At 39.4% G+C, this 288,358-nt stretch overlaps 2 protein-coding genes and 2 pseudogenes across 2 annotated transcripts in view; 2 read left to right on the top strand and 2 right to left on the bottom strand.

Annotated features, from left to right (window-relative positions):
• Positions 1–95,447, bottom strand: part of CD226 (CD226 molecule) — a 105,796-nt gene extending 10,349 nt beyond the window's left edge. The window contains exons 1-3 of the mRNA XM_065890478.1: positions 95,402–95,447; positions 94,771–95,109; positions 12,237–12,584 (exon numbers count right to left, since the gene is read on the bottom strand). Of these exons, the coding sequence (XP_065746550.1) occupies positions 12,237–12,584; positions 94,771–95,109; positions 95,402–95,447 (733 nt within the window). The remainder of the gene's footprint in view (positions 1–12,236; positions 12,585–94,770; positions 95,110–95,401) is intronic.
• Positions 95,448–134,515: 39,068 nt separating this feature from the next.
• RTTN (rotatin) lies at positions 134,516–272,965 on the bottom strand. Its single transcript, XM_065889552.1, has 49 exons — positions 272,932–272,965; positions 272,404–272,591; positions 271,366–271,543; positions 269,598–269,687; positions 267,111–267,201; positions 265,641–265,755; positions 264,529–264,679; positions 261,056–261,221; positions 258,593–258,774; positions 256,255–256,370; positions 244,756–244,926; positions 238,987–239,199; positions 237,674–237,786; positions 236,144–236,270; positions 233,473–233,598; positions 232,830–232,946; positions 231,774–231,913; positions 228,894–229,065; positions 227,014–227,113; positions 224,887–224,975; positions 224,423–224,540; positions 222,754–222,850; positions 222,049–222,117; positions 218,217–218,405; positions 217,345–217,584; positions 215,960–216,104; positions 208,970–209,124; positions 207,571–207,790; positions 201,019–201,147; positions 200,450–200,560; positions 198,604–198,762; positions 197,312–197,383; positions 186,680–186,869; positions 185,121–185,212; positions 178,993–179,086; positions 174,462–174,654; positions 172,791–172,881; positions 169,444–169,597; positions 166,365–166,502; positions 163,395–163,612; positions 155,704–155,809; positions 154,856–154,953; positions 153,048–153,125; positions 149,069–149,195; positions 146,799–147,001; positions 143,234–143,501; positions 137,304–137,407; positions 136,146–136,215; positions 134,516–135,099 (listed from the first exon to the last, which is right to left on the bottom strand). The coding sequence occupies exons 1-49, from the start codon at positions 272,960–272,962 to the stop codon at positions 135,014–135,016; spliced, it is 6,690 nt and encodes a 2,229-aa protein (XP_065745624.1). The 5' UTR covers positions 272,963–272,965; the 3' UTR covers positions 134,516–135,013.
• On the top strand, positions 140,468–141,531 carry LOC136132740 (small ribosomal subunit protein eS1 pseudogene; annotated as a pseudogene).
• Positions 189,423–189,591, top strand: LOC136133211 (small ribosomal subunit protein uS14-like; annotated as a pseudogene).
• Positions 272,966–288,358: the final 15,393 nt, after the last annotated feature.

Genomic DNA, 288,358 nt, shown 5'->3' with positions numbered 1-288,358 from the left:
GGAGGTTTGTGTGGGTCCCAGAATTTGCAGCTCCTGTGTGATGCTGGTCTGGGGCCACCTCCTAGAGAATCACAGCTATAGACATTAGGATCATGGGTGTAAAGAATCCCAATGAAATGGAAAACTGCTGACTCCAGATAGAAAGTTAAGTAAAATTTCAAAGCCAGAATTCACAGTTGTGCATGCTATGATATCTCAATCAAGTATAGAACTTAGGAGGAAAAAGCCTGCCAGGCAGCAACATGCCAAAATTTTAAAGTGATGATCTTCAGGGAATAGAATTAAAAGCAATTGTTTCTTTAAGCTTTTTGCTATTTTCCAGATGTACTAAATGATGTATTGCTTTTAATAATCAGAAAAAAATAGTACAAACATTTAAAGGTCTGCATGCTTAAAGCAGAATACTCTGCCAGTTTTTCGTGGTTATATTTAAAGTGCAGGATGTAGAGAGCGTCTTTGCAGAAGTGCACTCCGAATCCTTAGCAATTAAGATGGCATTCTTTGCTAAGCTCTCAGTTGTATGAATTAAGTAGAAAGCACTGGAAAGTATCTTCATTTGTTTCACACTGCTCACTTATAAAATCTAAATTTCAGATGCATTCCTTAGTGTGACATATGTTGCCTCTTTTTAACCTCTTCTAGCAATGGGTGACCTGCTGGACGCAGATCCATCTTCTTCACTCATCTTTTAACACATAGTTTTGAGGCAGACTGTGTACCTGGCATTAGAGATGAAATGGTGGGCACCGAGAAAAAGCATGGGAGTCTGGTAGAGATTCACTTACAATCCAGAGTATCCCAGCCTATAGCCAATCCTACTTGTTACCTCCTTCTCAGCTTCCCACCCCTCTGGCTGCGTTACTATGAACCAGCAGTACTTGGACCGGGCTGGTGTAATCACCCAACTTGCTGGGCCCTGTACGGCTAAAACCAAAAAAGAATGGAAAAGCGAATGGGTGTGGGTGCTTTAGGGAGTTAATCAATAGCTCCTAACGTTCACTTTTTCCTAAATTATTTTAATAGATCTTAGCTTGAGTAACGTCAGCCCTCAAGCCCCTCTCTTAAAGAAAGAATTACTGTCTCTTCTCGGCAGCCACTATTTTGCTGATTTTTTTTCAACCTTCATCCCAATGCGGTGTTGATTCATAGGAGGACAAAAGTGTCGTGAACCATAAAGCCATTATTTTCCCTCCCATCAAGAAAGATAAATAGGACTCCCCTGGTGGCGTAGTGGTTAAGAATCCACCTGCCAATGCAGGGGACATGGGTTCGAGCCCTGGTCCGGGAAGATCCCACATGCCATGAAGCAACAAAGCCCGTGCACAACTACTGAGCCTGTGCGCCACAACTACTGAGCCCACGTGCCACAACTACTGGAGCCCGTGCGCCTAGAGCCCGTGCTCCGCAACAAGAGCAGCCACCGCAATAAGAAGCCCGCGCACTGCAAGGAAGAGTAGCCCCCGCTCGCTGCAACTAGAGAAGGCCTGTGTGCAGCAATGAAGACCAAATGCAGCCAAAAAAAAATACATAAAATAAATAAATTTATTTAAAAAAAGGAAAGAAAGGTAAATACAGTTAAAACAATTTAAAGCACGTCAGTGAGATATATAAATGAGTAACTTACTCGAGGACTGCAAACCTCCAGGCTACGTTTCTGCCAACGACAAGTATTTACAGCTGAGTTATAAACCCTTAGAAAGGCTTGGGATATAAAAGCTTCCAGGTCCTTGCCTCAGAGCCAGGCGGTAAGAGCAGGCATTGATGTTTACTATTTATCTTTTATTAGAGTCTGGGGTGGGGTTAGGGACTGGGGAAACCAAGCAACTTAGAACCTAAATATCTGGACCAAAAAACATGCTGAGAAAAACTCAGAGATCCTGACCCTCTACCCAGCCCTGGGCAGGTCATGGTAGATACGAGTAAAAGTTATTCTTGCTGTCTTACCTCATTAAAAAGAAGAGAAATATTTGATTTCGCTCTATGTACAGATGGGATACACACTGTGTATGTTCCCACAGGATAGATGTGTGTTAGTTGACAGACCAGGACTATCAGGTTGATTCCAATTTTTGACTCACTGTATAATGCAAATATCCAATCTTCGTCCCACATTAGACACTGATTTGCTGAAAAAAATAGATGGAGGAGGGAAGCCTTCAGTTCTAAGTCCTATCTTCTGATTCTTTTCCCTGGAAGACCCTGGCATAAGATCACTTGATCTTCTGGACACTTTTCTGGCAACTGCAAAATGATGATGCAATCAATCCAAGGGTGGCCATGGGGGTGGCTCTAGATAAAACATGTAGGGGGGCTTTATTTACATATTTAAGCACCACATAATGTAAGCTATTAAGAGTGAACTTATGTTTTATCTGCACACATTCAAAATTAGAGTTAAATAACTAATTTCTATTCTTTTCACGTTGACATTCCATGTTGCACTAGTCATGTATAACAGAGGATGCCTGTCCCTGTAACTAGATTCACCTTTCTGGGGAAAGGTAGAAGTGGTGTTGATAAACATGTATAAGATGGTTGTAGCTTTGGAGGACCCCTGGAAAAAATGGTAGTCTGAAGTCTGTTGAACGTTCCTGTATGCCTGAAATACAGGCATGGTAATATGATCCCAAGTTTTCAAAGGTCGACTTTCTTTGTGCAGACCGATTTTATATTCTTTGTAGTTCAGAAACCTTTCCCTGTTTTATAGCAAGAAGGTCCTAGGGAATAAATTATTTTCAGAGAATTAAAGGGCCATGACATCAACCTCTAATTTTTCTTCTGAGTGAATAGTAACTATTCCTCCTCAAAATGAAAGTATTATCGTATATGTGGAATCTAAAATATGACACAAATGAACTTATCTATGAAACGGAAACAGATTCACAGATATAGAGAACAGACTTCTGGTTGCCAAGGGAGAGGGGGTTGGGGGAGGGGTGGGTTGGGAGTTTGGGGTCAGCAGATGCAAGCTATTATGTACAGAATTGATAAACAACAAGGTCCTACTGTATAGCACAGGGAACTCTATTCACTATTCTGTAATAAACCATAATGGAAAGGAATATAAAAAAGTATATATATACATGTATAACTGAATCACTTTGCTGTACAGCAGAAACTAACACAATATTGTAAATCAACTATGTTCAATAAAATTTTTAAAAAGTATTATTAGATTTTAACTGAGAAACATAAGGTGCAGAGAATCGAAATAATTGTCCTATAATTACAGAGCAAGCCAATGAGGAAGCGAGTTTCTAATCTTATGTACACGTTTTGCTGCAATGGTTTTGCCTCTCTTGATGGAAAATAGTTTCCCAAGTGACTTAAACACTTTAAAGCTTTACGTCAGTTGAGAAACACATAGTCTAAGATAGGTTGTAAAGTCTACTACTCAATAGGCTGACCGCAGTAGCTACATTTTCTGGTGTCACTATGTGCACTGGCCGTACTCTGGGCCATAGTGCTCTACAGCGAGTGAAGTACGGTAAGGGTACCCAAGTCAGCATATGCGGCACAGGGATGGTGAACGTTCTGATTTGCTAATTTGTTGAGAAAATTTTCAAGGCTGACTCCATCATATTAGATGTCTCACCTTTCTACCCAAGTATTCCTTAGTCTTATGTTCTATTTCTTAAAATATTTCTCCATTTTCATAAACAGATATTATTTATTAAAGGAGATTGTAATTTATGCATCACAAGTCAGAATGTCAAGACCTGCACACTTCCTGCTCCCTTCTGTGGTGAATTAGCGTGTAGAAAAGAGTTAATGTAGCAGCCCGAAGACTGCTGGCCTTAGAAAGGCCTGCGTACAAGGTTGGCTCTTGGCTAATGTGTGGGAACTTGGATTTGGGGAGTGTTCTCACCATTTCTTTTTTTTTTTTTTTTCTCACCATTTCTTAACTGTTAGGGTGGTTTATTGAGTCTAAACTGTTGATACAAACAATGTGGTTTACGCTAAACACCTGCTTTCCTTCTGGGAATTAGTCCTTCTGACTTTGCCCCATGCATCTTTTCCCTTTGCTGATTTTGCTTTGTATCCTTTTGCTGTAATAAATCAAAGCCATATCTTTGGAATGTAATCATCAAAGAAGAGAGAGCCCGTATTTTCCAATTCTGTGGGAAGGTAGAAGCCTAACTTCCAAGGGAACCTTGCTCCGAGGTGCAAAACTACCTCCTGGCGTAAAGATGTAAGAAGCTCATTTTTCCTTTGGATAAAGCCAATTAGCTAACATAGATGGTCATACCAGGTGAATTTAGGATGAGCTGTGTGTGACAAATGATGCTATCAAGTCCTCCTACTTGAGGACTAGTTACTGTTTACCTTGAGAACATGCATATAATGGGTTGTATCTGCCAGGCTTTACAAAAGGTTAAGATTTCCTTCTGTCTTTGCAGTGTCTTAGTGGACTGCCTGCGATGCATATCACAATTCTGGTTTCATGCTTATTCAACAATAAAATTGTTTTCTTTCCCTTCTTCCTTGGTGGAGCAGTTTTCTGGGTAGGGAGGAGATTTTGTTTCCCATTCTAATTCCCCAACACATTGTTGTTATTACTGTTGTTTAACCAAGTGTAACTCTACATTACTGTGTCACTATCATGCTTATCCACGAGGAAATAATGGGAAATTTTTCAAATGTTCCACTAAAATCAAGATGAACATTTTACCCATGCAATAAAACATAAGTAGGCCTAACATACCATTTAAATTATTTATTTATTTAGCTGTTCAAGATAAAGGTCCATAAATGTGAGAGAATATAACTCTTGAGAATATTTAATATAGAAAATAGACTTCTGTTTTTTCGTGGTAGATTGTGAAGGCTAAGTCCTTGCTGTCCTTATTCTGATGGCTAATAACTGCAGCTCTGGGTCCAGTGGTCATTAGTCAACTATGAGAACTGGAGGGAGAGCCGGATTCGAGAGGAAGGAGGAGGGACTTAAGGCGGAAGGAGGGCGTGTTCAGGAACTCTGAGCCGGTTTCAGGGCAGTTGCTCAAGGAAGCAAGCTTGCCCACAGGGAGATTCTGCTGGGCGGGTCTGGTGAAGACCTTGGGGGCAGGTGTTGGCAAAGCCAATGAGTCACGTGAGAGCTGAGCTCTCACCAGTTCTCTCCAGCAAGGACCTTAATTCGCCTTTGCCTGGAGGCTACTCGTAAAGTTGCCCTAGCCTGTGCCTGGTGTGGACATGACTTATGAGCAACCAGCACTCCCCTCCAGACCCTAACACCTACTACCTGATTTTGCTTGTGCCTCATGTGACTGTGTGAACACCCCCCCTCACGTGACTTCAGGATACCTGCAAACCCCAGAAAAGGGGACGAGTCAGCGGGGAACCCACAGACACAGCACCTGGGGCGACCTCAGCAGGTGGAGCTGGAAGAAACTAGCGGACGATCAAACTCCCGCTCCGTTGCCTACAGATGCTCTTTTGTGCTGGTTCAGTAGGTAACCCATTGCACCTATGAACCTCCTAAAAGGATGGACACAAGGCTGCGGAACTCCACAGTAGCCAGCTTCCCTTGTGATGTTGCTGTTGACGGCAGTAATGATTTTTTCCTTCCACTTGGAGAAGCAACATAGTGCCACAGTTAAGAAAAAGAAGCCTGAAGCCAGTCTGCATGGCTTTGAATCCCAGCCCCTCTCCCTACTAGCTGTGAAGCCTTGGATAAGCCTTCATGCCTCACCTAACCTCTCCATATCTCACTTTCCTCATCCATAAAATGTAGATAATAACAGAGCTGTTGCGACAACTAAATGAGTAATTACGAGTAGATCCTTAGTGACTGGCACAAACAAGCATAATGTGTGAGTTTGTCATATAATGGCCAAGACAAAGCCCTGTGACACTTAGTTCTTATAACTGCTATTTATAACTTTTCCCTTGGTTCTTAGAAAACTTTAGACTGCAAACTATATGGCATTTATAAAGGCCTATATATAAATGTGCTATAAATGTCATACAGATATTTTCAGAATATGAAACAGACAGCAAGCTTTGGGCTGAATGTTTACCTCCAAATATTCTATCCAACTTAAGACATTTTAATTAAAAAAGTGTTTACTAAGTGCTCTACAAAACATGTGAAAGCTAATGCCTGGCTATAAGAAATAAGTGCTCTGGTAATAATTGCAAAACCTGCAGCTTTATGCTCTAGAGTTTAATTATCCATCTGATCTTTCCACTTTTAAAATAGCCAGTGATTACAAAAAAGGAATTGCACGATTGGATTTCAAAGCTGATATCTTCACTTATTAGACCAGGAAGAGGAGACGGTAGCCAGCATAAAAGCAAAGCAACCTGTTTTGATTAAAGTGGGATTTGCGTGTTTCTTGTGAGCGTAAAATTGCCCACAAGCACAAGCACATGTATTTACTGAATGTTTACCATATGGCAGATTGTCCCACCTAACAATATTCACAGTTATCTTAATTCACAAAATTTGTGTATATACACAAACAAATTAAAAGAGTGAAGAATTTATCTCAGTGCTCTATATAAAACATGAAAAAATCAGAATAATGGTTATACTTTGCAAGCCTGCATTTTTTTTATATTTGTAAACTCACCTCTTATGTGGCCCCAATTTGGGGGTCATTTGCACATCCATCATGTCCTTGAGCTTCTTTGATTTGAAGCCACAGAAAATATCCCATCCTTTGTTAACGTAGTTTCTCATCTCAATATTTACTCTTTACTTGCCCGTGTCTATCACTGTGTTGATAAGGATTTTTCATTTCACTCACTATTCACCTTAGCTAAAGCCATTTCTCCTCACCAGTGCAGTGGAGAGCTTTAAACAGTTCAACCTTACATCCGTGAAAGGAAGAATCTCTTCCTGTGGGTTAATTAAATAAAACACTACTCTTATACTTAAAAGATTATGAACATCATAGCTATTTTTGAGTTTTAGGCAAAGTGAAATACATCAAATTAACTCTGGAAATGAAGTTTAGAGTGACCAATGAGAATTACAAAATATTTATTTTATTAAATTATCCAAGCATACTCCTCTGTTAAATAAATAACTCTTTAAAAGCCCTGAATCGTTTCAGTGTAAATAACTTTAAGATACAAATGGGGGTTCAAAGATGTATCTCTACAAATGACAGATCCGTGTTTATTCTTCATTTCTTGTTCTTTTAAATAACATAGCCCTCTGCAAACCTACTAGGTCACCTTTGAATATTTGTCAAGGGTCAGGTCAGTACGTGTTTGAAATACCTCAGTTGAAGTTGGAAGTAGTTGTCTGACTAATTGAATTGCAATACTTAAAGCTAGAATTGCTATTAAGAATGAAATGCCATTAATCTTATATGAAGAACTAATTTTTTTTTAAATTTTAAGTAACTTTCTACTTGCCTTTGGGGAAAACTTCACACAGTCATCTACGTTCAGTTTCTAATAAGGCTCTCAGAGACAATTACAAGCTGTTAACAATTCCCAGATGCTTTAAAATAAAAAAAGCACACACACGACAAAGGAGTCCAAAGGGCTATTTTGCCTTTGGAGTCATTAGGTAGGTCTCTCACACAAGTGTGGTCATGGATTTTAAGTGGGAAGAAAATCAAATTTCTGAATTTGAACTCCTACCTGTACTCTAAGTTCCTAAAGAGAGGAAAGTGTCATGAAGATTACTTGAAATTCAGGCTGAGGATAAAGATCCACTTGAAGAAAAGCAGTTCCTTGGATTAGCGGCTTTCTAATACCACCGACTTACTTTGTTTATAGTAGTGATAACAATACACATTCATCAATGTTCCTTATGTAAGAGCACCATCAAATCCACTTAACATTAGATTTTCAACATTTCCTTCTCTCTGTTAATAACTTGTCAATCCAATACCTTGTTTATCCACACAAATATGGTACGTATAAACAATGACTGCAGGCAAACATTCCAGGATTGTGTGCCTTAGGAAAGATGAATAAATCAACATGTGGGCTCACAAAACAAACTGAATGACTGACTGCTTGCTTTTTTTTTTTTTAATTAGATGTCTCATAAAAGAACTGATGTGGGCAGAGGCAACTGTAAAACTACAACGACATAATAGGCCCTGATTGAGCAATCAACTCACTTGTGATGTTGGAAACAGTATGTTTCATCTGGATACCCAGTTATCATCCAGAATTTTAATAACATAACTAAACTGGGCTAAAAATTGTACTTGATCCGTATTGGTAGAGGCTATTTGAGCCTCCAGGCAGTGACACCAGTGCTCTGGGATTCCAGTCCTATGGTTCTATCATATAAATTAACTGTCATGGACATTATTTTCTATGTAGGAAGAGATGATAAAAGGCTGAGGTTCATCACACCGGGTCATGGAAATGTACGTATCTGGCAGCCCAGCACATACCAGCTCAGAAAAATGCCATGCCTACAATAGTTGCATCTATTATAAATTCAGAGGAGTGGGACAGAAGGTTCTGGATTAATAAATCCCTAAAAATATACATTTTGTCGACAACTTCAAACTGTTTAGGAATCCAAATCACCTGGGAGAAAAATGAGTGAATTTTAGCAGAAACTAAGGCCAAAGAAAGAAATGAAGTTTATTTCTCCTCCATAATATTCTCATGGTCTAACTCAGGAGCACAGAGTCCAGAGGCAGTAATCTCCACCAAGCCAGCACAGGCAAGATTTAGAACCTATAGCATCTATTCCTCAAAGTTACCCCTTGGTCGACCCCATACCTGACAGAAGAAAGATATGGGAAGATTCTCTTTGTTGTGGCCCCATGATTTCCTAGTGAAAACTTCTGCAATCTCCATTTATAATTTCCATCCTCCACGTCTATTGACTAGCAATTATACACCATTTATATAGAATATGCAAAACAAGAGAACTAAAAAAAGGAAATCACCTTTTCGAAAGATACATATGTGAACAAAGTTCATGAAAATTTTCTCCCCAAACATTGCAGTGGATTTTCTGAGAGTTCAGGTTTCTTTGATCAGCAATCACTAAACCTCAAATGCTGTGTTGATGAAGAAAATCTAGAAATAATTCAGCTAGAAAACTGGGAAATAAAATGGACACAGTCCTTACTAGAACATACAGAAATATTAACATACACAGAATCGGTCAAGAACACTTATTAAGCACATTCTGGAAAGATACATTGACAGCTCTAAGCAGAGATGTCATAATCCCTAATCTCAAGTAATTTCTAATATAAGAGTCAGGACCATTGCAAACAGGCACAGTTATTAAATGACTCAAGGGTATCAGTTTCCTAGTTATAAAAATTTGAGAAATTCAAGATGCTTGATGGTTCGATGTCAGGGAAGCAGTTTGAGCTAATGTGAAAAGATCGTGAAGATGGTAAGATCAGACTGAAACCCTAAAGGAAAGGAGGTAACTGTGGTGAAAATTAGTAAATTGGTTGGGAATAGGAGAAAGTAGGAACGTGGCATTGATGACAAGCGCAAGCTGACGTTCCAATCTGACCAACGACACCTACCCCTTCTCCAGGCCACCTGTGTGCCCAGCCAAGTGGGTAGGGGACCTGTGGCCCATCACCAAGCCTGTGCATCAGCTTGGGTCTGCATCAGTGTGGAGGAAGGCGCACCTTTTTTCTAATTTATCTGCCACTTGTCATTTGTCTACCTGAAGTGGGCTCCTTTTTTGTGGCCCAAAGACCCAGTATGTGACAGTGGTAGCCTAGTTTGAGAGCTCAGTCATTCATGTACTCAGTCATTCATGTACTCAGTCATGCATAATTATTGCAACTGACTCTTAGCTAATTTCCTCTGCCTCAAATTTCTCTTTTTCTACTATTTGACTTACTTCCTTAAATACTACTTTGTGCCATCTTTGATCAAGAACTGATAGTGGCTTTAATTGCTCTTACATGAGATCTAGTATTTCACCAAGTTATCACTTAATTGAGCCTACCTCCTTCTATATTAATCCATAACTCAGAATCTCTGTACCAACCTAGTCATTTGAGTGCAATCACCCATGCACAACTCCCCTGCCCCACCCCGTGCATACTGTTTACATCCCCAGACTCTGTTTTGTCCCTTTGCTCTGCTCTGATCATCAAAGCTGTATTTGAAACTTGATGGTTCAGCGGCCATGGCTCATGGGCCCAGCCGCTCCGCGGTATGTGGGATCTTCCCGGACCGGGGCGTGAACCCGTGTCCCCTGCATCGGCAGGCGGACTCTCAACCACTGCGCCACCAGGGAAACCCCCTACATTGATTTTTGACCAAACAGTTTCAGGACTTGAAATAATCGAATCACATCAGGGAAACACAAGTGATCTATTTTTGCTTTCCATCTGATTTTTTATCTTCAATCTTTACTTATAATTATTTTAAAAAGGAATTAAACCAAAACATACAGTAAACAGCTGTCATCTTCTATCAAATATAACTTTTTACTAATGGGCCGAGTTGATATTCTTTCAACCGGTCAGTTGAATGTCAAAAAGCCATTTTTCAAGAATTCAAAACACTAACAATGCTGACCATTACACTGTCACCTTCATTTTGGACACTGTTTATAGCTTATGTACAAGGAAAAGAAACAGCTTTGTGCAAGGAACTTAGCCATGTTTGGGTAACTGAAAGACATTTTTATTAATTAGTAAGAGTTAAATAATTATACCTCCAAGAATCCACTTTCTCTATGATTTAAGGTGTTTTTAATAACTTTTTCAACATATAATGGACAAGATTTTATTTCAGAAGTGTTTGAAAATGGTTCTTTATGACATTTTCTGAATAGAACTTTTTTTTGCCTTGGTCTCTGAGAGAAGATTAGCGACTACCTTTATTCTTTCTTTTTTTCTGGCCAGGTTTTAAAAACACTTCTATAATGCAAGAGTATTTTTTTTTTAAAGGTGAGAAATATTTTCTCGATGTGTCTGAAGGAATGGAGTCATGAAGAACCTCTTAATATCTCTCCCCCAATATTCCATCAACCCTCTTTTTCATCAAGTTCTAAGCTCCCTCTGTCATTAAGAGGAGTAGAGAAAGCTTTGATGCTGTGAGAGGTGACTATGTACAAAAGCTGCTAACCTCTGGCAAAGGGCCTCCTTAGCACACACAGCTGCTACAGTGATAGCAGTGGAGGCTGCTCTGCATACAAAACCTCCTCTTCTTCCTTCCTGATGCAGGAGGGAATCTCAGCCTGCGGTATAAGCAGAGTCTATGAACGGGCAGCCACATCCTAGGAAGCCTTGGCTCTAAAAGTCTACACAGAGGCCAAGGCACATGAGTTGGCTAGAAGCATATGGAAGAAAGGCAGAAGGAAAGATGGATGGATGGGTAGATGGATAGATGGAAGGATGGAAGGAAGGAAGGGAGGAAGGAAAAGAGGGAGGGAAGAAGAGGGTGAGAGTAAAGTGAAATAAAATTTCTGTCATCAGTAAATATAGATTATTTTCTCTGACAGGTCCCTCTGCAGTGAGAAAACTTGCCTGGAAGCAGAACTGGCAGTCTGAGACAGACTTCCTCCCACTCAACTGGAATGCGTCTACACAGGCCTCTCTGTACCTGCCCATCAGTCGCTGAAATACCACTTCTCCTTACACTCACACAGGTTTTGTGGAGCCTGAAGCTTACACAATTTAGGGCTTCATCATGACACAGGAGACAAATAACTAATACAAAGTAAGTACTGGGCCTTGGAAAGAGCCAGCTCAGGTGAGAGGCCCTGAAGGTCAGTTTCAAAGCTTCAGGGCCAGTCTGTTCCTGCTCCCAGCTCTGGAAAAAACTGAGGGAACCAAAGCTCTGATCTGGCAAAGTAGCAACCACATTACTAAACAGTTATTACCCTTTACTCAACACTGATTCAGCAAATACCAATCTAACACCTTATTATTACTGAGGATACACGAGGATTATAAAACCTAGTTACCACCACCAAAAAGTTTTAAAGTAATTGGAAAATTAAAAATTATACAGCTGAAAAAAAAAGAAATTATACAGCTGAAACTTATAGGCTGTTGATACCGTGTAGTTTTCAGACGGACTGAATCTTTCTTTTTAATTTTAGGAAAGTGGCAGATCAAAAAAATGGGAAACATCTATTATTGTTAAATCTGTGATTGATGGATTAGCAAGATAAACACTAACATTTGATAACTGACAACTTACCAAATTCAATCATTAAAGATATTTTGAATAATAAAGTCATGAAAAGGACAAAATAAACCAATCCACAGTGGCTGGCTTTTTCCATTTTTGACACATTAAGGCATCTGTCACCTACTCACCATCGGTTACGATCAGTTTCATCACGAAGGTTTCAGTTTCTCCTGTGCTGGCTTTGAAGCCACAGCGGTAGAGTCCTGAGTCAGAGGTCATAATGTGGGGCATGGTGATGAAGGCCCTCCTCATTCCCTGGGTGCAGTTGCTCAGTATCTGTCTTGGGTACTTTGAAGTGTAACTTCTTGCTTGGGACAAGTTGCAGCTAGTTAAGAGGTCAATCTGATGGGGCTGGATCTTCTCCCATGTAACTTCTTGTAACAGCCATTTCATTTGAGGCTGGCAGGTGAGTGTGACATTTTTTCCAGGTTCTGAGACTGTCTGGCTATTTGATGGCACAGCTGTCTCAAAAGTGTCTGAAAAGAAGAAGCAAATGATTATACTTCAGTCCTCGAATTCTTGGATGCTAAGGCGGAAGCCACCCAGAAAGTTCTATCAAAATGGTTGGTGATGGAGAGGAGACCTTCAAGATGGAGAAAGAGTAAGAAGTGGAGATCACCTTCCTCCCAAAAAATACATCAGAAATACGTCTACATGTGGAACAGCTCCTACAGAACACCTACTGAATGCTGGCAGAAGACCTCAGACCTCCCAAAAGGCAAGAAACTCGCTACGTACCTGGGTAGGGCAAAATAAGAAAGAAAAAACAGAGACAAGAGAATAGGGACAGGACCTGCACCAGTGGGAGGGAGCCGTGAAGGAGGAAAGGTTTCCACACACCAGAAGCCCCTTCGCGGGTGGAGACTGCGGGTGGCAGAGGGGAATCTTCGGAGCCACAGAGGAGAGCACAGCCACAGGGGTGCAGAGGGCACAGTGGAGAGATTCCCGCACAGAGGATCAGTGCCGACCAGCACTCACCAGCCCGAGAGGCTTGTCTGCTCACCGGCCGGGGTGGGCGGGGGCTGGGAGCTGAGGCTCGGGCTTCGGTTGGATCCCAGGGAGAGGACTGGGGTTGGCGGCGTGAACACAGCCTGAAGGGGGCTAGTGCACCATGGCTAGCCGGGAGGGAGTCTGGGAAAAGGTCTGGACCTGCCTAAGAGGTAGGAGACCATTGTTTTGGGGTGCGTGAGGAGACGGGATTCAGAGCACCGCCTAAATGAGCTCCAGAGACAGGCGCAAGCCACGGCTATCAGCGTGGACCCCAGAAACAGGCATGAGACGCTAAGGCTGCTGCTGCTGCCACCAAGAAGCCTGTGTGCCAGCCCAGGTCACTATCTATATCTCCCCTCCCAGAAGCCTGTGCAGCCCGCCACCACCAGGGTCCCGTGATCCAGGGACAACTTCACCAGGAGAACACGCAGCGAGCCTCAGGCTGGTGCAACGTTACGTGGTCTGCATTCCATACCCCTCCCTCCCTCTGACCTGAGTGAGCCACAGCCCCCTAATCAGCTGCTACTTTAACCCCGTCCTGTCTGAGCAAAGAACAGATGCCCTCAGGTGACCTACATGCAGAGGCAGGGCCAAATCCAAAGCTGAACCCCAAGAGCTGTGTGAACATAGAAGAGAAAGGGAAATATCTCCCAGCAGCCTCAGGAGCAGCAGATTAAATCTCCACAATCAACCTGATGTACCCTGCATCTGTGGAATACCTGAATAGACAACGAATCATCCCAAAATTGAGGCAGTGGACTTTGGGAGAAAATGTAGACTTAGGGTTTGCTTTCTGCATCTAATTTGTTTCTGGTTTTATGTTTATCTTAGTTTAGTATTTAGAGCCTATTATAATTGGTAGATTTATTTATTGATTTGGTTGCTCTCTTCCTCCTTTTTTTTATATATAGATATAATATTTTTTTCCTTCTCTTTTTGTGAGTGTGTATATGTATGCTTCTTTGTGCTTTTGTCGGTATAGCTTTGTTTCTACCACTTGTCCTAGGATTCTGTCTGTCTATTTTTTGTTTGTTTGTTTGTTTAGTATAGTTTTTAGCACTTGTATCATTGGTGGATTTCTTTTTTGGTTCCATTGCTCTCTTTTTACTTTCTTTTATTAATTACTTTTTAATAATTATTTTTTATTTTAATAACTTTATTTTATTTATTTTCTTTCTTTCTTTCTTTTTTTCTCCATTTTCTCTGAGTCCAGTGGCTGACAGGGTCTTGGTGCTCTGCCCAGGTGTCAGGCCTGTGCCTCTGAGGTGGGAGAGCCGAGTTCAGGACATTGGTTCACCAGAGACCTCCTGGCTCCACGTAACATCAAACAGCAAAAGCTCTCCCAGAGATCTCCATCTCAATGCTAAGACCCAGCTCCACTCAACAACCAGCAAGCTACAGTGCTGGACATCCTAACCAAACAACCAGCAAGATAGGAACACAACCCCACCCATTAGCAGAGAGACTGCTTAAAATCATAACAAGGTCACAGACACTCCAAAACACACCACCAGACGTGGTCCTGCCCACCAGAAAGACAAGATCCAACCTCATCCAGCAGAACATAGGCACTAGTCCCCTCCACCAGGAAGCCTACACAACCCAAAGAACCAACCTTAGCCACTGGGGGAAGACACCAAAAACAACGGGAACTATGAACCTCCAGCCTGTGAAAAGGAGACCCCAAACACATTAAGTTAAGCAAAATGAGAAGACAGAAAAACACACAGCAGATGAAGGAGCAAGGTAAAAACCCACCAGAGCAAACAAATGAAGAGAAAATAGGCAGTCTACCTGAAAAAGAATTCAGAGTAATGATAGTAAAGATGATCCAAAATCTTGGAAATAGAATGGAGAAAATACAAGAAATGTTTAACAAGGACCTAGAAGAACTAAAGAGCAAACAGTAATGAACAACACAATAAATGAAATAAAAAATTCTCTAGAAGGGATCAATAGCAGAATAATTGACAGAGAAGAACAGATAAGTGACCTGGAAGATAAAGTAGTGAAAATAACTACTGCAGAGCAGAATAAAGAAAAAAAAATGAAAAGAATTGAGGACAGTCTCAGAGACCTCAGGGACAACATTAAACCCAAGAACATTCAATTTAAAGGGGTCCCAGAAGAAGAAGAGAAAATGAAAGGGACTGAGAAAATATTTGAAGAGATTATAGTTGAAAACTTCCCTAATATGGGAAAGGAAATAGTTAATCAAGTCCAGGAAGCACAGGGAGTCCCAACAGGATAAATCCAAGGAGAAACATGCAAGACACATATTAATCAAACTGTCAAAAATTAAATACAAAGAAAAAATATTAAAAGCAGCAAGGGAAAAACAACAAATAACAGACAAGGGAATCCCCATAAGGTTAACAGCTGATCTTTCAGCAGAAACTCTACAGGCCAGAAGGGAGTGGCAGGACATATTTAAAGTGATGAAGGGGAAAAACCTACAACCAAGATTACTCTACCCAGCAAGGATCTCATTCAGATATGACAGAGAAATTAAAACCTTTACAAAAAAGCAAAAGCTAAGACAATTCAGCACCACCAAACCAGCTTTACAACAAATACTAAAGGAACTTCTCTAGGCAGGAAACACAAGAGAAGGAAAAGATATACAATGACAAACCCAAAACCACTAAGAAAATGGTAATAGGAACATACATATCGATAATTACCTTAAATGTAAATGGATTAAATGCTCCAACCAAAAGACATAGACTGGCTGAATGGATATAAAAAAAGACCCATATATATGCTGTCTACAAGAGACCCACTTCAGACCTAGGGACACACACAGACTGAAAGTGAGGGGATGGAAGAAGATATTCCACACAAATGGAAATCAAAAGAAAGGTGGAGTAGCAATACTCATATCAGATAAAATAGACTTTAAAATAAAGAATGTTACAAGAGACAAGGAAGGACACTGCATAATGATCAAGGGATCAATCCAAGAAGAAGATATAACAACTATAAATATACATGCACCCAACATCGGAGCACCTCAATACATAAGGCAACTGCTAACAGCTATACAAGAGGAAATCGACAGTAACACAATAATAGTGGGGGACTTTAACAATTCACTTACACCAATAGAGAGATCATCCAAACAGAAAATTAATAAGAAAATACAAGCTTTAAATGACACAATAGACCAGATATATTTAATTGATATTTATAGGACATTCAATCCAAAAACAGCAGATTACACTTTCTTCTCAAGTGTGCATGGAACATTCTACAGGATAGATCACATCTTGGGTCACAAATCAAGCCTCAGTAAATTTAAGAAAAATGAAATCATATCAAGCATCTTTTCTAACCACAACATTATGAGATTAGAAATCAATTACAGGGAAAAAAACGTAAAACACAGAAACACATGGAGGCCAAACAATACGTTACTAAATAACCAAGAGATCACTGAAGAAATCAAAGAGGAAGTCAAAAAGCACCTAGAGACAAATGACAATGAAAACACAATGATCCAAAACTTTTGAGATGCAGCAAAAGAAGTTCTAAGAGAGAAGTTTATGGCTATACAAGCCTACCTCAAGAAAAAAGAAAAATCTCAAATAAACAATCTAAGGTTACATCTAAAGGAACTAGAGAAAGAAGAACAAACAAAACCCAAAGATAGCAGAAGGAAAGAAATCATAAAGATCAGAGCCGAAATAAATGAAATAGAAACAAAGAAAACAACAGCAAAGATCAATAAAACTAAAAGCTGGTTGTTTGAGAACATAAAAAGTGTTGATAAACCATTAGCCAGACTCATCAAGAAAAAGAGGGACAGGACTCAAATCAATAAAATTAGAAGTTAAAAAGGAGAAGTTACAACAGACACCGCAGAAATACAAAGCATCTTAAGAGACTACTACAAGCAAGTCTATGGCAATAAAATGGACAACCTGGAAGATATGGACAAGTTCTTAGAAGGTATAACCCTCCAAGACTAAACCAGGAAGAAAGAGAAAATACGAACAGACCAATCACAAGTAATGAAATTGAAAATGTGATTAAAAATCGTCCAAGAAACAAAATCCAGGACCAGATGGTTTCACAGGTGAATTCTGTCAAACATTTAGAGAAGAGTTAACACCCATCATTCCCAAACTCCTCCAAAAAATTGCAGAGGAAGGAAAACTCCCAATCTCATTCTATGAAGCCCCCATCACCCTGATACCAAAACCAGACAAAGATACTACAAAAAAAGAAAGTTACAGACCAATATCACTGATGAATAGGTGCAAAACTCCTCAACAAAATAGTAGCAAACAGATTCCAACAACACATTAAACGGATCATACACCATGATCAAGTGGGATTTATCCCAGAGATGTAAGGTTTCTTCAATATATGCAAATCAATCAATGTGATACACCATATTAACGAATTGAAGAATAAAAACCATACGATCATCTCAGTAGATGCAGAAAAAGCTTTTGACAAAATTCAACACCCATTTATGACAAAAACTCTCCAGAAAGTGGGCATAGAGGGAACCTATTTCAACATAATAAAGGCCATATACGAAAAACACACAGCAAACATCATTCTCAATGGTAAAAAACTTAAAGCATTGTTCTAAGTTCAGGAACAAGACAAGGATGTCCACTCTCACCACTCTTATTCAACATAGTTTTGGAAGTCCTAAGCATGGAAATCAGAGAAGAAAAAGAAAAGGAATCCAAATAGGAAAAGAAGAAGTTAAGCTGTTGCTGTTTACAGATGACATGATGCTATATATAGAGAATCCTAAAGATGCTACCAGAAAACTATTAGAGGTAATCAATGAATGTGGCAAAGTAGCAGGATGCAAAATTAAGGCACAGAAGTCTCTTGCATTCCTGTACACTAATGATGAAAAATCTGAAAGATAAGTTAAGGAAGCACTCACATTTACCATTGCAACAAGAAGAATAAAATACCTAGGAATAAACCTACCTAAGGAGACAAAAGACCTGTATGCAGAAAACTATAAGACACTGATGAAAGAAATTAAAGATGATACAGATGGAGAGATATACCATGTTCTTGGATTGGAAGAATCAACATTGTGAAAATGACTATACTATCATAAGCAATCTACAGATTCAATTCAATCCCTATCACACTACCAATGGCTTTTTTCACAGAACTGGAACAAAAAATTTCACAATTTATATGGAAACACAAAAGACCCCAAATAGCCAAAGCAATCTGGAGAAAGAAAAACGGAGCTGGACGAATCAGGCTCCTGGACTTCACACTGTACAACAAAGCTACAGTAATCAAGACAGTATGGTACTGGCACAAAAACAGAAATATAGATCAGTGGAACAGGATAGAAATCCCAGAGATAAACCAAACACATATGGTCACCTTATTTTCGATAAAGGAGGCAAGAATATACAATGGAGAAAAACAGCCTCTTCAATAAGTGGTGCTGGAAAACCTGGACAGCTACATGTAAAAGAATGAAATTAGAACACTCCCTAACACCATAGACAAAAATAAACTCAAAATGAATTAAAGACCTAAATGTAAGGCCAGACACTAGAAAAGTCTTAGCAGAAAATATAGGCAGAACACTCTATGACATAAATCACAGCAAGATCCTTTTTGACCCATCTCCTAGAGAAATGGAAATAAAAACAAAAATAAACAAATGGGACCTAATGAAACTTAAAAGCTTTAACACAGCAAAGGAAAACATAAACAAGATGAAAAGACAACTTTCAGAATGGGAGAAAATATTTGCAAATGAAGCAACTGACAAAGGATTAATCTCCAAAATTTACAAGCAGCTCATACAGCTCAATATCAATAAAACAAACAACCCTATCCAAAAATGAGCAGAAGACCTAAACAGCCATTTCTCCAAAGAATATATACAGATTGCCAACAACCACATGAAAGGATTCTGAACATCACTAATCATTAGAGAAATGCAAATCAAAACTACAATGAGGTATCACCTCACACCAGTCAGAATGGCCATCATCAAAAAATCTACAAACAATAAATGCTGGAGAGGGTGTGGAGAAAAGGGAACCCTCTTGTACTGTTGGTGGGAGTGTAAATTGATACAGCCACTATGGAGAACAGTATGGAAGTTCCTTAACAAACTAAAAATAGAACTACCCTACAACCCAGGAATACCACTCCTGGACATATATCCTGAGAAAACCATAATTTAAAAAGAGTCATGTACCATAATGTACATTGCAGCTCTATTTACAATAGCCAGGACATGGAAGCAACCTAAGTGTCCATCGACAGATGAATGGATAAAGAAGATGTGGCACATATATATAATGGAATATTACTTAGCCATAAAAAGAAATGAAATTGAGTTATTTGTAGTGAAGTGGATGGACCTAGAGTCTGTCATACAGAGTGAAGTAAGTCAGAAAGACAAAAACAAATACCGTATGCTAACACATATATATGGAATCTAAATACAGAAAACAAACCAAAAAAAATGTTCTGAAGAACCTAGGGCAGAACAGGAATAAAGATGCAGACACAGAGAATGGACTTGAGGACACAGGGAGGGGGAAGGGTTAGGGTTAGCTGGGATGAAGTGAGATAGTGGCAGGGACTTATATATACTACCAAATGTAAAATAGATAGCTAGTGGGAGGTAGCCGCATAGCACAGGGAGATCAGCTCGGTGCTTTTTGACCACCTAGAGGGGTGGGATAGGGAGGGTGGGAGGGAGACGCAAGAGGGTGGAGATATGGGGATATATGTATATGTATAGCTGATTCACTTTGTTATAAAGCAGAAACTAACACACCATTGTAAAGCAATTATACTCCAATAAAGATGTTAAAAAATTAATTAATTAAAAAAAATAATTGGTGATGTTATTTCACATAGTTTCACTAATTGTAAATATCTTTATATCACATTTTATGTAAGAAAAAGGCTTTTGAAAGAGGCTAGAACATAAATAGAGAAGAGGATATGACTGTTCACACATATTCCTTCAATTTTTACTCTGTTAACTGTATAATAAGAAACATAATTGAACCCCCTGGAGCTTTCCTTGGTAGTGATCATATCAAGAGGCTGAATTTCACAGTACTGTTCTGTGGTAATGCTGGGCTGGTGACTCAAACACTGAGTGTTTAAGTATCAAATATCCAGCTTTTTATCATACCGACTAAGATTTCAATGGTCGTAAAAGAGAGAGAAAATCATTTTCATTGAATATATACATAAACTTATTTTTCAGATATATGAGTTGTCTTATGCAGAGATAGGGTAGGGACCCACATGTGATATGAATTCCTGGATACTAAGAAGGTCATCCAGTATTTTCCTGCCTTCCTACCACCACAGCTAGAATACCCAGCACAGAGCACTCAGTAAATATTCACTAGCTAAGTAAGTCAGTAGTTCATATAGTGTGGTCTGAAGACCCCAGGGAGTTTCTGTATCTCCCTCTGAGACCTGCAAAATCAAACTTATTTTAATAGTTATATTAAGATTTAATTTACCTTTTTAACTCTTATCATACAAGAATATGTATATTCTTAGAAATTCACTCATATAAGAAGATACTGATGTTTTCAGAGGCTCTGATGGCTAATGGGTATGTGCTTATAAATTCTGGTCTTTTCAGTTTTACTTAATTTTAATTTCTAATACAGTAAATATTGATGGTTATAACACACATAAACAAAAAACTCTTTGGGGTCCTCAATAACTTTAAGAGAGTAAAGGGAAAAAATAATTATAAAATTCATATGGAACCACAAATAGCCAAAACAATCTCAGTAAAGAACAAAGCTGGAGGCATGACACTTCATGATCTCAAACTATATTACAAAGCTCTAATAATTAAAACAGTGTGGTACTGGCATAAAGACATAACTTCAGACAAATGAAAGGGACTAGAAAGCCCGTAAATAAATCCACACATGCATGGTCAACTGATCTTCAACAAGAGTATCAAGAATACACAATGGGAAAAGGACTGTCTCTTCAACAAATGTAGTTGGAAAAACTGGATATGCACTTTGTGAAAGAATGAAATTGGACCATTATCTTATACCATACATAAAAATCAACTCAAAATGGATTAAAGACTTAAACGTAGTATCTGATACTCCAAAACTCCTGAAGAAAACATATTATGACTTTGGCCTTGGCAATGATCTCCTGGATATGACACCAAAAGCACAGACAATAGAGCAAAAATAGGCCAGTGGGACTACATCAAACTAAAAGCCTTCTGAACTGCAAAGGAAAAAATCAACAGAGAGAAAAAGAACACCTAAAGAACAAGAGAAATATTTGTAAACCTTATATCTGATAAGGGTTAATTTCCAAAATATATAAGGAATTCCTATAGCTCAACAGCAAAGTAAACTAATTGCCCAATTTAAAAAATGGACTAAAGACTTGATTTACATAATAAGACATATAAATGGTCAACAGATACATGAAAAGATGCTCAATGTCACTAATCACTGGGGAAAGGCAAACCAAAACCACAATGAGATATCACCTTACATCTGTTAGGATGACTAATATAAAAGGAAGGAAGGAAGGAATGGAGGGAGAGAGGGGAGGGAGAGGAAGGAAGAAAGAAATTAGTTGTTGGTGAAGATGTGGAGAAATTGGAAATTTTGTATATTGTTTGTAGGAAGGTAAAATGGTACAGCCTCTATGGAAAACAGTATAGAGGTTACTTTAAAAAATTAAAAATAGGACTACCACATGATTCAGCAATACCACTTATGGGTGTTCATCCAGAAGCAGCACTCCTATATTCATTGCAGCACCATTCAAACAGCCAAGACATGGAAGAAACCTAAATGTCCATCGATGGATAAGTGGATAAAGAAAATGTGGAATATACATACAATGGGATATTATTCAGCCTTAAAGAGAAGAAAACTGTGCAATATGAGACAACAGGGATGAACCTGGAGGACTCTATGCTAAGTGAAATAAGCCCATCACAGAAGGACAAATACTGCATGATTTCACTTACATGAAGTATCTAAAATAGTCAAGTCATAGAAGCAAAGAATAGAACAGTGGTTTCCAGGGTCTGGGAGAAGGAAGAAATGAGGAGTTGCTAATCAATGGGTATTAAATTTCAGTTATGCAAGATAAATAAGCTCTCAAGATGTGCTGTACAGACTGCTAACAAACACATGAAAGAATGCTCAACATCACTAATCATTAGAGAAATGCAAATCAAAACTACAATGAGATATCATCTCACACCAGTCAGAATGGCCATCATCAAAAAACTCTAGAAATAATAAATGCTGGAGAGGGTGTGGAGAAAAGGGAACACTCTTGCACTGCTGGTGGGAATGTGAATTGGTTCAACCACTGTGGAGAACAGTATGGAGGTTCCTTAAAAAACTACAAATAGAACTACCATATGACCCCGCAATCCCACTACTGGGCATATACCCTGAGAAAACCATAATTCAGAAAGAGTCATGTACCAAAATGTTCATTGCAGCTCTATTTACAATAGCCCAGAGATGGAAGCAACCTAAGTGTCCATCGACAGATGAATGGATAAAGAAGATGTGGCACATACATACAGTGGAATATTACTCAGCCATAAAAAGAAACGAAATTGAGCTATTTGTAATGAGGTGGATAGACCTAGAGTCTGTCATACAGAGTGAAGTAAGTCAGAAAGAGAAAGACAAATACCGTATGCTAACACATATATATGGAATTTAAGGAAAAAAAATGTCATGAAAAACCTAGGGGTGAAACAGGAATAAAGACACAGACTTACTAGAGAATGGACTTGAGGCTATGGGGAGGGGGAAGGGTAAACTGTGACAAAGCGAGAGAGAGGCATGGACATATATACACTACCAAACGTAAGGCAGATAGCTAGTGGGAAGCAGCCGCATAGCACAGGGAGATCAGCTCGGTGCTTTGTGACTGACCGCCTGGAGGGGTGGGATAGGGAGGGTGGGAGGGAGGGAGACGCAAGCAGGAAGAGATATGGGAACATATGTATATATATAACTGATTCATTTTGTTGTGAAGCTGAAGCTAACATACCATTGTAAAGCAATTATACTCCAATAAAGATGTTAAAATAAAAAAAAAGATGTGCTGTACAACATAGTGCATGTAGGTAACAATACTGCTTGTATACTAAAAAAAACCTGTTGAGAATTTAGATCACATATTAAATGGTCTTACCACAATAAAAAAATTTTTAAGAGTATAAAGGGATCCTGAGAGCAAGCAGTTTAAGAACTTGATCTAGAGAATAAACTTCAGGAATTATTTTTCAAAATTACAATAGCCCAGAATGGTAACATGTCTATCTATTTAGTAGTTATTAACACCTTTTTAATTTGATAGCTTCACAGTTGCCAACAAGGAATTCTGACCTACTGTCTAAGTAAAAAGAACAGTAACGGTGTCATAAAGCACAGAGACTCCAGATAAGAAATGCAGGAAGGTGAGAGCTTCTGTCACAGCCTCTGCCTGTGTCACAAATTTGTTCAGGGCTTGTCTGGGAGCCACTTTCTTGTCTTCCAATTAAAAAAGCAAAGAAGGGCAACAAAAGTAAATATAAACAATGGGACCACATTAAACTAAAAAGCTTTTGCACAGCAAAGGGAGCCATCAACAAAACAAAAAGGCAACCACTGAATGGGAGAAGATATTTGCAAGTGATATATCTGATAAGGGGTTGATATCCAAAATATTTAAAGAACTCACACAACTCAATTTCACAAAAGCAAATAACTCAATTTAAAAATGGGCAGAGGGCTTCCCTGGTGGCACAGTGGTTGAGAGTCCACCTGCCGATGCAGGGGACACGGGTTCGTGCCCCGGTCCGGGAAGATCCCACGTGCCGTGGAGTGGCTGGGCCCGTGAGTCATGGCCTCTGAGCCTGCACGTCCGGAGCCTGTGCTCCGCAACGGGAGAGGCCACAGCAGTGAGAGGCCTGTGTACCGCAAAAAAAATAAAAATAAAAATAAAAATGGGCAGAGGAACTGAATAGACATTTTTCTAAAGAAGACATATACAGATGGCCAACAGACACATGAAAAGATGCTCAACATCACTAATCATCAGGGAAATGCAAATCAAAACCACAATAAGATACCACCTCACACTTGTCAAAACGGCTGTTATCAAAAAGACAAGACATAACAAGTACTGGCGAGGATGAGGAAAGAAGGGAATCCTTGTGCACTATTGGTGGGAACATAGTAAATTGGTACAGCCACTGTGGAAAACAGTATGGATGTTCCTCAAAAAATTAAAAATGTAACTACAGTATGATCCAGCAATTTCACTTTTGGGTATTTATCCAAAGAAAATGAAAACACTAATTTGAAAAAAGATACACGCACCCCTATATTCACTGCAGCATTATTTACAATGACCAAGATATGGAAGCAACCTAAGTGTCCATCAACAGATGAATGGATAAAGAAGATGTGGTACATATATACACAATGGACTATTACTCAGCCATTAAAAGATAATGAAATCTTGCTCTTTGAAACATCATGGATGGACCTAGAGGGTATTATGCTAATTGAAATAAGTCAGATAGAGAAAGAAATACCATATGATTTCATTTGTATGAGTAATCTAATAAAATAAAACAAATGAACAAACAAAACAAAACAGAAGCAGACTTATAGATACAGAGAACAAGCTGGCTGTTGCCAGTGGGGGAGGGAATGGGAGGTTAGGTGAAATAGGTGAAAGGGATTAAGAAATACAGACTTCCAGTTATAAAAGAAATATCGGGATGTAATGTACAGCATGGGGACTATAGTTAATAATACTGTACTGGGAATTCTCTGATGGTCCAGGGGTTAGGACACAGCGCTTTCACTGCCGTGGCTCCAGGTTTAATCCCTGGTCGGGAACTAAGATCCCTGCAAGCCACGTGGTGCAGTCAAAAAAATAATAATAATATTGTATTAATTTTGTATGGTGACAGATGAACGAGACTTATCGTGGTGATAACTTCCTAATGAATATAAATGTTGAACCACTGTGTCGTACACCCGACACTAATATAATGTTGCTTGTAAACTGTACTTCAAAAAAAGAAAAAAAAAGAGTAGAGAAGAGAGGACAGGAGAGAAGAGAAGGGAAGCCATCCTTGAAAAAAAGAAATTTATTTTAAAATACGATAAGATGTGCTATCTGTGTTAAACTACAATATTGTGTCTATGAGTCTCATATCTACCAAAAACTAGCTTCCTTTCTTCAGCAAGTGGTTCCATGTGACAAAATGCTGGAAAGAGAAACCACAGCCCTCCAGTTTACAACCTGAAACCATACAGCTATTTACCAAAGTTAACACTTCACCCACATAACAAGCACACAGAAAACATTTCATCTCTAAGTAAGGTGAGACAAGACCAGGGCAAAAGAAGAAGAAAAGGGAGAACACTCATAAGAAATGGAAAAAGTAAGAAAATAAAAGCTTAAAGGAAACGAATGAAAAATTAAAATTCATACAGGGAAAGGAAGGTATGAGAAAAGAGAAGGAAACTGTGGGACAATATAAATAAAAGGCGAAATCAGATATGGGACACTGTGTTGGGAAAATGAAAGAACATAAACAAAATTTTAACAAGAAGGAGAAACAAAATTTTCTGTGAGCCATGCTGGACCCTGGAAAATAAGAGGCAGGCTTGCCCTTGCCCCAGTTTTGCTGTCTGTCTTCAGGGCCAACACACCTGTTTCATTTTGTTTGGTTTGGTTTTCCTCTGTGGGTCTTGCTCGGGGGTCTCAGGTGGAGCTGTCCCTTGGGGAGCAGGTACAGGGAGGCTTTCACAGCACAGGTTCTGTGTAAGGACCCGAGCCACCTGTCAACAGACGAAGACTGGACCTGAAGGCCGCAGGCCCTGCCCCAGCGGCAGGTGGCTGAGAAGCACAGAGTAACCCCACTTAACCTCTCCTGATGAACAGAATAGCCGACTGATGTCAGAGGAAAATCCAGACCCAGCTGAGGTCTGCAGTACCTGCCTCGCCTTGCATGCTCGTTGATGCTCAGGCCACCTGATCCCCCTGCTGGGCACGTGTAAAGTGACATGAAATGACCCCAAAAACAACAACCAGAGAGACCGCACGTCACAAGAAGACCCGGCATCTGGAGGTGCTTGGAATTGGAAAGGGAATCTACTTAAAATAGGGATCAAAATGTCATCGTTAATAGGGAAGGAAAAGTTTGATTAGGATTTAATTGTAAAAACAGAAACAAAAATAATAAAAAGCAGTTAATTTTGTATTTCTATTTAGTTATATATTAATTCACAGCACACACATAGAATAGTCTGTGCTGTGTTTTGTTTGAAAGACTATTTTTTAGAACAGTTTCAGGTTTCCAACAAAGCTGAGAGGAAGGTACAGAAATCTACTTAATACTTCCCTGCCCTTGCTCACACACACACGCACACATGCACGCACACACACACAGCCTCCCCCATTATCAACATCCTACGCCAGAATGATACATTTTTTACCAAGGGTGAACTAACACATCATAACCACACAAAATTCATAATTTACCTTAGGGATTACTCTTGGTGTTGCACATTCTATGCGTTTGGACAGATGTACAATGACACGTATCCATCACTACAATGTCATACAGAGGAGTTTCCCTACCCTAAAATCCTCTGGGCCCTGCCTAATCATCCCTCCCTCCGCTCAATCCCTAGCAACCATCGATTTTTTTATTGCCTCCATAGTTTTACCTTCTCCTGTGTTTGCATGTTTGATAGCTTGTTTCTTTTTAGCACTAAATAATATTTCATCATCTGATGTAACACAGTACCATTCACCTACTGAAGGACATCTTAGTTGCTTCCAAGTTTAGGAACTTACGAATAAAGCTGCTATAAACAACCATGTGCAGGTTTTCGCGTGGATATAAGTGTTCAATCCCTTTGGGCAAATGCCAAGAAGCATGACTGTTGGATTGAATGGCAAGAGGTTGTTTAGTTGTGTAAGGAACTGAAAAACTGTCTTCCAAAGTGGCTGCGCCATTCTGCATCCCCAGCAGCAAAGAATGAGGGTTCCCGTCGCTCCCCTTTCTCACCAGCATTGGGTGTTGTCAGTGTTCCGGATTTTAGCCACTCTAATAGGTTTGTCTGTGTGTTGTTTTCACACGATATTTTGTTGTAGAATAACATGATGAAATCCTCTGTACTTTGTGATTTTTCTGGCAAAATAATAGATCATTTTTGAAAATTATTTCAGTGCTTCATCAGCTTTTCCAAGCACCATTCAGTCCCTGGTTACTACAAACATTCCTGGGTACCCTGTGCATCACGCCACTGCCCCAGCCCACCGTCACATCCCAGCTGCTCACACTTCCTCCTTCACAGTCCTCACTGGTCATTGGCTCTGCATGCAGTTTGAGCAGCTCTGCAACAAAACTCATCAAATTCACAAAACCCTGAGGTTTTTTTTACTATAAACTTCATAAACCCAGACCTTGGTATAGATGTTTATATATCATTCTATCCTTAGGACTTAGAACGGTGCTTGACATATAATAAAACATCAATCACTATTTTTCTAATAAAAAATTAATTTGCAGTTTCACTTGGCAGACAATATGCAATGTGTATCCATTGATAATATTAAGAAATGTGTTTAGAATCACATTTGTAATGCCTAAATGAATTAATGTTTCCGGGCAACAATCATCAGTGCCAGCAAATTCACAAAAAAAGGCACTCATGTCTCCACAGCACCACATTGGAAGTAGTAGCCTTGCCGAAATCATCAAACCTGACTCTGATCAAGCCTCAAAATCTAGTGACCGATTTGCAGAAGTACAAAGAGCAGAGAAATATGTCAGATGACACCCTGGCAAGCAGTCCCTGGGGATACAGAAGACTCAAAACGCCTCAGCACTGAATAGGATCTCTCCCAGGCCCGAAAACCAACTTCAGGTGCTGACTCTCTCTCTTCTTCCCCATCCGTTCATAATTCTGCAGGGAACCCATTGCTCCCCTGAACGTGCCTAATCAATTCTTACGTGAGCTTCAGTGCAATGAGCACCATTTCCGCCAAATCCAGCACTGCAAACGTCACCAACGTTCCTGACATTCAGAACTGGATCCTTGCCCTCCTGGAAACGCCTTGGCTTCTGTGACACTGCACTCTCCTGCTTCTCCCCCGTCCTTCCTGACCTGCCCCGGTCTCCTTTAGGGGTCCCTCTTTCTTTGCTGGTCTTTTAAAATGCCGTCGTTCTGCCAGGACTCCACTGCTCCCCCCGCCACTCCACTCCCCATCCCTGGTCATCCCACCTGCTCTCCGGAGGAAGGCCAAGTCAACAGCCCCTGCTCAGTGCGACCTCTTCCCAGGGTAAAGCCTGAGACAACACCTTCTTCTTCTGATGTTTAAAACAGGCTAAAAATTAAACAGCCAGAGTTGCCTGAAGCTTTCTGCAGGAGCACTGCTTTTACACCAGCTAAAGAGAAGTGATCAGAGCAGTAGCTTTGCACACTCCCAGCTGTGCCTAGACTATGTATGTGCTCAGTTGAGAGCTTTTCTAGAAACTCGTTAATATAAAGTGTTCCCTACAAATGCAAAATAAAATGTTGGCTGCATGGGACTGTGGAAGTATTCTAAAGTGACCTGAGAGGAAGCTCTCAAAAATAGCAAGCAATTGCTAAGAAAGTACATCTTAAAATTTCTCAGCACAAGAAAATTTAAAATTCTCTATCTATATACATAGGGTGACGGATGTGAACTAGATTTACTGTGGTGACCATTTTGCAATGTATACAAATATCAAATCATTATGCTGTACACCTGAAGTTGACAATGTTATATGTCAATTATACCTCAATACTAAATCAATTCATCAAAGGGAAAAAAGGCAAGCAAAAGAAACAAACACAAATTCCTGATCACAAGCAGGCAGCAAGGTTCAGAAAGAAGAGCAGTGGCCCTTCTGGGGCTCAAAGGGCACAGGCAGCGTGGGGAGGAAGCTGCGGGTGGAAGGAGGAACACAGACTCAAAGGCCGAATTGCCGCGTATGACTTTGCCTCCCTCCAGCTCCGCCTGTGACAGGCACAGAGTGACACAGAACTGAGGTGTTGAGCAGCTTCAAGCAGAACAGAAATAGAGCACCCACAGTGAGCTGTATGGGCTACACACTCCGACCACCCCACAGGCTCCTGTGAAGTCACCATTTCAAATGTAGAAAGCAATGAGTAGTGACGGCATTTCTCCAAAAAGCTGGAATCCTCCCAGGTGATGTTTGCAGATGTTGTGGGCTGAACTGTATCCCCCAAGATTCCTAAGTTGAAGCCCTAAGCTCCAGCACCTCAGAATGTGACCTTATTGGAAACGGGTTGTTGAAGATGTAATTAGTTAAGATGAGGTCATGCTGAAGTAGGATGGGCCCTGATCCAACAGGACTGGTATCCTTATAAAAGATGGAAATTGAGACACAGACTTGCACACAGGGAGCATGTTGTGTGAAGATGAAGGCAGAGATCAGGGTGATGTGTCCACAAGCCAAGGAATGCCAAGGATTGCCAGAAACCACCAGAAGCTGGGAGAGAGGATGGAACAGATTCTCCCTCCCGGCCTCAGGAGGGACCAATCCTGCAACACCTTCATCTCAGGCATCCAACCTCCAGAGCTGCAAGATAATACATTGCTGTTGTCTAAGCCACCCAGCCAGTTATCTTGTTCTAGCAGCCCTAGCAGACTAATGCTGGGGGTGAAGACTTCATTGGCTGAATTTCCAGTACAATCTGGATCTTGCCAGGACTGATCAGAAGCAGCAAGGCCGTCAGGTTAGGGACATGGGCAGTCTTCACAACTCCTCTCCCCATGTGTTTTGTGTCTTTCATTTAAAGTGCAGATAAGAGGTAAAGGAGCCAAACAAGATAAAAATAAGCTAATAGATTGCTTGATGGAAAAGCACAGATAAAGTGGGAAGAATGAGAGCTGCATTAAAAGATAAAAACACAGGCCAACAAAGTCATCACGGAGGCAGGCCCAGCGAGGCCATTTGTTTAAACAAAAGAAGTAACTAGAATCAGGCAGGTGTGTCCTGGATGGCAAGTCAGAGATTCGGCCCAAAAAATACACAGTAAGACAAGGTTTGCATCATGTCCAAAATGCAATGACCCACTCTGGGCATCGAAGAGTAACAGGCTTGCAACTCAGCCTGGAAGGACTTGTGATTAAAATTCCCTGTGATTCAAAGCAGCTGCTGTGGCTGTAGCACCCAGTCCAGAGCCCAGCTGCCCCCAGAAGTCTCATGGAGCTCCTAGATGCTCCAGGAGGTCTGTGGGAAGGGTGACCATGCCTTCTCACACTGTAAATTTTCCTCATGGTTTTTTTTTTTTTTTTTTTTTGCGTTACACGGGCCTCTCACTGTTGTGGCCTCTCCCGCCGCGGAGCACAGGCTCCGGACGCGCAGGCTCAGCGGCCATGGCTCACAGGCCCAGCCGCTCCGCGGCATGTGGGATCCTCCCAGACTGGGGCACGAACCTGCGTCCCCTGCATCGGCAGGCGGACTCCCAACCACTGCGCCACCAGGGAAGCCCGGTTTTTTTTTTTTTTAATTGGAGTATAGTTGACTTGCAATGTTGTGTTGTTTCAGGTATATAGCAAAGTGAATCAGTTATACATATACATATGTCCACTCTTTTTTTTTTTTAGAGTCTTTTCCCACAGAGGCCATTACAGAGTACTTAGTAGAATTCCCTGTGCTATACAGCAGGTTCTTAGTTATCTAGTTTATATATAATAGTGTGTATATGTCGATCTCAATCTCCCAATTAACCCTCGTGGGTTTTAATTGTTGAAAGAACAACACTGCAATCTCTCTGTCATGGTACAATGAGAATGATGCTTTTTATTTAAGTCAGTAGCACAAGGTTTGTTGAAAAAGTTTAAATTTTGGGCAACTCTGCAATTTCTACCAACTAGAAAAAGAAATGACTCATGGGATATAAGAATTTTAAACAGTCTAGTTCTAAGGTCTTATAAAACCAATAGATGGCAATACTTCCCAGGAGTATTGGCTTGTTTTCTGCTAAAATGTTAGCAGTTGACCTCCCAGATTTGGAAATTTAATGTAGAGTTTCTGCATGGCAGAGTTTCACAGAAAAAGAATCAGAGATTAACACTAACCCTAATCATCCCCTACTAGAGAATATGTCACGTTAGTGAATTGTCTAGACTACATTAAAGCATTTGGTCTCAGATACTTTAAACATTTTTAACATATTTTAAAAGCAAAATAATAAACCTTGAATGAGTCCTTATTATGTGCCACACTAATGCATGACATGTGCTAACACATTTAATCCTCAGACCAGCCATCAGAGGTGAGTCTCCCAGCTGGCTGACAGCACAGAAGGGAGTCCCCCCTGACCCCCGGGCAGGGGTTTATGGAGCCACCCTGGCCCTCGTCTCTGGGAAGGGTCTACATGTGATACTCAGAGTTTTCCTCTCCACCCTGCAACTGGGCTAGATTGCACAGACGCAAAATTGGCTCCCAGGAAGCCCTTCTTTCTAAATATCTTATTTTACGATGCCTTAAACCCTATAATTAGAAATCAGTTTCTTTACTTGTCCTTGTTAAAATGCACATAACAACCTCAGCTCTTGGCAGGCGCCAACGCACGGTGTGAAATCGTCCATTAGATTGCTTTCTGAGTGGAAGGAAAGCAGGTGAGTGGCCTGGAACAGACAAGCTGTAGTAAAGGACACTGAGAAGAGGTAGGAGCCAGCCTGGCACAGGCCATGAGGCTCCCGGGGTGGGGGGCAAAGGGCAGCAGAGAGGGTGCACCTGTGAGTGCAGGGAAGGGGCAGGTGGAGACATAAGCAGGGAGACAGATTACAAACGGGAGGCAATGGGCTTCCCTGGTGGCACAGTGGTTGAGAGTCTGCCTGCCGATGCAGGGGACACGGGTTCGTGCCCCAGTCCGGGAAGATCCCACATGCCGCGGAGCGGCTGGGCCCGTGAGCCATGGCCGCTGAGCCTGCGCGTCCGGAGCCTGTGCTCCGCAACGGGAGAGGCCACAGCAGTGAGAGGCCCGCGTACCGCAAAAAACAAACAAAAAAAATAAATGGGAGGCAATGGTATTTTACCTATTTTGTCATTCATTCATTCAACAAAGATTACTGACTATTCACATAAAGATAAATAAGCCACACATAAGTCGATGATGTTAGAATGTTCCCTCACACCATGCACAAAAATAAACTGAAAATGGCTTAAAGACTTAAACATAAGACACGACACTGTAAAACTCCTAGAAGAGAAGATAGGCAAAACATACTCCGATATAAATCATACCAGTGTTTTCTTAGGTCAGTCTCACAAGGCAAAAGAAATAAAAGCAAAAATAAACAAATGGGACCTAATCAAACTTATAAGCTTTTGCACAGCAAAGGAAACCATAAAGAAAATGAAAAGACAACCTGTGGAGTGGGAGAGAATATTCGCAAATGATGCAACCAACAGGGGCTTAATTTCCAAAATACACAAAGAGCTCATACAACTCAATATCAAAAAAACAACCCAGTTGAAAAATGGGCAGAAGATCTAAATAGACATCTCTCCAAGGAAGACATACAGATGGCCAACAGGCACATGAAAAGATACTCAGCATCACTAATCATTAGAGAAATGCAAATCAAAACTACAATGAGGTATCACCTCACACCAGTCAGAATGGCCATCATCAGAAAGTCTACAAATAATAAATGCTGGAGAGGGTGTGGAGAAAAGGGAACCCTCCTACACTGTTGATGGGAATGTAAATTGGTTCAGTCACTGTGGAGAACAGTATGGAGGTTCCTTGAAAATCTAAAAATAGAGTTACCATATGATCCAGCAATCCCACTCCTGGGAAAATATCTGGAAAAGATGAAAACTCTAATTCAAAAAGATACATGCACCCTCAATGTTTATAGCAGCACTATTTACAATAGCCAAGATATGGAAGCAACCTAAGTGTCCATCGACAGATGAATAGATAAAGAAGATGTGGTATATGCATGTATGTGTATATATACACACATATATATATAGCTTAGCCATAAAAAAGAATGAAATATTATCATTTGCAGCAACATGGATGGATCTAGAGATTATCATACTAAGTGACATACACAAGTAAGTCAGACAGAGAAAGACAAATATCACATGAAATCACTTATATGTAGAATCTAAAAAAATGATACAAATTAACTTATTTTACAAAACAGAAACAGATCACAGACATAGAAAACAAACTTACGGTTACCAAAAGGGAAAAGGGAAGGGGGAGGGATAAATTAGAAGTTTGGGATTAACAGATACACACTATGCATAAAATAAATAAACAACAAGGACCTACTGTACAGCACAGGAAATTATATTCAATATCCTGTAATAACCTATAATCGAAAAAATCTGAAAAATCATATATATCGATATATATGTATAACTGAATCACTTTGCTGTACACCTGAAACTAACACAACATTATAAATCAACTATACTTCGATTAAAAAAAAAGACGAATAAGGTACAGTTCTGAGTGGGTGGAGAAACATATAACCAGGTCACTGCACAAACAGAGCCTCTGGAAATTGCCCGTTGAAGCTCTGTGTCTGCAGAAACCCTGGGATGAAAAGGTGTGATTTTGGTTCCCAGCCAACTAAAAGCCATTCTGTAGGCTGACTCTGGACTCACCAAGATGTGTCAAAGTTTCTCTGACCAAATGCAAAGTTATTTGCCCTAAGAAAATCTGCTGAGGACGTGAAAGGGAAGATGCCTGATTAACTAAGCTTCATGCATTTAGAGCATCTACCCCAGGTTCAATTTCCTTCCTCATTGCACATTTTCTGGCACATCACTATTTACAGTATTTATTTTAGTATCTACTTCATTACATTTCTTTAATATTTCCAGTTGTTTTTGTGGAGAACAAATAAAAAGGATTTCTGATGAATGACATATGAAAAATGGCTAAGGAGCGATTGATATAATGTTAAAAGGGGGGAAAGAAGAAATGACACATGCACATCCCCACAATCCATCACACACACATCACATAAACATGTGTTCAAGGGCTCACCTACTTCAACTGCCACAGAAAGAAAAGATGTAATAAAATTAACTGAATTGCAAAACTAAGTTTTAAAACACACTGCTCAGAAAATTGGGAGTTCACAGTTTTTGCCAACGTGATTCCTATCCAATTAGAATTTCTCTGAGAAAGTGGAAGCACTTTCTGCAAAATTCCACAGCCAGAAGACTTGATCTATGAAACAGAAGACATTTTAAATAAGGAAAGGGGAACTTGCTGCCCTTTCGTCTCCCTCGGCATTGCAAAAATCTCCAGTTAGTAATAGTAACAGCATTTAAAGAAAAGCAAGCTGAAAGTTCACTCGTACAGCTCTCTTTTGAAATCAAATCTGAATATGTCTATTTTACTTAGGAAAAATATCGTATGCTGTATCTGGCCATCACTGAGAAAGGCTAGGGTTTCTGGGGGGGCTTAGATTTTCAGACATTTGTGTCCTCCATAAGAGATAAAGGCAACTGATGAAGGGTGAGAATTGAAAGATCTGGTCGCTTGCTTGGGTCTCTCCAAGCAATGAGTTCCGAACAGCCCCTGCAATGCAGGGAGCTCTGTAAACTTGAGAAGGGGCGGTGGTTGACATGGACACTGGCACATGATTTCAGCACTCCATGCAGATCCCCTGGGACCCCTCTGCCCTTTGGGGGCACACCAACCCCTGGGTGTTCTCCCTGGGAACACTTCCTAACAGGTCTCTTTCACACTCACCATCCTCCTCAGGGGTTGCACTGAGGTCCGCACGGTTTCAGAACTTTACAAAATTTTACTTGGAGCCTAGAATTTGAGCTTATACCAGTGTGAGGGGAGGAGGCCACCGAAAAGACTTCTTCAGAAACGTGGCTGGAGCTGATGAAAACTGTTTCACTGTTTGATTCCATCACCCCTTCACGGCCCAGCTCGTCTTATTCCTTTCGAAGGGCCTGCTCACTGCTCCCCACAGCAACCTCTCCACCACGGAGTCCAACGGCTTCCACTCTCACTCCACAGGTCTATTTAACTAGTAACAAATTATTACACGTGCAAAATAGAAACTGCTGTGTTTCCTGTTTTTGTGGCTATGCCTTGCTTTTCTCGGTTAGGCTGAGTTCCTTGGAAGCAAAAATCATCTTTCGAATATTTGCTTGTTGCTTGTTTCTCCACCAGGTTCCAAGAGTTTTCAACATAATTGCACCACGAATTGTACTTATTTTAATCTCTGGAAACACCTCACATAATATCTTACACATACATGATGATCAATAAACACTTGCTAATTCATTTACTTCATCACTAGCAGTTAAGCATGTTCTTGGAGAAATCTGTGCAATAGCTAAAAATGCAAATTATGCCACATCTCTGCTTTGAAAGGTTCAGATGTTTCCTGTTGCTACTATAGGACAAAAACATATTCTCTAGCAAAATCCTTTATGATTTTCCCTCTGCCCTTATCTCCAGTCTCATCTCCTGCTAGAATCTGTCAAACTCTCTAGTTTCCCCCAAGAACAGCATTCACTTTAATGATCTTGCACCAGCTACCTCGTCTCCTGAAATGGCTTAATACTCTCCTTCCACCCATTCGAGGAAAATCGCTATTTACCCTGAAGAACTCAACAGTGACACGAGCTTCTTGGAGGATCATCATAAGATAGACAAACCACACCCTCCTCTGTTTTACTTCTCTACCTGCTATCGTGCCGTCTTTTATTTGTTGCTCTTTCACCCTGCCCTATGAAACCATCAAGGCCTTAGGCAGTGTGTCTTCAACACACCCACTCAGCACAATGCCAGGCACGTGAACTTGCTCAATAAATGCTGTGGAATAAATGGGTGTGAAACCATCTCTTAGGATGGCAACACATTATAAATTTAGCAGAAGATCCCAGGAACCTAAGGTAATATCTTCCAGTCCAGGTCCTCCATGAGTTTGGCTCTCCATTCCCAGATTTGCCAAGTGGAAGAACACACAGGAGCCATGCCTCCTGGCACATCACTGAGACCAAGCAGCACCACAGTGTTTACAGCTTTAATACCTTCTCTCCAAAGGGGTGCAGGTGCTTTTCCAACCACAGCAAGAGCAACAGTATTCCTCACAACCCTCTAAGGTAGGAGAGGCTGAAATTATGTCATTCAAGCCACAATTAAAGACTTAACAATATTGAAAAGACAGTGTGAGTGTGGCTATAGTCACCAGATCTGTCCAGAAAAGCAAGAAGCCGGGAAAGAGACATAGAGAACTGGATCACAAGGGAAACAAGGAGTTCCCATGCCATTTATTTGGGATTTAAAAGGGAATTTGGGATGTATATAAAACATAAGTTTAGTAGCAAAAGGAGATAATAATATATGTATTCAGCATTCAATTTCTGTTCTTTCTAAGTCAGAGAGAATGTATACAAATCAATCCTAGGAAACAGTAATCTTTTAAAAGAAGTATATGTATGAAGATGGCTATCAAGCATTAGTTAAAATACTGGGGTCCTCCTAAAGCTCTGAAGGGCTGCTGCTGTGCTTCTGTGCTCTCCCTGTTCCGTTACCTTGGTCTCCCAAGGCTTAGAGAGGAATCGGATGCCATGTCATAAGGACATTCAAGCAGCCTTAGGAGAGGCTTATAGGTACATGAACTGAGGATTCCAACCAACAACCAGCACCAAATTGCTAGCCAGCTGGTGCTTTTGGTGTCCTATTCAAAAAAGCATTGCCCCACCAGACACAGCCCTGCCCAGCAGAAAAACAAGACCCAGTCCCACCCACCAGAACACAGACACCTGTACCCTCCACCAGGAAGCCTACACAACCAATTGAACCAATCTGACACACTAGGGGCAGACACCAAAAACAACAGGAACTACGAACCTGCAGCCTGTGAAAAGGAGACCCCAAACACAGAAAGTTAAGCAAAATGAGAAGACAGAGAAACACAGAGCAGATGAAGGAGCAAGGTAAAAACCCTCCAGACCAAACAAATGAAGAGGAAATAGGCAGTCTACCTGAAAAAGAATTCAGAATAATGATAGTAAAGATGATCCAAAATCATGGAAATAGAATGGAGAAAATACAAGAAAAGTTTAACAAGGACCTAGAAGAACTAAAGAGCAAACAAACGATGATGAACAACACAATAAATGAAATTTAAAATTCTCTAGAAGGAATCAATAGTAGAATAACTGACGGAGAATAACAGATAAGTGACCTGGAAGATAAAAGAGTGGAAATAGCTACCACAGAGCAGAATAAAGAGAAAAGAATTGAGGACAGTCCCAGAGACCTCTGGGACAACATTAAACACACCAACATTCAAATTATAGGGGTCCCAGAAGAAGAAGAGAAAAAGAAAGGGACTGAGAAAATATTTGAAGACATTATAGCTGAAAATTTCCTTAATATGGGAAAGGAAATAGTCAATCAAGTCGAGGAAGCACAGAGAGTCCCATACAGGATCAGTCCAAGGAGAAACACACCATGACACATATTAATCAAACAATCAAAAATTAAATACAAAGAAAAAATATTAAAAGCAGCAAGGGAAAAACAACAAATAACACACAAGGGAATCCCCATAAGGTTAACAGCTGATCTTTCAGCAGAAACTCTGCAAGCCAGAAGGGAGTGGCATGACATATTTAAAGTGATGAAAGGGAAAAACCTACAACCAAGATTACTCTACCCAGCAAGGATCTCATTCCGATTTGATAGAGAAATTAAAACCTTTACAGAAAAGCAAAAGCTAAGAGAATTCAGCACCACCAAACCACCTTTACAACAAATGCTAAAGGAACTTTTCTAGATAGGAAACACAAGAGAAGGAAAAGACCTACAATAAAAAACCCAAGACAATTAAGAAAATGGTAATAGGAACATACATATCAATAACTACCTTAAATGTAAATGGATTAAATGCTCCAACCAAAAGTCACAGACTGGTTGAATGGATACAAAAACAAGACCCATATATATGCTGCCTATAAGAGACCCACTTCAGACCTAGGGACACATACAGACTGAAAGTGAGGGAATGGAAAAAGATATTCCATGCATATGGAAATCAAAAGAAAGTTGGAGTAGCAATTCTCATATCAGACAAAAAAGACTTTAAAATAAAGACTATCACAAGAGACAAAGAAGGACACTACCTAATGATCAAGGGATCAATACAAGAAGAAGATATAACAATTGTAAATATTTATGCACCCAACATAGGAGCACCTCAATACATAAGGTAAATGCTAACAGCCAAAAAAGGAGAAATTGACAGTAACACAATCATACTAGGGGACTTTAACACCCCACTTTCACCAATGGACAGATCATCTAAAATGAAAATAAATAAGGAAACACAAGCTTTAAATGACACATTAAACAAGATGGACTTAATTGATATTTATAGGACATTCCATCCAAAAGCAAGAGAATACACTTTCTTCTCAAGTGCTCATGGAACATTCTCCAGGATAGATCATATCTTGGGTCACAAATCAAGGCTTGGTAAATTTAAGAAAATTGAAATCATATCAAGTATCTTTTATGACCACATCACTATGAGACTAGATATCAATTACAGGAAAAAATCTGTAAAAAATACAAACACTTGGAGGCTAAACAATACACTACTTAATAACCAAGAGATCACGGAAGAAATCAAAAAATACCTAGAAACAAATGACAATGAAAACATGACTACCCAAAACCTATGGTTTCAGTGCAACCTATGGGATGCAGCAAAAGCAGTTCTAAGAGGGAAGTTTATAGCAATACAATCTTACCTCAAGAAACATCTCAAATAAAGAACATAACCTTGCACCTAAAGCAGTTAGAGAAAGAAGAACAACCGACCCCCCCCCGAATTTAGCAGAAGGAAAGAAATCATAAAGACCAGATAAGAACTAAATGAAAAAGAAATGAAGGAAACAATAGTAGAGATCAATAAAACTAAAAGCTGGTTCTTTGAGAAGATAAACAAAATTGATAAGTCATTAGCCAGACTCATCAAGAAAAAAAGAGAGAAGACTCAAATCAATAGGATTAGAAATGAAAAAGGAGAAGTAACAACTGACACTGCAGAAATACAAAGGACCGGGCTTCCCTGGTGGCGCAGTGGTTGAGAGTCCGCCTGCTGTTGCAGGGGACACGGGTTCGTGCCCCGGTCCGGGAAGATCCCACATGCCGCGGAGCGGCTAGGCCCGTGAGCCATGGCCGCTGAGCCTGCGCGTCCGGAGCCTGTGCTCCGCAACAGGAGAGGCCACAACATTGAGAGGCCCGCGTAACGCAAAAAAAAAAAAAAAAAAAAAGAAATACAAAGGACCATAAGAGATTACTACAAGCAACTCTATGCCAATAAAATGGACAACCTGCAAGAAATGGACAAAGCACAACCTTCTGAGACTGAACCAGGAAGAAATAGAAAATATAAACAGACCAATCACAAGCACAGAAATTGAAACTGTGATTAAAAAACTTCCAAAAAACAAAAGCCCAGGACCAGATGGCTTCACAGGCAAATTCTATCAAACAATTAGAGAAGAGCTAAAACCTATCCTTCTCAAATTCTTTCAAAATATAGCACAGGAAGGAACACTCCTAAACTCATTCTACAAGGCCACCATCACCCTGATACCAAAACCAAAGATATCATAAAGAAAGAATACTACAGGCCAATACCACTGCTGAACGTAGATGCAAAAATCCTGAACAAAATACTAGCAAACAGAATCCAACAAAACAGTAAAAGGATCATACACCATGATCAAGCGGGGTTGATCCCAGGAATGCAAGAATTCTTCAACATACGCAAATCAATCAATGTGATAAACCATATTAACAAACTGAAGGAGAAAAACTATATGATCATCTCAATAGATGTAGAAAAAGATTTTGACAAAATTCAACACCCATTTATGATAAAAACCCTGCAGAAAGTAGGCATAGAGGGAACTTAACATAATAAAGGCCATATATGACAAACCCACAGCCAACATCGTTCTCAATGGTGAAAAAACGAAACCATTTCCTCTAAGATCAGGAACAAGACAAGGCTGATCACTCTCACCACTATTTTTCAATATAGTTTTGGAAGTTTTAGCCATGGCAATCAGAGAAGAAAAAGAAATAAAAGGAATCCAAATTGGAAAAGAAGAAGTAAAGCTGTCACTGTTTGCACATGACATGATACTATACATATAGAATCCTAAAGATGTTACCAGAAAACTACTAGAGCTAATCAATGAATTTGGTAAAGTGGCAGGATACAAAATTAATGCACAGAAATCTCTGGCATTCCTATACACTAAGGATGAAAAATATGAAAGAGAAATTAAGGAAACACTCCCATTTACCATTGCAACGAAAAGAATAAATACCTAGGAATAAACCTACCTAGGGGGGGACCTTGAAGATGGCGGAAGAGTAAGACGCGGAGATCGCCTTCCTCCCCACGGATACACCAGAAATACATCCACACGTGGAACAACTCCTACAGAACTCCTACTGAAAGCTGGCAGAAGACCTCAGACCTCCCAAAAGGCAAGAAACTCCCCACGTACCTGGGTAGGGCAAAAGAAAAAACAGAGACAAAAGAATAAGGACGGCACCTGCACCAGTGGGAGGGAGCTGTGAAGGAGGAAAAGTTTCCACACACTAGGAAGCCCCTCCGTGGGCGGAGACTGCGGGAGGCAGAGGGGGGAGTTTCGGGACCACGGAGTAGTGCACAGCGACGGGTGTGGAGGGCAAAGCGGGGAGATTCCTGCACAGACGATCGGTGCCGACCAGCACTCACCAGCCCGAGAGGCTTGCTGCTCACCCACCGGGGCGGGTGGGGCTGCGAGCTGAGGCTCGGGTTTTGGTTTTGGACGGAGCGCAGGGAGAGGACTGGGGTTGGCGGCTTGAACATAGCCTGAAGGGGTTAGTGCACCACGACTAGCCGGGAGGGAGTTCGGGGAAAAGCCTGCACCTGCCGAAGAGGCAAGAGACTTTTTCTTCCCTCTTTGTTTCCTGGTGCGCGAGGAGAGGGGTTTAAGAGCGCTGCTTAAAGGAACTCCAGAGACGGGCGCGAGCCGCGGCTAAAAGCGCGAACCCCAGAGACGGGCGCGAGCCGCGGCTAAAACCGCGGACCCCAGAGACGGGCGGGAGACGCTAAGGCTGCTGCTGCCGCCACCAGGGGGGCTGTGTGCGAGCACAGGTCACTCTCCGCGCCCCTCTTCCGCGGAGCCTGTGCAGCCCGCCACTGCCAGGGTCCCGGGATCCAGGGACAACTTCCCCGGGAGTACGCACGGCGGGCCTCAGGCTGGTGCAACGTCACGCTGCCTCTGCCGCCGCAGGCCCGCCCCGCACGCAGTGCCCCTCCTTCCCCCATCCCCCCACCCTCGGCCTGAGTGAGCCGGAGGCCCCAATCAGCGGCTCCTTTAAACCCGTCCTGTCTGAGCGAAAAAACAGACGCCCTCCAGCGACCTACACGCAGAGGCAGGGCCAAATCCAAAGCTGAGCTCCTGTGAGCTGTGAGAACAAAGAAGAGAAAGGGAAATCTCTCCCAGCAGCCACAGAAGTAGCGGATTAAAGCTCCACAATCAACTTGATATACCCTGCATCTGTGGAATACCTGAATAGACAAGGAATGATCCCAAATTGAAGAGGTGGAATTTAGGAGCGAGATCTATGATTTTTTTCCCTTTTCCTCTTTTTGTGAATGTGTACGTGTATGCTTCTGTGTGAGATCTTGTCTGTATACTCTTGCTTCCACCATTTGTCCTAGGGCTCTATCCGTCCATGATTTTTTTTTAAAAATTCTTTTTCTTAATAATTAAGTTTAATTGTAATAACTTTATTATACTTTACCTTCGTTCTTTCTTTCTTTCCTTCCTTCCTTCCCTCCTTTAGACAACGAATCACCCCAAATTGAGGAGGTGGTCTCTGGGAGCAGGATTTATGATTTTTCCCCCTTTACCTCTTTTTGTGAAGGTGTACGTGTATGCTTCTGTGTAAGATTTTCTCTGTATAGCTTTGCTTCCAACATTTGTCCTAAGGTTCTATCCGTCCCTTTTTTTTTTTTTTCTAAATATTTTTTAATTCAATAACTATATTATACTTTATTTTATTTTTACTGTGTCATCTTTCTGTCTTTTTTCCTTCTTTCCCTCCTTCCTTCCTTCCTCCCTCCCTCCCTCCCTCCTTTCTTTCCTTCTTTGCTTCTTTCTTCCTTCCTTCCTTTCCTCCTTTCCTTCTTTCTTTACTCATACTTCTACTAATTCTCTCTACTTTTTCTCCCTTTTATTCTGAGCCGTGTGGATGAAAGGCTCTTGGTGCTCCAGCCAGGAGTCAGGGCTCTGCCTCTGAGGTAGGAGAGCCAACTTCAGGACACTGGTCAACAAGAGACCTCCCAGCTCCACATAATATTAAACGGTGGAAATCTCCCAGAGACCTCCATCTTAACACCAGCACCCAGCTTCACTCAACGACCAGCAAGCCACAGTGCTGGACAACCTACGCCAAACAACTAGCAAAACAGGAACACAACCCCACCCATTAGCAGAGAGGCTGCCTAAAATCATAATAAGGCCACAGACACCCCAAAACACACCACCAGACGTGAACCTGCCCACTAGAGAGACAAGATCCAGCCTCATCCAGCACAACACAGGCACTAGTCCCCTCCACCAGGAAGCCTACACAACCCACTGAAACAACCTTAGCCACTGGAGACAGACATCAAAAACAACGGGAACTACGAAAGTGCAGCCTTCAAAAAGGAGACCCCAAACACAGTAAGATAAGCAAAATGAGAAGACAGAAAAACACACAGCAGATGAAGGAGCAAGATAAAAACCCACCAGACCTAACAAATGAAGAGGAAATAGGCAATCTACCTGAAAAAGAATTCAGAATAATGATAGTAAGGATGATCCGAAATCTTGGAAGTAGAATGGACAAAATGCAAGAAACAGTTAACAAGGACCTACAAGAACTAAAGATGAAACAAGCAACGATGAACAATGCAATAAATGAAATTAAAACCACTCTAGATAGGATCAATAGCAGAATAACTGAGGCAGAAGAACGGATAAGTGACCTGGAAGATAAAGTAGTGGAAATAACTACTGCAGAGCAGAATAAAGGAAAAAGAATGAAAAGAACTGAGGACAGTCTCAGAGACCTCTGGGACAACATGAAACGCACCAACATTCGAATTATAGGGGTTCCAGAAGAAGAAGAAAGAAAGAAAGGGACTGAGAAAATATTTGAAGAGATTATAGTTGAAAACTTCCCTAATATGGGAAAGGAAATAGTTAATCAAGTCCAGGAAGCATAGAGAGTCCCATACAGGATAAATACAAGGAGAAACATGCCAAGACACATATTAATCAAACTATCAAAAATTAAATACAAAGAAAGCATATTAAAAGCAGCAAGGGAAAAACAACAAATAACACACAAGGGAATCCCCATAAGGTTAACAGCTGATCTCTCAGCAGAAACCCTACAAGCCAGAGGGAGTGGCAGGACATACTGAAAGTGATGAAGGAGAAAAGCCTGCAACCAAGACTACTCTACCCAGCAAGGATCTCATTCACATTTGATGGAGAAATTAAAACCTTTACAGACAAGCAAAAGCTGAGAGAGTTCAGCACCACCAAACCAGCTTTACAACAAATGCTAAAGGAACTTCTCTAGACACGAAACACAAGAGAAGGAAACGACCTATAGTAGCGAACCCAAAACAATATAGAAAATGGAAATAGGAACATACATATCGATAATTACCTTAAATGTAAATGGACTAAATGCTCCCACCAAAAGACACAGATTGGCTGAATGGATACAAAAACAAGACCCTTATATATGCTGTCTACAAGAGACCCACTTCAGACCTAGAGACACATACAGACTGAAAGTAAGGGGATGGAAAAAGATATTCCATGCAAATGGAAACCAAAAGAAAGCTGGAGTAGCAATTCTCATGTCAGACAAAATAGACTTTAAAATAAGGACTATTAAAAGGGACAAAGAAGGACACTACATAATGATCAAGGGATCGATCCAAGAAGAAGATATAACAATTGTAAATATTTATGCACCCAACATAGGAGCACCTCAATACGTAAGGCAAATATTAACAGCCATAAAAGGGGAGATCGACAGTAACACATTCATAGTAGGGGACTTTAACACCCCACTTTCACCCATGGACAGATCATCCAAAATGAAAATAAATAAGGAAACACAAGCTTTAAATGATACATTAAACAAGATGGACTTAATTGATATTTATAGGACACTCCATCCAAAAACAACAGAATACACATTTTTCTCAAGTGCTCATGGAACATTCTCCAGGATAGATCATATCTTGGGTCACAAATCAAGCCTTGGTAAATTTAAGAAAACTGAAATTGTATCAAGTATCTTTTCTGACCACAACGCCATGAGACTAGATATCAATTACAGGAAAAGATCTGTAAAATATACAAACACATGGAGGCTAAACAATACACTACTTAATAATGAAGTGATCACTGAAGAAATCAAAGAGGAAATAAAAAAATACCTAGAAACAAATGACAATGGAGACACAACGACTCAAAACCTATGGGATGCAGCAAAAGCAGTTCTAAGGGGGAAGTTTATAGCAATACAAGCCCACCTTAAGAAGCAGGAAACATCTCGAATAAACAACCTAACCTTGCACCTCAAGCAATTAGAGAAAGAAGAACAAAAAAACCCCAAAGCTAGCAGAAGGAAAGAAATCATAAAAATCAGATCAGAAATAAATGAAAAAGAAATGAAGGAGATGATAGCAAAGATCAATAAAACTAAAAGCTGGTTCTTTGAGAAGATAAACAAAATAGATAAACCGCTAGCCAGACTCATCAAGAAAAAAAGGGAGAAGACTCAAATCAATAGAATTAGAAATGAAAAAGGAGAAGTAACAACTGACACTGCAGAAATAAAAAAAATCATGAGATTACTACAAGCAACTCTATGCCAATAAAATGGACAATCTGGAAGAAATGGACAAATTCTTAGAAATGCACAACCTGCCAAGACTGAATCAGGAAGAAATAGAAAATATGAACAGACCAATCACAAGCACTGAAATTGAAACTGTGATTAAAAACCTTCCAACAAACAAAAGCCCAGGACCAGATGGCTTCACAGGTGAATTCTATCAAACGTTTAGAGAAGAGCTAACACCTATCCTTCTCAAACTCTTCCAAAATATAGCAGAGGGAGGAACACTCCCAAATTCCTTCTACGAGGCCACCATCACCTTGATACCAAAACCAAAGATATCATAAAGAAAGAATACTGGGTCGGCGGGAAGATGGCGGAAGAGTAAGACGTGGAGATCGCCTTCCTCCTCACGGATATACCAGAAATACATCTACACGTGGAACAACTCCTACAGAACACCTACTGAAGGCTGGCAGAAGACCTCAGAGCTCCCAAAAGGCAAGAAACTCCCCACGTACCTGGGTAGGGCAAAAGAAAAAAGAAAAAACAGAGACAAAAGAATAAGGACGGCACCTGCACCAGTGGGAGGGAGCTGTGAAGGAGGAAAAGTTTCCACACACTAGGAAGCCCCTCCGCGGGCGGAGACTGCGGGAGGCAGAGGGGGGAGTTTCGGGACCGCGGAGTAGTGCACAGCGACGGGTGCGGAGGGCAAAGCGGGGAGATTCCTGCACAGACGATCGGTGCCGACCAGCACTCACCAACCCGAGAGGCTTGCTGCTTACCCACCGGGGCGGGCGGGGCTGCGAGCTGAGGCTCGGGTTTTGGTTTTGGACGGAGCTCAGGGAGAGGACTGGGGTTGGCGGCTTGAACATAGCCTGAAGGGGTTAGTGCACCACGACTAGCCGGGAGGGAGTTCGGGGAAAAGCCTGCACCGGCCGAAGAGGCAAGAGACTTTTTCTTCCCTCTTTGTTTCCTGGTGCGCGAGGAGAGGGGTTTAAGAGCGCTGCTTAAAGGAACTCCAGAGACGGGCGCGAGCCGCGGCTAAAAGCGCGAACCCCAGAGACGGGCGCGAGCCGCGGCTGAAACCGCGGACCCCAGAGACGGGCGGGAGACGCTGGGGCTGCTGCTGCCGCCACCAGGGGGGCTGTGTGCGAGCACAGGTCACTCTCCGCGCCCCTCTTCCGCGGAGCCTGTGCAGGCCGCCACTGCCAGGTTCCCGGGATCCAGGGACAACTTCCCCAGGAGTACGCACGGCGGGTCTCAGGCTGGTGCAGCGTCACGCCGGCCTCTGCCGCAGCGTCACGCCGCCTCTGCCGCCGCAGGCCCGCCCCGCACGCAGTGCCCCTCCTTCCCCCATCCCCCAACCCCCGGCCTGAGTGAGCCGGATGCCCCAATCAGCGGCTCCTTTAACCCCATCCTGTCTGAGCAAAAAACAGACGCCCTCCAGCGACCTGCGCGCAGGGGCAGGGCCGGGTACAAAGCTGAGCTCCTGTGAGCTGTGAGAGCAGGGAGGAGAGGGGGAGGTCTCTCCCGGCAGCCGCGGAGGCGGCGGATTGAAGCTCCACGATCAACTTGATGTGCCCTGCATTGTGGAATACCTGAATAGACAGGGAGTGATCCCAAATTGAAGAGGGGGAATTTAGGAGCGAGATCTGTGATTTTTTCCCCTTTTCCTCTTTTTGTGAATGTGTGCGTGTATGCTTCTGTGTGAGATCTTGTCTGTATACTCTTGCTTCCACCATTTGTCCTAGGGCTCTATCCGTCCATGGTTTTTTTTTTTTTTTTTTTTTAATTTTTTTTTAAATAATTAATTTTAATTGTAATAACTTTATTGAACTTTACCTTCGTTCTTTCTTTCTTTCTTTCCTTCCCTCCTTCCCTCCTTTAGACAGCGAATCACCCCAGGTTGAGGGGGTGGTCTCTGGGAGCAGGATTTATGATTTTTCCCCCTTTGCCCCTCTTTGTGAACGTGTATGTGTATGCTTCTGTGTAAGATTTTCTCTGTATAGCTTTGCTCCCAACAGTTGTCCTAGGGCTCTATCCGTCCATGGTTTTTTTTAAAAAAAAATTTTTTTTTTCTTAATAATTAATTTTAATTGTAATAACGTTATTGTACTTTACCTTCGTTCTTTCTTTCTTTCTTTCCTTCCTTCCTTCCCTCCTTTAGACAACAAATCACCCCAAATTGAGGAGGTGGTCTCTGGGAGCAGGATTTATGATTTTTCCCCCTTTGCCTCTCTTTGTGAACGTGTATGTGTATGCTTCTGTGTAAGATTTTCTCTGTATAGCTTTGCTTCCAACATTTGTCCTAGGGCTCTATCCGTCCATGGTTTTTTTTAAAAAAAAATTTTTTTTTCTTAATAATTAATTTTAATTGTAATAACTTTATTGTACTTTACCTTCGTTCTTTCTTTCCTTCCTTCCTTCCCTCCTTTAGACAGCGAATCACCCCAGGTTGAGGAGGTGGTCTCTGGGAGCAGGATTTATGATTTTTCCCCCTTTACCTCTTTTTGTGAAGGTGTATGTGTATGCTTCTGTGTAAGATTTTCTCTGTATAGCTTTGTTTCCAACATTTGTCCTAGGGTTCTATCTGTTCTTTTTTTTTTTTTTTTCTTTCTTTCTAAATATTTTTTAGTACAATAACTATATTATACTTTATTTTATTTTTACTGTATCTTCTTTCTTTCTTTTTTCCTTCTTTCCCTCCTTCCTTCCTCCCTTCCTCCCTCCCTCCCTCCCTCCTTTCTTTCCTTCTTTGCTTCTTTCTTCCTTCCTTCCTTTCCTCCTTTCCTCCTTTCCTTCTTTCTTTCCTCAAACTTCTACTAATTCTCTCTACATTTTCTCCTTCTTTCACTCCTTCCTTCCTTCCTTCTCCCCTCCCTCCCTTTCTTTCCTTCTTTGCTTCTTTCTTCCTACCTTCCTTTCCTCCTTTCCTTCTTTCTTTCCTCATACTTCTAATTCTCTCTACATTTTCTCCTTCTTTCCCTCCTACCTTCCTTCCTTCCTCCCTCCCTCCTTTCTTTCCTTCTTTGCTTCTTTCTTCCTTCCTTCCTTTCCTCCTTTCCTTCTCTCTTTCCTCAAACTTCTACTAATTCTCTCTACATTTTCTCCTTCTTTCCCTCCTTCTTTCCTTCCTTCCTCCCTCCCTCCCTCCCTCCTTTCTTTCCTTCTTTGCTTCTTTCTTCCTACCTTCCTTTCCTCCTTTCCCTCTTTCTTTCCTCATATTTCTACTAATTCTCTCTACATTTTCTCCTTCTTTCCCTCCTTCCTTCCTTCCTTCCTCCCTCCCTCCCTCCTTACTTTCCTTCTTTGCTTCTTTCTTCCTTCCTTCCTTTCCTCCTTTCCTTCTTTCTTTCCTCATACTTCTAATAATTCTCTCTACTTTTCCTCCCTTTTATTCTGAGCCGTGTGGATGAAAGGCTCTTGGTGCTCCAGCCCAGGAGGCAGGGCTCTGCCTCTGAGGTAGGAGAGCCAACTTCAGGACACTGATCAACAAGAGACCTCCCAGCTCCACATAATATTAAATGGTGGAAATCTCCCAGAGACCTCCATCTTAACACCAGCACCCAGCTTCACTCAACGACCAGCAAGCCACAGTGCTGGACAACCTATGCCAAACAACTAGCAAAACAGGAACACAACCCCACCCATTAGCAGAGAGGCTGCCTAAAATCATAACAAGGCCACAGACACCCCAAAACACACCACCAGACGTGAACCTGCCCACTAGAGAGACAAGATCCAGCCTCATCCAGCACAACACAGGCACTAGTCTCCTCCACCAGGAAGCCTACACAACCCGCTGAAACAACCTTAGCCACTGGAGACAGACATCAAAAACAACGGGAACTACGAACGTGCAGCCTGAAAAAGGAGACCCCAAACACAGTAAGATAAGCAAAATGAGAAGACAGAAAAACACACAGCAGATGAAGGAGCAAGATAAAAACCCAACAGACCTAACAAATGAAGAGGAAATAGGCAATCTACCTGAAAAAGAATTCAGAATAATGATAGTAAGGATGATCCGAAATCTTGGAAGTAGAATGGACAAAATGCAAGAAACAGTTAACAAGGATCTACAAGAACTAAAGATGAAACAAGCAACGATGAACAACGCAATAAATGAAATTAAAAGTACTCTAGATAGGATCAATAGCAGAATAACTGAGGCAGAAGAACGGATAAGTGACCTGGAAGATAAAGTAGTGGAAATAACTACTGCAGAGCAGAATAAAGAAAAAAGAATGAAAAGAACTGAGGACAGTCTCAGAGAGCTCTGGGACAACATTAAACGCACCAACATTCGAATTATAGGGGTTCCAGAAGAAGAAGAAAAAAAGAAAGGGACTGAGAAAATATTTGAAGAGATTATAGTTGAAAACTTCCCTAATATGGGAAAGGAAATAGTTAATCAAGTCCAGGAAGCACAGAGAGTCCCATACAGGATAAATACAAGGAGAAATACGCCAAGACACATATTAATCAAACTATCAAAAATTAAATACAAAGAAAGCATATTAAAAGCAGCAAGGGAAAAACAACAAATAACACACAAGGGAATCCCCATAAGGTTAACAGCTGATCTCTCAGCAGAAACCCTACAAGCCAGAAGGGAGTGGCAGGACATACTGAAAGTGATGAAGGAGAAAAACCTGCAACCAAGACTACTCTACCCAGCAAGGATCTCATTCAGATTTGATGGAGAAATTAAAATCTTTACAGACAAGCAAAAGCTGAGAGACTTCAGCACCACCAAACCAGCTTTACAACAAATGCTAAAGGAACTTCTCTAGATAAGAAATGCAAAAGAAGGAAACGACCTATAATAACGAACCCAAAACAATATAGAAAATGGGAATAGGAACATACATATCGATAATTACCTTAAATGTAAATGGACTAAATGCTCCCACCAAAAGACACAGATTGGCTGAATGGATACAAAAACAAGACCCTTATATATGCTGTCTACAAGAGACCCACCTCAGACCTAGAGACACATACAGACTGAAAGTAAGGGGATGGAAAAAGATATTCCATGCAAATGGAAACCAAAAGAAAGCTGGCGTAGCAATTCTCATATCAGACAAAATAGACTTTAAAATAAGGACTATTAAAAGGGATAAAGAAGGACACTACATAATGATCAAGGGATCGATCCAAGAAGAAGATATAACAATTGTAAATATTTATGCACCCAACATAGGAGCACCTCAATACGTAAGGCAAATACTAACGGCCATAAAAGGGGAAATTGACAGTAACACATTCATAGTAGGGGACTTTAACACCCCACTTTCACTCATGGACAGATCATCCAAAATGAAAATAAATAAGGAAACACAAGCTTTAAATGATACATTAAACAAGATGGACTTAATTGATATTTATAGGACACTCCATCCAAAAACAACAGAATACACATTTTTCTCAAGTGCTCATGGAACATTCTCCAGGATAGATCATATCTTGGGTCACAAATCAAGCCTTGGTAAATTTAAGAAAACTGAAATTGTATCAAGTATCTTTTCTGACCACAACGCCATGAGACTAGATATCAATTACAGGAAAAGATCTGTAAAATACACAAACACATGGAGGCTAAACAATACACTACTTAATAATGAAGTGATCACTGAAGAAATCAAAGAGGAAATAAAAAAATACCTAGAAACAAATGACAATGGAGACACAACGACCCAAAACCTATGGGATGCAGCAAAAGCAGTTCTAAGGGGGAAGTTTATAGCAATACAAGCCCACCTTAAGAAGCAGGAAACATCTAAATAAACAACCTAACCTTGCACCTCTAGCAATTAGAGAAAGAAGAACAAAAAAGCCCCAAAGCTAGCAGAAGGAAAGAAATCATAAAAATCAGATCAGAAATAAATGAAAAAGAAATGAAGGAAACGATAGCAAAGATCAATAAAACTAAAAGCTGGTTCTTTGAGAAGATAAACAAAATAGATAAACCGCTAGCCAGACTCATCAAGAAAAAAAGGGAGAAGACTCAAATCAATAGAATTAGAAATGAAAAAGGAGAAGTAACAACTGACACTGCAGAAATAAAAAAAATCATGAGATTACTACAAGCAACTCTATGCCAATAAAATGGACAATCTGGAAGAAATGGACAAATTCTTAGAAATGCACAACCTGCCAAGACTGAATCAGGAAGAAATAGAAAATATGAACAGACCAATCACAAGCACTGAAATTGAAACTGTGATTAAAAAACCTTCCAACAAACAAAAGCCCAGGACCAGATGGCTTCACAGGTGAATTCTATCAAACGTTTAGAGAAGAGCTAACACCTATCCTTCTCAAACTCTTCCAAAATATAGCAGAGGGAGGAACACTCCCAAATTCCTTCTACGAGGCCACCATCACCTTGATACCAAAACCAAAGATATCATAAAGAAAGAATACTGGGTCGGCGGGAAGATGGCGGAAGAGTAAGACGTGGAGATCGCCTTCCTCCTCACGGATATACCAGAAATACATCTACACGTGGAACAACTCCTACAGAACACCTACTGAAGGCTGGCAGAAGACCTCAGAGCTCCCAAAAGGCAAGAAACTCCCCACGTACCTGGGTAGGGCAAAAGAAAAAAGAAAAAACAGAGACAAAAGAATAAGGACGGCACCTGCACCAGTGGGAGGGAGCTGTGAAGGAGGAAAAGTTTCCACACACTAGGAAGCCCCTCCGCGGGCGGAGACTGCGGGAGGCAGAGGGGGGAGTTTCGGGACCGCGGAGTAGTGCACAGCGACGGGTGCGGAGGGCAAAGCGGGGAGATTCCTGCACAGACGATCGGTGCCGACCAGCACTCACCAACCCGAGAGGCTTGCTGCTTACCCACCGGGGCGGGCGGGGCTGCGAGCTGAGGCTCGGGTTTTGGTTTTGGACGGAGCTCAGGGAGAGGACTGGGGTTGGCGGCTTGAACATAGCCTGAAGGGGTTAGTGCACCACGACTAGCCGGGAGGGAGTTCGGGGAAAAGCCTGCACCGGCCGAAGAGGCAAGAGACTTTTTCTTCCCTCTTTGTTTCCTGGTGCGCGAGGAGAGGGGTTTAAGAGCGCTGCTTAAAGGAACTCCAGAGACGGGCGCGAGCCGCGGCTAAAAGCGCGAACCCCAGAGACGGGCGCGAGCCGCGGCTGAAACCGCGGACCCCAGAGACGGGCGGGAGACGCTGGGGCTGCTGCTGCCGCCACCAGGGGGGCTGTGTGCGAGCACAGGTCACTCTCCGCGCCCCTCTTCCGCGGAGCCTGTGCAGGCCGCCACTGCCAGGTTCCCGGGATCCAGGGACAACTTCCCCAGGAGTACGCACGGCGGGTCTCAGGCTGGTGCAGCGTCACGCCGGCCTCTGCCGCAGCGTCACGCCGCCTCTGCCGCCGCAGGCCCGCCCCGCACGCAGTGCCCCTCCTTCCCCCATCCCCCAACCCCCGGCCTGAGTGAGCCGGATGCCCCAATCAGCGGCTCCTTTAACCCCATCCTGTCTGAGCAAAAAACAGACGCCCTCCAGCGACCTGCGCGCAGGGGCAGGGCCGGGTACAAAGCTGAGCTCCTGTGAGCTGTGAGAGCAGGGAGGAGAGGGGGAGGTCTCTCCCGGCAGCCGCGGAGGCGGCGGATTGAAGCTCCACGATCAACTTGATGTGCCCTGCATTGTGGAATACCTGAATAGACAGGGAGTGATCCCAAATTGAAGAGGGGGAATTTAGGAGCGAGATCTGTGATTTTTTCCCCTTTTCCTCTTTTTGTGAATGTGTGCGTGTATGCTTCTGTGTGAGATCTTGTCTGTATACTCTTGCTTCCACCATTTGTCCTAGGGCTCTATCCGTCCATGGTTTTTTTTTTTTTTTTTTTTTAATTTTTTTTTAAATAATTAATTTTAATTGTAATAACTTTATTGAACTTTACCTTCGTTCTTTCTTTCTTTCTTTCCTTCCCTCCTTCCCTCCTTTAGACAGCGAATCACCCCAGGTTGAGGGGGTGGTCTCTGGGAGCAGGATTTATGATTTTTCCCCCTTTGCCCCTCTTTGTGAACGTGTATGTGTATGCTTCTGTGTAAGATTTTCTCTGTATAGCTTTGCTCCCAACAGTTGTCCTAGGGCTCTATCCGTCCATGGTTTTTTTTAAAAAAAAATTTTTTTTTTCTTAATAATTAATTTTAATTGTAATAACGTTATTGTACTTTACCTTCGTTCTTTCTTTCTTTCTTTCCTTCCTTCCTTCCCTCCTTTAGACAACAAATCACCCCAAATTGAGGAGGTGGTCTCTGGGAGCAGGATTTATGATTTTTCCCCCTTTGCCTCTCTTTGTGAACGTGTATGTGTATGCTTCTGTGTAAGATTTTCTCTGTATAGCTTTGCTTCCAACATTTGTCCTAGGGCTCTATCCGTCCATGGTTTTTTTTAAAAAAAAATTTTTTTTTCTTAATAATTAATTTTAATTGTAATAACTTTATTGTACTTTACCTTCGTTCTTTCTTTCCTTCCTTCCTTCCCTCCTTTAGACAGCGAATCACCCCAGGTTGAGGAGGTGGTCTCTGGGAGCAGGATTTATGATTTTTCCCCCTTTACCTCTTTTTGTGAAGGTGTATGTGTATGCTTCTGTGTAAGATTTTCTCTGTATAGCTTTGTTTCCAACATTTGTCCTAGGGTTCTATCTGTTCTTTTTTTTTTTTTTTTCTTTCTTTCTAAATATTTTTTAGTACAATAACTATATTATACTTTATTTTATTTTTACTGTATCTTCTTTCTTTCTTTTTTCCTTCTTTCCCTCCTTCCTTCCTCCCTTCCTCCCTCCCTCCCTCCCTCCTTTCTTTCCTTCTTTGCTTCTTTCTTCCTTCCTTCCTTTCCTCCTTTCCTCCTTTCCTTCTTTCTTTCCTCAAACTTCTACTAATTCTCTCTACATTTTCTCCTTCTTTCACTCCTTCCTTCCTTCCTTCTCCCCTCCCTCCCTTTCTTTCCTTCTTTGCTTCTTTCTTCCTACCTTCCTTTCCTCCTTTCCTTCTTTCTTTCCTCATACTTCTAATTCTCTCTACATTTTCTCCTTCTTTCCCTCCTACCTTCCTTCCTTCCTCCCTCCCTCCTTTCTTTCCTTCTTTGCTTCTTTCTTCCTTCCTTCCTTTCCTCCTTTCCTTCTCTCTTTCCTCAAACTTCTACTAATTCTCTCTACATTTTCTCCTTCTTTCCCTCCTTCTTTCCTTCCTTCCTCCCTCCCTCCCTCCCTCCTTTCTTTCCTTCTTTGCTTCTTTCTTCCTACCTTCCTTTCCTCCTTTCCCTCTTTCTTTCCTCATATTTCTACTAATTCTCTCTACATTTTCTCCTTCTTTCCCTCCTTCCTTCCTTCCTTCCTCCCTCCCTCCCTCCTTACTTTCCTTCTTTGCTTCTTTCTTCCTTCCTTCCTTTCCTCCTTTCCTTCTTTCTTTCCTCATACTTCTAATAATTCTCTCTACTTTTCCTCCCTTTTATTCTGAGCCGTGTGGATGAAAGGCTCTTGGTGCTCCAGCCCAGGAGGCAGGGCTCTGCCTCTGAGGTAGGAGAGCCAACTTCAGGACACTGATCAACAAGAGACCTCCCAGCTCCACATAATATTAAACGGTGGAAATCTCCCAGAGACCTCCATCTTAACACCAGCACCCAGCTTCACTCAACGACCAGCAAGCCACAGTGCTGGACAACCTATGCCAAACAACTAGCAAAACAGGAACACAACCCCACCCATTAGCAGAGAGGCTGCCTAAAATCATAACAAGGCCACAGACACCCCAAAACACACCACCAGACGTGAACCTGCCCACTAGAGAGACAAGATCCAGCCTCATCCAGCACAACACAGGCACTAGTCTCCTCCACCAGGAAGCCTACACAACCCGCTGAAACAACCTTAGCCACTGGAGACAGACATCAAAAACAACGGGAACTACGAACGTGCAGCCTGAAAAAGGAGACCCCAAACACAGTAAGATAAGCAAAATGAGAAGACAGAAAAACACACAGCAGATGAAGGAGCAAGATAAAAACCCAACAGACCTAACAAATGAAGAGGAAATAGGCAATCTACCTGAAAAAGAATTCAGAATAATGATAGTAAGGATGATCCGAAATCTTGGAAGTAGAATGGACAAAATGCAAGAAACAGTTAACAAGGATCTACAAGAACTAAAGATGAAACAAGCAACGATGAACAACGCAATAAATGAAATTAAAAGTACTCTAGATAGGATCAATAGCAGAATAACTGAGGCAGAAGAACGGATAAGTGACCTGGAAGATAAAGTAGTGGAAATAACTACTGCAGAGCAGAATAAAGAAAAAAGAATGAAAAGAACTGAGGACAGTCTCAGAGAGCTCTGGGACAACATTAAACGCACCAACATTCGAATTATAGGGGTTCCAGAAGAAGAAGAAAAAAAGAAAGGGACTGAGAAAATATTTGAAGAGATTATAGTTGAAAACTTCCCTAATATGGGAAAGGAAATAGTTAATCAAGTCCAGGAAGCACAGAGAGTCCCATACAGGATAAATACAAGGAGAAATACGCCAAGACACATATTAATCAAACTATCAAAAATTAAATACAAAGAAAGCATATTAAAAGCAGCAAGGGAAAAACAACAAATAACACACAAGGGAATCCCCATAAGGTTAACAGCTGATCTCTCAGCAGAAACCCTACAAGCCAGAAGGGAGTGGCAGGACATACTGAAAGTGATGAAGGAGAAAAACCTGCAACCAAGACTACTCTACCCAGCAAGGATCTCATTCAGATTTGATGGAGAAATTAAAATCTTTACAGACAAGCAAAAGCTGAGAGACTTCAGCACCACCAAACCAGCTTTACAACAAATGCTAAAGGAACTTCTCTAGATAAGAAATGCAAAAGAAGGAAACGACCTATAATAACGAACCCAAAACAATATAGAAAATGGGAATAGGAACATACATATCGATAATTACCTTAAATGTAAATGGACTAAATGCTCCCACCAAAAGACACAGATTGGCTGAATGGATACAAAAACAAGACCCTTATATATGCTGTCTACAAGAGACCCACCTCAGACCTAGAGACACATACAGACTGAAAGTAAGGGGATGGAAAAAGATATTCCATGCAAATGGAAACCAAAAGAAAGCTGGCGTAGCAATTCTCATATCAGACAAAATAGACTTTAAAATAAGGACTATTAAAAGGGATAAAGAAGGACACTACATAATGATCAAGGGATCGATCCAAGAAGAAGATATAACAATTGTAAATATTTATGCACCCAACATAGGAGCACCTCAATACGTAAGGCAAATACTAACGGCCATAAAAGGGGAAATTGACAGTAACACATTCATAGTAGGGGACTTTAACACCCCACTTTCACTCATGGACAGATCATCCAAAATGAAAATAAATAAGGAAACACAAGCTTTAAATGATACATTAAACAAGATGGACTTAATTGATATTTATAGGACACTCCATCCAAAAACAACAGAATACACATTTTTCTCAAGTGCTCATGGAACATTCTCCAGGATAGATCATATCTTGGGTCACAAATCAAGCCTTGGTAAATTTAAGAAAACTGAAATTGTATCAAGTATCTTTTCTGACCACAACGCCATGAGACTAGATATCAATTACAGGAAAAGATCTGTAAAATACACAAACACATGGAGGCTAAACAATACACTACTTAATAATGAAGTGATCACTGAAGAAATCAAAGAGGAAATAAAAAAATACCTAGAAACAAATGACAATGGAGACACAACGACCCAAAACCTATGGGATGCAGCAAAAGCAGTTCTAAGGGGGAAGTTTATAGCAATACAAGCCCACCTTAAGAAGCAGGAAACATCTCAAATAAACAACCTAACCTTGCACCTCTAGCAATTAGAGAAAGAAGAACAAAAAAGCCCCAAAGCTAGCAGAAGGAAAGAAATCATAAAAATCAGATCAGAAATAAATGAAAAAGAAATGAAGGAAACGATAGCAAAGATCAATAAAACTAAAAGCTGGTTCTTTGAGAAGATAAACAAAATAGATAAACCGCTAGCCAGACTCATCAAGAAAAAAAGGGAGAAGACTCAAATAAATAGAATTAGAAATGAGAAAGGAGAAATAACAACTGACACTGCAGAAATAAAAAAAATCATGAGAGATTACTACAAGCAACTCTATGCCAATAAAATGGACAATCTGGAAGAAATGGACAAATTCTTAGAAATGCACAACCTGCCAAGACTGAATCAGGAAGAAATAGAAAATATGAACAGACCAATCACAAGCACTGAAATTGAAACTGTGATTAAAAATCTTCCAACAAACAAAAGCCCAGGACCAGATGGCTTCACAGGTGAATTCTATCAAACGTTTAGAGAAGAGCTAACACCTATCCTTCTCGAACTCTTCCAAAGTATAGCAGAGGGAGGAACACTCCCAAATTCCTTCTACGAGGCCACCATCACCTTGATACCAAAACCAGACAAGGATGTCACAAAGAAAGAAAACTACAGGCCAATATCACTGATGAACATAGATGCAAAAATCCTCAACAAAATACTAGCAAACAGAATCCAGCAGCACATTAAAAGGATCATACACCATGATCAAGTGGGGTTTATTCCAGGAATGCAAGGATTCTTCAATATACGCAAATCTATCAATGTGATAAACCATATTAACAAATTGAAGGAGAAAAACCATATGATCATCTCAATAGATGCAGAGAAAGCTTTTGACAAAATTCAACACCCATTTATGATAAAAACCCTCCAGAAAGTAGGCATAGAGGGAACTTTCCTCAACATAATAAAGGCCATATATGACAAGCCCACAGCAAACATCATCCTCAATGGTGAAAAACTGAAGGCATTTCCACTAAGATCAGGAACAAGACAAGGTTGCCCACTCTCACCACTCTTATTCAACATAGTTTTGGAAGTTTTAGCCACAGCAATCAGAGAAGAAAAGGAAATAAAAGGAATCCACATCGGAAAAGAAGAAGTAAAGCTGTCACTGTTTGCAGATGACATGATACTATACATAGAGAATCCTAAAGATGCTACCAGAAAACTACTAGAGCTAATCAATGAATTTGGTAAAGTAGCAGGATACAAAATTAATGCACAGAAATCTCTGGCATTCCTATATACTAATGATGAAAAATCTGAAAGTGAAATCAAGAAAACACTCCCATTTACCATTGCAACAAAAAGAATAAAATATCTAGGAATAAACCTACCTAAGGATACGAAAGACCTGTATGCAGAAAATTATAAGACACTGATGAAAGAAATTAAAGATGATACAAATAGATGGAGAGATATACCATGTTCTTGGATGGGAAGAATCAACATTGTGAAAATGACTCTACTACCCAAAGCAATCTACAGATTCAATGCAATCCCTATCAAACTACCACTGGCATTTTTCACAGAACTAGAACAAAAAATTTCGCAATTTGTATGGAAACACAAAAGACCCCGAATAGCCAAAGCAATCTTGAGAACGAAAAAAGGAGCTGGAGGAATCAGGCTCCCTGACTTCAGACTATACTACAAAGCAACAGTAATCAAGACAGTATGGTACTGGCACAAAAACAGAAAGATAGATCAGTGGAACAGGATAGAAAGCCCAGAGATAAACCCACGCACATATGGACACCTTATCTTTGATAAAGGAGGCAGGAATGTACAGTGGAGAAAGGACAGCCTCTTCAATAAATGGTGCTGGGAAAACTGGACAGGTACATGTAAAAGTATGAGATTAGATCACTCCCTAACACCATACACAAAAATAAGCTCAAAATGGATTAAAGACCTAAATGTAAGGCCAGAAACTATCAAACTCTTAGAGGAAAACATAGGAAGAACACTCTATGACATAAATCACAGCAAGATCTTTTCTGACCCACCTCCTAGAGTAATGGAAATAAAAACAAAAATAAACAAATGGGACCTAATGAAACTTCAAAGCTTTTGCACAGCAAAGGAAACCATAATCAAGACCAAAAGACAACCCTCAGAATGGGAGAAAACATTTGCAAATGAAGCAACTGACAAAGGATTAATCTCCAAAATCTACAAGCAGCTCATGCAGCTCAATAACAAAAAAACAAACAACCCCATCCAAAAATGGGCAGAAGACCTAAACAGACATTTCTCCAAAGAAGATATACAGAATGCCAACAAACACATGAAAGAATGCTCAACATCATTAATCATTAGAGAAATGCAAATCAAAACTACAATGAGATATCATCTCACACCAGTCAGAATGGCCATCATCAAAAAATCTAGAAACAATAAATGCTGGAGAGGGTGTGGAGAAAAGGGGACACTCTTGCACTGCTGGTGGGAATGTGAATTGGTTCAGCCACTATGGAGAACAGTATGGAGGTTCCTTAAAAAAGTACAAATAGAATTACCATATGACCCAGCAATCCCACTACTGGGCATATACCCTGAGAAAACCAAAATTCAAAAAGAGTCATGTACCAAAATGTTCATTGCAGCTCTATTTACAATAGCCCGGAGATGGAAAGAACCTAAGCGCCCATCATCGGACGAATGGTTAAAGAAGATGTGGCACATATACACAATGGAATATTACTCAGCCTTAAAAAGAAATGAAATTGAGATATTTGTAATGAGATGGATAGACCTAGAGTCTGTCATACAGAGTGAAGTAAGTCAGAAAGACAAAGACAAATACCGTATGCTAACACATATATATGGAATTTAAGGGGAAAAAATGTCATGAAGAACCTAGGGATAAGACAGGAATAGAGGCACAGACCTACTGGAGAACGGACTTGAGGATATGGGGAGGGGGAAGGGTGAGTTTTGACAGGGCGAGAGAGAGTCATGGACATATACACACTAACAAACGTAGTAAGGTAGAGAGCTAGGGGGAAGCAGCCGCAAGGCACAGGGATATAAGCTCGGGGCTTTGGGACAGCCTGGAGGGGTGGGAGGGGGAGAGTGGGAGGGAGGGAGACGCAAGAGGGAAGACACATGGGAGCACATGTATATGTATAGCTGATTCACTTTGTTATAAATCAGAAACTAACACACCATTGTAAAGCAATTATACCCCAATAAAGATGTTAAAAAAAAAAAAAAAAAAGAAAGAATACTACAGGCCAATACCACTGCTGAACGTAGATGCAAAAATCCTGAACAAAATACTAGCAAACAGAATCCAACAGAACAGTAAAAGGATCATACACCATGATCAAGCGGGGTTGATCCCAGGAATGCAAGAATTCTTCAACATACGCAAATCAATCAATGTGATAAACCATATTAACAAACTGAAGGAGAAAAACTATATGATCATCTCAATAGATGTAGAAAAAGATTTTGACAAAATTCAACACCCATTTATGATAAAAACCCTCCAGAAAGTAGGCTGAGGGAACTTACCTCAACATAATAAAGGCCATATATGACAAACCCACAGCCAACATCGTTCTCAATGGGGAAAAAACGAAACCATTTCCTCTAAGATCAGGAACAAGACAAGGCTGATCACTCTCACCACTATTTTTCAATATAGTTTTGGAAGTTTTAGGCACGGCAATCAGAGAAGAAAAAGAAATAAAAGGAATCCAAATTGGAAAAGAAGAAGTAAAGCTGTCACTGTTTGCACATGACATGATACTATACATATAGAATCCTAAAGATGTTACCAGAAAACTACTAGAGCTAATCAATGAATTTGGTAAAGTGGCAGGATACAAAATTAATGCACAGAAATCTCTGGCATTCCTATACACTAAGGATGAAAAATATGAAAGAGAAATTAAGGAAACACTCCCATTTACCATTGCAACAAAAAGAATAAATACCTAGGAATAAACCTACCTAGGGAGACAAAGACCTGTATGCAGAAAACCATAAGACACTGATGAAAGAAATTAAAGATGATACAAACAGATGGAGAGATATACCATGTTCTTGGAGTGGAAGAATCAATATTGTGAAAATGACTGTACTACCCCAAGCAATCTGAGATTCAATGCAATCCATAACAAACTACCGATGGCATTTTTCACAGAACTAGAACAAAAAATTTCACAATTTGTATGGAAACACAAGAGACCCCGAATAGCCAAAGCAATCTTGAGTAAGAAAAACGGAGCTGGAGGAATCAGGCTCCCTGACTTCAGACTGTGCTAAAGCTACAGTAATCAAGACAGTATGGTACTGGCACAAAAACAGAAATACAGATCAATGGATCAGGATAGAAAGCCCAGAGGTAAACCCACGCATACATGGACACCTTATTTTTGATAAAGGAGGCAAGAATATACATGGAGAAAAGACAGCCTCTTCAATAAGTGGTGCTGGGAAAACTGGACAGCTACATGTAAAAGAATGAAATTAGAACACTCCCTAACACCATACACAAAAATAAACTCAAAATGGATTAAAGACCTAAATGTAAGTCCAGACAGCATAAAACTCTTAGAGGAAAACATAGGAAGAACACACTTTGACATAAATCACAGAAAGATTCTTTTTGACCCACCCCCTAGAGAAATGGAAATAAAACAAAAATAAATAAATGGGACCTAATGAAATTTAAAAGCTTTTGCACAGCCAAGAAAATCATAAACAAGATGAAAAGGCAACACTCAGAATGGGAGAAAATATTTGCAAATGAAGCAACTGACAAAGGATTAATCTCCAAAATATATAAGCAGCTCATGCAGCTCAATATCAAAAAAACAAACAACCAATCCAAAAATGGGCAGAAGATCTAAACAGACATTTATCCAAAGATACACAGATTGCCAACAAACACATGAAAGGATGCTCAATACCACTAATCATTAGAGAAATGCAAATCAAACTACAATGAGGTATCACCTCACACCAGTCAGAATGGCCATCATCAAAAAATCGACAAACAATGAATGCTGGAGAGGGTGTGGAGAAAAGGGAACCCTCTTGCACTGTTGGTGGGAATGTAAATTGATACAGCCACTGTGGAGAACAGTATGGAGGTTCCTTAAAAAACTACAAATAGAACTACCATATGACCCAGCAATCCCACTACTGGGCATATACCCTGAGAAAACCATAATTCAAAAAGAGTCATGTACCACAATGCTCATTGCAGTTCTATTTACAATAGCCAGGACCCGGAAGCAACCTAAGTGTCCATTGACAGATGAATGGATAAAGAAGATGTGGCACATATATACAATGGAATATTCCTCAGCCATAAAAAGAAACAAAATTGAGTTACCTGCAGTGAGGTGGATGGACCTAGAGACTGTCATAAAGAGTGAAGTAAGTCAGAAAGAGAAAAACAAATACCGTATGCTAACATATATATATGGAATCTAAAAAAAAAAAAAATCGTTCTGATGAACCTAGAGGCACGACAGAAATAAAGACGCAGACGTAGAGAATGGACTTGAGGACACAGGGAGGGGGAAGGAGAATCTGGGACGAAGTGAGGGAGTGGCATGGACATATATACACTACCAAATGTAAAATAGGCAGCTAGTGGGAAACAGCTGCATCACACGGCGAGATCAGCTCGGTGCTTTATGACCACCTAGAGGGGTGGGATAGGGAGGGTGGGAGGGAGATGCAAGAGGGAGGAGATATGGGGATGTATGTATACGTACAGCTGATTCACTTTGTTATTCAGCAGAAATTAATACAACATTGTAAAGCAATCATACTCCAATAAAGATGTGAAAAAAAATAGTGGGTATTGGAAATAGTCTAAATACCCAGAAACATAATAAGGCTAAGTGGGTTATAAAAAATAAAGATGTCAGTGCACCCATGTTGGAATGTTTATGATATAATGTAAAGAGAAAAAATTTATTAATGCCATCTGCACTTTGCTGAAAATTATAAAATATGTATGCCAATGAATAAGAATTGAACAGGAAATGGAAAGATGAAACAGGAGAATGGGATCTTGAGCTCTCTTATTTATTTTTCATGAGGTTTCAATAAAACCTCTGTAAATATTGTTTTGATCATTTTGGTAAGTTGTGTAAGGAATTATTTTCAAAGGAAGGGGAGCCCTTTTGAAGGTGGGCTAAACTTGGTGACTCATGTCCAAAGACTAGAACATAGAAAGGGAGAAGATTAACTTTTTGGTGGAGAAATGTGGCAAACACACCTTAACCAAGGGATGGGGGTAACATTCCCAGTGGTGTGTGGATATCAGATACCCCTGATATGATCTGATGCGAAGGGCACCTCACCTCTGTGTATTCTTTCCAAAATCCCAAAATCCCAGGATAATTATGAGAAAAACATCAAAGCCCAAATGGGGGACACTCTGCAGGATACATGGCTAGTACTCCTCAAGACTGTCAAGGTCATGAAAACTAAGGAGAGACAGAAATTGCCACAGAGCAGAATAGGCTGGGGAGACGTGACGGCTAAATGCAGTATGGTGCCCTGGATTGGACCCTGGAACGGAAGGAGGACTTTGATGTAAAAGTGAGGAAACCCCAGTAAAATCTGGAGCGTTGCTTGCTAAGAGTAATTAATTTCATTTTCTTTATTTTAACAAATATATCACAGTAATGTGAGATGCTAGCAAGGAGAAACTGGGTAAGCAGCACGTGGGAACTCTGGACTATCTCTGCAACCTTCCTGTAAACCCCAAATACTCCAAAATCAAAGTTTATTAGAAAGAGAGGGGTGGGATTTGGGAACCTAGAAGAGGAAAGGGAGAAAAGACTGATGGTGGAGCAGAGGAATATTTTTCCAATATCATCTAGAGTGAGACAAGGAAAACTGAGTAAATACAGTGGGAGCACTGGGGCTGCACTTCAGGGGCGTCAGAAAGAGGGATGATGACGAGATACGGGTGGACGCACAGACAGAAATAAACTGGGTGTTGGTGAAGTGAGTCAGCACAACAAGCTGGTATACACAAAGCAACGTTATATTAAAAGGACCTATTGTACAGCACAGGGAACTCTACTCAATATTCTGTAATAACCTAAACGGGGAAAGAATCTGAAAAAGAATGGATATATATATGGATATATATGAATCACTTTGCTGTCCACCTGAAACTAACACAACATTGTAAATCAACTATACCCCGATAAAAAATAAAAATTAAAAAAAAGAAAACTGCCCAACATTTTGTTAACTAAGAATATAAGTTTCTCTGTTTCTTCTGAGACATGACCACATTGAGGATGGGCTAGTCCTAATTTTTAAAGTAAGTAATAAATGTCAAAATTCAGAGAGAGCTTCAGTGAGATAGGTTTGGGCTCTGCAGGACAGAGCAGATTAGTGAAATCACCTGAGCTCCAGTATCTTTCGCCCAAATACTGACATTTATCCAACTAAAATAATACGTTATTAGAAGCCAATTAGCTCACCACGTGCTAGAGCCTGCACTTTTTGGAAGCGGGGACCAAAACAAATTGGAAATAACCCCTAAATAAGTGTCTCTCCCAACCCAGTGCCAGGACAGCCTTAAAATCAGTGCTTGTAGAGAGAGGCGGAGCTGTCAGCCCACCAGTCATGATCGCACCTATTCCTTCAAGTCACTGTGTCTCCAATATCATAGATGAGGACATCCACCCGGGTTTGGGAAATCACCTGCTGCCACTCGAAGTGCAGCCACGAGCCTCAGATCCATCTCCTCCTGGGTATCTGCTCTTCACGCCTTCCTCACCTACTCCTCATACTGTTCAGTCTGGTTTTTCATTTATTTCCAAATCACTATATCAAGATAAAGAGGTAACTACTTTGGCATACATTTTAAAAATTCTGTGTCTTTTATTCTTTTCTCAAAATAAAATAGAAATTATTCAGGAATATACTGAACAAATAATTTTTGCCCGGTATATTAATTAGGATATCTCTTAATCATATTTCTTAGCTGTGAACTTCTTAAGTTTTTATTCAGTTGAATGCAGTAAATTCTTCATTTCCTTATGCTTATTCAAAGTGTTTTTTGAGCGTCTTCATTTCAACATAAAATGGCCAAGCCCTGTCATGGGAAGGATATTGTGCAAACCCAGCAGACCCCAAAAAATCAGAGGTGTTACATGACGTAACGTAACTGCCTACTTTTAAAACGGTGCCCATTCTGTACTTTTTCTTTGTTTCTATCCACATGTCTCTTTCTTTCTTAGTCTAGAGAAAGGGTAAATAAAACTCTATAAATTTTGAAACTGAGATACCTAGAGTATAAAATTGTTTAAAATTTGGGATCAAAAATCCTCCCCACTGGAGCTATAATTGTCACCCTGATTTGCTGAGCATTTCGGCTATGTTTCCTGATCCCTGTCAAGAAGGATGATAATAATGTAATCTCTGGATCTGAGCTAATAATAATAATAATAATAGCCATACTTTCTAGAGTACTTCTTATTTGCTTGTCACTATGCTAAATGCTTTTCATATAGTATTTCATTTTAGTGTTTACAATAATCCAATAAGGTATATACATACCTTATTATTAGCATCATCTTATAGATGATGAAACTAAGGCCAGAAAGGTAAGGGAAAGAGGCAGGATTTGAACTTACCACTCGTAATAAATGCAATATATTCCCAAGTCACCACATACAGCACAAGAAGAGGCTAGGAGATGGAGAGCATCTCAGAAACCAATCTCAACAAACAGTCACGTTCACTGGCTTCTTATAACTAGAATAAGGTACTCCCAGGCTTCAGTGACACTCTGCTTCTTAAGAGGAGAAGCAGTAGAAAAGATCACATCTGATGGGCAAAGGCCCCTCACACAGCAGGTGGTACATGCTGCCTCTGCAGACGTGCCTTTAATGTTGGCCCAGCTTCACCACTAACATCTTACCTGGACCCATAGAGTCATCGTCCCAGCCTCCACCTCATGACCTTTTCAAAAGCAGTGGAGAAATGAGAGAGAGAAAGAGATCTGGAGAATATCAAGGATATCACAGAAAGAAAAAGGAACCTAAGGACGTTTTAGAAAGTAGAGTGGCAGAGTTTTGACCACAAAACAAGGCCTTAATTGAGATGAAGACGCGTAAAGGATTTGATATCGTCATAGATCACAGATCAGATTATTTTGCCATTTAAGTTTCTCATTTCTCAAAGTAGAAGAAGGACTAGCTTGGCCACAACCGGAAAACAAACAAAAACTTTTTTGATTTTCTAAAATGGAAAACTGCCAGAAGCAAATTCAGAATTTCACTAATCTATGCTTGTGCATTAAAGTGTAAATATTCAACAAAAAAGATCACCTTAGAGCTAAACTGGTAAACCTCTACCTGTCTTGCTCTGTGGTTATGGTCCCTTTGCCGGCTCAGGTCTCAGAGGCAGAAGGAGGCACTGTGGATAGAGAATGCTTCTCCCACAGCTCAGGTGTCCTAGTCAAATGCTTGTCATTAAACAAAGAACCGGCCCCAGGGACACAGGAGAAACCTCAGACAGGCTAAGAGAACTGAGGGTTCTCTTAGGAGAGGGAAGGAAAGAAGATGCTTCTTATCAAAGTGTGCGAGGAAGAAACGGGCATCCCATGCCTTCTCTATAATCCCTAGTGCTCGTAATGAAGCTTCCGAAAACAAGGTAAGTTGGGGAAAATACATCACTGTTACTAGAGACAGTTCCAAAATTTGGAAAGCTGTCTTATGGTGATCATATTTTCTTAGCGTTATTTCAGAGCAATGATCGAAAGTGTCTGTTATTTATAATACTGTCCAAGAGTTGGGTTTGTAAATATATCAGGAAGTAGAATTTTTCTGGCTCTGAAATCCTACCTTTCCACAAAAATATTTCATACGACGCATTTCAAACAGCTCCGTGGCCCTTAGTGTGTTAGGTGAGCACGTGTTAAGAAGTCTTGAGAGCAACCCTATTGCTGAGCCTTCCGAGGAGTTTGATGGGATCTTCCTGAACTGTTTCTGACCACCTCATATTAGTGCTATTGGCAATGAGAGGAAGAACCAGTGGAGCTTAGTTCAAGTTCATTACCACTACAAGAAATGAAACTCACAGTGTACATCCTACATCAATATATTCGTCGTGTCCATGGACCCAGGGCAAAATATTTCTTTTTCAATTTTGATTTGAACCTGTAATTGGCAATTCCTTGCAATGGCTCTTTCAGTCTCCAATTTTCTCACTGAAGAGCTGTACAGTTCAATATTTGTGCCAGGTCCTATACATCACTCCTTTAGAAAAATATTTCTACTCAAAGAAATTGGAAAAAAGAAGGAAGGGCAAGACAGAACAGACTTTTGGCCCTTCTTCTAATTGAGAATGACAACCAAAACCATTTCAGTTGCATTCAGCTGTCATTGTTACTCCCAATAAAATAGGAATGTTCACGCTCTAAAGTAACTAACACACAAATAACCATCAATTGAGGACTTACTATATTTAATACGATGTTTTTCTGAGTTCTGAGGCAAAACCTAACAACCTTCAAAGGAATTACAATTAATAATGCAAGAGGTCCTGACTCATCTGAAAGTAATTTGGTACAAGAAAAAGCCCACAAAATATTTCTGAACTTGTTTTAGGAATTCTATTCCTGGTCAGTTTAAATGGGGGAGGATTTCACCTTGAAGTATCAAAACTTCAGCAGGAGTTGTTCATTTCGAAAACAACATCATTGGTGACAATACCACTCAGGGTACTTGCATCTTCAATGGCACGTGTTGTCATGGTTCACAGTGATTCTAGATGGAGTGGACACATTTGACCACATTTTGTCTTTTCACATAATAAAGCCTGAACACTTACATGTTTAAATGTAGACTTATAATAAATTAATTTCTTGTTACTTCTCCTTGAAATTATACTTAAAGCATTATGTTTATTCTTTTGAAATTGTATGTGTAGGTAGGTTTTATTATCTGTAATATGATTTCAAAATAGCTAAAGGGATTTATAAAGTATTGATTATGAAAGAGAAGATTGGCTCTAATAGGGTTTAGAATCACTGCTACTTGCTTTAATTTATTAGTAGAATATGTGGAAATATATAGACACATATAGGCATGTTAGTAAGTGACCAAAGAGCCTGTGTGATGTATTTTTCAGTCTAATAAGTGCATCCACTGTTAATGCCACTAAGCAAACGCCCTGGGTGCCTTCTGTTGTGCCGTGACTCTCCACTTACTAGAATTCATCTAAAAGCCCCATTAAACTTGTAAACACTGGAAGCAAAGATGAACTAGAAAAAAAAAAAAACAATTCTTTTTCAGATTACCATTAGTTCTCAAACACACTGTTTGAAACAAGGTCATAAAGAGCTCATATAAATATGCCTCTTATGAATGTGTATGTCCTATTGCTACGTGTCACTTTTTAAAAGCAGAAACTAATTGAAATGGTTATATCTGAACCCCACGTTTGCCATCTCCCTGGCTTTTCTGTCTTGCTGTAAACTCTTCCTCTAAGTTAGGGGTGACTTCCATTTCCCCCGCACAGTACACACTTCCCTCCAAAGTCTGCAATTTAATTTCTACTTCTGTAACTTTAAATATTTTAAAGTCATCATTTTACACTTTCCATTTTCCTCTAAAACTGCCTTCAGTGATGGCTTCCTAACTCCATTATCTTGGAATTACATTGATCACATTTACGGGTTTGCCTTTTAAAAACAAAACAAAAAGCTGTAAAACTGGGGGATCTGAGTCTAATCACAGGATGTGTCAGAGCCAGTGGTGGGGATTACTAATATACCCTAATGTGTTGCGATCAAGGTGAGGTTTATCACAGTCATGTTATTTCATTTCACAGGTAAACCATGTAGAGTAACAGATAGGAGAATAAAGCATCTTTTTTTCCCTGTCAATAGATTCAGTAGTATTCAGCTGCAAAAATAATTTACTCATGGGCTTAAATTAGGCATCTAAGTGATGCACATAAATAAATTGCTGGTGGCTTAAGCAACTAGAAATAACCATCAAGACGATGATTTGTGAGCTATTTGCGATACACCACAAATAAAATCAAAAACTTCACTGCAGATTTCAGGAAAAGATTGATTTAGTGCATAGTTACTTATAAAATCATATATGATAGGTAAACCAAAACCAATTTTAAATAATAGAATTTAAGAATATGCTAGCCCTAGGGAATAATTTAGTACGGCATTGACCATCTCCACTTGCCCTCTCCCCAAATATTATTTCAACTCTGAAAATGAAATATATCTTCTGAAAAAATTAAAAATAGAAGGTAAAAAATTAGGTTGTCAGACTAATCTGTATGAAATAAAATGTTTTCCAGAAAGCTATGACTCGAAGCATTTATCATCTCAACCAGAAACAGTCATCATATGTTTGATTCATTGCATAATACAAAAAGTATATTTTCTTGATTTTTAGACAAAAGTCAAACCACAAAATAATATTTTGTAATGAGTCATTTCTGGGGAACTAGAGATCTAGCTTCATCTTCTGGAATGAATAAATGGTTCATCAACTGAAGTATAAACCTCCTAAGGGCATGAACCATGTGTATGCCATCTGTGTATAAGAGAACACCAGGGAAGATTTTTACACTCAATATGTGTCCCTAATGACCATTCATTATAGTCTCAGTTTTGCTTTAAGAGATGTTAAAAGAGCAGTCCTACTTCCTGCATGTAACTTCTGAACCTTTGTGACATGGTATCCTCCTGATGGTCTCTGTCTTGGTACATGCATCACCACATGTCATGTTACCTGAGTAGAAGCCAGCCTTAATATCCCCCTGCCTACTCCTCTCATCTAACTCACCTCCAAGTTCAGTCACTCATGCTCTCTAAAAGCCTTCAGTCTGCCCCTTCCCTGCATCCCACTCTTACATGTTCTTATCGTCCCCACTGCCCTGGGTTGTAGCAATAGCCTGATACTGACTCTCCCTATTCATGCCCACTTCTATCCATCCATCCCTTATCATAGAGTCAGAGCAATCTTGGTAAAACACAAAGTTGGCCCTGTAGATCCCAGTTTAAAAGTCTTGAATGCATCCCCAAAGTCTTTATGGGCCTGGTTTTGCCAACCTTCAACTTTGGTCCACTGCCCACCTGTCCCTGAGCTCGCTCTGGGTCCTCCCATCCCCCCCCCCCCCCCACACGAGGTCAGCCCCTCCCTCAGCTCCATCCTTCCTTCCCCTCCTGCCCTGCCTGTGCCTCCGCCTTGGGAGTCAGGTGCGGAGCCTTCCGTTAAACTTTTCTGTATCACTCCTCCTGCTAGATGAGACCACCCTCCCTCAGTTTATGCCCATATTTTAACCTACATTTATCTCTCTATTCACACTGCTGCTTCTAAGATACGCTTCTGCTATAGCTGTTGGCTTTTAAAAATAAAACAGAAGGACTTACATGTTTTCTTACCCAATTTTGTCTTGATAGTTTGAGTGCACTTTCCCAGATTGTTGCTTTTACCTCTCTATCATCATTCAGAACATCAGGTAAGCCCTGAGTTTTGCGTATAAACATATCTTTGATTCCTTATACAACTTGTTGGCAAAAAAAAAAAAATGTCACTGAAAATTATCCAAGACTGAGGCTCCAGTGTAATAATTCATCCACTGCTCACTATGCTTTGAGATCACAGGCGAAAGGTTTAGTGAAAGAAAAAAAAAAACGAGTAGTTTGGATTCACTCTGAAAAGGAGAAAAAGAGCTTGATAATTGCCGGGAGGCCCTGGATTCAAACCTTGAAAATGGCCTGGGATGTTGGATGTGTGCTTAATGCTGAATTTTGTAGATGGAATGTTTGGGGCAAAGTAGTGATACTGCAGGAGAGTGAGTCGGACGCCGTTCTCTGGACACAGGAAGCCATCAGAGGAGGCAGGAGGTGGTGGAGAGCCTGTCCAGGGCCTAGAAATTGAAAGATGAAGGACGACTTGGGAATCATGTAGCTTCAGGAAGATCTGGCAACCAAAACGAGAGAAAAGAGCAATGGGGAGAGAAATGACAAACACACAAAAAGGCTGAAACTTTACATAGTAAATGTTTTGATGGGAGAGGCTGCGACCACTGCACTGAATGAGTACTGGATATTATCTCAGCCAATCTGCCGCTTCATTTCTCAAGGGATGACCCAACACTGGCTGTGGCCTCTCTGCTTCCATCATGCTCAAGGTGAGAAAGAATACTGGAGAAACTTGAGTAATTCAAACATTCCAGAAAAGCTGCTGGGGAAAGCTTTTCAAACACAGAAGAAAAAAACTTGACCTTTTATATGACTAAAGTAGAATATCTAAAATATTTCAAAAGAAGCCATGAACCAGGAAATTTTATCACATAGGAAAAAACATTTCATTTTCACCACAATAATTGAAAGGGCCGTTTGGAAGGTAGATAAAACCCTTCAACCCATGTCTGGTAGCAAAAGAAAAGTCACGACTCTACTTTTTGAAAGAACTGAAGGGAAGAAGGTTAAACTTTAAGAATAAATAGATGGTGAAGAAACAAAGCATATTATCTCCGTGTGAAGTAGATGGCATTCTGCAAAGCATATTTTTATCTTATTCTGCGGAACAACGCAAGGCAGGACCATCGAGTCTAACAACAAAGAATTGTTTTATCATGACTGATAGGTAAGTACGAGCAACAAGATGCGTAATTTGCAGAGTACTAGCAGACACTGCATGAGGATTTTAAAAATGAATTTCTTTCAAAAAAGATCCAGCTCGTTATCTTGAGGACCATGAACTACCCCCTTACCTTCAGCTGCTCTGTTCTCACTCTTTCCTCATAGACTCTAACCCCAAACTGGCAAACATGGAATATGATCTTAACTGTCTCCCTCACCTCAGGAAAGATACAGCAAATGAACTTATTTCTCTCCCTCCACTGGCTCTGATTAAAGGTGGCCTAGTCTCTTTGTCCTTCATATTTATGAACCTTCACTTCCTGTGTTTTGAAACACAGGAATTTCCCACAGGAAACACACCCCTGTTACTTTCAAATGTCAATTCAGATAGGAGATAAAAGAATGCCCCGTGCAGCATGTACTATATCAGCCCTTATTGTCCTACGAATGCATCCCTTTCTTTTTTTATTGTATTAGTTGAAAAATCTTGACCCTTCTCTCTTTTACTTTCATGAACATATGTTCTCTGTATCTCTCACTCTACACAGCACTACCCATAACTCTTCTTCAAAAGAAAACAACTTTGGTGCATTCTTTTTGATGTGGTAACTTTGGCCAATTAATGATAATAATATTTAACATGTACTCAGTACTTACAATTTGACCTGAGACGTGACACCTTCTGCGGAGTGTTTCATTGAATCTCAAAGCCACCCTACATTTTAAAGGTACTATTATTATCCTTCTCATTTTAAAGGTATGGTAAAAAAGTCGTGGCTACTGAATCTACAGTCAGTATTTGAACCTGAAATGTGATTCAATTTCTTAACAGAAAGAACCAAAGGCTCATTATGGACCAGAAGAGTAGGTGTGTATCTTACAGCACATCATAGCTCCTACTTTTTTTTTTTTTTTTGGCCAGGCTGTGCGGCCTGTGGGATTTTCATTCCTCCACCAGGAATCGAACCCGTGCCCCCTGCAGTGGAAGCACTGAGTCCTAACCACTGGACCGCCAGGGGAGTCCCGCAGCTCCTCCTTTGACCTATACAAACTACTGATTCTGGAGCTCTTTTAAATAAAAACGTTAGCCCCCGTGCACAGTGTAAATCAGCTGTACGTGCCCTCCTCGTATCTTCAGTCACCGTCATCTTCAGATGCGCTTGCTTTTCACGCGGAGGCTATGGAGACGTACATGCATCTTTCTCCCGAGAGCGCAGTCTTTCCCAATTGTCAGTCTGATCGCGACCATCTCTGCCACACGAACCCACAGTTTCAGCCCCCCCAGGGCCAGCCGAGTCTGTCGTCCCTCTTCTGCCCTCTGCGCCTCGTCACCAAGTCCACCCGCGGCTGTAATCTCCGTCCTCACCACGCCACTCGAGGCCTCCGTGCCCACGCTCTCAGCCACTCCCCCGCGACCTCGTGCGGGCTGCTCTGTCCGCTGGAACCCTCCTGAATACCTCTTCCACGGTGATCTTCTGTAAAGCCTTCTCCGCCTTCACTGCACAGGTAGTTTTCACCCTGGTATCTCACCCGTCTAGACATTGCTGTCAGAAATGAACACACCTTCTTGTGCACTACACTGTGAGCACCTCCAGGGCAGGAGTGGCCTCAGCCACTCCGGTCCAGTGAGACCAGAGGGCACCAGCCTTTTCACCGACCCACCCAATCTCCTTAATATGCCAGCGACCCCGCCCTCCAGGCTGAGCCCCTGTGAAAACGTCAAGTTCAACGTGCGCCTGGTGGGGAGACTCATGAGGTCTTCCTCGCTTTACCTTATCTTTGAGTATGACCTCACATGACCTGTCTGCTCATCAGTCAATGTAACTGTACATCAAAGTGAAGGACACAAACACTAGATGTCCTGCACACTCTAAATTGTACCCAGTGCCGTTTGGAATAATTTGTCTCCATGATGTTCTTTATTCTTATTACCGTAGAGACTTCTTTTCTTCAGGTTTTTGGTTTTGGTTTGGTTTGGGTGGTGTGTGTGTGTGTGTGTGTAAATTAAAAACAAGATCCTATTTCCGTCCTTGGATGACTACACTTAAGAGAGTACTAAGAATCCTTACTGTTTTTATTACCCATCATTACCAGGTCCATCAAACAAAAGAAATTCCCCATGAAAAATAACAAGTTATCATTTACTAAATGAAGCACTAAGGTGTATACAAAGCTGGAAAAGTAAACATTCAGAAGGTTTTTAATAACAACATTGGAGATGCGGCAAATATATTGCAAAATTTAACATTTGTTCTAACTAAAAAGGATAGTCTTTTTCAAATATTAATAGAGGCCTAATAAGGATCATTTCATTGAGAAATCATTTCATTGTCAAGATGAAAGTCCTTGCGTGTTTGCTGTGTCTATCATGTTTTTACACTAAACATAGACTAGGGTCAAAGGAACAACTGGTGTCGAAGAGCCCAAGACCCAACGTAGAAACGCTAGACTTCAACAGAACCTCACACTCTTCTCTGCACTAATCTCATGAAGTCAGAAAACTCAGACCTAGGCCAAACTGAGGACACGCAGTGCTGAAAACCAAAGCCTGGGAAGGGAGCCCCTCTCGGCCCCCTCCCCCAGCTCCACCTCCACCTCCAAGCAGTTTTAAGCTAGAGGCATTGAGAGTAGTTTTGAAGCAGAAATATGGTAACAAAATTGCAAAATACAGCATAATGTTGGAGAAGCTGGGTCAAGTTGCAGGAAGACAAGATTGGAGGATGAGGGGCTGGTAGATACAGGAGGACCTCAGCTTTGACTGATTCAAACCCCACCAAACACTTGATTTTTCAAGTATCTTAACAGCAACTGCCAACATGTTCTCATTTATCCCTGCCTTGCCCCATCAGCTCTGGCCTTTTTTAAGATGTGCTGTTCCCTAGTGAAATCTCTATCCCCCTTATCTGGGAACTGACCAATAGGAATCCATCACTTTATCTCCGTGTAACCTGGAGGCCTAAAACAATTAAGTGGGTTAATGGGAAACTTTCAAGAAAGTGACATGCTTGATATAAGTGACACATCTGATTCAGGGTGGAAATAGGTTAATCAATAAAAATCAATGGAGTCTTGTGCCTTTGGACAAAAGAAAATGTTTCTAGAAGATAGGTACAGCATCATGTATAAAAGGACAGCATACACAGAAACTGTCTAAATAGACAAGTGCTACAGAAACAAAATTTTTACAAAGTGGGCACTAGCTTGGGTTGTTCTTTAGACCTTCTAGCCAATATTATAAAACTCTGAGGAAACTATTATGCAAAATGGAGCAGACTGAAAAATTAAACTGGTGAACTCAAATTTATCTACACTGTATCTTGAATTCCCCCTCTGAAAACACTATTGACCCCCTGCATTTTGGTTGTACATGTAACTGTTCCGTGAGTCCACAGGAAATAAAGATACATTGAAATTTATATCACATTGTGAAACGGAATAGATACATGTTATGTGCTTTGAAGCACCTGTCATGATCAAAATGACTAAAGGCACTTCTAACTAGAAAGCAAAGCAAAAAAATAAAATTGGAAATTTTGTATAATGACATGTAGAAAGGATAATAAAATGCACGTTTTCTGGTTAAAAAAATAAAAGATATAGTTGAAAGAGTAAAAATCCCAGAAGAAACCCCAAAACTACTGAAAAACACCTTTTTTTGAAAGTCCAGGGAAAGTAAGTGCTGCAGATCTAAAGGTCTGGATGTTTAAAACAAAACCACTCATGGTTAGACTGGCAAAGTGAAAGTGCCATAGTAGGATGAACTTCTCACCAAAAAACAAAAGATCATTCAACTGAGACAGTGCTGAAGCCCAGAGGCACAAATGAGGCCAAAAGAGTATTTGAAAACCATCTTGCAAAAGACCGCAAAATAAATGCCAAAAAGTTTTTAAATACATCAGAGAGAAAGTGAGAGAAACTTGATAGCATTTGAAAATAGCACCCCCAACAAGTTTTTCAGAGAACAAAAAGAGAATGAGAATAAGGACACTTAAGGAATGATCTGATTCCATCTTTATGGAAGCTATTAGGGAATTTCCAAATTTTCCCATTAGAACAGAGAGGTAACATGTTACTCTAAAGAAATGATGAGCACTTGACCAAACTCAGGAACTGGACAAAAATGACCTCCCCAAGAATAGGGAAACTCCACTCAAGTTTCTCAGCAGATGCTCGATGAAGGCTTGTTTGACAAAATGTGCATCTTATATTTACGAATGGCGGCCATGCTTCAGAACAAGTATCTTTCCAGTGGGCACCATCCAACAGGGGGGCTCTAGATAGGTCACAAAATTAACTACACTGAGGCTCACTCTTGTCCAGAAAACTGAGAGGATATGCAGGAACAGCACTTAGTTCATAACCAGCTATAAACGAGAAAGGACACTACATGATGATATCTGCAAAGAGAAACAACACCTAACTCACCTCCTAGGGTTTCTTAAGTAGATAGTGATGTGGAAAAGGAGAGCCAATGGATACACTTATTTAGATTTCCAGAACTTCTTTCTCCACTTTCTATTCACAGATATTGCAAAGCCACGTCCCCCTTTCCAAGAAGGCTCCATCACACTCTCCCCACTGTTCAGAGCCCCGGTGTCATGCTGAATTTCTCTTCCCTTACACGCTCACGCAATCAGTGGCTAGATCCTGTCAGTTGTACCTTCTAAATATCTGTCAAACATGTCTCCTGCTCTCCATCCCCATTGCTCTGTTCTAGTCCAGTCACACCCCCTCCAGGCTGTGTTCCTGAAATAGCCTCTGGCCCAAGCTCCCTCCAGTCTTGGTCCCATGCAAACTACTCTCCACGACACAGTCAGTCTACTCTCTCCTCTGGCCAAACCCTTCAATCACCTCCCCATCCCTGGCATGGCACACAGAACCACTTAGTGCATGGCCCCTGCTTGCCTCTCCCTTTTACCTGTCCCCATCCCTACCTCATGTTTTACCTTCCAGGTTCATGGGCTCCCACCTCAAGCACCTCACACTCTTTGTTCTCTGGACGTCTGCACGTGCTGGTCCTACTGTGGAGGGTACATCTACTCGGCTCCTTCTTTGGCCAACTCTTAGCCCTCCTTTAGTTGTCAGACACTCTGCCCACAACTTGCACAATAAGGAAAGACAACGGTCACCCTAAGGGCTCTGATGGCCCCCTTTGGCATTCATCCCCATCAGAGCACCTATCATACGGTGATATAGTACCACCTATTTCTCTCCCCTACTAGTATATAACAGGGATGAGGGCAGGAGCTCTATCTTCTCACTCATCATAATATCTCAGGCTCCTGATGGACTGCCTGGCAACTAGTAACTGCTTACTTGGTGTTTGTGGAAATACTCTTGACACAGAACAAGAAGATCCAATTTTTTAGGGAGCGTGGAAAGGGAATCCAATGTAGCTACCATGTACCCAGCACCTGCTATGACCTCATAGGGCCTTGAATACATTATCTCATTAATCCTCAAGCCTGCCCATAAGGTGTGTATTATTATTCCCATTCTATAGATGAGTAAACTGAAGCTCGATAAAAATGAAGGAACTTTCCAAATGTCACAAGACTATTAGGAAGAAGGGCAGAACCAGAACCCAAAGTTCTCTGCCAACAAATCCATTTTTGTTCTCAGTGTCATGAAGACAAAAAGCAACACAATAGATGGCAAGAACTTCTCTGAAAAGGAAATTGTTAACAGTGTAAATCTCCCATGAATTAATCCTGTAACTAAGCTCACTATTATATATTTAATATATATTTTTCTATATTTATATTTAATTGTGGAAACATTTATTTAGCATACAATTGACCACCTTCACCATTTTTAAATGGCACAGTTCTGTGGTGTTAGTACAGCCACGTCATCGTGCAACCAATCCTCAAAACTTTTCATCTTGCAAAATTGAAACTCTATACTATACCCATTAAACACCCCCCATCCCCTGGCCTCACCCCAAGACAACCAACATTCTACTTTCTGTTTCTACGAATCTGACTGCTCTAGGGACCTCATATAAGAGGAATCGTGCAGTATTTGTCTTTTTGTGACTGGCTCATTTCACTTAGAATCATGTCCTCAAGGTTCATCCATATAATATCATGTGTAAGAATTTCCTTCCTTTTTTAAGGCTGAATAGCATTTATTGTGTCTTTACCACATTTTGTTTATCCATTCATCCCTCAGTGGAGACCTGCATTGCTTCCATCTTTTTGGCTTATGAATAATGATTCTGTGAACTTGGTGTACTAAACTCACAATATATTCACGAATAATGTGCTAATAGACATCCATAGCAAAACCTTGCAAATGACACTAAACCATTCTGTGTGGTGAAATAACAAACCAGTGGGGTGAATTACCAAGGTATCTCAGCAACCTGTGAAATATGCAGAAAAGTGGTTAGGTACATTTTAATAAATGCCCAATGGAAGGAATATATTTAGGGGATAAAAAAAATCTCCTCTACTTATCTTTTAGAATGAAGTTAGGTATAAATAATTAAATTATTTAAGGGAAAAAACTACACCAAAAAATACTTCAAACTATATTTTATATATAATGTGCTATAAATCTCTGTTTACCACCCAGGAAAGTACTTTACACTTCCTGGAAGGTATCAGAAGAGGTTGTTCTGTTCCACTTAATTGTGTTTGGAATAAATACCTTTCCTATGTACCGATCGGGGTTGATGCTGACGATTTTCTATGGAAGATTCACTCCCCTCCCTTCACCCCCACCTTTTTGCTGTTTTATTGAGTCATGACTCCTAAGTGCAAAGCACAGTGTCCAAGTGTGCTAGGATCGTGGGGAGGGGGATGGGGGATGGTCCTCAATGGAGGGATCTGAGGGTTTTGATGGGGGAGGCAGTAAAGAAACTGGCATGGTACCCACTAGGTGGAATACACAGAAAATGACATAGAGTCAATTTTTTTTTAAGTTTCTTTTCTTTTTTAAAAAAATTATTTTTATTTCTGTCTGCATTGGGTCTTTGTTGCTGCACTCGGGCTTTCTCTAGTTGCGGTGAGCGGGGGCTACTCTTCAGTTGCGGTGTGCGGGCTTCTCATTGCAGTGGCTTCTCCTGTTGCAGAGCATGGGCTCTAGGGTGCGCGGGCTTCAGTAATCGGGGCACGTGGAACCAGTAGGTGTGGCTCGCGCGCTCTAGAGCACAGGCTCAGTAGTTGTGGCGCATGGGCTTAGCTGCTTCATGGCATGTGGGATCTTCCCGGACCGGGGCTTGAACCCGTGTCCCCTACAATGGCAGGCGGATTCTTAACCACTGCAACTCCAGGGAAGTCCCAGCCTATAGTCAATTTAAAAGTAGTCACAAACAACATCTGGGGAGTGGAGAAGGAGACACTGTTTTCCATTTTAGAGACGGGCCAACGTTTCCTTAGACGTGCCCTGAAGGATGAGTAGCATATGGAGTGAAAGAATATTTAAGGGAAAGAAAAGGCACAAAGACATGAAATTCAGAAATACAGAGGATGTTTAGGGAATTAAAACTTAACCCGCTTTGGCTGAAAGAAGGATGCACAAAGGGACGAGCTTGGAATGTACACAAGGACCAAATCTTAGAAGGCCTTGAATAGCACTTTTCAAGATTTAGGCTTAATTGAGTAGATAAGGATTGAAATGTCAGATTCCCAGAGGTTCCAGGAAGATAACAGAAATTACAGAAGCCAGAAGGTAGAACGAGAGGGAATAGTGGGAACTGTGGAGAACTTACGAATGTATCATTCACGAAAAAGCAGCTGCTACTCAGCCTAGAAAAGGCTGCCAAACAGAAAAGTCAGGTCAATATCGACAGTCCTTTCAGATGTTTATGAGTGTCTCCAATTCTCTGAAAATGTGCTGGTCAAATGGAGTGGTTCTTAGGGGCCAGAACTGGCCTGCAAATGCTGGTTTAGGTAGTGAGGCTTCTCATGGTCCAATAACATCTCTTTCATCTTGGTTTTTTCATGTCCACTAAACACTGTTTTATCAAGTCACCCTTATGTGCTAAGTTCTTTTTCTCCCTCCACTCTCATGGTTTGCCCTTCACTTTCTGTTTGAATGCATTTTCAAAATTCTGTATTAATAAGACTACTTCATATGGGTATTGCGAGGAATAAATAAAAGAATCCATGTAAAGCCTTTAAGATCCTGCCCAGAGGCTGCCACATAATAAACATTCAATAAACCATAGTTATTGATGCAAAAGATCACCAGCCAGGGCTTCCCTGGTGGCGCAGTGGTTGAGAGTCCGCCTGCCGATGCAGGGGACACGGATTCGTGCCCCGGTCCGGGAAGATCCCACATGCCGTGGAGCAGCTGGGCCCGTGAGCCATGGCCGCTGGGCCTGCGCGTCCGGAGACTGTGCTCCGCAGTGGGAGAGGCCACAACAGTGAGAGGCCCGCGTACCGCAAAAAACAAAAGAAAAAAAGATCACCAGCCAAAGCTCTGAGTGCACACTCACGACTGCACGTTTACACTCCACCCCAATTTCTCTCTTGGGCTCAGACTCAAAAATCCTCCTGCCTATGAGAGAGCTCCATGTGGATGTCCAGAACTAAACCACTCAGCCCCACCCTAGACCTTCCTCTCACTTCATACACCCCAGTTCAGGAAATGATAGCACCATCTGCCCGGGATCCCAGGTAAAAACCTGATACCACTCTTGAATCCTCCTTCTACTTCACACCCAACACCCAGTACAAAATGAAATCTTCTCTCTCAACTCTCCTGCTGTATAATCACTGTCGGAGTCCATTCCCAGAAATGTGGAAGCTGAGCAGACTGCCTGCCTTATCAGGGGATGATCAACAATGAAGGAAATCAGGCACCCCTTATCGGCACGTAGAACACAGACAACTAGAAACATAGTCCTACCAGGTCCAGAGTCCAAAAACCGGAGCAACAGATGTTGTCTTTCTGGGTGGTTGATGGGCTATGTTACTCAGATCAAACTTTCACGTAAAAGCATCTAGATTATGAATAAACTTTTTTTAAAAATACATAGAGGTAAGAAACAATAGTGCTTTGCAATATAGGCTGAGATAACATGGATGAGATATTTATTTTGAAAGTCTAGCCACTTAAATGGGAAGAATGAGAGAAAATAAGGTATAAAGAATGACTTCTATGGTTTTGAGAAGCAGGGATATTGACTCAAATGAGAGAGACTGGGCGCAAAACAGATTGTGTGCGGGGGTGGATTTATTGTTTAGAAATGTAGATATTTGCATTTCTAGTAAAATACCAGGCTCCGTTATTAGCACTAAACCTCCTATTAAAAACTAAATATGCTGGGATGAAGTGAGAGAGTGGCATGGCCATATATACTACCAAATGTAAAACAGATAGCTAGTGGGAAGCAGCCACATAGCACAGGGAGATCAGCTCGGTGGTTTGCGAGGTGGGATGGGGAGGGTGTGAGGGAGACGCAAGAGGGCGGGGATATGGGATTATATGTATATATATGGCTGATTCACTTTGTTGTACAGCAGAAACTAACACACCATTGTAAAGCAATTATACTCCAATAAAGATGTTTAAAAAAAACCAACTAAATATGTATGTTAAACAATTTAAAATATCTTAAAAGCAATTTAAAAGCATCAAATTTCAGACAACATAGGAGTCACCAGAAGAAATCTAAGAGAAAGTGACAAACTAGGGAGGTGAGAACATGGAAGGAAGCCACTTTTGCCCTGAGCACACCTGGTCAATCTCAGCAAACTTGAACTCTGATTCTGAGCCTCACACAGCACAAGTGACATGGGTGCCAAGGCCCAGGGCCTCCCTGCGATAGGTAATGGAGGAGAAGACCCTCTTCCTGTTGAGACATCTGCGGGTACACCTTCATGGTAAGGATGAAAAGGAAGTAAACCTGCCCTCATTCACATCCCTAGGAGACCATGGAAAGAAAGAAAATCCTTGAGTAGCTGTCAGAACAAGTCAGTTCTCACGTGAATTCACAGTCTAAATTCCCAGAGCAGGGGTGCTCCATAAAGCCTAAGTTTAAAGTAATCCAAGACAACGCCTCTGTGAATGAAGGTCCGTTTATTCTGGGCCTCAAAGAACAACCAGAAATGCTTTATGAAGAGTGAAGCACAGCACACAGTCAAAAACAGCCAAGAACATGGGGCTTCCCTGGTGGCGCAGTGGTTGGGAGTCCGCCTGCCGATGCGGGGGACGCGGGTTCGTGTCCCGGTCTGGGGGGGGGATCCCGCGTGCCGCGGAGCGGCCGGGCCCGTGAGCCATGACCGCTGAGCCTGCGTGTCCGGAGCCTGTGCTCCGCGGCGGGGGAGGCCACGGCGGTGAGAGGCCTACGTACCAAAAAAAAAAAAAAAAAAAAAAGCCAAGAACATAAGGAAATAAAGTAGTAAGAGGAAGAATCAGCAGCAGGAAAACAGATATTAGAAATGAGCCTTTTGATATTAGAATGTCAGACATAGATTATAAAACAACGATGTGTACCTAGTCTGGGGAGAGGAGAGGGTGTGCATTGAAAAGAATAAATTAGGATAGAGAGACAATGAGAGCCAGGAGTGGCTGTGAACAAAGTCCCAACAAAGCAGGAAGGCAGGGGGAGCCCTGCTCCAGCAATTTCTGAGCCAAAGTGCTGGCAGCTGTACTGGTTTTTTATAGAATTTCTGAATCTGTGGGGGGGGGGGGGGGGGGAAGAAATCAAAATAATGAAAAGTACCCTAGAAAGAGACTCTATCTTGAATACACCCACTCTCTACTTTATCCCCACTGTGCTGCCTGGGTTTAATTCTTTTGCCTGTCTTGTCTGACCCACTCCTATAGCCTTTGTATTACTTTGCTAGCGCTGGCATAGCGAAGTACCACAGACTGGGTGGCTTAAACAACAGAAATTTATTTCCTCACAATTCTGGAGGCGGAAAGTCAGGGTGCCAGCAGGGTTGATTCCTTCTGAGACCGCTCTCCTTGGCTTCTGGATGGCCACCTCTTCCTTGTGACTTCACATGGTCTTATCTTTGTACACGTCTGTGTCCTTATGTCCTCTTCTCATAAGGACACCACTCATATTGGATTAAGGCCCACTGTAATGACTTCATTTTAATTCAGTTATATCTTTAAAGACTCTATTTCCAAATACAGTCACATTCTGAGGTACTGGGGTCTAGGAATTCAACATATGAATTTTGGGAGGACACAACTCAGCCCATAACAGCCTCTGGACTTCCCTCACTTGTCCCTCACCTCTAATCCCCTTGTAGAGTCTTGTCTGACTGCTCTTTCTAAACTGCAAACCATTCACCTAATCCAAATTCTTAATGGCTCCCCATTGCCTAAAATAAAGTAAAATCACCTTAGAATGGTGTACGGTTGTGACACAAAATGGAACTAGAGGGGCATTAGCTCCCACCCCACTGCAAAGAAAATGCGATCTAAGTCAGAATAATAAACACAATTCCAAGTCGAGTATCCTGAAAACTGACCCCACCCCTCCCCAGCAAAAATCTGGAGCCCCTGTAGAAAGCATAACAAAGTTCTTTTCTGCTCTCCACCCTCCAGATTCGCCACCTGGCACCACTAGCCTCTTAAACTAATTTACATTCGGGCTTTACCCAGCAGGCTGGCTCCTAAGCACAGCAGACTCACTTTGCTTCTGTAGCATTAGCATGAGTTCCCTCTAGCAGGCGTGCCATCCCGCCAACAGCATGATCAGCCTTCAACCCAGGAGGTTTGGCATCTCCCTCTATGAGTAAGCTCAAGCATCTTTTATTCTCTGAAGCTTCCGTAATGACCTCCCCCCCACTCCAAACAATCATTCTTCCAACACACACGTATAGGCGCGCGCACACACGCACTGCCGCCACCACCATGCTATCGCAACCAGCACCTGTCCCATGCATCGAATGGCATTATAAATGAGTCCTCAGCTTGAGATCAGAGACTGGGACGTGTCTATGTACCCGCAACCTCACACAGCCTCCTGGCACACAGTCAGCATTCATTAACTGTTTATTGAATGAAAGCTAGGAGTGGATGAGAAGGAAGCCCTTGAGGAGGGGGAAGCTTCATTTGGCTGTGATTTAGCAAGGTGAGCAGAGACTTTGTGAAGATTGCATTGGTGGGCCATGCCCTGGAGGCAGTGCCCCGGCTGCATTTCAGGGCTGCAGGCTCCCTCTCCCTTGTTTCCTAGTCTCCCATCTTTCTTTTTCCCCACCTCTAAATCATCCCACACGCAGCTGCTAGAGTAATGGCTCCAAATAATGGCTGCAAACATGACCCATGTGACTTCCGCTGTTTGGAAACTTTACTAACCACCAAGGAAGTTCAAAACTAGACCTTCCACCACTGCCCTTCCTCTAAGCTTGTGACCAAATGTATTTTTCATTTGCCCCAAATGCAAAGAGCATTTCCCTTTCATGGGATTTTTTCCATGAAGCATTTTTTTTTCTGGAATCATACGTAGATTTCCAGCCTGGTGCAGGCACCTTTCAACGTCCCCCAAACCGGAAGTAACCTCTGCCACTCTCAACTCCCCAGACATTGTTCTATGCTACTTATCAAGTTCCACTGTACATCACGGTTACTCAGTCCTCATGTTTACATAATGTATAGTACGTACCCCCCCCCCTTAGATTATAAATGTCTCAAAAACAGTGACCTTCTTACTCATTTCTTCTTCTCCTCATAGCAAACTGTAAATGTCTATTCAATGTATTTAGAAAGGGCTTACAATTCTTTAGATTACTGTTATCAACATTCATCCAATAAAAGACTAGAACATCTCAAAGTGTCATTTGAACAATAAGGTATAATAATTTGCTCTTTGGTTCAGTTCTGCTATTTTCACTGAAAACATAATAGTCAGACTGTGTTAAGAATAAAAGTTCAAACACTGTCAGCTCAAAGAAACACAATACCAGTAATTGGAAATGTTTCCATCTTATTAAATGTTCATTCTTTTAGGAACCATTTGTAGGATTTAAGGAAAATAAGAGGAAGAAGTAACAAGTCCTATGTTCAATAAATATTCTTTATTTATATTTACTGACTTATTTAAATGAGCAACTATGCTTTTTAAAAGATAACAGGGACATAATTTGAGAATTGTGGTGCCACAAGCTAATGGGACACAAAATGGTCTCATTTGGGGGACATACACTAATGTTACTGAGCTCTGCCTCAGAGACAAGTATTGAATTCCCTGGCTGTTTCTCAAATGAAAAATGGTATACACACTTTCAATTGTAGCACCCAGTTTGTAAAGAGAAATAAATGTCCTCTCTCCATTAGTGGAATGAATTAGGTGGATGACCTAAAATTTTCTGAAGTTTTGGGTTCTTTATATGTCAAGAAGGAAATTATCCTAAACATATGCATACACCTTCAGTAAGCTATTCTGGAAACGTCAGTGTTGGTAGCATATAGGATTTCATGTAGCCTGCCAAGAAATGGAACAAATATGCTCTTAAGGGGTAATTTGCTGAAATGAGAATATTAAGTTTCTTAAGTATTCTGCTAGTTAAATGCACATAAATGTGCATTAATAAATGCTCACAGAATTCATGCCCAGACATCATCCTTATTGGCCCTACTAAACCCAGCAGGTATGACGTGTATAGCTATTTACAGTGCTATTAAATGTGAATATTGCATCTCACATCTCCATCCTTAGAAAGCTTTCTATATCAATCTTCTACGGAACATAGGTCTTTCTCTCTGGGCAGATTATGCGGAAGGCTTTTTTTTTTAATGTAGGTTGGTTAAATAGCTTAAGTCAGGGAAAATTTTCTCACATTGAGATTTATTGGATTGTGAGTAATCTCTCAAGGGAAGTGCCAGAAGCCCCATCAGCTGAGTTATTTAATTAAAACTATTGTGGAGTAAGTAGAAGAAATGGTGAGTAGGGGAATGATTTCTCATTGATCCCTGAAGGATGGGCTTGATAGTCTTAAAATTCTTAACGGTTTCAAAATCTTAAATGTCTTCAGAAATGTTCTCGAAGGAACAGAAAAGCTATCCTGTTTGCAACCTCTACTCCCTATAAAAACCAAACAAAAACAAAAACCAGCAACCAAGATCAGAGCTTAGAGACAAGTCTTCTTTCTATAAACGCTAAGCCAGCTGCCCCTGGACAGCATTGGCTCAAAGAGAAAGGGGGCTGCACAGCCCTAAGCTTCTGGTCCCGAGAGCTTGACCTTTTTCCTTCTTTCTTCAGTTATTTATTTTCCTTTTGTGTCTTTGTTTTTAAATTTCCCAAATCCAGCATTTTTAACTCACAAAATTTTTTATCATTTTAGCCTCCATCAGGACTGTGATCTGTCAGGATGCACATCCCCGTAAGGTCTCTTTGAAGGTCCCTGACGCCTCCCCCTAATCCTACGAGAAGTTTCTGAGAGAAGATGTGGTGAACACAGCTCCATCGGGGCTGTACTCAACCTTTGATGAGAGGAATTTTTTTTTAAAGAATCTAGAAGCCAAGACGGTCCAGGGGAGTGTCTCAGTGTGCGTGGGCCCAGCAGGTTCCGATTACCCGGAGGGGCTCTTACTCACGAAGCCACGATCCCCACCCTGCACTCACGCCAGCAGCACCCACTCTGCAGAGGAAGCATGTTCCAGAGCCCGCGGTTGGCAGCCGCCCGAGTGCTGGGGAGAGGGGGGTTGTGGTCACCAGTGATAGAACACTTGTGGTCACAAGTGTTGTCTTGATCGCTGAGGGCTGGAGGAGGAAAACCCAAGAACTGTGTGTCTCCACTGCACGAAGACCATCTCCGAGGGCCACAGGGGAGCCGGGGCTCCTGCTTCAGCTGTAGTTCATCCTCGAGCCAAAGCCACCCTTACGCTATGGTCATCTTGGAAATAACAATAGCTGCTCAAGGAAGGGTAGGGCTTGTGGAAGTAAACAAAACCACCACAGGCAAAGATCACAGCCAGGTGCCTCCCCTGCTCTGGACCGCCTGAGTGGATTTCCCAACAGGTCTAGGGAAAATGTCCTCTTCTGGATGTTGACCCGGCTGAGAAGTGGGAAAGCCTGGACAGCCTCGCAGGGCATGGAGGTAGCACAGCGGACACAGGCCTGTGCCCTCAGGCGGACAAGCAGAAAAAACTATTCTCACCAAACCCAAATGTGTATTTGTTCCTGTATGTTAAACTTTACCTTCCATTCAATTGTTGAATCTAATTTTGTATATCAATCCAGTATTGCCTTGTTTCAGAGCTGTTTTTTATGTCTCCCTTTCTGATTTTTGATTACAGAGCTTTACCCCAAAGCCTGAGCACTGAATCTCGTGGTGATATGTGCTCTCAAGCATCTCCTCCCTGGCCTAGCAAACGGAAAGCAAGTCAATAAAAACAACCTTGGCCCAGGTTCTGGTAACTAGTCCACTTTCAGATTCCCATAAATTTCACCCTTGAGAAGTGCAGTGACCATAACCTTGCTTTCCACGAGTCTTAAAATGCTCTTTATCATTTGCCTTCTCTATGTACTATTTTATTTCGTTAAGGAGTGAGACTTCTCAGCCTTTAAAATGTTTTTGGGGCTTCCCTGGTGGCGCAGTGGTTGAGGGTCCGCCTGCCGATGCTAGGGGATGCGGGTTCGTGCCCCGGTCCGGGAAGATCCCACATGCCGTGGAGCGGCTGGGCCCATGAGCCGTGGCTGCTGAGCCTGCGCGTCCGTGAGCCTGTGCTCCGCAACGGGAGAGGCCACAGCAGTGAGAGGCCCGCGTACCGCAAAAAAAAAAAAAAAAAAAAAAAAAAAAAATTGTTTTTGTTTTCATCAGTTGGCTATTTCTTATTGATACTACTTAATATCTTTTCTCTTCCTTAAATGAAAAACTGCTGAAATGTAACATTTCACAGAACCCTTTTTTATTCTCATATATGTATGTGTATAACACAGTTATACAGATGGAGAAACTTTCATGACTTATTTCTAAGCTTGTAAGAATGGACCTTAAGAAAGTTTATTATTTATTAATATTACCTATTGTTATCTATTAATAATTATTTATTAATTCTTCAAACAGTAGATATGAAAGAATTTTTTTTATTATTCTTCTACCTCACTTAAAAACAAACAAACAGGGCTTCCCTGGTGGCGCAGTGGTTGAGAGTCCGCCTGCTGATGCAGGGGACATGGGTTCCTGCCCCGGTCCGGGAAGATCCCACATGCCGCGGAGCGGCTGGGCCCATGAGCCATGGCCGCTGAGCCCACGCGTCCGGAGCCTGTGCTCCGCAACGGGAGAGGCCACAACAGTGAGAGGCCCACGTACCGCAAAAAAAACCCACAAAACCCAAAAAACAAACCCAACCTCAAAGCAAAAGAGAAGCATCTGACGGGCAAAGCTGAAAGAATCCAGCAGGGACAAAACATGCTGGTATGTATTGGTGACCCATGTAACAGGAGAGTAAGAAAGACTCTTTTTCCATGGCCTCTTAGTCCTGTTTGGAATTTCCACTGACAGGCAAAGAAGGCTTTTTTAGACAAAGGCTTCCCCTCCATCCTTTTGCACCTTTCACTAATATATAAGGTAGTGCAGTTTTCTTCTTTCCTTCTGAATTTGGGATAGATAACACACAAGCTGAAATGAGAGTATGAAAATATTCTCAAGATACGTTGCAGAATATAATTGCATAACCCATCTGGATTCCTATGCCTTTTGAAGCATTAAGTCAACATGTTGAAATAAACCAAGCCATGAATTTTAAACCCGAATAAACTGCATTCATTGCTGATCAATCCTATGTGTTGGCTTGCACAGTAGGTTAAAGCAGAGCCAAAGTTATCTATTTTTTAGATAATATTTAAAGCAAGTCTCCTGAATGCTACTCCGCCCAGCTCCAGGTCCAAATATTCTGACTCACCTCCTTCAAGGTAAACTTCAAATTCCCCCCTTTCAGGGAATCTATCCTGAGTTTCCCGGTTGAAAGTAAATTCTATCCTCTGAACTACAATAGCACTTACTCTTTGCTTTACGTTATAATTTGTGATATACAACTTTTATCTCCCCTAAAACTCTGCATTCTGTTTAGAGCTAAGATCATGTCTTTCTAGCTTCCCCACCACAGACATTATCTTGAATATAGTAGGTTCTCAATAAGACTGGATGAGTGAATTAATGGATAAGTGAATTCGGTCCCACAAATCAGCACACCCATTTCTACAGCCAGATCTGGGCCACTCCCCCATTTCCAGATTTAAATAAAATTTAAATCCTGAGATCACTCCAACATTAGAAGAAAAAAAAAAGTAACTGGCAAGAGAAAAGCAAATACTGACGTCGACGGGAATAGAGATAAGACCCATCTAAGACCGAGCATGGATGACACACAGGGAGCCCCATCCCATCCAGGAAAGAATGAAACCTTAAAAAGGAGACAGTGAGGAACATCCCATGTCAAAGTTGAGATGGGGGGGTTGGAGTGTGGAAGATCACAGAGTGAGAAATCTATGTGATACAGCAACACAGAGCAGAACGTGTGGAGGGGACCATCTAACCCTCTCCTGTACACATGAGCTAGGAGGAAACCCATCTGGCTCCTACACCAGTTACGCGTCCGTCCTGCACCTCGAGTCTCCCCTGCTTCTTCCCTCCCATCCCTCGCTATGCCCTCTCCAGTCTTTAACACGAATGCTCCCCCCACTTCGATGTGACCATCCTTCAATGCCACGGCCTCAGCTTCTGTCCCATGTACAGGTACTTTCTTAGTTAACCATCTTCTTCACGTGTGCTGGGTGATCATCCAGATGACTCCAAAATTGGTATTTTCAATCCTGAACTTCATTACGGTTTGTCATTCCATAATTTCAGCCATGACCTGGTCAAAGGCTACCTTACAACTCAATGCATCTGAAACTGAACTTATTTACTCTCTTCCAAGCCAAACGGGTCTCTTAATTTCCCATCTTTTTAAGTGAAACCATCATTTTTCAGTCCCTGAATCATAAAAATTTGGAATCCTTGTTTTTCCCTCTTCCAGACCTCCAGGCCAAATCAGAATGAAGATCTTACCCTTAACTTAGATAATTACCTGTGAACTGCTCAAAATTGCAACTGTATCCTTCTTCACTGTTTTTATTAGAAATTCAATAGATTTGAGAGAAGTTTCATAAAACATTTTTAAGACAGATGGGAAATAAAACACCTGCATAAGAAAAACACCTGATTGTGAACTTGGAAGACCCTTGTATTCCTTCCTGCCTGTGCTTCGGAGATCTGCTTTCCTCAGAGTTTTACCACACGTTTGTATCTATAAGTAGCATATTGTTTAGTTGCATGTCTCTAAACTTTAAAGGAAAGGAATCATCCCCTGTGTGTTTTTTTGAAACTTGCTTTTTTCTTTCACACAATGTTCCCCAAATTCATCCCTGTTGATGAGCCTCGCGATCAGTCATTCATCTGTTGGCTATCACAGTGATCTGCTGCCTTAACCATTCTCAGGCATTTCTCCTACACGTGGGCAATCCCCAGAATATACAATAGAGAGAATGATTAGGTCTTAGGAATGGGGTTCTTTAACTAGCTAATGCAATCATTTTCCAAAAGAGATGTGATGGTTAATTTTAGGTATTAATTTGGAGGGTGGTTTGGGATAAGATTAACATTTAAACTGGTGAATTTTGAGTAAGCAGACTGGCCTACATAATGTGGGTGGGCCTCATCCAATCAGCTGAAGGTCTGAATACAACAAAAAGACTGGCTTCCCTGGCCTCCTTTCCACCTGCATCTACACCATCACTGGCTTTCCTGGGTCTCCAGCCTGCTGGCCCACACTGCAGTCTCCATGATCACATGAGCCAATTCCTCATGATAAATGTCTTTCTAGACACAGACATATCCTATTGGTGCTGTTTCTCTGGAGAACTCTGAATATTACCAATACCAATAACACAGCAGACCCACCGACTTACACTCCTACTAGCAGTGGATGAGCGTTCCGATACATAAAATAATAGTTGTTCACCCTGCCCCTTAAACTCTTCCCCTTCTGTAAGGATGCAACTAGTTTAACCTTCTAGGTGGTGAAAAAAAGTGGTCATTATGTGTCTCCATCTGAAAACATTCAGACACTTCCCACAGTCTACACTGCAGGGGCAAGTTCCAACCCCGTTAGGCTCAGCAACATTGGGCCGTCCCATCTTTCCAAGTTCTTCTCCGACATTCTCTTGCCCCATGGGCTTCGTCTTCTTTTTTAAACATAGGATCTACTGTATAAAACCTTACCTGGGGCCCCAGAGCACCTCTGCTGTAAGAGCAGAGAGAGGGGTCCCACTGTCACAGTTTCTTCCTCACCCTCAAGGCTGCCTCTCAGGCGGTGAGGGGCCCAGGAGCCTGGGTGAGACCTACCCCTCCTGGAGCTCCATGCTCCAGGCACACCATCCAGTCTCTGTCCCCTGCGTGAACCAACTTCCTCATGCCTCCTCCACACCACCAGTACCCCCGGAGACACCCTTTTCTCTTCTTCCCTCACACCAGTATCTCGATGCTAAAAAATTCCTGGTACAAACTATTATGTATTAAATAAGCTACAAGGATGTATTGTGCAACACAGGGAATATAGGCAACATTCAATAATGACCATCAATGGAGTATAAGCTTTACAAACCGTGAACCGCCACGTCGCACACCCGTCGCTTATATAATATTGCCCAGCAACTCTACTTCATCCTTGTTTTTAATTGTTCACGTTCACCCTGCTGGTGTCAAGCTCCCCTCCCTCTCATTTCTGGCTCTTTGGAAACACCAGCTGGTGTCATCCTGGTGCCGCGGCTCAGCAACCTTCAGTTGGTTAATGACCCTGAACTTCAGTTTCCTCAGCTTGTATCACGTGAGCAGCTCATCTCCCGCCTGGTGTTTCACAAACATGAAACGAGAGGACAGGCATTTACTTCACACACAGTAGGCACCTAATCAGAGTTAGCTAGCAGAGTTTTGGGGGTGCATCATACATTTAGGGGGACATTTCCATAAATATAACTACATTTGCCATAAGTGACTAGTAAAGCCAGAGACACATGGGTTACGGTAATTTTCTCCACAACCCCACTTCCACCGCAAACTCTGCCATGAAAGGGCCACCTTTGAAATGTCACCTCTCGAGTGGCCTCAGCATATTCTTCCACAAGGCAGTGAGATAAATGCAGCCATTCTTGCCATTGAATGCTCTAAATCAGTTACTGATTAAGAAATGCCTGTTCTGAAGGTAACTCATGTTTTAACATAATTTTGCATTAACAATATCATTTATCCAGAAGAAGACATCCAATTTGCTCTTCAACTCTGGGCTGAAAGCTCAAGGGGGAGGGAGGCCTAAAGGACAAACAATGATGGATGTCTCCTCATTCAAGGGCCCCCGCCGGCTCCTATGCCCCCCAAACTGGCACTTTCCATCCTGTAATTGCAACTCTATCCAGTGGACACAAACGAAGTCTGAGAACTTGAGCAGATTACTGGACCTTACTTCCCTTCGGTGTTCTCACTCGAAAGTCAAGGTTACGTCCACAGTCAAGTGTGCAGGGGACGTTAAACGAGAAGACCTGGGTAAGGTACTGATCCAGTTCCTCACACATCATCAGCTTTCAGTGAACAGGAGAAATCAGTATCTTTAGAGAGCGTGTGACTCAATTCCCTCACCTTTTTGAAGATCTCAACGATCTATTATACAGATTAAGATTTCCGGATTCCAAGTCCAATCTTTCACCGTTAAACACATCATCAACCCTCCCTTTATGTCATACAAGCATGTGATATTTGTAGATCCTAATATGTTGTTAATAAAGCACACATGGAAGAAGTTAAGTATATTTAAGGTTAATTTAGTACATTTAAGGTTAAGTATATTTAATGTAAATACAGCTACTATATTTTATAGATTCACTATCGTTCATCGTTTTAAAAAAATATGAAGCTCTCCAAATCTCAAAAGTGAATGAAATACTCTCACTGGCTGGTTAATGCAATCTATTCTTTAAAAATATAAATGATCAAAAACAACAGCAAAATATGTTTAAGAATACCATCAGATTCTAATCTGAACTAGATGGAGAGTTGGCCGCCCCTTTCTTGGTGACTGACTGAAAATCTCACCACTGTTTTTGAAAAAGCCCCATGAGGCAGAGATCTCCCTTTTCCTGTCCTCAAAATAATAACAGGAGAAATAAATCTGGATGATAAAATTAAGAAAATATTGCCAAAATCATTCATACATGACGCTAAAAATCCTACTTTGGTGTGGCAACCATAATTGAGTTCTCAATAATTTAGTGCTACCCTCTGTCCTAAACCTTCACAAGAGGTCAAGCTACCTGTTTCTGTTTTGTTTTGCCTTTAATAAAAATTGCGTATGTTTAGGGCATATACAACAAAATGATATGTGGAATGATTACTGTAGTCAAGCTAATTTACACATCTTCTCCCCATATAGTTACCATTTTTTGGTGATAAGGGCACCTGAAATCTACTCTCAGTAAAATTTCCAGTGTTCAAGACAATGATATTAACTATCATTAATGTCTTCATGCTGTACATTGGGTCTCTAGACTTGTTCATCCTACATAACTTCAACTGTGTACTCTGCCCGACATCTATCTCCCCCGTTCCCCACCTCCCCACCCTGGTAACCACCGTTCTACCTGTTTTCTTTTTTTCCTTCTTTTTTTTTTTATTGGGGTATAGTTGATTTACAATGTTGTGTTAGTTTCAGGTGTACCTGTTTTCAATTGGTTGCTCTTTACAGAAATCGGAATAACCTGATTTGGGACCCAAACTACAAAAGCTCACCACACGAGGCAGGGTGGGGAAGGGCATGTATTTCTGGCCATGGTGGCTCAGGCCATGTGTCAAACAGCTCACCCCAAGACCCTTCCCATCCTCTCCGTCACTTGCATGGCTAATCAGAGTGGACTATACACTGAAGACTTGCAAACAGCATTTAACAGGTGGCTGCACACAACAGCAAATGAGATCTTGCGTGGCAAAACGGAGTCTGTAATAAGTAAGTATTTAACTAAAGAGATTTTGCTAATTGACGCTCTGTGAGCCTCGCCCGTATACACAGAATTATTATTGAGCGTAGCTACACCTAAACAGAAAGGGAAAACTAACACATGGGAATTTTTCTTACTTCCTGACCATTAGATATTCCTTATATAGTACTTTAAATTGTTCTTTTATAATACGGATTTCTTAAAAAGAAAGCACTATATCAGGTGGTATATGACGTGCTCTGCTGGATGTCTATTTGGGATATAATTTGACAGACACCAGACAAGAAACACACAGTCCCAAATTATTTCCTTCCCTAGACTATCTCTGACAACTAAAAATTTCATCACTAGTCATTTTGTATCAAAAGCCTAGGAAATAATAACAGTGACAGTAATAACAATACCTACCATTCCCCAACTACCATGGGCCAAGTTCCTTACATATATGATCCCTAAACCATTCAACAAAGAGAAGGGTATTATTAACTCAATTGACTATTCAGGAACCTAAGATTCAGAGGGACTGAGCAGCTAATATAAGGTTATAAAGGAAGTAAAGGCTATAAAACCCAAGTTTTTCCAACACGTCACACCCAATCCATGTGGCTATTACTTGTAGGACTAACTAAGCTTCAAACTACAATCACTGGTAGACATGGCAGGAAATACTTCAAGAGATCATTTGATTATTTCTGAGATGACAGCTTGCAATTTCTGAAGCATCTTCTCTAGTGAAACTTGGATGAAGCTAAAAACAGAGTCGGTGCTTGAACTCTGCCTAGGATTCACTAATAAACCCAGATTTGGTGTTACAGAAAGGACTCTGAACAAGCAGGGTTGGAAGCAAAAGGAAATGGGACTACGTCACAGGAGGTGTCTGACCCCTGAACCCCAACATTGCCAACATCAGCTTAATCTAGGTTCAAGTTCTCATTAAGACAAGATAAAACCTGTGCCTTCTCCCATGACATTCGAATTCATGAGACGCTTCTTCTACTCAGAAATGATAGCACATTAAGAAAAATGGAACTGATTCACAGTATTATTTCTTTGAAACAATAATATAGAATCTAGAAATGGAATTGGAAAATGACACAAAAATATGATAAAGCATTTCACAGTTTCTACTTGGTCTTTACAGAAACAAATATTGTAGATGGGTAAAAAGGTAAATAAAAATTTCACTTACCTGATGGAACCACCTGTATCACCTTTTCCCAGGTTCCATGTGGGAAAGTATGAAGAAAGCAGGAATAGAAGCCAACGTCCACCTCAGAGGCATTACGGAAGGACAAGGTCATATCGTTAGAGGCCGTGGTTGAATTTGAAAAGTAAACCCTATCAACATACGGCTCTCTTATGATCACATGGTAAGTAGGGTTGAAAATGGCTATGGACTCTCTCTCCAGTGTCTTGATCTTGAACCACTCCATCTGGGTTAAAGTGTCCTTTGATGGATACACACATTCTAGGGCCATATTCTTAGCAAGTTTAACAGTTGTGTCCCAAAATATCTGTTCACATGGAGCTGAAAGACACACCATCATGTGATCATGTGAATTCAATTAGACCCGATGATTGAAACACCAAACAGACATCTGAAGCTTACTCTAGACCTAGCAAGATAGTAAATTGAGGCTAACAGTTTCTACCTTAGTCTAAAAAGGTTTCCACTGCTGATAATTGGTATTTACAACTTGTAGTTTTTCTGAACAAGTGAGAAATTATCTAAGCCAAGTAAGGGCATTATAAATTCTGAACATGTCACACTATAAGACTAAAAAAGGAGTAAATTCTTTAAATGAAGACATTATCTTTACCTTTGTATACATAAAGAATAGCCAAGAGGAAAGTAAGGTAATCCATCTCTGGAACCTGTTTGGGAGGCCAGTCTACAGAAAGACAATTTATAATGTCACATTGAGAGCCCCAGCTCGATGCACTGTTTCCTTCCTCTCAGATCCTATCAGCAGTGTCTTCTTTATCTGAAGTATGAACACAGGAAAAAGGTCTTAGCTTCAAAGTCAGGTTTGCTCTCGTACAAAGATGGGCGGATTTGAGATACTTCTCTCTCGGGGAAATAGCTTATTTTCAAGCTTTCATTTTCTACAAAGATTCATTCATTCCAACAAACATTCTCTGAGTGCCTGCTCTGGGCCCAACTCTGCTCTAGGTGATGAGGATACAGCAATAAATTAAAAAAATATATCCTTGCCATAATGGAACTTACATTCTAGTGGGAGGAGGCAGAAAATAAAATAGAGAAGGACAAAATAGAGTTAGGTGGTAAGTGCATGAAGAAAAACAAAGCAGGACCGGGATGGTGTGGTAGTGTTCCCCCCTGGATAGGAGGGCTGGGAAGTCTGCACTGAGAATGTGAGATTGGGGCAGAGTCTACAGGGCACAGGAAGGGGCCTGCAGCTCCACCAGCATGGACGGCCCACGGGGCATGGCCTTCCTGTCCCCTCTGCCTCTTTGCTGACCTCAGGCATTTGCTTAGGGGGTGATGAAGGGACCGCTGAAGGCCCTCCAGATTCCAAAGTATCGTGGCTCAGGGAATATATAAATCCACCATTATCGTTGATTTTTAAAAACTTTTTATTTTTAAATAATTGTACAGTCACAGGAATTTGCAGAAATAGTGCAGAGAGGATCTGTGTACCCTTCACCTAATTTCCCCCATGGTTCTGTCTTATATAATCTTAGTAGGTACGTCATTGCTCCCTTCCCTCATAAAATAACAGTTCAGTTTCCTAAGAACTTGCTGGGAACGTATAACCACGTCAGCATAAAAATATATTATTGCCTCTGAAACAAGAGGCAACAATGTAAGAATGCATTTGACCCCTGATGAGAGGTTCAAAATAAAAGGGGGGTAAAAATTGAGAAAAGGGGGAGCAGGCACCACTAAAGACAAGTTTGCCTAATGCTGACTCTGAGCTTATGTGATTCCATCCAAAAGTTCACCAGCAGGTGTCTTCTCCTTAACATCAGTATCTAATGTGGGAACTTTCTCAGGAAACATGAAATCAAATATGAAATAAAAAATGTAATGATAATCAGAACAAAATTATAATGTGTCCATATAATAACACATAGTGCTGCCTTATGGTTACAGAACATTCTATTTTCCAAAACCTTTCACATCTATATTATCTGTGCCTATAACGGCTCTGTGATATAGTCAGATGAAGTAACTCTCATCTCTGTCTTGTAGGTAATTTAATGAAGCAATTTGATGAAAATTTTACTGAGCTCTACCAGGTACCCTGCTTAGGTCCTGGAGACACAAGCATGAGAAAGACACAGTCTCTGCCCTCTAGTCATGCATAACGTATTGGGTCAGATAGATTAAAGGAGCAATTCATTATAATAAAACTAGATCATTTCTTTGATCAAGTTTTACAACATCCCAGAGAGGAACAATTCATTCTAACAGATTTGGGGAAGATTTTGTAAAAAAAAATAAAAACAAGTGTACCACATCCTGGGCCTTCCAACCTGAATGAGACTTTCCAGGTAGACAAATAAGAAGAGGAGATAAAGGTGCAAAACCACGGGGCATTTTCAGGAAATGATGTGATTACCATCTAGTGGGTGGGAAGGGACAAAAATGAAATTGGGTCTTGTTTGAAATTATCTTGAATGACATCCATAAGGGAGTTCAAACTTGACATCTTTTTTTTTTTTTTTTTGCAGTACGCGGGCCTCTCACTGCTGTGGCCTCTCCCGTTGCGGAGCACAGGCTCCGGACGCGCAGGCTCAGCAGCCATGGCTCACGGGCCCAGCCGCTCCGCGGCATGTGGGATCTTCCCGGACCGGGGCATGAACCCGTGTCCCCTTCATCGGCAGACAGACTCTTAACCACTGCACCACCAGGGAAGCCCCCAGACTTGACATCTTGCTTACATCTGTCACTCCAGCACCAAGCACGATTCCTGGGACATGTGTCTATGGCATAAACAATAACAGCTCTAGGAGGAACTTGTTTTTAAAAATCATTGTAGCTGGAGCCATTGAGAGGAGATGCGGACAACGACAAGAGATTAGACTGTGTAGATAGACAGGATGAAGATTTTCTGATACAATTCTAAGAGCAAGTGGAAGCTGTTGGAGGCTTTTAGGCACCAGAATTACATGACCTGATTTAAATTCTTAGAGAGCTGAGCATCACCCATTTCCCTCTCCTCACTCCTAACAAAAACCTGTTTTGGTTTGGGCATCCATTTCTCCCACACCACCGGGATATTATGACAAATCTGAGCTATTCCACCGACAACTATGACTAATTCGGGGGCTGGAGGTGGAGAAGCCAAGCGTGGACTGAGTAGATCCAATCAGAGTCAAGGAAATTATATTTCACGTCAGAAAGACAGAAAGACCCTCAGTGAATGCCTGCCCCCGCACTGGGAGTAAGGACTCAGGAATGTGGGAGGATTACTGGAAAACAGGTGCTCATTGATAATAACTAGTAGCAACCCCTTCATTCGCAAGGCACCGAAGTCAGCGTAGCTAAAGGATGAAGAAAGCAGAAGGGCACTTGCATTCTGATATGTCTAAACTCAAAGGACCTAGAGGCCTCGGATGTGAACGAAAGGTGCAGAAAGACACTGGACTGAAGATAAAGTTCAGCTGTTACAACTTTGCTAAGGATGAGCCCTATTTATCAACGTCTAACCAAAGGCAAACAGAGACTGGCCCGGAGCTATTTTTGTTGAGTAGGCAGACATTTTTTGCATGATTTATGAAGGGATTTTGGCTCAAGGTTTTTTTTCTATTAGAGCTGTCTGTATAAAAGAGCTTCATCCTCAAGGATGCCATTAATCAAGATATTCCTGGATTTCTCTACTGTTAATACATCTCAGCAAACCTCAGAAGTGACTTTGCTCACAAGTTCATCTGGGTTGGGTGCCCCTCTTCAGACCTGCTGCTTCCTCTGCTGGCTGTCCTTGCAGACCTTCCCCACCTCCTCAGACACACTGTTCTACCCTCTGTGAGATGTTCTGCTTTCCCGGATGCCGGGGCCCTTTCTGAAACTCAGAGGATCCTAGTCTCCACTCGGTTCCCCAAGCCAGCATTCCCCAGCCCGCGCTGAGACTCCTGCTGTGTCTGGGAGCCCGTTCCTGCTCCCACATCTTTCCTGCCCAGCTTGGACAACTGTCCACATGCTGGGGAGCCGAGGCCTGTGAAAGAGAAAACCTGGGCTAAGCCCTGAGAACAAGCCGCTGGGCTGGAAGGGTCACAGCTGTGTGGTCCTTAGTCCCCTCCCTTGTTTTTAGAGGCAGGCCTGATGGTGCCCGTGGCTGGGAGGTCTGGGCTGCTCAGAGGCTCCTGCTTCCAGGGGGTGCAGGTGGTCCAGGTTTCCACTCCCTGCCTCACAGCATCTTCTTAAGAGAATCTACCAGATTTTCCCAGGAACAGACTGAGAAAAAGGACTTTATGCAACACCCTTTTACTACACTATGCCCATCAGTAAACGTACAGGTTCACAGAGATCAACCATTCTGCGAATTAATTAAAGCTTTTCCCCGCAGCTCTCCTCCTGCTTTCCCTACTGGTCATCCTCCTGTATCCACAGCCCGACTCCCTGCCCACTAATAATTTTAAAAGTGTGAACGCGGTCACACCCAGTCTTTTTTCTAGAAGGTTACTGACCTTGAGATGTGAGCGCCCTGCTCGCTCTGACTCTTCTTTCCCAGTATGTGTCTTGGTTAAGGGCTTCCTGTTTACCATGGCCTCTTGGCCTCACCCCCTTTTGGTCAAGGCCATCTCCCCGGCTGTACTCATCCCCTAGTTTGCATCTTGGGAGCAGCTGGGGGCGTTCGTCCTATGCCCTCTCCACCAGAGCTCCCTCAGGTTGGAGCTGAAGTAAATCACTAATATTTCACTAAGGAGGATTAAAACCAGTCAAGAAGTGTCCCTGCTTCTGGAAGCATCTTTACCGTTTTAGCTGCTCAGACTCATTCCCAACTCAGATATACTTCTGTCCTTCTCTTTGCTCCACCTAAGCTTCTACAGTCTAAAAGGATATACTTTCACTGTGAATGTTCTAACTCTGAACTGAAACTACACACAAAAAACTTGAACTTGGTTACTTTGCCTTTTCTTCCCCATCTGCTTTCCTGCCAATCAAAGCACTTCAGAGTCAGAAGTCTCTGAAGTGCAGGAAGCTTATCTCTGCCCATATCTCAGGGCATTTGAATCCTACCTCCTAGATACTCTTTTCGGTGTTGTTTTCTGACTCTCTGATTCTCTGACACAAAAAGCACACAAAGTTGGTGGTTTCCTAAGAACTGTCCCTGCAAGTCTATCAGCTTCTTTGTCCCAGACATGAAACAGTTTCTAGGTTGTTCCAGAGGACAGCAGAGTTAGTTTTACTCATCCTTTTGATGTACTAGGGAATGGAGGTTAAACCACCATGAAGGGCTGTGGCTGAAGTTGAGTTCATGCAATTCGTGGAAATACTGGGGAGAAAAGATGGCATCTGACAGAAGAGAAGCCACTTGCTGGGGGCTAACCTGCCCCAAACACTGAACGACAGGTCACACACTCGGGCTGGCCTCTTCTGCACGCTGTGTATGCCTGAAAGCATGCAAAAGACCTTGAAGTGCTGCCTTGCATCACACAAATATCTTTTGAGCACTTAATTGTGGGACAGAGGAAGCTTCCTAAAACACCTGCTTGACTTGTGTCACTCTCTTCAAGGCCTCACCATCCTCAAAAGAATATCCAACTTCTTACCGACTTACGAGGCCAGATACACTTGAACTCTGCTGTTTTTTCCTGTCTTACATCTTACATCTTTGCTCACTCCCTTCCTTCACTCCAGACCCACCTAATAGTTTGGGCTTAAAGGTGCTGCTTACCTAAAAGATGAAGGTGGTTTACTGATCTCATGCAGCCCAGAGAGCAGCTCTGAATGGAAACCAGGATCCCTTCAAAGATTTCAAAACAAATGTACCTCTGCTGGGACCAGAGGGGGATCTGCTCCGTTCCTTCGTAACAGCAAGAATACCTGCACAGGCATTGCCATTCTGATACAATCAGGCTTGAAATAATAATAAGCAACAAACCATGCAGGAAACCAATACAGAACTTTTTCATCAGAGTTCCCTCTGGCTAAAGAGTGAGTTAGTGAAAGAAGTAACCAGATCTGTGGCGGAAGCTCGGCTCACGCAAGAAGTCAGTCAACCTCACTGAGGAATAATATCAAGAATATGGCTGAGCAAAGGGAAGAGGCCTCCTGGAGGAGGAGAAGATGCTCTGAGCAACTGTGAGACACGAAATACTCTCTTAATCCACTAAAATGGCTTTCTTTGTCTTATGTGAATGGTTTACCATCTTTTCAACACTAACATCTAAACTCCTGTGTCACCCAATGCTCTAGTCGGTCAGGATTGGGTAGATGTTTCACATACGTGTAAAACGTTTTCCCGTAATTAAGCTGCATCAAATAAAGTGTAATTAGGTCTCATGGAAAACGGTTTTTCAGAAATGAGTAGACAGTGAATGGTGGCTCTGCAAGTCAGGTTGTCAGCCTCTTTTTCATAAACCCAGAATTAATTTGGGTTTAAAAAACAGAATTACCAATGTTCAGCATATGACAACAGTGACACTTCAGCACAGCAGGGAAAGAACTCGTTGTCTACTGTAGGGTGTTAGTGAAAGTGACTGCCTATTGGGAAAAGCTGCAGTCGGCATCCACCCCCGGGGCAGCAGGACCTCCCCACGCCCACCAGAGGGCCCGCACAGCTAGTGCCTGGGTGGGGGACCTAGACTCTTGCCAACACATTTATTCCATCGGAATCCAAATCCAAAGCTTGAGGATTCAAAGCAGGGGATCAGCAGGGCCCCAGGGCCCATTCTGGCCAGACGGCAGCAGGGCTGCAGCCCTACCAATGCCCAAGACAGCAGCACACAGGCTCTGCCAGCAGCAGGGGAGCTGGGTGTCCCCGTGGAGTGGCGGCAGGGCCTGTGCCGGCTGCAGGGGTGTCTTCGCAGGCCTGCGGGGGTGGCCCTGGGGGAACTGTGGCCGGCCTAGTGGCACGGAGCCAGTGCCCCCCAACTCACACCCATTCGTTCTGTGACCTGCTCCGTGTCCCCTGTCCCTTCAAGTTGCTTCCTTCTCACCTTAGACAGAAGTACTTTGGAAAGGTACAACTAAGGACCCTGATCACTACACTCAACTGTCACAGCAGCACACATTTCAAAGGTATTAATAATTTGAAAAAGAAAAATATTCTAAAAAAGGGGAGAATATATTTTATAAGCTTGAGGGTAGAGATGGATTTTTGGTTTTGAGATTAAATACATATAGAATATGTATATATATAAATATATTAAGGTACACGTTTTAAGATGTGTATATATATGTGTGTGTCTGTATATATATATATATATATATATATAAAATGCTAAAGCCAGGGAAAATGTGATAGCTTTTCCTACATAAAAACTTAAAACTCTGGCGTGACAAATATCACACACTAACAAAGCAAAAGGCAGGACAGTCAGGAGAGGGATGACATAGAAGTACAGTATTTTCTAAGTGCAAAGTACTTAAATATCAATGACAGAAAGAAATCCCACAAATGTCCCAAGAGAAAACAGGCAATGGATGCTAAACATCAATTTACATAAGAAGCACTACAGATAGAAAAATGTAAAAAGCTATTTGATCCCACCAGTTGTAATAAATGAAATGAATGAACGAATAAAAATGAAAACAATGACAAGTTAATTTTTGCAGGTCAAATATGCAAATATACAAATGAAAAGAATGACAGTGACCGCAGTTAACAGGAGCAGACGGAGACACAAATGCCATGTGCGGTGAGTAAAAATGCACACAGGTACACATTTTCTACGCAGAAGAGTTAAGATATGACTTATTGTATCCTCTGACCCAGCAAGGTCACCACAAGATAGTTATCCTAAAGAATGATAAATTCAGCAAAGATCTGTGTTTACAAATGGAAATGTTTATTACAGCATTATTTCTATCAATGAAAACAGGAGACAATCTGCATGCCTTTCTCTAGTGGACTGGCTCAGTTAATTGTGCTAAGTCCATCGGCTGGCATGCTCTGCGGCTCTTTAATGATTATGCAGATCTATATTTTAGACATGCAACATGTCTGTAATATACCAAGTGAAGAACTTCTTTCAACGCACGTCCACTCGTAAAAATAAGACAGCAAATGAGCCATTCTGAAAAGTTCTACCCAGACTGGGAGCCCTCAGCCTCTCCTCACCTGGTGTGGCATTGCTGGGCCCAGCAGGCAGCACCCAGGACTCCACTGGCCACTGTCTTCTTCTTCCTCCTCTGTTTATCAACCTTCCCTCTCCTGATGGTCTCAAGGTTTCAAGGAAATAAATACTTGCACACACATTTTCAGGACTCCTGCCCTGAGTATCTGGCCCGGGTAAGTACTAAGTTCTTCTTTGGGAATTGGTTCTAAAGACCCCAGGAAGCAGCAGACAGCCACTGTCCATGGACGGATGGGGACTTGCAGATATTCACTATCTCTTCTCTGCAGCCATCCCCTGACAGAGCTCATTCCTTTCTCCTCTGCATCCCACATTACTCTGTGCTGCTGCTATGTGATAAGACTCCCTCTGCATTATGGTTAGTCAGTGAGAGAGAGTGAGAGTTACTCCCCTATAAACAAGAGTATGGGCTTTGCAAAGAGACTTATGTTCAAATCCTGATCCATCTTGGACTAGCCGTGGGGCCTCCAGCTCCCAGGACTTTGATGACAGCAAAGACCCTGCCAGCCCCAGTGGAGCACCCAGGCTGGCAAACCCCACCCTCATGTTATCCCAGCCAAGTACCCTCCACCCAGATGGGGAATTTCAGACACAAAGCTCTGAATATTTTATTCGGCCTCTTATACTCTCAATACTGCTGCATCCCAGGTACTTTAAAGAAATTTTTTACTTTCCAAAACAGCACAAAACATACATGTGCGAGGATACAAAATTAATATACAGAAATATGTTGCATTTCTATACACTAATAATGAACTATCAAAAAGAGAAATTAAGAAAACAAACCCATTTACAATCGCATCGAAAACAATAAAGTACCTAGGAATAAACCTACCTAAGGAGGTAAAATATCTGTACTCAGAAAATGATAAGACCCTGATGAAAGAAATTGAAGATGTCACAAACAGATAGAAAGATATACTGTGATTGTGGATTGGAATAATAATATTGTTAAAATGACCATACTATTCAAGGAAATCTACAGATTCAATCTAATCCATATCAAAATACCAAGCATAGGGCTTCCCTGGTGGCGCAGTGGTTGAGAGTCCACCTGCCGATGCAGGGTACATGGGTTCGTGTCCCGGTCCGGGAAGATCCCACATGCCGCGGAGCGGCTGGGCCCATGAGCCGTGGCCGCTGAGCCTGCGCGTCTGGAGCCTGTGCTCCACAACGGGAGAGGCCACAACAGTGAGAGGCGCATGTACCGCCAAAAAAAATAAATTAAAAAAAAATACCAAGAGTATTTTTCTCAGAACAAGAAGAAATAATCCTACAATTTGTATAGAAACACAAAAGACCCCAAATAGCCAAAACAATCTTGAGAAAGAAGAATAGAGCTGGAGGTATTACACTCCCTGACTTCAGACTATACTACAGTATACTACTAAAGCTACAGTAATCAAAACAGTATGATACTGGCACAGAAACAGACACATAGCTCAATGGAACAGAATAGAGAGCCCAGAAATAAACCTATGCACTTATGGTCATTTAATCTACGACAAAGGAGACAAGAATATTCAGTGGAAAAGAGACAGTCTCTTCAATAAGTGATGCTGGGAAATCTGGATAGCTACATGTAAAAGAATGAAATTAGAACACCATACACAAAAATAAACTCAAAATGGATTAAAGACCTAAATATATGAGGAAAACATGCAGAACACTCTTTGATATAAATTGTAGCAATATTTTTGGGGATCTGTCTCCTAAAGCAAAGGAAATAAAAGCAAAAATAAACAAACGGGACCTAATTAGACTTAAAAGCTTTTGTACAGCAAAGGAAACCATTCACAAAAAGAAAAGACAATCTACAGACTAGGAGAAAATATTTGCTAATGATATGACCAATAAGGGATTAATATCCAGCATATATAAACAACTTATATAACTCAAGAAAACAAACAACCTGAATTTTAAAAAATGGGCAGAAGACTTGAATAGATGTTTTTCCAAAGAATACAATGCTCAACATTGCTAATCATCAGGGAAATGCAAATCAAAACCACAATGAGATGTTACCTCACACCTGTCAGAATGGCCATCATCAAAAGAACATAAATAACAAAGGTTGGCAAGGATGTGGAAAAAAGGGAACACTTGCACACTGTTGGTGGGAATGTAGATTGGTGCAGCCACTGTGGAAAACAGTATGGAGGTTTCTCAAAAAACTAAAAATAGAATTGCTATATGACCCAGCAATTCCACTCCTTGGTATTCAAAAACAAACCCCCAAAACCTTCATTCAAAAAGATACATGCACCCCAGTGTTCGTGGCAGCATTATTTACAATTGCCAACATATGGAAGCAACCTAAGTGTCCATCAAAAGATGAATGGATAAAGAAGATGTAGTATAAATAAATACACTATAATACTACTCAGCCATAAAAAGGAATGAAATATTTCCATTTGCAACAACATGGATGGACTTGGAGGATATTATGTTAAGTGAAATAAGTCAGAGAAAGACAAATACTGTATGATTATCACTTATATGTGGAATGTAAAAAATAAAACTAGTGAATGTAACAATAAAGAAACAGAATCACAGATACAGAGAACAAACTAATGACTACCGGTGGGGAGAGGAAAGGAGGAAGGGGCAAGATAGGGGTAGGGGATTAAGAGTTACAAACTAGTATGTATAAAATAAATAAGCCACAACAATATATTGTACAACATGGGTAATATAGCCAATATTTTATAATAACTGTAAATGGAATATAGTCTTTAAAAATTGTGGATTACTACCTTGTACACCTGAAACTTATGTAATATTGTACATGACCTACACCTCAATTTAAAAAACCATATACATACTTAGATTAGGTCCTTGATAGATATTGTTATCGCAAATTTCTGAACTTTTATTTTTGTTGTCATGGTTGTTCCTCTGCTTTGCTGGTGCCCTGAGGACAGTTTTGTCTGCAGTCGAGTAATGGAACTTATATTTGAGCTGTTTGGTTAACAATTACACCAAGGTCATTGTCCCCATAGCCTGTCACCATGGCAGGGTAACTAGATAAGGGAAGGTTTGCTGCCTCAGCTACACAAGGCCTCACATCTTCCTGTAATTTGAATCCAGAATAAATGTAGTCTAATGTAGATAGTGTCCTATCTCTCTCTGGAGCTCCCCAGAATGGCTCCAACATACACCTGGTTGAACGGGTGTGTTTATTAACAGCCTCCCATTTCATTCTCAAAAGTGTCTTGGTTTGGATAATAGGTCATCTTAAAAGCCACCTCAGCTGTGGGTTTGAAGTCCCATGAGCAAGGAAACCCTTCAGTCCTGGACAAATCATGATAGTTGGTCTCCACTTATACAGCAGTAACAAAGACCACCTGGGTCCTGGTGCTGGGTCCAGCCCATCTTCATTCCTGGTCAGCTCCTGGTCACCTTGGGAGGCTATGGTGTCTTTTCTACCCAGCCCTCAATCAGGATTACCCTTATCCATCATAAAGCTTCTAACACTGCTGGCTCTCAAGGAGGCAGGGCCAGAGTCTCCATCCTCCTCTCCCCGGTGCATGTGGCCTCTTTGAAAAGTTTCTACCAGGTCCTGTGAAGGGCAAGCTGGGTCAGACAGAAAAACAGTCCTTCTATTCCCTTCCCTCAGGGCAATAGGAGCCTACCCACTTCATGTGTATCCACTCTGAGGGGGTAAGCAGTGATCCTTCTGAAAGTCAAATTATGACCTGTGGTGACCCTCTCTTTCCCACACTAGATATAGAAGGAGCCAGCTCCTTTTTCAAAATGAATAGATGAACCAATATATAAATAGTTTACATTCCTTCTAACCTGATGCTGCACTATATACAAAACTGTGCCTTTTGTCTTATTTTTATCTGCTTTGTGTCTGTCGCTCGATCCCCCAACTTGAATGTGAGTTCCTTGAGTGCAAAGACTGCCTTGTTCACTGCTGTGCTGAGTGTGACCCACTGTCCTGATTTGCCTGAGGCCAAGCAGTTTCCCAGGACATGGGATTTCAGTGCTAAAACCAGGACAGTTCCAGGTAGACCTCGGCAGTTGTAACTAACTGTATCCCCAATCCAAAAGCGATGGCCAGTATGTAGCAGGTGTTCAATAAACAATAACTATGATCTAACTTTATCTTATATATTTGGCTTATTTTCAGTCATTTTACCACGTTTCCCATTTATTTCAATCTTCTCTGCTATTCTGAGCACCAGCATGCCTTTCTCTCTCTTAATTTCCTCTGAGGAACCATTCTGCCACTTCAGTGCTCTAAATAAAAAGCTGAGATGTCCTCAAAGTTCAAAGTTGCATCACGGGCATAATTCTCCTTGTAGTATAGCTATGTAATCAAATTGTTCCTTTACCAACATGGATCAGATTTCATAGTTTAGCATACACAGGCTGAAACTCTTTAGTTTCCTGCATTTATTAAAACCAGAAATTAAAATATCTATTATTTTTTAATGAGAATGCTAAAATTATCTGGCTGACATGTTAAAATACCCAGGACACACTTCATTCATGGGGGGTACAATATCCATTTCCCTAATGCCGAGGCTGAAAACTGGTGTCACCTTTGGGTCATCTTTTTCAACCCCTCGTATTCAATCACCAAATGCTACAGAGCTAAAGAAAGTATTTTAAAAAGCAACCTCTACGTCTGTACTCTCACTGGCCTAGTCCTCAAAGCATCCAAGATGGGAGCATAGATTCACTTGCTTCTAACTCATCCTACAACTGCCCTTGGATCTACTTTCCTAATAACTACTTTCTGAGTAATAAAATTGTTAGGTATTTTTCTGATCATCTCACTTAATCCTTCAACTATAAACAGCACAGGTAATGACTATTAAATGGTTACCAGTTGCCTGACACTCCTCTAAGGCTTTACATGTTTTATTCATTAAACCTTTTAAAAATCTTAGAAAGTAGGAATTGTTACTATTCTTACCTTACATGTGAGGAAACAGGCACAGCGTGATTAAGTAACTTTCCCAATGCTCCCCACACCTTCTAGGTAGCAAAACCAGGATTTGGACTCAGATGTTTGACTGTAGAGCACACACTCTTTACCTCAACATCCTACTGCCCCCCCATGGAGTCATGTTTTTTCCCCACTCAACAGATAATGAAGTGGGCTTTCAGCAGGTAGGAAACCTTCCTGAAGTTCCATGTGTAAGAGCCACTGCAGCACACTGCCTTTCTTCTATGGTACTCCCCAGGTCAGAAATTTTCATTAGAAAAAATTATTTCCTATGGCAATGTTTCCCAAAGTGCATCTTCCAATTATCATAGACATTACGGAAAATGTGGATTTTGTGGATAAACTGGATTTGGAAACTTTACACTCTTTAATCCCCTTTTGGAAATACAGATATCATTCAATGCAGCATATTAAAGGTTCTGAGAAAATCAGGAACGAAGAAGCCTACTGAATTTAGTTTAAACCACTGTTTCTCAAACTAGTTTGACTGTGAAATTACATCTTTATGTATCCTCTATTAGCATACGTCTCAAAACATACTGTGGAAAATGGTGTGCAATAGATTCACATCTAAACACCTTGGCTTCATTTTCAAAGTCTTACATAGTGTACTCCCTTCTTCACCTGTCCGAAGTCACTTCTCATTTGAGAATCAAAAATAAATGTAATTCAATATATCAACAAGTTAAAGAAGAAAAATTATGTGACCATATTGATGGACACAGAAAAATCATTTGATAAAAAAATGTAACACCCACCCACAATAAAAGCCATGAGTTAGAAATGGAGGGGAATTACCTCAACTTGATCAAGATCATCTGCAAAGAACCCGTAGCCAGGACTGAATGCTCTCCTCTTAAGACTGGGGAAAAAGTAAGGAGGTCTGCTTGAACCATTGCTGTACAACATAGTACTAGATGTTCCAGCCACTGTAATAAAGCAAGAAAAAGAAATAAAAGGCATACAGATAGGGAAGGAAGACATAAAACTAGGCCAAACTGCAGAGGACATGATTGTTTATGTAGCAAACTCAAGAAATCTACAAAATCTTCTAGAACTAATAAGTGAGTTCAGTAAGTTTGCAGTATACAAGATCAACACCCCAAAATCAACTGTATTTCTATATACTAATAATAATCATAGGGAAACTAAAATTTAAAACATAATACCATTTATAATCACTCCAAATAAAATAAAAGACTTAGGTGTCTGGTATATTTCTACCATGGGATACTACTCAACAATAAAAAAGATCAAACTATTGATATATGCAAAAACTTGGATAAATCTGCAGGGAATCATGCTGAGTAAAAAAAAGCCAGTCTCAAAGGTTTCATAGTGAATGTATTCCATTTATACAACATTCTTGAAATGACAAAATTTTTTTAATTTAGAAATTTTAGAAAAGATTAGAAGTTGCCAGGGGTTAAAAATGGGGAGTGATGTGGGAAAGAAATATTTGTCATAACAGGCAACACAAAGGATCCTCACGATGTTGGAACTGTTTTGTATCTTGACTGTGGTGGGAGATATGCAGATTTACACAGGGCACAACACTGTAGAGATCTTAATATAATTAATGCAATTATTCTTGTATTAACATGATATACTTATGCATCTTATACAGCTTAATACACTAGAACTTAAAACACACATGCACCCACACACAAATGAGTACAAGTAAAACTGGGGAAAGCTGAATACTGTAGGTGGATTGCACCAATGTCAATGTCCTGGCTGTGATATTGTACTCTATTTTGTAAGATGATACCATTGGGGGAAACTGGGTAAAAATATATGGAGTCTCTCTGTATTATTTCTTACAATTGCATGTGAATCTACAATTATCTCAATGAAATTTCAATGAAAATAAAGAGAGAAGGCAATAACATAATATTTATGGTTCTTTGGTGCCCCACTGCCAGGAATCTTCTGTGAAGAGTCAGAACTGGGGACTCATTCACCTTTTAGGTGCCATCAAGAAGGGTATTTAGATTGGTTCAAGATGGCAGAGTAGAAGGACGTGCTCTCACTCCCTCTTGCGAAAGCACCGGAATCAAAACTAACTGCTGAACAATCATAGACAGGAAGACACTGGAACTCACCAAAGAAGATACACCACATCCAAAGACAAAGGAGAACTCACGATGAGATGGTAGGAGGGGCGCAATCACAATAAAATCAAATCCCATAACTGCTGAGTGGGTGACTCACAAACTGGAGAAAATGTATACCACAGAAGTCCACCCACTGGAGTGAAGCCCCACTTCAGGCTTCCCAACCTGGGGGTCTGGCAAAAGGGAGGAGGAATTCCTGGAAAATAAGACTTTGAAGGCTAGCTGGATTTGACTGCAGGACTTTGACAGGACTGGGGGAAACAGAGACTCCATTCTTGGAGGGCACACACAAAGTAGTGTGCGCATCAGGACCCAGGGGAAGGAGCAGCGACCCCCACAGGAGACAGAACCAGACTTACCTGCTAGTGTTGGAGGGTCTCCAGCAGAGGCAGGGGTTGGCTGTGTCTCACCGTGAGGACAAGGACACTGGCAGCAGAAATTCTGGGAAGTACTCTTTGGCATGAGTCCTCCCAGAGTCCACCATTAGCCCCCAAAACAGCTTGTAGGCTCCAGTGCTGGGTTGCCTCAGGTGAAACAACAAACAGGGAGGGAACCCAGCGCCACCAATCAGCACACAAGTGGATTAAAGTTTTACTGAGCTCTGCCCAGCAGAGAAACACCTAGTTCTATCCACAACCAGTCCCTCCCATCAGGAAGCTTGCACAAGCCTCTTAGATAGCCTCATTTACCAGAGGGCAGACAGCAGAAGCAAGAAGAACAACAATCCTGCAGCCTCTGGAACAAAAACCACATTCATAGAAAGATAGACGAGATGAAAAGGCAGAGGGCTATGTACCAGATGAAGGAACAAGATAAAACCCCAGAAAAACAACTAAATGAAGTGGAGATACGCAACTTTCCAGAAAGAGAATTCAGAATAACGATAGTGAAGATGATCCAGGACCTAGGAAATAGAATGGAGACAAAGATCGAGAAGATGCAAGAAATGTTTAACAAAGACCTAGAAGAATTAAAGAACAAACAAACAGAGATGAACAATACAATGACTGAAATAAAAAATACACTAGAAGGAATCAATAGCAGAATAACTGAGGCAGAAGAACGGATAAGTGACCTGGAAGACAGAATGGTGGAATTCACTGCAGTGGAACAGACTAAAGAAAAAAGAATGAAAAGAAATGAAGACAGCCTAAGAGACCACTGGGACAACATTAAATGCAACAACATTCACATTATAGGGGTCCCAGAAGGAGGAGGAGGAGAGAGAGAGAAAGGACTCAAGAAAATATTTGAAGAGATTATAGTTGAAAACTTTCCTAACATGGGAAAGGAAATAGCCAGCCAAGTACAGGAAGCACAGAGAGTCCCATACAGGATAAACCCAAGAGGAAACATGCTAAGACACATAGTAATCAAACTGGCAAAAATTAAAGACAAAGAAAAATTATTGAAAGCAGCAAGGGAAAAATGACAAATAACATACAAGGGAACTCCCATAAGGTTAACAGCTGATTTCTCAGCAGAAACTCTACAAGCCAGAAGGGAGTGGCAGGACATATTTAAAGTGATGAAAGGGAAGAACCTACAGCCAAGATTACTCTACCAAGCAAGGATTACTCTACCAATCTCATTCAGATTCAATGCAGAAATCAGAAGCATTACAGACAAGCAAAAGCTAAGAGAATTCAGCACCACCAAACCAGCTCTATAACAAATGCTAAAAGAACTTCTCTAAGTGGGAAACACAAGAGAAGAAAAGGACCTAGAAAAACAAACCCAAAACAATTAAGAAAATGGTCATAGGAACATACATATCAATAATTACCTTAAATGTGAATGGATTAAATGCTCCAACCAAAAGACACAGGCTTGCTGAATGGATATAAAAACAAGACACATATATAGGCTGTCTACAAGAGACCCACTTCAAACCTAGGGACACATATAGACTGAAAGTGAGGGGATGGAAAAAGATGTTCCATGCAAATGGAAATCAAAAGAAAGCTGGAGTAGCAATACTCATATCAGATAAAATAGACTTTAAAATAAAGAATGTTACAAGAGACAAGGAAGGACACTGCACAATGATCAAGGGATCAATCCAAGAAGAAGATATAACAATTATAAATATATATGCACCCGACATAGGAGCACCTCAATACATAAGGCAACTGCTAACAGCACTAAAAGAGGAAATCGACAGTAACACAATAATAGTGGGGGACTTTAACACCTCACTTACACTAATGGACAGATCATCCAAACAGAAAATTAATAAGGAAACACAAGCTTTAAATGACACAATAGACCAGATAGATTTAATTGATATTTATAGGACATTTGATCCAAAAACAGCAGCTTACACTTTCTTCTCAAGTACGCACGGAACATTCTACAGGATAGATCACATCTTGGGTCACAAATCAAACCTCAGTAAATTTAAGAAAATTGAAATCAAATCAAGCATCTTTTCTGACCAAAACGCTATGAAATTAGAAATCAATTACAGGGGAAAAAACGTACAGAACACAAACACAGTGAGGAAAGACAATACATTACAAAATAACCAAGAGATCACTGAAGAAATCAAAGAGGAAATCAAAAAATACCTAGACACAAATGACAATGAAAACACGACAATCCAAAACCTATCAGATGCAGCAAAAGCAGCTCTAAGAGGGAAGTTTATAGCAATACAATCCTACCTCAAGAAACAACAAACATCTCAAATAAACAATCTAACCTTAAACCTCAAAGAAGTAGAGAAAGAAGAACAAACAAAACTCAAAGTTACTAAAAGGAGGGAAATCAGAAAGATCAAAGCAGAAATAAATGAAATAGAAACGAAGAAAACAATAGCAAAGATGAATAAAACTAAAATCTGGTTCTTTGAGAAGATAAACAAAATTGATAAACCATTATCCAGACTCATCATAAAAAACAAGGAGAGGACTCAAATCAATGAAAGCAGAAATGAAAAAGAAGTTGCAACAGACACCACAGAAATAGGAAGCATCCTAACAGACTACTACAAGCAACTCTATGCTAATAAAATGGACAACCTGGAAGAAGTGGACAAATTCTTAGAAATGTATAGGCTTCCAAAGACTGAACCAGGCAGAAATAGAAAACATCAACAGGCCAATCACAAGTAAGGAAATTGAAATTGTGATTAGAAATCGTCCAACAAACAAATATCCAGGACTAGATGCCTTCACAGGTGAATTCTATCAAACATTTAGAGAAGAGCTAAAACTCATCCTTCTCAAAGTCTTCCAAAAAATTGCAGAGGAAGGAATAGTCCCAAACTCACTCCATGAGGCCACCATCACCCTGATACCAAAGCCAGACAAAGATACTACAAAAAAAGAAAATTACACACCAGTATCACTGATGAATATAGGTGCAAAAATCCTCAGCAAAATACTAGCAAACAGAATCCATCAACACATTAAAAGATCATACACCATGATCAAGTGGGATTTATCCCAGGGATGAAAGGATTCTTCAATATACGCAAATCAATCAATGTGATACACCATATTAACAAATTGAAGAATAAAAACCATATGATCATCTCAATAGATGCAGAAAAAGCTTTTGACAGAATTCAACACCAATTTATGATAAAAACTCTCCAGAAAGTGGGCATAGAGGGAACCTACCTCAACATAATAAAGGTCACATAGGACAAACCCACAGCAAACATCATTCTCAATAGTGAAAAACTGAAAGCATTTCCTCTAAGATCAGGAGCAAGACAAAGATGTCCACTCTCACCACTATTATTCAACATAGTTTTGGAAGTCCTAGCCATGGCAATCAGACAAGAAAAAGAAAAAAAAGGAATAGAAATTGGAAGAGAAGTGAAATTGTCACTGTTTGCAGAGGACATGATACTATGCATAGAGAATCCTAAAGATGACACCAGAAAACTACTAGAGCTAATCTATGAATTTGGTAAAGTTGCAGGATACAAAATTAATGCACAGAAATCTCTTGCATTCCTATACACTAACGATGAAAAATCTGAAAGTGAAATCAAGAAAACACTCCCATTTACCATTGCAACAAAAAGAATAAAATACCTAGGAATAAACCTACCTAGGGAGACAAAAGACCTGTAGGCAGAAAACTATAAGACACTGATGAAAGAAATTAAAGAAGATACAAACAGATGGAGAGATATACCATGTTCTTGGAGTGGAAGAATCAATATTGTGAAAATGACTATACTACCCAAAGCAATCTACAGATTCAATGCAATCCCTATCAAATTACCAATGGCATTTTTTACAGAACTAGAACAAAAAATCTTAAAATTTGTATGGAGACACAAAAGACCCTGAATAGCCAAAGCAGTCTTGAGGGGAAAAAAAAGGAGCTGGAGGAATCAGACTCCCTGACTTCAGACTATATGACAAAGCTACAGTAATCAAGAAAATATGGTACTGGCACAAAAACAGAAGTATAGATCAATGGCACAGAATAGAAAGCCCAGAGATAAACCCATGCACCTATGGTCAACTAATCTATGACAAAGGAGGCAAGGATATACAATGGAGAAAAGACAGTCTCTTCAATAAGTGGTGCTGGAAAAACTGGACAGCTACATGGAAAAGTATGATATTAGAACACTCCCTAACACCATACACAAAAATAACTCACAATGGATTAGAGACCTAAATGTAAGACCAGACACTATAAAACTCTTAGAGGAAAACATAGGAAGGACACTCTTTGACATAAATCACAGCAAGATCTTTTTTGATCCACCTCCTAGAGTAATGGAAATAAAAACAAAAATAAACAAATGGGACCTAATGAAACTTAAAAAGCTTTTGCACAGCAAAGGAAACCATAAACAAGATGAAAAGACAACCCTCAGAATGGGAGAAAATATTTGGAAGTGAATCAACAGACAAAGGATTAATCTCCAAAATATATACACAGCTCATGAAGTTCAATATTAAAAAAACAAACCACCCAATGCAAAAAGGGCAGAAGACCTAAATAGACATTTCTCCAAAGAAGATATACAGATGGCCAAGAAGCACATGAAAAACTGCTCAACATCACTAATTATTAGAGAAATACAAATCAAAACTACAATGAGGTTTCACCTCACACCAGTTAGAATGGGCATCACCACAAAATCTACAAACAACAAATGCTGGAGAGGGTGTGGAGAAAAGGGAACCCTCTTGCACTGTTGGTGGGAATGTAAATTGATACAACCACTATAGAGAACATATGGAGGTTCCTTAAAAAACTAAAAATAGAATTACCATATGACCCAGCAATCCCATCACTGGGCATTTACCCAGAGAAAACCATAATTCAAAAAAACACAAGCACCTCAATGTTCATTGCAGCACTATTTACAATGTCCAGGTCATGGAAGCAACCTAAATGCCCATCGGCAGATGAATGGATAAAGAAGATGTGGTATATATATGCAGTGGAATATTACTCAGCCATAAAAAGGAACGAAATTGGGTCATTTGTAGAGGCGTGGATGGATCTAGAGACTGTCATACAGAGTGAAGTAAGTCAGAAAAAGAAAACCAAATATTGTATATTAAAGCATATATGTGGAATCTAGAAAAATGGTACAGATGAACTGGTTTGCAGGGCAGAAATTGAGACATAGATGCATAGAACAAACATATGGACACCAAAGGGGAAAAGCAGCGGGGTGGTGGTGGTGGTGTGATGAGTTAGGCGGTTGGGATTGACATGTATACACTGATGTGTATAAAACTGATGACTAATAAGAACCTGCTGTATAAAAAAACAAATAATATAAAATTTTTTTTAAAAAGGGTATTTAACTTGGGTTTTTGACAGTTACAATTCATGCACTGCCTGTGATTTTCCCCCCTCTAACAGACTGTGATATAGATATAAAGTAGCATAGGAAATACTAAACATTGCAGTTCCCTCTTCCCCATAACTTTAAGGTAAGTAGGGGAATTATCTAGGCAGCATACAGGAGCTTAGGTAATACTAACAGGTGAAAGAAGACGCCACACCAGGTTGTAAAACAGTGGCAAGGGTCTAATTTTCTTCCTTTATGCTTAGAAAGAATAGAGTAGGAGGGAGAACAGGAGTGATATTTTCTTTTTTCTCTACCATATGAGCATGGTTTCATTTGATAAAGGAGGAATTATTTTTTTAATGAATGTGCCATTGTTCCTGTCACTAGGGAATTACTTTATTGGGGGATTAAATAAATGAAAATGATACCACAGTGTAAATGGCAGTGGTTATATGGGTTGGTGCCTTAAAGGCAATCTTTATATTTTTATTCATGAACCTCTTTATTTTACATATTTCATATGAAAACGTATTATTATTATCAGACAAGAACGTTTTAAATGAAAAAGGCAATGAATGATTATTTATTGAATGGATTAATAAGTGCTGCAGTCAAACCTTGTATAAGCTACTACAGTAAAACAATCCACGAAAATATGGACAAACTCTTCAATAAGTATTGATTGACCTGAATATGTTCTGAATGAAAATAGGTGAGCACAAAAAAGTATATGAATGTGCTTGATTCTTAGGAAGAGAAAGTCATTGTTAAAGTCAATTTGAGAGAGATAAAAATGCATTGAAAGCAGTTTATTTAGACCACGGGACTCTGAACACAGGTCCCACACAGAGCAGACACTCTCATTTGAGTCTGTGCTCTGCAAATGGCGTACGGTGTCGTTCACAATTTGTCCACAATGGATCTTTATGAATTTCCAAATTACACACTCCAGTCACATTCATAGCAGTTAATTTCAAGCTGTTCTTCAAACAAAGCATTCTCTTTCAACCTCTGTGCTTTTACATTGAAACGGGCCTCCCCTCTGGGTTTAGTGAACTGCTTCTCCCTCAGGATGAGGAGAGAGACACAGGTGCTGGAAGTGGGCAGCTGTCAGTGACCTGGAAACTGTCTATCGCAGCTACAGGACTCAGGGGAGCTGGGGGAATGTGGGCCAGAAGTTAGGCATCTCCTACAGCAGCTCTGGGGAGAAAGGCCTCACATACACTCCTGGGACCGGTGGGGTGGGGCGGAGGACAAGGCGGTACCCCAACAAAGGAATTTAGAAGGAGCCAACAAACTGTGTCTGCATTTACGCTTTGATCTGGAAATTCTACTTCTAGGAGTTTGCTCTGAACAGACACCTCTACAAGTACAAAACAACATAGGAACAGCTTTTTAATAATTGTGGCATTATTCATAATAGCAAAACATTGGGAACAACTTGATACTCATTCATGAGAAACTGGTTGAATCAAGTATGGTACATCTATATACTGGAGTACCAAGAATGAGGAAGAGCCCTCTGAACTCATGCAGAGTGACTTCCAGGATACATTTTAAATGAAAAAAAAGTACAAAAGAGTGTGTACAGCATGCTGTCCTTTCTGTAAGAAAGAAGGAATAATTTTATATATATATATATATATATATATATATATATATATATATACTGCAAAAAGAAATACAGAAGGGATAAGTTATAAACCAGGGATGACAGTTATATGTAGGGTTGGTGGGAAGCAGCTGGAGGCAAATGGATAGGAACGAGACCTCTCTGGCTCTTCCTCTTTATATGATTTTGACTTTTGAGTTATGTATGTTTTACATATTCCAAAGAAAACAATTAAATGAAAGGATTAAAAAATCAAACTAAAATTGACTACAAAAAAATTAACCTAAGTGTACTTCTAATATATAACCACACAGAAGAAGAAGAATTAATTCCAGCCACTTTGGAACTCAGTTCTCTGACTATAAACTTTAATACTAAGGCTATATTCTAAACACAAAATAATTTCAGTTGCAAAAAAAACCCCAAAATATTTGAACTTTACTAAGCAGTAAAGTAGGACCAACTTGTTGCTGGTGGTATCACTCATGTAGTGATTCTGAAACTATTTTGCTGGGGTTGGAGGATAGAGGAACTGAGTAGATATATTCATTCTGATGTTGTAGGGAACCAGGGTTCTCACTGTGAAAAAGAGATATACAAATATGGAATGGGAAAAGGAGAAGAACTCTGTGTTCCTAAGTTAATATTAAAGTTATCAGTGTAAACTCATGAAATTTAAAAATAAGTTTTCTGGCTCTGTCCACCGAAAGGGTCTAGAAGCAGTGACAGCTGAGTGGCCAAGCACAAGCCTATCTACCCCCATCAGCTTGGTTTCTAGATCTCATTCCCTATAGTATTTTGGACAGCTATGAATATACTAGCAACATTATAGATCTGATGACACAATTGGGCACTGAGGCGCCTTTTATTTTAGCCACCAGCAGAATGAGGTCAGGTCAGTTTTCTGAATCTAATGATCTAAGGCCCTTGAAGAGGAAGCGGGAGTGGAAAGTAAAGAAGGGACCACTTCTGAGAGTGTTGTAGGTGGAGCCATCACAAAGCACACTCAGTTATGCTGTAATTTTGACAAGGTCAGTGGATATGAAAGAGCAAAACTGTAGTCTGTTGAAAATTTGGAAACATTTTTAGAAGAGATAAACATGAGCTTCTAGTAGGATATTTTATTCTTTTTCAAAGCCAATCATTTATCTCTTTATTATTCCTTAATTACCATACTTATAAAATTTTTTGTATAAGAACACCAAAAATTTCCCCATATGACCTTTCACGATCCTCTGCGGTCTGCACATGTCCTGCCGAGACTGTCAATATCCTTGGTTGTGTGACTGCTGTCATGTCAGCTTGAACAAACTGCAGTTACAGTGACAAAGAGGAACTGTTAACCACCGGATGATTCCACAATGTAGTGCATGGAATGTGGAGGAAACTTTAATTCCTCTTGGACAGGCGGCCACTTAGATCTAAAAGGACCTGAGAAATCAGGCCGATAGGGAGGCATATGGATAGTGAGAAGGAACAGTAAGAGTGAGACGAGGGTTTACAAGCAGAGCCAGGGTCTTCCCAGCAGAGGTAATAACTGAAGTTAGAGGGGTGATATGACATCTTGGGGAAAGTACACAGGAGAAAGAGCTGAAGAATGTTTATAGTAAAACTAAAGCAAAAATAACACCAATCAAACCCTAAACCTTACATTTCTAAAGGGTCCTTGAAAGATCAGAAGACAGATTTTATTCTGGGTTCAAATTCTCAGAAGTGAGAACTAGCTCATCACTGAGTAGAGGTAAAAGTGAAACATAAGTCCTTGCCACAAGTGTTTTCAACTTAGTGATCATCCTATAGCTAACAATAAATAATAACATTTCTATTCTATAAAATAGAGCACCAACAAGGTGTGCTAAATAAGAAGGAGGTCTGAAGACTAAATAAGAAAAGTTTAGCCATCTTAAGATGCTAGAAGGAGAATATTAGGGGTCCCCAAGACACACGCACACATACTGAATTCAGATATATGAAATGTCGTACCTACTAATCGAGCAGACGGAAGGAAATTAGTGGCTGTTGCCCGAGAACTTGGGATACACGATTCTCTAAGTATGGAATAAAAGCAGACTAGCAGTTGTTTTCTTTTCAATTTAACAAGTGTATTAAACTGATCTGTGCTCGTATCAGCTCTAAGCAGAGAGGAGACAGACCTTTAACTTCACTAGATTGGAGAACGATAGCACGTAATTCACATGCTTCAGGGAGTGAGGCTGGTGACCACTGTTTGGCATCCAAATGTAAAATTAGGTGAAGGATCACTGTATAGTCAGAAATACCCATGTGTGGGAGCCAGTGGACGTTCAGGCTGGAGGTGGGTGGAGCACCGCGCAGAGCAAGGTGACAGGACCCGAGATCAGGGCAGCCCTGCCCGTGGCCTTGGAGCCCGAGCCCCGTGGGGTAGCTTTGGCACAGCAACACAGCCCCGCCCAGCACAGGGCATCCAAGCCCAAGCAACGCTGGAGCCTGAACGGGGTGTTCAGTAGTCAATTGGAAGATGTTTGTGTTGCTTGGTGTCACTCTCTCTCTGTTTCTAGGTATCTTCTCCAAACTCTAATATATATGCCCATGATGTGTGTGTGTGTGTGTGTGTGTGTGTGTGTGTGTTGTGTTGTGTTGTGTTGTGCAAGGCAGAGCTCTACTTTCTCCTGCCCTAGAGGATACTGGGGGTCAAATCCACATATTTCCAAGTCCATCCAGAGCAAACCTCTCCTTTGGGATTGAAGTACTTTTAGGACTTTTGTGGATTGTGTCTGAATACGAGTTCAAATTATACTACTTTTCTAATTTCAGAAGTAACCAGAAGGCAGCCATGAGCTGAGCTAGTTTTAAGATGCCCCACGAGATCAGCACTGACTATAAGTGCCATCTTCAGCACCAGTGGTCTGGGGCAGGTGAAGTTAGCTGCCTCATCGGCTGGACTCTAGGAGCACCGTGCTCTTATTTGGTCATGTCACCTGGCAGTTCACGTGTGTATATGTTTGTCTCTGCCCTGAGGGCTGGGAGCTGCTTAACCAGAAGCTCTGTGTTTCATATCAGGGTATCCAGGCCTGGAACATAGTAAGTGTTGGATAAATGTGAGTTAAGACAAGTCTACACCGGGGGAAATGTACAGTGGCCTAGTACATAGCATTTTTCTTTTTTGAGATTTTAGATAATGATGCTCAGAAATCCAGGTATGCTTTCATGACAGCGAAATCTGAGAGGTTCTTTCTAAATTACGGCAATAGGTTAAAGGCATTTTTAAACTTTTCAATTAAAAAATGTTGGCAATTAGAGCCCTTCTTTAAGAAGCATACAGTTTCCATTTTTCTTGTTCTACCAATTTATTTCTCAGTTTGTTTCCAAGTCCTGCATCAAATAACGCTTTTCTCCTATGTTATTCATACATAACCAGAATAAGAGATAGAGCAGTCTTAAGTTGAATAGTATACCAAACAGACTTGCAAAACATATGAATGTGTATTATCAAGTTTCGTTCTGTGCATTTGTGACATGAACTTTTAAAAACCCATCATACAACATTATATAGCTTGAAACGTAAACTGAGGGATCGATTCTACAAAATCAATGAAATAAAAAGCTCCAAGTGACTACTTTTACAGTTGACAGTTTAAAAGAATAAGAAAAACTTCCACTCTCAGTGCACACATCAAATCTCACCCCAAAATCCTGGGCAGCCCATGTGGAGAAGGGGAAGGGGTACATGATCAGCAAAGTTTGAGTCATGCCTCCTATAACCACCAGAATCAATATTGCTTTCAGCAAAGGAGGTTGGGAAAACTAGATATCCACATGCAAACGATGTTCCCTCTATACTACCTTTGTTGAGTTTTTATCATGAACGGATGCTGGATTTTGCCAAAAGCTTCTTCTGCATCTATTAAGATGATCATGTCATTTTTTTAATCCTTCTTTTCGTTAATGTGTTGTATCATGTTGATTGATTTGCAGATACTAAACCATCATTGCATCCCTGGAATAAATCTCACTTGATCACAATGTACGATCCTTTTAATGTATTGCTGAATTTGGTTTGCTAATATTGTGTTGAAGATTTTCACATCTATGTTCATCAGGGATATTGCCTGTAATTTTCTTCCTTTGTAGTGTCTTTGTCCCGTTTTGGTTTCACGGTTATGCCGGTCTTATATAGAATGAGTCTGGAAATGTTCCCTCCTTTTCAATGTTTTGGAATAGTTTGAGAAGGCTAGGTATTAACTCTTCTTTAAATGTTTGGTAGACTCCCCCTGTGAAGCCATCTGATCCTGGTCTTTCGTTTATGGAAAGTTTTTTGATTAATGATTCAATTTCATTGCTAGTAATTGGTCTGTTTAGATTTTCTATTTCTTCCTGATTCAGTCTTGGAAGATTATATGTTTCTAGGAATTTATTCATTTCTTCTAGGTTGTTCAATTTATTGGCATGTAACTGTTCATAGTATTCTTAAGATTGTATTTCTGTGACACCGGTTGTAACTTCTCTTTCATTTCTAGTTTTATTTATTTGGGCCCCTGTCTCTTTTTTTCTTGATGAGTCTGAGTTAAGGTTTATCAATTTGGTTTATCTTTTAAACAGATCTTTTCATTGACCTTTTCTATTATTATTGATGGTGGTGGTGGTGGTCTCTCATTTATTTCTACTTTCTTTCTTTCCTTCCTTCTGCTAACTTTGGGCTCTGTTTGTTCTTCTTTTTCTAATTCCCTTAGGTGGAAATTTAGGTTGTTTATTTGGGATTTTTCTTGTTTCTTGAGTAGGCTTGTATCACTATAAACCTTCCTTTTAGAATTGCTTTTGCTCTGTCCCATAGATTTTGGAAAGTTACGCTTGTATTTTCATTTGTCTCAAGGTATTTAAAAATTTTTCTCTTTGATTTCTTTGTTGACCCATTGGATTTTTAGTAGCATGTTGGTTAGTCTCCACATGTTTGTGTTTTACTCCAGTGTTCTTCTTGTAATTGATTTCTAGTTTCATACCTTGTGGTCAGAAAATGATACTTGATATAATTTCAACTTTCTCAAATTTATTGAGACTTCTTTTGTGGCCTACCATGTGACCTGGGGAAAGTTCCATGTGCACTTGAAAAGAATGTGTATTGTTTTTGTATGGAATGTTCTGTAACTATCTGTGAATTCTAAATGGTCTAACGTGTCATTTAAGGCCACTCTTTCCTTATTGATTTTCTGTCTGATCTATCAACATTCATTGATGTAAGTAGGGTATTAAAGTCCCCTATTATTAATGTATTACTACCAATCTCTCCCTTTATGTCTGTTAATATTTGCTTTATATATTTAGATGCTCCTATGTTAGGTGCATGTGTTTATGAACATTATATATCTTCTTCTTGCATTGACTCCTTTATCATTATGTAATGCCCTGCTTTGTCTTTTGTCATAGACTTTGTTTTAAAGTCTATTTTGTTTGATAGGAGTATTGCTACCCCAGTTTTCTTTTCATTTCCATTTGCATGGAATATCTTTCTCCATCCTTTCATTTTCATCTGTGTGTATCTCTAGCTCTAAAGTGTGTCTCTTGTAGGCAGCATATATATGGGTCTTGTTCTTGTTTGTTTGTTATTATTCATTCAGTCACTCTACATCTTTTAATTGTAGAGTTACCTTTAAAACGATTTTAAAGGTAAAACGATTTACCTTTAAAACGATTATTGATAAGCATGTACTTATTGTCATTTTGTCACTTATTTTCTGGTTGTTTTGTAGTTCTTTCCTTAAAGTTCTTAATTTTTATATATTAAAATTTATCAATCTTATCATTATATTCAATGCTTTTTAAAATTTAGTCAAAAACAATTTTTCCTAACCATGTTCATGCTTTGGCTTTTACATATTAGTCCTTAATCATTTGGAATTGATTTTTACATATGTTGTGAAGAAGGAATACAACTTCATCTTTTCCCATATGGACAACATTTTCTCTTCTCCTATTAATCAAATTGTCTCTCCCTTCTCCATTATCTGTCATGCCACTTTGGTCATATACCAAACATGTTTTGCTTATCTCTGCACCATGTCAGACAGTTTTAATTACCATAATTTCATAAGAAATCCTGCTGCTTGGTAAGGTAAATCCCCTCCTCCTGCTATCGTTCTTCAAAAATGTCCTGGCTATCTCATTATTGTTTCATGTAGACTTCAGCATAATCTCATCAAATTCTACCAGGAATACCTTGTTGAAATTTTGGGTGGAATTGTATTAAATCTACCCGTTAATTTGAGAAGAACTGACATTTAATGATATAAAACCACCACCATTTTGTTGGTCAGAAATACGTGGGTCAGGATTCCGAGGAAGCACAGCAGAGACGGTTCTTCACCTACCGTGACATCTGGCCTCAGGTGGGAAGATGGAAAGACTGAAGGGGACTCAGTAGCTCACAGCAGGACTCGTCTGAAGGCTCCTTCATTCACATGTCTGGCTGTTGAAGCCAGCTGTCTGCTGGAAACTCAGCTGTGGCTGTCATTCAGAACATCCACTTATGGCCTCTCCATGTGGCTGCCTGGCTTTCTCACAGCACAGTGGCTTGGTTCCCGGAGAACCAAGAGGAAGCTGTATCACCTTTCACGGTCTAACCTGGGAAGTTATGTAGTATCACTTCCAGCCTAGAATCATAAACCCATTTCTGGAGGGAGAAATACCAGTCACTTTCTAAGAAAGTAGATGGGATAGTAAATACTGCTGTGGCTATCTTTGGAAAACACAGTCTGCCGCATAAGTCTCCCTGTCTATTCACATGGTATCGCTCATTTTTATGTGTTTATAATTATGACTTAATAAACATTTCTAATTTTCCCTGTAGAGATAGTGCATGTTTAGCTAGATTTACTACTCAGTACATTATATGCTCCATAACTATTGTTAATGATGGCTTCTTATTAAATGTGTTTTTAGTTGCTTGTGATGTAAAAAATGCAACTGCTTTTGAATCCAGCCACCTTGCTAAACTCCCAACTCCTAAAATAATTTATTTAAAATTGTTTTGACTTTTTAATGTGATTATATCATCTGCAAATAATGATACTTTTATTTCTCCTTCCTAATCTTTATGATTCCAGTCAGTATTTTTTTTTTTTTTTTTTGCGGTACGCGGGCCTCTCACTGTTGTGGCCTCTCCCATTGCGGAGCACAGGCTCTGGACGTGCAGGCTCAGCGGCCATGGCTCACGGGCCCAGCCGCTCCGCGGTATGTGGGATCTTCCCGGACCGGGGCACGAACCCGTGTCCCCTGCATCGGCAGGCGGACTCTCAACCACTGCGCCACCAGGGAAGCCCAGTCAGTATTTTTTTAACCTCATTACACTGCATAGAACTTCCAATAAAATTTCAGTAGAAGTGATAATAGCAAGCCTCCTTGTGGCATTTTTTAATTGTAAGGGAATAAATACAGTCATCCCTCGATATCCACAGGGTATTGGTTACAGGACCCACACGGATACCAAAAATCCACAGATACACAAGTCTCATATAAAATGGCTTAGTATTTACATATGGACATACTCCCTCACAATTTAAATCATCTCTGGATTACTTATGACATCTAATGCTATGTAAATAACTGTAAATACAATGTAATTAGTTGCTGGTGTGTAGCAAATCAAGTTCTGCTTTTGGAATTTTCTGGAATTCTTTTTCCTAATATTTTTGATCCGCAGTTGGTTGAATCCGAGAATGCAGAACTGCAGATATGGCAGGCCAACTGTACTTCTACTGTTTCCACATTTAGAATGCTGGTGCTCTGGTTTTTAAACATACTCTTTATTGTTTAAGGTATTGCCTTCTACTTCTGATTCACTAAGAGATTTTGACATTAATTAGAATACTATCAAGTACTTTTTCTACATGTACTAAGAGAAACATATAGATATTTTTCTTTTTTTATATACAATGTCTACTTGATTTGCTAGTAACATTGTTTAGGATTTTTGTCTCTGTTCATGAGATAAGTGGCCTATACTTTTCCATTCTCATACTGTTCTGGTTTGGTTTTGGTAGCATAGTTATACTGGCTTTTTAGAATGAATTGGTATTCTTCCTTCTTTTCCTATAACTCTTGCTAAGAGTTTGAATAAAATTGGGATTGTCCTTGGAATGTTTATTAAAACTTGCCTATAAAACCATTTGTCTGGTGTTTTCTTTGTGGGAAGATGATAATCACTACTTCAGTTTCTTTAATAGCTATAGGGCTCCTAAAGTCTATTATTTTTCAGGTCAATTCTAGTAAATATTTTTCCAAGAATTTGTCCATTTATGCTTTCAAATTTGCTAGCATAGAATTGTTGATCATATTCCAGTAGTAACTCTTTATTCTACTTTATCTGTACTTATGTCCCCCTTTATATTCATTATAGCATTTGTGTTCTTCTGCTCTTTCAGTTGATCATTTATGGCAGAAATTTGTCTACTGTTTCTTTTCAAAGATCCAGTTTTTGCTTTGTTGATTTTCTACATTGTAATACCTTTGATTCTATTTCATTAACTTCTGCTCTTTTTACTATCTCTTCAACTTAATTTAGGTTTATTCTGTCATTATTTTTCTAATTCTTAAGATATACACATGGCTTATTCATTTTGAGGCCTTCTTTTAGACAGATTTAAAGCTAAAAATTTCTCAAGGATTAAAAAAGTGAGAGAACTTTCACTTTTGCTGCATCTCACAGGTCTTTTTGTGTAGTTTTCATTATCATTCAGTAACTTTCCATTGGGGTTTCTTTTCATTGTGAGTTATTTAGAAGTTTGTCTTTTAATTTCCAAATACACAAAGATATCCTCCTTGTCTTTTTGTTATTAAATTTTAACTCAATTACACAGTGGCAAGAGTTCCTTCTATATGGACCTATTCTTTGAAATTTATTGGGGCTTTTTCACCTGATACTTGAATCAACTGTAAATACTTCACATGGACTGAGGAAAAAATGTGTCTTTTCTAATTCTTGGTTGCAGAATTCTGTATATATCCATTAGATTAAGGTTATCAATTTTGTTATTCAGATTTTCTATATCTTTTCTGAGTTATTGCCAACTTATTGAAAGTCAAGAGCATGGGTTGAAAGCTACTTCTGCAATACCAGGTAACCATTTTATCCTTACAGTTCTGCCACCTTGGGGTTCAAGTATTTTGAGGTTATTTTGCTAGATACATGTATTAAAATTGCCACATCTTCAGGGTTTCCCCGGTGGTGCAGTGGTTGAGAATCTGCCTGCCAATGCAGGGGACAGGGGTTCGATCCCTGGTCCCAGAAGATCCCACATGCCGCAGAGCAACTAAGCCCGCGCGCCACAACTACTGAGCCTGCGCTCTAGAGCCTGCATTCCCCTCTCAATAACAATATAGCATTCTTTTACTTGCTTTGTTCTTCTCCTCACTAATGTCCATCATGTTGATATTATCTAAACTTTTTTTCTTTCAGGTGTCTTATTGAAGTATAATATACATATAGTAACAGGTACACTTTTAAGGCTTTTTACATATGCATACACCTGTGTTACCACACCCTGGATCAAGGAATAAAATGTTATAGATCAAGACACAGAAGCCAGATGCTTGCTTTGTGCCTTTGCAGTTAACACACCCCAAAAGACTACCGTTATTATAAACTCCTGTCACCAGAGATTAGTTCTACCTGGTATTTAACTTCATATAAGTGGAATCAACCAGTATGTTCTCTTTTGTGTCAGGCTTCTTTTGCCCAGCTTAACGTTTCTGACGTTTATCCACGATGTTGTGTTTATCAGTATTTTGTTAGTTTTTATTGCTGGGCAATACTTCATTGCATAAATACAGCACAATAGTTTTTAGCTTCTCTTGTTGACGGGCATTTAGGTTGTTTCCAGATTGGGGTTATTATCATTTTTATTGGGTTGTTTGGGGTGTTTTTGTCTTTGATATTCTTAGATTTCTGTAATGAGTGTATACATATATTTTTTCTTCCCTCTCTTCTTTGGCTTTCTATGAGCTGTTTAAGGATAAACTTTATCTTCTCTTTTTAGTATTAGGAAATTTACCGCCACATTTCTTCAAGTACTTATTTTCTTTTTATTCTTTTCCATTTCTGAGACTTCTGCCATCCAGATGTGAGCACTTCTACTTCTATTCTCCTAGTTTTTATATTTCTATTTTGTATTTCCTTACTTACTGTTGTTTTCTTCCTTCTCAAAGATTTCCTCAATCGTGTTTTCTGAGTCATTAATTCATAACTCAGCTGGATCCATTCTACTTGTCCTACCTATTGTTGTCTTTCTTTCAACCTTTATATTTGTTGTACATACTTTTTTGTACATTTTAAATGTTTTCTCATTTGGGTCTTATAGTTTTAATTTCTTTCCTTATCTCTTTAAATTTGGCTAATTTAAAATTCCTGGTTCATCTGTTTTAACATTTCTGCTTCTTTGGAAAATGTATTTCCAGCATGTGATTTTCCTTTTGAAGCGGTCGTATTCCTCTAATGTCTTGTTATTTTGACCAGTGAGCTCACTTCCTGTGGGAATGTCGGACAAGTACAGTGAAAGGTGGTGCGCTCATCTGTAGGGCCCACGTCAGCTCAAGGGGTGGAGAGTGCGGGTCCAGGGCACCCATGGATCAGTCACTTCCACACTCCAAAAACCAACCCCTGCTTGGTGAGAAGCAGCGTTAGGAAGAGACGCTTTTCCGCTGCAGTGCCCAGGCCTGGGGCTCTGAAGCGGCAGGGCACAGCAGGGCCTGATGGAGATCAGTGAGCTCCACCTGTTTTCTCAGCCCCTCACCACTGCAGGGGTTCTGTGTTGTGGCCTTGAGTTTGCTCATGCGCACCCTAGGCCCAGAGATGTGAACGGAGGGGCAGGCACTGGTTCCCTCAAGGCAATGGCTGGTGGGAGCGAGAACAGACCCCCCATGTGTGCTTTCCCTCACACAGCCCTGCGGGGCTGTCTGCTGCCCATGACCAAAGACACGGCCTCCCCCTACACACAGCAGCTCCAAGAGCTGCCCCGTGACACCAGGGTTTGCTCACCGTTCTCGCTCTCCATCCTGGGAGTGAATTTGGGAGGAGGGACCAGCAGTCCTGATGGTTCAGCATCATTGTTAGTACCAGCCCCCGTCTCCTTGACAACTTCAAATCTTTAAATCAGACAGAGCAAATGCCATATACATTGGATCTACCAGTTCTTTTGTTTTTACGCGGGCCTCTCACTGTTGTGGGCTCTCCCGTTGCGGAGCACAGGCTCCAGACGCGCAGGCTCAGCAGCCATGGCTCATGGGCCCAGCCGCTCCGCAGCATGTGGGATCTTCCCAGACTGGGGCATGAACCCGTGTTCCCTGCATCAGCAGGCGGACTCTCAACCACTGTGCCACCAGCGAAGCCCGGATCTACCAGTTTTGAATCAGACTCTGTACACTTAAAGCTTCCCTGTTTGGGTCAAAACTCAAAATCACTGTGCAGGAGCTGTAGTATTATCCTCACCTTGCAAATGGAACTGTGTATTATCAGCTGTGGATAGGAAATATGCATGAAAAATGTAAAGTGATGCAATCACAGACTTCATTCCCTATTGCAATGGTACCAAGAGATTAAGCATTTTCCCCAATTTTAAGTCAAGTATTGAAAGCTTCCTTTCGGCCTTTACTGCTGCCCCTCCTCTCTTTCTGTGCAAAGTGGTGTCACGTTTATTTTAGTCAGGTTCTCACAGTGCCTGCTGCTGCCAAATGTGGGCACTAAGAAACAGGAACTGGAAGGAAGCTGACAGGTTATCTGTTGATTTGTGCTTTTTACACAGCATGGGTAATGCAAACTGGCTTCTTCTGTTTGTTCCACACTGCTGGGGTTGCAGCTTATATAACTTTCAGAATTTAAGGTTCTATTTGCAAAAAGCTGATACCTACATCCTGCCTCCCAAAAAGAATAGCCCAAATAAGATTCTTAGTAAGCAATGGATCTTGCAAGTTTAGACTAGAATCTTTGTTCCATGTCAGTGCTGGTTATATTTTCAAATCATATCTAAAATATTGAGGTTTTATTCCTACTCTGCTAAACTAAAAAAATATTCTAAGGATTTTAAAGTGTTTTTAAGCAGTGCTTTTTGGTTTCATTCTTTATTTTTAGAACCTAACAAAAATCTATTCTCATAAAAAACTACTTATAGTAGTGGCATTTTGACAAAGTCTACAGAATTTTAGCCTAATTTACATTATGAAATTCTGTAGCTTTTGTTAATAAAGTATTTTCCATATTCATCCACTCATTCATTCATTCATGTAAATAAATATAAACTGAACACCTGCTTTGTGAGGCATTGTGGGAGGCATGGAGTCACAAGCTGAGTCAGAAGTCCTGTTTTGAAGCAGACAGTGGGAACAATGACTTTATGCAAGTGAGTATAATACAAGGTGAAAAGCACTAAATGATTTAAAACTGAAAAGAAAAAAAAAAAAAAAACGACTAAAATTGGTGTGGAAACTCAAAGAGTAAAGACTTTCCTGCCAGCTGGGGAACCTGACACAGCTTCACGGGAGACGTGACATTTGATCTTAGCCTTTTAAAGCAGGCAGAAATGGAAACATAAAGGTGGGTGGAGGAAAGTTAGAGAATTCAATCAAAGAGGCAGGAGAAGAAAGGGCACGGATAAACAAGCCAGAGAATGTGAAGAAGGTACAAGGTAAGTTGAGAATAATGTCCAACAAGGACCCGTGTCCTTTATCCTCTGGCCTTCTTTGTGTCTAATACAGGGAGCCAGGCAAGGATTAGCCACAAAAACAAACAAGAGGATGTTCAAAGTTTCAAGAAATCTTAGAAGCTCATAGTATAACCTCTCTTTATTGGCCACCAGAGAACGGATTTGCTAAGCTTAAACAATTCTCTCCATTTTCCCAATAAACATACCGGCCAACCAACGCCAGAGCACATGAGCACAGGGGCGAGTGGACCTCCCTCCAGCACAGGCTCCTCTGGCTTCCACTCGGCGAGTTTCATACTGACCAGGATCTGGCTGTACTTGTTCCTAAAACATCTGTACCGCTTGGACTCCTTACTGTAATTATAGAATTTGGTTAAATACTAAGGACAGCGGTAAGATGAAAAATAATTATTTCTATAAGAGCTAAGTTGGATGCTTTGCAAAGAATTAGAAACAAGGAGTCACAAATTGCTATTGAATCTGGTGAGGTGAATTAACTACAAAAGAAAGTCAGAAATAATAGAAATTTGGAAGAATTCTTGGATAAAATGGTAAAGAAAAATCTGGAAGAGGTTGAGGTTTAGATCGCTAAGTGTCTTAGTTTTTGCTCCGCTTCCAGAAACTGAAACTGGAAATTGTCCAGAGATGTGATTTATGCCCCAAAACATAACATCAGTGAAGGAACTACCTTCAAAAAAGGCCTCAGCCCTTATTAAGAGACTGGGTAATGAACACATATTTACATACTTGAAATAAATGGTAAAAGTACATATATTTTTTAATCTTCCAATTAATTTTTTGATTAATTAAACTATCACTGAGAATGCTGGTATCTGCTCAGACCAACTACTCTGTCTTCACAGCCATATTTCTCTACGATAAGCAGTGGGTTCTGACAACTGAAGGCTTTCATGTCATGGGAATAAACCCACACCAGGAAGTGATCTTACTTTATTCTCCGACAGTACTATCTCCAGTTCTAAATGCAACTAGACTTAATCACAAAGTCTAAACGCAGATCGAATAAATTCAGTAAGCATCTAACCTCTTATTTTTAATTTGGGAACATAATACTTTAACTTCTAGTTGTATCATGTTTTTCTCTTAAATCAGCTAGAACGTTGGCCAGTGGGGCAGGGATTGGTGGTTGCCTAACTGAACCCCTTGTTCCTTTCTGCCCGGCAGAGGCCTGTGTTACTAAATGTGCAGTGAGCCCCGCTGAAGGACTACAACCCCTTCGCTTCCGTTGTAGTCAACACACTGTTCTGTCCAAGGACCTAAGGGCAAGTTGTTAGACTGCTCTTTTGGGAAGCCTTCTGAAAGGGGCAATAGACAGCTGGGGGAGTTCTTTTCCTTCCAGATGTCCACGTGGCAACTTGCCGAAGGAAGAATGCATCAAAGAAGGATGGGCACTTGAGCCCCTGAGGACACTGTCAGCCAAGGACTGCACCCCACCCCAGGGTGGCGATGGGGAGCTTGCTGGCTGTGGAAAAAACCAAAAAACAGAAAAAGAAACTCCTCTCTCACTGAAGCCATTATTATTTTGGACTTTCTACTCTGCAATCATGGCTTTTCCTAAGAGATATAAGAGGTAACTTTTAATAAGAGGTATCATATCCATATACTGATTCTTTGTGATCCAATCTTTACAAATAACACCAGAAAACGATTAAAAATAGTTTTCCTCTTTATAATCTGTCTCTTCCCAGGGTAAGCCAAGGGAAGAATGTTCTAACAGAGTATCTGAGGAAGTCATGTTTCCAGAACTGCAAGCAATCTGCTACCAGAACACCAAGCATTGCTGCCCAGATGAATGAACCAAATGGGACGCAGACGCTCCAAAGGCACGGCTGCGGGCACGGGTAAGGCCACAGGGAAAGAGACGTCATTGGAAAAGAAGAAATGCATGAAAGAATTTTTCCCTTGGAGTCTACATTAAAGCACATACATTTCTCTTGGCTTTCATGTGAAATTAGTTAAAAAGAAATTTATTGAACGTTACCATATGGATCTTTTATGAAACACCGTTTTTTAAAAAAAGCAGATTTTTTTTTCTGAAGCAGATTTCCCAAATGCAGAAGGAGCAAATGAAACACAAAGATGAACGTTGTTGGGAACAGTTAAAACAGTATCTTGCCGAGCCCCTCGTGTCTCGCTGCCAAACCTCAGAATCCCAGGTCTTGGCGTGGTCTTCCCTACATCCTGAGCCCATGTATGAGGCTTGTTACCTGAGTTTTATAAGGAATTTCCTTGAGGAATAACTTCAGACTTAAGAAAAATAAGCTCTAAGTTCCCCAAAACTAAGTTTCCTAATTCACAATGGCCTTTTATCATCCATTCCCCTAATTTCCTGGATCACACAGGCCAACAACAGGTGGCAAGAGGAAAAGGTCTGCTCCCAAACTGATGGATTCTGTAAGCTAAGATTTTCTTCCGGCTGCTAAGGTTATAATTTCTTGTATTTTCCATTTTCACAATTCAAATGGAGAAAGGGCAATATTTCACCAACTGACATTCAATCAAGACAACCTGTTGAGCCGAAGAAGAAAAAGCATCAGGTCACCAAGGTGTTTAGAGGTATTTAGCACCTCTACGCAGTGCTTTGCAAGACTTAGATGACTTGCTCTAAGAGGTATTTAGAAGAAGAAAAAGCATCAGGTCACCCAGGTATTTAGAGGTATTTAGCACCTCTATGCAGTGCTTTGCAAGACTTAGACGACTTGCTCAATGTCTGTGCCTTTAGCGACCTCAGGACTGTGGATGTGCACTTCCACCAGAAACGGATGATCTTTTTGGAATGTGGGAGCCTTAGTTCTGACAACAAAACTCACTTTCCAGCACATCCCCCTCCCCAAAGGGAGAGAAGCATTGCAAGGACACAGAAGAGTTAATGCTTTAATAAAAGAGAGATACATTTCTGAGACTGTAAGAATAATCAATCACTGATAACATCTAATAGACAATGAGCTATGTACCAGGTACACAGAGAGGACTGGGCACTCAATCCTCTCCCCAACTTTACAAGGTAGGTATACTTATCCCCAGTGACAGCGGGAGATATGGCCTGGAGGCTGTCCCAGGTCCCTGCAGCTGTGCAGGGTGAGGCCAGGGCTGGCCCCAGGTCCATATGACTCCAGAGCCCTATGCCCTTAACCACTTCGCCACGTTCCCCGAAAGAACTGTGGTCACACCTCGTATGGCAGGAACAGGAATGCCAGTCATTATTCTTACTCATCAATCTGCCGAATTTAAGAAACATCATGGGTCAAGCAGCAGATCCCAGGAAATGGGGGTAGACAAGGTGCAGCCACAAGACTAATGATGGAAAATATACTCATCATCTGTAGTAATTTAACACTACAAAGGAAAACTGGTGACCTGCAATTAAATGGTCAAATTCTAGTTTTCACTCCATTATTTACAGAATACCAAAGAAAAGTACTTCCAGCTATTCACTTCTGAAAAAGATTTTAGGAAGAGTGGGGAAAGGCTCCAACTAGGTCAGCTAATTATTCTACTTGTTTCCTGTTTTCAAAACCAGGGGCTGCCTCGTCCCCCAGACTGCTCAAGGCCCTAAATACAGACACTTCAGGATCAATGTCTGCCTGCAACCTCAACTTCCCTCTTCATCACCCACAAACGGATCACCTAGCCACTGCACTCACTCACCTCTAACACAGGTACAACGGCAGTATTTTAGAGAAAGACAGATTAAACAATAAATGTTTGGAGAATAGTGCCTGTGACACAGAAAGAGCTCTTTAAACGGAAGTTACAGCGAAATCTGTTCTATCAGTCATCAATGAGGGCTTCAAGGTGATACCAAGAAAATGACATAGAGTACAAGAAACCAGGAAAAAAGGAAGAAACAATTCCTAAGATTCCTGCTCTTAGAATTCTTCAGAATACTGGCATGTCCATTGCTTCAAATTAATTTGGGCTATCCAGAAACTTCTGAACTTCCTAGACCTATTTTTCAGATCTCTAATGAATAACTTTCAGAAACCACCAATTTATCTGCTTCTATTTCAGCATTAACACATATTTTGTCCCCATGCTTCTAGCGTAAATAACATCCCATGGCTTATTTGATTAATGATAGCAATTTGCTAACAGTACTTAATAAAAAAAAGGTTTTTTTTCTTTTTCTTGTTAATCATAGTTTAATTAGAAAACTTGTTCCTAAATATGAGTGTGTATATATGTGTGTGGTGTATGTGTATGTATATGCAGGATCTTAGTTCCCCGATGAGGGACTGAACCTGGGCCACAGCAATGAAAGCGCCAAGTCCTAACCACTGGACCACCAGGGAACTCCCAATCGTAAGTTCTGAGTTCAGAACTACATGTTGGTTAAGAGTTATGTGAGGAGGTCTTGACAGAGTTGTTCCTGCTAGATTTGTCACATTCCTGTTCTTCATGATGTTCTGAGCTGAGACAGAATCTGAACCCAGGCCACGGTACATGACCATAAACACTATTTCTCCCTTTTTTATTACACAACATTTCAGAGGTTGAAAGGTGAAAATAATAAAATATAACACATTTATAAATCATATGGAAAGGAATTACTATCACTAAAATTTGCAAAAAGAAGCTAATCACAAAATTATACACACTTACTACAAATATTCCTTCACTGATGTGTATGCTTTGAAAAATAAGGATTTGTATGGATGAGCCAAATTTCACGTAAAAATTTTTTTAAAAAAGGAAATCAGAGCACAATGTCTTCTTTCCATTCCTAAAATTTATATTCACGAGACTGCCAAAAGCCTGTAAGCAGCAATTATTAGTCAATTTTCAGTTGCTAAAAATATTTTATTTTATTAAATAACTGATAAATAGGATTTTTACAAAACACATTGCATAGAAAAAAAAGAGTTTGTGTTCCCAGGACTCTCTATGCCCTTTGATGCAGAGGCTTAGCACGTCTTCAGGGACAGGTCTACACACAACTTGCTTCAAGGTTGGCTCACCTGTCCGGTGGCCGCTGGCTTCGGGGCAAAGCATCTCAGAGCGCTCATGAAGAGTTAAGTTGCTGCACAAGGTTTTCAAGACATTTCAAATAATAGGCATTTAGAGGAGTTTCTTCTGAGTTTAAGAAAGCTGAGACAGAAAAATGAGAGCACAGAAGAGCAATTTATTAAACTTCAGCACTGCACTGAACAGTAGACACTCACACAAACACACGTGAATAGGATTATCTGTGACAAAGTTCTATTCCAGTTCTTGAGTGCTAGCATTATAAGAATATTTTTTAATATTTAAAATATTAAACATTTTAAAAATTAAGAAGTTACGGAATTTATTACTGGTTTAGCCACAGAGTATAAACAAAAATCAATATGCCTCCATAATGGACACTATTACCTACGATCCCAAATGAATGCCTTGCTCTTTTTACGGACCACCCCTCCTACCACATAAATTCAAACATTCACTGCCTCTAGAAACTCATGGTCATAGCTAGAAACAAACCGAAGGGGGGGGGAACCCCAAACCAAACCACTTACAAATAAATTACACTATAAAAATTAATAGCCAACAGACACAGAACAGTACCGGAAAGACACAGTTCAGTACCTTAGCGGAAAAAAGGTTTAGAGAATAATGCTCACTGAAAACTGGTATCACTTAAAATGAAAAATGCACTCTGAGAGGAAAACCCTGCCTCATATCATGGTCACATCACAGGACCGAGTGGATGCAGGGGCAATGGGATCTATTCTTGGAAGACTGTAATTCAACTCCCTGACGTTAGATCAACATTTTCTGTTCAAGGTCAGTTCTAATTGGGCCTAGTTCTTATCATGTAAGAACATACTTCAGCACAGTGGTGGCCACCGGCAAAAAGAAATGTGATACAAAAAAATGAGTTGGAGGAAGATCACTGACACGTCAAGAAAATACTGTATCTCAAACATTCATCTATTAGAACATTTTATTATTTTAAAAAATGTTACAATGAAAAACATGGACCAAGTACTGGCACACTTTACAATGCCTCAGCACAAAAGCTCCTCAAACTCAGTGTAGAACATCAGTGTAGAAAACTGCCATTTTGCTGGGAACTGTCCAAATGTATCATTAATCAGAGAATTCAGTGAACAGCTTCCAAGTTGAACTATAATCTCTTTAATAATAAAACTTACTTTTCTTTGCTGTGGAATATGCTTCATCCACTCTTCTTTTTATTGATGGATTTTTCAAAGTTGTTTTTGCCTAGGATAATATAGAGCAATCCATCAATTAGATTTATTCCCATGTGTTTAATTACCAGGATAGCACAATACTAAGTCTGCACTTGTTGACTACGCTATTAAACAGGACGCTACAGAAGAGGATAACGTAGCTGGAGATTCTACACTGCTCCAGCCCACTGTGCCACCGCCCACATCCTTCCCTATCTGACTTGATTTTTACTCTACTGTCCCATGTTCTTCCTTCCCTGCCCTTTTCCCCCTTCTCCCCTGATCTCAATTTGCTATTTTAAACTATGCCATCTCAGTTTCAGTATTTCATTATTTCCTCAAACCTCAGATTTCAGATCAAGGATACACAATACTAGCAGTCGGTCAGTTGGTCAACAAGTATTTACTGAGCGATTCCGAAGTGCATAACCCTGTGCTGAGCCCTGGGGGTACAGGGGTGACAGTGACAAGAGCAGCCTCTGTCCTCACAAGTGCTGACACCAGCCAGTGCGCACCAGGGACGGCCAGCTGCATGAGCACCGTTTGGGGATGGCCATCTATCCTAACACTGTCACCTGGCCACTACTCAGCCACTAGGTACACACAGGTATTTCTCTCAGGAGTGAGACGTCTGCAATCAAAGAGAAGGCCAGAGGCCAGAGAGAGCAGGTGCAAGTCCCACCTGCTGGCCGTTCCCCTGGGGCCGGCCCTGTGTCACAGCCTTACAAGGACTGAGCTGACTTCAAAGTTCAGTGATGACGTGTCCTAGAGAAAGGCGAATCTCGCAACTGGATAAAACTTCATTGTTCGGCCTGATTTCAAGATGAGTTTTTCCTTGACACGTCTTTTAGAAGAAACAGTTCATACTAGCATTGTACCAATATGGCAAATCAAGTTATATTCACAGGGAGAATTCACTCGAGAGAGAAACACTTGGAACTGAGACACCTCCTATTGAAATGATTACATGAAAGACTTTGACAGATAGTTTACTAATGGTTTGAACGCACAAAGGCAACACTATCTTTGACTCTGATTTTTTCCTTTCTGACAGTCCCCTGACTTCCGGACAGCCTTGGTGTTTGCCCCCTAGGGACAACAACGATTTTAAAAACTGACCTTTTGGTAATTGTGAATCAAAGCCCAAAGCGCAGCTGCTCCAATCCTCTGAGCATTTTGATTCTCACTTTCCAGACAGGAAGCTAGCACACTAATGACTTTTTCTAATAATAAGCACATTAAAAGAAAAAGTTCAGTCCCAGACAATACATTGTATTCATATCTTAGACTGGTCAGATAACCCCTTTTTACCCACCAAACAAATAAAAAGTTGGCAAAAGCAATCTTTTATAACACGTGGTATGTGGGAGAACCACCTGGAAACAAATTGTTGTCACAGCAGGCACAGAACTGTCAGGGAAGCCACGGCTACTTAACTTTTTAGGCCCTAATTCAACACAGGCACATTCATTTAAAGACAACGATAGAGCAGAAGTAAGCCACTACACAATGAGTTTATCAATGAGCCGTTCAATCATATCTCACATTTTCACATGCAGGAAAATAGGACTTGCTCTTATGATAAATTATAAAGACATTATACAAACATATCAATAGCATGGGCTACTATATAAAACAATAATCAAGAAATACCATATTAGTTAAGCCTTATAAAAAAGGACTAAACATTTCAAAGGCATGTTTGTGTGTGTGTGAGAGAGAGAGAGAGGAAAATGTTTTTTAAAGGCGTAACAACACACAAGATACAGCCCCTCTGTGCAAAGCTGGCCAGAGGATGAAAGACTTACAAATTATCTGCAGCAGCCTACTCATGTTAAAGTACAGGTGTCTAGCCCCAAGGAGATCGTCCAAGTGTTTCAGAACAATACACGAACCTATTTTACTACTTAACTGTATGGATCATTCAATTCTATCCAATTATTTTCCCTCTAAAATGTGTGATTTTAAAAACACGTTGCATTCTTAGGGGTGAAACACTTGTTATTGGGAACTCTCTCTACGCATTATCCCCACCTCAATGAATGCACCTAATGAAACTGTAACCTAGCTGAGGGTACACTCTGTGTGTCTGCTCACTGATGAATATTCACATTGCAAGTTTATTGTAGGGGCTCAAGAAATACTAGTTGGATGAAAGATTCCATAACTAAAGCAAACAAAAATGATCTCAAGTAATCTTATTTAGCATTTTTCAAGAAATTTTAAGAAATTTAAAATCTTTTACAGAAAAAAAAAAAAGCGGCTCCATAAAGTTAACTGTGCGGCAGAGGGACAGACAGCGTGGAAGTGAGGTGTGGGAGCTGCAACTTTCTGCCGACTACCCCTCCCGCCCCACCACCTGCTCTGCACTCCCCGCCACCTCTGTGGCATGACCTACCCAGACCCAGGCTATATATATACAACTGTTACCTGCTGCAATTCATCATGTGAGGTGATGGGTGGCAGCTGGTACTCCTAGGGACCATCATCAAATGGGAGGGTGATTTCTGTGTTCTCCAGCTGAGTATCATCCAGGCATGTTTCCACACTTTTTATCAGACACTCAGAACATATAACCCATGATCTAAATAAGTTTATATAACTCCTTCAACCAGTTACTATCTCTTAACATTTTTAATAAAGTACTGTATAGGTACTGTATAATGTATGGGTCACTTAATGTAGTGTCCCCTCTGATAATGCAAGTGGATCAATTTTTTTAAAACACATTTTATTGTGAAATATAATTTGTATACAAAAAAGCATGTAAACATGTTTAAGTTTAACAAATAGGTATGAACTGAACTTGCACAGAAACATAGAAATAACCTCGAGAACAGACGTGGATTTATTTTTATTTATCTGCTCGAAATTATCTGAGTCTCCTGAATCTATGGATTAGTGTCTGACGAAAACAGTTCTTAAAATGTTTAGCTGTCCTCGCTTACATTTCCTCTCTTCTCCTCTCCTTTGAGGACTTCAATTAAACATGCAATTAGACTGTCCCAATGTATCTGCTATGTCACTTACCTTTTTTTTAAATTTTTAAACCCTTTATTCTTTTAATCCTTTCTCATCTTTTTTAGCTGTCTGTGCTGCATTCTGGATATTGTTTTTCTGATCTATCTTCTAATGCCTAAGTTTTCTCCTCCACTGCACCTAACTTGCTGCCAGACATGTAAACTGAGTGTTTAATTTTGGCTATTGAAGTTCTAGAATAGTGCTGTCTAATAGCACTTCCTACAGTGATGGAAATATTTATATGTATGTGGTCTAATAAGATAGCCAATAGCCACATGTAGCTAGAACTGAATATCTCATTTACACTTAAACACCTATCAGTGGCCAACTGAGTATCAGACTCAACAGTGAAGCTCTGCTTGGTTCTTTTTCTAAATCTTTCAATTTTTCAGTTTCCTATTCCCAGCAAATACTTTCAAGTTTGTCATTTATTTATCTAAATACTGTATAAAGAAAGTCATTTCAAATCTGTTTTAGAATTCCAACATCTGAAATCTAGGCAGATAAGTTGGTATTTGCTCCCTGCTATTTCTCACTCATATTGCCATTTCTCCTGACAAGCTTGGTCATCTTTAACTGTATACTGGCTGATGCTTTTGAAAAGTTATTTGTGGAGGTTCCCTGAGGCCTAGTCCAAACTTGTCCTCCATCTATCAGAGGGCAGTTTGCTTCTGCTCAGCCCCCAGCGGCACTGTCAATCGAGGATCAGCTCCAACCAAGGTCATGGGACACTTGTCTATGTGTATCTGGGGTGCAGAGCTGTGAGGGGCAGTCCGTGGTGCCCATTCTCACACTTGTTTTTCTTTTCTTTCTAGTCGCCTGCATGAGGTCTGGGGCACCAATTTAATTCTGATTCATCCTCTTCTAAGAGGTTAGTTCTTTGGGATTCCAGCTCAATACCTGCAGGATGGTCCATAAGACTCCAGAGATTCCTGGCGTCTGTCCCCTCCCCTCTTGGCACTCCTGGACAAAAGCCCCAGCACACAAAGCTGGCAAATGTCCTGGGAGCTAAAGAGCCTTCTACAAACTTCTCGCCTCTCTGGGCACACACTTTCAATCAAAATTGGCCTAGAAGTTTCCCACTATGTTTTCAGTTCTTTCATTTTTTAAGGTGAATTTTAATATATTTTATCTACCATGTTCTTGTTGTTTTCAGAGAGGAGACCTACCCTGACACGACCAGAAACAAGGAGTACTCTGGATCTGTTTAAACAGCAAAGTCAAGCCCCACTGCCCACTCTACTCCTGGCCATCTAAACTGGATGTTTGGGTGCTACTATCAGAGTTACGCAGCCTTGCTGGGAAGATTTTCAAGCTGCCTGACCTTGCCAAGCATCCCCTCTGGATCCCCAAGTGGAGACGGAGGCAGTGCCTGCGACACATCCATGTAGAAACGGCACAGTTGCCGCTTCCTACCCTGCCTTGAAGGCCCCTGATCTCACATCTGTGGGGCTGGGGAAAGCTACTTCTTTAAGCTAATGAAGGAGAGAGCACATTGCTGATACAAGGAAATGTTTAAAAATAAATCCTGAGTGATCCAGCCTTTTGGCTCTCTGAGCAGCACCCCGGCAGTCAGCAGTAGCAAGCATCTTATGAAAGGCAGCAAAAAGGGAGCCAAGAAGAAAGCAGCTGACCAATTTTCTAAGAAAGATTGGTATGATGTGAAAGTACCAGCTATGTTCAATATAAGAGATATTGGGAAAATACTGGTCACGAGAACTCAAGGAACCAAAATCACATCTGATGGCCTCAAGGGTCGTGTGTTTGAAGCGAGCCCTGCTGATCTGCAGAATGATGAAGCTGCATTTAGAAAATTCAAGCTAATTACTGAGGACGTTCAGGGCAAAAACTGCCTGACCCATTTCCACGGCATGGATCTCACGCGTGACAAAATGTGCTCCATGGTCAAAAAATGGCAGACCATGATTGAAGCTCACGTTGATGTCAAGACTACCGACGGTTATTTGCTTCGTCTCTTCTGTGTGGGTTTTACTAAAAAATGTAAATCAGATTCGGGAAGACCTCTTATGCCCGGCACCAGCAAGCCCACCAGATCCACAAGAAGGTGATGGAAATCATGACCGGAGAGGAGCAGACAAATGACTTGAAAAAGGTGGTCAATAAACTGATTCCAGACAGCATTGGAAAAGACACAGAAAAGGTCCATGATGTTTTTGTTAGAAAAGTAAAAATGCTGAAGAAGCCCAAGTTTGAACTGGGAAAACTCACGGAGCTACAGGGTGAAGGTAGTAGTCCTGGAAAAGCTATTGGGGATGAGACAGGTGCTAAAGTTGAATGAGCTAATGGAAATGAGCCACCAGTCTAAGAATCTGTTTAAAATTCAGACTTTTAATGGGGACAAATAAAAGATCTTATTTGTGGAAAAATAAACACAAAACCTTGAGTGATCCAGAAATGGAAAATGCAGACTTTTCCTTCAGCTCCCTAAAGCCTGACCTTTTCCCAACTCTCTCAATAATAAAATTGCAGTTAGCAGTCCCTAAAGAAAACACTTATTCTGAGAAAGGTGAATGCTAACAGGTGATGGCAGGAAGAGGAACAGACGCCTCACACAGGCCGTCTCACTGCCCTCTGAGGTAAGGCCCTAACGTCACCCTCATTTCACAAACGTAAGGACTGAGGGAGACACAGCGAAGGAGGATGGAAACCTGGAAACAAGTCGTTGGAGCCCCCCCCAGCCCCTCCCCCATGGCAGCTACACAGAGTCAGCAGAGGGGCCACGGGAAAGGAGAGCATCGTTCATTTAGGTAAGTTAAAGGCTGGCTGAGCTTCTAAAATCTTCCCCTGCATTTCTAGCAATTCAATAATTATTATCAGAAAAATAGAATCATGACTATACACAACAGAATATAAGCAGAATCCTTTCCACTTGGAAAACTCCGCGTTTCATAGAAAAACACCCCTAAGAAAAGTTTAAGTGAAAAACATGAATGGAAAGAGAATTAATACATCTGGAGCATCTACCATGTACCACAAACAGTGCCAGGCAGTTTATGTGTTAACAACTGATTTCTACCGAAGTCAAGAAAGGAGAGACCATTTTCTAGATGAAGAAAGTGGACCCGGAGAAGCTGCCCCAGGCGACGCTGCAGGAGCACACGAGGGCCTGGCATCCGGCACCAGGTACGTGGGAGACTAGAGCCCACTCTTGTCTTTTCATGATAACACAGCTCCTCATAAAACTTGAAATCACACACCCTCACAGGAACAGCACATGGCTGCACAAACAGATGTTGCCACTTCGCTCCTTCTGTTCCAAAATTTTTCTGAATCCTCACCGATCCTCGCCTCCATCTGTCCTGAGATCAGAGAATGGAGTCGCTGTGAAGCTACTGTCACCATGTGCTGTTGGGTCCTGAAATCTGCTGACTACTCAGTGTGGCTCTCAAGCTCACACACCCACTGGGCACCCACTAGTGACGGGCGTGAGTCTAGCTGCTCCAGATAAACGTGAACAAAAGAGGCAGAAACCTCTTGACGTGTAAGAGCTTATGTTCCGGTGCAGGCAGACGAGGAACGCACAGATATACACTGAAAACGCAGTGTAGCAGCTGGTGGTAGTGCTATGGGGAAACGTAAAACAGGGGAGAGGGCAGAGGGTGAGAGGGCGGGGAGGCAGGAGGAAGAGGTGGGGTTACCACGTGGACAGGCTGGTCTGGGCAGGCTCCACGGACAGGGCAGTGCCCGCTCAAAGGCGTGGAGGAGTCAGAGGACCAGGACGAGGGACGGGAGGAGGGAGGTGGGGCCCAGGCCCACCTCGGTGCCACCTCCTGGATCCAGCCTGGCTGTTGTGCGGCGACTTGTTAACCCAGGAGACTCGGTGGCAACTCAGGGGCGGGAATCACACCCGCTTCAATTCGTCCCTACAGCGGCAGCCTCCCACAGTGCCTTGAACGTGGCGCGTGACGAATAAGCACCTGGCACATTATTTGTAAACTATCCTGTGTTTTCACCTGAATAACCACACGTATAAATGGATGCGGGTGGTGTACAGGCAGAATACTCACCATTAGCCAGGATCTTGGGCTTATTGGCAGGGCTGAAGCAAATGTTATGAAAAATAAGAAGAGGTAAATAAGGGCTGCTCTTATGCTTGAATTTGCTCATCTCTGTAAGTAAGTCTAAACAGCCATCGAGCCTCAGGATCATTTGCTGCCCATCTTCTCCAAACGATATGTTCAGGAGTAACTTCAACCAAAGAATGGTCAGATTACTGAGATGTTTATTTCCTCCTTTTGGCAATGTTAGAGACAGGAAGTTCTGTAAGAAGTTACTCTGTGGATAAAGAGAGAGAATATTATTTTCCTCTTGAGTCTTTTCATTATTTTCCTAGTCCCTCAGAGATCACGTACTAGTATTCTGCTCCTCTTTTCCCCAACTTTAATTTCTCCTTCCTCCCAATACCTTCCAAATACTCCATCTATACTGTTTCCAGGTATAAGTGAAAAGGTTAAGGAGTGCTTAAATTTTAATTTAAATTTCAAGTGCTCAAATTTCAATTCTCACTAATCCTTTCCTGATGATGGATACAGTAACTAGTCAACTCCTAGTTATTTAGGGTCGATCATTCAGTTTGGGGATTATTTCAGGCTTCCTGAGTTTTCTCTTTCTGTCTGCCTTCTGGCAATTTTGCTACCCATTTAAAGCGATCCTACAGGAAAGAAAAAGAAACAAAACCTCAGTCAGTCTTGGACACCAGTTAACAACTGTGGTAGTACCAAGGACAAGTGTTTTTTAAAAAAAACCTGTGGGTACATCTTATATTCACTCTACCCCAGCTGCTCATCGTTACAGATGATTTCTCGTGGCTACATGTCATTCTTGTAAACTTATAGATGAGAAAGCTCCATTACTTAACTGTAAGAGTCATTTCAACCTCCAAATAAAACCCCTTCTATAAAACCACACCGAACCCTGAACTATGTGAAAGACAATAACTTATTGCCTAGAATAATCTGTATGCAAACAAGGACAGAAAGCATAAAAGTATTAGATCGAGAAGCAGCCCAGGACAGCATGGGAACCACAGGCATTTGCATCAGGGCGCAGAAGTACAATCGCTTAACTTTCACAACTCTCCAGAGTAGCTCATCTTTCTTCCCGTTTAACAACCTATTCTGGCTTATTTCTTGGGTTCCCCTACACCTAAATCAAAATGTTGGCTTGAATCTATAAAATAAACTTGGCACTTTTACATAAAAGAACTGAGTACAAGAACGAAACGAGCTACAGGAACATTAGCAACACCACCCAAGCAACAGGTAAACTGCAGACCTGCATCCCACTCTGCCCTGCCCTTGCCATCACTCACATCTCTTCCCACCTCTCAGCCCAAATTAGTGCTTTTTAGATTCATCCCTTGTCTTTCCCATTCAGCTAGATTCTGCCATGATCTTGGATATCTGGAGTTGACAACAGTGATAAAATATATGATAGTACTTTAAATTGTAAATATGCTCTGGGCAGTCCTTCTTTTTGCTGGGCCTAAAGACGTTTTTAGACGATTTCCTGCACTGGGTAGAATGCAGAGAAATATGCCATGGTAGAGAGAACAGAGGTTATTTTAGAATTGTAGCTGTACAATAGCATCAGCTACATTTTCTAGTAACTACAGATGAGTTACGGGAGGTGTAGCTGAAAGTGTCCAGGGCTCGTTATAACAATGAGCAGAGGAAGGCTCGGAGGATTCCTAATTAGAGCAGAGGAAAAATAACCTGACTGATCTGCACCTGAAATGGAAATCCGATGAAATGGAGTCCGATCACACTTATATCAAAATACGCTTAAGGGGACTTCCCCGGTGGCACAGTGGATAGGACTCTGCGCTTCCAATGCAGGGGGCCTGGGTTCGATCCCTGGTCAGGGAACTAGATCCCACACGCATGCCGCAACTAAGGAGCCCGCCTGCTGCCACTAAGAGCTGGCGCAATCAAATTAATATATATTTTTTTTAAAAAAAGGAGAAAAACAAAATATGCTTAAGTACCTTACCAAAATCATAGATTGGGGGTTGAAATATCTTAGAGATCATTTTGTTTAACCTAAAATTTTTTTGAATAAAGAAACTGAAGCTTAAAAAGAATAAGCGTCAGCTCAGTCACTCATCTGATCCAAGATTAGCATTTATATTCCACTTGGGAATTCCTACTCTGCTTCCTACCAGCGTGCTCTCCATAAGGAAGTGGCAGAAAGCACTGTCCCCCCCCACCCCCGCCCAACAAAATCCAGTTGCGGATGACTTCACACACACACACACACACACACACACACACACACACACACACACACACACACAGCAAATATCCAGCCATGTGCTGAGGTGAGAGTAGTAGGTTTCTGATGTGCATGGCATGAATATTCCCACCATGGCTGATTTCAAGATACCACCAAGATGTCAGCTGGCTTGCAAAATTCCTGAAAATTAACAAAAACACTCATGAACCAGCGTGAGTTAGCTCCAACATACCACTGAGAAGATCTTTGTTTAGTAAGACTGCTATTTATTTAGAGATTGCACGCAAAGTGTGTTTGTTTTTGGAGCGGGTGGTGGCTGGGGAGATGATACAATAGAGGAAAAGGAGACTCAATTCTTATGAATGTGGTCAACTTTTGCAATTTACCTTGGCCTTCATGTAAATGAAAGGGAAGCATTCAAATTACTATGTACTAGTAAGTAACAGATAATCTGATCATATTCAAATTTTAAGGAATCTTCCAAATTAGGGATCCTGTTTACACGCACCTAAATACAGCCTAAGGGAACACGTGTACTGGGTTTGCTTAAGCCAACTGTCCCTCTTAAAGAGCCCAAGCTGAAACCAGCGGCAGGAAGTCACGTTCTGGCACAGGAGTTTCAGGGACTGAAAAGTCACCTGTGTGCCATGAAGAACTCAGGTCTAACTTGAGGAGGGGCCGTCATTTCAGAAACCATTTGACAATGTAAGTTGAACTAGAATTGTTATGCTCAATTTGGTCTGTTTTTTGTTTGTTTGTTTGTTTAAAGACCAATATATCGCTTTTATGATCTCAAATAAATGTAACACAGCTGTCTTTCTAAAACCGTCATCTTTTTTTTTCTTTTTTTTTGCGGTGCGCAGGCCTCTCACTGTCGTGGCCTCTCCTGTTGCGGAGCACAGGCTCCAGACGCGCAGGCCCAGTGGCCATGGCTCACGGACCCAGCCGCTCCGTGGCATGTGGGATCTTCCCAGACCGGGGCACGAACCCGTGTCCCTTGCATCGGCAGGCAGACTCTCAACCACTGCGCCACCAGGGAAGCCCTAAAACCATCATCTCTGAGAGAGAGAAAATACAGTCCAAAAGCTAAGAAGACAAACTATAAGGGAATGGTGTGATCATATTCTAGCTTCTGTCACTTTTCACGTATCATCTATCAACAGGCTTTAAACGAAGTGAACCTCCTGATCCTTTTACAATCTTTTAAAATAAAATGCCTTAAAATCAGAATAATTAATCCCAGAAACTGAGTTCTAGACTTTCACACATGTCCTCGGTTGAAAGGATTATTTTACTGAATCTCTTTTTAATGACAGGAAGGAGAGTTTCAGTACTCACTTTTTGAATTACCCCTTTACAGTCATGAGACAAGGCCAGGTTTGAAAGAAACGTGAAAACCATCTGCTGGACTGCAGTATTCTCGAGAGGAACCTGGGAAGCCATCTTCAGGATATACAGCATCAGGGAGCTGCCAGGGGCCCCTCGATGTGCAGTCTGAACAGGATACTGTCCGTAACTTGACCAACAGAGAGAACTGCAACCTTGAAAAACAACAGTCCATCACAACGTCGTCTCAGCTCCACGCTTTAGTTCAACAACCTGAGTGGTAAAGCATGTCTGTCTATCAAAGGACTCGGCCATTAGCCTGTGAACTGCAATGGCACTGAAGGCTGGTGCTGATATGTCTGCATCTGATCTAATGGACTGAGGGCCTAATGACTTCAATGAAGCATTTAAAAACACTGTGGTCTAATGCCTCCATTTTCCAGAAGAAAAAAATGAGGACCACGATAACCCTGGGGTGGGAGGACAGGACAAACGCCACCAGCCATGTACGCTAAATGGCATCTCGGGGCTCAGAGGTGTCAGTGACTTGCTCAAGGTCACACAGCTCACAAGCAGCGAGCACCAGCAGTAGCATCAACTGGTTTTCCAGAGTCCAGTGTTTACTCAGTAATTTAAACAACCATATGGGATTTATCAAAGGAGAAAAATAATCATAAAAGAATTAGAAATGCATTTTACTGTATTGTAACGTAAGCCTAAGGTGTGATTAGCTTGTGAAAGTCCATGCGAGGAGGCCAGCTTAAGTACAACTAGATCTGAATCAAATACATTCTGCAAAATAAACTCATAAAAGTAAACACAAATAAATAGAGTGATCTTTCCTGTATTCACACTACATAGCAGGATCCAAATACCAAGGTTTCCGTTCATGTTACACAAAACTATCACTAAATGATTCAGGTTTGCTTGGAAACAAACAAGACAGGAAAATAAAAAGGTTCTTCCTCAATTAGAACCACATTCTAATATTTGCATCAACTTTAAGTATGTAAGTAACATAGATTACAGTTTCAAAGATTTATCGTAAAGTATTGGGTTGGTCAAAAGTTCGTTTGGGTTTTTCTGTAGCATCTTATGGAACAACCCCAAACTTTTTAGCCAACCCAATATATGTTTCTTTTGCTCAGTATTTTGCAACGGATTCTTTTCTTCCCCTAAGCACACTTCCCTAAACCCTAAATTAAGGAGTGAAGGGTTGGGTAAAGAAGGATGGTGTGCAGAGACCACACTTCAGAGACCGCCGTGCCCCTCCGGTCACACTGCGAGAGGCCGTGAGCTGGGGTGGGGGGCAGTGAGAGCAGAAGTGGGGACGGGAAAGTCAACAGCAGCGGCCTGTAAACAAGGACGACGCTGCCCTGCAGTGCTCTCCATACACCAAAGAGCCCGAGGCTCTGTTCCCGCCAGCTCACACGGCCAGAGGCACGCGGAGTGGGCGACAGGATGGGCGACAGGACAGGCGGCTCCAGGGTGGAGGAAAAAGCCACCCCCAGCACACAGCAGTGTCAAGATGGCTGTGAAGTGTTCTCAGTTCCGGTCCTTTCTCTGTCTGTCTTTTGATACCGGGAGAATCCAATTGCTACGCTGCTGACTGTCGCTAGAAGAAGCACGAGAACCTTAAACTTGCTGACTGAACCTTAAATCTGTGACCCTAAGTTTACATGGGAAATTCACACTGCCCGCAATGCCCCCCACTTCCTTCCCCTCAAACAGCTACCTCACACATTCTCCTCTCTTCCCAAGTCACCTCCCCGCTTGCTCTGCTCTCTCTTAGTTGTTGGCCTCTAACAATGCAGGGCCCTGGGAGGCTCTCAATAAAAAGTCTGTCGTATGCAGGAATGAAAGAGGCACCCCAATGATACCAACTGTCGCCAAGCCAACCGAACCCAGAGCTACCTTTCACCACGCCAGCCTCCTGTTCTAGAATCTCTTAAAGTTTTAACCTTAACCTGTTTTTAAGGTCTTCCATCATAATTTTCACTCTCAATTTTCCTCTTAAATTCAACGTTCCGCTGCCATATAATTGCGACAGCTTCTCCCTCTCTATCCCTGAGCTGTCTAGTGACTCTTCTGTCTCATCAAACACATACTAACGTAACCGCTTGTTCTTATAATACCTGTGAGAAAGCATACCTCTAACCAACATACCCTCAAATAAGTGGAAGAAACACTTCAAAATGTATATTCATTTCTCCACTTTAACAACATTACCTAAGATTAGTATTGTAGTATATTTTTGAAAGGCAGTGTTGGGTTCCATTTACCATTTGGAAAATTTGCAGTATAGACACAAAGCAGCTGCAGGGCAGTTTGCATCAGTGAATCATCCATCAAAAGCCAAGGCCAGAGAGAGTGCAAGACAGGGACAAGATGAGCTTCCAGGGCTGCCTCCTGCAGCAGGAAGGAAACAAGGGCAGCATTAGTCTGAATAATGAAGATATAAATTAAAATCAAAGCCAAAAAACTTGTCACCAACATGATACAAAAACTGAATTGATTTTTGTTCTGATTAGAGAAAGGAATCCTATGGACAGATTCAGCACCTTGCAACCCGGACTGCCCTGACCACAAGCCTGACCAGTCTCAGAAGTCCCTGCAACGCTGGGGTGACCAGGATACGCAGCTTAGGTCAGAAATGTAGAAAAACAGCTTCTGAACATGTAAATTAAGCAAGACAGTGATATCTTGCAACATTAAATAAACTCTTATAAATGCTATGATATGGTTAAGAAAAGGGATTTTCTGGTTAAGGAAACATTCTGATCAATTCTGAGTTCTCCCCTCCCCACCCCCGTGTGCATGTATATGTATATATATCTAATATGTGTAGCTAGACAGATAGATCAGAAGTAGATTACTGTTTTTAAATAAGTTGAATATGATAAACGTCAGTCAAAATATTATGCTAAATCAATAATTCTTAAGTAACTCAGTTTTTATTACAAAGATCAGCTACCGCTGGGAAAACATTATGGATAAAATATAACTATCGGCAGTAAATGCAACAATTTTTTTAATGAACAGAGTTACTAGGCAATTTGTAGACCCATGTGCACACATGCGGGCCTTCATATAATGCCCTACACAATTTTATGGAGTATCAATACTCCGTAAGAGCGGGCAAGGTTAGAGGGGGTGAATGTGCTGGTGCAGCAAGAGGTGATGAGACCGTAGCCGGGCAGGGAGGGCGGGGAAGGAGGGAGGGGAGCAAATGCGAGAGACTGAGGAGAAAGAAGAGACATGTAGAACGACGTCCAGGCTCAAGTCTACCGCAGGCGAGCCTAGCAGAGCGGCCTGTACTAATACTCCGTAAAGAGAGTGGGCGGGTTATTCCCAATGTTACTCCCCACTCTCCATAGGCTTGGAGCACAGCCCTACGACGGCCGCAGACGACCCTGCTTACTGTTTCACACAGAAGACAGACACGATGAGGTACGGGCTCCTGCTCTACTCCGCCGTTCCGCCCACACGGTTGATCTGTGTATCCCTGCACTTGCCCTTCCTGCCTGGCAGTGAGGAACAGGTGCTCTTTGGGCAGAGACTGATCCACCCATCTGTGTTCTGGAACACAGCCCCGCGTGCCTCCTCAGGGATCTTTACCCATCTATTAGTTCTTCCCTTCCTGTCTCTTTAATAACTAGGCCCCGATTTGCTCATTTCTGTTTATATTTAAGCACTTTACATGTTAGGAGTAAACATACAGACTAGCTTCCTTTGATGCTATATTCCTAAATTATAACTGCTGCTTTTCAGAACCAAGCTTCTAGGAAGAGTACTCCTAATGCTGTCATTTCCCAGCTATTATTTAATCTTCAGCTTTACTTCAATTTCTTTTCTGAACTGATGAGGCTGGTAAAATCGCTCCTACCTTTATGGCTGTCAAACCCGCAGGCACTGTGGCAACTATTAAGGGCTCTTTGTTCTCTGTCTCCATGCAGTCCCTCTATCCTAGATCACCTCCAAACTCTCTCCAGCATTCCCTTCTCAGCTGTTTTCTGTCTCCTCTCCAATAGTTATATTTTCTGAGGACATGACCTAGGCTTTCACTACATGCCCTCTTGGGAAATGTCAACAATAGTCACGGCTACAAACACCTCTATGCACTGCTAGCTCCTAAGATCCCCAGCCTGCACCACCCCTCAGAGTCCCAGAGCCGTGTAATCCGCCGACTACCAGCCATTTCCCACCCCGAGAGCCTGAAGACACTTTACACTGCGATGTGCGAACCCAATGTGAGGATCCCTCACAGCTACAGGCCGCTCTGCTAGGCTCGCCTGCGGTAGACTTGAGCCTGGACGTCGTTCTACATGTCTCTTCTTTCTCCTCAGTCTCTCGCATTTGCTCCCCTCCCTCCTTCCCCGCCCTCCCTGCCCGGCTACGGTCTCATCACCTCTTGCTGCACCAGCACATTCACCCCCTCTAACCTTGCCCGCTCTTCGTTCCATCTACCTCACAGCCCCGGTGACCTTTCCGGTATGGAAACTCCTCCGTGTCATACATATAGACAGCGGGGTGGGGTGGGCGTGGGTGACTTGGTGAATCACCACAAGAGTGACCAACAGTTAGTGATGGGAGTGTGTCACACACCTCAGGTAAGCTGGAACAGGGAAAGAAATTAAGAATCTTTGCCCCCTAGAACTATGTCTATTCTCAAGAGTAATCTAAATATTCTTCTTTGGATTTATTCCTTATTAAACAACTTGGAAATGCAGAAACACGTGACTTATGGAGAGATTACACTTTCATAGTGGGCTGATGTGTTACAAATGTGAACACTACACTTACAACCAGTACTCAGGCGAGCATCTCGGAAATCCACAGGCAGATCCTACTGGGAAAGTGTGCTGGCGTGTTGCCTGAGCGAGGTGTCACAGATGCATACTAACTGCACCCAGTCACAAGGACCCTAACAAACTTAGTAAATGACGCCTCTATTTGGAGTAAAAAGTTTGTACCATTGGGAATCTTAATGAAATCTATCAATGCCTAATTCCCATCAAAATTGCTTTGAAATGTAAATTGTTAGTCATGTGTCTTGAACAAATTATTTTACACAGTTTAAGGGATATGTGTTCAAGATGTGCATTTCCTAGATATAGTATATATTTTCCAGTTTTATCACAACTAAAAACAAAAAAGGTAAGAAATTTTTTTAAAAAACAAAACTTCTGTAATTTATCTTCATCTTACTCATTTTCCATAGTAATTCTGTGTGGAAGTTAGTTCTTCAAAAGTGTCGTATCACTATGACCAAGCAAATCAAATTGTTCCAGACACTATATCCTGTATAACAGCACCAATGGCTGTGTTAAATGACAGCATCAATGCTCACAGACAGAGCAAAACAACAGAGGGGCTGCCGCAGAGCTGGGAGTGAAGAACCTCCTGGACGTCAACAGGCCCACACTCGGCAATAGCAGTAAGCGATTTCTCCTCTGAAGTGGGAGACACCCTCATCTTCTTTCCTATGGATGCAGACACCTCTACTTATCCCCTTGGACAGTTGTCTAACAACCACCTTTGAAAAAATTCTGCCTTAAGATACATACATAGCCGTGGGACTTCCCTGGTGGCACAGTGGTTAAGAATCCGCCTGCCAATGCAGGGGACATGGGTTCGAGCCCTGGTCTGGGAAGATTACCACATGCTGTGGAGCAACTAAGCCCGTGCGCCACAACTACTGAGCCCACGCTCTAGAGCCTGCGAGCCACAACTACTGAGCCCGCGTGCCACAACTACTGAAGCCCGCATACCTAGAGCCCGTGCTCCGCAACAAAGAGAAGCCACCACAATGAGAAGCCCACACACTGCAACGAAGAGTAGCCTCCGCTCGCCACAACTAGAGAAAAGCCTGCGTGCAGCAACAAAGACCCAACGCAGCCAAAAAAAAAAAAAAAAAAGACATACACAGCCATTCATTCCATCTTAGTCAAAAAAAAAAATAAAACAACCGAAATGGCTACCAGTAGAAAAAAAAGAGGCTCAAGTTTGCTTTAGCTGCCTTAAGTTAAAGTTTCAGTGATAAAGTTAAAACGCCAACATAAGAAATGTCATCAGGGTTGAGAAATTATGATAAGATTAGGTGCATCCATTTCTGAGAATGAACACTGAGCTTACAAACCAATCAACCATGCATCAAAAAAAAAAATTCGAAGAGTTTTCCATTTTCCCAAATTATCTCATATAAAATTTAAACTGTTTAATAACAGCACTATCAAAATTTTGAAAAGAAGCTCTACTTACTTTACATTCTTCATTTTGATAAAGACAATTTCTTAGGAGCTGCATGGCAATGCTTAACTCTTTAATAAAACCATCCTCCTGTTTAAACAAAAAGCAGTTGAAAAATGTGAACAACAGCGTGTTCCACTTTTTACATACAGTAATTCCTTCTCCCCTGGGTCACATTACAATGCAGCTATGCTCTCACTGAGCCTGGCCACCATAGCTTTGAGGGAACTGACAGGCTAATGATCTCTGAAAGATGACCATATCTCGAGAAGCACATCCACCAAGAAAAAGCTATTTCTGTTCTATCAAGCACAGAGGAACTGAGATATATAATAAGCTCCACGTTTCATCTCGATAAAGTGAAGCAGGTACTGACTGGTTTTCAGTCATATCAGGTGTTGGCTGACACTCTCAATCATGAAGTAAAGGGCCTCTGCATGAGAGGAAAAAGGAAAAGAGGCAAGAAAAGAAACTGACAAACATATAAGCCCCTGGACCCATGAAATTATCAAATATGGCTTTTTCTTGGTTTCTTAGCAAAGGCAGCAGAAACTAGTTATTACACAGACTGCTGTAATAATGGTCTTAGATCTGTGTATATATTATATATATATATATAAATATAATAGATATACTTATAAACATATACACATATTCATTTTCTCGATAAGCCTGTGTGGCAGATCTTTTTAACCACAGTTATTAGTATTAACCATTGCTATTATATAAAAACTGTGTTATTTCCAATAGTCCAGATATAGAAGCAACCTAAGTGACCACTGACAGATGAATGGATTAAAAACGTGTATATATCCAATGGAATATCACTCAGACACACACACACACACACACACACAATCCTGCCATTTGCAGCGACACAGATGGACCTTGAGGGCACTATGCTAAGTTAAAGAAGTCAGACAGAGAAAGACAAATGCTGCACGATTACACCCACATGTGCAATATAAAAAACAAACAAACCCCAAATAAATGAACCAACCAAACCAAATAAAAACAAACACGGAGATACGGAGACCAGAGCAGTGGTTACCAAAAAGGGAAGGGGTGAGGAGGAGGCAAAAAAGGGTAAAGGGAGTCAGCTCTACAGTGGCAGATGGAAACTAAACTTGGTGATGAGTATGGTGTAGCGCATACAGAAATAGCAATATAATGTTATAAACCAATGTTATCTCAATATAAAATATAATTTTTTTAAAAACCTGTGTTACTTCAAGTTTACAGTGAAAATGCAGCTTGAACATGAGTCCAGCAGACTCAACGCTTAAAAGAGACATTCAGAAGTCACGGAAGGAAATAAACACGATTAGGAATACGAGCTCTGCCACCACCCAGATACGGGGCAAACAGTGGCTTTATCCATTATCAGTTATGTGACTGTGGTGTCATGAGTGTGCAGGGGATAATAAATATGAAATGTTTAGAATAGTGCCTACCACATAGAAAACACTTAGGAAGTTATCTCATTCCTAGTGAACCTATGAGAGATTTTCTTTTTGTAGTATAAAAATGTATCATGCACACTCCAAAATGCTTATAACAACAACATATAAATACATGAATCTCATTAAAAGATTTTCAAGTGAGAACTAAGAGACACACACACACACACACACACACACACACCCCGAACGCAAACCTGCTAATGTAGAAATCCCACTAATTTATTTGGCTGTACCTTTCTTCTAAAACAGACACTCATTTCAACCAAACATTGGTGTCATCTATAAGCACAAGGATACTGGAGGGACGGTCTCTACGTATGGCCACTCCTGCCTCCCAGAATTTGAGAATTCAGTCACCTTTTTCTTCAGTGCTGCCCTCCCAGGCCTCAGAGATTCCAGGTTCAGCTGTGCATGAACGTGCTTCATCTGCTCCACGCAACTGTCTATTAGATGGGCTGAGAGGGAAAATCCAAAACAATCAAAAGGATATTCCATTTCCAAAAAAGTTAAAACTACACATAACAAACTCTCAAAAAAATAACATTTTCTATTTCCAACCAACTTCATTTCTGCACTTTCAGTGAGACGTTAATGAATCAGAGGATAAAAACGTAAGAGAACTAAAATGCTAAAGCCCACTTGTTTTCAATTTAGTATGATACCACCCACGTCTCATTTACGTTGGAGGCGTGCAGAGTTTGTTTCAGTAGCAAAGTCACAACTCAAATTAGTGGGCTCGATGTTGCTGCTTGATGTTCTCTTTCATCTCTAAGACCTGTGTTCCCTGATTCCAGATGAGAAATTATGACACACAAGAGGGGAAATTTCTATGAAAATATAGGATCATCTAATGCAGTTGTTACTACTATCAAAAGTACGTGATTTCTTCACGTGTGCAATACGTGCTTGTAGTTAGTATTATGAAATTGAGTGATGTGCTACTTTGAAAAGCTTCTCTAATATTTAGATATAGATTCTCTGGAGTCAGAATCATTACACAAAAAATAATCTACGTGTGTAATCTTTTTATTTTAAAAGTAATGCATGTTTACTATGTTCCTGTACAGGGAAAATAAAACCTATAATTTTTTAGTGACACTAAAGTCCTTTACACTTTGAGTCCAAAGAAAATTAAAATGAACAGGCAGTAAAATATACGAATTGAAAGCATGCCATAAAAGGAGCTGATGTGCCAGGTGGCTCACCCTTCAGAGCGTGTTTCTGTGCTCTTCTACTGACGGCCAGAAGCGACATCAGTGCATTCACAGCGACTCTTTTCAGGACATCTCTGGAGGATTTTACTTCATAACACTGCAAAGAACATATATCAAACGGCCTTCGAGAAAAACTTAAGCTGGAGCAAAATGGTTGTGAATAAAAGATGCATTCCATTTAAAAGCTATGGTTAGTTTTCAACTATTCCATGAAATTCACTGGAATCTGATAAATTATTAAGATTTGAGAATGCTCTGTGTGGATAAGACTGAATAAGAAATTTATAATATGGAAACGACCAAAAATCATTCTCAAAGACTCATCATCTAAAGAAAAAAGCTACGTTTAGTACTAACACATAGCAAGTTTATACACTTAAATTCACCAGGGAATATATGAACACGTGTAATTTATTTAAAAGGGCCCTTGGAAAACTGGAATTGGAGAACTGTTATCAAATTCCTCCTGTCTTCTCCTTGAGACACATTCTCCTCCCTCAATTTCTACTCAATGCACCCCTGTATCTCAGGTGATTTGGTTCTTTCCATCTTTCATTTTATAGCAACATTAACCTATCGTGTGGCATGTTTTTCAAAAAAAAATTACTTAATTTTTTTACTCTGACATAAATGAAAAAAATCACTTGTACTTTTGAAAATGCTGACATTTTGGTATATTTCCTTTATACATTTGAATTTATGAGTTAAAAATCTTTCATTATAAAAAATTCAAGTATGTGTAAGAGTAGAAAAAACAGGATAACAAACACTCATACTCTTTTAAAACACTTTTGGCTGAAGTATTTTAAAGTAAACAGTAGATATCATAAAATGGCACACTCCAGTATACATAACCATAAACCCATTATCATGCCTAAACTACTTATCAATCATTTCTTGGAATCAGCTAATATGCAGTCAAAATTCAGATTTTCTCTTTTGTCTCAAAAACGTCTTCTCACAGTTGGCTTATTGGAATCGGGACCCAATGGAGCGTTCACATCGTATCTGTACATTATATCTCCTACGATCACCTGCCTCTTCCCCCCACCCCACCCCACCCACCAGGGTTTTTCACTGTTGTTGTTGAGAAGCTGAATAAACCAGATCAGTCATCCTACAGAATGGCTCGCATTATGGAACAGTCTGTTTGCTTCCTTGTAATGTTTTAATTTGTCTTCTCTCCTCTGTTATTTCCCATTTACTGGGTGTTTTAGCTCTAAAGGGTTGACTAGATTCAGCTGAATTTTTCATGGTAAGATTCTCATGTGGATATATGAGTACATTTTTATTACAAGTTCAAGGGGTTCATAAGCTCAAGTTGAAGAATCTAGAAGTTCTTCATTTGGTTTATAAATATTAGATATCATTCAAATTCATAACTTTTCCTTCTACCAGTAATTTAAAAATGATCCAGCCTTACAGTATTATTAAAATTAAGCTTAAATGACATAACTTTACATAAAATACAGCACAGCATAATTATACAGGTACAACTCCATTTACAATTCCAGCCCGGCCTACACTTGGCAGCATAACACTGGAGGAGCCTGCAGAGGTGGGGGGCCTCCCAGCCCTCCCACCAGGGGCAGTGATTCCATCTTAAATATCTCACTGAGGTCGCTGCCTCGAACCAGGCAGGTCCTGTCTGGCCAATGTTAGATATTAAATGGCCAGGCCAGGGATGCTTGATAAAGACCATGCTGAGTGTGACCATGAGAAAGGGGTGAAAAGGCAGTGAAGTGTTATAGGATGATGAATATCTATGGAGTATGATCATTATAGTTAACTATGAGAATCCCAATTTGTCTATAAACAAACTTCACCATTAATAGGAAAACTGCTCTCACAAACACATCCTTATCGAACTTGTACATATTAGTGATTTGAGAAAAACAAAACTGAGCTCACTGAAAAACACTACTCATCTACTATCTGTAGCAATGAGGGAAAAAAGGAGGTAAGACTTCGAGGGAAAGAGTTGTGCACACAGATGTGCCTTTTATTCTCTCGTGAAATCTCATCAAAATGAGAGAAATGGGATTAAACACACACACACGTGCACGTGCAAGTTTGGAAACTAGAAAGTCGATGGATGAATGGCCAATCCATTCGCAGGCTTGAGAATTCTGAGCGGTGAGTGAGAAAAACTGAGTATCACCCCAGTCCATGCACTGAATTGACAACGGCTGAGGAAACTTAGTACCATGTACCCCGGGAAGTGAGAGTCAAGGAGGACTGTTTGAAAAATCTCTGAGAAGCAGTTACATGGGACCAGATTCTTCCCATCAGGCTCTGTGCAGCCAGGCCACTCTTCCTCCCCCGTCCTTGTAAAAATCTGGAGGTTTAGTCACTGGAGAGGATGAGTTACAAGGATTCTAAACTGGCAGAGATTTGGCACCTGTGTAGGTGAGGCTGTTCTACTGAAAACAACGAAGGATTAAGTGAAACTGCTCAAATTAAATTCTAAGAGCCCAGCTCTCTCCAACTTTGCTGCAAAACAGTTGGCAGGTGGGTTTTCAACCCCAGGCAGGAGGTCGGAAGATTCTGCTCTCGGGAATGTGACAAGCTCACCGAGACAGGGTCACAAAATGACCCAGCCAGATCCCTCCCGCACAGAGCCTGCAGCTCACCAGCGCCGCTCACAGGCTCAGAGCATCCACCTGCTTTACGTCTCGCAGTTTGAAATATAGCAGACAACCAAGATTACCAGACATCTGACAAAAGCTCCCACAGCAGGGGATAGAAAACAAAATAATGAGAGGAAAAAGAAGAAAAGAGAGATTATGTAGGAAGAAGAAAACAACAAAAGTTCCCAGCACACAGAGCCTATGAAGTGGAGGGAATGTCAATGAAGTAATTAAAAAACAGGAGTTTACAGATGAAAAGAACCCCCGAGAAAGCCCAGCACAACAGAAAAAAGAGATCCACACCTAGGTACTTCATCAGGAAAATGCAGAATATTAGGGACAAAAAAAAAATTCTAAAAACTTCCAGGAGATACCAGGAATCACAATGACTTCAGAATTCTCTACAGTAACATGAAAAGTTAAAGGAAATAGACGAATGCTTTTAAAACTCTGAAGTGAATGTTTTCCAGTCTAGCATTCTCACTTGGCTAAACTATAAATTAAATGGAAGCATGGCTAGATTTCAAAAAAGCCTCCTATGCACCTTTTCTCTGGAAGCTGCTGGAAAAGAGACTCTACCAAAAGAAGGCACGGGGCACAGAGGGTCACAGGAAAAGGCAGAGAGGTGAAGGAATTCCCCAGGAAGGAAGTGAATGGAGACCCCAGGATGACACTGGGCACCAAGCAGGTCAGAAGGAATTGGGAGTGATTTCTTCCAGAAGATGAAGCTGATATAAGTTGACATTTCTGAATACACTAGGAAGACATTCAGTGGCTGTCAAAGAACAAGGGGCTTTCCAGTGATAAGAGAAAACTCATCAAATGAAAAATAATACAATTACCTCTAAGGAAAAAGGAAGCTGTGCAGGAAAAGAAAGGTGAACACTGCAACATGGTTCAATTGTGTATAACGTTTTCACAGTTTAACACTACACCCTGCCTAATCCTAGTCAATGTGAAGCTATATAATACTGGGGGAATGAGAGGGGAACTCACTGCGGTTGGGCAGGTAGGTGGGACATGGAAAGAGAGTTAAAAGTCTCATTTTCCACACCAGAAAATCAACAGAGTCCAAAACTGAATAATCAAGATAAAGAAATACAAGCATGTTATTTAGAGACACAGAAGGGAAACTATAAAATAATAAGCTAGGGCTCCCCTGGTGGCGCAGTGGTTGAGAGTCCGCCTGCCGATGCAGGGGACATGGGTTCGTGCCCTGGTCCGGGAAGATCCCACATGCCGCGGAGCGGCTGGGCCCGTGAGCCATGGCCGCTGGGCCTGCGCCTCTGGAGCCTGTGCTCTGCAACGGGAGAGGCCACAACAGTGAGAGGCCCGCGTACCGTGCAAAAAAAAAAAAAATTAATAATAATAATAAGCTAAAGAGGTACAAGGAGTCACCTCTGAGAAGAAGGAAATGAGAGAAGGTGGCAGAAGTTCCCTACTTTGGGTAAAAAACCTTACAAAACTGGCACTCTAAAATGTGTAGGTGGTAAAACTGGTATGAAAACCCAAAACTTAAAAAAAAAAAAAGAAAGAAAGAAAGAGAGAACTAACCTCTAGTAAATCCACACACTTTTCAACATAGACCGAAGGCCAGAGCACAGGATTGAATTTGGTCTCCCACTTAGCTCTTACTGCAGACTGACAAGGAGCTGCAGCATCAGAGTAGGACACCCTGTAAGGGTGAGGAGCCGGGCGCAGGAGGGGAGGCTAAGATTCCACATACGACAGGTGAAGCGACAGACAACTAGCTACTGGATGATGCAGACATGCAAAACAAGAGGATACAGAGCGAAAAACCATAGGCAGAAAGAAAATAAGGGGACTCAATGTAATTTGTTTAAATGTTACGCAGTTTTTGATATAACTCTTTCTATGTACTAGGTGATCTAGGCTTTTTGCTTTCTTTCCACAAGGTACTAAAGTAGAGAAAAGCCTTTTTAATTACAGTGAACATTCACTGACACAGCAGAATCTCAAATATATAACAAGTCTTCTCTCCAACAGATTTACTGTTGAATTTTACCACTCACTAAGCAGTAGTGCAAAACATAACTCCTAAAATGTGACATAAGAGTTTGCTGTTTCCTTGCATTACTATCCTTAGATATCATATCAAATAAAAAGAGTAAAAATAATCCAACACATCAATTACAGACAAAACCTATTATAGAGACAGCTTTTACTAATCTTGTTATCTATATGTATTTGCAAATGAAACATACTGAGTATCTCACTAGAGAAGGCAAAATCTCCATTAAGTCAAATGTGTTCAATATTTTATGTTCAAAAGACAGCTAACAGTTTCTGAACCTGAAAGCACCTCAAAACAGAATTACAAAAATTATGGAAAAATAAACATACGTGATTTAAGAGATGAGTACCAAATGCAAACTTTCAACATGTACCATCTGTAGGATACTGCTGTAAAGCAGCCATTACAAAAGATTCTCTGTCAAGATATTTTAATTGAAGTTACAACAATATAATAATTTATCAGGAGACGGAAAATTTTAGAGCCAGCAGAAACTGAGCAATCATGTAATACAATCCAACCATTTGCACTGAAGAACCGAATCAGAAAAGGTTAAGTGATATGCCTACGGTCACACGTCTAATATTTTTTGAGTAGTTTTACAGAAAATTTAAATACGCCTTTGAAGGGCAATTTCAGAATACTATTTTTTCTGATAATTTAAAGACTATAGTTTACTTTGCTTCATATAATTCCTGGCACAATTCATGGCTCACATGGATATATATTAAGAAACATATGTGATGTATTATAATGTATCGCTGCTTAATGCATTCTAACAATATTTTAATTCACATATCATCTTTATGCAGGCACTGTAAAGAAAACACAGTATCTGCAGCTTAACAAGTTCATTAATAAGTGCCCCATCTCACGTCAGGCATACGTTTTTCTCATAAACTGTCATAGGTACAATTCCTTTCTCTCCTTTGTCTTAAATTTCTGTGCCCTCCTAACAAAAGTCACATATTCATATTCTACTGTTTACATGAGCAAGAAAAGTATGATTTATTAGGAAACACGATTTAAATAACTGGTTAACATATCCATATCCACACAGATCTTATATCTTTTGTAATGTGGAAGAAATGGGGAGGAAAGTTAGCTAATCATCAGGAAAACCACTGAGATACCCTCTGTTTCCCTGAAGAGGAAAACATGTTGGCACGAGCAAAGGCCCCTCGCCCAGGAGAAGAGTGTTCTGCCAAAGCCGAAGTTGGGAAACTAGTAATGATTTCCGATCGGGGCTGGGGAAGAACTTCGGTAAAGTGTAAGTTTTAGTTTACTGCTTATAACACAGTGGTCCTTTGGTATCCACATAGGATTGGTTCCAGGATCCCCGTGAATCCCCAAATCTGCGGAGGGTCAAGTCCCTCACATGAAATGGCGAAGTATTTGCATATCACCGAGGCACATCCTCCCATTTGCGCTAAGTCATCTCTAGATTACTTCTAATACCTACTACAATGTAAACGCTATGGAAATAGTTGCTGGGCATACAGCAAATTCAAGTTTTGCGTTTTGGAACTTTCTGAAAATTTTTTTAAAAACATTTTCAATCCACATTTGGTTGACTCCACGGAGGCAGGAACCGCAGATACAGAGAGCCAACCATATTCCTTAAAGTGCAAAATCGGACTCAGTTAATCATGGGGGAATAAAGCCTATTGTTGGATGGTGACTGAGACAATCAGAACAGTGTCCAGTTTGGGCTCTAAACTAAGAAAAATCGAGTGGAATGAGTGAGGGAGGAGCTACAGGAAGTGGTGGCTTCCCAAGAATAGGTGTCTTTGAGGAATACTTTGGGGACCTGTCCCCTAGAGCTCCAGCTCCTGAGGAAGCTGCTGAGACAGAAGATGAAGTGTCGGGGAGTCCCTACCAGGCTCCTTCCTGTGCCGTGAAGACCACTAGAGTCCTCTGGGTGAGGGAGACAGAAGTCCCCGTGGAGCCCACGAGCCCCTCCACGGGCAGCTCAGGCGGGGCCAGGGGCTGCCCCTGCCTCGGCCACCTCGGTACCCCAACACAATCAGGCTGTCATGCCAAACACACAAGGGGCCATACCAGAAGAACCTGCGCGACCACAACCCTCCTGGGCATGGGAGGAGCAAAGATCCCAGAACCCTAGGCCCCAGGGACGGCAGCAAGTGGGCAGAACACATGCTGACTGGGAAACGCGGCTGGCTGCCCGGGAAGCAGGAGCAAAACCTTCAATGCGCCCACCCACCACTGACCCACCTTTCAGTGAGAAGACAAAAATCATAAAACCGTATGATGATTTAATTTTAACTTTATTATAGTTGGTTTATTAAATGTGATTATTAAAAAGGATTCTTAATACTGAAAAATCTAGTAATATTCCTATTTGTAAAAAGCTGTGCAACTCAGGAAACACTTCCCGTTTTTTTTTTAACTGTTAATCTATATATAAAATAACAATACTTCAGCGGCTTTAGAAAGTTTTCGATGAAACAAAATTCTTGGTTCATATTTTAGGATTGCAAAAAATAAGTTTACAAGATAAAGTAGGCAGCAGGGTTTGGAAAGGGGGCATTTTCTCAGAAATATGCCAACCACGTCCACCTACCTCCACGGACATACACCTTAAATATATAGCTCATTTACAGTAGAAGCCAAATGCCATTGAGGTAAAAATATTTTCAAAGATGTAAACATGTCTTGAAAGTGGCGATAAATTATGAATTATAGCTGTATTCCTGAAACGTGATCATTCTGGTCATGATCCGGCAAACTGTTTTGATAAACAGCCAGATTTAAATTACTAATGTTTCATTTTGAATTTTTACATCACGTGTATTAAAGAAACCGGTCAGCATCAGAGGAATGAGACTGGAGAGGAGATGGTTAATTTAACTTTATATATTTTTCTATTGTTTAAATGGTCATAATGAGCATTGTTTTTAATTCAAATGATTGAAAAAAATTCTTACGAGACCAAGACTGAAAGTCAATTCATTTAAAAACTAAACCAAATCTTGAAAAATTAAGAAATCACATACCTGAAGAATTACTTCATTAAGTTGTTCTAGAGATTTCTGACTTTCCTGGGTTTTATCAAGAAGTGAAGCCATCATTGGACTGTGGCATAAACTTGTTTTATCCTTATCCTGGAGATACCTTTTTGCTTCTTCAGTCAGGAGAATAGAAAGGAATTGCAGGCTGGCAGTACACAGAGTGGGGCAGGTGCTAGACAAACCCACACATTTGCAGAACATATCTGAAAGAGAGAATAATTCCATATGTAAATGACTGAAAACTTCTTCAAAATTAAAGAAGTTAATCAGATTTATTTGAGTAATGAAGTTTATAGTTTTTTAATTTCTAACGAAGTAAAGCTTATTAGCACACGAATAACCATAGTGTTTAAAGGTAAGTTAAACAGTACTAAGACAACCTACTGATGAAGGAATCTAATTTTCATTTTGTTCTTTTTATATAGGTTCTTTTTTTTTTTTTTTTTTTTTTTTTTGTGGTACGCGGGCCTCTCACTGTTGTGGCCTCTCCCGTTGCGGAGCACAGGCTCCAGATGCTCAGGCTCAGCGGCCATGGCTCACGGGCCCAGCCGCTCCATGGCATGTGGGATCTTCCCGGACCGGGGCACGAACCCGTGTCCCCTGCATCGGCAGGCGGACTTCTCAACCACTGCGCCACCAGGGAAGCCCTATATAGGTTCTTTTTTATATGAATGTGAGTGTGTGTGTACAAGTGTACATATACACAATATCTGCTAAGATCTAAAATAAGAGGATTATATATAAATGAGTACTGATCCCTCTGGGGTCTACTGGGGGACCCAAAAACACTCTAGAGTTTTTGAGTTTTTATTTCAGTGCTAATCTTAAAAAATAGTTAATGTAACTATACTCTGGATTATCTAGATTACTATTTTACAAATAAGTGTGATTGTTTTTCTGTTTTCAAACAAGTTGATGCTAAACAGTACTTAAAACAAGACCCAGCTTGCAGTGTCGACATAATGTAGGAACAAAGGTTTCAAAGTAGTTCAGAGAGAGAACAAGAGTGATTATGAAGTGATCTGCAAGTATAACAGAGAGGAAAGAATAGGCAAACAAACTCAAAAGAATCTAGACTAAAGCAGTCATTATTAATTTCCTGTTGTGAGCACTGATTTAAATTTAATCAAAAGAATGTCTGCTATATTACATTAATTTTATTAATTTGATTGCACTGGTTTATAATTTTGTTGTGTTTTATTTTTATATTATTTTGGATTTATACTTGTCCAAGAGTTATAACCATAAGAACTTCTACCTAGATTCAGGCTTACAGAAATTCTTATGTTCTTAAGTAACATAAGAAAAGAAATTTAGTCAGCAGGTTTCATGGGAATCATTTAAATGATGTCTAAATATTAGTCAGATTTGAGAAAAAACTGTTATAGATAACTTAAGTTACAAAGTGACTTAATATTTTTAAATGTATATGGGCACGTGGGAAGGAAAATTATAAGAGAAACAGAAAACAGACAAAAACAACCCCTCAGTAAGGAATATCAATGATCATTCTTATTAGTTATATTTTCATCAACACTGCGACTATCAAAGCTAACAGTATATGTAGTATGTTGTTTTTTATTAGCACCATTATTATATAAAACCACGTGTATATTTTGTAGAAAGACTGTGAATTTAATATGTCTTTATTTTATCACTAGGGAAATAGTGTCAGGTAAACAGGCTTAAATCACGGGTCAGCAAACTTTTTCTGCAAAGCGTCAAAGGGTAACTAGGTATTTCATGCTTTGCAGGTCATGGGCCTTTGTCACAAATATTCACCTCTCTACCGCTGTAGCAGGAAAGCAGCCACGGGCAATAAGAAAATGAATAAGTGTGGCTGTGTTCCAGTAGGATTTTATTTACCAGATCAGGCAGTGGCCAGATTTGACCAGCTGGCCTAGGTGCCCCATATGAGTGCCATAAAGCATGCTGCTCTGTACTACTGGTGATTCAAATGATAAAGTAGTTTCCCCCCTGCCCCACACCATGGACGCAAGAGGAAAATATTAATCACTCACTTGGTCAATCTCTTTCAATTTTTATTTCTTTTAACAAAATAATAATCCCTAAATGGACATTATTCCCCTTAGGGTAAACTCAGAACTCCTATATCCAGATAACTAACAATTCTGTTTCTTGCTGAACATGTACTTCCCCATAACCTTTCTTCAAAGCTATCACTCCGGTGACAAAATGTACCATACATGTAAGTTTACAGAATGACCAAATGATAAAATGAAATGTGAAAAAATAAGTCAATTGAATTAGTGGAAACTTAAAAGAACTCAATTTTGAATACATTTTAACTGACTATTTTTAAAAGGTAACAAATGTTATTTATATACATTTACGTTAAAAAAGGCTCTTGCTATGCTAAAATTTAGAAGAGACTTTATGAAAAATTAAAGACAGCAGTAATATTAAAAACAATCATTTGTTTATTGTAGTAGGCAACTACTATATGGAAAACATCTTGCAAAAATAATTAACTACACTATACCCTTGGCTATCAGAAAATCCTCATGTCTCAAGACAAGACACCATTTTTATTATAACTTTCTAAGTTATCATGTAAGCAGGATATTATATAGGCAGCTTTACCCACTCACAATGCATATGTGTGAGAAAAGAGGTGGGCTTCTACATCAACAGAAGAAAATCTATCTCATTGTTTTATAATCACATCATACGTGTCTTCATAACGCCACAGGCTTTTCTTGCTTGTTTTTATAGTACCTTGACACGTTTCATTTTTTTTTAAATGCATTTTTTGGGTTCCTAAAGAGCACTGCAAATTTCTCAAAGCAAGTACCTTGTTCCTCTTTCATATACCATGCCATAACTACTTAATTTTAGAGAATACATATAAATTATATACAAAATCAGAAATAAGGGATTATCTTAATTTTTATTAGCAGAACAACCCCAAACCCAGCGAGACTATCTTCTTACCGACCATCGTCGCCCAGTACCTGGCCAGACCCATCGTAATAGATGGGAAAGAGGCAGGGCCAGCTTTCCTCAGGAGTGTGGCCAGAAGGTTAAATAAATGTGTCCATGTCTGATAAAAAGCCGATATTAACTCTATATCTATAAAATTAATCAAAACATTTCAAGTTATTAACACAAAGAAGAAAAACCTCACCAACACTTCATTACACATAAAATAAGAGGTATGTATTCATCAAATGAAGACAAATGTAATTCAGCATGATCCAAAATTTATTTCAATTAATTTCTCCTTTTCATTGCTTCTTAAAGATCTCTCTTCCACCCACCCTCCTACAGATAAATGAATACACACTCACACATCCTCCTCTTATTAAAGCATATTCAACAATAAGCAGAAACTGGCAAATTGAATATTAAGCCATAGCCTCAGCACTACATATTGGGCACATCATAAAAACATGTCATTGCTTGTGCTACTTCTATAAAAGTGAAGTTTCTCCTGTTTTCTTTATCCCCTCTAGCAGCTTTGTGTAGCGGTGAAAGGGGAAAACATAATGGCCAAGGTCACAGCAGTAAAGAAAGGAAACTTCTTTGAAGAACAGAAAAGAGTATTTCCCCAAAAGGAAAACTGTGATACAAAAGAGGATTCTGCAGCTTTGCCTATGTATGGCTAAGGGTGCAGCAATTAACCTTCTAGAGGAAAAACAGCTTTTCCCTTCTCTTTACTAGGCAAATGGGAGCTGGAGGGCAGTAGCTACCTTAGGACAGTCATCTGTGGCCACACCACCAGCAGTTATCTGCCAACTGTGTCAAACTCATTACAAGGAACTGAAGGCTCCCCGCTCAAGTGTTCTTCAGCACCCATGAGGCGCGGGGAAAGAGCATCTTCCAGGGAGTTTGGATTGTAGCAACCTTTGGTGTTTCTCAACCTTTTTGTCATTATCAGCTCTATAAATAGGAGTCTTTTTAATCATATGTCACCTTATCACAACCCCCATGAAATATTAACTTCACAGATACCATATATCTGTTTATGTAATATCTATATATTTGTACTTTACACATAAAAAGACTAAATATAAAGCTTGCTAGCTTTATTTAATATAGGCTTAAGATGGTCAAATAAAATATTTAAGTTGAAAGTTAAATTAAAAACTAAAAAGCTATTCACATTTAACTTTATAACTGTGCTTGCTAATTTTAATGTAATTTATTTACACATATAAATTAATATATATAAAATTATATATGAAAATCATCAAATCATACAAATATATACCAGAAGTATAATCAATGTTTTATAAAATCATTCAAAACTGTTATTTTTCCAGGAAAAAAATTTAATTTCTTAAAAATTAATTATTTTAGTTAATGTTTAATGTTTGAAAGATATGAGAAAATAACTTTTAACTTAACCACCTGCTAAATATACATTCAGATATTACTGACATTTTTTCTTTTCAGCACTTGGCGTAATTAATTACGGGTTAAATAACTTTCATACACTTAGATATTAAAATATATACCATTTTTATTTCATTTTCAAAGCCCCAAATCAAAGCAAGGAAATCAATAAAACATCCACAAGGCAGCTGGTGGCAGCCAAAACATGCAGGCCACCTCTTGTCATGTGACTTTGGGATCAAGCGTTAGATCAAAAGCACTCCAGTCACAGCCATGCATGCTCGCACCAGCTTTTTAGCACTGATCTTGCATATTTCTCATACATGTTCCATGAGCTCAAGGTCAAAGCTTCTCAACTGATACCTAACAAGAGAAACTAAATACTAAGGAATAAGATTTTATTGAGCAGAGTTGAGCTTTTGAGGGCCACAAACCACTCTAACAGCTAAGATTTTTCTCCCCCATCCCTTTCCCTCAAGAATCACTTTTTGCTCCTTGTAGGGAGACATCACCCTTGTAGAGAACGCATGGTGTAACCTAATTAGCTTAGTCAGGACATCACTGCCACTTGTAAAATTTCCACGTAAGTAATTACTGCTGCTCTAGCACTGGGATAACTTAGTACTGATGAGACACTGAGGACCAGCTTTGCTGGGCATCATAAACCACTTCACTTACCAGACCTAAACCTTGCAAATCCATAAATTCAAAGGACTAAATAAGAATGAATTGATGGGCAAAGAGAATTATCACATGATCTATTACTTCATTATAAACTATTTTAAACAATTATCATATCTTAATTTTGACAACGAACCTTGTTGTTTTAATTTTCTCCGCTACTAAGCTCTATGTTCAACGTTTCATCAAAGTATGTTTTTTTAAGAATTCCAGGACTTCCCTTGTGGTACAGTGGTTAAGAATCCACCTGCTAATGCAGGGGACACGGGTTCGAGTCCTGGTCTGGGAAGATCCCACATGCCGTGGAGCAACTAAGCCCGTGTGCCACTACTGAGCCTGTGCTCTAGAGCCCATGAGCCACAACTACTGAGCCCGTGTGCCACAACTACTGAAGCCCGTGTGCCCTAGAGCCCGCACGCCGCAACTACTGAGCCCACGCACCACAACTACTGAGCCCGCGTGCTGCAACTACTGAAGCCCACAGGCCCAGAGCCCGTGCTCTGCAACAAGAGAAGCCACTGCAATGCGAAGCCCGCGCACCGCAACGCAGAGTAGCTCCCGCTCGCTGCAACTAGAGAAAGCCCGCGCACAGCAACAAAGGCCCAACACAGCCAAAAAATAAAAAAAAAATTCCAGACCTTAGGAAATTTCTGATACTGTATTCTAGACTTGCTTAAACTTATTATTTAGCCATAGACTATAAGAATAATTACTATCTAATACTTAGTGCACTTTCTAACATTTCATAAAGAACTTTACCCTCATTTAAAATGACAGCACAGGGAATGGTCCTTTATTATACTACATAATTGCCTCAAATGGTCTCCTGGAACCACTTAAAATATCCAAACTATAAAACACATTATAAAAGGCTTCCAAAATACTGGCAAAGAACAACCCAAAATGTGACCTTGATCTGAATACCTGGTGCAAGGTAAGATATTCTTCCTCAGTATTATTTACTTTCATCCTAAACTAAAATAATAAAGCTTACCTGATATATCTTTGGTGCATATGGTGAGAACTCTGATGATGTTTGTGATAAGAGGTTTCAGAAGCTCATCCTGAATCACAAGGTCAGGATCTACCAATAAACATGACTGAAGAAGCCTGGACAAAGAGGACAGGTACTCTAGGAGAAAGGATACCTATTCGAAAAAGGATATAAAGTAAGACAAAGCATGTCATATGAAAAGCCCATCTCAGTGATAAAGTATTTTAGTTCTCTATGCATTACAAGAAGTCACTTCTTTGTAACATAAGTTAATAAAAAAGTAATAAAATATTCATCATAATTTAAAGACTACAATGAATACACAGAAAGCATTATTTTTCTCATAAGCTTGTCATTAATGGCCACCTTAACACTGTCAATTATAATAATACCAAACAAAGCAGTATTTCCAAAACCAAATTCTGAATTCTATTTAGAGAAAGAAAGTCTTCATATTTTTCAAGTAGCTAAATTGTAGAATCAATACTCTGGAAGAAGCAAAAATGGCAGTCCAAAATCATAAAATCTATAATTTTGTAAAGAAAGATTATAAAATACTCTTTAAAGTGTACAACTGAGGGGTGGGAAAAGCCAGCTTAATAGCCTAGTTATTGCTACAAATAAAATGCAAACATGTCCAATGTTTGGCCTCAACTATCCTTCAGCATAAAAATACTATTCTTAGTTACAAAAGAAAAATTAAATCTTCCCCCAAATTACCAATAAAAACATCTCTGGAATGTTGCTTGATACATACTAATACCATAAGAAGTATTAACTGGCAAAAGTACTTTAAAAAAATTCTCTGGATATGTAATAATTTAAGAATAAACTGTGAGGGCTCATTTGTCCACTATCCCCAGGCAATGAGACAGCCCATATAAATGAACTTTACAGAGATATTCTGAAGCCTCTGTCTCGTTCTGTACACACGTGTGCGCACGCACACACACACACACGCACACACACACACACGCACACACACACACACACACACACACACACACTCTCACAGTTTTTCCTCCCACCTTATTCAGCTGCTGTTGTGAGAGCAGGGACCATTGGGCGTTTGTGGAGGCATAGTGCCTCTATGGTAAATGGCCTCAGACTATTTCCAAATAGTTCTTCTGTCCTACTGCTCTTGATGAAACGTACTCCCTTTATCTAATCTGCAGATATATTTTACATAAAAGTATAGGTGGTGCTACGCTTTTCCTGTTGGGTAGAACGCAAGCAGTTTGTGAAATTTAATTTCCTTATTGCTGTGAAGTATTTTTTGATCCCTTCATAGACTACACTACTGAAGTTACAGCGAGTCTGCCCTCTCCAGGTATGGTGTAACCATAAATAGATAAACCATGGGAGGTGAGGAAGCATTAGAGAGAGAGAACAACTGAGCTGTCAAAGATTCTTTTGTAAATTACCGTACTGAAGATGTAATCAGCTATTGATATGGTAGTTCACAAAGTAACTCTTTTTTTATGTTTGAAACTCCTTCTTCAAATAAATAGACCAACCAACCGACCCCATGCTTCAGAACCCTTGTACCTTGGCTGCCTGCAGGCTCGCCGTGCAGAGTCCTGCCCACACACTCTGCCCACGACCCACGGCGTGTTTCCTCACCTCCGAGGCATCTGCTCACATCTCACCTCCAGGAGGCCTTCTCTGACCACCACACAAGAAAAACATCAACCTGTCTCCCCTTTACCCATCCTCATTTATTTTTTCCACACCATCGTCACCATCCGATAAAACAGTTAAATTTTATTTAGTGTTTACTGTCTGTCTCCTGTACCGAGGACGCAGACTTCATGTGGGCAGGGGTATGTGTCTGCTTTGTTCACAGATGCGTCACTAGCACCTACAACACAATGTGGCAAAACATATGCTCCAAAATTTTTCTGGAATGAATGATCTTATATAAGGACAAAAAGGCAAGAACATTTAGTCTACATAAGGCCAGGTAGTGCAACAGTAAGAGCGTGGCTTCTAGAACCAGCCTGCGTGGGCTGGAATCTTGGCTCTGCCCCTTACTGTGTGAGTGACCCTGGGCAAGTTACTCATCTCTGGGCTCCAGTCACTTCCTTTATAATACAGGGCCGCTAACGGTACTTCATGTGATTGATGTGAGGATTACATAAATTCACACAAACAAGCACACATGAAGGTTTGTTACTGTTATTATTCATTCATTCCACAGGGACTGAATGAGCACCTGCCATGGGAAGGGCACTGTGCCCGACACTCAGGACACAATGGCATGAAACAGGAAGGCCCTGCCTTCATGGAGCCCTGAACCCTCTAGCCCCATCTCTGCCTCGCAGATTCTGCTCTGGCCACTGCTTTCTGCTTCTTGAATAGGCCAGCCCTCAGGGGCCCTGCTATGTCCCATAGGACCAGCTTCCTCACTAAGTTCAGGCCACACGTCACTGTCTGAAAGCCCCTCCCTGACCACCCTATGCGGAAAAGCCCTGCCCCCCCCCACTCTGACCTCACTTCCTGTCCCTGCTTTAGTTTTTCTTCTTCGACATCTAAGACATCATCAGGCACATATGTAGTTGCTCACTATCTACTCTCCCAACTTGAGGGAAAGGGTCTTTGCTTTATTCATTTAGGGAAGATCCTGGTGCGCAGTAGGCCCTTAATAAAGATTTGCTGGATGGACAGAAAAATGGAGGCGATGGCCATTATGCAAATAAGCACACTGACAAATGAAAACACTGCAATGGGACAGTGTTTGGAAGATGAGACACAGTGTTACCCAACCTTGTCCCGGGGTCCACCATATTCAGAAAGCTCAAAGGAGACAGCACGCAGCAACAGAGACTGCTCGTCCACCTGTAATTACCTCTCACCCCAAATAAATCGTGTAGCCCTTCTTACAAAATCTGATTTTACGGTAACGTTTCTATTAGCAGCAACTACACTAAATATCTGTGAAGGAACAAACATAAATTTATTATTAGATTGAGTTTTGAATATACACAGAATTTAGTCACTAAGTATTTCACAACTTCAATTTAGGTGGATGACAGAGACAGCCTAAAATCACAGAAGGGGAGGGTGGGCTACACAACATCCCCTTTTTCTAATACAGTGCTCAAAGATACCCGGATCCTTGATTAAACATTTCTAGCTGGTTAATGATGGAACCAGGAATACAATCTAGGTCTTCAAATCCCACTGCTCTTTTCTACCATCTATTAAGTAACCTATTTCAAATAACCTCGTCATACCACGTATATCCTGAGAGATTTTCAACCTTCTCCTGTGGTTAGTATATCAGCAGAATTTACGTTTCTGGCATTTAAGGGTAAACGAACGCACATGCAGACGCAGGCGCCTACCTGAGCCTGAGTGTGTTCAACAGGAGGTGACGCGGGCAGCAGGGCCTGGAGCTCCTGGACGCTTGTCTCTATGAGGGTGGCATCTGCGATGCTGTGAAGGACAGAGAAGGAACACCCTTCAGATGATCAGTATGCTTATTCCTGAAGACTAATTCGTGAGAATTTAAAGTTCGGATATAACCATGAACAGAATTCAAGAAAAAGGATTTTTATAAAATAACGGAAATAATTGTTTATAAAAAGTTACCCTACAGTATTTCAGAACACAGGAAAAGATCTCATCAGATAAATGTGGGAAACAAGGAATTCTAAGAAAAATATCTAATGAAACCTATTAAAAGCAGAATAAAATATCATAAAGCCCTTTCAGAAGGAAAAGAAACAAGAGCAAGACCTTGGTGGTTACGTGCCTATTTAAAACAGGAAAAACATTTGCCAGGAAATAAGTTCTGATTTAGAAAGTAAAAAATAAAATAATGAAAAACAAACAGGAAAAAAAAATTAAATCAGAAATGAAGAAGAGGGATCGAAATATAAGCCTTTGCCAAGAAAGAGTCTTTAATACCTCTGTGCCCTCAGTGTCACAACAGACTCTTAACTGACTCTGGAGAAGCAAGAATATTCCTAAAGCCCCATTCTGACCCTTTTTGAGGCAGGAAACATTCAAGAAGGAAAGACAATCAACTAGCAGTTTTCTTTTTTCAACTCTAGTAGGCATCAAAGTAGAAAAGATGACAAATGAATGTAAACAGAACAAACTCACACCCTGCTGCTTATTATAAGGGCAGAGTAAAGGAGTAATCACAACTGAGTGAAGGGAAGCAAGGCAGACTTCTTTCTTTTTAGACTGTTCTTATCCCAGAAAGAAAGCGAAAGCATTGTGATTTGGCAAAGAGGAGGAAGACATTTCAGACAGTGAATGTTCAAAGGGCAGAGACAGAGAAATGCAAATGAATATGTGGTGAACAGGAGGTAGGTACACTTGGCTAGAATAAACATATGTGAGGAGAAAAGGAACACTTAAGAGAGTATCCTAGACAACATCACTTTTAATCCTAACAGTAACCCCATTAACTAGGTGTTTATTAATGACACTTCAGAGATTAAAGTTACTTTCCCAAGGCTGCAACACGAGTGAGAGAATGAACTCTAATTAGGACTTAAGTCAGACTGAATTCAATATCCTTGGCCTTTTTAACTATACCATATAGCCAATCAGAAAATCAGAAAAAGCTATGTCAGACACTGATTAATATTAGGTAAATGAAAGAACCAAATCATGATTTCCCTAAATTTTATCAGACTACTTTCTGATAAAACTCTCAGGCTCCCATAACTAAGTAACTCCAAATGAACTTTAAAAATGACTTTTCAAACCAAGGACATTATTCTGATATGACTGCTAGGGAGATGAACCCCAAAACTCCTTCTTCCATTCTGAATGACCAAGGAGACTTGCATCATGTTCCCTGAATGTGGCAGAGGACAAATAAGGTTTCAGAACTTCGGAGTTTAAAAAAAATCAGGACGGGGAGCTGGGGAAGCTTAATAGTCAACATAACAAACCCATCCAAGTGCTTTAACATATCTAAAATAAAAACTGTCGAGACAGTTCTGGCAAAAGCAAAAACCTGCAGTCTACACGCCTCTCTGGGAGTATTTATCTCTTACCTACAAAGAAGCTCTATGAGACGAGCTTGTCGAAAAGCATTTGCAGTGTCGCCTGGAGTCGTTGCCAAGAGGCTGTCTAGGAGGCTGCACATCGCGGAAAGAAGAGGCGGAGTGACAAAAACACACTGTCTGGGCAGAGGAGCAGAAAGGGATGAATCATGAGGAAGCCGTGGAGATGCAGTTTCATGCTGACCTATTATTGAAATAAGTGTGAAAATTATCACCATTTTGTTTACCTTGTGGCTATGTACAATATTCACAAGTTTTGATAATCAGAGGAAGTTCCTAAAATCGCCAAAGAGAGATGGCTGGGAAATTCCCTTAACTGCTCAACCCCGAGGCCAGGGAGTCAGACGTCCAACTCCTCCAGAGTGTGAGTGTGTGTGTGTGTGTGTGTGTGTGTGTGTGTGTGTGTGTGTGTACCTTGGGTGACAGTGTACTAGCCAAGACAAGAAGGGCAGGGCATGGTTTTGTGTCCCAAGCATTCAGACACTGAGGAACAAACAGATGCTCCACAATCCTTTTTTTTGAAACTCTGGGGGTCAGAAGTGTTTCAGAATTCAAAATATTTTTAGATTTTAGAAAAGTAATAAGGTACATGTACCATATATTAATTAACACTTCCAATGGAATCTTGGGCATCAGCCCATAAGGATAGAAATGTTTCTGCAATGTAGCAGACACGTAATCACAGCAAGCAGGATGAATACATAAGCAAATACAACCTCAAACTAGAATTGGTCAGATTTTGCAGCCAACTATATGCAGGTAAGGGCAAGTTTTCCTGTCACCTGTGATCTGAGAAAACTTTCCATTTTCAGAGATTCTGGATCTTAGAATTGAAGATATGAGGGAACTTTCCTAGAAGACTCAGCAGGGTACTGCTAACAAGAAAGCTTAACCTGCCTCAAGATTCCCTCAGGACCTTCGTTTCTTATTTCTTTTTTTTTTTTTTTTTGCGGTACGCGGGTCTTTCACTGCTGTGGTCCCTCCCGCTGTGGAGCACAGGCTCCGGACACGCAGGCTCAGCGGCCATGGCTCACGGGCCCAGCCGCTCCTGCGGCATGTGGGATCTTCCCGCACCGGGGCACGAACCCGGGTCCCCCGCATCAGCAGGCGGACTCTCAACCACTGCGCCACCAGGGAAGCCCCTTCTTATTTCTTTTTAAAAGAAATATTATATTTTGAATAAATCAAACTTACGGAAAAGTACAAGAGTACAAAAATTCCCAATATACCTTCACCCAGATCTCTAAATATTAGTATTTTACCACATTTTATCTACCTACCTACCTACCTTCTTATGAACTGTGAGCTACACACAAATGCCCCTTTAATCCTAAGTTAACTTCCTAAAAACAGGACTTTGTCTTTTATAACCACAGTACAATTATCAAAACCAGGAAATTAACATTGATGCAGTGGTACTATCTAATCATAGACCTTTTCCAAATTTTGCACTGTCCCACCAACATCCTTTACAGCAAAAGGAAAAAGTTCTTTTTCTTGTTTGGATCCAATTTGAGATCTGCTTTTCCTTTAGTTCTCATGTCTCTGGGTTTTGAACTGGAAGGGTTCCTCAGTCTTGCTTTGTTTTTCAGGACCCAGACATTTTGTGAAGAACACAAGCTAGTTCCCTTGTAGAGTGTCTGATGTTTGATGTTCCCTCATAATTAGATGTTCAGGACATTATATCAGGAGAAACATGATTCCTATTAGGCCCATTATGGGTGGTGTTAACTTTGACCATTTGATGGATTAAGGTGGTGTCTACTAGGTTTCTCCATTATAAAGTTATAATATTTTCCTTTGTAATTAACTAATTCCTTGGAGGAGGCACTTTGGAACTATTTACTGTCAAGACAGATTTGATATTTTAAACTAAATTGGGAAAATTAAATTTAGGGAATTCCACAGAAATAGTTCAACTGCTTTTAAGGGAAAATTTTATATATTCACAGAAGATGTACTACATGTCTTCAGGACTTCTAGAGCAGCATACAGAAGAAAAGAATACCAATAAAATAGGAGGGGCTTAACATTTAAGAAATTCAAAATCATTCAATATATTTTTTAAAAATTTAGTATTTTATCTGGAGAGAACTATCTCAGTTATTTATATTTGTAATACTCAAATATACTAACATTTTTATTTTGTAATGATTCTTTTCAACTTTGTAGATCAAATGTACGCTTATAGATCATGAGACTCTGTTAAAGCCTTTCTTAAAAGATAAAAGGATTTTTCTTTTACAAAAGTTAGAAGCTAAACTTAGGAATGAGAAGTTGGACATCTAAAGTGGCCCTAATGTACATGATAGGGAAAGTTCTTGTCATCCTGCTCTAAACCACTTTGGGGCACAGTAATTCCCTGGTTAATCAAGAATTAACAGAACAAGAAATAAAAGGACTAACCAGCTTCATGGAGAAATCCTTCACTGAGAATTCCAGCTGAGGGAACTATAATCTCATTATCACTAAAAAAATTTTATCTTAACACTAACTATTTTAAAGAGATGGAATTTAGAAAGATATGTAACAACAAAATTGCTTTAGTCTTAAGGCTCACTGACAAAAGATATTTAATGCTTTCCAGTACTATTCAAAGATTCGTTGACAGATTCAACAAAAAGGAGTAAAATACTGTTTTGTCAAATACATACACTGAAGTAATTGGCAAACAGTAAAACTGTGCATGGGGGGCTTCCCTGGTGGTGCAGTGGTTGAGAGTCCGCCTGCCGATGCAGGGGATACGGGTTCGTGTCCCGGTCCGGGAAGATCCCACATGCCGCGGAGTGGCTGGGCCTATGAGCCATGGCCGCTGAGCCTGCGCGTCCGGAGCCTGTGCTCCGCAACGGGAGAGGCCACAACAGTGAGAGGTCCACGTACCGCAAAAAAAAAAAAAACACTGTGCATGAATATATATTCTAAGCACAATCCTTGAAAATAAATCCAAGTCAAGAATAATGAAATCAAAAAACAAACAAAAACCGCACAACTGTATGTTCACAGAAAAACCTGTATGACTGTTTGCAGCATTATTATTCATAAAAGCCAAAAAGTGGAAAAAATCCAAATGTCCTTCAACTGATGAATGCGTAAATGAAATGCAGTATATCCATATATATCCATATAGTATATCCACATAGTGGAATATCATTCAGTAATAAAAATTGAATCACTGATACAGACTACGACACGGATGAATCTTAAAAATATTATGCTGAGTGAAAGAAGCCAGACACAAAAGAACACATATCGTATGATTCCATTTTTATGAAATTCCAAAACAGGCAAATCTATAAAGAGGGAAAGTAGATTAGTGATTGCCTCAGGCTGGGGAGAATGGGGGAGATCAGGAGTGATTGCTCATGGGAACAAGGTTTCTTTTTGGGGTGATGAAAATGTTCTAAAACTGACTGTGGTAATGATTGCACAACTCTGTGAATATATTAAAAAACCATGAATTGTACACTTAAAATGGGTGAACTGTATGAATGTGAATTATACCTCAATAAAGCTGTTTTAAAAATAGTAACATAACACACTCTTAGAAATAAATATTCATGAAATTCATTATCAAATTTCATTTCATGCTCTGTGTCCTTAGCTACTTAAAACAACCTGAGTTTGCTCCTTTTGTTCTTAAGAGGATCAAATGAGTACTTTCTATAATTAAACTCTTTTGTATATTGTTAACATAAATTACTAAAAACCAAAACGAGACATTGTTTAGGAAGTTATGGAACAAACACTGTAATGAAAATTCAGAGTAAAGTCTTCCTTAAGCTAGTATCTCTAAAGTTTTAGAAAGCATTTTCTCTGCACATGCTTATATTTCAGTGTTTAAAATTACCTTTTTTTTAGGTAGTATATTCCATATAGGTTAGGAATTTAATGCTACCGAATAAAAGGTCTATCTACCGTCTTAGAAGAAACAAAAGTTAGGTTGTAATCTATATAAATATATAAAGCGTAAAGCATAATAGAGTTGGAGGCAGTGCCTAACACAAAGAGTAAAATCGATATATTGTCATTAATAAAAATTAATCCTAGGCTACTCATCACACATTTCTAACAAAATAAAGACTCAAAACACTTTGTGTGCTTTCAAATGAAAGCATAGGCTTTGCAAAATACTTACGACCCCATTCTCATCGCTTTCAAGTGGATTACTGTGGTAAATTGAGGTGTTTTCCCAAAAGGGGAAAAAAATGAAGCTAATTAATATTCATTAGTTCCTCGATTCAAACACCAAATATCTATTCTTACCTAATAGGAAACGATATGGCAATCAGACTGTTTATTTGATGGCCAAATTCCCATTTATTAGTTAAGAGTATTTGTTTTGTTAATTTCTGATATATTTATTCTATCATGTTCTGTGATATTTCGTTTTGTTCTTATCTAGACAGTTTATTCTGTGACTTATTTAATTTGGTTCTTATCTAAACATTTACTTTCAACATATCTGCCTGGACCAACTTATCATTTTTATTTTTGAAAGTAGAATGTCTTCCTAAAAGGATACCTTGAGCCACAAACTGGTCATGTGAGGCTTCAGGGAGAGGCGCCGTGCAGGGCACTAGCGGCTGAAATTCAGCACTTGCCGACGAAGCTGCCACCTGGGGATCAGTAAAGAAAATCATTCTATACTCGGAACAGTCACTCGTTAACATTACTAATTGGAAAATGAAACACGAGCAACATATATACAAGATATCCTTGAACAAAAAGGTATATTACAAAAATACACTAGTTCGCATAACTGGAAAATACTCCATATCTCAAGAGTTAAAACAGTGTTTTGAATGGCATTTTCTACTTCTTCTTATAGGACCTGTTACAGTTTATACAAATCAGTAACTCAAAGGAGCACAGTTTTGATCTGAAGCCCATCTAGAGTTTAAGGTCCTGATAAAGCCTCTTCCCACTTACGCTCAAATGTTGAAAGGCTAAAAAAAAAACTACTTTATAATTTTTTGTGTCCTTCGAGATATTTTGCACTTCTTAATTCATAATAAAGGGGTTTTTTAAAGTTTCAAATGGCACACACAAATTGTAATAGTGCCTCTAAAAGAATCAGCAGAAGTATTAAAAGATTGTTCTCTACCTCTCCCCATGTCACAAATGAACTGTTTTTAAAAATTAGGCAATATCTGACATTGTTCTTCAGAATACATTTTTTGGAAACATTAGACGTAACAGAAATTCTGTAGAAAACAAACACAATTTCACACACAGGTTTACCAATGAGCAGGCTGTAAAAGCCTTAAAACTGAAAAAGCCCAAACTGATGTCAAGTAACTCATATGTGGAAAATACTGTATCTTCCCATCAATTTTCTTTTCTCTGAGACAGCATGAACTTTCCATACTTGGATAAGCTCCAGGCCCGTGCATGTACACAGGTAAGCTGTCAAAAGAACTTATGAATCAACCCTACCACAAACCCAGATACTGTACAGCTCACGATATTTGCGTATTGATTACATATCTATTCTAACGCTTAAAGTAGGTACCTTAGACTTGATATAACAGGATGAAAACAAAACCCAAGGTTATTTTCATTTGCAGTTTCTGACAGTAAAGAGAATATAAATTTGAAAAAAATGGCACACGAAATTAACATACAGTTTTAAAAAATCCCTCTTTCAACTTAGGACCTCAATCGCCTCCACCACTTCAAATATGACATTACAGTAATAAGAAATAAGTGACAGAAGCTGTAGCCAAAAAAGCAAGCTAAGCACGTGAAGTCATCTAAAAATGAAGGCTGGATAAATCTCAGTCTAAAGAAATCACTCATAAATAAGCATGTATAAAATGCCTTATTTGATATAACATTAGATCTACATAACAGGGAAAAAAACCTAAAGACATTTTAAAAATTATATTTACCTACAATTGGTTATAAGAGATGTGTTTAAAAAAAAAAAACAGTTCCTGTCAATAGACATCCAGATAACTTTTAGCGTGTGAAGCAACAAGCACACACGGAGACTGACATCACAACCGTGCAGGAGCTGATGAACGAGCCTGGCTCCTGCCACAAGCTCCCTCGGTTACACAAGAAAATTTAAGAGGACAAGGATGCCGGAATCCTTTATCTTTTCACTGAACACCCTTTCAGTTGGCAAACACTCAAGCAGTCCCCACTACTGATGAAAACAGAGATAGCATTCACTGCAGGAAAAGAGCTTCTGAGGGCCGCTAAATACCTGGCTCATGAGAACGCTAAGCTGCCATTCGTGACCAAGGTCAGGCATTAAACACCATGATCGTCCTCTGTATAGTCCAAGGAAGGGACACACAAAGTTTGAAAATATGGTTTTAGAAAGCATCTAATGGCTGCATTATAACTTACCCCATATGGCTGAGAAAACACAAGAACTTCTTTCTATAGCAATATACTGTGTTTTAAAAATTGATTAGGGGTGATTTATATTTCCACTAGCCTATCTATATTTTTTAAATTTGCTATATTAACATATTACTATTTTAATAAATAAAGGTAAAAAAGTATTAAGATGACTTGTTCTACTACTATGCTCAAATCCTGTTTGCTTGAAAATAATCTTCAATGGACACTCATTTGATTATATTTAATAATACACATCAATACATAAATGTATTGTCATCCTGTTCTATAAAATAACTTTTAACTACCACCAAATAAATGTAATTCATCTTTCTCTAATGTCCTTTGTAATGCTTCCTGACATTTTACTTTGCTGAAATGTCTTTATATCTTTACAGCTGTTATCTCTTATCTCTTCAAATCCAAAACCGGACTTGGCTCTCCTGGCTAACCCCACCTGGTTACATCAGGAATCAAACTTCAGCCTTCTTCCCACCCTCAAAACAACCCCATCTTGCATCTTCTGAATATCTAAGGCATTCAGTACCACACAGGTTGGCATTCAGCTATTTCCTAATTATGCTTTATGTTCTCAAGTAGACTTTCAAACCTCAGAAGTGGGTACTGAATTCTAAGACATATTTTAGTATCTTTTTAGTTCCTTGCAAATGTGTACATAATACAAAAAAGGGATTGATCCTTTAAAGCCCATTTCAATTGCCACTTCTTACACAAAATCACTCCCTATTTCATCATTCCTTCTAATCTAAGCTCACTGCACCCTGACTGTAACATCTATTTCGGGACTGATCACATCTCGCTCTGTAGTGAAGGAGCAAAACATCATGGCCAACGACCTGGGCCCTAGAGCCAAACACAATTCTGGATTCAAATAACGCTCCACCAGTTAGCAGCGCTGGAACCTTACACAAGACACTTATTCATTCCATGCCTTAATCTCTTCTTCTGTAAAACAGTAAAATGATTATCAATTTTTTAAAGACTAAGAGGACCCATGAGGAAAATTTCTCTATAAATGTTTAAATAAACTTAAAGTAAAATCAGTTTTCCTTAAATTAGTGCTCAAGGAAGTTTGAAAGAATCACATATTTCACAAAGAAAAGCTCAAAAGCAAATGACCCACATTTCCTCTTTTTTGATAACTGATAAAACAGATTTTAAAAAATACAGACATAATTCTGCTCAAGAGCAGCAGAAAAGATCAAATTTTGTTCTTAAAGCTGTTGCTACAAACTGGTTTGTCCTAGGGCGTATACGCCTATCTAGTTTGGGTATTTCTGACAAGTAGAAATGTGATCTCAGGAGGAAAAACAACTGATACCTGACCCCTCCCCTGGGGAAGGATACACTGAGTTGAGGGAAGCCATCTCTGAAAAGGCATTTATTTACCAGGGCAACACCCCCAAGGTAACAATGACACTCCTTACTCTACCTATAATTTACAAAACATACAAGTCACAATCAACTAAACTAATATTCATTAGATAACACCATTAAAGTCCCTAATGTGGCATTAACAACGCAGAAAAGATAATGATCCAGCAACAGCACACTGGATGATACGACCCATATCAAAAGACAGTGCTTTCCTCAGAAAGACAAAGTGGAAAGACAAACCAATCAACAAATTGTATCTTTTCTCAATTCTGGGAGACATACAAAATAATGATATTAATAACAAGATAAACTCATTAGCAAGATTTACATCCACTCAACTGACACCTCAATTTGTAACTTCAACATTTTCTTATACCTGAGAAAGTATTAGTTGGTCTGGGTACTGACAGTTTAGGTTTAAAGTAATACTGGTATAAGGGCTTCCCTGGTGGTGCAGTGGTTAAGAATCCGCCTGCCAATGCAGGGGACACAGGTTTGATCCCTGGTCCGGGAAGGTCCCACATGCTGCGGAGCAACTATGCCCATGTGCCACAACTACTGAGCCTGCACTCTAGAGCCCGTGAGCCACAACTACTGGGCCCGCAAGCCACAACTACTGAGCCCAAGCACCACAACTATTGAAGCCCGTGAGCCTAGAGCTCATGCTCCGCAACAAGAAAAGCCGCTGCAATGAGAAGCCTGCACACCATGACAAAGAGTAGCCCCCGCTCGCCGCAACTAGGGAAAGCCCGCACACAGCAACAAAGACCCAATGCAGCCAAAAATAAAGAAAGAAAAAAAGAAATTTAAAGTAATGGTATAAGGAATAAACTCTCCATATTTGTCTCCTGCTGGAAAAAAGATACATAGCATATCTCATATGGTAAAGAAAACATGACAATTCGTAGAACTGGGGTAATTAGATTAATTTTTGTGAATAAAAGTCACCAATTCAGTGAGTAATTCACCAATACCAAAACTCTTCTGTTTGGAAACCAAAAAAGAAAGAAAAAAGTTGACTGTAAAAATTCTAACAGGTAATACTAATCTTTTGAGGAACTACAAGAAGGTAAATCTTACATAAGACTATATATATGAATTCTTAAAAAAAAAAACAGATTTCACTGGTATGTATTTCTAAAAGTCTATGTGATAACCTAACATAAACAAGTTAAAGACTTTTGCATTAATAGACGTGCTTCTATTTTAATAATGATTATAATAAGTGACATATTTATAAAGTGTTTCTTGGAAAATCTAGTAGCTTAATCTGTAAGATTTATATATTATTATAAAATAGAGAAATGCAAAAGTTTGATTTGCTTTTGTTTTTGTATGTAAGTTTCCTTGTATAGAATAAATATAACTTGGGGACTTCCCTGGTGGTGCAGTGGTTAAGGATCCGCCTGCCAATGCAGGGGACATGGGTTTGAGCCCTGGTCCAGGAAGATCCCACATGCCACGGAGCAACTAAGCCCGTGTGCCACAACTACTGAGCCTGCACTCTAGAGCCCGTGTGCCACAACTACTGAGCCCGCGTGCCACAACTACTGAGCCCGCGTGCCACAACTACTGAAGCCCGCGCTCCGTAACAAGAGAAGCCACCGCAATGAGAAGCCCACACACTGCAACGAAGGGTAGCTCCCACTCGCCGCAACTAGAGAAAGCCCGCGCGCAGCAACAAAGACCCAACACAGCCAAAAGTTAATTAAAAAATAAATGTAACTTGATATCTACAAAATAGCTAACTCAAAAGTTATTTACAGCAATTACTATTTACTGCATACCTACTATAAGCAAAGAACTGAAGAATGTACAAAGATTTCAAAGTTAGTCTACAGCCCTTTAAACAAACAGGGTAACCTAAGAAGAATTATTTTTAAGCACATATTAACGCTGTACTTCTGTGAACTAAATAACCAATTAATACAATCCCCTTTAGCATTGAATCATATAATTATTTCTCTTATTGAGACAAAGATACACACTATTTCTAGCTTGCAAAAGAAAGCATGACATCTAGTGGAACTGGAGTAATTATTCTGTTTTTCTAAATAAAGGTTCAATTTAGCACTAAACATAAACTCTTCTGAGTCTAGAGGGAAAAAAAAAAAGTCTCTTAAAACTTAGCAAAAAGTACCAGTCTCTTGAGAAACTGTAGGAGGTGAATCTTATTAATGCCTGTTTAATTATTTAATTCTCATATTATTTTTGCTCCTGGAAGCAGTGGGGTCGAGGCTCTGCCTTCCTAATAGGTTCTACAACACAGTATATTGTTCCAAAAATACATTGCAATGCTTTCCAGTTGAGAATGATTTTGTATGCTTATAAAACAAATGAAACCTAGCATGTCATTATTTAGAGATAATTAGTGTCTCAAACTTTTTAGAACAAAGCACCTTATAAATAAAAAAAAAAAGGAAGAAAGGCAGGCAGGTGTACATAAATTTCAGGTATTTCAGATAATCAAGACAAGCTTCTATTTGATGCAAACATTTAGAAATGTGTTTAAAATCATTAGTGCCACACTGGAATCATCTGAATGGATCAACATTCTTCAAACTGCCTTGTCCTTAAGCAAACTTTCAGGGTAATCAAGCATTACTAATCATACGGGATTTGTTCTCTTTTTCTACTACTACTGATAAACATTTTAAAACTTTTGAACTTCCGGTTCTATCAAAAAAGGTAGGAAAGAGGTTGAAAATTCATCTAAAAGGATATTCAGTGCACTTATTTGAGCAAAACAGACACTAGTTCTGCTACAGACGGCACTTTAAATAAATCACAGTTGTTGTGGTCATAACCTTATATTTCACATCCATTCTTATCCCTCCACTATGTAAATTCAAATTTTTTCAGAAATTCAAAATGCAGCACTTATGCGTTCTTTGGAAGTACCATTGTTTCCAAAGTGGAGAGAGAACTTGGATCTCGATCTTGACTGGACATCCGAGATGGAGCCCTCCAAAACTTGAATGAGTCATCTAAACCTGTGACAACAAGAAAACTGTCAAGTGAATAGCCTTCTGGGCACTGTAACGATTAACAGAAAGAATACTCCTTACATGAAACCAATCCAGAACTAAAGAAGTGTGAAGGAAGTGTGCCTAATTTTTATTATTCTTAATTAATTTATGTATACAGCATGCTTCACAAAAAAATTTAAAACAATTAGTTGACTGCGCTTTAGTTTAATCTAACACAATTTAGCAAGAGCACCAGCTCCCAAACTTCAAAGTGCAGAAGAATCATAAAGGGCTTGTTAAAGTGGTTTCCTGAATCCTATTCCCAGAGATTCCATTCCCCAAGTCAAGGTCGGGGGTGGCGTAAATCTGCATTTCTAACAAGCTGGAAGCAGATGTCAGTGCTGCTGGTTCAAGGGCCATGCTTCCAGTAACACAGATACAGAGAAATCCAAACAATTAAAGTGGTCACTTTCCTCACAGGGACATTTGTTTAGAATGTTCAAAAACGTCATTAAATGTCATTCTCCTCTTAATGCCTCCAAGAAGTGAGCAGAAAAGTGAACTAGAAATTTACATTTAAGTATTTCAGGGTAAGGGAACTTCATGTTTGCAGTTTACTCTTAAATGGCTCAGAAAAAAAATATATATATGTATATATGCATATAAATAAATATATTTCACTTATACGCACATACATACACATGGTATAGGAGGGCAAATATAGTAAAATGTTAACATTTGGGAATTCTTTGTTCTATTCTTGTACCTTTTCTGTGGGAAATTATGTCAAGATTTTTTAACATTACTTTTAAATTTTTATTATTTTATATTTATTTTTATCTTAAAATTGTTTTTATTCTTACTATTAAATTATCATTTATTATTATGAGACATAATTATCATTTATATGTGCTAAGATCTTATACTTAGGAAATCCAAGAGAATCTACAAACAAGTAGAAATGAAAAGATTTCAGCATATATTTTGATAAATGAGTAACATTCCAAAAGACAAATAGCTTGTCAATATATTAGCAAAACAAATTAGAAAATTTAGTAGGAAAGGTCTCATTCTTGTTTGCCTGGGAAGAACCTTCCAAAAATTTAAGACATTAATAGAGGAAAAAACTGTAAAACTTTACTAAAGGGCATGAAATAACTTATGAAACATTAGTAAGATGTCAAAAACGGTTTCCATGAAGAATTTATAAAATAGAAAAATGTTTAGGCAATGTTTAGTGAAAGGAGGAAATACTAAAATGTACATAAGATATGAACACAATTATGTAAAACAAACAAGAGCTATACAGAGAAAGAAGACTGGAAGAAAATACACTGTAAGGTAACAAAGGCAACCTCTGGGTAATGGGACTAGAGAATGTTTTCCTGTGTACTTTTCATTATTTTTCAAATATTTTGTAACAAACACATAGGTTTTTAACAGTTTAAGAAATGTTACATTTTATTAAAAATATAAATATAATATTCTTACCATTTAAGTCATTGCCTTCAGAAGTTCCATTAAGAGCAGAACAATTCAAATCAAACGTATACCGTCCCAGGTAACAATGTTTTACCATCTGATTCAAATGTTCATAAAAATGGCAGTGGTACAAAAGAGCCTGAAGGGCAGGTTTTCCTATGAGCGACAGGCCAGAGTCCTCATCATGAACACAGGGGCCCTGTAGGAAAAGAGGGGGAGACAGTGATTTATCACTTAATTTCTTCAAAAAGACCCACGTCTCCCCACATTCCCCTCAACGAAACAAATGGGTCCCAGATGTGACCATTCTCCTTTCACCTGCCCGTCTTTCCCCACATATACCAGCCTGACCCAGGCAGAGGATTTCACAGGACTCCAGGTCTCTGCTGCCTAAAAATCCACTGAAGGCAGAAGGCTGATCTAGTCGCTCTCTTGAGGGGCTAGAATGAAAAGCCTGATATCCACAGTAAAATCTGTTTGCCACTTTACTTCCCACTGAATTAACCCTTCTTCCAAGGGAATTCCTTGCATACATGCACGCATGCGTGCAAACACACACACACACACACACACACCTTCCAGCAGGAGGCTGAGAAGGATCTGCCATTGCAAAATTTTAATCTCTTTGCGCTTTTTTTCAAATAATTTTTTGCACTGTCACTACTTTTCCTGGAATATCCAAATGGCAAAAATCAAGCAAGCCATTAAAAGTATGCAAAGGATTGGTTTAAAGTATGCAAATAATCACATCATTAGTTTATAAATATTTCTCTTTTTTGGAAAATGATAATCAATATAGTTAAGACTTTTCAAACAGACCATAATAGAGAGAAAAATAAAAGATAGAAAATCGAAATCTAAGTGCCAACAGGAAAGGTCTGGTCAAAGCCTATTCAAAGTTTACCATTAACTGAAATTTGCATACGTGCCCCTTCTCTCATGCCTCCTGGTCACCAAGGAAAGATGGATATTAAAACTTACTATCCAGGAAGATAAAGTAATAGTTAAACGTATAATTACAGTTAAAGATATAATTACATTAAGAAGATTATTTCCATTAACCCTTCTCTTTAAGAATATTATTAAAATTAAATGTCTTACTTCAATATTAAATACTTTTTATTTTTATGAATTTGTTATTGTTGTGTTCTAATAAACCTACCCAACACTGTGAGCTTTACTCTTTACAAATAGAGCAATTTACTTGTCCAAGAAGGAATAAGACTCTTTAACGAGCAGTCACAGACGCTGGTCACCGTGTTAACTTTAAATCCGGAGCTTGAGAAGCGGCAGGCGAAACAGAGAGGAGTACATGAACAGGGTCACGTGGCTCCCGTTTGTGAACCAGGTGCACATTTCAGGCAATGTGGCCCTTTCGTGAATTACTTTATTTAAATATCTAGGACAAAGTAATTCATCCAAAGCCACAGAGCCAATCCTAACATTCAAAATGTTCTATCTTTTAAGCAACTTATAGCATTCATAAATGTAAAAAGCACACGTGAGATCTGCAATAGTTGCTTAACATCACAAATTAAAGCCCCCATTACATTGATTCCAGGAAGGACCAACAACCAAGAGGAGAATTAAAAATAATTCAGCAAAGGTTACTAGCTTAATTGCAGCTGTGTAACATACCCCAATAAATCAATAAAATAAAATTATTAAACAAAGTACCACAAACACTATTTTTTAATTTATTTCATAATAATACTAAGAATAATTTTCAAATATTTTATTATACATATTATATAAAATTATTCAAAATTTTTTCTTGTGCAAAATTGTGTCTATATAATTGTTTCCTGGATGAGTTAACAGCCACAGTCCAAATTAACAAAGGTTTAGCCAAAAATACATGAAGGAATGTAAACTGTATAAACGCTGAAAACAAGTTCCTCAAGAGTTCTTAAATCTGCTGATTCTTTATTCGGTAAAGGCCCACTGAGGCTGATGGTTTCACCACGTGCTAGAAGGAGAAGTGTTACAAACCCACTGTCTTCTAAAATCCATCTTTTCTTTAGTTATAAATATTTTCAAAGTGAGAAATTACACACGTAAATATGATGCAGAACTATAGTAGTTATTCTATAAATATGTATAATTATCATGGTATATAATTGACATAATATTCACCCTTTAATTAATATATTTTAAAAATTCATTTTTTTCTCTAGTTCTTACTAATATAAAAAGAAAAAAGATTTAGAAAATAAAGATAACAAAAGAAGTCATAAAAGACATAAATTTAAATCAACCTAGTAAAGTTTAGAACCTGACTTTTTTTCTTCGCCTATAAGTCACAGTGAAAATTATTTGGCCTACCAAGATTGAAAAAGTTAAACTAATTCTGATATGAACAAAAAAATTAATATCCCAGAATTTAAAGACCAGGAGATAGAAAAGATAAGGAGCAGAATATTAATTCAAGAGGCCTAATATAAGACTCATATAATTTCTAGAAAAATAAAGAAAAAGTCATTTTTAAAATAAATAAATATGAAAAAAAATTGTCAGAGCCAAAAGAAATAGAACATCTATGTCTCCAAATTAAGGAGCTTAATAAATATCAAGCAAGAGAAATGAAAAAAAGACATAGAATCATAAAATTCTAGAACATTAAAGACAAAGTGAAGATAGTAAAAGAAAAAGTCATCCATAAAGAGGTAAAAAGAATCAGATGGAAAAATTCTGAAGAGTGCCGGCATGCGCTCCCTCTTTCGTTTTGCCTCGTTGCAGCCGAGAAAGCAACATGGGTCACCAGCAGCTCTACAGGAGCCATCTGAGAAAATTCGGCCAGGGTTCTCACTCTTGCTGCGTTTGCTTAAACTAGCACAGTCTGATCCAGAAACATGGCCTCAATAAGTGCCGCCAGTGTTTCCCAGTATGCAAAGGACATCGGCTTCATTAAGTTGGACTAAGTGTGAACTTCTTGAATGGGGTCATCAAGCATATCTACTTTCCTCAGAAACAATACTAACTCTCTGTATATAAATAAAAATGTTAAAACTTAAAAAAAAAAAAAAAGAATCAGATGGGTATCCAACTTCTCATCCGTAGCACGAGATGTTAGAAGACAGTGGAGCAAAATTCTTAGGAGGAATGATTTCAGCCTAATACCTAGTAGCCCAAACTATCAATCCAGTGCAATTTAAATACATTTTCAAACAAACAAGAACTCAGAAGTTTGTCACTCATGCATTTGTTTTTAGGTAGGAATACAATTATTTTGAGGATGATTACTAGGAAAGGGGATTCTAACTGAAGAGAAAGGATGATTAAGAGCTTAGAAAAACTTGAGCTATGATACGGACTCACAATGCAAGAAAAAAAATTAACAGAAACTCCAAGGGCAAAAAAATCACCCAACGCCCAAATCAAGTTTTTAAATCACACACACACACACACACACACACAAATACCAGGAAAGTTTTCCTCTGAGTGCCAGAGGGGTCATAGCCCTGGAAGCATGGATAAGGAAGTATAACAACAGCCCAACAAATAATGGCTCTGTAGCAAATTACTAGTTTTCACTTTTTAGAATCAACTTATAGATATAAGGAGGCTGTAGAAGAGAATCTAACCATAATCAGCCTTCACAAAGTAAAAGTAGAGATGAAACTGGCAAAGATTGGCAGTAGAAGTGGGGGACGAGATACCAGTAAAAGGAACAACTTAGCCACATCTTACCTTCTAAATGGGGGTGGGCAAGAGATATGACCCATAGGTAAGGAGACCAGAAACAGCAGGGGTGACCAGGGGAGAAACTAAGACCACTAACAGAACTATATTGGCAGGACATTGTTTAAGTGAGCTAAATCCTATGTATTGACACAGTAAAGGAACAAACATACTGTATTACTGCAAACACACTATTTAGAGACAGGAAGGTAACTACCTGAAGAATTAAAATCAGTAGGAGGTAAAGCTGTCTCTGTGAATGAAGAAGGTAAAGAATTTCAGCATAAGCTGTATTAGCTTTTTTAACCATATATATTCATTACTTGAAAAAAATAATTTCTTCTAAAAATTCAAACATTTCACTCAAAATATTTTTAAATTTCTCAAACAAAACCAGATGATCTGGAATACGTACATATTACATAACCATTATTTATTTTTTATTTGATTTATTTTAGCTAAGCATTTAGCCTGAATCCCCAATCTCCATGTGCCAGAGCTTCCTAGTAGCAATGGCACATTATCAACAGAGCTTTAATCACAGCAGTGAAGCCAAGTCCAGCATAAGCACAAAAGATGGTGTGGCTCAGGCTTTCCACACATGACTAATGTACAAGGGCCAGAACAATGAAGCCTTTCACGCATGTACTAGGCTTCGCTCCATAGATTCATCAGTAATTGATGGGGCTGTCTTCTGGTAAAGCGGGGAAATCAGCACAGTCTAATTGCTCTGTCTCAGGACGTCTATATCCTTACCAGCCTTGCCCTCAGGTGAGCGCTCGGGCCGCCAGATCATCTGCAAAATTGCCAGGGAGAGCTGAGAAGGGCAGTATGCAAAGAAAGAAAACTCTTCAAATCACCAAGAGCCATAACAAATAAGTTTGCAAAGAAAACAGCAATTATGTCATAGAATACTCCGATTAATTTGAAAATATTGATCTCAAGGATGCAATAAGCTACAATATTACATTTAAGACATTTTACTCCTAGTGTCACAGTACTAACATACCCATTAGCTATGATTCAAAAGCAAACAAAATTGCATGTAAGAAGAATGGAGAATATTTTCAAGAAGAAAAAGGAATTATTTTGATACATAACAAAATTTTTAAATGCTATAATGTAATGCAGAGATTGAAAAAAATGACCCTAGTTACATAAGAAATCCCTAACTGCATATAAATTATGAATATAGTTAAAATGGTATTGTTTCTCTGACACCAAGTACTTAGCATTTTGTGAAATCAATACTCATAATGATCCATGATGAACACATTAGAAGATGAAAAACATGCACTGATAATTATAACATCACATATGAAAACGATACATACTACAGCTATAAATGAGTCGGCCATCTCTCTACAACACATATAAACACATATGCAGACAGTCTAGCTATGTCCACTGCGAGTGTATAGAAGCAAAGACCCCTCCCTCGGAGCAACGAGCATATCTAGAACTCATTTCTATATACGTTCTCCATTGAAAGAAATCAGGGCTCTTTGAGCAAATATCTGATTCCAGGGTGGCGCTGGGAAAGTCAAGAACATCTTGCTATGCCAGGAAGTAAACAAGTACTCAAAGGTTGATAAAGACATGCTAAAAGGATATAGGAGTCTTTGTGAAGGAAGTCCTCCTAGCCAAATCTGAAACAATTTGAACATCTAAATAAATAATGATAGAAAGAGATCATAATCCATGAAACATACTAAGAATCCTTGAGTCCATACTGGTGTAAATAAATAAGTGAATAAATAAATAAGAAAGGAAGGCTCTTCCCTACAGTAAAATGTAATTAATGTGGAAGAAATAATGGAATTAGAAAATCATCATTTGGCAACCATTCTGTAATAACTGCTTCAGACAAGAAGCACAAATGGAAGTTAAAACTAATAAAAGTTGATGAGAAATAGATATTTTACAGTCTCAAAGCACCTCCTGGCAAAAGGAAAAATTTTAAGTCCACAATGGAGAAAACAGACCAACTCTACCTTAACCAAGTAAGCAAGGTTAATATCACCAGCAATGGGACAAAGAAATAGCCTATCTGCTGATATAATATAAGAAGAAGCACAGAGCACTTCTGTGGCTTTTCTGCCAAAAATGCATAACCTGAATCAAATTCTGAGGAAACAGACAAACCTAATTAAAGAATATTACAAAAACTAAATAGGCTATGCTCTTCAAAAATGCCAAGGTCATAAATGTTAAAGATTTAGGAACTATTTTAGATGAAAGAAACTAAATAGACATGACAGCTATATGCAACATGTATTCCTAAATTGGATCCTAGATCCTGACTGTCTGCTTTTTGTTTGTTTTCTATGAAGGACAGTAGTGGGACAATTGGAAAAATTTGAATACTTTCCACATTTTGGTAATTATTATAGTGATTCTGTAAGAGAATGTCCTTGTTTTTAGGAAACTCACAATTAACTATTTAGGGAAAATAGAAGTATATGTCTGCAACTCTCAAATAGTTCAGAAAAAAGACACTAGGTAGAGCTAAAGCAAATATGTTAAAATTATAACATTTGGGGAATCTGGGTGAAGGGGATATAAAAACTGCTATACTGTTTCTGCAACTTGCATTTAAGTCTAATTTTTTTTCAAAATAAAATTTAAAAAATAAAATAAAATATATGTGCCAACTCCTCTCACAAACATGGAAAGGAATGAAAGCATTAACAAGTGTATTTACACCACAAACTGACATCTCATTATATTACTTAAGTGCATGAAATTACCTTTACATTTAAATCTGTGACACCATTTTCAAGGGAAAGAACAACTTTAATATTGTAAAAAGTACACATAGCTACCATGAGCATATATAAAACACTGTAGTAATGTTCTCTTGGTAGAACACTGTCTTCCCCCCACAGGCCATAAGTCCCAGAGCACTAAGTCAGATCATCTGTGAATCCCCAACATTTAAATACTCAACAAACATTTAGAGAAATGAACTGAAACAAACTACACAGATAATCCCTATCTAACAGATTTCTTGTTATAATCAACTCTAAGATTCCATTCTGGTTGTTAAAGTTGCTGGGATATGGATTTGTGACATTAGTTCTCAAACTGAACCCAGAAACAGAATCTTCCACATCCAGGAATACTAAATCCAAGTCAGACTCTAGGAAACCAGTTTACAAGACGCTGCACAGCTGGGAACACAACATAGTTGAGGGTCCCCTGGACACTAACTCTGTTTTCCCTCCCTAAGAGAGGAATGTAGCCTTGAACAAAGAAAGGCCATTATTATAAACGCTGCTGTTAAAAAACAGAATAGAAAAGGTCTGTGATGCCCCGAGGACCGACGCACCAGGAACGGGGCCCTATGAGGGCTGCTGGGCGCCCGGGGAAGCTGCGCTGAGAGGCTCTTTACCTGTTCCTACTCCTCGTGACCGCCCACTCCCAGTGTGCTTCTGTATCCATGGAAATCCAAATGGGAATTTCACTACAAAAAGTAAGACCTGATTTTCAACTTTATTTACTTAGCAACATCAAGAAGACTAACGGGATAAATGGAATGATTTGCACATCTCTACGCATTAGCAAAGACGGATAGAGGACCACTCTCTGTGGATGGGGCTGGGAGAAACATTTTTTTTTAATATTAAAAACATGGTCCTGAAATACACATTCCACCTAGGAAGATTAAGTTAAATAGTAAGAAATATGCAAGGCAGTAAAGGTAATATATGAGAAGAACCTAATTTAATGGTATAGACATTAAATGCTAGTATCTTTCAGAGAAGAGGAAGATTAAGATGGATTGTAGCAGTTGGTGAAAGTATTTTTTAAAAAATACTTTCTTTAAATTAAAAAAAGTTTTATTGTACAACACACGGAATATAGCCAATATTTTATAATAACTATAAATATAATATAAGCTCTAAAAACTGTGGATTACTATGTTGTACACCTGAAACTTATATTGTATATCAACTATACCTCAATTTAAAAAAAGAAAAAATAGTTTGCAAATGAAGTAAACGTTATCCAAAAGCGCCTTGAAAACACTGCTAAATTTTGGTAGCCTTATAAATAGACTAAGAAAAAGAAAAATTATAAGCTAAATCTTAAAACTTAAGGAAGAACTAAATTTTTATAAAATTTATAACTTTAATAAATTAAATATTCCTTTCAAACCCCCCCAAAATGTTTTAAGTGACTTATGCCTTACCTTGTTCCAGAAAAGATTTAAGCCCTATTACAAGGAAAGGTAAATTATAACATGAAAAGTACACCAGAAATGAAAGAAAAACAAAAGGTATGTAAACAGTGGAACCAGCTAAAAAGTATCTACCACATTTGATAAGAGAGCACTAAACTTAACAACAAAAGGAAACCCGGCCAGTTATATAACTCATAATTTATTTATGCAAATGATTCCCACTCAGAAGTACAATTTCAATACTAACATGAAATAGAGATCTAGACCTGCTGTGTGGGGAAAGAATTGGGACAGAGGTAATAATCTTAAAGCAAACACTGCAGAACACCCAGTGGAACAAGAGTGTAAAGGGCATCAACTCAGACTTCAGGCACCAAGACAAAGTGCAAAGCAGTAAAAGCAGTTCTCTTTGTAAAGTATTATTAATCAAACATCTACCTCAACCAAAATAAAATATTTACAAAGCTTCTATATACTAGTGCTACTTCCTGCTCTATCCTCCCAAACACTGCAAAACGTACACCAAGGCAAGTAAATGAAACATCTTATTGAATAAGATTATTACTCATCGTTCTACCAAAGACAGTTTTAATTTTAAATTACTGAAAAAGTAGCACCTTCTTTCTGGCTGTAGTAAACTGGCAAAGGTCACAACTTCTTGGAGATCATAAAATTCCATTATCTAGGCTTCCCTGGTGGCGCAGTGGTTGAGAGTCCGCCTGCCGATGCAGGGGACATGGGTTCGTGCCCCGGTCCGGGAAGATCCCACATGCCGCGGAGCGGCTGGGCCCGTGAGCCATGGCCGCTGAGCCTGCACGTCCGGAGCCTGTGCTCCGCAACGGGACAGCCCACAACAGTGAGAGGCCCGCGTACCGCAAAAAAAAAAAAAAAAAAAAAAAAATTCCATTATCTATATTTGAAGAATATCTTCCTCCCTTACTAGAGCAGCTGTTTCCACTTTGGGATTTAAAGTACCACTAAACGTTTTAAAAAGTGGGGGACATATACTAGATTACCAACTATTTTATACTACCAAGTAAGGTCACTTAAAAAATAATAAGCAAAAACAAATTTAAAAAAGAGAGGAGGAAAATGTGAGTTTATTAAAAATACACAAAAAAATAGACTGACTTCCCTAATTTTGCTTAAGACTAGTAGAAGTTTCATCATCAAGTACTATTTTGGATTAGAGCAGCTCTCAAATATTTTTGATCATGGCCAACATAGGTGAAGCAAAAGACTCTAAAAGCGTACTTAAACCACTGTTTTCAACTTTTTTAGTAGAAAATTAATTATGTGATGAAGAACTGGAAAATAACAAAATCAAAAAGCTGCACTAAGCATGTCACCAGTAGCAAAAAGGAGCTGTATACTATTTAACTTACTAGAAAAAAATGTGAACTTCTACACATGGTTTTATATTATAATGTCCCAAGAGCTTTATAGAACCCAGAAAACTTATCACTCTTGCCTTTATATTTATTTCAATAATTTAAAAAAAACTCACTGGCAGTACATCACAAAGGTTATAGTATACAAATGTCACTACTTCAACAATGGGAGTAGAGATCATTTGCATTTGAGCCAAAAATAACATTTTTAAATGCAGTTATTGGATAACAGGCATCAAAACCACTACACTGTTAATATAAATATTAATCCTGTGTAGACTTTTCTAATTTGTCTCCTATGGTTTTATTACAACACAGACTGTGAATAACAACCATCATCAGAAGGCACGTTAAACAAATTAAAGGAGCCAGTGGACAAGCAGCCTGGGATTTTCAATAACTGGCAGCATTAAACTGGGTTTGCAAAGTTTGGAAAAGTGAAGCTTCCAAGAGATAAATGAGATCCAGGCCTTAACGACCACCAGGATTCAGGCTCTAGGTGAATGCCCCAAAAGCTGCCCTCACTACAGCTCAACTAGATTCAGTAACTCCTCCAAATATATTCTAACGAAAACTTAAAAAGAAACCTTAGATCTTATCTAAGATCCTGGGGGATGAGATGCAACAGTGTGATAAATATGCACGTACAGGATGAGGACATATGGATAAAGACATGGGTAGAAAAAAAGCATGTCTCATTTGCCCCACTTTTCTATCCTCCAAATCACCTAAAAAGCAGTAGGCTATAAAAAAAGGTTAGGTAAAACTATCTACTGACTTGTCGTTCAGAACATGATACAAAAAATTAATCTAATAGAAAGCAAAGAAAGATAAATTATGACTCAGTGTACTTACCCAGAAAAGAAAAAAAGAAGTTAACATCAATGCATATTTAACTACAAACAAATTTGTTTATTATTATTAAATTAGAGAGACAATAAGGTGAGTGCGAAAGAGAAACTGCCTGGACTGAAAGCAAAAGGGTGTGATTTAGGGCCAACTACTTAAACCTGCTGTGCTAAATTTTCTTAATCTAAAAAATGAGGATAATAATGGTTCATAACTCAAACCATTACACAAGCTGATATTTGTTATGTTTCTAGACGAGTGCCTAGTACATAGTGAACATGTCAGTGATTATTATTTCTGTTTAAAATTATTTTTAACACCACAGAGAAGAATTTGTAAATCTGATCAAGCATAAAAAAAAGTCTACATTCTCTTTCAAGAGGTCCTGTTGGCTTGTATAAAGTTTCATCAGTAAGGAAATATATACATATATAAAATACATATATATATATATATATATATATATATGCTGAAACTTTATCATCACTTAATCTCAAATATCTACTAGGTTGATAATTGTTTAAAGTCACCTACCTGCCAAGTATAACCCTTTATGATTTCTGAAGGCATTGGAATTACAAGGAGATTTTGAAAAATAAATGCAGCCTGAAATTAAAGGAAAAAAATGTCAATACTGCCATCTTGTTGTCATGTCTGAAATAACCAATATAGCGTTATTTAATAACAAAAAAGCATATCCCTGGTCAGCTGCACAAGGGAGAGGTCATTATGAGAACTCCCCACTGCCCTTCCTGTTAGGTGATGACATAGTAGTGGGGGAAACTACTTCACCAGGAAAGATACTTTTTCCTATTTCAGAATTTTGCCTTTCCAAAAATGATCTGTAAACCATAAACTGTTCTGGTAGTATTTAAGAAATCTACTTCATGTTTCTATTATCCCCCTACAGATCATATACACACACCTTTCTCCCCATCTCTTTCTTCCTCTCTCATACAAGCTCCTCCCAATAAAAAACTGCTAACTAGAAATACAAACCACCAATGTCCAACTTAACCTCCTAGGTCCTGAAGATGGTCAAATTAAAAAATCATACTAATTATGAACACTGATTATCTATTTAGTGAAAGATTATAACGGGAGAATAACCAGAGTAACAGAGGGGATCCAAAGGGAGTGAAATTTCCAACCACCTTAACTGGAAGCCAGTAGACAGTCTTTAAAGTTGGTAAATCAAGAGGAAGCTACAAGTTTAAGCATTATTATTAAAAACAAACAAACAAATAATAAGAAAACTACAGCCTTTGGATTTTGAAACTGGAAACTGGCTAATGGTGGGCCCAGGAGCTGCTGTTTTCTTTACAAGCCTCTAAGCATTATTTGATTACTGTTCTTAAAATGGTCTGCATCAATCATCACTTTGATAAAAGCAGCAGTAAAGAAAATAACAAACTATTTAGAAAGAATTAAAATAGCATTTACTTTTCCTCTTACATGTTATATAATAAGTACTACAGAGTATTTTGACAGCCCCTTATCTTAAGTAAAGCTTTATAAACTTAAATACTGAGATCATATAAAAGTAATTTCTTTTCCCGTGAACTACTTTTCAATGTGTAATAAAATAGAAGAGTCCATTTAAAATGCACTGAATTCTGCTTTGATCTTTCAGAGTAAAGGACTCCTGTTCTGACTGTGAATCAATACCATTTTGTTCTCTATAACCATTTCATTTCAGTTGTTCACAGGTCAAAGAGACAACAGTCAGTGGTGAGCCCACGGTGTTGAACAGGGAGTATGGTTCCTAAGAACTACCACAACAGGTCTCTGAGGGAAAACGGGTGGGGCTAAACAGACAGGCCTACCTCCCGGCGTACCATGCTACACTCCGACTGGTCCAGAAGAATGTTCACCACGGTTCCCCAGAGCCCACCAGAAATGTTTTGACAACTGTTTGCTAAGGCCACACAGCCAGTTTCAAGGGTAGTCAGTGCCGATCCTAATCCCAGTGAAGTGAACCTCACCTGTTCAAATTAGAGAAAACGTTGTGAAACCAAAGAACCCGATTTCACAACATGAATTCTCAATTTTTCTGGTACATAAAATATCACATTTTTATGACACTGTCTTGACGATCCTGAATTATAAGATACTTAAAGAATACTGTCCTATAAGTTTATGAGCGAATAAAACTCCTATTCCATGATTTAAGAAAAGTAATAATATAGGTTATAAAAGCTAAATAAAAGCAAATGTCACAAAAAGTCAAAACCAGCTATAAGACTAAAAATTATAGTTCGAAAGTCTTTTTCTAGGGAAAGCATAGGGTGCTTACGTATCTTTCGTGAACATGATTCTTGTTTCTCATTTTTAAGAGGATACTATTATTTTGTTCCACCTTCCTTAACTTTTCAGTGTTTCTTTCAAACAAATGGTTTTAAATTCTTTGAAACTTCTTTTCAAACAGAAGTAATTGAATTATCTTTTTATAAGGTACTTAGTATTTTCCCCAAAATTCTTTTAAAAGAAAAATGTTTCAAAAGAGATTGACATGGTGTAATGTTTGCCATAGTACCCCCACTGCTCAAGCTACATATCGGGTGAACTTGTGAATTTTGATTTCAGAACAGAGTTTCACCCTGTTACCACAGGGTAACAAACAGCAATGCAGTCATAAGGCAGTCAAGCACCAAGTCCAAGTCCAATGTGGCTCGAGAATGTATTTCTAGCTGTTAACAGCACTATATTATATACACAAAAATTTGCTAAGAGGGTAGATTTTATGGTAAGTGTTCTAATCACAAAAACAAGCAGTAAGAGGACAGAAGAAGCTTCTGTAGGTGAAGGATATGTTTATGGCATTCAATCTGGTGATGTATATTTCAGGGCTGTATACTTATCTCCAAATTCATGAAGTTGTACACATTAAATAGGTACAGCTTTTTGTATGTCAATCATATCTCAATAAAGTGGTTTAAAAAAATCAAATCAGTAGACAAACGGCTAAAAGTGGAAAATTCATTAATATAAAACGCTGCACTGAAATGATACTATTCTATTACGTGACACTCAAAAGTCACTCGGCCACTATCCTTCTAAACTGTTTAAAAATGGCTGGACTTCTCCAGTAATATTTTGCTGTTCTTTATAAAACGGATAGATTCTATAATAGTTCCTTTCTTACTATTTTTAATCTGTACTCTGAATCTGACTGAATAGGGGGTGCCATGAACTGAATTATGTACCCCCAAAATTCATATGTTGAAGCCCTAACTCCTAATGTATTTGAGGAGAGAGCTTTTAGAAGATAATTAAGGTTAAATGAGACCATGAGGATTGGGTCCTAATCTGATAGGATTGGTGGCCTTATAAGAAGAGGAGGAGAGAAAAGGTCATATGAGCATGCAATGAAAAGGGAAACATCTGAAAGCCAGAAAGAGTCCTCACCAAACTTGACCACGTGGGTGGGCACTCTGATCTTCACGTCCAGCCTCCAGACGTGTGAGAAAATAAATTTCTTTGTTCAAGCTGCCTAGTCTATGGTGATTTATTATGTAGCCCAAACTGACCAAGACAGGGGGTAAATATAGCTTAAGGTATAGCACTAAAATAACCTCATTTTGGAAAATATGAACAAGTATATGCATACATGTTTTGTTTCATTTGTTCTTTAATCTACACATAATGGACTCGATTTTCCTTCACACTGACCTCTGGGTCTCGGTCAACCCACAACGGAATCAACCAAGCCAACCCCTGTTGAGTGGTAGCATGTTCTTCACTGTGACTACCCAAAGGCAAGAACCAAAGTGACATCCATTCCTAGAATGAAAAAAAGGGAACAGAAACACATCAGGTACATTTCTAAGGATAAAACAGAGTTCAAAATAACTGAATTTTTAAAAATCAAAACAAAGTAAAAATATGCTTAAGACTTGGTTTTAATTCATGCCAACACAAGGCAAACAACAATCTCAGCTCCTCCTTAAAAAGTTATACATAACAATTTTTCTTCAGAACAGCTACTTTCCCCATGATTTAGATAAAGCATAGTTCTCTAGTGCATGCAGATTTCAATCAAAATAAATTTAAAATAAAATTCAGATTTGTGTAATATACAGCTTCTAAGAAACATCTTTGACAAAAATCATTTTTGTCTCCTAAAAAGACAAGTCAAAAGACATTTTCCTAGAGTAAACATATAGGCTTGAAACGTGTTAGACACAGCACATTCCGTTTCTAGCAACTGTGGGAAGACAGACAGCTTTGAAAGCTCTCACCGAGCTCTGGGCCTGGGCCATCATCTCATGGGATAAGTGAAGCAAGCAGAGAACCGTGCTCTTTGTGACACCTTTTCCCATGAAGGACATAGCATTTCCTCCACGCTCCACATAAAAAGAAGTAATGACCTGAAAAACAAATGCAAACAATTTTGTGGCAGCTTTACTCTTAGTGGCTAAATATATACCTTTCTACTGACTTGTCTGAATTGAAACCTAACCACATAAAGTATATTATAATATTCTTAGTTTATACATTTAAAAGTGGTTAAGAAGGTAAATTTTATGTTATGTGTATTTCACCACAATTAAAACAAACATTCTTAGTTTAAATTGTTTTCCTTTGGAATTTGTACAAAGAATGTGTAGTATCCTCCTAGAAGATTTTGTGATTTAAAATATGCTCGTAACATTCTTCAAATGTTATAGTATCCTTTAAGTAAAAGAGTTTATTTTATAAATACCTTGTTGAAAAGTATACTTAGAAATTGCTAGCTATATAAAACTCTTAATAACTACCAGATTTAGGCTAAGTTTTCTGGAAGTATGGTTTGAATGTAAATGGACATTTACATTTCTAAGCGATCTTAGATTTCTACTCCATATTTAAGCATATATTTATTACTTAAATCATTGCCTGTCAACTTTTTCTCTCCCACATACCTGAGAGCTTTAACACATTTCCATCAGTAACAACAAAAGAACTGTCTCTTATCTGAAGCTATTATGCCCTTATCTGAGAAGCTGAAACAGAATGAACATGGGGAGTTAGGACACAGCAGTTTGAGAAAAAGTCCTTTCACCTGATTTAGAAAATCCTTTAAAATATGTGACAAACTCTTCTGGAAAATTTCTGTGTAGATCACATATTGTCCCCCATATAGGGGTTCAATAAATATTTGTTGACACTGAATAACAAGCATCATTACAGCTTTCAACTCAAAATAAAAAATTTAAAGTGACAAAAGATCACTTTATAATTCACAAAGTTTTAATAAAAAAAAAGAATGCTAACTATATTTAGGTGCCAATACATTATGAAGGAAAAACTTGTGAATCAAAGCGATCAAAACCACATGTTATCTAATACAGCAGAAAGTATTTCAATTCATCCACCCAAGGACTCAATGCTTTTATTCAGCACAGTAAGCCATTTTGTCTTATAACAGAGACTACTTTTTAGTTTGGATTCTTTTTAGCTCATGCAGCAAAGAAGATTAGTTTAAAAAAAATGGCATAATATAAATCACATTAGGCACATCTTATTTAACAAAAGCAATTTATTTGTAAGATAACTTGGGGATTTTGACTTAAATTAGAATTTTCATAAACCAAATAACTGTATAGTATGTCTGAAAATGAAACAGTTTGGCCAGGGGTTAACAACTACAGGTGACTGCTACAGGAGCCCTGCTCTACTATTCTTTCTGCCTATGTATATGTTTAAGGTTTTTATAATTAAAAGTTTAAAACTTTAAGGGACTATTTTAGAAGAGATCCAAATGATCAAGTCTTTATTATCTTCCTATATGTCACTGGAGAGAGCTATATTGTCATGGTTTAGGTTCTAGCTTAAAAGGGATAAGTCAAGAACGTTGATATTATCTCCTTTCAACTTACCGTCAGATCCCTGGAATTATACTTCATATATAAATTTTAAGGCTTTATTTATCATAGTTTATTCACCTATCATAATGAATCATGCTTAGTCTAAAAGTCTCATTTCCCAACCACAAAAGGCAAATACTGCATTCAAATTTCACTGTGCAGAAACAAAATATCTAATAATGAATTACAACTCCCATCTGAAAAGGAATCAGCTTTAATTACTGAGAAACTATGAAGCAAATCATTTGGACCAACAATGGCTTGTTTCAATGTCCAGTTACATGAGCATTACTTTATTCTCTAAAAGGTCAATTTAGCCAGTAGTAAAATAAAGAAACCTGTTTAGCTAGCTAAGTAAGCAGAAGGACCCAAGTAAGATTTAATAGGACTCCAACACAATTTCTAACAAAAGTGACAGATTTTTTTATATTATTTTCCTGTCATTTAATATAAAGACATAAAGATTTTCTTCCCAAGATGTTATATGAAGCATAATATGTACTCCTCTGTTTATACCAAATAAAGATGTTATCAGGTTTTCATAACAGTGAAACATTATAAAACAAGCATCACACTTTATATCTATTCCTTAGCTAATAAACTGTATTGATTTTTATTACCTCAAAGACAACTGAGCTTAAAATGACAGTATTGTCTTTTTTCCCCCCGACTTCTTACTGAGAACTAAGCCTTTTTGTTCTCCAATAACATAGAAAGCTCATTTTAATTTCAGGTATTTGAAACACAGGTGTGATCTGAAGTCTCTCCTGTTACACAATTTTACAAACAAAATGAGGGTTTCTAAATATAAACAATGTAACACTTTTTCAATTACTGCTGTAGTAGGTCCTCACATATCCCTGATCTGAAACAGATAAAAATCACTTAATAGAGGAGATGTGTTCCAAAAGGTTTATAAATGGAGTATTTATAAATCACATTACAAATAATGCTATAAATTAGGTACTTGTAGACTGAATTATATTAAATGCATTGGAGGAGCTTATTTCTTAAAAAACATTATGGTAAGTTTTTAGCTAATACATCTATTCTAAAAAATTCATATTATTTCTGATCATGGACACCTTGAAGCATGAGATAATTAATTTACTGACAGTTTGCTCTTTTTCAGTATTTACAAGTATTCAAGATAAAAAAAATATTTCATTAAAGTGACTACACTAAAATTCATATTAAATTTTATAGTACAGCTGAGAGTATTTAGAATTTTTAAATATTTTTTAAAAAACAAGATGTACTTTTGGAAACAAATCCTAGGTAATATCATCTGAAGCATGATTTACAGCTGAATATATAAACATCACCTAAAGTATGATTTAATAATGAAAATACAAAAATTAAACACACATCATTCACTTACATCACATTTCCAGTTATTCAAACTTTATTCTAATTTAAAAATCATAGATAAGATACAACTAAATTATTCACTATCTGTCCACTATGTACAAATCACTGTCCTAGGCCAGTGGGGAGCTGGGGGTAGTGGAAATGGTTGGTCCACAGATGATTCTCACAAGCTCACAGTCTAACAGATCAAAGCATAAAGCAAAATAAAAAAACAATGTATTAAGTGCCATAATAGTGGCATATATAAACTGCTTGAGGTACATAACCTGTAGAAGAGATCAGTCAGTCAAGTAATACTTACTGGGTGACTATGTGTGAAAGAATAAAAAAAGGCTTACTAAAGGAAGGCAAATGAACAAGTGAGATCTTCAACTTTGTGTAGAGAGTGCCACCCAAAGAGAAAAGAAGCTATATAAAAGAAAGACAATTTTTTTTTTTTTTTTTGCGGTACGCGGGCCTCTCACTGTTGTGGCCTTTCCCGTTGCGGAGCACAAGCTCTGGACGCGCAGGCTCAGCGGCCATGGCTCACGGGCCCAGCCGCTCCGCAGCACGTGGGATCTTCCCGGACTGGGGCACGAACCCGTGTCCCCTGCATCGACAGGTGGACTCTCAACCACTGTGCCACCAGGGAAGCCCAAGAAACAGACTTTTTAAGCATGCTTTTTTATATAATGAGAAGAGCCACATATAACTGAAACTTCAAGAGATGTGGGGAAAATTTTAAACAGAGATAAGACTCGAAATGCTAGATTATAATGAGCCTTATGCACTTGAAAAAGGAGGCTGGGAGTGAAAGGTTTCTGTTTTGAAGAATGATCTGGTGGTGGGTAGAGACCAGTGGCAAGTAGAAACATGCAGCACAAAAAGGAATAGGAAGTTACGGACACGATTTGCTCAAAACATTCCATGTCTAGAAAGCCCATCACTTCTGATCAGTTTATTCATCTTCCAAACCTCTCTCTACACTGCTTCCTACAGGAGCCTTGCCTGAATTCCTAACAGTTAAAGATGCCAACCTCTATAACTGAACCTTTCAAGGCAAGCAATGCTGGCAGACTTGGTCACTAAGCAAACAGTGATCCATTTATAGATCTAGACAGTTTATTACTTACATAAAAAGCATAAGCAAGAGTAGGCAAAGGTGCCAGCTCTCAGTGTCCCTTTTACAGGGTGACACTGAAACAAAGGGGCCAGATGACAGCAGTGCAATGACAGCGCACTCTTGCTGAGGAGCTCAGGCCAAGCTGCAGCTGAGCCATCTACAGCCTGCTGCCGTACCCCAAGGGAGCGAGGCAGAAAGCCCGCGAGTGCATCAGAACCCAGGAGGTGATAAAAACAGGCCCGTGACACACTTCCTAAGAGAAAGTGAAGTGAATGAGCAACGGCCTTGTAGCAGTTCCTTACAGGCTTCTCACGTTCCAAAAGGATCACAGGAAGTTCTGCCAGAGCTTAGATCAGCCGCACCTAAGCCCTGCCTACGTGGCCCATGTGCAAACACACAAAGCTGCCAGGGTACCGTGGCAAAGCTGTTCTCGTACAGAAACCTATCGCTGCTCTATTCACTGCAACATTCTTAAAATATACTGGACTAAATGATGATGAAAACAAGGCATAAAGTTAAGGCCATGATTGGAAGGTGATTAGAGCTAAAAATATATTTTTGAGAAAATAAAAAAAAATCAGTGAAATACGGCTCTACCTTAAAAAGGTAGGAAAAAGCCATAAATTAAACCAAAATAAGAAGGATATAAATACAGGCAGAAATTAATAAAAGAGGGAAAAAAACATTAAAGGGGGATAAACAAAGCCAAAGATTCATTCTTTGAAAAGACTAATAAAACATACAAACCACTAGTAAGGCCAATCAACAAAACTGGAGAGAAGGAAAAATCAACGTCTGGAATGAAATGGGACCTCACTACAGATCTGACAGATATTTTAAAAACAAGATGATGTGATGAACAATTTTAGGGCAATGAATTTGAAAATTCAGATAAAATTCAGTAAAACATAGCTTACTAAGATTGACACACAAAAAATACGAAATCTGAGCAATTCTAGATCTACTTTAAAAATTTACTTCATCTATAATCTTCCCAAAAAGAAAACTCCAGTCCCAGATTGCTATACTGTCAACTTAACATTTAAGGAAGAAATAACACCAATTCAAGCCAACTATTCCAAAGAAGAAAAAAGAGGAAGTTACATAAAGGAAAAGAGAAAATTATATAAGGATGGACTTATTTTGATATTAAAAAACTGACAAAAGTTTTATGAGAAAGAAGATAGATATAGTAATTCTAGAAACTTTTTTTGCCAATGAAAATAGGTAGAATAAATCTAAAACATTAACAAACTCAATCTGTTTATATATAAAAAGAATAATACATCACAAACTAGTTGAAATATTTCCAGAAATGTAAGGTTGTTTACCATTTTTAAATCAACCAATGTAATCCATCATCTTATGGAATACAAAAAAAAAACATATGATTATCTTAAAAGATACAGAAAAAGCAATACACACTTATGATTAAAAAAATTGTTAGCAAAGTAAGACTAAAAGAAAATGTCCTTAATCTGGCTTTTCTTTAAGTAATTGAAAAAAGACTACCACAAATAGCTTACTAAAAGATAAAACATTAAAGGCCTTTCCTTTGAGTTTGGAAACAAGGACTGCTGGGTACACAAGTAACATATAAAAACTGAATATATTTCCATACATCAGCAATAGTTAGAAAATAAAATTTCACAGAAGATATAATATACTCATTTTCAACACACGTGTACAGTGGCAGTATCTAAAATTGCCCTAAACAGGAAGAAAAAGACAAGCCAAATTGTCCTTCAGCATTGTAGTAGAGAGAATACTACACAAAAATGAAATTAAACTCCACCTACAGGAAGCAAAATGAGTTAACTCTCATAAGCATAATGTTAAAAAGAAATACAATTCCATTTAACAAAATCAAGAGAATGAGAAATTATTGTATATATGGACACATAATTAAGTGGTAAAACCATCAAGAAATGCAAAGAAGTTATTACCATAAAAATCAAAATAACAACTACCTTCAGAGGAGGAGTAGAGACTGGAAGTGGTTATGGTGAAAGCTTCTAGGGTGGTGGCTACTCTCTATTTTAGGATCAGGGTGGTGACATGTGTGTTCATTATGTGATAATCAATGAACTATGTATTTACATTTTGTGTATTTTCTGTATGTGTTGTATTTTACAACAAAAGGGTTAATAAATGCAAAATAAGTTACCCAAATAAAGGGGCTTAATGAAGTGTAAGCCTTACTTTTCTTGAAAATGAGCTTATTCATAAAAGTAATCTTACTTATATATTTGCTAATAAAAATCATTAACACATTTAACCATTAATGAGCCATAAACACTGAATAATAATCTACATTAAATATAATAACACATACAATGCACCTAATATTGTGCCTGGTACACACTGAGTGGTCAGTAAATAGTAAATAGCTATCATTTGGGGGTTTGTAAATAGCTATCATTTAGGGGTTTTATTATTGCTGTTTATAGTTATTGACTATTTTTACTTACTTCGAGGAGACCTGACAAGTACTTCACACAAATTTCTAGTGGCTTTGTGAAAGGAGAGTGTGAGCTCCATCCCGGAAATGCTGTAAGGTGGGCCATCCCTCGTAAGGTCCTCTCAAGGGACGGCAGGCCGTAGAAGCGAGGAGCGTCCGTGACTCTCAGACACTGGAGCAGTTTCAGAGCCAGCTGCGTTTGGAAAACGTAAAAAAGTTCCAAGCATTTCCTGTGTATGTAAAGGAGGGGAAAAAATCAACCACGGAACAAACGTAACTGGCTTAATGGGCTTTCTTGGTGGTGGTGGAGGGTTACTAGCAACTTACTGTATCAAAAAAGTATGAACTAGTGGAAATGGCGGGAAATGGCAGAAAATACTCCCTCTTAAAACAAGATTTTTTAAGAAAAACATAGTTAATATACCATCCAGAGTATATGATGTAAAATATAAGTAACAATTACGTTGAAAAATGTATAAATGGGTATTATTATTGCCAACCAATAATGAAATTAGAAGTTAACATAGAGTTACCACACGAACCAGCAATTCCAGTCCTAGGTATATACTCAAGAAATGAAAACATATGTCCACACAGAAATTTGCATATGAATGTTCATAACATCACTCTTCACAACAGTGAAAGGTAGAAACAACTCATATGTCCCCCAACAGATGAATGGATAAGCAAAATGTGGCATATCCATACATGGACTATTATTTAGTCACTGTCATCTGCTACAACATACATGGACCTTGAAAACATGATGTTAAATGAAAACAGCCAGACACAAAAGGTCACATACTGTTTCACTCCATTTATATGAAGTGTCCAGAATACACAAATTCACAGAGAAAGAAAGAAGATTAATGGTTACCAGGGGCTTGGGTAAAGGCCAAATGGGGAGAGACTGCTTAATGGGTACAAAGTTTCTTTTGGGGGTAATGGAAATGTTCTGGAATTAAACAGTGATAGTTGTACAACACTGTATATATACCAAAACCCACTCAACTGTACATTTTAAAATGGTTAAAATTGTGAATTTAAAATTTTTAAGTCAGAGCTACAGATATACAATTGAAAATCATCCATGCAAAAATAGTTGTACAGTCATAGAAATGGGTATGACTGCTCAGGCAGATGTGTAGAAAATTAAGAGAGAACCAAGAACTAAACCTAGAGACAACAAAATACTGTGTGTGTGTGTGTGTGTGTGTGTGTGTGTGTGTAATTACAATCAGGCTATATCAGAAATTGAACTGAACTAAAAAACAAACCACCACAACTGATTTTTACTGAAGTCTTTTCTCCTCTTAATTTGAAACTAATGAAAAGTAAGACCCTTTAGAAATCAAAAGAAAACTAGGTTCTGTGTGAAGTCCCCAGACCTCCAATAATACAAATGGTACCTGTCGGTAAGTGCCACGGAACCGAGCAGCAGGGTGTTGAAGAGAGCGACCAGTTCTTTCTGGAGCTGCTGCCGGACGGCGGTGCGGATGTCATCTGCTTCCTCTCGCGCCTGGGACTCTGTCAGAAGCAGCAGCTCCAATAGTGGGTTTGGACTCTAAAAAATGGAATTTGTAAAACATATATTTACCCTCTAATGGAGCTGTATGTTGTTTCCCATAAAGGTTTTTCTTGCTAATCACGTTCTGGAGTAACTAAATTATAGCGCCTAAATCGTAGGTTTCTACGGCATTAGTAGAGATGTTCTCAACTCAAAAGGTGCTTCATATGTTATCTCAAGAAAAGGAAAGCATATCCATTACAGAAAACTGAGGAAAATAGAGAGAAGCACAATGAGAAAAACAAAAACCACCCATAATCACACCTCACAGAGGTAGCTGTTATTAGTATGTTGGTACATACTATTCTTTTTACGTGAGGGCAAACAGAATTATAATTCGATATTTTTAACAAAACTGAGATCAAGTGAAAAAATCCACTACTGTGACCATGTTTTTAAACAATGTTATTACCAATATTTCTTCAAAAACATTACTTTAGTATCTGACTGTTATTCAGCCGTAAGGGTTTACCACAACCACTGGATAATCCGTGATTTCTAGTTTCACTGAGCTGCAGCAGCATGCCCAACTCTGACTATACCCTATGTATGAATTCTAAGCAATGAAATCACTAAATCAAAACACTGTAATAGTTTTAATGCTTTCAATGTATACTGCCAAATTGTCCCTGCAAACAATGTACCAGTACATATGATTAAGGCCCACAGCACCCAAGCCAACGTTGAGTATTATTACTGTTGTAATCTTTGCCAATTTGACAGGCTGATAAACAAAAGAAACTAGTACTACTTAAATTTCAACCGGTTTTCCAACTTAAAAAAAATAGCTAAAGGATGTATTAGATGATTTCTAGTAATATTGAGAGAGCAGAAAATGTTACATTAACCAACAGCATTAAAAATAGATGGAATATTTATCTATCATCTATAATGTCATAGGCACTGTGCTAAAAAAAAAGAGAGAGAGAAAGAAAATAAGATTTTATTTAACGTTTGAGTTAAACTAGAAGATCTGCATTTTCATATTTTATAGATGGGCAAACAGAGGTTCATGAAGAGGGTAGGTAACTTAACTAAAGTCATATGAATGAGCAGAGCAAGAACTCAACCTCAGGACCATCTTACATCAGAGATAGTTAACATTCCACCCCCGGCATTATGTCACATCAATAGTGCATATTACAACGTTCAAAAAGAGATAAAATCAAAATGTAATTAATGTTCTCATGGCATCCTTCACCTAAAGAATTCAATTCAAAAATAACTACATTCTTCTTAAGAAAAAGAAATTTTTTAAATGGGAAGAAAATTCCAAGTTGTTTACATTATGTAGTATGTACAGTATACTTCTACCAGGTACGAAGAATTAAAAATAATCTAATTGAGAGCTTTTGGAAAATACTGAGGAGAGATGCTTTACCTTTAACTTACTTTACTATGTTTCACACCTAAGCAGCACTTTTTTTCAGCTTTTCCTTTCATCTTGAACAAGAAGTGTCTCACTTGGTTCAAGTAAAATTACATAAAAAATAACTACAATTTCTAAGTTTCATACATGAATAACTAGACACACATTTAATAAAATCATAAAAATATATATTCTATAGTATTCTTAGCCCCAAATAACCAAAGGCTTACACCCACACTCCCTCTAAATCATAAATACTGACTAAATGAGCGAGCTGTTTTTAATGCAAACCCCATCTTGGTAAAATGTAATTTTACCTTCAGCAATTATTAATTCTGACATACATATAAAAATTAAGTAGAAGCTACTGATTAACATATTAATATATTGAAGCAGTATGTAAATACCTAAAACTAAGACCCTTCCAAAGAATCTCATCCTATTAATAACTTATTTTTGCAGGTAAATTGCTGAGACTTTTTCCCTTTATAACATATCTTGGATTGACATGTTAACATTAAGATTCAGTGAACCTCAGCAACACCACTTCTAAAATATGGGATTTATTACTATTCCTCAAGTACAAGAGGAAATAGATGTCTCTATTGATGCTTATTGATCTCAAGTACTTAATCATATCTGAAGGTTTTGTCTTTAGACATTAGTATTCAATCCTAATTTTAAACCAACTACGTGGGCCATTACTTCATCAGTGCTGACCTCCAAAAGGCAACAGTTTCTGCAATGATGGTTCATTATCTTTACCTGCAGAGTTACCACTCATCATATCCAATTTTCCATCCATCAGCAACCTACAATAGTAGGATGGACAACACCCTCTGTGAACTCTGAGTGCACATGAGCCAGTGGAAGTCTGACAACAGACAGACACGCGCTGTGTAGTTCTGAATGGTCCCCCCGAAAAAGTATGGCCCCACTTCGATAAACTTCTATCAAAAACTCATTCTGAAAAGAAATGCATTCAAATTCAGCACTTCTCAGTTATTTTATATACTAACAAAATATCAATACACTAAAATATAAATTAGTAGTACAAAAAATTCCTTAAGTACATAAAATGCTTGTAATAAATGAAAGTTTTGATAAAACATGTAGACAAAACTTTCACAAGATAAACTTTCCGTATCTTCCCTCGGTAAGTTAGCTGATTTTTCTTTATATATCTTTTAGGCATTCTTCTGCTTGATCAGGTATTCATTTCTGTCTAATTTTCTTTTTGCCACCATCACTTTTGCACATCTTCATATATTATGTCCATACATTCAAAACAATTCCTTTGGAAATGCTATTTTACTGACCTTCTTAAGCCATTTCTCATTTATTTTACCCATTTCAGATGATAAACTTAGTAAAGGTCACTTTTTGACTTTCTATTTTCATGCTTCTTTTATTTTGAACATTGGTTGTTACATACACTTAATAATTTAATCCTCGTACCATGATATTTAGAGAGTAAACTCTCCTGATAGTGGATGCTTAAGTCCACTTTACTCACCCTTAAAAGTATTACTATTATTTATAACACTAGTGATGATAATATATGAGACAAGGTAAAAGCTCTCCAAAGACAGCTTTGATACCATACAAAGTCAAACAAACTAATTATACCAAAAATCCTTTCCTAAAACTGCATTAAAATTACAGTACAATCATCTAGAGTCCTGTAGAAATTTCATTTTAATTTCAAAACTATGAATAAATTATGCAATATGTATCAGCATTCATGACATACTACAAAATTCATAATCATTTAAATGTAAAGTTTTAACTACCTATTTATAGTTACACAGTTTAGGTATGTATATTTTAATTTTTCTATTGTTATATACTATTTACAGTCATATGCAAACGTTTAACTATTGCACAGATTTTCAAGAAAAGATTCTAAAACTAAAGCCCACCATATATCTGCTATTTTCACAAACCAAAGCAACCACAGCTCCCAGTGTACAAGAACTCTAAACGAAGAAGGAGACTGTTTTAGAGGTTATTCTTTTTTTTAAATGAGTAAAAAGATTATGAAGTTATAAAAAATTTACAGATCAAAAATCAATTTATCAAAAACCTCATTCAGAGGAAAAGCTTCATGGACATTATTTTAATAATATTTTAATGTCTAATCTATAAAATATTTAAGCAGGACTAAAAGCTGAAAGAACTATGACAATAGGTTTTCCTGTTCACTTTATTAAAAATATCCAGAAAAAAACTGCCTGAATGCTTCCTTAATTTTTTTAATAATTAAAAAATAAGAGAAAATGGAAGTAAATACAGTACTTTGAAATCATCCTTGGGAAAGTAACAGAAGAGCAAACTTTACTGAACAATAAATCTATGTACCCTGGAAGTGCAATCATCTTAATAAGGACTCAAAAATTATAATTTAAGGAAATTAGTATGTTGTCTCTCATTTGTGTTATAAATAATTTTCTCAGTTTATCATGTCTTTTTAACTATGCTTAAGGTATTTCTTGCCATACATACAGAAACCAATAAAATTCACATATAAATGCCCTCTTACTGGACAAATGTTCTGTCATGTTTCAGAAAATGAAAATAGAAGTGAAACAGCCAGAGAGCGCTTCCTTGGTGGCGCAGTGGTTGAGAGTCCACCTGCCGATGCAGGGGACACGGGTTCGTGCCCTGGTCCGGGAAGATCCCACATGCCCCAGAGCGGCTGGGCCCGTGAGCCATGGCCGCTGAGCCTGTGTGTCCGGAGCCTGTGCTCCGCAACGGGAGAGGCCACAACAGTGAGAGGCCCACACACCGCAAAAAAAAAAAAAAAAAAAAGCCAGAGAAAAATATAAAAAATAAATTTTATTAAGGAAAAATTTGCTATGATAATTTTAAAATGTAGTTCTTCAGAAAAATACAGGCATATCAAAGGAACATAATACAACATTCAAACAAAGTCATGCATATATAGGAAATCAGTTTCTGGTTTTAAAAAATGGTGCCAATTCAAATCATGGGTAGACATGACATGAGAAAATTGCTAACCATTAAAAAAAAAAAATCTACATCATAAGAAATTCCAGATGAATAAAGATGTAAACAAAAATAAAACCTTAAGTATCATAAAAGAAAACATGAGAGTGTTTTCTCAAACTCTGGAAAACAGATCTTTCCAAGAAGACACATAATTTAGAAACTATAAAAAAAACCTATGACTACACAAAAATAACATGGCAGTGAATGAAACAAACAACATAACCTGTCTTCCCACTGCCCACATTCTAGTGGGGTGGGGTGGGGTAGAAAGAAAATGAACAAAGATATTCTGCAAGTGGGAGCGATAAGTACAATGAAGAAATGTAAAATAGGATTAAGAAGGCACAGAGTCAGGCACAGAGAAATGCTACATTATGATGATAAGGATGACTAACATCTGAACAGAGCACTGACTCAAGTGCAGTAGTCAGCTGTATACATATCTAGGGGAAGAACATTCCAGCCAGAGAGAAAAAGAAATGCAAAGGGAGCTATGAGTGCGGTGTTTGAAAAACAACCAGAGGCCAATGTGGCTGGAAAAGAAGGAGTGGAGTACAGTGGTAGGAGGGACGATCAGAAAGATACTCAGAATCAAGCTCAAATAGAGCCTTGTAGCCTATGGAGCTTAATCTGAATGAGAGGAAGCTGGTGGAGGATTTTGAGAACAGGGACATGATGTGACTTAAGTTTAAGATCCCTGTGGCAGCTGTCTTGAGAACCACAGGCAGCATGGGTGGAGGCTGGAAGACCTAACAATAACCTGGGAGAAGGGCGGTGATGGCTCGGCCTAGAGTGATAACGGTCGAGGTGGTGAGAAGTCAGGTTTTTCACACACACACACACACACACACACACACACACACCTGTAGCACTATACCTAAATGTGGAAATTATGATTGATCATGGAACACAATTAAGTACTATAAAAGATGAAAAGTAGAAACAACATAACTAACAAAAGCTAGGGGATGAAAGGGGTAGACAAAATAGGAAAATAAGTCCAAAATACAGTAAGGTCAGAAGACTAATGACAAAAAAAAACATTTGCAACTCATATCACAGATAAAGGGCTAATCTTTCTAATTTATGAAGGGCTCCTCTGTTACCAAAAAAGAAAGAAAGAGAGAGAGAGAGAGAGAGAGAGAGAGAGAGAGCGAGCGAGCGTGTTTGAGCACACACGTGCGAGAGAAAACTAAAAACCCAATTGTGGGGCAAAACTAGCAAGGGCATCAAGGGACAATTCACGGAAAACAAAAAAACCCCAATCATGAAAATCATCATATCATTCAAAATAAGAGTTACCTATTTAAAAAAAAAAAAAACTCAATACAAACACATATACACATGTATCTCTGCAACTTGTAACTGACTCAGCAATTACAGTTTTAGGAATTTATAGTTTCCATTTGTTGTATTTTAACATGTTACAAAATTAAGGTTATGTGCGTTTCTTGTAATTAACTACATAGCTTCCTTAAAGTGATATGTTTACTAGTGAGTTAATAAATGTTTATTGAGAGCTCATTATGTGCAAGGCACTATGGTAGACGCTGGGTATGCAACGGTGAACGAAACGGTCCCTATTTTCACCAATCCACAATAAGGTAGAAAATAATAAACATCTAAACAAGCTTTATACACATATAAACATTCATATATATATTTTTTAAATCTCTAAATAATTTTAAAAGTATTCTCAATTAGAATTTCTAACTTACATTATATTAGCTCCTTGCATTTTTATAGAAAATCACGTCTTTAAATGAGCTTTGCAAATGTATTAAAATATAATGAAATATATTTGTTTTATAAGGTCTATTATCTTCTTTTTCAGTTTAGGCCCTTTTTTCTAATTTTAATGTGTTTTTTTCGTGATTGTTTGTGCGAAGGTTTATCTTTACCAGATTAAGTAAATCCATATAGTATTTGCAAAAAAAAAAAAAATACAGGCCAAAGATAAAAAAACAAGCTAGCTTCCTGGGTTCTTGGCAAGTTTCTCAGAACACAGTCAGCTACAAAAAGTAGAGTAGTGGGGGGCAAACACGGGTAAACACTACAGTAAACTTACATGAAGCCTGAGCACAGTCTGACTGAGTCCTTCCAACCTCACCTCACTACCCCTCACTGCCCCTCCACATCCCTACTTGAACTCCCCCACTCCAAGATTCTCACTTAATACAGCTGCTGCTGAAAGCTCACATATACAACAGGTTTCGTTAAACGCCAAGACTGAAGGTTCCATTTAGGCTACGGACTTTTAACTTAAACCTAGTAACAATCACGTCAGGAAGGCATATTGCTAAAAGCCATCTATTACAACATAAGGACTACTTGGCTAAACACGGGCTATGTAAAAATTATACTTTTCCATATTTTCATATACAGTATTAATGATTTTTACAAATATATCATTTGCCAAACCTAAAATTCAAATTCCTTAACAACACTTACATGTCTAAGAAGTAATTCGAGAAGCCAGTTTAGAAGTTCTACGGATACATTTTTTCTTTGTTCCTTCAATAACTTATTTAGAAAATGTATGATATCTATTAGCAGTTTCTCATCTTCGGTGCAAGCAGGAAGTACTTGTAAAAATCTACAATAAAGAAGACAGTAATCATGGTTTCTAGTTCTTTAAAGTAAGTTGCGTGCGGATAAGTATTTAACAACCTGCTGAGAAGTGGGGTGCTGATTTGCTGTGTTTGCCAATTTCCATAGTGTAAATACCCCGCCATGGCTGACTGCAATCCTCCAATCTACCACACAGATGTGGAGACAGGCACTGCAGCACACCATTATACAGCATTTCCACAGCACAGAAAGAATCCATATAAATAACACCGAGAGCACAGATAACAGGAAAATGTTGTAAAATACTTAGGAAGCCATGACTCTGCATAACCATTACCTTTATTTTTAATATAATTTATTTAATTGTAAGTTTACAAAGTTCAATTTTAAGAGTGGTTGTGTTTAACAACTAACTTGCAAAAATCCAGATAATTTAACCATCACCTCTCTTACAGGGCAGTCCTAGCTGGCGACAGCACACCACTGAAAAAGGTGAACTAGATATCCGAATTGTGAGCGCTACACTAAATAAGAGCCCACGTTTTAGAAACTCAGATAACCTTGCATTTTGAAAATGGCACACTTTCCATTTAATAGAGTTATACATTTTATACTAAAGTCACATGAAGACGAAAATGTAAAACTGCTGGCAACGGCTGCTTATCAGTCTTGTTTCAAAGGCAGCCATCTGCTACCAGTTAAACGTGTTAAATTTACAAGCCAGGGCCTTCCCAAAAACTACTAAAGGACCTCCACATGGCTATCAACTCCATGAAATTCAGAGGAAAAAGAAAAATGAGATAATTTACTTAAGAACAGACCGAAAGAAAGCAAAACAAAACAGCCAGAGTTACCAAGCCTTTAATCAGTTCCCTGATGTCTCAGCTCATTTATTGATATAATATGGACAGGAATAAACATTCAGTTTGTTTACCCATGTCTTACCCTAATCATTTACTTCTGTGAGATAAAAAATAAGATTTGCTATGTTAGGATATAAAAATATAATAATTATAATATTTGTAAAAATTATAACAATTTATTAATAATTCCAAAATGCAGTAATTATGTTAAAATTTTCTCTTTTGCTATTATTAGACCTGTATTACAGATAATAAAAATCCTTAAATTTTTCTTTCTAAAAAGCATTTCTCTCATGATACCAACAATGAGAACACATGCTCCTAACTTCAAACACGTGGAGATGAACCCAAATACAATTCCATCCAGGCCTCTGAAACCAGCAGGCTTGAGCTGATACTGACCTGTTTAGTGTGGTGTGCCAAGACAAGGACTTCAAGGTAATCCCACATGGGCCAGTGCCACCCTTGAAAGACAACCTGTCATTCAGAAGATAAAAACTCATCCTTGTGAGAGCAGCCCTCACGCCCCTGTGGGCTGCAGCCTGAACAATGGAGCGGAGGCAGTCCTTCAGCCCGCTCGCTGTGTGCGTCATCTTCAGAGCAAGGGTGTCCTCAGTGGATAACTTCAATGTATCTAGAAATCTAAGCAAAAAGAAAAGCAGAAAGAGCAATACAAAGCTATTAAAGAAAAGCTCACAGTGATTTTTATTATAAACTGTCTCCCCCAAATTCTGTTTTGTTTCCTTTTAAGGGTGACTCACAGCCAAAAGAAAATCTGATGTGTATCTGTCAATATTAGGGTTTCACACCAGCATGGGGATGTTTATATTGACATTTTCCTGCTTACAGAAATATAATTTGCTTTCAAATGAGAAAGTACTGACAGATTAGAATACTGAGGTATTTAAAAGTCATCGTCATCGTCATCACCCCAGTGACGATAACGCAATTCACGTATGTATTTACTAAGCTTCTACCCTAACCCAGAGCACTCTTCCTAGTGAATTACATCTGTTAACTAACCAAACTTTATATAATCTCCAAAACAGCATAGAGCACAATGCTTTTTAATTTAAATTTCTTTGTGTGATAGTTTTTAAAAAGTAATGAATGACATGTAATCTTTAAAACACAGTAAAAATTATAATCTTCAGTGAGAAAGCAGGGTCAGACGATAAAAAGAAAGCTACTTGACCTAAAGGAAAAATAAGGCCTAGCTAATTAATCATAATTACGTAGATGTGAATGCTTTTCTACTACATGTAACAACTTACTCTTGGATTTTAGTTTCAGAGTTCATTTGCTTCAACAGATTATCACTCCCATGATACCATGATAGGTTCCAAGCTATTCTCAGCATATCTGAGACCGGCTTCAAGGCCAAACACTCAGCAGATAACGGCAAAACTATGGAGTAAGGACTCACAGCATGGTGGCCAAGTACATGTACTGGTAGATGATACCTATAGAAAATGTAGAAAAATAATTACATACTTTTAAATTCTTAAGTGCTACTCAAAAGAATGAGCCACAAATGAGGGCTAGTTCTACGCCTCCCATTCTACAGCAATACAAAGATCTCTCACGCGGTCCCAGTTTTGAACAGTTACCAGGCTTTATTCTTTTGCCATCCTCTAAACTTTCCAAAACACCTGATTAAACTTCTTTCCTGAGGACTTACCATACTCTGTGTTGTATTAGGGTTGTTTGCAGAGATGACTGACGCCCCTTGAAGTCGAGGCCCCCCATGGCTCCAGTAACCACACACACAAGGTGTTCAGCCGAAACACAAATGTCTACTTTACGCTACACTGTACGTTATCTACCTTTCATTGACAGCTACCTGGCATGGCACCATGAAATCCATTTTACAGATGATCAAAATGAGTCTTAAAGATGCTAAATGAATTGCTTATGTTCACAGGGGTCACTAAGTGACAGAATCACAACTTACTATTTTCACCTGAGAACACAGTTGCACCGTCAATAAGCTCAGTCACTGTGTGTCACCAAGAGAACCCAGAAATACTTTTAGATCTAAGGAAAGATTCAATAGCAGTATCTCTTAAACTAGTTAATGTTAATTTAATAGTGTTTAGCAGGACTGCAATGCCTAGCATCTCAAATGTTAAAGAATGATTTTGCTTATAAAACATATCCCAAACCCCTAATTCTTGTATTGGTAACTAATATTAGAGAAACACAATTGGGTAGGATTTTTAAGGGGAAATTTAGTGTGCTTTTGCATTTCATGCATCTCAAAAAAAAGAGGCTAAGGTAGAGTTCTGTATATAAATGAAGCTGAATAATTTTTTAAAAGATAATAAATTTTAAAAATTGGAATTTTCCTTAGAAGTAACCAGGGCTCCTTAGAGAGATGGCTAATGCTAGGTCTGAAATAGGGAAATCAAAGGTGAACCGTGGACATCTCTTCATGCCAGAAAGCAAGAATGTACTAAAAGGCTTGTGAAGCCATGTCAAAATGACACAAGAGCCTCCTTGAAAGGACTCGCACTAAATGAAAAGAGTTAAGGCTGTGAATCAATGGTCAAGCTTTCAATAAGTTATAAAATGTACTGCAAATTACACCTGAAGAACACAGAAGGAAGAAAATAATAAAAAGCAAAGGGTATTACATCAGGACCGGTTTGAGAAACCACTACACATCCACCATGTGGACAATTTTTAAAATGACATTACTATGTGTAAAGAAATTACTGTTGACATTTCTTCTGTATGGACAACCTTGATCTTGAGGTAACTCTCTGACCCTTTTCCCCAGGACAACCAAATAGATATGGAATGTCAACAATTTTACTAAACCGCTTTGCTTATGGCGACAATAACTCCCTGCATCTGGGCTGGGAGGTGTGGAAACAACCCACACCTGTGTGCAAATGTACAGTGGGAAGCCACAGCTCTGAGTATCCCTGAGTGCTGTGGCTCTCATACATGATGTGCCTTGCGGGGACCTGGACGTTATGCCCATGGCATGCTTCCTAGAGATCACATTTTCTATTGGGACGTGGGTCTCCTATGCCAAGACAGCCCCCAGCACCCACACAGGTAATCACATTTCAAGCATGACCTACTGTTGTGTGTGTTTTATTATTTAGCCAAACCTAAAGACCATAAAGAATGTGATGTCTACAACTAAAGAATTTCATTCCTAAGGATATATCCAAGAGGAACTATTGGACACATATCCCAGGAGATACATATAATAATGTTTACAGGGATGTATACAGGAGCAAAAACCCAGAATCAACCCAAATACCCCACGACAGGAGAATGAATACTCTGTGGTATCGTCTAACAAGAGTATTACACAGCAGTGAAAATGATTATACTACATGTAATAATATCTAGCAAGCTATAAAATGTTATTTTTAAATTAATCAAAGTTTTATTAAGATATAACTTTCTTACCCTTAAAATACACAGATTTTAAGTGTATAGCCTGATGAATTTTTATATATGTGTTCATTTGTGTAACCACCACCCAGAATAAAACACAGAACATTTCCATCCCCTCAGAAAGTTTCTTTGTTCCCTTTTCTTGTCAATTACTCTCCTAGCCCTCCTCCAAGAGGTAACTATTATTGTTACCTATTCTGATTTCTCTCACCAGAGATCAACTTTGTTGGTGAACTTTAAATAAATGGAATATACAGTATATACTCTCTTGTGGCTGTTTTCACATTATGTCTATGATTATGTCATAAACCCTATGTCTATGAGACGCATGTTGTTGTGTAAAAAGTAGTTTTTAAATGTTGTATAGTGTTTCACTGTGTGAGTATAGCACAGGTCATTTATCAATTCTTGCTGTTGGACATTTGGGATGTTTCACGCTTTTGGTTACTATACATAAAGCTGTTATGAACATTCATTCACATATCTATGTATATAAAAGGATAGTGGGTGATGTCAATACCAAGAGCTGGAGAGGGTGTGCAGCATCTGGGACCACTACACTGCTGCAGGGATGTAAACCAGTACACCACTCTGGTACTGCTTGGTAGCATCTACTAAAGCTAAACATATAAATATCCTCTGATCCACATGTGTCCAAGAAGATGCTTAGCGGTCATTGTTCATAATAGCCCCGAACAGAAAACAAACCAGATGTCCATCAGTGATAGAATGGTAACTACACGGCTGAATATTCTTACACAGAATACTACACAAAAATGAAAATAAGTCAAATACTGCTAAGGCAACATAATCTGTACCCTGTACCCAAGTTGAGCAAAAGAAGGCAAATGCAAGAATATAAAGTTCAAGAACAATGTATAATAACAGGAATGAAAACTGAATTATCTTTGTGGGCACTGGAAGGTAATAAGGAAGGACACAAGTGGTTTCTGGCATGCTAGTGATATTTTGTACCTTAATCTACATGTTAGTTACATGGGTGTATTTATCTGGAAAAATTCAGGATTTGTAAACTTTATGTATCTTATATATACTTCAATGAAAACAATTTACTTTTTAAAAAGTCTAGAGAGACATGAAAACCAAATGCAATTCATAACCTTGACTGGATCCTGCATTTAAAAAAAAAATCTATAGAAGATATTTGGGATGTAATTGGAGAAACTGGATCATGTTACAGAATTATTTTTAATTTTCTTAGATGTGACCATTCATGGTACAGTGGTTATATAGGATAATGTCCTTAATTTAAGGAGGTACATGCTGGAATAATTGGGAGGGAAGTAAAATTATGTCTGAAATTTATATTTAAATGGGTTGGGGATAAAGATTACGTAAAAATAAATAAATGTATTGAGAGAGAGAGAGAAAGACAGAAAAGCAGACCCATGTGTTAACAGTTGCTGAATCTAGGCTGAAGGGTATGCAAGTGTTCACTATATAGTTCTTTCAAGTTTTGTGTAGACTTGAACAATATCAAAACGAAAACTTGGCGACAGGGATGTACACTTACTGAACTGTCAGAAGCACCAGCATGAAGGAAAGATTAAAGCATTACAAGTCATGTGATGAAACGCTAGATGAAAACTTTAACAAATCATTGATTTTGATTTCCCTTTCTGTAACAGTATTCTATCTTTGAGAAAATCAAAGAAATAAATTCTTTACCTTCTAGAAACTGAAACAGGCAAACTGAAGACTGATGGTGAAGAAGGTTTATTGGAAAGATTATCAGACCTATTTCACAAAAGAAACACAAAAGGAAAGAAACAACTGAGCAGACCATCGTTTTGTCTAAGAAACACAACTTGCTTCGCTTCCTTGACTGAAACTCAAATCAAGAGCTGCATTTGGTTCTATCATTTAGTATAGTTATAACATGGTGCCACTACCCGGATTTGCTTTTGAAGAGAAAATTATGCTTTTCTTTAAGAAGTCCATATAATAAATGACCCATACAATGCAGACACTGTACTGGCAGGTGGCCTCTGTGTCTCTCTCCCACTGATCCTGCTCAGGGTCAGTGTTAAATCAGATATTACATCATAAACATCTTCCCCAAGGTTTTTTAAAATTAAATATTAAAGAAAAAACACACAAAATTGAGTGTATATACCAAAAAACGTATTAATGACAAAACTTATTATAGTAATTATCAAATTTTGTACTTAGTAATGTTGAACAATAAAAGTTCAGGGTGACTTTTTGAGCCAATATGCATAATTCTGCTACTCAAACCAAAAATCATACCATGTATATCTACCATAGAAAGCAGAAGCTTCCTAAGTCAGAAATGTCCATGCACTGCTATAAGACTGCCTCAGAAACTCAGACAATTCAGAGTAAAAACCTTTTAAAACTCTTATAGCTCACCACATATCCATCCTTGATACTTCATCAAATAACAGAAGACAAAATAATGCTCCAACTTCAGTCACGATGGTACGATCTTCATGAAATATCAAGGAAACTGTAAGTAAAAAGAAGCATAACTTTATAAAATATTTTTACCTCTAGAAAGAATGAACTTCAAATTTAAAATATCTTAACTCGAAAAGAAGAGATGCCATTATCAGAGAAATGCGATGTTAACCCAGATAAACTGACATCATGAAAACAGTGGCTCTCAACTTTCAAATCTATGCAAATCTCTGCAGGGCTTGTTAAAACAGAGTTTCTGATCTGGTAGGTTTGGAGGATACAGACACTACTGGCCTAGCACATAGTATGCACTCAATAAATGTTTGCTGAGGAATTAATTTTCCTTGTTGAGTACCTAGTTAAAAAACTAACTTTGCCCTAAATTCATTAATGAGAGATATTATAATTCATTTTCAGGCTCACTTAAGTAATTTTTGGAAACATCAATGAGATCGAAAAAGTATTAAAAGGGTACAGATTATGTTAGCTTAGAAAATGCCTTTGAATCTAGTAGGTGCTCATAATTGATTGCTTGAATAATTTAAATCAAAATCATAAATGTAAAGGTAAACTAGGAACTAAATTCTACTGAATGAGGTTAACAGGAAGACAATTATTAACAGGATAAAAGAAAACTAGAGATCCAGAACTGTTACTCTTGCACATCAATCTATAAAAAAACTTATAAAATTTTACACACTATTCAAAATTTATGAAGCCGAACACATTGACTCTCTTTAGAACTTTACCTGGTTTGAACCTTTATCAATGCTACTTAAACTGTGTCCTATACACTTGGCAAGCAGAAGCCATTAGAAGAGAAGAAAACGCTAAAATAAAATGACTCATAATATTTTGAACATAAGTATCATTAATCTCTTACATGCCTGATAATTGACAAGGTTAGGCATATTGAGACATTTGATCAAGATGTCTCTTGTAGAATATTTAAAAGCAATGGCCTACATTTCTAGGAAAGAAAATAGCACAGAATGTTACCAAGCTCTCTATTGAGAACAGTCAGAAAAGAAGAGAAAAAAATAACATGGAATTTTTCCACCTAAATACATTACAACCAAACTGAAAAAGGTTAAAAAAAAAATCACACTTTAGAAAATGTAGTAAGTTAATGTTCAGAGTCATTCAGGATGGTCTAGTTCCCACTCCCCACAAGTTGAGTCTATACACTCTGAATGCCAGTTCAAGGACATAATCAGTTATAACAGCAAAGCATCAGATCTAAAGGCACAAACAAAACAAGAATGAAGAAAACAGACACTGGAAAGAGGCAATAGTGACAGCAGCTGCAGCGCTCTCTCTCTCTCTCTACAGGTAACAACTGACCATCTGAGCACCAAACGACAGCTACATCAAGGTGCAGAGAGCGATCAGAGGCTTCAGCCCTTCTCAGCCCTAAGGTCTACTCTGTAACAGGATTTTAAGAAAATTCCCACAAAAGTGTTAAACGTTTTCCACTGCGATGGGTTTTTTCAGTGGCATATTCACTAATAAACTTTGTTATTGTGTTAGTAAAGTGGAAAGAAAATGTTACCTACAGTTAAAGAATAAACAGTTAAAGCTGAAGATTGCTCTCATTACTGTCAGAATGTATTTTATTTACCTCTGAACAGCAGGGTCAAGAGAGAAGGTTGTTGGGAGAGGGAAACACGCAGGACTGGGTCAGCACAGAGAACCTTCCTCAGGAGCGTGAGGCTTGGCTGTACTAGACACTCTATTACCTGGCCAGCAGGGGAAAACACAGTTATTTATTTTTATCAATTCTAAGGTGAGATAAAATATACTATAACATCATCTTATTCTAAATGTCATGCTTTTTCATCAAAATCATGTGAAACTAAAATGCAAATATTAAGATTTTCCACTGAAAGTACGTTTTGTATATACTTCTGCTTATACATCTAATAGAAATGTTAAGGTTTTCCTTTAGAGATCTCACTTTTAGAAATTAAAAAAAATGAACAAGGATGTTACTCAAGACTGAAACTCCAAATACTCATCCAAATCCAGCTGAATTCATTTCAAATTTAATTGATAAAAAAACCAATCTGTAAAAATATGTCTTACCTCTCCATCCTGACTCACACATTTATTTAAATACTCAATTATCTTGTCAGTTAAGCATAATTTTTTCACCACAGCATGCATTTTAATATCTGTAGACCAAAAGAAAAAGTTACTAAAAGTTAAAGAACATTTTCTATAGTTTTAAAAATAGAATAGACAGCCACACAACTTTCAAACTTTTAAAAATAATTACACCTAGTGTTGAAAATTAGAGGATGACACTTTAAACTTTTTACTTTATACACATTTGAACAATTTGAAAACTTTTAAGTAACAAGCACATCTTACTTCTGTAATATAAAAAAAAAAGCTATTTAAGAAGAATAGTTAAATGAACTAGCTCAGATTCTGAAAAGGACTAGAATTTTAAATATACAAATGAACACTTTTATTTGTACATGGAAAATTATTTTATGTTCTTTCATGGACATTTCTTCTCTGTTCCAAATCCATCATCTCAAAATGTTTAGAATTCTCCACAAGCTAATATGTAAATATGACTTGCATTTTTCTATCAATATTAATACAAGATCTTTAACCTCAAACTATTAATAGCAAATATAAAAGAAAGGGTCTGTAACACACTCTACACATTTCTAGAGAATATGACCTCTTTTTTTTAATAAACATATACATGCGGGTGTGTGTGTGTGTACACTGCCGCAGTCTAAATGTTTGTCCCCGCAGAACTCACACGCTTGAAACCTAATCCCCAGTGCGGCTGTACGTGGAGATGGGGCCTTTGGGAGGTGATGAGGTCATGAGGGTGGAGCCCTCCTGAATGAGATCGATGTCCTTATAAAAAGAGGAGAGCTTTGTTGCCCCTTTTTCATGTGAGGACACAGGGAGAAGACAGCCACCTATGAACCAAGAAGCAGGCCCTCGCCAGACACTGAATCTGCGGCACCTTAATCTTGGACTTCAAGCCTCCAGAACTGTGCGAATAAATTTCTGTTGTTTATAAGCCACCCAGTCTATGGTATTCTATTATAGCAGGCCAAACAGACTAGGACACACACACATACAAACACACACACACACACACACACATACTAGCTATCACTAGCACCAAAAACTCTAGTTTCTTATAGATTAGTGACAAGTATTTCACAACTTGCAGACAAATTTTCTTAGTTTGTATTCCTATATTCTCATTGAGAAAGACGTACAAATATAAAGTTGATATTTAATTTGTAGCTTTCACTGTGACTACCTTTAGCTGCCACTTTAAAAAGGTTAGTTTCCACTACCCTCCAATATAGTGCATACCCAAATCATAAGCTTCATTTTTGAAATGTTAAACAATACTGAAAGAATACCCTCTAAAAGTTTTCTTTAATCTTCTTAGCCAAGGCTCTCCACATTTGATTGAGCCTTATTTTCTGTAGTCTCTATTATTGTTATTAAAAGCACAAATATGTTGAATATGATCTTTCAAATTACTCTCTCATTCCAGTTTCCACTAATGTCAGGATGGGAATATCCATCATACCCCACCTTCCAAGTTAAAAAAATATTTTTATGTAAATGCAAAATTACTTCTCTCAAACATTAAATTACATACATCACATATAGAAAAAAATTAAAAACTCAAAGAATAATAACACTACACACAAAGCTAAGAGTAAATTTTACTAGTTGTTTTTAAAAATAAACTTTTAAAGAAAATACATAGTTACAGTGCATTATTTTTATCTTACCTACTCACAAAGTACAATTTGATTGATTTCTCTAAGCCAGATGGAACAAACTGAACTATCATATACTAGGTAAACTGAGACAGGAACAAGCAATTTACTGTTAGAATTATATCAACATTTCAGAAGAAAGATAATTTTATCAAATGACATTCCACAGGTCAAACAACAATAATCTAGACCAGGGGTCAGCAAACTTTTGCTTTAAGGAACTAGATAGTAAATGTGTTGGGCTTTGCTGGCCGCATATGGCCTTTGTCGCATATTCTTTGTTAAAAATGTAAAAACCATCCTTAACTTGAAGGCTGCAAAAGAAAAACAGGCCACAGGCCAGACTGGCCTACAAACCACAGTTTGCCAACCCCCAGTACTACTACACACAGCAATCTAAAATTCCATTCTCAGCAGCATTTTCCTTAAAAGACATTACCTTGCATAATCACAGCTAACTGTTCTGCGGCTGACTTTCTCAAAATAAGATCAATATCGTCTGAGATAAAGATGTCATATACCTTTTCAACAGTCTCCAACTGAAAAAAAAAAAATTTTTTTTCATCTACTTCCAATTCTCCAGTAAAAGTCTACAGTTATAAAAACAAAAGCTCGAAGGCCAACTTATTTAAGTAACTGATATATTTACATTTGCAACAATGATGTGCTAGGTCAGAGAGGGAGTTAGGATCTAAAACAAAGATCCATCATGTCAAATAAGCCTCTCCTCTTACCGTACATTTCCGCTAGGAAGCATTCATGACCCATTAACCATCCAAGTTACACAGCATCACTACGGGTAGTTCCAGGCTAGCCTGAGAACAGCAACCCCAGACACGTGACTTGGGATTTCTCTGCTGCCCGAAACCACCAGCTGGAATTCCCTTGGCCCTCTCCACTTCCCCCTCTTAGGGACCCCAAAGCGGACAGCTCTCTGGGGCTTGCTGCCCAGCACTCTGACCAAGCCCCCCACCAGCAGTCCCTGACTGTCACTTCCTGCCGGGACAGTCTGAGGAGGCAAAACACAACAGGAAAGGTGGGGAGAAAAGGACCGAGAGCACACCCCTCCTTTCTCCCCCCCACTGCCACCTGCAGCTCTCATGTGGACTTAGGAAAGAAAGTTCTAGAAACCCACTCCACCTTCCTCCACGTGACACACAGGGCGCAGTAGTGATACCAGTGACTCAGTACGCAGGAATTCCCCAACAGGACCTGGTATGTGGCCCATGGAAGGTTCTCCAATCCTCCTGCCAGGGCCATCAGACGGCCCCGAACACTTAGGTTAGAAGAACACTGAATGTGTTTCCCTGTTTTAAAAAATCCATTGTGTTGCATGTGGCTCTACCACAGGCCTCGGGGTCTGGTCTAAACTTGAAGAAAACTGCCAGCCTGCACAGTTGGAGTCACAGGAGAAGCTATAAAACACAGGAATGAAGCAATGAAGATAACGGACAGCTTGCTTTATCTGATCCTACATCAGTCCGCGATGATTTGGGTGCAGTTCTGGGCAGTCAGGGAGATGAAGGCTACACCTCTTAAAAGGGGGAAAAAGCCAAAGATTTAGAAAAGAGATTAACAAAAAAAATCTCAGAACCACTGTAATATTTTTTTTTTTTTTTTTTTTTTTTTTTTTGCGTTACGCGGGCCTCTCAATGCTGTGGCCTCTCCCGCCGCGGAGCACAGGCTCCGGACGCGCAGGCCCAGCGGCCATGGCTCACGGGCCCAGCCGCTCCGCGGCATGTGGGATCTTCCCGGACCGGGGCACGAACCCGCGTCCCCTGCATTGGCAGGCGGACTCTCAACCACTGCGCCACCAGGGAAGCCCCCACTGTAATATTTAAAAGAAATTGCCCTTGCCTTCTATATTATTTTTCCTGTAATGAAGAGGCTGAAAACTTTTATCATAATATTTTCTGTTTTAGTATTACAGGCAATTTCCAACAGAAGAAAAAGGAGAATAATTTTATGTCAGTGATGTTTGTTTTTAAGAGTCATCAGAGAATTTCTTTCCACTAGATTAGCCTTATGTTGTATTTAAGATACCATTCAAACTAATTTGCATTTCCAGCGTATATTCTGAATGAAAAGAGACACGATGGCTGGCATATAGTAGGCACTCAAGAAATATATGTTCAATAAATAAATGTATCCAGGAGCCAGAAAAAGCCAGGACACAGCTTCACACTAGGCAGGAAAAACCACAGGTGAAGCCACCATTTCTCTCCCTCTCCCGTACATAACACAAATTGAAAAATGTAACATAAGATATATCAAATAACCACACAGTTATGAATAAATAAACTTGAAAGTTATGATCACCTTAATAATCAGCTCTCTTCTGTCATCCAATTTGAGTTCAATAGGCTTTTTCACAATAAATAAATCAGTAACTCTGGAGAGAACTCTGGCATCGATTGAAGGGCGCTTGGTATCCGCCCCCTCTTCCCTTGTAAGGTGACTTGCTAAAAGCTTTAATGCCAGCACCCGGACCCTGAAGAAACAAAGTCTTTAAGTCAACATTTTGTAATATACAAATGTATAGAAATTATAAAGGCCCATAACACAAAGAATTATTACAAATCAACACAATAATTAGCTATGCTCATACTGACGTTACTGATGACATTTTACCTTTTCTATTAAAATACTTAGGGTATAACCACTGTTATTCCTGCATTTTACATTTATGAATAAGCAGCAGAAATAAAGAATAATCAATAATTACAAGGGAAGGTGCAGATTCACTGAGGCTGCAAACTTCACTGTCAATATCACCTCAGCTCCAGTAAATCGGTCTGCAAATTAAAAATCCTAGCTCCTGACTCCAAGTCTAGTGATGTAACTCAATCATAAAAACTATCACAGACCCATGAGCAGAGCCCAAACAACAGGTCGAACCTCCAGGAGAGTAATCACACTAACAGCTAAAGCAAGATATTGGGGGTGAAATAGATGCCCTCAGATATGAAAATACAAATACTTTTGGTTCCCATCAAAATTCTATTTTATCTAGAATGGATTAGCATCAAGGTCAGTTGAGCGCTGAGTGGGGAGGTAGAAGATTTCAAGAAAAGGTTAAATACTGCATGCACGAGACGATGAAATGGAAAAATAGAAAAAATCATTGAGTGGACACACAGCAATGAGTAACTGAGACAGGTTCTGGAACTACATGGACACTGGGCAAATTTTAAGCAGTAATGTAAGTTCCAGGTTTTAGGTACTACTTGTGAGACTATGATTAAAACCTGCACACTCGGGGAGGCATCCCTACCACAGCAAAGGCTGTGTCCTGACCCCTGAAGTTCCCCCATCATAACACTGATCTCGCTGTATTACAATTAATAATAAAGTATAACTGGTAAGATCTCTCTTCTCAATTACATGCCCAATTCTGGAAGGGCAGCGTCATGTCTGTGTCGTGTGCTGCTAGGTTCCATTGCCCACCACGGTTCTCAAGTGCTTACCAAATCTAGAGAAAGCAGGCATTTAGTGTATTACTAATAGATATCATCTGTGGAGGGCAAATATTTACTCCAACATGGTGTGGGAGTCAGGCAAACCTCCCTCTCCCATCTGCTGTGACCTCATGAAAGCTCAGAACAGCCAGACACCCACACGATGCTCTTCCTTTGTGCCAGCACTCTCTGTATTAACATCTTGGGTCGTCAGTGGAGAGACAGCCACCACCCCCAGGCAAGAGCCCAGAGTGGGGTATGTAAAGCCTGTTGTTCTTAATGCATCTCCTCCTCCGGTAGATAAACTTAGCCGATTATTTCTCTATACTTACTTCTTTCAACAAATACATTTTGAGCATATTTATGCCCAAGGTACTCAATGAAGTTCTGAGGATGTACAGATTAGCCAATGGATGGGGTTCCTGCCTAATGGAGTTTATGGTCTGGTGAGATGGGGTAGAACTAGTCAAATGATGAAAACAAATATGTAATTTAGACTGCTTTAAGTTCTGTGTAATTGAGAATTACCTTACCCAAAGGGAGGTCTGGCCTTGCCCGTGGCTCCTGGGAGGGGATCTCTAAGCCCTTAGAATGTCCTGCCTGATAAGACTGTTTTTGTTTACCTGGAGACTCTGGGCCCCCAAAGGTGAACCAAAAATATACACCTATTGTGTTACATTACCAAATTTGGGGTAGGGAATACTACACTAGCACATTAATAAAGACACTGCCGAGGGTCAACGGGAACATTTGCAGAAGCCAATCCCCGAGGAGCACAAACACACTCACCCCATATGCCCCTCTGCTTCCTGCATCACCCACAACTTTCCTCTCTGCACGATGCATGAGCCCTTACAATCTCCTCTGACTTTCCTCTTTCCGTTCTCTTAACGTTTTAGTTTATTTCACCTACTTCCTTAATTTTTAGTCTGATCATCTGTTTATAAATAAGCCACTGCATTATCCTGATGTAAGTATGGGGAAAACAATATTATCCATTGTCAAAAGAACATCTGTCTGTTTCTCCTAGCCTTTCCAACCGACACTTTCTCTTCATCACTGCTTATCCATCTTTACTCTAAGCTTTTTTTCTCTTCTCAGTGAGAGAAAATCTAACCACTGTTACCTAAAGAGAGTAACACAAGATTCATGTTGCACTGACAGAGAGGGAAGGAAGACAATCTTTCTCTCCTTCTTTTCTTTTAGTTAAAATGACACTTACACCAATGGTAGAGGAAAGGACACTTTTTCAGTTTCCCAAAAAAGAGGACAAGCTAAACAAGATTAAAATACATGCATACCCTGGTATGTGAGGCAACTGGTCCACTACACTTTCATGAAAAACTTTAATTTTCAGAACAAGTATTTAATTAGAAAAGGTGCACTCCAGGCGGCTAACAATTTCTAACGAGCAGACAGTGCGAACGCCCTATGGTGTTGGCAATCTGTTTCTCTCCACGGCTCCCCACCCTGCCCGCAGCAGCACTATGAACAGCGCTGAGGGCAGCGATGCCGTAACGTAGGCTGATATGACAGCAAGGCTGGAGGATGGACAGAGCGTCTTAGAAAGTGTCCAAAAGACCTTTACCGGGTTAGTTTCAGCCATTAGCTCCCCGTCTCTGTCTCGTAAGAGAATCACTTTCCTTTACCTCCTTTGGTTCTATACTGTTTGATACAATCACTACCCTTTCCTAGAACATTCCCGTCATCTTTCACATTCAGTAGACTCTGCTGTACTTACGATGGCTTTTTCACCAGCAGGAGCCGCAGTATGGACTTTAACCAGGTGGTACAGGGGAGAATCCCTTCACCAGCCTCGGAACTCGCTTTGCTTAGGAGGAGAATGCAGTTACCCAAAGGATCCTCTGTGTCAGCATAGCCCTACCAGATTTCATAAAGAGAGAAATGACCATCTGATTGTATGCACATACTGCTTAATTTTTTAACTTGGAATAAGAATTGTGTTGACCTGTCAGGCAACTCACAAATTTCTTTCAATTCAGTTGAATGTGACTTTTCAAAATAACCTACATGAGGTAAGAAGCCTACATACAACTGTATTTGAAAAATAATACTGGAGAACTTCAGGAAAATTTGCCAACCCTCCTGACACTTGCTAATTTTTCTACTTTCCAAGATTCTAGTAGTGGCACTGCCCCTAGATGAGGCCCCTCCCAGATCTTCAGACCTGTGCCCTCACTACAAAGGTGGAGTGCTGCCGGTGCGCCTGCAAGGAACTGAGCTGTGCAAGCGGCAGGGCCTGAGGCCCAGCTCTCTCTTCTAAGAGGACTGTTCCTATGATGGTGTTTCCCATCTCCACCTTCTCATGCAAGGGAGGGAAGGCCCTGCACTTCCCTCCCTCCTTACCTAAGCCCAGAAGGACTGCTAAAAAAGCTTTGTTTCTAAGAGTTCATTAATCAAAGTATCAGGCTAATCCATATATGCACAGATAGAACTCATGAAGCCAGTTTCATTACATAAAGTCTGTTTAGAAAGCACTGTTAGCTTTGGCTAAAAGCCTTTATATAAGGCTGAGCTCTATTTTTCACAGTCAATGCTAAATGCCTGCGCCTCACTTCTTAACCTCCCACCCGGTGTACACAGACAAATTCGCTAGCCTGCTTTAACCTTCTGCCAGAAACAAGACAGCCGCCCACTTCCTGTTCCCTTATCCACAGCGCCTTCGTGGCTTCACTTCATTTCTCCCACAGCATGATGGTTCTACTGCTTGCGTGCGTTTAACTCAATCACACTCACTAAAGAGAAACGGTAGCGTAAGCAGGTGAGCACAGAGTACCTGTAGCACTGGGATGACAGGACACAGGGACTCGATAAACTTGTTCCAGGTCAGTGCTGTCATCCTCAGTCGCCCCTGCAGCAGATGCATCAGGATGGCCTTGGCAGTGGCATTCACCTGTTCAACAATACGGGGGAAACAGTCCAAGAGGAGGTGGCCTGTTAAGTCATCTTACATACCTGTAATAGTTCATAAAATCTGGAAAGGTAATTAGCATCTCTTCCTTCAAACGTTCCTATTTCCACAGCATGATCTTACATTCTGTTCTCAACCAGTCCTTCCCCCTTAATGATTTCCTTTTTTTTTTTAACCTTTAAAGTATATTTTTCCATTGAATAAAAATGTTCCTTAAGGAAATACTCTGCTTATTATAACTACTGCATCATTCCTACACCTAACATGAAAAACTTAAGTTAACAGTTTGATCTGAATTCTCTGAGAACAAGTATGTCCTGTATTTTGAGCCTCATTTTTTTTTAACATTTCTTTTTAGTTAAACAACAACTTAACTGAACCCATACATCAAAGACAAGTTTCTTTTTAGTTTCTCATACTACCTTGTGACATTAGAATATTATCTTGATTTAGCTGAGTATCTAAAGAATCAGAGTAGTCTTTTGTACTTCCTTCTAACATGCCATACCTCATTTTTGGGCTCTTGAATACCAAACGCAGAGATTTCATACAGAACTTTTGGGTGAAGTAGAAAATGAATTCCATTACAAAGGGAAGACACAGGTTTACTGACATTATGGACACCTAAACATTCCTGCAAAATAATACAAAAAGTTTTTAAAAATTAGTGACAGTGATTTTTCCAAAGCATTCCTCTTTCTTCTGTTTATAATTCAAATCCAATTTTAGTACTTATGTCACTGAAACTTTTCTTTAAACCGGCAGAACACAAAAAAAGATTCTCTTAACTAATGGTTTCTGCGTTTGCATGAGATACCTATTACATTTCTTTCAGCCAACAAGAGTGGTGTTGACAAATTAAATAACCAAACTGCTGAGACAACCATAATCTTTTAAAGTTGTTCGTAATAACAGACATAAAGGAAATAAACAACACCATAAACTTATCCTAAGGGATCTGTATTTTGCTTACTGAGGTTTGACAAAGAGAAAATTCAAATCAAAACAGACTTAAGTTTCTGGGTGAGGGGGAGGACAACATATATGTGGGATTTTTCTTATCAACGCAGTGATGCACCTGCATATAAGTAATGACTCTGTATCATCTCTTCGACAAAATTAGCACAAATTCCACTCTGGATATGCACCCAAAAAAACTGAAAGTAGAAACTGAAGCAGGTATATTTGTATACCTGAAGCACTGTTCACAGTAGCCAAAAGGTGGAAACAACCCAAATGTCCACTAACACATGAATGGGTAATAAAGTGTGGTATATATACAACAGAACATTATTCATCCTTAAAAAGGAATGCAACTCTGATATAGACTAAACATGGATGCTAAGTGATATAAACCAGACACAAAAAAGACAATTATATGATTCCACAAGTATGAGGTACCTAGAACAGTCAAATTCAGAAAGTAGAATGGCGGTTGTCAGGATCTGGGGGGGTTGGAGGGTAATAGCGAGTTATTTTTTAATGGGTACAGAGTTTCAATTTAGGAAGATGGAAAAGTTCTAGAGATGGATAATGTTGACGATTGCACAATGTGAATGCACTTAATGCCACCAAAAACTTAAAAATGGTTAAAATGGTAAATTTTACGTTATGTGTATTTTACCACAATTTTTAAAAAGCAAATTAGACATCGTTGAGCAAAGAATTAGTGTACTGAATGACAGTACTGAGCAATTCTATCCAAACAAAACAAAAAAAGATCAAACATAAAAGAGGGCTTAAATGACACAAAGGGTAAAAGAAGAAGATCTACCATGATCTAATGAGAGTTCCACTTGGAGAGAACAGCAAGGATAAGGGAAACAATAATGACTGAGAATTATCCAGAAGTGAAGGCAGACATGAGTTTTCAAACTGAAGCATGCTAAAAAAGATACATTAAAAAAAAAAAAGTGTATACAAAGTTACATTGTAATGAAACTGCAGAACTCCAGAGCTAAGGAAAAGATCTTAAAAGCAACTAGAAGAAAAAAAATACAAAGAAATTATAATTTAACTGACAGCAGCCTTCTCCACAATGATAAAAGCCTACCAAGAGCAAAGCAGTACTGGTGAAGTGCTGAGGAAAAATGGCAGTCCATCTAGAACTCTATAGAATTCTACAGAATTCTACAATTCCAGCTAATCTATCATTCAAGAGTAAGGTGAAATCCAGACATCTTCAAACACATGCACTATCAGTTACAGACTGTCATTGAAAATACTGAAAAACATAGCTCAGTAAAAAGTAGACTGAACCTAAATACTTACCAATAAATAGAAGAAAGTATATTCAAAGTAAAGAGCAGTTAAGATGAATCCACTAGGTAGATCTTAAACCTTACTATTAAAGGAAAAGAACAGGCAGCAAAAACGTGTACGGTATGAAATTATATTTTTTTAAAGAGACAAAAACAATAATGATTTATAGAGATATGCATATATAAAACATATGCATGGGAAGGAAAAACAAAAACTTTGTAAGAGTGGTTATCTTGGTGGCATAAAAAAAGGGAAAGAGAAAAGAAAGAAGCTTCAGTTATAACTAATATTTTTATTTCTCTGAAAAAAAGGATCATAAGTAAAAAATGGCAAAATGTAAACATTATATCTAGATAGTACTTATAAGAGTACTGAATACAAGAGGACATTTTCAAGAGTACACAGGAATATATATATTTTTCTATACTGTCCTATGTACAGTGTTCTTTTCAATATTGAAATAGTTAATATTTATGTACTATTCTATGCTGAAATATTTTATAATTTAAAAATGCAGGAAATATTTGTTTCAAAAGAAAGAAAAGAAGAATATTACTAAGAAAACAGATCTGAAACTATAAAATTTAAGCCATAATAAGCTAAAACTTTTCCTGAGCATAGAAATCACCTTTGAATACTTGATAGAAGTCAACTTTTCCTTACAATTTTTCCATCATTAAATAACACAACATAAATGTAATTCTTATTAAAACTGCTAATAAGGCAATTCAGTCGCTAGACTTACTAAGGGAATTCAATAGTATAAATTTCTTAGAGTTGACTAATAACTACCATCTATTTTTATGGTAATAACTCTTATATCATATCCAAAAGGTCAAGTAATTTAATTTTGGAGTTATAATCAGAAAATCCACTGTTCATGCTCCCCAAAAAAAATCAAAAACAAAAAAACCTACCTTAACAATTTCCAGACAACAGTGGTAAGTTTTAACTTTCACTTGTGGCAAAGGGTGAGACAACATACGTAGAAACACCTTCTGACTTTCTCCTTGTAATAATGGACTGGCCTGTGCAGATTTCCAGCTGGTAAAAAGGTAAACATACAAGACATCTAAGGCAAGTAAGGTACTAAACATGAGACTAAAAAGCACAGAGAAAGGAGTTTCTTCCTACTCCAGTTCCTACAACTGAGATCTTGTTTAACTAACCCAGAATTAATATTTACTCAAGCATTTACTTGTTTCAAGGCAGGGAATATTCTCTCTTAAAGAATACAAAACAACAAAATGTCTTTAGAAACCTATATTTAGACTGTAAAATGGTACAACCATTATGGAAAACAGTATGGAGGTTCCTCAAAAAAATAAAAACAGATTTACCATATGACCCAGCAATTCCACTTTTAGGTATATAACCAAAGAAAATGAAATCAGTACCTCAAACAGATATTATGTACTCCCATATTCATTCCAGAATTATTCACAATAGCCAATACATGAAAACAATGTGTCAGTTGATAGATGAATGGATTTTTAAAAATGTGGTATGTGTATGTGTATATATATATATAATATATATATAATGGAATATTATTCAGCCTTAAAAAAGAAGGAAATCTTATCATTTGTGACAATATGGATGAAGCTGAAGGACATGCTAAGTGGCATAAGCCAGGGTACAGAGAAACAAATACTGCATGATCTAACTTATATGTGGAATCTAAAACTCTTAGAAGCAGAGAGCAGAATTGGTGGTTGCCAGGGGCTGGAGGAAATGCAGAGATGTTGGTCAAAGGGTACAAAGTTTCAGTTATGCAGGATAGGTAGCTCTGGTGACTATGGTTAATAATGCTGTACTGTATACTTGATATGTGTTAAGAGAGTAGATCTTCAATGTTCTCACCACAAAAAAAAAGGTAATTATGTGAGATGATTGAAAGATAGATAGATAGACAGAAAGAAAAATAAATCCCATATTTAATGGATATTTATCACCATGGAATTTACTCTTTCCAAAAGCAATGAAAATACTAAGTTTTAAAGAAAAATCTGTTCCAATGTCCCCCAAAGAAATTAACCAATGCATGATGCTTTTCAAAAATCCATATAAAAGGTAGGAATAATGAAATTTACATTTAAAAAATCCTCAATTCAAGTTATTAATTAAAATGTTAAAGATAAATAAACAAATGTGCTTGAATACTTGTTTGGAAAGACACCAAAACAAATGTATAAAAATCCAAGGATAATTCATGTTCATTATAGCCATGACATTTTTAAAGCTTACTCTTGAATAAAACAGTTAACTGTCCTAATGCTACTATATGTATACAGTTTAAAGGTCAAAACATATAAAAGCAGTTTAAACTAAAAAATAAGATTTAAGACAAGTTTCATTTTCATTGCTCCTAAACTTACACAAACACACACACACACACACACACACAACCTATAATAATATAATCATATTAAGAAAAAAAATATTACATCTTTGAACAAATACAGATGATTTCCTTTATTAGGGGGAAATGCTGATGATAGGAAAAGCTATGTAAGGCTTGGTCTGCCAGCTCCACTAATTCTAAGAGATTCTTCTCTCCCTAAAAAAAGAAGAGAATGGAACAGTAAATGTCAAGGTCATGTACAATAAAATTCTCAACAGCTAACAAAGCAGCTTCAAGAAATTAGATCATCCAGAGGCCCTGAGACTGTTCACATTCGCTTAAGTCAACCTGCTCAACAAGCAAACCAAAAACGTCAGCCTAGGAGGAAAAATGTGGGGAAAATGCCTAACTCAACGCCGCTTAAGACTTTATGTTATTTACCTCTGAGTCGCATGGTTCTTTGACTGCTCAGTTGTGGCCTTATCCCCCTACCAACTGCAGCTCAAGGCAGGACTCATGTATTTTAAGATCCACCTCCCACTTCTAACATCCTGATTGGTTCTAGGGAAAATAGGGGGTGATCAATACCTGGGTGATTAACTGACCATGCAGAATGCCACAGAAATAATTCAAATAAAAGGCAGTTCAAAATTCTATCATGGAGGAGACAAGATACAGTGGCATAAAGATGTGGGGAAAAGAAAATAAAAATAAACAATAGTGGGTAAATAAGGAAAATTTAAAATATGAAGTTCAAAAAACTCCACTGTAGGGGCCAAATGGAATAAAATTTTGCTCCTAATTTTTCAAGATCTTCAGGACCCATTTTGGTATTTTCAAACAGTAAACAACTATTGTAGTCAATGTCTATTTTAAGACTCATTAACCCTTTAATTGATAACATACTAAATAATATCCTAAAAGGGATAAATAACAAATACATAATTATTGCTATAACATGGTATTGAAAGTCATCCTACTACCTTACAATCTAGTTCATGGCTTTATTTAATAAAAAATCAGGCTCTTTCTGTGAATACATAAAGGTCTATAAAGGGAAAAAATGTATCTACAAATAAGCACTAAAATGGCCCTTATAATTGTTTACATCAATTGTCACTGTTCACCCACAGTAAGCCACTTCAAAGAGGAACTCACTAATAAAGATATTGATAATAATTATTGTTGTTTTTTAAACCACTGGTCTCATGTATACCATTCATTAATCTAAATCTCCATTTTACTTTTATATAAATCATACCCTTACTTTAATCTTATAATTGGGCCATTCAGTAACAATGGATCCTACCCCTAAGAATTCAACTGTTAAATGTCCATCAATTTGAAAACTATAGGTTAAATTTTCTAAATATTTTATCAAAGGAATTTTAAAGAGATATTAACAAAACTTTTTACCTCCTTCCCAACATCAGACAGGAAGTTACAGGTACACTCAAGTGAATAAACAGCCTCTGCAGTTCGTTTATAAATACTGTAGTTTTCAGAATTCAGCTGTTCCAAATAGGCCACAACAGCTTCATGAATATTTGGATATTCCAAAGAAACAGGCATGTCCAAAGAAACTAGAAATAATGCTGCTGACATAGGCTCTGGTAAAAAGTGGCTTGCCTTGATAAATTAAAAAAAAAAAATTAACCATTTTTAGATAAATATAGTAAACTATAATATTAATGTAGTTGAACATTTTTAGTAATTCTCTATCACAAAGTCTATGCTTTTCCAAAGAAAATTCTATTCCCCAACACATCATTTATCTACACCTAGGTTCACTGCAATTTTTCTCTGCCCAAAATATCCCAAGTCCAAATTTCAACTCCTTCCCAAAGCCTGGGATTCAGGATACCTCCTCTTCCCCACATCAACACCCAGAACTGCTCTCCCTCTGGGCCCACACCTCGTTTATGCCTCTGCTACTGAACTGAAGGTACCAGGCCTTTTTCTCTAAGTTTTTCGTGCAGGTGCACACAAATCTCCAGAAAAATGCAATAAACCCCTGAGGATACAGCCTAAGGCTTATTAACTACATATTGAATTGAGTATCACTAAATCAAGTACAGCTATAGACTGATTCGAACAGAAATTAATTTTTATTTGGTTTTGTTTGTTTTAGAGGTGAAAGGAGAAATTCAACATATTTAAAATAGTTCTAGAACACTCACAAAAGACTGACCTTTAATTAGTATAAAATCAAGGGGCCCAAATGAAATAGTGTATGTTTTATAACTTAAATCAATTGATTTAAGACTAAAAAAACCCTTTGCTGGGTTTTGTTTCTTTTAATGATTCTAGCTTTGTAATAGGATTTTATGCATGAATTACGAAAATGAAAAGGCCTGAAAATTCAATGTTCAGAGAAAACCATTTGGCAGGGTTTACTACTACGGCTGAAATGCTGCCTTGATTAAAGTAGGTTTGGTCATAATTTTTTCATGGATAACCTATTTTAAGGATAATCATTAACTGCCTGAACGTCTAAGAACTAAATCTGCTAAACAATGCTTTTTTTTTTAGAATTACTGTTCTTTATTATTTTTAATTTATTTTTGGCTGCATTAGGTTTTCGTTGCTGCACGTGGGCTTTCTTTCGTTGCATCAAGCAGGGGCTACTCTTCGTTGCGGTGCACAGGCTTCTCATTGTGGTGGCTTCTCTTGTTGCAAAGCATGGTCTCTAGGCACATGGGTTTCAGCGGTTGTGGCAGGTGGGCTCAGTAGTTGTGGCACACGGACTTAGCTGCTCCCCGGCATGTGGGATCCTCCCAGACCAGGGCTTGAACCCGTGTCCCCTTCACTGGCAGGCGGATTCTTAACCACTGTGCCACCAGGGAAGCCCTAAACAATGCTTTTAAATGAAATACAGTTGCCAAATGAATATCAAAAGCTAAAGGAATCAAAATTTTACGTTACTAAGCATGAAAAAAAAAACAACTATTAAGACAGCAGCTATTATAAAGTCGAGAGAAATTTCTCTTATTCTGTAAAGAACTCTCCTAGTGGGGAAAAAAGAGAGAGCGAGAAACTAAATTACCTAGTCACCAATTCTTTGCTCACTCAGCAAATACTCACTGGGCCCCTACCGTAGGCCAGGCACCATTCCAGATGCTAGGGACACAGCAGGAAATAAAACAGAACCTCTGCCCTCACGAAGTTAACACTCCAGTGGAGAAAGCATAGAGTAAACCATACTTGTCCAGTGTGGCTAGGAGTGCTAAGAAAATTTTAAAAACAGGGGATAGGAAAGATGGAGAAGAATAGAGAAGTTACAGGTGGAAGCAGAGGAAGGCCTCTCTGATAAGGTAACATCTAAGCAGAGAACTGGAGGAGTGGATATCTGAGGGAAAAGCACTCACAGAAGAGGGAACAGCAAGTACAGAGGCTCGGACACAGAGTATATTTGACAGCAAGGAGGCCACTGGAGCTAGTGCTGAGGGATGGAGTCAGGGGGCAGTGGTACCAGATCAGGTAAGGCCTTGGGTCATTATAAGGATGTGTCCTCAGAAGGAGCATTGGAAGGTTTTGAGCAAGCCTCAGGATGAGTCTGGAGAGAACAGATGGAAAAGAGCAAGGGTGGAAGCTGAGAGACCAAGGAGGAGGTTACTGCAATAATCCAGGCGAGACAGGATGGTGGCTTAAACTCAGGTAGCAGCAGTGGGAGTGGTGAGAAGTGTTCAGGTTCTGGATAGACGTTCAAAGGAGAAATAACACATTTTGCTTAGGGATTGGATCTAAGTGTGTGTGAAAGACAGGAATCAAGGATGACTCTACGGTTTTTTCCTGATCAACAATCAACTAGAATGAAGGTGCCATTTACTGAGCTAGGGAAGACTAGAGGAAGAACACATTTGTGCAGGGAAGTAAGGCTTGGGGCATGTTCAGTCGGAGATATCAGCTGTCAAGTGAAGATGTCAAAAAGGATATTGGATATATACTTATGAGTTTGTGGTTCAGGTGACACGTGTTGTCTGAAAATATAAGTTTGGGAGGTGTCCGCAAATAGATGGCACTTAAAGACCAAAATGGGATGATATCTCATGAGGGCCAGGGCCAGTCCTGGGGTTCCACCCCTTTAAGAGGTTAGGAAGATAGAGAGGAATTAGCAAAGGAGACTCAGTGAGTGGGGCTCTGCGCTAAGATAGTAAATCCTAGTGGGTCTAACTCCAAAGGCACTGTGTTTTAGTTTAAAGGCACTTTCTCTGACTCTAGGCAGAAAAATAAGAATAGCTGATGTGAGGATTAAATAAGCACTGGGCAGATGTCTGGCATATCACATTCAATAAGTACTGATTTCCTTTCTTTCCTTTTTTCATCCCATCATTAAGGAATTCTGACATTTTCACTCTGCATACCTACATCTGAAACTCCTCTCAGCAACTCAAAGCACCAAGGTAAGGTCATACGTTTAATCCTTGCATGGCCAATGGACCCATCACAGTTTACACCCCAGACTGAAGACAGTGGTCCTACATACATAAGCATTAGTCTCGTGTCAGTTGGGACTAAAAGTGATGACATTTCAGTGGAAAGCCATTACCAGTATTAGAAAAGAGTCAACATCGTCATCTCATGCGTGCTGGAGGAGGAGGGGTATAATACTGTTTCCTCTAAACCTGCCACTTAGAGCAGCCAGGGCGTTATCCTGGCATGGCCTGTCAGCAGTACGGATTCTTAGGCCCTATCCAGACCTTACAGACCAGAACATGCAAGATCGGATTAACAAGATCTCTGGGTGGTCTGGGTGCACATTACACTCTGAGAAATGCTGCTCTGAATCAATCAGCTACACCCAATTATTAGATTTTATATACCTCACTAAAAAAGTCAAAATCCTGTGGTATAAATTCTTCCTTACCTTCAGTCTGCTTGGCTGAGAAAGGGTCACAGGGGTTCCTAGGATGCTCTGGGATCTTGCTTCTGGCACAGGACCAGTATTTTTAGCTCTTATTTCCCAGATGGTTCCCCCATATGAAGTTAACTTCATTTGTCTTACCAATTTGATCTACCCAACCAGAACACTTTTAATTTTAATTTATAACATTGGTAATAACATTTACCAATGCATCATTTTAACCTATACATGGGTATTCTCCAAATTCATTTAAAATCAGCAATTATCAATTTCAGAAAAGGTCTTCAGGGCATTTTGTCAAAACATTCAAATTCAGGAAATCTCTACATAGATCCATACTATATCATTTTCCAACTTCAAAATTACATATTTGGTAAGTGGCAACTCAAACATTTAAAAGCCACTTTTCAGGTAGAAAGTTTCAGAGTCCAAATTCCACTTCAATGTTTGGTGGGCCAGCAACAGGCAGAGGGCAGCATAGCCTTGCATTCATATAAACTGAAGGAAGAGCATGTTTGTTTAGATCTCATTTTAAAGTTCTTAGTTAAGCAATCAAAGCAGTTATAACCATCTATAAGCTGATACCTTAATTACAATCTCTTCCATGACCCCACTTACTGTTCTAATGAAGTTCCAAGCTACATATTTAGAAGAGCTCCCCAAAATGACAGATACTGATTTGCCTTCAAAAACAAAAAATAGCTACCTTAAAAAAAGACATGGAGAGTTGGCTTTACATTATTCTAACACTAAAGTAAGTCAAATAAAATAAATTATTGGCTTCTATTTTGATTCCTGCCCAAATAAGCATATAGATGAAAAAAACTCTATAATCAAAAAAGCAATAAATAAGCTCTACGGTACAAATGACAAGTAACTTTTCCAAAAATACCTCAACCTATACATAGATTGATCATTTGTAATACTTAGTAACAAGTTATTGTAGCACTACTAATTTTTCAGTTATATAACATTATCATGTAAAGTTGAGACACCTATATTTTAAATGCAATTCCAGTCTTATATGACTGAAATTCTTCAATTTATAATGTTTATGCCTTGGAAAATTATCACTCTTTAACACAGAGTGTTATTCAGAAACATAACAATTAATAAAAAAGTTAAAAATTAAAATTAACAGAAATGTTATTTTCCCTGAAGGAAAATACTATATTTAAAATTTAATGTTCTATTCTTATTTTTCCAGATGACCTGATACTATTTTGCATATATTGCATATGTGTTATTAAAAACTGGAGTTTAGGGCTTCCCTGGTGGCGCAGTGGTTGAGAGTCCGCCTGCCGATGCAGGGTATATGGGTTCGTGCCCTGGTCCGGGAAGATCCCACATGCCACGGAGCGGCTGGGCCCGTGAGCCATGGCCGCTGAGCCTGCGTGTCCGGAGCCTGTGCTCCGCAACAGGAGAGGCCACAACAGTGAGAGGCCCACGTATCGCAAAAAAAAAAAAAAATGGAGTTTAGACTACATGCTCTGCAAAATTCTACGGAGCAAAAGGGCAAGTGGCCATAACAAAGGACAACAAAAGGCACAGGAAATGGTTCTTTAGCTGCAGTAATTTTTCCCATACCTTCAGTTAAGCACGATGCTACACCTTTCTTTTTGCAATAAGTTCACTACACAACACTTGCATATGAGTCATTTGAGATATTTTTACCACCAACGTTCAAATTCAGAGATATAACCTCCACTTTAAAGTACAGTCAATAAGATGATTTAAAAGAAATGTTTACACCTATTAAAATCACCTTTAACATACAGTCACATAATGGAATAGTATTTTGCAATAAAAATTAACAAACAACTGCTACAAGCAACAACAAAAATGAATCTCAAAAAAAAAAAATCTTGAGCAATTACATACTTTATACATCTATTTATATAAAGCTCAAAAACAGAAAAACCCCTCTATGGTGACAGAAGTCAGAAAGGAGTTTAGCTTGCAGGGGTGGGGAGAGGAGAGGTTAAGCGACGGGAAGCGGCCTTGAAAGGCTGGTCATGTTCTACTTCATGTTTTGGGGGGTGGTCACTTTCTAAACACAGATATATTCACTTAGTAAAAATGCACTGAACTGTGCACCTTTCTCAACATATTACACCACAGTTTTTAAAAGTTATCTTAAAAAATTAGTATTTTTTTCTATCAATTTATTTGTCAAAACTAATAAAAAATGTTAGCCATTTCTCAATTTCTGCATTTCCAATATAATCTTTGTACACCATGAAATGATCAGAAGGAATTTACAACAGAACAGTGATCGTAACGCCCAGTAAACTACAACAAAGCCACGCTACCTGCCTTACCTTTTCAACAGGGAGAAGCGTCTGCAGCAGTCGGACTGCAAACAGCGAAATGCTGACAAAGGCCATCCTGTGGTGCACCAGCACCGCCTCTGGTTGTTCCAAACTGATGTTGCTTTTATGGTAGCACATGCTGTCTCCAAGGGACCCCAACACCATGAGCAGTTTCTTTTTCTGCAAACATTTAAACACAAAACAGAAGAAAACAATCAATTTTAGGGGCTCATATAGAAATATCATGGAGAACAATATAAAATGTTATCATTAAATAATATAAATGTATTCCTCCCTATAAGAATAACCAATACATGCTGAGATACTTTTAACGATAGGAAAGAATGATAAGTATACCTACATTTTTTAAAAAGCTAACAATTTTTAAGTATTTAATATGAATTCTAACTAATAATAAATAAAAATAAACAAAATACAAAAACTTAATGATCCATTAGTTCCTCCTAGTTTCTAGTGCTTAATTGCTCCAACTTTGAACACTGCATGTAAATCTCTCACCCAATATTTACTGGACTTAGTGTACGCTTATCACAGTGGCAGGTACATGGGGGAAAATGCATTAGTTCAAGAGACATGATCCCTGCCCTCAAAGTGATCCCAAAGTTACTAAAGAAATGAAACAGGGGAAGTCAAATAATTAAAAAACAATGCAATATTAAATTGTATAATCTCTCTTCAGGTAATAAGGTGGTTTCAGAGCAAATGTTCCACCATCATGAATTTCTAGATACCTTACTACTTCAATAGAAGTTATATCTTTTAAATTGAAAGGTATGCATAAAACATGAAAACTAAAATACAGTAGACTAACTGGCAAGTAATAACAACATAGACCAAAATATATCCTAGATATGTTGACATAACCCTATAAACTAGCTGCTGAAAGGACAGTATCAGAAAAAGGGTAGAACGAAAAAAGCACTGGGGTTCTCACTCTCAACTTTCCATGGAAAATTTATGAAAATTAAAATGAGAAATTACCAGTAAACTAAAGACAAAAATATAATGTGTGTCAGAAATGTTTTAATTCAAGGATAAATAAACACGAAATAAAACTAGAAGACATGGGGCCTATAAAAGTTACATAAAGTATCAAAGCCACAATAGATACACTTCACATCCATTAGGATGGACATTATCAAAAATAATAGGAAATAACAAATGTTGACGAGGATGTGGAGAAAATGGAGCACCTGTGCATTGCTGGTGGAAATGTAAAAGGTTCAGTCACTGTGGAAATAGTATGGCAGTTCCTCAAAACATTAAACATAGAATTACCACATGATCCAGCAATGTCACTTCTGAGTATATGGCCAAAAGAATCGAAAGCAGGGATTTCAAACACTTATTTGTACATCAATGTTCACAGCAACATTATTCACAACAGCCAAAAGGTAGAAATGTGTCTATCAACATATGAATGGATAAACAATATGCAGTAGCTGGTATACATACAATGAAATATTCAGCCTTAAAAGGGAATGACATTTTGACACATGCTACAACAAGATGACTCTTGAAAACATTATGTTAAGTAAAATAAGCCAGATACAAAAAGACAAGTACTGTATGATTCCTCTTATATGAGGCACCTAAAATATACAAATTCATAAAGAAACAAGGTAGAATAGTGGTTATCAGGGACTGGGGGAAGAGGAGAGTGGGGAGTTATTGTTTAGTGGGTGTGGAGTTTCACTCTGAGATGATGAAAAAGTTTTGGAGACCGATAATGGTGACAACTGTACAGCAATGTGAATGTGGCTAATGCCACTGAATTATACACTCAAAAGAGTTAAATGGTAAATTTCATGTTATGTATATTTTACAAAATTTAAACAATTATATAAAGGAGTAAACATTTTTTTGTTACTTACATGGATCATTTGAAAAATGTAAAGATAAACACAAATAACATTAAAACTATGATACTTCCCAAATCACTACAGAAGTAAAAGGAAGATAAAATAATCTATAGAGTAAAAAAAAAAAGGAAACAAAAGAGATAGCAAAACTTCTGCATGAAGATCAAGTATAATAACTGTACTAAAAAAGGTTAAATTTCCCTGTATGTGAAATATGATTTCATACTGAAGTAAAAATCAAAAATAATCTACACATACAAAAAAGACATTACCTTTGTACATAAAAGGTTAAAAATTAGTGTAGTGAGAAAAATCTCAAAAAAACAATCTAACCTTACACCTAAAGGAACTAGAGAAAGTACAAACAAAACCCAAAGTTAGTAGAAGGAAAGAAATCATAAAGATCAGAGCAGAAATAAACGAAATAGAAACAAAGAAAACAATAGCAAAGATCAATAAAACCAAAAGCTGGTTCTTTGAGAAGATAAACAAAATTGATAAACCTTTAGCCAGACTCATCAAGAAAAAGAGGGAGAGGACTCAAATCAATAATATTAGAAATGAAAAAGGAGACGTTACAACAGACACCGCAAAAATACAAAGCATCCTAAGAGACTACTACAAGCACCTCTATCCCAATAAAATGGACAACCTGAAAGAAATGGACAAACTCTTAGAAAGGTAATAACCTTCCAAGACTAAACAAGAAGAAATAGAAAATACGAACAGACCAATCATAAGTAATGAAATCGAAACTGTGATTAAAAATCTTCCAACAAACAAAAAGTCCAGGACCAGATGGCTTCACAGGTGAATTCTATCAAACATTTAGAGAAGAGCTAACACCCATCCTTCTAAAACTCTTCCAAAAATTTGCAGAGGAAGGAACACTCCCAAACTCTTTCTATGAGGCCACCATCACCCTGATACCCAAACCAGACAAAGATACTACAAAAAAAGAAAATTACAGACCAATAGCACTGATGAATATAGATGCAAAAATCCTCAACAAAATACTAGCAAACAGAATCCAACAACACATTAAAAGGATCATACACCATGATCAAGTGGGATTTATCCCAGGGATGCAAGGAGTCTTCAATATATGCAAATCAATCAATGTGATACACCATATTAACAAACTGAAGAATAAAAACCATATGATCATCTCAATAGATGTAGAAAAAACTTCTGACAAAATCAACACCCATTTATGATGAAAACTCTCCAGAAAGGGGGCATGGAGGGAACCTACCTCAACAAAACAAAGAACATATACAACAAACCCACAGCAGACATCATCCTCAATGGTGAAAAACTGAAAGCATTTCTTCGAAGATCAGGAATAAGACAAGGATGTCCACTCTCACCACTATTATTCAATATAGTTTTGGAAGTCCTAGCCACAGCAATCAGAGAAGAAAAATAAATAAAAGGAATCCAAATTGGAAAAGAAGAAGTAAAACTGTCACTGTTTGCAGATTACATGATACTATACATAGAGAATCCTAAAGATGCTACCAGAAAACTACTAGAGCTAATCAATGAATTTGGTAAAGTAGCAAGATACAGAATTAATGCACAGAAATCTCTTGCATTCCTATACACTAATGATGAAAAATGTGAAAGCTAAATTAAGGAAACAATCCCATTCACCACTGCAAAAAAAAGAATAAAACACCTAGGAATAAACCTATCTAAGGAGGTAAAAGACTGTACTCAGAGAACTATAAGACACTGATGAAAGAAACCAAAGATGACACAAACAGATAGAGAGATATACCACGTTCTTGGATTGGAAGAATCAACATTGTGAAAATGACCATACTACCAAAAGCAATCTACAAATTCAGTGCAATCCCTATCAAACTACCAATGGCATTTTTTACAGAACTAGAACAAAAAATTTCACAATTTGTATGGAAACACAAAAGATCCCGAATAGCCAAAGCAATCTTGAGAAAGAAAAACAGAGCTGGAGGAATCAGACTCTCTGACTTCAGACTATACTACAAAGCTACAGTAATCAAGAAAATAGGGTACTGGCACAAAAACAGAAATACAGATAAATGGTACAAGATAGAAAGCCCAGAGATAAACGCATGCACCTATGGTCAACTAATCTATGACAAAGGAGGCAAGGATATAAAATGGAGAAAAGACAGTCTCTTCAAGAAGTGGTGCTGGGAAAACTGGACAGCTACATGTAAAAGAATGAAATTAGAACACTCCTTAACACCATACACAAAAATAAACTCAAAAGGATTAAAGACCTAAATGTAAGGCTGGACACTAGAAAAGTCTTAGAGGAAAACATAGGAAGAACACTCTTTGACATAAATCACAGCAAGATCCTTTTTGACCCACCTCCTAGAGTAATGGAAATAAAAACAAAAATAAACAAACAGGACCTAATGAAACTTAAAAGCTTTTGCAAAGCAAAGAAAACTACGAACAAAACGAAAAGACAACCCTCAGAATGGGAGAAAATATTTGCAAATGAATCAACAAAGGATTAATCTCCAAAATATATAAACAGCTCAAGTAGCTCAATATAAAACAAACAACCCAATCCAAAAATGGGCAGAAGACCTAAACAGACATTTCTCCAGAGAAGATATACAGATTGCCAACAAACACATGAAAGGATGCTCAACGTCACTAATTATTAGGGAAATGCAAATCAAAACTACAATGAGGTATCATCTCACACCAGTGAGAATGGGCATCATCAAAAAATCTACAAACAATAAATGCTGGAGAGGGTGTGGAGAAAAGGGAACCCTCTTGTACTGTTGGTGGGAATGTAAATTGATACAGCCACTATGGAGAACAGTATGGAGGTCCCTTAAAAAACTAAATATAGAATGACCATGACCCAGCAATCCCACTATGGGGCATATACCCAGAGAAAATCATAATTCAAAAAGACACATGCACCCCAATGTTCATTGCAGTACTGTTTACAATTGCCAGGACATGGAAGCAACCTGAATGCCCATCGACAGACGAATGCATAAAGAAGATGTGGTCCATATATACAATGGAATATTACTCAGCCATAAAAAGGAATGAAATTGGGTCATTTGTAGAGACGTGGATGGATCTAGAGACTGTCATACAGAGTGAAGTAAGTCAGAAAGAGAAAAACAAGTATCATATGTTAGCACATATATGTGGAACCTAGAAAAATGGTACAGATGAACCAGTTTGTAGGGCAGAAATAGAGACACAGATGTAGAGAACAAACGTATGGACACCAAGGGGGGAAGTGGCGGGGTGGGGGTGTTGGTGGGATGAACTGGGAGATTGGGATTGACATGTATACACTGATGTGTATAAAACTGATGACTAATAAGGACCTGCTGTATAAAAAAATACATAAAATAAAATTCAAAAAAAACTAGTGTAGTGAAATATGAACCAAAATGTATGAAATATAAATAATGAATAATTCAGAACAAAAAAATTAGATAAATTAGGTAATTTTCTATTGATGAAGTGCAAAATAGAGAGTAAAGACCCAACATGAATGAGTCATTGTAGTCTGAATAACATAAATATGAAGCAAAACGTGAAGTTGGATTTAAAGGTTTTAACTCAGTCTTTTTTACCTTAATTAATAAATTAAACAGATATAAACTTTGAACATTTCAAAGACTACAACTCCTCGAGTTTCCAAGGAACACTGACTAAAACTAGCCATTTACTTAATCGCAAAAAATGGTCAATGTATATTTAAGACTATGTTCTTTGAGCCCACGGAAATAAAACTAAAAGTTAAAAATTTCAACAAAATGTAGGGCCACCCTTACAAAATTAAAATAGAAAATTTTAATAGCACTTATATTAATAACCACTGGTCTAGAGAAAACAAATTAGAAACACAGTGACAGTCTTATTACATGGACAGGCAATTTTTCACCCAGTGCTCCATTAAAATACTTTTTTACGTCTACAAACAACATATCTCTGTTATTCAAGACTAACTTTGACAATTTACAATTTAAATCAATGAACACATTTAAGACCTCAGTATTGCAAGGCTTTTTGTAAAAATCTATTTACTTGTGAAATTGTTTCAAATAACCTTGCTAATTCTAATGATGAATTAACGTACTTCTCAAAATAGTATAAAAAGGAAGTATTAAATACTGTAAGAATCAGTCTTGCAGCTTTTACTATTTCCAACACTTCTTCCAAGCCAAAAAAAAAGTGGTTTTTTTGGGTTTTTTTTGCGGTACACAGGCCTCTAACTGTTGTGGCCTCTCCCGTTGCGGAGCACAGGCTCCGGACGCGCAGGCTCAGCAGCCATAGCTCACGGGCCCAGCCACTCCACGGCATGTGGGATCTTCCCGGACCAGGGCACGAACCTGCATCCCCTGCATCGGCAGGCGGACTCTCCACCACTGCACCACCAGGGAAGCCCAGTGTTTTGTTTTTAATGTTTTAAGAAAAGAAAGGATTTTAAAACAATACTATCTGGTCCACAGTTTTAATTTGCTGGGCTAAAGATATGTAAACAGCTGTAAAGTAGTTGATGCAGAAAAAAAAAAAAGAGCCAGTTTTCAGAGGATAGTCAAAGCTTTTACAAAATTACAGACTTAAAATATCAGATGAACAAAATATTCTAAATATTCCCAATAAAACAGAATTTATAGTGCAAACACAATATCTCCACTATCTGCACAATATAAAACAGGTTTTGGATTCCGTAAAGCATCTGAAATAAGTGACTCTCCCCCATATGCTCCCAGCCTCACACTCCCCACTCCCCTTCTACAAGGCAGCCAATTACTGTTCTGCATGCAAGTCTCACCAGGCACTTCTATGTTTAAGAGCAAGCTCATCCTGCCTGCAGAATGACAGCCAAACGACTTAGCAGCACGTCAAAAGCCTTCTGTGAGCAGACCCCACCTGAACCCTCCAGCCTCTCTCCCACCACATCCACCTCACGTTTTATGCTCTGGTTGCTTGCACTCCTCCCAATAGCCCTAGCCTTGACCACCAATCAGCACTATTCATTCCTCACCATCATTCTCTTCCCCTCCGCCAGACAAAAAGCCCTACCTTTACTTTCTTAGCCAAATCGTATTCGTAATTTAAACTCAGCTCAGCCATGATTTACACAGCCCTCCCTGAGATTCTCGGCTGGGAGTGTTTTCAAAGCACCCTTGGCACATGAGAAAATACTCAACATTACTAGTCAGAGAAATGCAAATCAGAACAACAGTGAGATATCACCTCACACCTATCAGAATGGCTATCAACAAAAAGACCACTAATACAAATGTTGACAAGGATGTGGAGAAAAGGGATCCCCTGTACACTGTTGGTGGGAATGTAAATCGATGCAGCCGCCATAGAAAAAAGCATGGAGAGAGTCCTCAAAAAACTAAAACGAGAATTACTGTATAATCCAACAATTCCACTCCTGGGTTTATATCCAAAAAAAATGAAAACACCAGTTCAAAGAGACGTGCCCCCCAACGTTTAGAGCAGCTCTATTTACAACAGCCAAGATATGGAAACAACCTAAGTGACCATGGACAGACGAATGGATAAAGAAGATGTGGCACATATGTACACAAACACACATATACATACAATGGAATATTAATCAGCCATAAAAAAGAATGAAATATTGCCAGTTGTGACAACACAGATGGACCCAGAAAGTATTATGCTAAGTGAAATAAGGCAGATAAAGACAAAAAACATATGATTTCACTTATATTTGGAATCTAAAAAACAAATGAACAAACTTCAAAACAGAAACAGACTCATAGACACAGAGAACGAACAGGTAGCTGCCAGAGGGGAAGAGAGGGGGGGAATGAGTGAAATAGGTGAGAGAGATTAAGAGGTACAAACTGCAAATTTCAAAATAAATGAGGCATGGGGATGAAATGTACAGCATGCGGAATACAGTCAATTTTTTATCTAACTCCCACAAGAGTGAAAAGAATTGCTGCTTATTCATCTTGCACCCCCAGGGCCCAGGGTCGACTAAAAATGTATTCACAACCTAAAAGTTGAGAGTTATGTTTTATTCAGCAGGAATTTTTAGGACTTCAAGCCCAGGAGGCCGCATCTCAAGTAACCCTGAGAGAACTGCTCCGTGGAGGTGAGGTGGGGAGCCAGGATACATGGGAGTTTTGTAACAAAGGGCATGGAGTCTGAATGTCAAAAGATTACTGTTAATTAAAGAGAACCAGATATCTCAAGTTAAGGAATTTAGCGCTTTTCTGTGCACGGGAAGATGCAAGAGTCTGGGCTCACTGAAATCACTGCAGTCTGATGGCTACTAGACGGCAGGTATTCTTTTCCTTCCTGAGTTTCCTCACGGCTCACCAGCTCACCATCGGAGGTGGCTGCAATCACTGATGACTGTGACATCCTTTGTTTACTGATACGGCAGGCAGTATTCCGTTTATCACTAGCATATAATGAGCAATCAAAGAATGTTTGGTGAACTAAAACACCTGTCTCTGGACCGGCGGCAGTAGCAGGAAAAGCATATGCTAGTTAGAGATTCCACTCAGCCAATTATAAATTCACAATCTGGTTCAATTCCCCTTCTTGAGCCCTTACTGGATACCAAGCCCTTCTCTCTAGAAACTTTCATAATCCTCTCCGCTTCACTTGAACTTCAACCAGCAATTCTTCCAACATGCCTGGAAATCTAAGTTACCAGCTCACAGCAGGTCAGATGGGAATTTAGAAGGAATGAGTCATAAAGAAGGAGAAAACACTGCTTTTCGTGACACTGAGTGACAGCAGTGACAGAAAGAAGAAAGGCAAAAAACGAACAGAAAACAGCCCCAAGAGTCTGGGGTTATCTGGCATGAGGAAAAGAGCCTTACTCCCGTGAACCTAACTTACCATGTGAATAAGGAAAAAACAAACTTAATTTCATAGGTAGGCAAAAAAAGGATGACATACTTCAGGTCATCCTAACTTTTACAAGTGCTAACCAAAAAAATTTTTTATTTTAACAAAATATAATTTCAGTAAAAATATTTTTTCTTTTATTTATTTCGACTGAAATAAAAATATTCCAATTTATGGAGAAAAAATTTCTTTGACTATGCTTACATAAACTGAGTTATGGAATTCCAGACATGAATGCTATTAGCACTATTTGGAAAGATCTAGAGAATTGATTACATATCTACATGCATTTAATTACTGAATTGGTCAACATTTATCACTTCGTTCCTTTAATGACACGACAAAAATATGCTTCTGCCTTCTGTGTAAACCTCATAGAAGTAGGGACATTAAGGAATTCTACTTAATTGTCTGCTTCTATTAATATATAGCCCAAAGGGATGAGATTTTTCCTAGGAAGCATTTATTCTTTTAAATAAGTAAGTCAAATATAATTTCCAGCAGTACTATTTAACATTTCTAACATACCAATTGGCACTTGGACAACAGATTTAACCTTTAAAGTAAAAATAATTCATTGAATCATAAAAGATCAGCAGCCAAAAGTTAAAAATGAATGACTAACTTTTACAGATAAATGTTCTGGCCAAGAAACTTGAGCTATTTTAAGAAGCAACTGATAAAACATTCTTCACACTTCTCAAGGAAAACTCACTTGTTGAAAACCTTCAATATGTGAAAACCTTCTAAAAGTACTACAGAATAATGTGATAACCTTAAGGATGAACAAAAAACTAAGATAAGAACTATTATCCCTATTTTATAAATAAATTGTAGGACTTGAAACAATATATTACACCTACTGTAAAATGTTTCAGTTGTGTTTCTTTTCAAAAGATTTGTGTAGATAAAAAAAATTGGAGGAGGGCTTCCCTGGTGGCACAGGGGTTAAGAATCCGCCTGCCAATGCAGGGGACACAGGTTCAAGCCCTGGTCCGGGAAGATCCCACATGCCACGGAGCAACTAAGCCCGTGCGCCACAACTACTGAGCCTGCACTCTAGAGCCCGCGAACCACAACTACTGAAGCCCACGTGCCACAACTACTGAAGCCTGCACACCATAGAGCCCGTGCTCTGCAACAAGAGAAGCCACCGCAATGAGAAGCCCACACAATGCAACGAAGAGTAGCCCCCGCTCACCACAACTAGAGAAAGCCCGTGCACGGCAACAAAAACCCAACGCAGCCAAAAATAAATTAATTAATTTTAAAAAATGCACATTACTCATTTCACATTTTTGTTAGCAATTATGTCTATCAATGTGTTTATTGAGTGAATAAATACACAGTGAAGCAGTCGCAGCCTGTAAAAAAGAATGAAGATCTTCACATATGAACATGGAATAATCTCCATGCCTACGTTTATATCCATCCATCTATCCAGGATGCATTATTTTCTCTTCCAGTTTTATCGAGATATAGTTGACATATAGCACTGTATAAGTTTAAAGTGCAGAGCTTAATGATTTGACTTACATACATCATGAAATGATGACTATGTTAAGTTTGGTGAACATCCATCATCTCATATAGAAACAAAATTAGAGAGATAGAAAAAGTTTCCTTTCCTGGTGATGAGACCCTCAGGATTCACTCTCTTAGCAACTTTCATACATAACACACAGCCGTTGTACATTACATCCTAGTACTTATTCATCTTAAAACTGGAAATCTGTACCTTTGATCACCTCCCTTCAATTCCCCCTCTCCCTACTTCCCACCTGTTAATCACAAATCTGATCTTTTTTTCTCTGAGTTTGTTTCTTTGCTTGTTTTTGAAGAATAACTGACTTACACAACATAGTGATTCAATATTTCTATACATAATGGTCACAACAATAAGTCTAATTACTATACAGGATTTACTCTTACGTTGTAAAAACAAGGTATGAAACTGTATATGATATACCACCTTTTATGTAAGATGTGAGAGGGGGAATAAGAATCTACGTACTTATTTTCTTACATTTGCAAAAACTAAAATAAAAATGGAAAAAATAAACTAGAAAACTGGATGGCAGGGAGACACCCCTGAGTTACGTTTTTATGAAGAGAAAACAATTCCCAAAACTGAAAACAAATTGAAACAAAAATCTAACTATATACTGAATTGGTAACAGAGAAAATAATTCTTTTGAGTGACTTTAAGGCACAGAATTTTGACTTTATATACTTAGTGAGATTTAGTCTAAGTCAAAAAGAACTGCAAGAAAATCCTGAACTTTATTAGTTATTGACCACAGTGATACTAATACTGCTACTGTGAAATTACTTACTTTATGCTGAAGGTTAAAACTAATAAGCAATTATGTTGATGTTGCTAAGAATCTATGAAGGACAATGAAGTCCAAGCAAAGAAATACAAGTTGAAGCTCAGAAGTAGCAGAGTCTGAATTCATGAGTTTCTTTTAAATACAGATTTCCTAGTTCTATTACTGAAGGGAAAGAATGATATCACTGTAACTACAAGCAGCCCTAATGGCCTGTAACCAGAATCTCTGGAGAAATGGCCTATTCCAGACTATACACAAAATAAGCCTGGGATCTATTGTGTCTAAAACAAAGAAAGTTTTCAAAGACTAATGAGACAATGAAACCAGCTTAAAAGGACCAAGATAAAATAAAATACTAATATTATTACCCACATCCCAAGGAAAACCTTGATTCTCACCATATCTATAGCAAAAAGACTGCTGTCATCCCAGATATCTGCTGAAATCGCTTCACCAATAAGTACCATATCCTCTGCAAGCAATTCCAGAACTCTTATTATCATCTGTCTACTACCTAGGAATACAAATAGGAGAGAGAGAGAAGAAAAATAAAGTTAATTCAAATAAAGCTGAATATCATATTGTTCAATCCTCTGATTAGCTAATGCCCCCAAGTTCCTATTTCTCTTTTTATTTTTTGATGTTTTTAGAATTGTTTAAAAGAGACGAATAGGGAAGTCACAATATACAATCACCATTAGACTTCTGTTTCAATCATAACACTATTTAACTACAAAAAATCAAATGTGCTTTTAAGTGGGAAAGATACTCAGGAAGAGTATAACAATAATCTAACTAAAAGCACTGTGAGATAGATTAAAATAACTTTTCAGATTCAGAGACCATCCATGTTACATGTAATAGGTGACAAAGCACAGGTTTAGTTGAGAAGATGCAGTCTAATAAATTTCCCACTTAGGACTAGAAGGTTTAAGCCTTGTCATGAATTAGTATTTCCTACACAGGAGTTGCCTGGGAAACCTACACTCACCTTAAACTCTAAAAACATTCCGGAGGAAACTGTGCTGTCAGAGTCACACCCACCTGAGCAATCTCCCTTCTCCACAGAGATAGAATAACAAAGGAATTCCACCACCCATAATTCTAAGTCAGGTGAATGTTCAATCAAGACTTTCCTGTCCCACATACCAAAGGTCAATTTCTACTGAATAAAAGTAAAACAAGCTACCAGATCATAAGGGTCTAGATTAATTGTTTCATGAGAACAGCTGGAGCAAATTCTCTTACGACACTGAACAAATGCAAATTATGCAATAATTTTCCACAAAAGGGCAAGAGAACATTTAGAAAATTTTATGTACCATGATACAGCTCTATAATTATCAATCTGACTTTTTACAGCAAATTAAGAAAAGGTTAAATGCAAAATCATTAAATCTAAAACTGTTCTGCTCAGTACACCATGCAGACAAACATATACACTTGATGATGCCAAAGTTCAGATCTTCCTTCATGTCACATTATTAGTACATGAATTAATATGTATTCCTCACTCCTGGAAGCAGAGTTCTTCAGTCAGTGAGAAGTTAAGGTATAGAGTTTTCTTCAGAATAAAAAAAAATTGTTCATGTTCCCAAATATACACCTACCTCCGGCCTTCGTCCCTATCACTTCCAAGCAGGCAAAAAATAGCCATAGGACTTAAAGAACCATCAGCATGGGATAGATTTTTTTACTCAGCCAGTATAAACGAAAAAAAGCAAAACCTGTTTATCAAGTTTATCAACTACTTAAAATGTATATATTTAGAGAATAAAAATCATTATTTATTCCAAACCTTTCTCCACCTTGCAAAATGCATGGACTTTGGTCTCAGACCCGTAGTTGAAGCCTCTGTTCTTCACTGTTTGACTTTGGATAAGTTTCTAAAGCACTCTAAACCTCAGCTTCCTCATTGTAAAACAGGGAGAAGAGCAGTAATTACCACTAAGGGATGTATAAAATGGGTTGGTGTGAGGAGCGCATAGAATAATGTGCACACGACCACATCCGGAAGCCGAGCACAGCAGGTACTCAATGCGTGGTAACTTGTTTCATTACTAGGCTCTGTTGGACACTGGCCATATTGTTATCCTTCTTATCACTCTCCACTAAAATCACAACGACATCCCAGTGTACACTGCAGTACATCTTTGCAAACTTACCCAGCACATTTGAGAGAAAATGTAACTCCAGAACGTTTGGGTTTTCTGAGTTTTGTTTTGTTTTTTAAGAAAAAGAAATCACTGCAAAGGTACAAATCCAGTGTTGGGTCTGTTACGGTTTTTAACATGTTTCATAGCTCAAGTAAAAACTGAGTAGGAGGAGTGAACAACTGAAAGCAACTCAAAAAATTTCTAAAGAGCAAAAGCCAAAGAGTTTTTTATTCTGGTCTATTCCTGCCAATCCATCTTCTCTAACTTACTCCAGTTGCATTGTTTTTTCAGTGCTTACCTTTAAAATAGCCACACACAAACGGAAGTCTGAGCAATAAAAGGCCAGCAATGGAAGGGGATACTCTATCTGAAAGGTGCTCCATGGCATCCACGTTTAATTAAGGGATAATAAAGACCTTACTAAGTTCTTAGGAATTTGTACCCCAAAAGATAAGTAAATCCAGATTTTAAAGGTCCTAAGACAGATAGAAAGCAAAAACGAGAAAAATTAGAGTCCTAGAAAATAGACAAAACAAACACAAAGTATACAAAAGGAACTCTGACTTCAAGCACAACCAACCTGTTCTTAAGAGAGGAACGGCACACTCCAGGATGGAGACGCAGAGCTGGGGCAGGCTCAGCTGCTGGAACTGCAGCTCTAGCGTGTCCTCAGCCTCCAGCTCTGGCAGGTCCAGGTGCACCATGTCCAAAGGGGAAGGGATGGAGACCCTTGAGTTGACATGAGCGTGACTACTACTTCCACTGTAAAGTAGACAAGGATAATAATAAACCTTGAGTATGGAAACAGCCCACAAGCAGATTTCCTGCAGAGCTGCTGCCTGGAATATTAGGAGACTCATACCGTGCACAATTATATTGCTCCATGAAACAATTCTGGTCAGATTTACAGAAACCTTGACAAATTTATGAGATTAAATTCCATAAAGATGGCTCAAAATTGTAAGTGAAACCAAGAATGTTTTTTTTATATGTTGCTTTTCAAACTGATGTTCTCCAAACCTGTCAACATTCCTATAGCAGCAATCAACATGAACCCTGATAACCCATCCATTTCTAAAGGAAAGCAAACAGATCCATAGCAAAGTTCTTCCGTAACTTATAAAGGCAAAACTAAATAGTTCGTATGGTTTCCTAGATTTTCTGTGATTTTCACCAAATGTTCTAAGTAAGCCAATGTTAGCAACTGAAGAATGCTAGAAAATGCCAGAAAAACATGATGAGAAATGGATTACTTTATTTAGTACAGTCAACATCATATGATTTTGAAAATGTACCCCAAAATGGAACATCCTTTCTTGGCTTACTTTATAAAAAAAATTTTACCTTGGGTGTAAAGGAGTGGGGTGGGGATAAAAGTGCTATAGAAAGGCTTGAACTTCCCATTTACAAAGCACCTCAAAATGTTGACTTTTGATGTTAGCCACAACTGAAGCTGAATCACAGAGATGCACTAACACTACTGAACATGTAAAACTCCCCAATTTTAATACATTTTGTCATTTCTTCAATTCCAATATACCAAGCATCCCAAAATATGGAAATGAGCTGGGCTTCTCTCAAACTCTGAAAGGGCCCAGGAGGACGTTCACTCAGGAGTGAAAATCTACAAGCATGTAGCGCACTAGATATGTCTCAGAGAATGAGGTAAAGAGAAAAACCACACCTGATCGACAGCAGCCACCCGGTAAGGACGAGGAGCACAGGCTCCCGGACCATGTACTGCCCACACCCCTGCCCCCCTCTTCACCAACTGTATAAACTGGGGCTTGGCTCCCAGCCTCTCCAAACCTCAGGCTTTTCTATAAATGATGATAATAATACCAATTCTATTATAGGACTGTTACAAGGACTACCACAGGAGGCAAAGCACATGAAGCACTTGACGTAACACCAAACACACAGCAAGCCTGAGTCAGTGTTAGCCTGGAGCAGCAGTAGCCACGTCACAAGAAAATAATCAAGCCAACAGACAAGTGCTGGTCTCACTGAGCATTTAGCAGAATGACACTAAAGAAAAGACTTAAAAAGAGCTTTTTAAGAGCTTCTCTGGTGGCGCAGTGGTTAAGAATCGGCCTGCCAAAGCAGGGGAAACGGGTTCCAGCCCTGGTCCGGAAAGATCCCACATGCCGCGAGCAACGAAGCCCATGAGCCACAACTACTGATCCTGCGCTCTAGAGCCCGCAAGCCACAACTACTGAAGACCACACACCTAGAGCCCGTGCTCCAGAATAAGAGAAGCCACCGCGACGAGAAGCCTGCACACCACAAACAAAAAGTAGCCCCTGCTCGCCGCAACTAGAGAAAGCCCACACACAGCAATGAAGACCCAATGCAGCCAAAAATAAATAAAAATAAAATAAATAAATGGAAAAAAAAGAGGTTTTAAGATGCTTCGAGCCTAATGAGGTAACACACAAATACCACGCCAATCCCTTTAAGAAAACTAGATACATAAATATCTTTCTTTACACCAACGAATAAAATACCATAACTGTGCACCTTGAAGGGGACTTTGTTTTATAGATTCTCCAATCATTCCCTTTAATAGTAAACACCAATGCATTTAAATTATGATTAAACTTACAAAAATGGGCTTAAAATGTTATCAAAAAGTATATAGCATTTAAAACTATGCTTTTAAACTAGATAACACTCCATTTGTGGCTGCTAAAAACAATTCAGTGGGTCAGAATCACCATTTTTTTGATGAAACAGAAATGCACTGTGTAACACAGAATGAGAGAACCATTTTGTGAACATTTTTTCAGTGGATACACACAGATGCACACGCACACATACACAGAGTATATGTCTGTGTACTGAGTACCGAGTTGCAGTATAATACTTGTTTCTTACTGGGGGTCACGGTCAAAAAAGTATGAAAGTCACTGGTTTAACACAAGGCCAATACCTGTGTTAATGTTTCAAAAGAAAAGACTAAAGAGTAAAACAACAGCAAAACAACAATCTCCCTCTAAAACTGAAACACACACACAAGTTAACCTGGCTTTCCTACAGTCACCTGGAAGACACGGCGTCCCAATCCTGGCCGTCTCCTCTGGGTCGCTGGCCTGTGCGTCCCACTACGGAAGGCCGAGGGCTGCTGCTTCCTGGAGAAGGATTCTGGGAATGATGAGTGACTCTTGCTTCATGACAATAAGACAGAGAAGAATTTTGGGAAACTGTATCTGGGGGAAAAACAAAAGAATAAAATTATTCCTTGGTAGAGACAGATTACTGATTATGTAGTTCTTGTCATTCTTCAGGAAAAAAAATTAACAAAATTAAGATAGTAGAAATGCTTCTATGAGGTAAAAGTGAAAGTCAACCTTTTCTGCAATACTCCCTTAGCACACTTAAGTTCATGTCTAATTGACCTGATTACACGGAACCTTTTAGCCAACACTGTTCATTTACAACATTAGAGACCGAATCATGCACTCTCCCGCTTAAAACCCTCCCAGAGACCCTACCTCAAACCTTGTGCAAAAATTAATTCAAAATGGATCGACAACCTAAATATGAGTTAAAACTGTAAAGCTCTCAGCAGAAAACATAGGGGTGGGTCATCATGACCTTGGATTCGGCAATGAATTTTTAGATATGACACCAAAAACACAAACCACCAAAGAAAACAGAGATAAATTGGACTTCAACAAAGTTTAAAACTTTCATGCATCAAAGGACATTAACAAGAAAGTAACAACTGGGACTTCCCTGGTGGCCCAGTGGTAAAGAATCTGCCTTATAATGCAGGGGACGCAGGTTCGACCCCTAGTCCAGGAGCTAAGATCCCACATGCCACAGGGCAACTAAGCCCACACGCCACGACTACTGAGCTCACGCGCCTCAACTAGAGAGCCTGCGTGCCGCAAACTACAGAGCCCACGGGCCCTGGAGCCCACGCACCACTGCTAGAGAGAGAAAACCTGCATGCCACTGCTAGAGGAGAGAAAACCTGCATGCCACAACTAAAGAGAAGCCTGGGGCTTCCCTGGTGGCGCAGTGGTTGAGAGTCCGCCTGCCGATGCAGGGGACGCGGGTTCATGCCCCGGTCCGGGAAGATCCCACATGCCGCGGAGCGGCTGGGCCCGTGAGCCATGGCCGCTGAGCCTGCGCGTCCAGAACCTGTGCTCCGCAACGGGAGAGGCCACAGCAGTGAGAGGCCCGTGTACAGCAAAAAAAAAAAAAAAAAAAAAAAAAAAAACCCCAAAAAAACAAAAAAAAGAGAAGCCTGCATGCCACAACAAAAGATCCCGCATGCCTCAACGAAGATCCCATGTGCCGCGACGAAGACCCGACACACCCAAAAATAAATAAAATAAATAAATAATAAATAGATCTTCAAAAAAAAAAAAGTAAGTAACAATCTACAGAACGGGAGAAAATATCTGCAAATCATATACCTGATAAGGTTTTAGTATCCAGGATATATAAATAACTCCCAAAACTCAACAAAAACAAGAAGTCAACCATCCCAATTTAACAATGGGCAAAAAACTTTAATAGACATTTCTCCAAAGATATACGAATGGCCAGTTAACACATGAAAAGTCACTAGAGAGTCACTAGTCATTAGGGAAATGCAAATCAAAATCACAATGAGATACCACCTCACACCTACTAGGAGGATTACAGTTAAAAAAAAAAAAACAAGTTTTGGTGAGGCTCTGGCGAAACTGGAAGCCTCATACGCTGCTAGTGGGAATGTCAAACGGCGCAGCCGCCGTGGGACATGTTTGGCGGTCCCTCAGAAAGCTAAACGTAGAATCAACGTATGGCCCAGCGGTTCTGCTCTGGTACACACCCAAAGAATCGAAAGCAGAGGCTCGAACGGATATGCCAGCGTTCACCGCAGCATCACTCGTAACAGTCAAAAGGTGAGAACAAGCCCTACGTCCACCAACAGATGAATACAATACATAAATATAATGTGGTGTGTACATACAGTGGAATGTCATTCGGCCATAAAAATGAAGTTATGACACGTGCTACAACATAGGTGAACTTTGAAAACATTACGCTAAGTGAGATAAGCCAGATAAATACTGTACAATCCCGCTCTCAGTCTAGGGACCTAGACAGAAAATAGATGAGAGATTACCAGGGGCTGCAGAGGGAAGGGGAAATGGGGAGAGCCGCTTAATGGTTACAGGGCTTCCACTTAGGATGACAAAGGTTTGGGAACATGTTGGTGAGGGTCGCACAATACTGGGAATATACTGATCAAACCCTTACAAAGGTCTGCCAGTGCCATTGCACCCTGGCCCCGGGCCACCTCTCTGACCTCACCCCATTCCCCTCTCTGTACCCCCAGCCCACTTACTACGCTCCACCCACACCAGCCTGATTTTCGTTCCTCAAGCGTGTGGCCCTCAGGGCTGAGGCCTCTGACCTTCCTGGAGTACTCTTCCTGCCGCTTTTCAAGCGGAGGTTCCTTCTCACCCTTCAGCTTGCCTCCTGTCAGATACCTTCCCTGACCATCCTATCCAAGAAAGCCACATCCCCAGTCACATTCTATCACATCACCCTTCTTATTCCCTTTGAGCACTTCATATCTGAAAACTTGTTTGTTTACTACCTGTCCCAACCTTCTACAATACAAGCTCATAAAGGCGGGAACCTTATCTGTTTTGTTCAGTGTTATACCCCTTAGAGTATCGGTTGGCACAGAGTAGGTGATAAATAAATATTTATTTAATACACGAATAAGTCTTCTGATTTATCCACTATTTTTACCCACATTATAACTCTTTTTCTGATGAAATATGGGGTACTCACAAGCTCTCAAGAATGTTAATGAGAAAACCCCATGCCCCCTGAGGTCTATAATAAAGCTAACATAAAGGATAAATATTCAAGTAGCACAGGGATCAGTGAAACTCTCAACAAAACAGGGCTTAACTATGAAGCATGATGACAAATCACTATAATTTAATATTCGACTTTCAATATATATTGTATTATATAAGTGCACAGAAATCCTAAATTGTAAATGCTAGTTTGACAAGGCCAGCCTAGTACTCTATTTGGCCATTAGGTGGTGCTTCTTCCCTGAAAAGTCTGGCACTGCTATCACATAATATCTGCCTACATCACAAGTTGCAGAAAAATAGTTTTCATAAAATACAAATGGGTATTTTTCAAACCAAACAATTTCTTAACACAACATATAACCTGCTAAAATGCCCGAAGTCCCACATGAATAGCTGCACTCAGAATCCTGGTCCTCAGCTCCCAACAACACTCAGCATACGTGGGAGAAAAACACCTTGCAAATGTCTCTTATCAAAAAAAAAGAGGATGGATGGGATCATGAGTGCTTCTGTCATTCATACAGTTTGTTTTCAAAGATGATAATTTGATTACATGCAGGAACGGGGAATTCATGTTGTGAAAATGTATACACAATAACCCTGACAGTAAATATAATGGGGAGTTCTTGGAAGAACCTACAAATACCACCAGTGACCAAGGAATATACAAACATAGTACCTTGTTTACTAGAGAAGAAACTTGGATCTCGGTGAAAGTTAAGTCTGTTTCTTAAATACGTGCACAGCTGCTGCAAGCAGGACACTGACTGCAATGCCAGGCGATGTTTTCCATCTCCTCCAAAGGCCAGTTTCAACAGAGATAAAAGGCTCTGCAATAAAGAAGAGCTATAAAAATTATCGAGGGAACAAAGTGCTCGACTTTCAAAGAAGGATGTGGAGCTTAAGTGAGGTTAAATGAACAGTCAAAGGAATTAAGATAAGGTGCAAATATTTATAAAACATAAGAAACAGAAACAGGCAAAAATGACTTGGCATAAGGCACGAAGATGGGTCAAAGTAAGATAAAATTTGAATACAACAGTCAGCGTTTCTCATATCTGAACTGTTAGTTGAGTACCTATCGTGAAGAACACAGGAATTATTCCCCATTCGGGACACTAAGTTACACAGTACTTTTTAAAAACCACAAGAAGCCTCTTACATCTCAAAGAGCTAAATCATTTTGCATGTTCTGGTAATTTACAGCTTTCCCTCTGCTATCACTCACAGCTGGGACGGTATGAAGTAATAGCTGCCACTCACTGGCACCCATCTCAGCCCCGTGATGGCAGAGCAAGGGTACCAAGCCTGACCAGGTGCCGTGGACACACCCCAATCCCAGCCCGGGATCCCAGTCTCTCTGCTATACACGTATGCAGTAAACTGTACTGCAAAGAATCCACCCACATTGCTCACCTCTGCCGTATTTCCACAGCATCCAGCACCGTGCCTTAAACACCCAGATACCAAAAGTGATGCAATTCTAACTATTAAGATTGGTCACTGCTGCCCAACCTCAGTTTCCCAGGTCTAGTCTCCCCAAGTGATCCACAAATGGTTAAGTTCAAGGTCGTCAAACTGGACTGCATGTGTCAAACGAGACTACTTCCTATCAGGAGAACAACCACTATCTAAGTAAGTTAGAGAGTAAGTGGTCTAAATAACCAAATACTTCATTATTTAACTATGGTAGTGCAAATTTCCTTCCCAAGGACTCCTACTTTGCAAAATGTGTTTCATTGCAAAAACTTCCCTGTTTCAAAATCTAAAACTATTACAGAGGAAACGCACCTGAACAATTTTTGGCCTTTGAAGGAAAATCTCAGCAGGAAAATCTTGCATGATAACATCTTTCAACAGCTCACAGGTGTTCCAGATTAAAGTGTGGTTACTACTTCTTAAAGAGCTACAAAATATACAAAATGCAGTATTATTTATTTTTAAAAAGAATTTACCTATACCAGATTCTAAGTAACCTATTCACAATCCATCAGGTCTCAGCCAAGACACCTTGCCCTGGGAAGCCTTCCCAAATCTCCTCCCTAATCAATGAACAACCCTGGGGTAGGTGTGTTCTTTCATGTGCCCATAACCTGTGCTACGAAACTGCCTGTTGACTTCGTAGCCCCACTAGACCCTCCTCAAGAGCAGGGACTACACAGTATCCACCACTGTATACCCAAAGGCTATCACAATGCCATGAAATGAGATCAATGAAATCTGCTAAATGAATCAGGAAATAAGGCAGAGGAGATCATACTAAGTACAGAGTTAAATTCCAGGAATTAGATTCCTTACTGCTCTTCCCTACTCGAGGGGAATGAAGCTGGTACTCCTCTCTTATCTCATGGAGAGGACACCTCTGAACTTCTCTGACAATATGTGCCCTGCTAGGGATGTCACAGTCGTTCACCTCTCACCCCAAGAAACCAAACCTGCTCTCAGCCCAGCTCCAGTCCACCCACAGTTCACCACCCACAGGCACCCAATGGAGACCATACCTCCTCCTTAGCGACCGACTCAGAAGTGACAGATCAACACCACCCCTGCCCCATCCCCGTGTGCACGCTACCTCTTCAATATGTTATTCCAAGAGAATTTACTGACGCCCATCAGTAAAAAGGGCCATCATCCAAAGCCATTTCATAGCATCCCCCTGTATTGGGCCCTAACTCTAGAAGTTGGTCTTTATTTTTCAGATTCTCACCAAAAAAAGGCAGACAACTCATTTGATGTGGCATTCACTGAAATTACGTTTCAGCAAAAAGTGAAACTAGACATTAAAACAGTCTCCAAACTTCTAAATATTGGCTCTCTACTTTTGGGGGTGATGATCAAATAAAATCCAATACATCAGATCAGATCAGTGGTCCCCAACCTTCTCCTAACAGAGTCCACGTTTTGAAATACATTGTCTACTAAAAAGACTGCATTTATGTTTAATTTCTCCATTTTTATTCACCAAGGGCGTAAGCAATGGCCACCAATCTGGTTGATAAGAGATGACTCATATCACCAAGGAGTGCACAGGATTCTAAGCAGAAAAAAGAAACGACGTGAAGCCTGATTCAGAGGCAAATAGGAATTTTCTGGCTTGTTTTTCGAAATACTGAAAATCATTCATACATTCCCACTGCTACCTATCACAGCCACTCAGGATCTTTTTTCCTGATGAAAATGTACAGTAATAACTCTCAGACTTCAGGGTTATAAATATCAATACCAAAAGCCAAAACACCTGAAATACATCAGGTACCGTACCTTTCATTAGAGGAGAGAACATGCCTATCAGCTGTGGTCAGGGGGAGCCAAGGGAAGGTAGAAAACTTCAAACACTTCGCTGTCGGATTTGCTGCTAACGGAAGAGCAAAACTTAAGGCATCAAAGGAGACAATGCTGACAGATGCACAATGTTCAGAATAAGGCTTCACCTTTAAAACAAGTCCTCAAATAGAGGCACAGCCTACAGTGCCCGAAATACAGAATAAATAACAGAGCTCTCTTCTCATAATTTAAACAGAACTCATATATTATTATTAGAAGGGTATTAAACACAAACCAATATTGAATGACATTTAGAGCATCAATTAAATTTTCTGTTTCACCATGTGGCTAACCAGAACATAGAACATAAACAAAAAAGGAACTGGCATTTGGAGATCTCTAACTGTAGAAATTAAAAACAATATAAACGTAATCATATATTTAATTAGTCATGTTCAAATATCCTAAATCGTGTTAGATATTTAAACCTCTTTGAAGATGACTTGAAGACCATAAGATTAAAGTTCAAACATCAGTGCTCAGACAAGATTAAAAGATATCTGAGAAACCAAATGCAATTTTATACTACCTTCCTTCAAATTATTTTTAAACCCATAGTGTACAGGTTAAGGTGGCAACACATAAGCCCTTCCAAACGGGCAACAGTCTTTCTGCAAAATGCTCTGAAAAGAGCATGGAGTTGTTAAATTCAGATAATAGTATTATTAAATTCTCAAACATAGCAGTTGCTTCCTTCAAAAGTGCTAACATAAAAGCAGGGTTTACTTCCTAAGGGAAAAACAAGAGGTGGGTGGAGGGAAGGACAGGCTTATACTGCACCCATAAAGATGTGTCCAAAACAAGCCACACCATCAATCCACAAACTGCAACTCACATAAAAATGTTACCATCTCAATCTTCCTGAATGTTTCAGCCGCTTCACTCAAATACCCATGATTCCCAGCCCTGAAGACCCTCCCTTCAGATGTCTCTCGTTGTCACTCAATTAAGCCTCTCAACCACAAACACAAAGAACTACCATGTCAAAACCAAAGCTCCCGGGGCTTCCCTGGTGGCGCAGTGGTTGAGAATCTGCCCGCTAATGCAGGGGACATGGGTTTGAGCCCTGGTCTAGGAGGATCCCACATGCCACGGAGCAACTAGGCCCGTGAGCCACAACTACTGAGCCTGTGCGTCTGGAGCCTGCGCTCCGCAATAAGGCCGCGATAGTGAGAGGCCCGCGCACCGTGATGAAGAATGGCTCCCGCTTGCCACAACTAGAGAAAGCCCTCGCACAGAAACGAAGACGCAACACAGCAAAAATTAATTAATTAATTAATAAACTCCTACCCCCAACATCTAAAAAAACAAAACAAACAAAAAAAATTGGTTGAAAAAACAAATGCTAAAAAAAAAAACCAAAGCTCCCTATAAGCCTAACAAAACTTTGAAAGGTAAAGTATTTTAACAGCTGAACAAGTTTTCTGTTCTTTCTTATGCTGTACTCAACCTGAGAGTTTCTACGAAATCGTTTTTATAACAGAGGGCCTCCAAACTGAGTTACATTGGATGCTTGACGTCCGCATATATATCCTTGGAAGCAGCCTTTTAATTTCAACCATGCAGGCAGTAAGATGTGAAGTACATGCTTACTTAACCATGCCCTAACTGTGTCACCTAGTACAAAGGTGACTTATCCTTTCTAAGCCCCAGTGTTCTCAACAGTAAGATGGCATTAATAATAATATCAACCTCACTGGGACTCCATGAAGATTCATTCATTGATTCAAGAAATACATACTGAGTGCCTAATACATTTCTGGCACTGTTCCCCACACCCACACAGGTAAAGCAGTATTTGCAGCTGTCATTAAGCTTATAATGAGGGAGACAAACAGGAAGTAAATGAATACATAATTTAATAAATACATATAGGAAGAAAACCAAATGTAGATAAAGAGTGATCACTCGCTAGAGTCCTCGGGAAGGTCTCTTTGAGGAGGCGGCATATGACTGACCAGAGACCAGATGCAAAAAGACCTGGATGACATTCCTGAGAGAGGCTCTAAATCAGAACTCTTCAGTCAACTGAATGTTGGAGTAAAGATAAATGAGGAAACAAATTTGATCCTGAGCCTCTGGCTTGAGTCACTGGGTCGACAGTACCGCTTAGTGAGCTGGAGAATTAATGAGGTGGTGTGTACAGTACACAGCTCAGCTCTTGACAAAGACTCCCGGCTCGATAAGCACCAAGTACCACGGCCACCATTACCACCACCTACAGAGCTGGTCAAAGGCACTTAAGAATAATACACAGTTTCACCATTTAGACTCTATATCCTAATCTAACTTGAGGGAACAAACTTTCAGTTTGGTGCTTAAACATTTAAGTCTGACCACAATATGTCTTCACAACAATGAGGGAAAGTACATTAATTTCCAATTTCCCAGGTAGACAGGACCTACGTCCCTGTAGATACACACCCACAGGTCTTGGAGGCACTTCCATCTGCTGGAAAGTACTTTTGTCTTGAGGAAAATATCCCGTTAAGATTTCAGGTTGCTGTGGCAATTCTGAAAAGAAAATATATATTACTGTGTTACTGATGCATTATTTGCTGAAAGTGAAACTTGCTCTTTTCAAATACAAATGGTTTATCTTAAGTTTTTGAATCACTTTAAAAACTAGAAAAATAATCCAGTTATGGTTCTCTGAATAATCTGTCCTCCTAAAGAGGAAAAAAATGTAGATGCCGAGTCAATTTCGAATTGAGGAGTTTTTTTCCTCTCTCTTTTACTGTTATGTAACTACAATTATTTCTTAGAATGAAAACATCCACAATGTACATAAAGAATCTGTTACAAGGTATTTATTCAAGAACTGTTCATCTCAGCTTCTTAGTCCATCTCTCTCTTCTCCCTTACTCTACATATTTCCTGATCACTTCGATCTTCATGTTTTTTAAGAAAAAGTTGTCAAAAGCAAGAGTCAGACACTATCTTTCAATAACTCTGACGATCCCCTATCATACATGATTACATATTCAGCACTTCAGTTGTCATGAGATTGAGAATGAAGAAAAGGCTAAAACCAAATTTTGTCATTTTCTGTTTGAAGTTTTCATGCCAGTAGTTCTAATGTTAATACAGAAAACTAAAAATTAGCCCTAGACCATACCTCTAAACTCACCTGCAAGGAACTAGGTTGAAAATTCATGATTTAAGATTCTACTTTATTTGTTATAGCTTAGACAGAAATTGCAAAATACACTGTTAAAAATCACAATCACACAAGAAACTCAGTAAATGGCAGCTGCTATTGTTGTTCTTGTTAACAGCAGGACCGAGGGTCACAGCAGTGGCAGTACAGCACTGGCATAGAGAAGAATAGGGTCTAACAGATTAAATGAGCAAAAACACAGTTTTTTATACTTTTACTACTCAATCATATAAATTTCAAGAGCACTTTCTTTCCTTCAAATCAATTTAAATGCTTTCCATGAGCAAGGCACTAGACTGGACATCAAATAATAACAAGAACAAGAAGTAACAGTAGCAGACAAGGATTCTGTGCTTCATATACACCGGGCCCTATGGTGAGCACCGTCCAGACATTGCCCCACTTAATCCTTACAAAAATCCTATAAGATGTTCTTGCTTATTGTACCAATTTTTGGATGAGAAAACTAAAGCCTGGAGGGATTAAGTACCTTAGCCAAGGTCACCCAACTAGTGGCAGAACTGGGACTTAAATCCATGTCTCTTTGACTCTGATCTTAGCCAGTATACCATGTGTAGCTCATTTTGATTGGACCCCGTAACAAAATCATAAGCAGGGCAGACATCCTCCCTATATGAAGAACACAGCCCCAAAATGCAAGTATAAAATATTTAAAACAACGTCTGGCACATAGTAAAGAGTGCTCAATGAAAATCTGTTGTTATTGCTAAAAAAAGATAATCTGTCAAACTAGTCTCACAAAAAGAAAGTCACTTCATCTTTTATGCCCCTTGACCAAAACAAAAACACACAAGTATCCTCCTCTCTGTAACATTAGAGGAGGGGAATTACGATCAAATTCATGTAAGTTAACATAAGAAAAATAAGAGTTGCAGGGGGGGAGAGGAGGAGGATTGTTTGTTTTTTTAATCTAAGGTTCCTTTCCTTAGAATTAACCATTAGAACCAATATATTATATTTTAACAAACTGATTGACTGATCGATTTCATCAGAGTGATTCCAAAGAGTTACCAGTTTGACTGGTTTGGTAAGATGCAGAATGTAGTTCAGGAACTTCTGAAGGAAGAATAAAAAGTCCATCCAGAATGCCATCAATTTCAGCCTGTAGATTCGGCTCCACATTAGAACGAAGTTTAGATAAGAATTCGACTGCACCAAGGTCAACCAAATGCTGGACTGCTGGGGGATACTGAAATAAGAAAAGGAGCGTCTTGAGAACAACTATAAATATCAAAATCTCCAGACTTTATTTTACAGCAATCAAAACATGACATTACGTTTGGTATACCAGATGTTCATTTTTAAAACATAATTTTTGCGGTGATATACATAAGACGTAGATTTACAGGGACATACGTAACACATTTAATAACACTTATGAGAGAAAAGCCCAGACACTGAACACTAGAAATGCACACTATCCATTCCTACTTTTATTTATTAAATCGATTATTTCTCTTCCCTGACACTCACTGTATCCTCTTCTACCTCCAGTCACTCAAAGGATGCCAAAGTAATAAGTATCTCCTACAACTGCATAATGATTTACAGTTTGGAAAAGTTAAACCTGCCACTTTGATATCTGACCCTGACAGCTAACTACTCTCAAGACAGACTGAGAAACATAAATCTGAAAAACAGATATGGGAAAAACAGTTCAACACACTTGTGCTGTTTAGTATCATGGTCTGTAACTTTATCCTTAAATGTGTTCTCTTTTATACAAAGACATCTCATTTTAACATGTAAATAACAGAACCATAAGGGAAAACAGAATGACAAGTATTAACCTCCAAAGATGATCCCCCAAATCAGAACATACCTGAACTCAGAAACTGTGTTACTTCAGAACACAGCAGAGACAACGTGAGATTCAACATCACAAATAAGAGAAGAGGAGGATGGAGCACTATATACCCAAATGAATTAAAATTCAACGTTCACACGTGTTTTTTAAAAAATTAATAATTTAAATTTTCAACAAATGCTACAATTAAATGACTATGAAATACTCACTTGTTTGATTATTTTATTTCAAAATGATCCTACCTTAACCAATCTGTTCAACAGACTCAGAACCTCTTCTTTCATTGGAACGGACGGGAAATTGAACCATTCCAGCAAATGGAGAAAAAGGAGCCTCTCCTGAACCAGATCAGCACAGCAGATTAAACTGTGCTCAATCTTGCAGAGAATATTCTTGAGAGCGCGTGCCCTGATCTCGGCCAGCTGATGACCTGTCAAAGAAGACAGCACAGAGCTATTTCCCGACTCCAAAGAGACGCCCACAGGGAATTTACCCTAAAACTTCGTTATCTACGCTGGGGGTGGGAACGCGGTGAAGAAGTAAATAAAGAAACCAGCTTTTTCCACACGCAGGACGCTGGTGCATTCACGACGCGAAATGCGGAGTTTACACAAAGTCCGAGGTGGGCCCCCGGGGGCTGCCCTGCCGAAGCCCGGACGAGACAGGAAGCCGTCGCGGGGCGGCCCGGCCTCGGAAACGTGACACAGCCATTCTCAGCAAGCGGCCACGACGGGTGGGCGACCCGGGCGAGGGGCAACTCAGACTGTTACCCAGTTTCCTGATGAGCCCCGTCAGGACCATCTCGTCCCGCTCAACCAGCCGCCGCCGGAAAATTAAACTGCCGCGCCACAGCGTCCGACCACAATTACTGTCCCCCTAGAAACCCGGCAAGTCCGAAAGCGAGTTCCTCAACGCCTGAGCGAAGGACCCAAAGAGTGAGAGACATTCCGTGAGACGTTCCGGTCCCCGCGCCAACAGAGAAGCTTACAGTCTCGCTATAGTGACTACTATGCAGTTCCTAGACAGCGGACTCCGTCGTAAGAACTGGAAAGAATGAGGAGTCAAGCAGGGATAGAACGCGTTTTGGCCGCCGTGCACGTCGGGAGTTGTAGTCTTCGCCAGTTCGTGCTCTCCTCCCGGAATTCCGGACCCGCCACCGCTCCCGCCTGCCTGGGGTTCCGGCGTCCAAGCGCGGGCTGCGGCGCGGGCTGCAGAGGCTCGCGCAGAAGCCCAAGTCGGCCCTGCACGCTCCATCTGAGTGGGGTTCGTTTATGACCCTGCCAGTCTGAATTCTCAGCTCCCAGAACTTTACAACTTAGAGTGCAGCGTTTTGTTAGGATGACCTACCCCGTTCCACCCCTACCTCCCTGCCGTTACTAAATGACTTAACCTCTTTAACTGTGAGATGCACCTGCACAGTCATGCAATGACCTTGGATACCTGGGTTCAGAGTAAACAAGCCGAAAAAGAAATGAGAGCGGCGGCGGGGGGCGGGGGGCGGAATAGCTTAACAGGAGAGAAAAGGGGGGCAGTAGAAAGAAAAGGGGGTGAGTAGGAATTTGAATTCGTATTTGAATGCCACTAAAGTTGCCTTGTGCACTGTGATCGGTCTGAACTGATAGAAAAAAATCTAAGCAATGGTAAGAGCAACCACAACAGAACTAAATTTGTAAAGTGATTTGCATTTTAGAGAACATTTTATCTCACGGATTTTTTCATCCCTGGAGAAAGGATGTCAAGGCAGCAATTCCCATTCCTATTTTGCAGAAGAAAAAAAAAGGGGGGGTGGGATGGGGGACTACGTAAAATCGGAGAAGTACCTGGCCCACAGCAGCTAGTAAGTGGCTGATTGAGGACCCGACCTTATGTTTCTTTGTCCCATTGTTCGGACTTTGCTGCCTCTACAAGTGTGTAGGTAAAAGAGTGGTGACATTTGAGCTGGAGCTTGAGGGATAAGTAGGAGTTTGTTTGCCAGGCAAAGAAATGGAGTAAGGGAATTTCTGCCAAAGAAAACAGTACATGCAAAGGCAAGAATTCGGAGTGAGTCTGTCAAAGTCAGGCAAAATGAGAAAGTCTGTGTGGCCAGATTACCTCTGGGAGGAAGAGAAGGGGAAGGGGCAGCTAGCATGCTGGTTATTCTCCATGTGGCCCTCCAGTGGCTCCTTCCCACTCTGCCAGCCTCTGCAGGTAACTGACTTGTACACAGGAAAAGGCTGCACCACCCAGGCCCTGGCCCTCAGGCATCCAGTTGACTGTGGCTAATGGGAGAAACCAGAAAGAACTCAGACAGGGGAAGAAAGAGACTGTGGATATTTAACCAAGACTCTGACAGCCCATACCTAAGCCTGCCTGGCCAAGAGTGTAACAGGGCTGCCTTGCTCAACCCTAGGACAATAGTTCCTGATGCATAAGTGTCCCAAATGGACCAAAAAATGGAAACTGTGGAGGCACTTATACCAACTGCGAAGTATCTGTAGTTATACAGGTATGAAGGATTTAGCTGTAGATTTGAAATGTCAAGGTCAAAAGGCACAAAACAGTTCAGAGGAATAAGAGAAATAATTTTTCAATGATATTTCTAAGTTGATATTTCTAAGTTGAACAGTCTTAGGTGATAATAAACTGAGGATGTCGGTGGGTATGGGGCGATGATACTGTGGGAGAAAAATAATTTAAAACAGCCATTTTGTAAGTAAAATGGGGGATCAAACTATGAAATGATATAGTTTACATTGCTTTTATATTCTAACTTATTGTTGAGCATATATTGCTTTTTAATTAGACAAAAATAATTAAGTCCCGCTTATTACATTCAAAGCAAAACAGTTATCCATCATTTTCCTATTAGACTAAGTATTGATTTGCCAATTTTTCCGCAAAATATCAACCTTCAATTTATTAATTCTACTGTTAAAAAAACATGCCTAGGGACTTCCCTGGTTTCCCAGTGGTTAGGACTCTGTGCTTCCACTGCAGGGGCAAGGGTTAGATCCCTGGTCAGGGAACCACGATCCCGCATGCCAAAAAAATATATATATATATATTCTAATGTATTAACTGTACTTTTATTTAATATCAGTTACTTTCTCCTTCCTTCCTTAGGTTTGATTTGCCATTCCTTTTCTAACTTCTTGAGGTTAAGCTTTTGTTGCTTTACTTTTATTCTTTCTTATTTAGTTATAGTGAATTTTAAGTCCATGAATCGGCACCTAAGAAAATCATCAATCATATATCATGAATTCAGATTTATAATATTCTGTTATTATTCTCAACCATACTGAAACTGCTGTTTTGATATTTCCTATTTCACCCAAGATCTATTTAGAAGGGTGGTTGCTGTCTTTGTTGCATATACTTTAGTTATTAATGTCTACTTTTTTATATCCCAGTCAACAGCTGGGGCTTTTGTAATTTTGAACTTCAAGATCAAATATTTTAAGTGATGCCCAAATACTTGAAAAAAATGGACAATAGGTATCTGCATAGATGTATGGAGAACTGTATGTGTATGTATCTTTGTAATTTTCTATGTGTACTCACAACAGTTTTTGTTATATTTATTTGAGTGCAAACAAAATAAATACACATTGAATTTTACATGATGGTAAATGGCAATCATTCAACTGGCAGTACATATGTGGATCAGGAAAGGGGTGAAGGATGAAGATCTTATGTGTTGAGGTCTGCTTATCAGCACAAGCCATGCAACATTATGGAGAACCACATGTGGACCCAGAGCACAGGTCAAATTCTACTAATTACTCCCGAGATCCACTTAATTCTCAATTGTTCTTCAACCTTACTGTCATACCCATAAATCAGTCATTGCCTCAGTCTGCTATATCAGATCATTCAGATTAGATGAAGATATTTACACGGGAAATATTCAGTTGCCCTCCTAAGAACTCATATGACTACTATCTATGGTGATTTATTCTAGGAGAAAAAGAAATGCTTAATTTTGTTTTCTCAAAGAGATATGCAGTTTTGCTCTCCTCACAATTTGGACATGAATTTTAACACTTGGGGTTATGTACAGTAGGTCTGCCGGTTGTGAACCTGAGTCTTTCATACACTTTATTCCTGCTACTTGACTCACTTGAAATATCTGGCTCAGAGCTGTATAACCAAAGTATTGCATAGAGCACAAACTTTAGAGCCAGACAGGCAGAGATTTAAAACCAGCTTTGCAACATTAGCTGCATAATTGTGGATAAACTTATGGTTGCAAACGACAAAACTCTAACTCGAACAAGTAAGCAAAAATGAGTTTTTATTATCTCACTATAGAAAAGGATCTGGCCTCAGAGACTCAAAAATATCACGATTCTTTTTCTCAATCTCTTTGCTATGCTTCTCTCAGTGTGTTTCATTCTCTTATATTACTGGGAAAATTCTCCAAAAAATGTAGGAAAGGCAAGGATTGTGGTCCAGGCTTCCATCTTTCCATGTGATGACTCTAGGAGAAAAGGAAACCTTCTCCCTCAACATCTGGATATCAAATCCATGATAAGAACTTCATCAGAATCATTATTATGAGATTACCTGATCCTAGGTTACTTGTTCACACTCTCTGAACAGTAGGGCAGGATATTTTAACTGGATCTAATAACAAGATACTATATTAGGGTCACAAGGAGGTGGGCAGAAGACTTCCACTAAGGAAAAGGATGGTATTAACAGAAAATGGGGGGAAAGAATTTTGGGTAGGGGGAAAAACAACCTGATGACTCTCTAACCTCAACTTCTACAAGTAGACATTGGGATTAATAATAGTACCTACTGATAAGACTGTTTGAGGACCAAAGGAGATAACTCAGAGAAAGCACTTATCCCAGGACCTCCATAAGAGGTAGTTACAACTAATAAACATTTGAGCAGCTGTCAAAGTGAAGGATGCCTTTTTGCTATGGACTGAATGTCTTGCCCCCATCCATCACCAAAAAAAAATTCATGTTAAAATCTAATCCCCATTTGTGATAATATTAGGAATTGGGACCTTTGGAAGGTGATTGGGTCCTGAGAGTGGACTCCTCATGAGTGGGATTTCTGGTTTTGTAAAAGAGGCTTCAGAGAGTTCCCTCCTCCCTTCCTCCATGTGAGGACACAGAAGAAAAGAAACCACCTATGAACCAGGAAGCAGGTCCTCACCAGACACTGAATCTGCTGGTGCCTTGATCTTGGGCTTTCCAGCCTCCAGAACTGTGAGAAATAAATTTGTTTCTTACAAACCATCCAGTCTATTTTGTTATAGTAGCCCAAAAGGACTGAAATAATCCTCTTTCTAGGAATCAAATGCAATGTCAGACCATATCCCAGTGTTACCTGCAGGTATAACCACAGGGTAGGAGCTCCCTTCATAAGAGGGGGCCTGGGCCCCAGAAACGACCTTGCTGCTCAGCGAGGGAGGCTTCAATGATTGGAGGTCACAACCTCAACCATTTGTACAGCCATATCAAGGCGAAATTTCCAGAAAAAAAAAAAACAGTGCTCTGACCCCTTTTCCTCATTTTTCAGAGAGAAGAAATTTATTGGCCCAAAGGGGCAATCCTTTTATAGGCTACTTTTATATTAATTGGGATACTAATTTATTTATGAAGACAATGCGAGCGGGGATTCCTAAACAAAAGGGCTCTAACCAATAGCTGTGCAGAAGTAATTCACAGTCCCGCAGGGCAGCAAACATTCTGTGTGCCTTCCAGGAAAGTCACCTGGACCCCAGCCTGCCTTATTTAAGAATAAAGCTCACGGGCTTCCCTGGTGGCTCAGTGGTTGAGAGTCTGCCTGCCGATGCAGGGGACACGGGTTCGTGCCCCGGTCCGGGAAGATCCCACGTGCCGCGGAGCGGCTGGGCCCGTGAGCCATGGCCACTGAGCCTGCGCGTCTGGAGACTGTGCTCCGCAACGGGAGAGGCCACAACAGTGAGAGGCCCGCGTACGGCAAAAAAAAAAAAAAAAAAAGAATATAGCTCACGATTTGTTAATAATTCTGATCTCTAAGAGGGAAAAATGGTTGAGGCCTGAGGTTTCATCCCCCTCTCATGAATTTTCCTAATCATGCCCCGTAACTTTGTCCTATGAATTTACATAATATTTACTTTTAAGGGGATTGTCAAATTCTAATTTATCCTCCCAATACCAAGATAGAAAGTTAATAAATAGTTTATGCCCTTTTAAAATGGAAGGATGGAACCAAGATATATTCATGTTCCACTTCAAATAGCAAAGCAACATAAATTTGAACTATGCCTTTTTTGCACAATTTAATAAATATGGGTCTTCATTATACATGTGGCAAAGCAGACAAGGATGTCTGCTATCACCATTTCTGTTCAATATTGTACTGGAAGTTTTATTTAGGGTAATTGGGCAAGGAAAAGAAAAGTCATCCAGATTAGAAAGGAAGAGTACATCTATTTCGGTTTGCTATTGACATGATCTTATATAGAGAAAATCCCAAGGAATCCACAGAGAAACTATTAGATGAAAATAGACCTTAGCAAGTTTAGGGAATACAAAATAAATACACCAAATCAATTCTATATCTATATACTAGCAATAAACAATCCAAAAATTAAATTAAGAAAATTATTCCACTGCTGTACAACAGAGATTGGCACATTGTAAATCAACTATACTTCAATTTAAAACAATGAAGAGGAAAAAATTATTCCATTTACAATAACATCAAAAAGAATAAAATACTTAGAGATAAATTTAACACAATAAATGTAAGACTTCTATACTGAAAACTATAAAATATCATTGAAAGAAATTAAAGAAGACCTAATAAATAGAAAGACAACCTGTGTCATTGATTGGAAGATTTACTATTGTTAAGATGGCAATACTCCCGAAATGAGCTACAGATTCATAGCAATTTCTATCAAATATGCAACTGCCTTTCTAGTAAAAATTGACAACCTTATCCGTATGAAAATAATAGTCACGTGGAAATCAGACTGACCAAAATAATCTCAGAAAGAGCAAAGTTGAAGGACTTATACTTCCCAATTTCAAAGCTTACTACAAAGCTACAGTATTCAAGAATGTTTGGTACTGACATAAGGACAGACATATACTCTAATGGAATAGAATTGAAAGTTCAGAAATAATCATTCACATATATGGTCAACTGATTCCAAGACAATTCAATGAGGAAAGAATAATTTTTTTCTGCAAATGGGACAGGATACCCACATGCAAAACAACGAATTTGGATTCATACCTCACACCAGTAACAAAATTAACTCAAAATAGATCAAAGTCCTAAATACAAGAGCTAAAACTATAAAATTTGCAGATGAGAACATAAGCATAAATCTTCAGGAATGTGAATTAGGCAATAGCTTCTTAGATGTGACAGCAAAAACACAAGCAAAAAAAATAGATAAGTTAGACATCATCAAAATTTAAAACTTTTGTGCTTCTAGGGACACTACCAAGAAAGTGAAAAGACAACCTGAGAGTGGAAGAAAATATTTGTAACTCATATATCCAACAAGGATCTATTAATCAAAATATGTAAAGAACTTTTACAACTCCACAATGAAAGGACAAATAACCCAATTTTAACATGGACAAAGGCTATGAATACACACATCTTCAAAGAAGATGTATAAATGGCCAATAAACAAATGAAACAATCCTACACGTCATCAGTCATCCAAGAAATGCAAATCAAAATACAGAATGAGATACTACTTCATACCCTCTAAGATGCCTATAATCAAAATTGGAGGCAGTAACGTTGTTGGCAAGGATGTGGAGAAACTGGAAACCACATACATTGCTGGTGGAAGTGCAGAATGGTACGGCCACTGTGGAAAACACCCTGGCAGTTTTTGAAAAAGGTAAGCACAGAATCAACATATGACCCAGAAATTCTACTCCTAGATTTATACCCCAAAGTATTGAAAACAGGTATTCAAGCAAATACTTGAATGAACGTGTGTTCATAGCAGCACTATTTACAATAGCCAAAGGTGAAGAGAACTCCCATGTCCATAAATAGAGGAACGGATAAACAAAATATAGTATATCCACACAATTGAATAATATTCAGCCATAAGAAGGCATGAAGTAGTGATACATGCTACAATATGGATGAACTTTGAAAACATTCAATTAAGAGAAGCCAGTAACAAAAGTCCACATATTTTATGATTCCATTTATCTGTGTGTTAGTCTGCTCGAGCTGACATAACAAAATGCTACAGGCCGAGGGGCCTAAACAAGAGAAATTTATTTTCACACAGTTCTGGAGGCAAGAAGTCCAAGATCAAGGTGCCTGAAAATTTGGTTTCTGGTGAGGTCTCTCTTGCTGGCTTGAAGACGGGAGGGGGGAATAGGGAGTAACTGATAAATGGCTACAGAGTCTTCTCTTGGGAGTAATGAAGATGTTTTGGACCTAGATAAAAATGATGGTCGCACAACCTTGTGAATGTACTAAGTGCTACTGAATCGTACACTTTAAAATGCTAATGGTATGTGAATTTTCCCTCAATAAAACAACTAATTGAAACTTCTATAAAAGGTCAGAGAAAAACAAGTTTCCGCAAGGGTGTGGAGAAACCAGAACCCTTATACAGTACGCTGCTGGTGAAATGTAAAATGTTGCAGCAACTCTGAAAAATAGTCAACAGTCTCTCAAAAGGTTAAATATGGAGTTACTATATGACCCAGCCGTTCTGCTTTTAGGTATTATACCCCCTCATGAATGTTGGCAGCAGCATTAATTCATAAGAGCCAAAAGGTAGAAACAACCCAAATGTCCATCAATTCATGAAAAGAGAAACAATGAGTGTATGGAATGGATAAATCATATCTATAACAATAAAACATTATATAGCTAAAAACAGGAATGAAGGATTGAGACATGTCATAACATGGATGAACCTTGGAAACATGACGCCGAGTGAAAGAAGTCAGACACAAAAGACCACGTATTATAAGATCTCATTTATATGAAACGTCCAGAATAGGCAAGTCTATAGAGACAGAAAGTGATTTCATGCTTCCTTAGATTTGGGGAACGTTGGGGCATAGAGTGGTAATAGCTAAGGGGTGAGGGGTTTCTTTTATGAAATGATAAAAATGTTCTAAAATTGCTTGTGATGGTTGCACACATCTGTGAATATATTAAAAGCCATGGAAATGCACTCTTTAAATTGGTGAATGATATGGCAATGAATTATATCTCAAGAAAGTGTTATAAAAAGAAAAGCAATAAGAAGACATTAAATTGAGAGCAAGAATTTATTTTATAAAGGACTTATTTTGTAAAGACACCAAAATAGATTGCCGAGGAAAATCACAGAATGTCCTTTCCTGTGAATTTGTGAGAGTGTTTTTCCCCTGTATCTGGTGACATTTAGATGCAGCCCTTCGAAAGTGATAGATTAGAGATGGGTGGTCCTCCCGTGAACCTTTGAGATTCATTACATTTATCACCTACATTATTCGGTAAATGCAAGACATACCTGCCCCGTTTCCCCACTTCCTTTCAGTTGGGGTAACTGCCTATCATTTAACTTCCCCAGAACATTCTCTTTGGTAAAATGAGGTAAGTATACACTTTCATTTCCAAACTGTGAGATTTAATTAGCTAAAGTCCTTGGATGAAGAGTGCAGGGGAAGCTCAAAGTAATATTGTGGTTATGTTTAGATATTTTTTTCAATGTGTAAAGTCACATAACCTCATTATTGCAGTCAGATATATGATGCTGGGCAAGTGTTACTTCCAGGAAAATGTAATAAAACCCAGCTCCTTTGAGATCCAGCACAGCGATACATTTTCCTGTAATCTTCAGGTGATTCCCATGTGGGTAACCTCCCTCAACTCAACTTTAATAATAATGACCTCCGTTTGTGCTCCAGCCGAAAGTAATCTATTTAATTGACAATCAGAAAATGACCCTGACTTTCAGGCCTGCCTTGCCAGTGATACAGCTGTGCTGAACTTATCTAGGACCTGCAAATAAAATACTGATTCCAGTCGCTGCTACAGAATGCGCATTGATACCGTGGATATTTTCCAGGACTGGCTCCATTTTAAAGTTAGGTATCTCTACGGGAAAGTGGGATATCAGTTAAGACGAAAAGGTAATCCAGAGCTAACCCTGGTAATTTTTTTTAATGTTTTTGGTCTTTTAATTTGGGAAGGTAACCTTGTATAGCAATCAGGTAGATTAAACACTGTGTCATTTTGACTTCCAAATGAAGACAAGAGTCTTGGAATTCTGAAGGACATGTCTCATAAGGCAGGTGTCCACAATCAATAGACTTTTTTTTTAATTTTATTTTTTTATACAGCAGGTCCTTATTAGTCATCAATTTTATACACATCAGTGTATATATGTCAATCCCAATCTCCCAATTCATCACACCACCACCACCACCACCCCTCCCTGCTTTCCCCACGTGGTGTCCATACGTTTGTTCTCTACATCTACATCTGTGTCTCTATTTCTGCCTTGCAAACCAGTTCATCTGTACCATTTTTCTAGATTCCACATATATGTGTTAATATACGATATTTGTTTTCTCTTTCTGACTTACTTCACTTTGTATGACAGACTCTAGGTCCATCCACGTCTCTACAAATGACCCAATTTCTTTCCTTTTTATGGCTGAGTAATATTCCATTGTATATATGTGCCACATCTTCTTTATCCATTTGTCTGTCCATGGGTGTTTAGGTTGCTTCCATCACCTGGCTATTGTAAATAGTGCTGCAGTGAACATTGGGGTGCATTTTGAATTAGTTTACTCAAGGTATATGCCCCATAGTGGGATTACTGGGTCATATGGTCATTCTATTTTTAGTTTTTTAAGGAACCTCCATACTGTTTTCCATAGTGGGTATCACTTTACATTCCCACCCGCAGTGCAAGAGGGTTCCCTTTTCTCCACACCCACTCCAGCATTTGTTGTTTGTAGATTTTATGAGGATGCCCATCCTAAAATAGATTTTTTACCTATAGTATTTTAGGACACCTCGTATGGCTCAGGGCAGGGTCTCAAAGGGGCCTGTGGTTGACTGCTCAAAAACTTCTCCATCTTTGATTTCTGTAGGAATCTAGCCCACATTATCTGCTTAATAAATATTCTGATTGAATAAATGAATGAACTTCCAGATAATGCTTTAGATCATTGTGCTGGTAGTTTCTGACCTAAATTTGTTCATCATCAGTGTTCCCCCTTCTAGAAGTTCATATCGCCTGTTTTTTGTTCTGGTATGTGCCTGGTAGTCAGAATAATGTTCCCCCCAAAGACATCCACATACTAATCCCTGGAACCTATGAATACATTATTTTACATGGCAAAGGAGAATTAGGATTCCTAATCAGGTGCCTTTTAGAATAAGGAGATTATCCTAGATCATCTGAGTGGGCTCTGTGTGGTTACAAGGGGCTTTAAAGGTTGGGAAGGAGGGCTTCTCTGGTGGCACAGTGGTTAAGAATCTGCCTGCCAATGCAGGGGACACGGGTTCAAGCCCTGGTCCGGGAAGATCCCACATGCTGAGAGCAACTAAGCCCACGCACCGCAACTACTGAGGCTGCACTCTAGAACCCGTGTCACAACTACTGAAGCCTGAGCACCTAGAGCCCGTGCTCCGCAACAAAAGAAGCCACTGCAAGGAGAAGCCTGTGCACCACAACGAAGGGTAGCCCCTGCTCACCGCAACTAGAGAAAGCCCGCATGCAGCAACAAAGACCCAACGCAGCCAAAAATAAATAAATAAAATAAATAAATTTATTTAAATAAATAAAAAATAAAGTGCACAGTTCAGTGATTTTAAAAAAAGAAAAAGTGGAAAAGGAAGATAGAAAAGGAGGTCAGCGTGAGGCAGTGTGAGAAAGATTCACATGCTGTTGTGCTGGCTTTGAGGATGGAGGAAGGGGCCATGAGCCCAGGAATGCTGGCAGCTCTAGAAGCTGGAAAAAAAAGGCAAAGAGAGAGATTCTCCTCTAGAGTCTGCAGAGTATACGGAACCCTGCAGACACTTTAATTTTAGCCCAGTGAGACCCATGTCAGGCTTGCAACCTACAAAACTGTGAGGTGTAAATTTGTGTTGTTTCAAGCCACCAAGTGTGTGGTTATCCGTTATAGCAGCAAACAGAAAATGAGTACCGTTCCCTATCTTTTTCTTGTCAACTGACTAGAGTTCCTTATATAGTCTAGATACTGATCTATGTACTCATTTTGCACATTGAAAATAACTTTTGATCTTCTGTCACTCATTTAGCATGTTCTATGTTGTCCTTCATTCAACAAAAATCCTTACTTAATTTTTATGTACTCAAATCTCTCTCATTGTGAGTCCCTGTGGGTGGTACTTTTTGAGGTCTTATTTAAAACACCTCCTCCACCCCAAGTTTCAAAGACATTTTTCTTACCTTCCTTGGTTAGTGTCATGGCTTAACCATGTCCACTAGGCTTCCAGTTCACAGGGGTGGAGTTTATCTTGTAAGAGGTGTGAAGTAGATCTCTGTTGGTTGGGATATTGGCTCAGCTGTCCTAACAGAGCCCAAACTATCTGTGGCTTAAGAAAGAGAGAATTTTATTTCCTTCTCACAACAGTCCAGATATCAGGAGGCAATACAGATGTGTAGGGCCTGTACGTGTGCCTTCCACTTCAGAGGCCAAGTGGCTGTTCTAGTACATGTTTTATCTCAAAGGACAAGGAAGATTTTGATTCTCATTTGCTTTCTGATCAATGTATCCAAAGACATAAACTTACATTATTCTGCTCTAGATTTGTCCCCAAATTTTTGGCATGTAATGCTTTAAGTGTCATTTATCTCTGAGTATTTTATAATTTTCCAAGGGATTTCTATTAACACTTGGCAGATTTAGCCAGTTTTCCTGTTTTCATTACATTGCCTGGCATGTAACAATATTCTGTGAAATCTTTGTCTTTTAGTTTCAGTGTTACATCATGGTGTACTTTTTTTGAAGACATTTAGTTAATAATTAGTGATCCAAGTATTAATTAAAATTTAACCCTGTGGGGCTTCCCTGGTGGCGCAGTGGTTAAGAATCCTCCTGCCACTGCAGGGGACATGGGTTTGAGCCCTGGTCCGGGAAGATCCCACATGCCACGGAGCAACTAAGCCCGTGCACCACAACTACTGAGCCTGCATGCTGTAATTACTGAAGCCCATGTGCCAGAGCCTGTGTTTCGCAACAAGAGAAGCCACTGCAATGGGAAGCCCATGTACCGCAATGAAGAGTAACCCCCTCTCGCTGCAACTAGAGAAAGCCCACACATAGCAACGAAGACCCAACACAGCCAAAAATTGAAATTAAATAAATAAATAAATAAAATTTATAAAGAAAAATTTAACCCTGTGAAATGGTACCAGTGGAAATAATTAAGCTAATCTGCTAGATGCATAGAGTCTTCAAAGTGTGTCTACATTAGTAGGTGGGTAGACACTGAGAATTATGTTATAATTGAGAGTAGGCAAGTTTCTTTTGATGCTTATTTTTTAGATTCATTTCAATTTTAGGAACATAAATGCAACAACAGTAATAGTAATAAATAAGAGAAAACTAAGAAATTGTTCCTCTTGTTTTTACACTCAAAACTACCACACAATTAAATTACGTGTGTATTTAGTGCCACCAACTGAGCAAAAATCTAAGACAGAGAAAGAAAGGGGAATAAAGCACAGAAAAAAATATAAATGTATGAGTTAAAAAGAGAGAGATGAATAGACGTTTCTCCAAAGAAATACAAATGACAAATAAACACATGAAAAGAAGCTCGAGATCACTAATCACTAGGGAAAGTCAAATCAAAACCACAATGAGATACTACCTCACAGTCCACTAGGATGGCTACTCTAAAGAAACAAAAACCAAAAAATAACAAGTGATAACAAGTGCTGGCGAAGAGATGGAGAAATTGGAATGCTTGTGCACTGTTGGTGGGAATGTATAATGTTAGCGCTGCTACAGAAAATAGGATGGCAGTTCCTCCAAAGATTAAAAACTGAATTATCATTCTACTTCTGGGTACATACCTCCAAATAAGTGAAAGCAAGTACTCAAACAGACATTCGTACACACCTGATCATAGCAGCATTATTCACAATAGACAACATGCAGAAGCCACCCAAGTGTCCCTCAACAGATGAATAGATAAACAAAATATGGCTCAAGTATACAATGATATATTATTTAACCTTACAACGGAATAGAATTCTGATACATGTTACAACATGGATGAACCTCGGGGACATTATGATAAGTAAAATAAGCCAGACACAGGACAAATACTATATGATTCCGGTTATATGAAATACCTAGAGTAGTCAAATTTAAAAAGAAAGTAGAATGGTGGTTGCCAGGAGCTGGAGGAATGAGGAGTTATTGTTTACTGAGTACAGAGTTCAATTTCGGATGATAAAGAAAGTTCTGGAAATGGATAATGATGATGGTTGCAAAACAATGCAAATCTCTTTCTGCCAATGAGCAGTACAGTTAAAAATGGTGAAGATGGTAAACTTTATCTGATGTATATTTTACCACAACTTAAAAAATAATTTTTAAAAAAGAGAGACAGAAAGTTCAAAAGTGAAAAGAAACGGCCAATGATAGGGTCCTGTAGTGTCTCATCACAGTTTCATAATTTTGCCAAAAGGTGTCCCTTTACAGTTAACTCATGGGAAAACGAACATGTGACAACATAACACAGAAATGAGGCATGAGGGACACGTGAGTGCTGAGGACATTCCAGGCAGGTCAAGAACGTGGAAGGAGGAGGCTGGAACCGCAGAATGTGAGATGTCAAAACACAAACTTAGAGATTGTGTCTCTGGTTTTGTTTGTTTGCTTCTTTATTTTAACCTAGTGGCCTTGGCCCTCCAGGGTGTCAGTCAATCCCTAACTTTTTATCATTTTTCTTATTTGTACACATGCACTGTTTAAAGAGAAAGTCCGTGGCTTTCATCAGATTCCCAACGCGTTGATCAACTTGCAGGAAATAAAGAAAGAGATCCAGTTCACTCTCACCCTTTTCAGGTGTGGAAACTGAAATGTGAAGAAATGAGGCTTCAAGCCCAAGGTCACAGAGTTCGTTATAGGAGATGCTGCTTCTTTTTGCTCAGGTGCTTTTGAGTTTCAGGTGATTTCCCCTGTGGGAGTATTTCCGTCTTTAAGCCAGCTCTGCTGGAACCAGCTGTCCTGGAACAAAGGGACAGATGGTAGCACAAACCCTGACTTTGCTGGCCCTGCCCCTACTGATTCCAATGGGAGTCCTTTAATGAGGGAGGGAGGAGGGTGACCAGAAAGAGGAACAGGGGGACGGACAGTATTTGCTGACAGCCATGGGGGAGGGGGAGGTGCAGCATGTAACTCTTTGGCCGTCCTTTGACCCAAATGACTCCCCTGAGAAGGTGGCAGGAAATAGAACCATTGTGCCCATATCACGGCACAATCTCGCTGCCGGGCCGGGCACAGCACGATCCAGCTTCCGGGAGGGAGGATGGAAAGTGATTCCTAGCAGCACCTTCCCAGAACAAAAGGAGAAGGAAGGAATTTGGGCTGAACACAACAAAGACCAAACAAGCAGTCTGATCAAGCATCGAGCCGGCCAAAGAAACGTAAGTCCTCTTTTTGGCAAGAACGAACTATGTTTTAGTAATAAGATCCTTTCTCAGGAAAGCAGGTGCTTTGTAGACAACTGGTCATAAGGAGCGCACATCAGTAGGTCTGGCTGAACACCTCATAATACCAAAGAACAGAAGGGTTAAATCAACTAAGGAAGGTGCCATACTGGTTCAGTAAATGAAGGCACACTGCCTGGAAACTGTACACTTGTCCATTAAGTCTCAAAAATGTCTCTGCAAGGGACACAATACTCAAAAGAAGTTAAATTAGCAGATTAGAATGATCAACTAATTAAATTATGGGGCACAGTCTTTCCAGCATGAAGTCAGCAGCGAAGAACCTATTGCGATTAGCTAGGGAGCAATGGCATTCACAGGATAAAGAGCAGCTCAGACAGTGCTTACCTGTGCTCCAGCCTCTGCACAGCATCAGCTCAGAGGATTCACTCAGTGCTGGTGAGAGACAAGTTTTACGAATGGGGAAGATTCAAGTAATTAATCACTTTCCTGTGCACGACTCTAAATCTGCTTCAGGCAATGTGGACAGCAAATATAAGAGATGCTGGTTTGTTTTTTTC

Source organism: Phocoena phocoena, chromosome 13 (genome assembly GCF_963924675.1).
Source record: "Phocoena phocoena chromosome 13, mPhoPho1.1, whole genome shotgun sequence".
NCBI lineage: Eukaryota > Metazoa > Chordata > Mammalia > Artiodactyla > Phocoenidae > Phocoena > Phocoena phocoena.
The sequence above is the reverse complement of the archived record's forward strand: the minus strand, read 5'-3'. Positions and strand labels throughout refer to the sequence as shown.

What these genes read in the sequence shown, in the direction of transcription:
- RTTN (XM_065889552.1), bottom strand. Translation starts at nt 272,962, where the DNA reads ATGGTCCTGACGGGGCTCATCAGGAAACTGG. An exon ending in AGTGCCTCCAAGACCTGTGG is followed by an intron (nt 267,202 to 269,597) that starts GTGTGTATCTAC and finishes TTCCGTTAGCAG; the next exon opens with CAAATCCGACAGCGAAGTGT. An exon ending in GTAGCATGGTACGCCGGGAG is followed by an intron (nt 197,384 to 198,603) that starts GTAGGCCTGTCT and finishes CTTTAATTTCAG; the next exon opens with GCTGCATTTATTTTTCAAAA.